This window comes from Podarcis gaigeae (assembly GCF_964106915.1).
Source record: "Podarcis gaigeae genome assembly, chromosome: Z".
Classification (NCBI taxonomy): Eukaryota; Metazoa; Chordata; class Lepidosauria; order Squamata; family Lacertidae; genus Podarcis; species Podarcis gaigeae.
In genome coordinates this window covers 39,739,039-40,027,396 of record NC_139691.1, presented here as the reverse complement: position 1 = coordinate 40,027,396, position 288,358 = coordinate 39,739,039, and the positions used below count along the sequence as shown (strand labels likewise).

At 43.8% G+C, this 288,358-nt stretch overlaps 1 protein-coding gene and 1 long non-coding RNA gene across 2 annotated transcripts; both read right to left on the bottom strand.

The window, feature by feature from the left end:
- Nucleotides 1-52,948: 52,948 nt before the first annotated feature.
- Nucleotides 52,949-262,492, bottom strand: LOC310837079. The gene is made up of 2 exons (XR_014560414.1): nucleotides 262,336-262,492; nucleotides 52,949-53,525 (listed from the first exon to the last, which is right to left on the bottom strand). It is a non-coding gene; the product is annotated as an uncharacterized lncRNA (long non-coding RNA).
- Nucleotides 235,876-256,013, bottom strand: LOC310837110 (uncharacterized protein; the record flags this gene model as incomplete). Its single annotated transcript, XM_083723180.1, has 6 exons — nucleotides 235,876-236,071; nucleotides 243,720-243,779; nucleotides 245,671-245,775; nucleotides 246,402-246,475; nucleotides 254,127-254,368; nucleotides 254,693-256,013. The coding sequence occupies 6 exons, from the start codon at nucleotides 256,011-256,013 to the stop codon at nucleotides 235,876-235,878; spliced, it is 1,998 nt and encodes a 665-aa protein (XP_083579306.1).
- Nucleotides 262,493-288,358: the final 25,866 nt, after the last annotated feature.

The window sequence follows — 288,358 nt, the reverse complement described above, 5'->3', positions numbered from 1 at the left end:
ATATAACCAGAAGCTTAATTAAGGGGATGGAAAGCAATTTTTAGTGACAAGCCTACCTTCCTGCTGCAGACAGTCATTTTGTGCTTCTTAGAAGTATAGACTGTATTGATTAACTCTCTCCATTCTTTCTTTTGTTGTCGCTGGTCTGTTTCAAATACTGGCTCTAGTAGCAAATGGTGTGAATTTTCAATGAAGCAGAGAGGTGCTGTGTGTGCGCGCAGATAACAATCTGCATGCACACAAATCCCAAGAGGACATATGGTTGCAGCACAGCAATAAGCAAGTAATTTTCTTTACGAAACCTTGGATATGTGAGCCGGGTTGGGGTGCGGACTTTCTTTCAATGCCCTTTCATGCTTCTCATCTCTTGTTGTTGCCACCCTACTGTCTCAAGACACAATGGAGTGTGCCTCCGAGGGTGAAGTCAAGCTGCTGTGTTAGCAGGACCCACGTGGCCTCTCCGGGACTGCCCAGAAAACACAACCCCCTCATTGGCCTCCCTGATGTGGACCAATGAAAAGCAGAGCAATACATTTGGCAGCAGCTTGGCTGCAGGAGTTGCAGGAAGGAGGCATGCAAGGCGTCATCCAACCCTCTTAGGGATGCCACTCTGCATTTGTGTAGGGTTTACACCTGAGCCTTTTCTTCTTCTGAAGATATCCCACAGGGCAGCAGAGGTTTAGGATTAGAGTTTCCCAGGTTTATGAGTCCCGTCTGCCCCTCATATTCCCCTACAGCACGTGCAGAAACCACTTTCTTGACCATTGAACCCACTATTGGTCTCATCCACTCAATAATGCTCTTTAGTTGTGTTAAAAAGACATTGTGGGGGTTTTTTATCCTGAACCTTCTGTCAAGGGTTACCTCAGAGAAGCATAAGCAGCTGGTACATGCAGTGTGCTTAAAACTGCATTAAATGTGAAACCTTCCTGCAGATATACCCACAGCGAGGAATGTGCAAGATGGATAAGAGAAGAGAGAATGGTTCAACATGGGATAGCAATGGGGAACCTGAGGCCATGGAGATGTTGCTGGATTCTAATTTCCATCATCCCTGACCAGGGGTTATGCTGGCTCCTGGAAGTGGTGGCTGAAGCCCATTGTGGCTGGTGGGGTGGAAAGCAGTGAGCCCAACAGTGAACAACTGTCAAGAGTGCTTCCCAGCAAATGGCAGATAGCCAACTACTTATTGTCAAAGGTCACTTCTACAGTCGCTTCTACAGTTCTGTTTATTTACACACACCAATCTAGCGTCTAGGCAGCTATTCACAGATCTATGCTCTATGGAGCAGCTGCAGCAACAGGGGGCCACCCCCTGCACCAGTTTATGTACCTTCCCCCAACAGGTTGCACGCATGCAGCTGGAAACTGTGTCTGCACAAAAACTGCCTTTGCTCCTCCCTTTTCAACCCCCTCCTGATTCTGGGAGGCAGTGGTACAGGAGAGGGTGAGGAAGCACTGACCTTTCACTTGCCTGATCTGCCTCTTCCTCTTCCTCTTCTGACCCATCCTGTGCTCCACCCTCCAGCTTTGAAGCTTCCCCTGCTTCTAATTCTTGCCTCCTGGCTGGTACAGGTCCCCAGAAACCACTGCCCCCCTCTTCTGGTGCACACTTGTCGGCGTCCAACTTGAGTCCCTGGTTGTCCCAATTTATTCTCTCCTGAGTTCTGCAAGGCCAAACTTATTTTCAGGAGGAGGAAGCTGAGAGGCAGTGCCACCCCCTGGATTGGCTGTAGGTAGGAAGGCTGTAGGTAGGTAGGTGGGCTTGGAGGCATCAGGATGGATGTTGGTGGGGCAGTGCCCCATTTGACCTAATGGACTCTTCACTGACTCTTGGCATAGGGTCTCCTTTAAGCCAATTTGCTGGAAGGCCTGCAAGATAGACCAGAGAAGCAAAGTGAATGGTCTAAAGCTTTGCTTAGAAAGAAGCACACCACCCCCTTGAATAATTAAGTCTCTCATTCCTCCAATAAAATGTAAAACAAGCCTGCCTAATTTGCAATTTCCCTCAACTGCTCCTAGTTACTCTGTTCGGCTGTTTTCATTGGGGAGTATTAATGGCACCGTTATCTTCCAATAATGTTGTCTTAATGCATGTTGTCTATCTGCCTCATTCCTATGTAATGAAGTGCTTGTGTTTGACAAACAACAAAATATATGTTTGGCTTTTGATTAGGAAGACCTGAAGAAATGTCTACAGCTTGTAGGCTGGGAGTGCACAAGCCCCAAAGAGGCTTATAAGCAGAAAATGTGTTTGTTGAGAAAGGCTTTGAGAAAGGGCAGCAATGCAGCATCTCTCAGGAATCCGTCCTGGCCCTCACTGCCAGGTGAATAACTCATACTGCCAGCTTGGTTTCTGCCAAAGACTTTAATGCTTAAATCAAAGGGGTACATAAGCAAGGCATGTTATACAATATAGCGGAATTGGATGACTAGGTGTAAGCCAAGATGTTGATGCAACAAGTGACATGCTCTCTGCACCTCCCTTTGGAAAGGCAGCACCTACCATAGCAAATGGACAGAGTCCCAAAACTAGGCAGGTAAATGGGCACTGCTCTGAGTGGGTTGAGCTTGCAAGATGTATTTGTTTTGGTGCTGACACCTCTATGTCCTAAGAGATGGAGGCACAGTTGATGCTGGCTCAGCAATCCGACTTACTCTCAATAGCCGAGACAATGCTGAACTGGATAGATCAACCACCTGACTCAGTATAAGGGATCTTCTTATCTACTCTTGTAATGAGAGCAGTGGTCACTTTTAGGCCCGGCTGAGACCTATTTATGTACAGTGGTACATCACAGAGCCTAGGACTTGCCGATCAGAAGGTTGGTGGTTCGAATCTACAACGGGGTGAGCTCCCGTTGCTCGGTCCATGCTCCTGCCAACCTAGCAGTTTGAAAGCACCTCAAAGTGCAAGTAGATAAATAGGTACCGCTCCAGCGGGAAGGTAAACAGCGTTTCCGTGCGCTGCTCTGGTTCGCCACATGACCCGGAAGCTGTACGCCGGCTCCCTCGGCTAATAAAGCGAGATGAGCGCCGCAACCCCAGAGTCGGTCACAACTGGACCTAATGGTCAGGGGTCCCTTTACCTTTACCTTACCTCGTGTTACCATTCTTCTTCAAATATTCTGCAATTTTTCCACTTTTTCGGGACTTTCTTTGTATAGTTCTCTGTAGCAGTTGACAAAACACCTGCTAATTTCCTTTGGCTCATCAAACCATTTATCGTCTATTCTGATTTTATTAATAATTCTTGTTTTTTCTTTAATTGCAGGGCCAAAATTTTGCCCGGCTTATTTCCGAATTCAAAATGTTTATGTTTTAGCCACTTGATCTTCCATTCCAACTCTTCAAACCTCAGGCTAATTTGTCGCCCAAGGATGCAAGGTTCTCCAACCTTTCTGGGCACATCTGAAAAAATAGAGAAGCTGTGGTGGTCAGTCACAACATAGTTGTTTGAGGGTGTGACATAAGACAAAATGGGTGCTGCAGGGGACACTGCATAACAAACTGGCTGCCGAATCTAAAAGAATAGAAAGTGAGATGGGACCACAAACAGGTGTGGGAATGCCCGCAATTAGCTCACTCATCCATGGAAAAAGAAGACCCCTAAACCAGCCATCACTTTCGTCTCTCACATAGAGAAGTTATTTGCCCCTCTCTTCAGAACAGAAGGAAAGGTGAATTTCCAAACCTGGCATTAAGTGAAATATTGGCATCTCTGAAGGGGCATATTCAGTGTAGGAGAAGCTGACCTGCTGCAAAGAGGAACTGACAGAAGAGCACACTGTATCTCATATACTGCAGATTTTAAAAGGGAGATATACAAATACCTTTTGTGACCTATCCATGGTCCTAAATCCTTCAACCAGCCTCACTGCTATCTCCCAGCATCAGACCAGAACAGAATGTGTGCGATTCACAGGACTGCCTGATGGGGGCTGCCAAAAAACGAGGATAGCCGTTTCTTCACTCCGCCTTCTTTCGCCATTAAAAGACAATTCATTGCCGGCTTTAGTGAAAATTGCCTGCCTGTGGAAGAGGAGCAAGGAGCATGGTGGCTGTTTTGAGAACCTCATCCCTGACAGAATTGGTTAAAATGGAGAATCGCTGTAGCGTGAAGATCAGACTTAAAGACTCTGACAGGGTGCAGCAGGTTCAAATCAACCTTGATTAATCCATCACCATTGATTTAAAACTGAAGGTACACAGTTGACAAAGTCACACTGGAGGTAAAGTAGGCCTGGAAGCTGAGACCTGGAACAGAGGGGCTGCTTGCGGGTGGTGTTATCAGGGCCCAGCAAAAGGTGATCGTGGTCCTAATATTTGGAGAACAGTTATCTGTTGGAAGGACTTCTATATTTTAAGGGCGGTCTGGTCTGAGTTTAATTTAAAGATAAAGAACCTTAAGAAGGGATAGCAGCAGGGACTTTGAACTTGGCCTTCAGCACTTAGCTCCTGGACAGCAAACTGAGCAGCTCACCTGGTTGCAGTCCTCTTTTGGGAAAGATTTATTTATTTATTCAGCTGTGGCTTTGCACCCCCACCCTTTAGCCAAAAAGGCTCTCTCAGCACATCTTACAAACATCAGTTCTACGGCATTCCCTGCCATCAGGCTCCAATCTGAAAAAAGAGACATGGCACACAAGGTAAAAGGAGTGGGAGGGAGAAGGGAAAAGCAAGCTCAAGCAATAGTTTCTTAAAGCTACAGTCAGGTGCAGCTCCAGATGCCAAGGTTAGTCCCTCCCACAAAGCAACCCTCCTTTATAGGACCAGGTGGGATCTCATTGTCTCCTCATGCCACCTGATGCCTGCTGAAATGGTCGCTGCAACGCCACTCTCTCGCCAGTCACAGCAGTGGCACAGAGGTGTCTTGCAGAGGACACCAGCACCTTCCTCCCCTGGCAAGCTTCCATGTGGTGCAAGAACTCATCTGGGTTCCTTTGGTAGGAATCCCTGTTTGGAGTCCTCTATTGTCTCGCAAATGGTCCTCATGTAGATGACATATTCTAACAATTTTTCACTGTCTTAATTGCTTAATTGTTGTTTCCGTGGGATTGTTTTAGTGTGTATTTTAATTATGGATGTTTATACTCTAATGTTTGTGTGCTTGGTTTTCATTCTTTTTTTTTAAAGTCACTTTTGGCATTCAGAAGTATATAAATTAATAAGAATGATCCTGCTCGTGGATGATGGCGGTGACAGCAAACTTGTTCCCCAAGTGTGTGTTCTTATGTAGCCAAAATGACTTACATGTATGAGTCTTGGCTTTTAAACGTTTGTGGAAATACATTTGTATTTGCACATTATACATTTGCACAGGGAGGAGGGCAAACTCCCAAGCCTATGGGAGGGAAGTAATCAATGAAGATCAAGCAACCTCAATCACCATGGGATGCTCAGACTGTTGTGGAGGAGGAACCAGGTGTGGCAATGGAATGGAGCACCTTGAAAATGGAGCATCTTGGCTGGCTGGCTAAACCTTGGACAGGAGCACTTGGCACTGCAACAATTTATTGCAGGTCTTCTTCTTGTTGTTCTTTTGTTAACTTCCCACCATACATGAGGTTGCAACAACAACTATGCCATTGCTTGCTGCTCAGACAGCACTTACACTTGGCAGAGTTAAAAGAGCACCCTTGCTGTCTGCATGGTCATCACTGTGCAGCAATTTATCATCGCTGGGAGCAGTGTAGTGAAAAAATATATGACAAGATCAAAAATTAGTCTGTCCATCTTTGAATGTTTCTTCTCTCCGACCTTCTAATATGAAATCTGTTGCTGTTCCAAGGAACCAAAGGGAGGGGGGCTGTTTCTCACCCCCCCACTTGCTCAGAGAGGTAATTATTCACAGTGACCTTCAAAAGGGATGCTGGCAAGATTATAGTTTATTTTGAAAAGGAAGTTTCGAGGGAGGGAAAACGCAGCTAAAGGTTTTGCACCTCATTCAGCAAAAGGCCATTGCAGCAGAGTGGAGGAGAGCTTTTTGGGGAGAGGCAACTGGCAGACCTAGAAGCCTGTCATCGAAATCACGATGGCACACTGAAATATAGCCTGCATTGCTCAAGAGAGTGTTTTTATCTCTGTGCTTTTTAGAAACTGCTTTCCTTGCAAATAGTGCACTCACTGGGTCTCCCCCCCCCTTTTTTTGATCCCACCACAGAAGGGATTTAATTTACGTTGTGTCAGAAGGTTGACGTGTCAAAGAAGAAATCGGTGTGTTGGGGGTGCTAGGCGGAGAGAAGGTTATTTATCACATCTTCTATTTGTATTCTAATTTGTATTCCCCAGTCGTGGGGAAAAGCAGCCTTTGAAAGCAGCTGCAAGAGTGCATTCTGGCCTGTAGCCTTGAGAGAGTTACATAGATCCAAAATGCTACAGCCAGCAGTGATGGGTCCAGGAGGGCTTTGACAAGATGCTGTCCATGGACCCCCACCTGGAAGGTATTCACCTCATTCCTCTTTTCCTGGAGTCCAGAGGAAGGTTGCAAAGCAAGTAGAGAATGCTGCTCTGCAGTAGTGGCCTGGTACCAATTGGGGCTCCCCCCCCCCCATGTGTGTGTGTGTGTGTGTGTTGGCAGGATACCAACAGTAGGTGGAGCCAGAGCCAATTTTGGATACAGCTAGTGAATTCTAGTTTTCTCCCCTTCCTCCTCTGTACTAAGTGCTACAAGGGCAACAGTGAGACTAAGCAGGAGCAAGCTGGCAGCCAGTTTTGCCCATCACTGGTGGGCAAGTGGGAGCTGGCTCAGAATAGCCAGAGGCTGGTGGGACAGTGCCTCATTTGCTGTAAGAGATCAACCTTCACTGCTGCTCCGTCTCATACTTTTTAAAAAGGTTTTTAAAAATTAATTATAAGGAAAGCAAATATAATACAGATACAATAAAAGCACCCCCCTTCTGTGATTTTACAGAATGAAAAGACATATGAATGTCATAACTAAGTTCTAAAAGAGGGGTGGTGAAGATGGCGTAGAGTTGGGGTGATGTGGCCTGAGAATTTTTGTCAGAAGAGCAGCGATGAGCCCGATTACTGCTCATGACCTCCAGATTTGCAAAGCTGTTTATGAAAGTTTATTTATGAGACCAAGATTGTGTATGCAATAAAGGACCACCATGTTGCAAATAAGCCATCTGTTCTTTCTCTTCCATGGGTCACTGTGACTATATGCGTAATCTTTTCTGATATTGCAAGTTTCCCAATATTTTTGCATCACAGTTCAAGAATGAGGCCCTGTGGATCATGCCATACTTGGGCTGCTGCCAACCCTGCAGCAGCCAAGAAGGTCAGCAGTGCTTCATTCTTAAGCTGCTTGTTCTCTCCCACAAAGATGAAGAGAAGCAGCAGCTGTGGGGGTGAAAGAGCCCTGTTCCCCCAGTTATCTTCAATATTTCCTGACTACATTCCAGGATACCTTAACCTTTGTGCATTCCCACCAGAGATAGAAATATGTTCCTCTATGTCAGATGCTTTCAACCTTTTTGAGTCCACGGCTCCCTTGACCAACTACATTCTTTCTGTGTCACCCCTGTGGGGCTCAGGAGCCCAGTTATGTCACCCCTTGCCTGCAGAGCTGGCAGCCTCCCACCCATTTTCAAACACTCCCTTGTGGAGTGTTTCTCCAACATCCTCTCCTCTCCCCTCTCCTTGGGTGTCCTCTGGGCAGCTGCTGCCGCCTCTGGTCTCTGAGCTGCCCCCCCCCAGCCGCAAAGAGAGGTGCCTCCTCACAATGCCCCACAGGGGCCTGGCAGAGGATGCCCCCAGCCTTAGCGGCCCAATGAAGACTGGCCAAAGGTGAGCGTTAGGCCAGCACCTTACCTTGGGAGGCAGCAGTGGGAGCTGCTGGATCTGCATGGCAGACTGTCTCCCCTTCAGTACTGGGTACTCAACTCCCAGACAGGCCTTCCACACAGCAAGCACAAGAAAGGCCAGCACAGCACCTTCCTACCTGCCTGGCCTCCCACTTTTCTGTTCATTCCCAACAGCAAGGGCTGCTGGACAGGCTAGCTGGGCTCCCTCACCTGCTTGCTTGCTTGCTTACTTACTCACTCTAAGGCTGCCTCAGCTCCTGACGACCAGCACCCCCTGGCCAGCCCCAGAGGCACCCTTCGCCTGGGGAGCTTGTAGCCAGGGCTGCTGCAGCAAACAGCTGTGCAAGCCTTGGGGAGGCAAAGGCACGAGAGGGCATGAGAGGAGGGAGGGGAAAAAAGAAAGAGGGACAGAGGCCAGTGTTGCCCACAGCACCCCTGATCATCATTTGAGGCACCCCAGGGTGCCATGGCACTCTGGTTGGAAATCACTGCCCTATGTGTACACACCCTCATACAAGTGGGTGCAGAATCTGAGGTCGTATAGGAGAGTTGGACTGGGCTCCTATACCATCTGCTGGCAAGTTCCCTAATGTATGCTGATATGGATTTGGCTAGTTTATGTAGCCAAACATTTTTCCAATCTTGATCTCCTATGTGTTCTTCAAGGTCCATTTCCCAGCTTTGCTTCAAACCCTGGAGTGTTTTGGTCTGACTTCCCACTAATTCCCATAGATAAGGGAGACCGTTCCTTTGCAGTTGTAGCCTGTGTAGCCATGGATTCAAACCATGCGAGTGGCCCGCATGCATGTATTTGAGTGTTGTGTCTTTCAGTAGGTGTTGGCATTGTGAAGATGGTAGCCAGGCTCATTCGATGTTTTCTATGTCTGTGTGGAACAGCTCCAGCTCTGTCTCCTTATTCTGATCATGGTTTGTGTTCTTGGAGGGAGTGGGTCGCCCTCTTTTGCCAGGAAGTACCCATCATCAGCTGGCATGCCTCAAATTTATTCTTTTAAAAAACCTCAATGTTTATATACTGTAACAGTTTTGGGTTTTTTTACACAAGCTGAATACCCCCACATATCCTCCTCACTCCTAATCCATAAAGTGAGCAATGAACTAACACAATGATGGCATAAACAATCACAAAAGAACCAGTAAGAAGGGATGAAGTTCAATCTGAGATTTCTCAAGGCTTGCATAAGACCCATTTGAGTCAGTTCGAGCGTTTAAAATCTGTCCAGACCAGTGACCAAGTTGATGATCTGGTAGCTGAGGAATACATGTGTTAAGTTGTGGGTTGACATAGCAGACGACACAGCAATTTCTCCAAAGCAGCTCTTTATTTTGTAAGCTGGAACAGAACTGAACTCAGGAGCTCAGTCAGCCTGCTTATATAGAGCTACAGAACAATTGTAACTGTTGCAACGTTCTAAAACTATCCAATCACTGAATGTCACTTTTCGATCCTTCATTTGCATACAAAACTATCCAATCACTAAACGTCACTTTCGATCCTTCATTTGCATAACTATCTACAGTATCCCCCTGCTGGCCCAGGGTGAGAACTTCAGTACATAACAACATGTATCTTTGTTTGTCAGCCTCAAAAGAAATGCATTTTGTTTAATCAAGACTCCAGTATAACTTGTTTTGCAAAATCAATTCTTCAAACCCCAATGCATTTTTTAAAATCATTGTGGATCTTCCCAACAAACATCGGGTTGTATCCAGCTAAATCACCCTCAGATTAGACCCAGTGAAATTAATGGAGCCAAATTAGTCATGCTCATTAATTTCAATGGGCCTGTGCTGAGTATACCTGACCTTGGAAACCACCCATTGTTTGAGAGTTTTGGGACAGGGCCAGAGCTCCTGGTCATTGGGACTGGCCTCAGATCTCTTGCCTGTTTCCATCTCCTTTTGTTAAAACTTTGTTTTGAAGGCTGGGTGAGGCCTCAGGGCCCTGGCCTCTTAACTTCCTCAGAGGCCTAAAAAGAAAAAGAACAGCAACTCCCAATGTGCCCACTAGTGCTTCCTATAGTGCCTGCAAAAAAGGATCTTAGTAAATATATATTTTGTGATATGCCATGTCCCCACGACAGCCATTTTGTGACTGGCACCCACAACACTATTTCAGATTTCTTGGTAGAGGTCATATCCACACTATTCTTTTAAAGCACTATCATGCTACTTTAACAGTAAAGGAGAATCCTGGGAACTGTAGTTTATTAAGGGTGCTGGGAACTGTAGCTCTCTGAGGGTGATGCCCTTAGCAGTTTCCAGGATTCTTTGGAGGAAGACATGATGGTTAAAGTGTTGTAAGAGTGCTTTAAATGTTTGGTGTGGATTTGACCAGAGGCACCCTTAGAAAAGCCTTCAATGCTGAACTGAGTAAAAGAGACAACAGATGGGGGGGTGGGGAGGAATTATTTAGGTACATGGGTCCCAAGACTTTTGGGACTTTATAAGAAAGGGGAGGAATTAGTGCCCCTCCAGCAGTTGTTGGGAGTACAACTTTGGCTGGAACTGATGGTAGTTGAAATGTCCACCAACATGGGGGGGGGGGTCACAGGCTCTCCATCCCTATGTTAAAACCGGCACCTTATGTTGATCCTGGACATGTAGGGCTGCTGCACCCCACTCCCCCCATCTCAGAAGCACGTTGCTTTATAAACAAAACTTTCATTTCATTCTGTTATCGTTAGGCTTTAAAAATTCAGATTGAAATTGGAATGAAGGAAATACTGCCTCAAGTTTTTGCAGGAATAAACTATGTAAAATATTGTCCTTGAGGCAGAATATTTGCCTTGATTGTGTAATGAAGCAGTCAGCCTTCAGTTGGCAGCTTTATATCACAGCAGTTGCTCGTCTCCCTTCCTCCTGCCCTTGGTTTTATTTGACAGCCATGTTCTTCCAAGCCAAACTCTGTCTTAAACATGTATTTATGGTGTGATCAGCTTTGGACTCCTCATAATAAAGAAGCGTTAGGAACATGTCACCAAGCAACTGCTGGCAAAAAGGAATAGCAATGAACTTAAATGTTTTAAGTGAACCTACTGCCACCTCCTTCTGAGTATAGAGTTCAGCTCCATTGCCATCATCATAGCGCCCAATTCTGTATTTCCTTGGTTCTCTACCCCCCCCCCCTTCGCAGAGCTGAAGCAGAAGGGGCAGAAAGCCCCATCACAGATCCTAGGTTAGGGGTGTGTGGCTTCCAAGACAAGCTGAATTGTACCTTCTGTATGAATTATGCAAGTTGAGCTAATTGGGCTCCCTTAAAGGTAGTTTCAAAAGAGAGAAAATCTACCAACTGAAAAAAAATCTACTCCCTCTAACAGCAAGCTCAAATGGCGAGTGCCCACAGATTTGATGCCAAAGCAGGGAGCCAATGAGAAACAGGGGTGAGGTATCAGCATTCTTGGGGGAATCCTGAAGTTTGCAGATTTTTTTTAAAAAACATTTAACCTCCCCTAATAGGCAACCACGAAAAACAATGAAAAAGACAATTATAAATACAACACTTCTAGATTCAGGTAGGTAGCTGTGTTGGTCTGACACAGTTGAAATAAATAAAAAAAATAAAACTTAGTTGGTCTCTAAGGTGCTACTGGACAATTTTTTATTTATTTATAAACAAAGCAACAAAAGCAATGAATCTGGACATGTCAGCCTGGTTCTAGAGTCCAGGGGAGTTGGCTGTCAGTTCAAGTAGCCCAAAAGCGGGTGCGTGATCCAGAAACAAGCTGCTGCAAAGTTCCAGAGCTGCAGACCAGGACTAGAACAACACAGTTATTTCCAAGCATGAGTAATAATACAAGCCAGAAGCAGATGCCCCTTATTCCAGAGTGAAGGTGCTCAGAGGCTAGGGCTTTATAACAGGGCCTGGCAGTCGGAGATTGGCCCCTGGGAGTCAGCTGACGGAATAATGCAGCAGGTTGGTATTGCAGTCTAGGTCAGTGGCGTAGCGTGGGGGGTGCAGGGGGGGCCAGCCGCACCGGGCGCAACATCTGGGGTTAGGGTTAGGGGGCGCAAATACACGGGTTAGGGGGCACAAATTACTTGCCTTGCCCCGGGTGCTGACAACCCACGCTATGCCACTGGTCTAGGTGTGCTTGAAGCGCAGAACTTGCCAGGCTTGTAGGAGGAAGAGAACATTTGTTGGTGCAGGAGGTGAAGCTCCTGGAGCCTGCCTTTAATTTTGAAGTTAAGGACTTTGGCTGGGTACAGAAGAGCATGGGAGGCCAATGAAAAGATTTGAAGAGTACTTCTTTTTTCTGTACCCTCTTTTGCCCTCTGTGTCTGGATAAGGTGGGATTTCATTATGTGCTTTATGGGAACACTGCTACTCTCCTCACTCACCACGGAACACTGATTCTGATTGACCATTAAACATTAACCTTAGCTGTCCATTCAAACTGTATTTCATTCTTCTACTTTGCTTGACTTATTGCTGGACTTGTTTCAGCAGGGATGCAGGAAGCGTGCCTCCTACCTCCTCCTCCTCCTATGTAAAGACTTACCATTGCTCTTTAACATTTATCTGTTGAACTCTGCTAGCCAGGGTAAAATGCTTGCAATGAGGGTTGGGAACATTTTGCAGCCTTGCAAGCTACACTGGGGTCATGTGGGTTGGTGCATTGCAGGCAAGTTGCACATGCACCACACACATACTTTCCACAAATGCACAAGCTTATAATATTTATTTACGCCTTGAAGGAGCCTGCTGATGATGGATATGGCTTCTCTCGGGACATCCGAAAGAATTACAGGAAATATGCCATGGATGCAGATCCCTAGCATCTCCAGAAAGGACTGGGAATGTCCCCTTTCTGAAACCCTTCAGAACTTCTGCCAGTCAGTGTAAACAAGACTGAGCTAGATAAACCCAATTGTCTGACTCTGTATAGGCAGCTTTCTGTGTTTCTCATTCCCTCTTTGGATGTGTAGCTAGAAAATGGTCTGCAAGTATCTGATATCTATGCAGCAGCCTTTCCTAAACTGACATCCTTCAGATGTTGCTGGACCACACAGCTCCCATCATCCTTGAACATTGGCCTGGCAGCTTGGGCTGATGTGAAGCTGCCCTATACTGAGTCCAGACCATGGTTCCACCTAGCTCAGTATCATCTATGCTGACTGGTCGTGGCCCTTCTGGAATGAGACTGTCACCCCTCTTTTATTGTCCATCCCGGGTCGCCCAGCCACTGCCACAGTGTTCTTCATCTTGGCAGATCAAGATGAGCAGGTGACAGCAGAGGTTGCAAAGTTTTTAGCTGGGCCAGTTAGAATAAGACCCACTCTTTGACTACTGATTCAAAACCCTAAAATGTATTTTATATAATTGACTTTTATTTCTATTCTTCGTATATCATATTGTTTTATTGCTATGGCCGATGGCTGACGCAAATAAAGATTCATTCATTCATTCGACAGGGTACTCTCCCAGCTCTGGAGATGGCAGTGAGTTATATCACTCCATGGTTGTGGAAGTGTGTTCTAAAATAGGGAAGTGCCACTTGGACTTCCCATGAAGAACATAAAAACTTCCTTCATGTATCAGACTTAGGGTTTATCTACACTTTCGCTTGACTCATATTTTGAACTTATTGTGTACCAATTAATTACCTCAAGGTCCATCCAGTTCAACATCCTGTTTCTCATAGTGAGTGGCCAAATCCCTCTGGAAACTTACAAAAATGGAATGATAGCGATGGTTCCCCCCCCCCCCGTTTCCACCATCTGATATTTAAGCTACGCACCCAGCATACGTTTAAAGCGCTCCCCAATCCTGGGAACTATCAAATCTTCATCAGTAAGTTCAAGGCCCTTGATTGAACATAATAAATCACTCAAAACAGCAAAAACAGAAGCATACCACTCAGCCTCCCACACTACAATGCTAACAAACAATAGCATGTTACAAGGAGGAAGCGAATTGCTATACAAATTTATAATTTGGCTTGAAACTTAGTACCCAGCTTTCTTTCCTCCCCACAATCATAGTTTTGGTCATTTTGGCAGTCAACTATATGAGATTTGGGCCATTCCCTTTTAATGGGCAGAAATGCAACTGGGGAGCTGGCTTGATCAAATATGATTAGATGAATTTGGGATTGGAGACTGTTGTATACTTTACAGAGCTACAATTCCCAACACCCTTAGCAAACTATAGTTCCCAAGCTTCTTTTAAGGGGAGGGAATGTGTTTTCAATCTGCTTTAAATGTGTGTTGTGAATGTGACTTCCAAGAGAGACTGCCTGTATAGATGGAGGTTCTAATAAGCTCTCATAGGTGATAGGCCTTAAATGACTTGTTTCCCATTCATAGCATGGTATGGAAAGAGCCATCTAAACTAGCTGTTAATCTTGAAAATAAAATACTGTAAATAAGCACTCATGGAATTTAGATAATTAAATATGAAATATGCTCCCACCAGTCTGCCATCCGTAATCTGCTCAAATGGGTTTCTAAACCTGGAGAAATCACAGCGCCAAAGACAGGCATTATAAATCCTGCCTACTTGTTATTGGATGACATTATTGCTCCTTGACCCTCAATCATCAAGGCAGTTCAGAAATGTTCTTTTATCAGAATCCCATCTTTTTATCATTTGCTATCTTTCATTTCTGAGATTCAGGATCTGAGCAAAATACATAATTTTCCAACACCCCCCCCCCCAATTCCTCTTGAAGAGGTATCCTACAGGACAGTTGCCAAATTGGATTTTCTATTCCCATTGCAGAACTCTTGCAGTTAATAAATGTGATTAGTGTAACAGTGGGAGATTGACTGTCCTGTCAAATCTTAATAAATGTATTACCTCTCCACTGGCAAGTTATAGCAGTAGCTTTGCGCGGTTGCTGCTGTTATGACTGTCATCATTACTGTTAAAAACCCCATGTTTTTTTCTTTTTCTTTTAAATAACCCATTGAAATATCTGAGTGCCCCCATCATATCACATGTACTGCTGAAGCATTACTGGCAGGGAGGGGGCAGGCAGGTTAAATATTAATGGCTTTATGATTGTGAGCAAAAAGGTTTGATCATATGTACTTTGAATAGGGTAGGATAAGTTTGGTTCACTTTTTGCTGGGGACCAACACAAATCCTGACCTCGCTTGCAGATTGGATCATAACTCCCATTTAGATTATGCACTTCTCTGGATTTTGCAATGCCATTTCAGTGTACAAAAAGTGCACACAATGTATTTTATAATTAAAAATGCATATAAAACATGTATTTTAAGGAATAAAATGCATCGACAAGTTTTGAAAATATGTATTTTAGAGGAAGTGCACACAACAGTGTATATAATAAATACACACAATCCAGATGGGTATGGCTCTTGTAATGGTGTCTTTGGTTTCTGAATGTGCCCAGGGGTCTAGCAAGGTTGGGGATTTCATTGCTGTGTTATTAGCAAGGGAGCACCTGTGCTGGGCTGACAAAGACACCGGAATCACATTGTTGGGTAAATGGGATCCTCCTATTAGAGGGTCCTGGTTGCGTGTGGGGCTTGGGACTTCCCCCATAGGGGTTAAGTGGTGGGGGGAGTAGCTAAAGACTTGGCTATAGCCCCTGGATCATGCCAGGCTGTTTAAGACAATCCGCAGAGGGTGGTGTGATACCAGGGGCTTTAAAAGGTGGCAGCATGATGCAGGCAGGGGCAATTGCGTCTTTCTGCCGAACACTCGCCCTCCCTCCCTAGAATTAGGTAGTTTCGTCTGGCCTTGCTTTGGTTTGGGTTGCCTGTTTTGGAACAGGGGCTGGGTAAGATTTTTTTTCCATTTGGCAAACTGGCTCTAGCCACTTGGTTTTTGCTTACCCCTTAGCAATCATCACAACTTGTAAGGTGGTGGTTAGGCATTGGCTCAGTTGGATTGTGGCGAGGGGAGGTGTGGCCATCACCGGCCCCTCCAGGAATTGGGTATTCTGTTAAAGGAATCTGGGGGTCCTGGATCTCGTCCAAAGCCCGCTTTAGGGGCTAGGGCATGCCAGGACCACAGGAACCCCAGGGTGAGCTTTGGTTGGTCCACATCGACGTTGCTCCCTCATTTGGTTTACCCCATTGGACCACCCAGAGAGGTGGAGCCAGTTATAGCCGGGAGTCAATGCCTAAGCCAATACTGCTCACGTGATTGTAATTCAATAAAGCTGTGGCCAAAATTTGCCCCAAAAGTTAAAACTAAAATATGTGTCCGAGTGAAGTTATTATCGTAGGTGGGTCCTGGGGCCTCGAGGCGCAACAAAGTCCATTTTGTTCACTTTTGTTCCACAGTGGTCATGAAGATGTCCTTGGAAGCTCACAAGGAAGCACTAGGGAGACAGCCTGTTTTATTCCCCAGCACCTGGTATTCAGAGCTATACTATTTCTGCATGTACATTAAGCAGTATCCAGAAGTTGTTGGACTCCAGTTCCCATTAGCTCCAGCCAGTATGGCCAATGACAGTTGTAGTCCAGCAACATCTGGAAGGTACCAGGTTCCCCTCCCCATCCCTGACTAGTATCCATGGACAGAGCTATCCCAGCCTTTGCCAACTTGGTGCCCTCCACATGCTCTGCACCTCAACTCCCGTCACCCCCAGGCAACATATGCTACCTGAGGCTGATGAGAGTTGTAGTCCAAAATATCTAGAGAGTACTGAATTCTCAGTGACCCTCTTGACTAACCCAGAGCACAGGGACCTGTGGCTTTCCAGACATTGTTGGACTCCCACTCTGTTAATCTGCAGCCAGCATGGCCAATGGTCAGAGACAGTGGGAGCTGTAATGCAGAAACTACTGGAGAGACATAGGTTCCCTTTGCCTGGCCTTGTCCTATTTGGAAAAGTGCCATCTAGGCTAGAGGCCATTACTATGCCAAGGGAGCTTATCTCGTGTTGCATGAAAAAGAAATGAATCTTTGGGAGATCCAGGTCACGATAACTCTTATTCTCGCCCCAGGTGACCATGGGCAAAGGGTGGGAAAGGGCTTCTTAATGCACATTCCTAAGCTAGAACATTTCCACACAAAGAGATAAAGAAGCTTGCCATATGTTAGCTAAACAAAGAAGAAAAGAACTAGCATGGCCTCGACAACTTAAGATCTTCCTTAGCTTATTTTTTAAATAATTTTAAATAACCTGATGCAACAGGACATATCAGTCAGCAGGATTGTTGCTGGCCACACATTTGCACCAGTAAACAATGCAAACTGGTATGTCAGTTTTATCCCCCAAAGAGCTCATTATCCTCTACCACAAAAGTGGTTATCAGATTTACTGGAAGCGAGAATAGACCATTACTGAAGCACTATGTCCTCATTTAACGTCTCCCTTTCCTATAGGTCAGGGACATATTTTCAGAACATAACTGTTTCAAATATTTAGTTTTTGAAATTAACTACAGCTGCAGGATCAAAGAAATTTTTAAAGTTAGTTCTAAAACCAATCTACATCTTATGTCATGTTACGTTATTATGTACTTGCACTTAGATGTTGATCTGAAACTTTGAATTGATAAGTCACAGGTTTTCTTTTTCTTAAAAAAAACCCAATGACATTATAGTTTCATTACAATTCTTGTCTCAAAAAAGGAGGATATTGTAGAGCTTGAAAATGTTTAAAAACAAGCAGCCAAAATGATCAGTGGGATGGAGCCACTCCCCTATGAGGAGGGGCTACACTATTTGAGGCTTTTCAGTTAGAAAACATAGTGAGTAAGGAGGAACATGAAATAGGTGTACAAAATTATGTGTAGGGATAAGAAAGCAGATAGGGAGACATTTTTCTTCCTCTCTCATTCAGTGAAGCAGGGTGCTGGGAGATTTGGGCTAGGCAAAAAAAGTAGTTCACACAGTGCAGAGTGGAGTTTGGAGTTTGCATCCGCACAATTATAAAATGGCCACCAACCTAGATGGCTTTCAAAAGGGATGAAATATACTCAGAGCCGCAAAGTGATTTCATGCTCTTTATTCAGCTCATAGTGGTGAGGAGGAATGAATGGAAGTCCCCTCAGAGTATCTGCTTTATATACATTATTTACACAATGGGCTGCACATGATTGGCTAATTCTGGAATTCTCCTGTAAGCCAATCAGGTTGTGGATTCACTTCTATCTGGAGCATGATTGGGTGGTTCCTGCTAACCAATCATACTGCTGCATTGTTCTAGGACCAATCAGACTGCTGCATTCTGAATCCTATTGTTCTAGGACCAATCAGACTGCTGCAATTTGGATCCTATTGTTCTAGGACCAATCAGACTGCTGCAGTTTGGATCCTATTCAACTCAGTACATAACAAGGGATTATAGAAATACATGGAAGATAAAGCTATCAACAGCCTATCGGACGTGAAGGTTATGTTCTTCTTCTATGGCAGTGTTTCCCAAGCTTGGGTCTCCAACTGCTTTTGGACCACAATTCCCATCATCCCTGACTAGCTAGGTCCTGCTAGCTAGGAATGATGGGAGCTGTAGTCCAAAAACAGCTGGAGACCCAAGTTTGGAAAACCCTGTTCTACTGTATGCCTCTGAATGCCAGTTGCTGGGAATCACAAGGAGCTGAGGGTACTCTTGCACTCCAGACTTGCTTTGGGGACTTCCAGTAAGCATCTGGTTGGGATGCTGACAGAACAGGATGCTGGACTAGATGGGCCTTTGACCTGATCTAGTAGGGCTCTTATAATAAAAGAGGGACAGTGTTTTATGAGGGGCAGGCATCAGAAAATTGTATGACTGGACAGCCCAAGGTCACCACAATTTTGCATTGTAAGGAAAGCCATTGAAAATGGCTAGGGGAATAAATTGCCAGAGAGTATGTGCTCTGCATGGGGGCAGAGGATCTTCCTCAGTGGGAGTTGTGGGTAATTTGGGGCATGATGGGAAGAGTGCAGGCCACAAGCAACTGAAGGGACCTATGCTGAGCCCAGCTGGGTGCTCAAACAAATGGGCTTCAGCATTCTTCTTCTCACAGTTCATAGTTAAACAAGAACTAGTGACGGTGAGCAACTTGGAAAGCTTTCAAAGACAATTAGACAAATGCATAGTGGATATGGTAATGAAGGGCTACTAACCCTGATAGATTTTTTCTTCCTTTCCTATCGGAGGTAGTATGTGTTTCAAGTTAGTTATCATTAAGGACCAGACAGGAGTATTATAAAACACAGAACTTTATTTAAACAAGCTTTCTTGAATTCCAACTCTGTTTTGAAATTATATAGATAACTGTGGTAATAATTTTCTTTTGCTAAAGTTATAAACTGAAAGTTACATCAATGTATGTGGAGCTAAGTAAGAGGATTAGGACAGCAGTCAGGGTGCAGGACTAATGGGCCTTTGGCCCAATCCAGGAGAGCCCTTTTTATATTCTTAGAAAGTTCAAGTTTGAACTGATCGGGGGCAAAGTCCAGAGCAGGTCTTTGAGTGAAGAACAAGGGAAGTTAGATAGCCTTCCGCTTATGTTTAAAATGAATGTCATCACAGCTCTTCCAAACTGTGAAATAGAGTTTAGACCTTATGAACTAGGAATGGCATCTGATTCCTTTTTGTCAACCGCAAAGCTGTGACCCTTAAACTGGTGTAAAACCAATACAAGTTTTGACTATAGAAAGATTTCAAATGCATCATAAAGAATGACACATATACAGAAATGAACCTGAGTAAATTTTCGGAGTAGCCAAAAGAGGTCGGAAGGTGTTCAATTAAAAAAGAGAAGAAAAGCTGCTTGCTTGCAATCTCTGTACTGTTTGCTCAAAGGTTAATCCACTGCAGTCTGTTGGTGTAATATAAATGTGTCGGAGGAAATGTGTTGGGATCCTGGAGGTGGTAGAATGAGATGGCATTTTTGAAAGGAAGAAAAAGGGTCTTGTGGAAGCTGACGATGAAATAAATGAGACAAAGAAGGCAGCTTATTTACCTAACACTGAGATGCATGTGAGGGCTGCAAAGAGGATTTTAAAAATGCTGTTATGCTACAACACCACAGCAGTAGCCATTTTCTTTACTTCTGAGCAATATTGTGCTTCTTTACCTTATGAGTTGTTGAATTTAAAAACATCCTCTCCTTAAACACAGTTGCTGGTCTAATTAACAGAATGATGAAAAGCCCTACCGTCTGCTGGAAGCAATATAATTAACACGGCATTTCTGTCTCCCCACCCCCTTTTAAAATTTAAAAACCCTCTATGACAGAAACAGATATTAAGGGCCAAAGTGGATATTTCCTTCGAGGTGGAAGGGTGTATGTGGGTATTAGATTTCTTCTCCCCCCCGCCTACATTTGCTTGTACAGATCCCCAGGCAGTTCATCTGGGCCAGGCAACCTAAAGCGTTTTCATTTTTAATTATCTCTTTAATCTACTCCTTTGATATTAACTCATTTCATACTTCTTTATACCCCTCTAAGAAAGGACAAATGTTATGTTTATTCAAAACCTGCTTGATCTGGGAGGCATTAGGGTAAGAGGAAGTATACAAATTTGTGTAATAGTCTGCAAAAGCTGCACCAAAGGCCCTTTCTTCCTTCATTGACCAAATTCCCCTCTCCTTCTTACACAACGCACAACAATGCCCAATGGAGGTTTGGATGAGAACCAGGTTCATTCTACTTCCTCAGAGGAAGGAGATCTAATAGTTATTCAGGGTCCTGCTGGCTGGAAGACATGGACCTGCCACCATCCTGTCTTGATAATGTGTCCCTGCAGTACCTCTCTACCTCTCCAGCCTTGCAAAAGCCAAAGATTGCTGAGCATCCCTCTAGTGGTGATACCAGGGGTGGCGGGTGGGATATATATCTCAGGGGGCAGAAATCTAAGGTGAGCCAGCAGCCTGGCACCGGAAGAGCGATGGACAGAGCCAGAAGCCAAGACCAAAGAATAACCAATGATACAGGAAGACCATGTTGTTCAAAGCAGCCTCAACTGGCATGGGAAGCCCCTTTGTTCTCCTTCCTCCCCAGGATGACCCAGTGGTCAACCTGTGTGCGTGGAACCAGCCCAGGGTGGGAAGCTTTGTCCATCACAGACCCGATGGAGGAACTGCAAACAGATCCAGCAACATCTCATAGAATATTGCTTAGGATACTTGAAGGGTGTTTCTTTTTTCCATGGAAAGATTCAGCTTCCATTTACTGTAATCTCTTTTTATTCATTCACAATTCATATTTGCTGCCTGAGGAGGCAAAGAGCAATCCAAGATACACGCAGCCGGGGGACTAAAATAGGAGTGTTAGAAACAAACACTGCTCTGTTCCCAAACACTGAATATATTAACTAACTCTCTGATTCCCCCCAACCCAGCAAGCTTGACAGTTTGCCCTCCACCCCAAAGCTCGCACTAACTTCAGTTCTGTTTGGATGCAGCCAGGAAGCAGGGCGGTTTCATTCTGGATGCAGGAATGCCCTTCATTCTCAGGGAAAAACGATGTCTGTGCCCGCACTGCAGAGAAATCAGTTCTCCAAAAGACGGCTGTAGGTGTCACTGTTTCTCTAGCAGAGTATCCTTCGGCTGCTCTGCAGTGTTCATTAAACTCGCCTTTAGATTCTTCTTGCTTTCCCCCCTGCAATGGGAACAAATGTGTTTCCCAAAGATGGAATCAGCTTGCTTGACAAGAGCATTTGCCTGCAGGAAAACAGCAGACCCTCTCCGCTCCGCTCCCCTCCTTTGCTTTGCAATCCTCCCAGACTTTCGCTGCTTTCGCAATCAATTATTCCCTCTCTGGAGCTTCTGTCCTGCCAGAAGAACTTTGGAAGCTACTGTTAACTCCCGCCCCCCTGCAAAAAAACCCAACCCCATTGTTGCAAGCAAACAAATAAATAATCTCACCGCACTACCTGTTAGATAGGAAACTATTTTCAGTCGCTAAAATGATGTCTATTATTTTCCAAATACCATTGGACGGCTCCTGGGAAGGATGCATTTGGCAAGTGTAGAATCGCTCCTGACTGGCACCGCGACACCTCCTCTCTCCAATCTGGGGGAGTGCTCAAGCCTTGAACAATTTGCGATCAGGTTACCTGAAAGACAGTCTGTCTCTGTGCAGACTTGTAAGATAGAAAATTCTATCATGCCCTACAAACTGGAAAATGGGGATTTTCTGCTGTTGCCCCTGTCGTGTGGAATGTCCTTCCTTGCACCATATGTGAAGCAGGAACAATCAGTTGCTTCAAACATCTTGAAAAACCCATATTTTCTGCCTATGCTTTCTCTGCCCCATTAGACCAGACCCTGTTCTTATTTGTTTGAATTCCCCGACTACGTACCTGTTTTTATCGGGTTTTATACAGCTCTTCCGTTAGTTTTAATCTGCATTTTTGCTTTAATGGTATGGTTTATTGTTTTACATTGTGCACTGCTTAAATATTTTAAAAAACATAAGTAGTATATAGATGCCTTTAAATGAATAAAGATGATAGGATGAAGCTTGTCCATGCTCCACTTTTCACACTTAACATTCCTGGTTGCCCTTCTCACCCAATATGAAGCTCTTCAGGAATGCAAAAGGATAGGCACCAAAACCCAATATCCTGTGTCCTGTGTTCTGTGCTTGAGGCTGGTCAACTGTTGGTGACTGTTCTAGAGTGGGGGGCAGCATCTTGACATTCAAGCAGAAAGCAGCAGTAGTTGAACCAGACCTGGAATGGGCTGTGTGTGTATACGTGCTTGTGCAGTCCTGTCACCTAGAACCAGGCACTACCTTCACAGATGGCAACAGAGCAACACACCCTGTCAGAGGATTTGCTTGCAATCTAGGCAGTTTCTCCTAGATTCCCATGATGGAGCATGCCTTTGAAAGTGTGGTGGCAGGGAAGGGGACTTTTGCTGCTGCATCTTCATTCCTTTTGTCCATTCTTGAAGTTCATGCCTTGCTCCTGGACATCTGAATTGTCCCTCTGAAGCACTGTGCCTGCTGCTGAGCCTGTACTTGTGCTTGCCTGAATAAAGATCTCTATCTTATTTATGGGTAAGACCCTCTGTCTGCATGTGATAGGTGGGAACCCTTGCTGTAACTTGGTTTCTATTAGGTCTCTCTACTATGTTTCTTGGGACGTGGGTGGCGCTGTGGGTAAAACCTCAGCGCCTAGAACTTGCCGATTGCATGGTCGGCGGTTCAAATCCCCATGGCGGGGTGCGCTCCCGTCGTTCAGTCCCAGCACCTGCCAACCTAGCAGTTTGAAAGCACCCCCGGGTGCAAGTAGATAAATAGGGACCGCTTACCAGTGGGAAGGTAAACGGCGTTCCGTGTGCTGCGCTGGCTCGCCAGATGCAGCTTGTCACGCTGGCCACGTGACCCGGAAGTGTCTGTGGACAGCGCTGGCTCCCGGCCTTTAGAGTGAGATGAGCGCACAACCCTAGAGTCAGGCAAGACTGGCCCGTACGGGCAGGGGTACCTTTACCTTTACCTTACTATGTTTCTTAACCTGTAGGCTTCTTGATTCACGTTCTACTGCTCTTATCTCTGTCTGCTTTGAGTGTCCCATGTTGAGACAGAAAAGGGGGATTAAAAACAACTTTTGTTCACACACACACACACACACACACACACACACACCACAAATTGCTGCAACTACTCAACATTGCTTTGTGTGTCTTCCCTCCTCTCCTTGGTTCTGATGCTAGGCTGAAGTAGCAGGCTGTCTGTGTTTTTGAAATGTGATAGTCAAATATCGTCTGCAGACACTTCTGTAGATTGCTGCTCCTACCCGAGTGCAGTTCTCGAAAGCAGATTGAACAACTCTTAGATGAGACTTCATACCATATTCTTAGAAGAAGAAAAAATAAACTCAGGCTATAGCTGTGGGTGCAGAACAGATCTACTGTGACTCACGATCAATGCTGAGATGACAAGTGCTGATTTATAGACACCTTATTTCGTGTGTGCACATTTTTTTTTTTAATAAAAAGAACAGCTTGACTTGTGCTGGACAGCCAGAGTGAGAGAAAGCATTTCATTAGATGATGAAACCCATTTTACAGAAGCTGTAAACTTTGATGGTGGTTTAATGGCATTTTTTTATGCCTGCAGAATTTGCCAACCTAAAGGTGTTTTTTTTTTTAAAGGGGGAAGTCACCTGCTTGAAAATATTATTCACTAGCCACCTTGCAAGCAGAAGTGCTTGGGGGTTTTAATTAAATAACAATACTAATACTAAATGCAGAATTGAAACCAGTAAGTGAAGGTCTGAAAGGTTCAGTCCACCATCCCAGTTCAAAATAGAGTCTTGACAGTATCCAGACATAACCAAAACCAGCCATCATGAACTGCCACAGCAAACAGGGCCACAGTATCTTCAGTAGTGCTCAAATCAGTGCAACTTGGAATGATTCAGTCCACCATCTCAATTCAAAATGGTGGCTGATAATACCCCAATATAGTCCCAAACCCACTCCTTCATCTCAGAAATTGTCATGCCAAACAGGGCATTTTTAGAAGTGAACAAATCAATACCGTTTGGAATGGTTCAGTTCCCCATCTTTCAAAACTGGATGGTTTCCAAACATGGATGAAAAGTGACTCCTTCATCTTGGGAGCCTTCTTGCCAAGTTTGTTGGTAATATTTCAAGAGGCATCTGCATGCATAGAGAACATACTCTGGTTTCTCTTCAGATCGTATAAATCTTTCACCTTTTACTGAATGCATAGAAAACGGATGGACAGACAGGTGGACAAACAGCTCTCCAAAACATACAGTAGGTTTATTTATTTATTATAACATTACTTATATAGTGTCAGCAATGTAAATGGAAGTTTACCAAGTAACGTAAGCAAAAAGTACAGATGCTTGCCCTAAGGAGCTCACAATCAGCTTACAATCAGTGGAAAGAGGAGGAAATGCAGATGAGGAGAAAAGTCAAATAATTGTTGGGATTCATTCTGCACAGAAACATGTTTGTACCTTTAAGAACAGTTTTTGTGAGCTCTGGGCTAATTGGTTGCAGCTGGCCATGGCTACAAAAGAAAAGCTGCAGTTTGAACTCTGCCTGCAGGAAAAACACCCACAAGCTTTGCTGTTTGTTGTTCTGTAATAAAGTCCTTATTTAAGTTTGGTTTTACACCGGTCTCATGGTGTCACAGTCTTCTGTCATCTGCCACCAGTGGAAAATCCCCCTCTAACAATAAGAACCAAAGGTAAGGAATTACTGGAGGCAGGGAACAATGGGAGTAGAAAGGGAAATGAGAGACAAATGTTAGCAAATGTGACTTCAGGTACTGTGCATATTTCCTTGGAAGAGAGCCTCTGAGGTCCAGATCTTGTTGAATTCTCGAGCAAGTGGTAGCCAGGTGAGAGCTCTCTATTCTGCATAAAAACAAGCACCCAACTGCTTCAATAAGGCCTGGATTAGCATCACACATACGGCAATGTGCATCCTACCTCTGTGCCAACTAAGGTCACATTCACACCATACATTTTAAATACATGGCTTCTCCCAAGAATCCTGGGAACTGAAGTCTGTTAAGGGTGCTGGGAATTGTAGCTCTGTAAGGGATAAAGTAGAATTCCTGAAGGTCATAATCTTTAAATGTGTACTTGGATGTGACCTTTGCGTATGGAAGGCTTCTTATGCGTACAGATTTACTATGTCAGATGGGTGTGATTGTAGGCCCCTCGGTTTTGTCTTGCTAGGGCAAGTGCAAACCAGAATTCCCAGTGCCCTTGAATTGATCCCTGCAAGATGATGACAGTCAGGAGGCGACCAGAGTAATGATGGGTTGAATCTCAAGTGAACATGGCTGTGCATAGGATTGCAAATGTATATTTTTGGTTCAGATGGGGGAACTAGGAATAAAGAGTTAAGCTACTGAATATGTGGCTGGCTTGCACCAAAACTGTTTATAAGACAACTGATCCTGACCACATACTGCAAGTTATAAAAGGCAGAACCTGTGACTGACAAGCAGAGGAAGCTCGCCAGCAATCCTTTCCCATTACATATGTTTTCTGTTTTCCAAGCATCACCTGAAATACAACCTGCCACACTGGCAGCCTGAAGTGAATTGAACCTGGTGTCTTTCCTTCATTCACCACTCAGGTGCTGTCTCTGGTGACAGATGGAATCAGATGGCCCAAGACATATGGGGCGAGTGCTTGGTCGATCACAAGAGATTTCACAGTGAAGATGCCTTCCCAGCTTCATCCAGGTCCTTTTATATACAGTAACAGCCTGCAGGGAAAAACACACAAGCTCCAATATAGCACTAAGATGTGGCTATCTCCCTGCACGTTCTCCCCCTGGTCCAAGATGTCCTCTAAATCAATGGCTTTTTACTCGGAGGATGGCGAGTCAGCACCCTGGGTCACGACAAAACATGATGGTCTGCCTGAAGTTAGTCACTGAAGGGAACACAAAACATATTGTGATGCTCACAAAGGAAATTCAAGGTGAAGGAAGCTTTCAGGTAGGAAAACAAATGCAATCATGCAATTCCTAGAAGATAATACTTGCACACCTGTGTTAATGGGTGCGGACCTTTTGGGAGGGGTCACAGTGGTGGCTTTGTGTTCAGAAAAACCGAGGTTTAATCTTCAGGTTCAATCTGCCTTGCATTCTGAGGTTGGACTGGAATGTCCTCCATCCTGGAGAGGTGCTGCCAGTCAGTGTAGATGGGCCAGGGGTCTGACCTGGTATAAGGCAGCTTCCTGTGTTCCTATTTAATCAACACTTTCTTAAGAACCATCAGGACTGGAATCTTACCTTTGTTTTTAAGAAAAGCAATGCAGGAAGCACATCAGGTTAAGGAATGAAGGAGGATTTCCTGTCTTCAGGCCAGAGAGTTGGTCCTTTACAGCTCTGAAATTCTTCACCAAGGAGTGAAATCTGGAGGAATTTATTTGGAGAAAGAGGCTGAAAAGGCCTCACAGTGTGCTTCCAAATTTTGCTGGAGCTAGCTGATTGCTTGGAGCTGTCTGTGGTCCTGTAACATCAGAGCAGCATCGCTTTGCTGCCTCCTCCTTGGGATCAGGCATTGGACCAGACCATAACAAGAGGGCCTTCTGTGTGATGGCCCCCTGCTTATAGAAGCCCCTCTCTTTGGAAATGTGCCTGCCCTCTCAACTGGTGACCTTTTGTTGATGGTTCAAGACATATCTCGTCACACAGAGATTTTGGGGTGGAGGGTAGATTGTATAAGGGTTTAATAATGCCCACTACTGGCCTGTATTCATTTTTTGTACTGAAATTTTAACTATTTGTTATGTATGTTATATTGTGGTTGTGCATCGCCCTGAAATCTTGAGGAATGAAGGACATTTTATTCTAAAAATAAAATAACTAAAATAACTAAATGGAACAAATCTTTGGCCACGATAAAAGGAAAATGTACTTTCTGACTTGAACATATCCAGGAGACACAACCCTTTGCTCTCTCCCTTTCTAATGCTTTGCTCCCCGAAACTAATTGCTCCCTTCAAAGAGCAATTATTTGCTTTTAAACTCCAGCCATGCATGATTATGGGGGGGGAACATTCCATGCCCAAGTGACAGATTCTATTTGCCAAATGGAAACTGCTGTCCCGGCAGTTGATAAATTAAAGGATCAGAAGCAAATAGCCAAGCCAAGGTTTATAAATTACACACCCACCAAGCACATACAGAGACACCCCACAAGCCTCACTCACTTTTGTCTTCTGCTACTTGTACTGCGAGGGATATAGTATGCAGAAAAGAGGTCAGCAATGTTCTGCCCTGAGGGCTATTAATGCAAAATAAATTTTAGAGGTAAGACTAGAGAGGGATGACAGTACAACGGTAGTGTGCATGGAAAAGCCTTCAGGTTCAATTCCTGGCAGGGCCAACCCCTACCATTGGGCAGAGTGGGGCATCTCCCTTAGGCAGGAAGGAACTAACCTTCTGACCTTGGGTGGAGGACACTATCCTATCACCAAACAGGGTTGATATAAGATTCAGCTGCCAAACTGGTCGTATCCTGCACATGGAATAGGAGGCACCATCTTATCCTTTACCTCAGGCAGCAAGATGTCTTGGGCTAGTCTTGGCATCTTCAATTTAAAAGTAGCCAGGGATGGGCAAGATTTTTTTTTTTTTTAATCCCTGAGCCTCTAGAGAGATGTACCCAAACAGATTGCACATGGGCAAAAGAAGCCCCAACTGCCTTATACCACATAGTCTCAACTTCCATTGGCATACTTTGTTTCGTAAGTTTTATAGCCCTTCTCATGCTCAGGCGGTGGCGAGATGGGGGGCAGAGGAGAGGTGGCGGTACAGCATACTAGTGCATATCTTCATTTTTTAAAAAGCACTGGTTATTTGTATCATTTATTCCAAATGATTAACCAGTGTGGACAGTTCATCTGATTTTCCTTCACTTGTTCCAATTCACATGCCATTGAAAAAGTTATTTAAATCCTCAGTGAAGGTCCTCAATGGAAGTCATTTTGGACATTCGAAAAATAGGTTTACAACTGACATACATTTTTATTTGTATGGGGATTTTTCCCCACTTGAAATTGACATTAAATCAAAAGGATTAAAATACTACTACTACTACTACTACGACTACAATGATGAAGTTGGTGAGAATCCCATTGAGGGGCCCCTTGGGTTGATACCTGATAAAAGAAACCCCTAGATTCCCCAGAAGAGGATGTGAAGCTGCCTCAAGTCCTTTAGGGCACTGGCAACAAAGGCTTCCTCTGTTTAAATCTTAGTCTTAGAACCCATTCACCTTATTATTTTTATGGCATTTACAGGATGCCCAAGAACAACAATTCATTCCCCCAAGAAGTAGTGATAGCCACTGACTTCGGTGCCTTGGAAAGAGGATATGACAAATTCACGGGGGGCAAGGCAATAATAGCCTTGTGACTACTTGCCACAATGGCTATGTTCTGTTCCCACCATCAAAGCCAGTTATGCCTCTGAATACACGTTGCTGAAAACTTCAGGAAGGGAGAGCACAGGTAGACAGCTCCTCCTTGTGGGTTTCCCATAGGTATCTGGTGGGTCACTGTGAGCACAAGATGTTGAACTTGATGGTCTTTGGTCTGATTCAGCAGGCATCTCCTTAAGTTCTTAACAGTTCTATGGGCTGCTTATGCACAATGTCTCCTTGGGAATTCTATAATGCTTCCTAAAAGAAGTGTGTGTTCTCATCTAAGGAATGCTTTCTGCTGTGGAAGTGACTTGCCTTGTAATTTCGAAAAAGAAAAGGTAAAAAATACTGCTGACCTTTGGTGTGCTCTGTTCTGACTCCCTCTGTCTGATACAGTCATGTTAGTGAGCCTGCTGGAACTTGATTCGTTAAGAGAAGGATGGCGGATCAGTATCAGCAACATTCATCATTGCCTGGGAGCAACTTGAAAAGGGCAGAGAGGAGTTGACTCGCCACTGGGAACATCCTTGTTACAGCTCAATTTTGGTGCAGCTTGGACAGAAGGGAATAGAATGCTCAGATGCACAGAGGAGAGGGAAGCAGAGCACTCCTCTTGGAACCGCTGATATTCTTCCACATATAGCAGCCAGTGCTTACCCTTTTCCAGGAGATCTGCTTGGTTATCTGTGATTAGAAAGAAAAAAACAGTAACCCTACACTAAGACTGAGAGACAGGATTCTGTGACATGTATAAATAATGCACATTTGTTGGTTTTCTCCTCTTTTCCAATCTTCCTTTCCTTTTCCTCTGCATCTTTTAGTCTGGTTTTGCTAGTCATGACAGGGGGCAGGAGCTGTGGGGTCTATAGCCAGAGAACCATATTCCATGGACCCAGCATCCCCATGTGGGCTGATGTAGTGTATGGATGGGGAACCTCTGGCCAAGAGGTCAAATGTGACTGCCTCTAGATATTGTTGAACTACAACTCCCATCATTCCTGGCCATTGGCTGTGGTTGTGGGGGCTGATAGGATTTGTAGCTCAGCAACATCTGAAGGGCCAAATGTTCCTCACAACTGATGTAGACAAGCTAGATGGATGGTGGATCTGACTCAGCTCCCTATGTTGCCCTAGTTTTTCAGAATAACTATTGTGGCTTAGACTTTAGCATCAAAAAAGGCATCAAGTAAAAATTCAGCTGGATCCATCTTTTTTCTTTTTAGGAAAGAAAAACAGAGCCATTGTGGTGGTATGGTTAGAGCTAAGATTGGAACACCAGAGACCTGGATTCAAATCCCCTCAGCTGTGAAACTTACTGGATAACCTTTGGGTCCACCACCTCCCATCCTTACCTATTTCACAGGATTGTTAATTAATAATAAGAATTTTATTATTTATACCCCATCCATCTGGCTAGGTTGCTGCAGCCACTCTGGGTGGCTTCCAACACATATAAAAACATCAAACATTAAAAACTTCCCGATACAGGGCTGCCTTCAGACGTCTTCTACAAGTTATATAGTTATTTATCTCTCTGACATCTGAAGAGAGGGTGTTCCATAAGAAAGTGCCACTACCAAAAAGGCCCTCTGCTTGGTTCCCTGTAGCCTCACTTCTTGCAGTGAGGGAACCATGAGCTGTCAGGGGTGAATTATGGGGGTGGAGACACTCCTTCAGGTATACTGGGCCAAAGCCATTTAGGGCTTTAAAGTTCAGCCCTAACACTTTGAATTGTGCTTGGAAATGTACTGGGAGCCAATGTAGGTCTTTAAGGACCGGTGTCTTGGTGGCCACTCCTAGTCACCAGTCTAACTGCCACATTCTGGATTAGTTGTAATTTCCGGGTCACCTTCAAAGGTAGCCCCTCGTAGAGCACATTGCAGTAGTCCAAGCGGGAGATAACTAGAGCATGCACCACTCTGGCGAGACAGTCCACGGGCAGGTAGGGTCTCAGCCTGCGTACCAGATGGAGCTGATAAACAGCTGCCCTGGACACAGAACTGACCTGCACCTCCATGGACAGCTGTGAGTCCAAAATGACTCCCAGGCTGCACACCTGGTCCTTCAGAGGTACAGTTACCCCATTCAGGACCAGGGAGTCCCCCACAACTACCCACCGCTTATCTCCCCAATACAGTACTTGTTGTGAGGATGAATCCACCATATATATCACCTTGAGTTTCTTAGAGGCAAAGTAGGAAATACATGAGAGAGGCAGAATGAAGGGAAAATGCATAGTGGAAAGGAAAGTGAATACTACAGCCTTGCACCAAAAGGACCAATGCCAAATTAATATCTCTGTGCGATGGCTTCAAAGGTAGCCAAGAGACTAGACAGGTTTGATTCCATGCCCTCAGTTATAATTTACCAGAGACTTATACATACAACAGGAGTTTTTTTCATGAAGCTTCCTACCCTCTGGAACAGCCTCCTTTTGGAGATTAGGTGGCACTACTGGTTGTTGTCTTTCACCATGAATGAAAGACTTGCCTTTTTGCCCAGGTGCCCCCAAGAGAGAGCAATATTTGCTTAAGAGAGAGCTGTCGTTTGCAAAAAGCAATGGCAAGAACGCGAGGTTAATATAGATCTAAAAAATCTACACCACTTGTGAAGGGAGATGACACATTCTAATAAGATTCTGAAATCCCGGTCTTATAAATATTAATAAGGCAAAGGGCTTTTCAACACATTCCAATTTTGTTGTTATCATTATGAAGTTTCATTCATATAAACTGTCTTGCAGGTTTGTTCCTCTGTCTTGCTTGTAGGAGAAACAGACACAGAGTGAAATTTGGAGTCATGCCTCCTACCCTCTTGTCTATCAACCCTCTTGTGCCCATTGTGTGTCTGATTAAAAAAAAAAAGTATTGCAGCTCACTTTCACTGTCTGGATGATGCCAATCAGGCTAAAAGCTTGCAGCTATCTCAAGCAAGTGTGCTACTGAACCTCTGACAACTGCAGCCCACTCTCCCCTCCTTTCTGCTCCCTTACCACCCACCCCAAAACACAATGCCTAGCTTTTAGAAATGCATAAGGCTGCAGTGTGCCACCACATTTTGCAGGTGGGATTCACTTGCAAATCAGCAAATCAGGTTACATTTTGAAGCAGTGGTGTGTGGTCAGTGGACTAGGGGTTTTAGGCTAGGTCCCTAAATGTTCTCCAAAGCCCCAGAAGCTTCTGCCCAGCTTAGGGTCTGATGGGGTCCAAGAGCCATCTCACCATCCCAAAGCCCACCTAGCTTTGGGAAGGGGGGCTCCAGCATCCTGTCAGAGAACTGGCTCCTCCTCCCCAAAGCCTGGGAAGCTTCAGCCTGGCTTAGGGAGGGGGCGGTGTGATGCTCATGTGTGTGACATTGCCCTCCTAAGTGCCCTTGCAATCTGGTGCTCTAACTGTTCCCCTTTGAAAATCTTTGCTGCATGCCACTGCTTCTAAGGTTTATTTGGGGCTCTTTCACAACAATCTCAATTCCCCCCCCCGCCCCGACTTTTTAAAGAAAGTGATGGGGGAAATATACTGGAAAGGGCAAAGAACAATTGCTTGATGCAACATTGTACAAGCTCCTCACAAAAAAAGCCAGAACGAATGCTTGATAAACAGTGGGCACTGTGTAACCTCCCTGCAGACATTGCACAAACAAATCAGGATGGATGCTCAATAAAAAGGTCATCCAGAAGTGATCTAAGAATAAGAACAGTGAACAGTAGCTATTTGCAGGCCTGTTCAGAGGGAGGGGGCAGCCTGGTATACTTGCCCTGGGCCTTGGAGGGATAAGCTGGCTAGGTGGCCCTGCCAGGAACTGGCTGATTTATTGTTTAAGTTTATAACTTTATTCTAACAAGACTCCCACCCCGAGCCTCAGACAAGCTCTGCACGGGCCTACCTTCTCACATAGTACCTAGTGAACTTATGTGCAATACAGTACATGGTGATGACTGCTAGCTAAGATGGCTTTCAAAAATGACTGGACAAATGTATAGAGGAAAGGCATGAGAAAAGGGAAGCAGAGCGGAGACGTGTGGCTCGGGTGCGCTGCAGGCCCTGTAGTGAGTGCCACCCGGCATTTTGTCACACCCCCTTCAGTGGTGACACTTGGGGTGGCCCGCCCCACTGCCCCCTTTCTCTGCCCCTGTGCCGAGGGACCAGCTCCATTGGGCTCTTCTCTCAACTTTGATTTAAGCTAGCAGCAGCCATTCCATCCAGTTGCAGCAGAGAGAGAGGTAGTAGGCAGGCCCATGCCACCAGTTCTGTCAAAATACCAGCTTCATTGGGCTCCTCCCAGCAGGCTCTCCATCACGTTGCAGCAGAGGGAAAGATGAGAGAAAGCAGTTGCTCACCTGTGGATTGGATAGAAGTATATCATTTTTGTGTGTGCCAGGTGAGCATCTCTAGAGAGCACATTCCATAATTTGGGAAGTGTGACCTGGCAAAGCATTATATCTTCATGGCTGAAATCTCATGTTGCATCTGAAAAAAATCAGCAAATTCATGAAATGGGTTAAACACTTTGGTGTACTTAAAATCCTTTCCAAAAAAACTGATAAGGTACTTGTCCTTTTTAAAATAGGAACTTGTCTGGAGCAGAACACACAATAAAATATGCATTCTCTGCTACTAGAGGCTGGCAGGTTGCTAAAATGGATTTCTCATTAGACTATGACTTCATGGTGGATAGCAAGGACGCTGAATTCCTGCTCTTAATGTATTTACTTCTGAAGATTCCTAGAGAGATGAATTACATTGGTTCATGAGTACTTGCACAGAAATGGGGTGGGGGTGGGGTGGAGTGGGGTGGAGAAGAAGGATTCCTTGAACTGCTTTCAACAAATTCAAATATTGCATTTCTTCTGCTATCCTAAATAAGAGCAGAGACATCCTTTGTAATTATGTATAAAAAGAGAGTGTGGCTCGATGACTCTCCTCTTTATGAAAGAATAATGGAATGTTACTTACAGATGTGTCCTTGATCACAAACTGCTTTCAATGGCAATTGGCAGAAAAATAGAATGTCCTTGCTTTGGAGGCCACTGAGAGAAGATTCTTGAACAATATTGCTAATGCTCCCCCAAAGTTGTCTTCCCAATAGCTACACTACACCAGGGGTTGCCAGTCTTTCTTGGTCTGTCAGTCTTTTTGAGTGATTTGTTGTGGGCACCATCATCTCCTGGTCAGTTTTCTACCCTGGACATAAAAGTGAGTTTGTGCACTAGGGATGGGTTTTTTTTGTTTGCATTATAATGAGGAGCCACCTCCTTTGTACAAACTGAAACATGGTTAATGTTCAAGAAGTGTGCTTCTCCAAATTTTGCAATGCAGTTCCCCAAGGAAATATGTGCAAGAACGCCTACAATGGAGCCAGTATGGTGTAGTGGTTAACAGTGGCGTAGCGTGGGGGGTGCAAGGGGTGCCAGCCGCACCGGGCGCAACATTTTTGGGGGCGCACTCGGAGCTCTCTGCCCCTACCTGGTCCTGGCTCACTCTCTCTCACAGTGCTGGCTGTGCGAATCTGATCCGAGCTGCCGGGTCGCCGCCCACTGTGGAGGGGGAGGGTGCCAGACGTGCGTTGCGGAGCGGAGAGAGAGCGAGGGTGGGACTATCTGGGGGAGGGAAAATGCAGCGGCCGCCCAGCGCAGAGCTGAGCACGGGAGAGAACTACATCCGACCAGCCCAGTTTTGGAGGGAAGGTGTTAGTTGCGGCGGAGCCCTGGCGCCCCGGGAGGCTGGCCGGGCCGGTAATGGGGCTGGCCGGTGGCGCCGCTGCCATCCTGCGGACAAAAGGGCTGCCGCCCCCGGCCGAGCCCCCCCCGCGAAACCAGGAGCAGCTCTCTGGTGCTCGAGGGCTTCGCAGGCCCTTCATCCCCCCTCCATTGGCGCCTCAGCCCCCAGCCCTGCCTGCGCGGCTCCTGCGTCTGGGGGCGCGCTCGCGCGGATGGGGTGCCGCTCCCCGCTTGCAAATGGTGCCCGTAAGGCCACATCAGAGACGCCCCCGGGACCCAGTTGCTGCCTTCTTCCCCGCCATGTGATTAAGCCTCGCACTACTTTGTGGCAGTGGTGTAGCGTGGGGGGTGCAGGGGGGGCCGGCCGCACCGGCCACAACATCTGGGGGTTAGGGTTAGGGGGCGCAAATCCACGGGTTAGGGGGCGCAAATTACTTGCCTTGCCCCGGGTGCTGACAACCCACGCTACGCCACTGGTGGTTAAGAGCGGTAGTCTCGTAATTTGGGGAACCGAGTTCGCGTCTCCTCTCCTCCACATGCAGCTGCTGGGTGACCTTGGGCCAGTCACACTTCTCTGAAGTCTCTCAGCCCCACTCACCTCACAGAGTGTTTGTTGTGGGGGAGGAAGGAAAAGGAGAATGTGAGCCGCTTTGAGACTCCTTAAAGGGAGTGAAAGGCGGGATATCAAATCCAAACTCCTCCTCCTCCTCCTCTTCTTCTTCTTCTTCTTCTTCTTCTTCTTCTTCTTCTTCTTCTTCTTCTACAAGTGTGCACAAATATGCACGTTTTCACAAAAATATACCAAAAATATCACATTTCATTGGGGGAAATTGCTTGCAGAAATGTGTGTACCAATCAAAGCTGCACTGAAATGTGTTCATTAGAAGAAATTCACATTAAAATGCCTACAAATATGCTCTATAAAGTTACAGTTTTTGACCAACATTGGTCAGGAAGATCAGATGGAAAATTAGCTGCTTTGATCCAGTTGCTCCTGGCCTTCTTATTTCTGCATGACCTACATACATGCTTCTGCATCACCTCACCCACCATCTGGATACACAAACAGTCCTCTTGGCAGCAGCAGGTTATGAGTACAGAAGAATGGGCACCACCATCGCCAATGGCAGAGCTCTTTCTTACCTGGATAGTTCGTTCACATATGTTGGGGTATTGATCCTTATTTACGGATTTGCCACTTTTAAAGAAACAGTTTTGCAACAGATAGAAGTGCAATAAGTGAAACTTTGGCTTTGCTTCACTACTGTTGTGAGTTTGGTACCTGATTGCTGTAAATGAATATGGGGTTTGATTTTTTGTTGGGTGTGTGGAGTGTTAATGGGACAGAATGACTGGATAATGATTCTGAATGGTCCATGGCCACCCTGTGTCAGTCACAACTTTAGTTAGTGATATGACATGTTAACGGTTCAGGGAAGTATCTCTCAATGGGAACCAAAGGGAGTTGGATAATGTGAGTTGAATGGAGAAACAGGAAACACATTGGCCTCCCTTCCAGGTATTGGCTAGCATGCATTGGTGCACACATACCAAATGTCTGTGAGAATAAGAAAGGAGATCACCATTAGATGTCATGGGGAACCCTCTCCGTGTGCACAAGATTTGTACAGGCACAGAAGCTTCTTGTGCAGAGATATTTCTGTTTTGTTTATCAACTTGGTCAAGTGTTATGGACACTGATGCTGCTATCCATTCTTTTAATACTGAGCTCATTGAGCCTATGTCAACGGGGCAAGGTGTTAAAACAGGCCTGGTGGGAAACAAGGAATACCAAGGGGTTATTTTTTAATTATTATTTTTTAAAAGTCTATAGGGACCTGACCACTCTGGAAATAGCCCAGTGAGAGATGAGTGCGCACCATTTGAGTGGCAGTTTGAAAAGGAAAATGGGAAGCCTGTGTGTGTGTGTGTGTGTGTGTGTGTGTGTGAGAGAGAGAGAGAGAGAGAGAGAGAGAGAGAGAGAGAGAGAAAGACAGACAGAGAGAGACAGAGAGGTCCGCTTGAACTCCTTACAGTTTACAATAGCTTATCTGTTGTATTCCTGAATTTTTGATCTGCTACTAGTTATTACAGTTTACATTTGTTATTTATTTTATAGCATTTTAAAGCACTCTTTTCAAATCTCTAAGTAAAAGCAATAAACACTGTTGGTAAAACCGAAATACAAACTAAAATCAGTAGAACAGTAGTATGAAAGCACATGAAAAAATAATAATCAAGAATTCAGACAAAGGAAGACAAATTCTGATCTTATGGGTCAGGAAAAGCCTGGGCAAAAAGATATCCAAAAAGGGAAAACATAATCAATTATATATCGTTTGTGGACTGAAAGCAGCAACAGTGGCAAGTACCAGTCATATTCACTGTATTGATTTCTGTTCTAGAAATGGGATGAATAAGCAGACACTGGCAATTTCCACTCCAGGTTTCTTTTTCTTTGGAATTCTCTAATATCTGTAGGATACATGGTACCATTTTGTTGCAGATCCCACTTTTATAGGTAATAACAGGAAACACAATTCTGGGGCATTCATCCATGAAAAATTTTTGCTACCTTGACAAGATGTACAGCTTTGCATTTAGCCGATGGTGGAAATGTGACAGCAATGTGAACATCTGCTGGAGGAAGGGAAACATCTGGTGGTGAGAGAGAAGTGGAAAGAAAGGATGAGAACAGAATATTTTCCCTTTTTTTTCTTGGGCCACCTGATTTTTTCTGTAGCGAAGTTTGCTAATAATTGCTGTGGTTCTTAATGCTTCGTGTTTTGTGCTGGAGGCAAGGTGGGAGGAGTGAGCAGAGATCACTTTTTGGTTGTTGCTGTCACCACAAAGCAATGTCCCATTTTGTGTAAAAGTTGGCAGCCCCTGCTGGCTTTCTGGCACCTGATCTAGACAGATGCAGGAAAGGTGAGGCAGGGTTCAGCCACTGTAGATAAGGGCAGCAATGAGCTCAAGTAGGGTGGAATGATGATCTTGCTGCCTGACTGGCAAAGGCAGGAACTGGCTGTCAAACTGAGCAGCTTGACAGGTGCTCGGTGTAGTCTCCTCTAGAAGCAATTGCCTGGAGGTTTGCGAATAGCTAAGATGCTGTGCTATGCTTTCCCCCTGTTGTTGGACATTTGGATTAGCAGGAAAGAGGAAATAGGTGCTGTTCATTATTTTCTGCTTTGAATAAACTATATTGCAGTGTCTTTTAGTGAATAGGACTTTCAACACACAACACAGGAAGCAGACACTGAGTCACACTATTGGTTTGTCAAGCTCAGTAATGCCTATGCCATCAGCCCTAAACACTGACTATGCTGGGTGGGCATGATGGGAGCTATAGTCCAACAACATCTGGAGGGGAACCACATTCACTATCTCTGGACTACATTGATAGGCACTTGTACTTCAGTGGCAGGACATTCACTTTGCAAGTATGAGATCCCAGGTTCAATCCCTGGTTCCCCCAGGTAGGGCTAGGAAAGACTGCCTGAAACCCTGGAAAGTTGCGACCAGTCAGCAGAATACTGTGCTAAATGGGCCAGTGGTATGACTCAGTATAAGACAGCTTCCCATGTTTCCTCATTGACCCTGGGCCAACCCATCTCTCTCTCTCTCTCTCTCTCTCTCTCTCTCTCTCTCTCCATCAACCATGGTGGCTGTGGTGCTATAAATACGATTCATATTACATGCCCAGTTGCAGTGTTGCCCACCACCCTGGCAACACACAGCTTCCACTTTCTTGACTCAATGATCTGACCTTCTTTTCTTATTTGTTCTTCCACTGACTGCAGTGAGGGAGGAAGGCATCACCGGCTTTTATGCCTTGCTGGCTGCCTGAACAGACGGGCAGTCAATGCCCTTTCAGCTAGAGAGGCCCCTCATTGGCAAATTTGAAATGAGAAATAAATGAAAAAATGCTTCTTTCCCATTTTCTTCCTCAAAGACTGTCTGTCTGTCTGTCTGTCTGTCTGTCTGTCTTTCTATCTATCTTTCTATCATCTTTCTATATCTATCATCTATCTATCTATCTATCTATCTATCTATCTATCTATCTATCTATATCTATCTATATCTATCTATATCATCTATCATCTATCATCTATCTATCTATCTATCTATCTATCTATCTATCTATCATCTATCTATCTATCTATCTATCTATCTATCTATCATCTATCTTCTTGGAACTTTGAAGTGTCAGGCATAGCTCTAATGGCTTTAGCCCAAACGTAGCAGAGTTTTCCTGCACAGCGAAGAAGCTAGTTGAGGTGGAAATGACTTGTCAGCTAGACTCAGAATAACTATTTACAGGATTTATTAAAAGGAAAAATAAAACAAGCAGAGTTTCTGCATACAAAGCAAAGCAAAAAAAAAAAATCCTTTCTTTCTCTCTCTCTCTCTCTCAACCAAACACAGCACTTCTACTCCTAACACACCCACCTAACACAAACTGTGCTAGCATTCCTAGATAACAGAGTTGAGTGCTGGTCGTTAACCAATCAGAGTAAGTAGCTTCTAGGTCAAGCAGACCTTGGCTTTCTTCCAAGAGTAAATTGACACTGCCTTGAGTTAATTGTGTGAAGCCAGAATCTGTAAGTTTTCGTGAGAATCAATTAACAGAAACTGAACACCCCCTCACAGATTCTGCTGGACAATTAACATCAAATAACACCTATGTAGGAGATTATTTTTCCAGCAAACCTAAACCCTTGCACATTTGCTTGTTCTTTATCTTTGCCAATGGTTTAGTTAATACATCTGCTACATTTTCTTCACTTGGTACATAAGTACATGTGATTATATTGTCTTGTACACAGCAACGTACATTTTGGTATTTTACAGAGATATGTTTGGAACGTGATTTGAAACCCTCTGTTTTACTTAAGGTGATACAAGCCTGATTATCAATGTAAACTTGTACTGGTTCTCCACAATTTACATTTAAATCTGCTAACAAATGCTTGAAATAAATCACCTCGTTGCACAATTCACTCAATGCGGCGTACTCGGATTCCGTTGATGACACACTTACAACGTCTTGCTTGCGTGACCGCCAGCTGATTAAAGCTCCACCGACCATTATGACTAGTCCTGTGACAGATTTTCTATCTGGCAAATTTCCCCAGTCACTATCACAGAAGCAACTCAACATTTCATCCTCTGAAGAATTTAATTGTAACATATAGCCAATTGTCTGTTTGAGGTATCTCAGAACTTGTTTTACCCCTTTACAGGCATTTAGTGTGGGTTTTGAGACCAATCTACTCAATATGCCTACTGCATAGCTAATATCAGGTCTGGACCACTGTGCTAGATACAATAAACTTCCAATTACAGAATGATATACATCAGGATGTTCAAATTCAGGACTCTCATCTGTATGAAGTGTTTTTATGAAACCTGGATCCATAGGCACCACTGTCCCTTTGCAATCCTGCATCCTGTATGTAGTCAGTAGTTGTTTAACTTTGTTCTGCTGACTAATTAGGCAGCTGCCATCTTGGGCCCAGCACACTTCCAACCCTAGATAAGTCCTAACTGGGCCTAAGTCCTTCATTTTGAACCTACTGGACAATTGCTTGGCAAACCTTTTAGTTTGTTTATCTGTTTTGCAAGCATACAATACATCATCTACATAAATCAGACAAAACTCTTGATCACTGCCTGTACCACGTACATAAACACAATTGTCAGCTGTACTCTGCTTGAAACCAAATGACACTAAGGCCTCATGGAAACATTTGTTCCAGGATCTTGCCGCCTGTTTGAGACCATATAAAGCTTTGTTTAATTTCAACACTCTATTGGAACCTGTCTCATAACCAGGCGGTTCGGCTAGGTACAGGTCTTCTGATATTGATGCATGTAGATATGCAGTCTGGATATCAAAATGGTTTAACAGGAGTTTTCTCTTTGCTCCAAGCGTTAGAATCAGCCTTACACTGTTCCCCTTAGCAGTAGGGGAAAAAGTCTCATCATAATCTTTTCCAGGCCTCTGAGAGTATCCTTGAGCCACTAAACGAGCTTTGTATTTGTACTTTCCTGTCACCAGAGGTTTAAGTTTGTACACCCACCTGCAGCCTACAATCTTTGCCCCCTCAGGCGCTGCTACTGGTGTAAAGACCTTGTGCTCATTCAGAGAGGACATCTCTTCCTCCATTGCCTGTTTCCAGAGCTCTGCCTCCTCTTTTGGTAACTTTAACACTTCCTGAAAACTCTTGGGCTCTGCAATTACACTAAACACATTTGCAGTATCTGGAGAAAAACGCACCGGAGGCACTCCTTTGTTTTGTCTTTTAGACCTTCTGGGAGAAAATTTTTCTTCTGATCCACTTTCCTCCTCAGAACTACGACCTCTCTTTTGTTGCTTAGCAACTGGTCTCTGGCTAATTCCACTTTCCTGAGAGCTCTTATCTGAACTTTCCTCCCCCTCAGACTCTGATTCTCTATGTTTACCTTCAGAGTCATGAAGCTCCTGGGAAGGTTCAAACCAAACCTCAGTATTGGCATGTAGTCTCTCCCAGCCACTATGTTCACAAAAACTGGCATTCCTGGAGATCACAATGCCATTTGTCCCTTCAGCAAAGCGGAAACCTTTTCCCAGCTCCTGGTAACCCACAAACACTAACTGTTTGGTCTATAGGATCTCCCTTCTTTCTCATTTGTTTTGGAATTAATACCCAGGCTTTTGATCCAAACACATGCAAATGGTCAATTTTGGGTTTTTTCTGAAACAATTTAAAGTACGGAGTTGTACCTATTGTTTGATGAAAGAGCCTATTTTGGAGATAACACGCGGTGAGCATGCTCTCCCCCCAATAAGACATGGGCAAATCAGCATCATCAAGCATGGCAAACATCATATTTTGTAAAGATCTGTTTTTTCGCTCTGCAACACCATTCTCCTCTGGGGAAAAAACGTTCGTTTTTCTATGCCCAATGCCACGCTTTTGTAACCAATCTCTAAAAGCATTTGACATAAATTCGCCACCTCTGTCCGTCTGAATCCTTCTGAGTTTAAGGGACAGAAATCTTTCCACAGATGCCACCCAGCCTTTAAACTTAGTGAACACGTCACCCTTATTCTTCATGGGAAAAACCCAAGAGTAACGTGTGGCGTCATCCACAATTGTTAATGAAAAACGCGATCCACCCCTGCTTACAGCAAATGGACCAATTACGTCCATGTGAACCAGCTGTAGCGGTGACTCACTAACTCTGTCACTTCTGGGGTAAGAGACTCTGTGGGTTTTAACCTTTTTACAAACATTACAATCAAGGTACTTGTTACAACTCTTTAAATTACCCCCATCAGCCAATTCAGACATTTTTAGTACACTTTTCCAGCAAGCATGCCCCATTTTCCTATGCAATAAGTGCACACAGTTGTCATGTATAGCTTTGTTATTCACTGCAGGCTGAGATTTACTGACTACTGCTGCAACTTGAGATCCTGCTTTAAGCCAAAACAAGCCTCCCTCTGACTTAGCAGTGCCTAAAATCTCACCAGCCTTCTTAATAATGCAACTGTCTCCTTCAAAATACACTTTAAACCCAGCTTTTAGCAAACAATCTACAGACATCAGATTGCTCCTTAATGAAGGCACACAAAGTACATTTTGCAGGCATTCACGAAGACAAGGAACAAAAACTGCACCCCCCGAAATCACTTCAGAAGTACTTCCGTCTGCTAGAGCTACCTGGCTGCGCTGTGCTGAGTTCTTGGAAACAAACAATTCATCTGAATTTACGATGTGCCGAGACGCGCCCGAATCGACCACCCAGACAGCTTGTTTCTCATCAGCAATCTTGACCTCGGCGGTCACCAGCTGAGTAGACTGTTTTCATTTGAAGAATTTCTTTTTACGCTGCTGCTGCTGCTGATCTCGTCTCTGCTCCTGCACCGGCCACTGAGACTTGACCAACTCCGGACATTGTCGTTTTAGATGTGCTGAAGACCCACATCGGAAACAACGCCTAACAGCAAACGCTGACTCCTCACCGGTACGCTGCTTTTGCTTCACCTCTGGCACGGCATGAGAACTCCCTCCAAACCGCCCGCCTGTAGAAGCCTCTGCAGCAAACGACCTTTCTTGCCTCTTCTGCCATTCTTCAATCAAACGCCCAGTAACGTAACTGACTGATAAACCACGCTCCTGTATGCCTTCTAGAGACAAAACTAAATTATCCCAGCTTTCCGGGAGAGAACTCAAAATAATAGCCACCTTCTCCTGCTGGTCTAACGCACAGTCTCTTTCCTGTAGCGCAGTAAACTTTAACTGTAAACTGTGTAGGTGTTCCTGCATTGTAACCCCAGGCTGCAACGTTGCCTTGTACAATGCCTTGCGAATGAACAGCTTGGAAACCGCTGTCTCACGCACATGGAGTTCTTTAAGTGCTTGCCACACACCTCTAGCTGTCTTGATTCCCCTCACATACGGCAACTGGGAATCTTCCAGCCCTAAGACAATTGTGGCCCTTGCTCTTTGGTCTTTATCGAGGTCTTCATCATCAGGCTTCGCAGGAAACTTACTCACCACTTGCCAGAGACGATCCCTCTGCAGCACTGCCTGCATGCGTTCCGACCACAGCAAGTAATTGGAGTCATTCAGACGCTCAAAAGCCATCTGAACTGGTTGTGAGGCCATCTCGAGAGCGATGTCCCTGGAACCCGGAACCGGCTACTCACGACCACCGAGAGAGAAAACAGGAACCACAGCACCCAGCACTCACACACTGCAGCTGTTGTCCTTGTGTCCACTGCGTCACCAGCTCACAACAGTCAGGAACCAACCAGTGTCCATCTGCTGCACCAAAAGGAACAACAACTTCTGGAACTACTGGAACCAACACCATTGATGCTGACACCACTTCAACTCAGGCTGGCAGCACAATACCCATAACCTCTTGGAACTTTGAAGTGTCAGGCATAGCTCTAATGGCTTTAGCCCAAACGTAGCAGAGTTTTCCTGCACAGCGAAGAAGCTAGTTGAGGTGGAAATGACTTGTCAGCTAGACTCAGAATAACTATTTACAGGATTTATTAAAAGGAAAAATAAAACAAGCAGAGTTTCTGCATACAAAGCAAAGCAAAAAAAAAAATCCTTTCTTTCTCTCTCTCTCTCTCAACCAAACACAGCACTTCTACTCCCAACACACCCACCTAACACAAACTGTGCTAGCATTCCTAGATAACAGAGTTGAGTGCTGGTCGTTAACCAATCAGAGTAAGTAGCTTCTAGGTCAAGCAGACCTTGGCTTTCTTCCAAGAGTAAATTGACACTGCCTTGAGTTAATTGTGTGAAGCCAGAATCTGTAAGTTTTCGTGAGAATCAATTAACAGAAACTGAACATATCTATCTATCTATCTATCTATCTATCTATCTATCTATCTATCATCTATCTATCATCTATCTATCTATCATCTATCTATCATCTATCTGGATTGGATCTAACAACTGCTTTGCATGCAAAAGGTCGCAGGTTCAATCCCCAGCATCTCTAGGTAGGGCTGAGAAAGAGTCTTTGCCCTGGAGAACCTCTCCCAGTCAGTGAGGACCTCTTCCAGTTCAGTAGGCAATACTGAACCAAGGATTTGCCATGGTAGAAGACTGTGGCAATGTGTTTGTTAGTGAAGCACTAGTAATGTAATGTACTACTGGGGAAGAAACATTCCATCTGGAAAGGTCATAAATGCCTGGCTGATTGTCATATTTGGGATTATGAATGAATTAGACCAGGCCTAATTGACCAGTGACCTTGATTTCTGAGGTTGTGTGTGCATAGGAATGCCCTTCCTTTGCAGCTTCAGTCTGGCTTGTTTGGTTGCTAATTAGGTTTAAAGTGAAAATCGCAATAATGCCTGCTACAAACCGTTTTGCTAAAGGGTTGCAAATGCAGGCTTAAAGAAGGACCAGGGAGATAAAATGAAATATTGTAAACCAGCCCTTAATTTGGGCTAACCAAATGATTGTGGGTGGTAAAACTTCTCATTCCTTTAATGCAGTCCCCCTGGAACTTATTGTCAAAGCAAATAGATCAATCTAGCGGTGCATCGATATTGCTCAAATATTTTGAAAAACTTGACATCCTGAATTACCCCTTGGGATGCCAAAGTGCTATTACCCTGAGAAATTGAGCCACAGAGGCATTCCTCAATTAGAAGCTAGTGTCAGAGGAGGAGTACTGGAGGTGTGATGTGCTGAGAGGAGAATTGGAAAAGCTTTGGGAAGTAAACAACTACCTGGGAGCATATTGCAGGCCTAGGAAATTGGAAAAATATGCTGGGAAGAAGGGCAGCAGAGAGAGAAAACATTTAAGGTGTTAAGAACATAAGAAGAGCCCTGCTGGAAAAGGCTCATCTAGCTCACCATCCTAGTCTCACAGTGGGCAACCATATGCAAGCAGTACTTGAGTGCAACTTGAGATTTGTAAGAACTGGTATTCAGAGGCACACTGCCTCCAACAGTGTAGGTAGAACATAGCTCTTTGTGGTTATTAGCTATCAATGATCATGTCCTCCATAGCACTGGCTGAGTGCTCGTTTGGAACATCTAAGGCCATGTACCAATGGTCCCTCTAGTTCAGATCTACAGACCTTTGGGAGATGATATTTCCAAACTTAAGCATAGTTAGCCTACAACGTATGTGTATTTAACTTGTGCACATTCAGCCTTACATGCATGGCAAAAAAGGGGGGAAATGGGGTTCTAGGAAAAATGACTTTGACAACCCCATCTGCCATGGAACTCAATGGGTTTTGACTATACCTGATTTTGGCTTTAGGCAAAATCCCTGGAACATAACTCCAGTGTAAGTTGCAGGCTTACTATATACCCCTTAGGATCTTGACACCTCTAATGTTTTCTCTCTGAGAGTAATTGCACTAAGCATAGGATTCTGCAGCATGGAAGTTGACAATGGTGGATGCTGGCTGTCCTGCCTTGTTGCAATTAGGCATACCCTCATTGCCTGTGAGGTTCAAGGACTCCAGACTCCAGTGCAAATGCCTTACTCGGCACCTGAGCATTTTTGAACATAAGAACACAAATAAGACAAATTTGCTGGATCAGGCAAACAGCCCATCTAGCCCAGGATTCTGTTGTCACAGTGACCAAGCTGAGGGCTGTGAGAAACCCGCAAGAAAGACATGAGCACAAGAGCACTTTCCCCTCCTGCAGTTTCTAGCAACTGGTTACAACCATTTAACAAGTAGACCACAGATATCCTCTGTTAAATCTGGGAGAGTCTGCTGTCTTGTCTGAAAACTTAAAATAGAACCAGCAGCTTTTGTATTTTCTCTGCCTTTCGTATACTTGTTTGCTGAATGTAGGAGGGGAATAGATTCCCAAAGCCACCAGTTTTGACTGCATCCTAATTTCATCTCATAAAAAAGAAAGAAAATCTGCTCACCGATTCCAGAAGCACCATGTAAAGATGCAGCTATTTCCTGGCTTTTCTTATAAGTGGAAGAAAATTAAGTTTCCTGTGATACAACATTGCTTATTGTGCTACGATTTATGAAGAGTTTTTGAGACTTGATATGCTCAGAGCAAGAGGTTGTATATTCCAACCCTAAGCTGTATTTTGTTTTGTAGTTAACTGTACTTGTAAGCATCTCTGACAGCTGAGACAGATTCATTTTATGTGTCCCAATTGCTTAGTTATGAGGCATCTTTTCCACTTTAGCTGTAAAAGCTGCTGAGATTTTATTTTTCACAAAGAAAGACTTGCAGTTGGGGTGGCAAAGCCTTGTTAACCAACTTTCGGTCTCAATGTTTTTTTTGTCACCTGCTAAAACAGGAATGGGAAACTTTGGCCTCTGGGGTCTTTGCCTGGCCCTTAGAACTCTGCCCAAGCCACAACCCTCACCAGCCATGCTTTGCACCTCCCTTGAGTGTTTCTGACTGACTGGATGGTGCCCTTGAACTCTGATCATGCCCCTTGTTAACATATAAGCTAACATACAAGACCCTATGCAGCTTAGGACCAGGTTACTTGAGAGCCTATATAGTCTTGGTAGGACACTGTGTTCTTGTGGGAGAGTTTCTTTTTAACAACCCAAAAATAACAGAGGTCCACTCCACAGTAACTTGGAGCAGGATACCCCTGCTTTGTGGAGAAACATTTCTGGTGAGATATGATAGGCACCCATGATCTGCAGTTTCTGGAAACAATTGAGGGCATAAGTAAAGGTAAAGGTAAAGGGACCCCTGGCCATTAGGTCCAGTCATGGCCGACTCTGGGGTATCATCTCGCTTTATTGGCCGAGGGAGGCGGCATACAGCTTCTGTGTCATGTGGCCAGCATGATTAAGCCACTTCTGGCAAACCAGAGCAGGGCACAGAAACGCTGTTTACCTTCCCGCCGGAGCGGTACCTATTTATCTACTTGCACTTTGACATGCTTTCGAACTGCTAGGTTGGCAGGAGCAGGGACCAAGCAACAGGAGCTCACCCCGTGTCCCTAATTGAGGGCATATTTGTATCCAAAAGCCTTTTAAGCTGGATAAAAAGGTCTCTGCCTTAGATGCTCATTTTGTATTATTTAAAAACCTATCTTTAGTTAGGTTTTTGTTTGTTTTTTTGACCTGTTTTGGTACTGTTCTTCTAAAACTATTTTTTGGTTATGCATGGTACATTTTAAAATTGCCTGGCAACAAATGTAAAAGGCAATCCATTAATTAAATCAATATCATTCTGTGAAATAATAGTACTTGGCATTGTGTAGCACGTTCAAGAGTTCAGAGTGCTTCACGTGTATAATCTAGTTTCATGAGAGCCAAGTCAGTAGTATCACCATATTACAGATGTGAGGACTGAGGCTGAGAGTGGCTTGCTTCAGGCAGCCTACTCAGTTCATGTCAGGATGTGAACTCGGGGCTTCCTGATTGATAGCGCATTCTCTTAAACCACTATGCTTCACCAGGAAAAGCACTAAGCCCTGACTATTAAAATTAATGGAGCTTAAAAGTGCTTGACCTTGTTTTTCCTATCTAAAATTCTTATATTCTGACAGCATTCATAATCTAGAAAACCGCTGGGTTTGGAGAATAGGCATTCACTTTTACAAGCATGATTATGTTAGGAGAATTTGTTTGAGAAATCTGCCCATTTCAGCTCTACAACCACTAAGCCATTAAGGCTCTTTTTCGACTGACCCTCAGTTGTTGCGCCGGCGAATGCTGTAGATATTAAAAGCAATTTATTTGAAGCTGAAATGTGTTTTCATGACAAGATCATGCATTTAAAGGCCTCCATTCTGTTCTTACAGACAGCGCATTGCATCTTCAACTTGTCGCTTGCAAAACAGTTATAATAAAAAAGCCATCTTATGCAACTTGGAGCTGAATGAGGTGGTGTTGCTATGATAGCAGACCATGATGTCTTTAAGAACAGTGCATTTCTGCTACCCTTCCTTGCTCTAAACACACAAAACAAAAGCCAGGATTATCATGTACAGTATTACACTGCTCCCTATAATGCAGTCAATCGTTCTCAACAATCCCATTTTGGATAACAGCACAGACAGCGCAGAGCTTGCTATGGTATGATTATGTTGCTAAAGTTCGAGAGACAAGGGCATAATGTGAAAATTAGACCTTCCCTAAGAGTTGCTTGCAGTGTTCCTGGTGCGCAAAAAAGCTGTAATTAAATGTCGTGTTGCATCAGGAAAGTGGCAGGGTTCCCTTGAACATTTAAGCGGTTAGGAAGTTTCTGTACCCTACATGCTTTATGTAGATGGCTAGAAAAGGAGAACCAAAGGAGTGCCCTGTCCTCTGGCCATTTTGCTTGCTATTCTTTTGTGTTACAAAAATCACTATGGATGAAGGAAGGCAGCAATTTCTATTTTAACCCCTATTTTTCACAATCAATGCTGTTTTCATTCTGCTGCAGTTTGATTTTCAACCAGTACTCCCCTATTCAGCCTGCCTTCAGCTTGTAACGTGCGTTACTTACATATTTAGGTAAAGGTAAAGGTAAAGGTACCCCTGCCCATACGGGCCAGTCTTGACAGACTCTGGGGTTGTGCGCCCATCTCACTCAAGAGGCCAGGGGCCAGCGCTGTCCGGAGACACTTCCGAGTCACGTGGCCAGCGTGACATCGCTGCTCTGGCGAGCCAGAGCCGCACACGGAAACGCCGTTTACCTTCCCGCTGGTAAGCGGTCCCTATTTATCTACTTGCACCCAGAGGTGCTTTCGAACTGCTAGGTTGGCAGGCGCTAGGACCGAGCAGCGGGAGCGCACCCCGCCGCAGGGATTCGAACCGCTGACCTTTCCAAGTCCTAGGCGCTGAGGCTTTAACCCACAGCGCCACCTGCGTCCCTCCTTACATATTTACATAACACATATTCATTTCAATGTAAATAAAGCATCAAAACAATGTAAAAAAGGGCAAGAGCTTCATACAATCTGAAGAGAAATCAGCGTACTCACAACTGGCCCTTCTGTCTGTATTGCAGTGAACTGGTTGGACGTTTACTTACTGATGCCATTGCAAGATTCTGGAGAGACATGGTGAGAGCAGATATACAGTGGTACCGCGGGTTAAGAGCTTAATTTGTTCTGGAGGTCTGTTCTTAACCTGAAACTGTTCTTAACCTGAGGTACCACTTTAGCTAATGGGGCCTCCCGCTGCCGCCACGCCACCACTGCACGATTTCTGTTCTCACCCTGAAGCAAAGTTCTTAACCCGAGGTACTATTTCTGGGTTAGCGGAGTCTGTAACTTGAAGAGTTTGTAACCTGTAGTGTCTGAACCTGAGGTACCACTGTAGACTGTTGATATACAAAGATGCATGCAATGAGGCCAGAGAGCAGGGCTATTGAGGGGTGTGGCCTGGTGAGTGGAATGTGGTCTGGTGAGAGTTCTGAGGGCCAAACTGAGGGGCCTGGAGGGCCACACGTCTTATCATTTCTGATCCAACCAATCAGGTAACTTTACGAGACGCATGGAATTGCTAATTGCTTAGCTCACATTTAAAACCCCCACAAAAAACAGCAACAGAAGATTGATCAGGATGGGGACCCTTTTAGGGGGGTGGAGTGGCTTTACCTGTCACTATAGTTTTGATCTGGATCAGGCCTTCTTCCTTCATTGTAAAGAAAAGCTTGCATTGGCTGAAATGGGAATCTATCTTTTAATGTGAATTGCCAGCATAGAGGTGTTGATAGGGCAATCCAGATCTGGACTGCAGCAGGAAAGCAAAGGCTTGCTGTTCCCTTTGTCCATGCCAGATTCCCAGGCTGGGTGAAAACTCCCCTCCCCTGTCCTCCTCCTTGCTGTTTATTGTTTTAAAAGCCATTAATGGAAATGTTAGAGACTTCAGAATCTAGACCAGAATGGAAAAATCCAGGCAGCAATATTTTTAAAACACAAGTTTTATTGACTTTGGTTTAATTTGTCAGACAAATAAAGCAAATGGGTGCATTCAGGAAAAATGAGAGAATGCCCACCGTCAGTCAGATGCAGACAACTTTTATACCTTTTGGCAAAAGCACAGTTCAGCCCTTGACCCACCCCTTACACATTCCTCTTTATACATATTCATTAAAAGCTCTACCAATTAAAGAATTGATGGTGGCCCTTCGGTTCCAGGCTGCATTATCCACTAGGTGGCACTGATGGCTTATAATCCTCTTGACCTATTGGCAATTCCCGTAAATGCTCCTTGACCCCCGCCTCTTTCTGTGGTTTTTAACAGGTTGCTCGGTTTAGAACTTTGTGGTGGGCTAAACATCCTGAGCAAACGGACAGTTTCTCAGAAAGAGCTCAACCACTAGCAAAATCCCCTGGCCGCACCCTTTTGCAAAGAGCAGGGGCAAGCAGGGGAGAGAGAAATGTCTTTTTAGCTTTTAGTTTGCTTTCTAAGATGGCTTTCAGCTTATAAAATGGCTCCAGCCTGGCTCTCCAAAGAGGACCCAGGTGGACCCTTGGTCCTCACTCCTTCACAATGACTAATAGTGTGATTGACTCTCATCTAGTTTGGCCCTAAGAAGTGCACATTTACAATGATCTGCGAAAGCTCCAGTGTACCTTTTGCTATTTCCTACAGCTCAAATGTGGCTAGTTAGGAATCCTGCTCATACAGCGATTAAAAGAGCTTTTAATAACTTTAATCAAATGCTTTCCCACGAAATAGCCTAGTCGTGCACAAGCCTCAGCAGTAGAGAGGGACTTGCCCAGGAGATCTTTTTTTTGTCATCCTTTAATTAGCCCTGATAATGAGGCCTTGTTTTAGAGGAAATCTTAATTTAATAGCCTTGGTATTGAATGACCTTGTTGTGGGAAAAGGCATTTGTCTGTCTGCATGTGTGGAGGAAATGCAAATAATAAAGGTTGCTTTGGCCCGCTGCCAAGCAGCCATAAGAAACTGAACGTCATCGCTTGAAATGTGCTTGCTTTGCAGGTCGTGCTGAAGAAGTCCCTTGCCCGGCTGGCAAAACGTGTTTCCTAACCACAGGAAGGATTTAGCCAGGGACAGAACAGTGAATACAGTATGCTATATGAGCTGGTCAGTGTGGGGTAGAGCTTAAGAGTGTTGGGTTAGGACTCCAGAGACCAGGGTTCAAATCTCCACTCAGGCATGAAGCTTGTGGGTAGCCTGAGGCCATTCACTGTCTATTACTCAAACCTACCCCACAGGCTTGTTGTGAGGATAAAATGGAGACGAAGAGAATCCTGCATGTTGCCTTGGAAGAAAAGTGGGATATAAATGCAGTAAGTACCGTATTTTTCGCTCTATAAGACACACCAGACCACAAGACGCACCTAGTTTTTGGAGGAGGAAAACAAGAAAAAAATAATTCTGAATCTCAGAAGCCAGAACAGCAAGAGGGATTGCTGCACAGTGAAAGCAGCAATCCCTCTTGCTGTTCTGGCTTCTGGGATAGCTGCGCAGCCTGCACTCGCTCCATAAGACGCGCACACATTTCCCCTTACTTTTTAGGAGGGAAAAAGTGAGTCTTATAGAGCAAAAAATACGGTAAATAATGAAAGCACTGAATATTAACTGTGGCTTTGTTTGCTTGAAGCTCAAAGCAAGTGCTTATTTTACCTCAGGAAATAAACTGCCACAGGGGCTGGATTAAACTGACCAGTGGGCCAGATTAGGCCCCCAAAACAGACTTTGGACATGCCTGCTGTATGTTTTTCTTCTTATAAAGATGTACTCCTAGCTGTCTGCCTCTTGTCACATTTCTCTGCCTGGCTGGGACAAAAAGAGCAACCCAGAGCCTTGGAACAAGCTGGGACCCAATGACCAGTACAAGGTATGGTACGAAATATTTAACTAGGGTTATGATGCTGGGTTATGATGGGTTATGATGATGAAGACATCTGCACAACTCATATGCTTAAATCATCCAGGAAATCTTAAAACTGATTGCACAATGCACTTAATGTCCAAAGTTTATTTCCTGGGGTAAAAATATCACTAAAAAACCCTCAACAACTTCAATCCTAAAAAAGGCTAACAATTTTAGTCGGCCCTTTCGTCGGCCCTCACAGCCCTTCATTTCATCAAATCTGGCCATCTTTGAAAAAAGTTTGGACACCACTGAAGGGTTAAAGTCAAAGAGTTCAAGAGAAGCAGAGAAGGGGGTAATGGATACTGATCCCCCCATGCCGCTTCCGTTGGAAAAGGGGTGTGGTTTAAGCAGCCCAGTCACCCCGCCCCTTTCCATTGTGCCCTGCCCCTTTCCCTGCAAGGGTTCAGGTGAGGGCAAACTGCCTTGGGGCGCAGGAAGCTTTGGTGGGGGGGGCTGGGGGTGGATGCAATGCAAGTGGGATGATGGAGGGGGAGATGGCAGGCTGCGAAGCTGCTGGGCAGGTGGGAGAGGGAGAGACCTCCCCCCCCCCAAATGAAGGGAGGTGGGTGTGCAGCTGCCCCCCCCATTTCGAGTATTCCAAATAGTAATATGGATACTATAAAAACATGCAGAAATACAAACATTTCCTAAATTTCAGCTGAGTTCCCTTCATTCCAGGGGGTTGGACAACCTATTTCTTAATAGTTTTAATTGGGTTTGGTGCTTTCTCTCTGAATGTCATTCCTTGAACAGCTTCCTGTGCAAAGATAAGGCTTGCTTTCATTGCTCTGTCCATTTCTACATTTGACTAGTGTTGTGTGGAGGAAAATGCAGCCCCCGGGCTGAAAAATGTCCCCCTCCTGCCCTCCTATGTTTAAAATTCTAGAATAAGAAACTGCCTCTTTCCCCTCAGCTGCTATGTCTGTTTGTGACATGACAGGAGACCATCCATAGACAGGGCTGGGGAAACTAGGCCTCAAGGGGGGGCATTTATTAATAAACAAATTATGACTGAGAAGCCCCCCCGTTGTGACATGTGTGGCATGTGGACTCCATGGCACCCTAAGATACGCTCCTTAGCACCCACCAAGGCCCTGACCCTTCCATTTTTAAAAAGTTTCCCCAAAATCTTTTAATTTTTACAGAGCTGCAAGACAGTTTTTTTTTTTTGCAGTTGCGGGATTGGTGTTATTTATTTATTTATATTGTCCTTTGTGAGAGAAAAATAAACTGGTTGCTTTGACTTAAGGTCTTTGGATCCTTTTAAATAAAGTGATCTGGACAAAATGGGCAAATTAGGAAATATTTTTATTATACATGCTTGCAAGTGGGGTAACCCAAGATCAGGCACATCTTCATCAGGAAAAACACATCTTATAAAGTTGCTTGTCCGGCCGCAAGTCCCTCCTTCCATGCCCACAAGAAGGGGCGTGCCAGTTTACAGAAGTATTGCGTCTGCCTCATTAAGATTTTACCATTCCACTTCCCACATTAATCAGAATACAATACAATACAAATACCTTTATCGGCATTTCATGTTAAGACATTTCAAAATGGCATGAGATACAAAAGTCTTTCTTCTTCCTGTTTCCTGTTTCCGAGAGATTTCAATGGGGAAATCCTTTCGATTCTTCATGAATAAGAGGCAGTGGGGTGAGGGAGGCCAGGGCCACATCCACACCATTTAACACGCTATGAAGCCGCTTTAAATACTCATGGCTTCTTCCCCCAAAGAATCTGGGAGCTATAGTTTGAAAAGGGTACCGAGAGTTGTTAGGAGACCCCCTGTTCCATGCCAAGAAGGGAACCCTACCCCTACCCCTACCCCTACCCCTGACGGTAACCCTAACTCTAACCCCAACACTAACCCTTAACCCTTTTCTCGAGCTACAATTCCCAGAATTCCCTAACAAGAAGGGAACCCTACCCCTACCCCTGACGCTAACCCTAACTCTAACCCCAATGTTAGCCCTTAACCCTTAACTAGAGCTACAATTCCCAGAGTTCCCTGGCAAGAAGGGAACCCTACCCCTATCCTCACCCTCACCCTAACACTAACTCTAACCCTAACTTTAACCCTAACTCTAATCCTAAACCACCCTAACAACCCTCCGTCCCCTTAACAACCTACAGTTCCCAGAATCCCTGAGGGGAAGCCATTCCTGTTTAAAGCGTCTTCATAGCACTTTCAATGGACGGTGCGCCTAATGTGGCCTAATGTTTCCTCCCTCATTTTCTTCTCTCTCCCCACTGCCCCATCACTTGCAATGCAGCAGATGTCCGCCTGCAGTCTCCCTTCAAAGCTCCTTCTCTCAAGCATGGCCCAGGCCTTGCCCATTCCTCACTGCCAGTATTTCACGTTCACTTCTCCAATGTAAATAGGGACATCCTGCGGTTCTCTTCATGACTTTGAAGGCTGGACTTGGGGAAAACCTCACTGGCTCCAAACATCCCTGTAAGGCAAAGGCAAACAGGTGAGTGGGATGGGCCCCATCCGACAGCGCCCCCCCAGACTCCTCCTCTGTTTGGCTGTCTGTTCACAAGCAAGGCTTCCAAACCACTTTGCACCCATCACAGCCAGTGTAGCCTTGCGGCATCCACTAGCCTGAATGCAAATTCTTCCGACAACCATCCACCAGCTGCAGCCTCGCCAGGTCCATTGCCAGACATCAACCAGCTTCAGAGCTGAGTGTCAGTCACCTTCAAGTAGCGATCCCACCAGCAAGTAATCTTTGTACTTGCCTTCTCCTTGCTCCACAGCATCCCAGCACCTGGCGATTGCCTCCTTCTGCTTGCTAGCTTGCCGCCACGGGGCAGTAGACCACCTGGGCTGAGTGCCACTGAGCTGCCCATTTCTCTCTGGGGAGGGCAACTGCTGAGGCTTGCGCCTTGGCCCACATTTATACCCGCTCAGCATCCAAATGTTTTTGTCACATCACAGTCAACCCACAGACAATGGCAGCAGCTGGGGAGGCATCACCATCAGCCCCCTCAGCCCTCACAATGGTGAGCCCAGCTCAGCAGCCAAAACACCCCCCTCGCCAAGTTATGTCAATATCTGTTTTTATAGTATCCATATTGCTATTCGGAATACTCGAAATGCGGGGGGGGGGGGGGCTCAGCTGCACACCGACCTCTCTTCATTTGCGGGGGAGGGTCTCTCCCTCCCCCACCTGCCCAGCAGCTTCGCAGCCTGCTATCTCCCCCTCCATCATCCCACCGGCATTGCATCCTCCCCCCAGCCCCCCACCAAAGCTTGCTGCACCCCAAGGCGTTTTGCACTTACCCGAACCCTTGTGGGAAATGGGGCAGGGCACAATGGGAAGGGGTGGGGCAACCGGGCTGCTTAAACCACGCCTCTTTTCCAAGGGAAGCACCACGGGGGGGTGGGCCCTCCAAGAGAGAACAACAACAGAACACAGAGCAAAGAAGATGGAAGTGGCACACAGTTCCTTCTGTTCCCTCGCTTCCAAAAAATGGAATCTCAACACACAGAGCATGTGATCCAGTAGTCTCACACACTCTGTAGCACAGGAGAGAATGAAACTGCTGACATCCAGCACTCTCTTCTCTGCTTCTCTTGAACTCTTTGGCTTTAACCCTTCAGTGGTGTCCAAACTTTTTTCAAAGAGGGCCAGATTTGATGAAGTGAAGGGCTGTGAGGGCCGAGCAAAGTTGTTAACCTTATTTTAGGATTGAAGTTGTTGAGCTCTTTTTAAAGATTGAAGTTGTTGAGGTTTTCTAGGATTTTTACCCCAGGAAATAAACTGCCACAGGGGCCAGATTAAACCGACTGGCGGGCCGGATTAGGCCCTAGCTGCTCGCGGCAGCTCACACCTGATGGCTTTTACAAACCACTCTTGAGTTCCTGTACCAATAATTTAGGGATTTTCACCACTTTGTAACTAGTTCAAGTTTTACTGCCTGCACAACTACTTCTGATGAATCTGACCTTTGGAGAGTTTGTAAGTAACACAAACACATGCTCATTTTCTAAACAAGGTGTTGTTAAAATGAATCTCTTCTACTCAAGCCAAGCCAAGCCAAGCATGATGGTGGTTAAAGATTCAGAAGTCACTTTGCTTCAGTTGAAGATTTATGAGCATAGAAAGCCTTTTCTGCATTTTGTTATGATTTGACCCTGACCTCATTCTTCTTGGATGCAAAACACAAAGTGAGTTATGCTGTGACATCAGCTCACTGGAAACCTATAAAAGCTACTCTTGTGTTTAAGTGATTCATATTCTTGCTGTGTAAACCTTGAGTTTCATGAAGATGGATAGGAAATATGTTGTTTGCAGGAAGTATACAGGAGCAGACTTAAAAATGAAAATAAGTAGCCAAGATACGCAACTTTCCACTTTGCATTTAGGACAAGCACAAGGTCTGGCTTGGAGCTGAGCTACAAATCTGTTGCAGCTCTTGCTGGATTGTGCCATTTCAGAATGCAGGGATGGAAATAATACATTTGTATGTTAGAATGAAAGCAGACATATCGGTTGTGGGCTTGTTCTTGGTTAGGGAAACAGTCTTGGTTAGGGAAACAGTCTAGAAGAGGTATAGCTGGATATATTGATATCTGATTATTGTTTTGCTCCAGGAGTAATTACTTCAACTGTAAAATTAAGCTTTCCTCTTTCTTTTCTAAATTCACTTTTTCAAAAAGTATTGAACATGTTGCTTTCCTTAAAATTTAGTAAAAGCATAATTTGTGTTGTAAAAATTGGGCTTAGGGACATGTTATTCACACCACTTCAAAGTGCCACACCACTCTTACCAGTAATGGGAGTAAGTTTGGGCTAGTTAAAGGGGTTGTTTAATGAAGGCTAGAGAAGAATAAAGTTTGCCACTTGGTGGCATTGGTGAAGTTAACAACAAAACTACCAGACTTTTAGAAGACATCTGAAGGCAGCCCTGTTTAGGGAAGCTTTTAATGTTTAACAGACTATTGTATTTTAATATTTTGCTGGAAGCCGCCCAGAGTGGCTGGGGAAACCCAGCCAGATTGGCAGGGTATAAATAATAAATTATTATTATTATTATTATTATTATTATTATTATTATTATTATTATTATTTGGCTGGTTTGCTTGCCTCCTTTCCCTCTCACTGTGTATGCCACAGCATGTGCCATCACAAAAGACAAGCACAGATCAACAGGAATTAAAATAGCTCCTATTGTATGTTTTTAAAGACCAAGCTAAATAAAAAAGATCTTCAGTAGCTGCAGAAAAAGATTAAGATATAGCATCAGCCCAAACACTTTATTGAGAGAGTGCCACAACTGAGGAGGCCCTTCCTCTGGCTGAAACTGCCTAATCTTTGAAGCTGCAGAAGGACTTCAGAAGGCAACCTTTATATTTGTCAGAGATGGTGCTTTAGATGGTAGATTGGCTCTTTCAAAATTCCTTAAGTTCTGCCTCTCTGGCTTATAAATGTTGCCTATTGTGATTTTTAAAAATACATGTTCAAAATGCAGTTATAACAAGGCTAATGTAAGTGTTGTATTTTTAAGAACTGCCCCTTGGGGGCAGAGCATGGTTAGAGATTAGAGAAATCTGCTTCTCTCTGTGTCTCTCTGTCTGTCTCTCTCTCTCTGGATCTTATTGCTAATTTATTGATCATTTTGAGAACGTTTAGTTGAGCCCTAGTGAGGGATTATCGTTTCTATGTACATTGCCCTGTGAAATGTCAGGGACTGTAAGAGGGAAAGGAAATAAAATATTTCATTTCCCTTCTGTGGTCTTGCAACTCAGATTGAACTGCACCTTTTTGACCCCTGCAGCTTGCTGTGGATATGGCCATCTTCCAGAGGTCTCTCACGTTGTCACTTCCTGCCTACCTTCATTAAGGAAAAATGGCCGATTCGATGGGAAACATGACAAGATGTACAGGATTCTTCTAACCTCATTAGACAGTGAGGTTGAGGGAGTCCTGATGATGCTGATTGTAATGGAAAGCTTGGTGGAGAGAGGTCAGATAGTTGTGTCTGGAAAAAGATATGACCGAGGCATTTAACAGGACACACTATGGAGATGTGCTGCGAATTAAGGGGCACACACAGTACAAACAACTGGGGGAAAATCCAGCACTAGGTTGGTTTTATTGGGTTGGTGGGGGGTCTTGGGTAAGTGCCCTTGAGTGTAGGCCACCTTCTTTGTACAAACCCTTACCATCCTCACTACCATTGCCACTGGCTGCTCTCATGCCAGGGAGAGTTCTGATGATGTAGGCAGGAACATCTTTTGCTTATCCTGCTTTCGGTTGGTGCTGCTTGCTTGCTTATCTCCTCTGGGCCAGATGAAGGGTGAATAAACAAGTAGCAACAACATGGAAGAGGAGGAGGCAGTGGTGAAATGTTAGACTCTTCACAGATTCCTAAACATAAAGGGCACTGGCAAATGTCTGACCATACGTACCCCTGATGCTGCTGGAAAAAGAGGGCATGAAAACTTGTAAGGAAGAGAAAGAAAGAAAAATCCCAGAATCTAGAGTTTGTAATATTTGAAAATATATTGATTCCTATTACTAGAGCAATTGTTATCCCAGGCTCAGTATGTTAGAAATGCAACAGCAGGGATCATTCTGTTAGTAACCTAAGGGTTAATTCTATTGACTGCTAGACATCCAGCCAAGAGGGCAGTTGTGGTGTAGAAGGTGTTACCTAGCAACCAGTCAGCGTGGCATGATTGTTCCTGAGGTAACTGAAGTTCTGATGCGCTGTGTAGTTCTGAAGGAGTTGAATATCTAACCCTGCTCTTAACAAGGCCTGAATTAGCAAAGACAAAACATCATCCGTCCCTTTTCCCTCAAATTATATCCTGCTTTAATTCAGTTTACACAGCAAAATGGTAGCTTCTTTTTTCTCTGGAGTCTGTCTGAGTTATTCAAGTGACTCTGCTAGCGCTGTATACATGATTCCTCTTGTCATAATACTAGGAGGAAGGGCAGTAGCTCAGTGGTAGAGCACTTGCTTTGCATGTGTCCCAGGATCCCCAGGTAGGGCTAGGTGAGAACCCTGTTTGAAACCCTGGAGAGCTGGCTGCTGCCAGTCAGTGTAGACAATTCTGAGCTAGATGGATGCAATGGTCTGACTCTGCACAAGGCAGATTCCTATGTTCCTATATTAGAATTCTGGGACATCTAATTAAGCCAAATGTTGGAAGGAAAAAAGGAAAGTACTTTACACAGCTCATGGTATACGCACTTCCCCAGGAGACAGTGAAGGCCACCAACTTGGATGGCTTTAAAAGAGGATTGGACAAAACCATGGAGGATAAGGAGATCAGTGCTATGCTTTATCTCTACTGTTGGAGGCAGGACTCTTCTGAATACCATTTTCTGGAAATCACAGGTGCTGCTGAGTTCCGACTCTGCTTGTGTTTATATGGTTGGTTCCTGTGAGGAGAGGCTGCTGGATGGGCATTTCACCTGATCCAGCAGGGCTCTTCTTCAATATTTACGTTCTTGGCAGAAATGTTGATAGCCTTATCCTCTTCTATGCACTCCCCACCCCTACCAATAATCTATCACAAAGGTGGATGGGTCAAATAAATAGAATAATAAACCACATTGGTAACGGACTGGATGCGAGCCAACAAACTTGAGGCTCAATCCAGATAAGACTGTTAGTGAGTGGTTCTCTAGATCAGATGAAAGAGAGTTTGCCTGCTTTTTGGTGGGGTTACATTCCCTCTGAAAGGGCAGATACATAGCTTGGGGGTACTCTTAGATCCTTTGCTGTTGCTTGAGGCTCAGGATACCTCAGTGGCCTACCATCAATTTCAACTGGTAGCCCAGTTTCTGAGCCTAGGTCAAATTGCTGTTTTTGACTTATAAAGCTCAGGACCGCAATATCTCAAGAATCACCTCTCTTCATATGAGGTCCAGAGAGGCAGCAACGGGAGAATGGGGCTTTTCTGTGGGGGCTTCCCATTTGTGGAATACTCTCCCCAGGGAGGCTTGCCTGCCACCTTCATTACATATCATTAGGCAAAAACTTTCTCTATAACCAGGCCTCTGGCTGAGTAAAGATTCTGTGCCCTTTTAAATATATAGGGGGTGGGAGGGTGGGTGTGTTTATTGACTTGCTTTTGTTGTGTATTTTGTGTTCTCATTTTGTATTTTTTATGTTTACAACATAAAATTATGTTTACAACATAATCTTTAGATGAAAGGTGGTATGCAAATGTAATAAATAATAATAATGATTTGAAATGAAGTGAGCCAATCTTTTTGCCTTCTGAAAGTTATTGTGTGTGTGTGTTAAGTGGTGGGTATTCTGGAAGATGGAGCTGTGTTGAATTAGAGTGCTTCTCAAACTTGCAAATCAGATTTTGAGTTTTCATTTCCATTGATGAATAGTCAATTTTGATGTGTGTAGTTCCGGAACTCCAACCTGGAATTATTCATTTTGGCAAAACATTTAATTTGCTTCACGAGCTCTCATTTTGGCTAATTCACTTTAACATCAAGGCATACATTTTTGTTTCCATTAACATGATGAACTGTGTGTGTGTGTGTGTGTGTGTGTGTGTGTGTGTGTAGCTGCCAATGATGGCATTAAGCTACAAAGTCACAAAATTTGGAGAAGCCCAGGAATGCACTGGCAATCTTTAAGAATTTTTTAAATACTGTACATTTAAAGAGAGTATTTGTTTTGAGTATCCATTATGAGAAGTTCTTAAATGGTGGTCCACAGACCACTAGCAGCCTGTGAGCTCCACGAAGCTGATTTGCAGAAAGCCTATGGAGTAATCAAGAACATCTGTACTTGATTTATTCTTTTTGATAATGGAGATGGAGGCCATATTGACCAGGACTGGATATCAACCTGTTACACTGTAGCCTATCTGCTTCCTGGTGTATCTGAGTAGGATTGTTGTGCCCAGCGGGTTTAAAATAGGATTGGACAAATCCATGAAGGTGGAATAAAGGTTGGAGGCCGTATACCTCTGAATATTGGTTGCTGGGAATCACAGGTGGGGAGAGTGCTGTTGTGCTCAGGTTCCCCTTTCAGGCTTCCTATGGGCATTTGGTAGGCCACTGTATTAACAGGATACTGGAATAGATGGACTTCTTTTGAGTTGATCCAGCAGAACTCATCTTATGTTCATCTAAGGCAGTAGAGAGTAGTGCCAAGATGTTGGAGGACTTCACTGTGCATGCCACAGAGTTTGCTCTGTACAACCTAGTCAGCTACCCTTGGTTGTGGTGGAGGGTGCAATCCTGTCCACTACTATTCTGGTTGGCTTCTGTACATGGAAGGAAGGGTGGGGGAACATTGTCCTTTGACTCAGGTAGCAAAATTTTCTTGGGTTCTTAAGATAGGTTGGCTAGTGTGTATCCATCATCATAGCTAAATTGAACTCCCAGGTTCAAAGGCAGTATGGTGGTACCTCGGGTTACATACGCTTCAGGTTACAGACTCCGCTAACCCAGAAATAGTGCTTCGGGTTAAGAACTTTGCTTCAGGATGAGAACAGTAATTGTGCTGCGGCAGTGTAGCAGCAGCGGGAGGCCCCATTAGCTAAAGTGGTGCTTCATGTTAAGAACAGTTTCAGGTTAAGAATGGACCTCCGGAACGAATTAAGTACTTAACCCGAGGTACTACTGTATGTCCCCAAATATCAGCTGCCAGGGAGCAAAAGCATAAGAGGGGCACTACTTTCAAACCTTTCTGAAGGCATCTGGTTAGCTACCATAGGAAACATTATGTAATAGAAATTGTTTATGTGTGTTATCCTATACAGCACTTCTTATGGATGTGTTTCTACCACCAGATGACCTCTTGGCCAACATTTTACGGAGATGTCCATGGACTTAAATTGTGCGAAAGGTTGGAACCCCAAGTTTACAAAACATTTGTAATTTTAATGTTTCTTGGACATTTTCTGCAACTTAGTTCCAGGTGGATTATTATGGTAGGTTGCTTAGAAAACAAAAACCACTTGTCTCCTTCCTCCCACACGCCCCTGGCCTTGTAAGGTGGTTGTTGTTGTTTTTGAAGCATTGGTTGGAGAAAGAGGATTCAGTCCATTTGCACCCACCTGCCCTGTTCCTTGGATGGTATGGATGAAGGGGAAGGGGAACAATGAGATGGGCAGAGTCCTGTGAGTCTTCTCCTCCAAACTTACACTGCTCACGTGAGTGGACCATTTCTGCAAGCACTTACATTAGGAGTGTGGAACCACAGGCCTAGGGGGAGAATGTGGTCCTGCCGGCCTACTCTCAGACCATGCCCCTCTCCCCAAGCCATACCTCTCACTGGCCCTGCTTTTTTACCCTGAGTTGCGGTGGGTTTGTTTTTGTTTGTTTTTGTTTTTAAAAAATCTGTCTGGAACATTCCCTTGAACTCTGATAATGCCCTTTGCTTGCCTGCTTGGAGGATAGAGAGGGATGTGCAAGTGTGTGTAGAAACAAGCCTATTGTCAATTTAAGATTTGTTGCTCTGCCTCAATCAGTTCTGAACAGAGTGCGACTAGGTTGGTGAAGTGTAGTGTAGCGGGTTTGATTGTTTGGTTTTTGGAGCTAGGTTCCATGAAACCTGAATAGTTGAAGTGGGTCTTGGAATCTCCCCCTTCCAACCTTCTGCATTAGAGTACTGATTCTTATTTATTTGGGTAAGCACTATTTTCCTCTGCTCAATCTTTTAGTGCTGTTTTTTTACTCCACTTGTCATGCAAAGCAAAAAACAACAACAGACTGTAAATTGGTGAAAGGAGGGAAAGTAAAGTTACATTATGTTAAGACAAATTACAGGACAAAAATTGGAAAAGATGGAAAGGATTTGCTGAAATAGTTAACCGAACTAGAATACAAAAAAGGGAGGTGTGAGGAGGTCAAGGAAACAAGCAAATGAAATATAAGTTATGGGAAGAGTCGTTGTGTTGTTTTTTTTAATGGATTTTTCTTTTTCTTTCTTCTTTTTCTTTTCTTTCTTTTTTTCTTTATTGTGATGTGTTGTTTTTTTCTTTTTGTAATTTTAAAAACTGTAATAAATATTATTTTTTAAAAAAGAAATATAAGTCATTCCTGTGACAAGCATACAGCCAACACCGTGTACCAAGCACTGACATTTAAATAAAATAATATGGATTATTAGTGAAAATCTGCTGACATAACTTGGCTGGAAATGCAGGCATCCTTGTATTCTTGGCAAACTTCGCTTTGTTGTTTAACCGCTTAATCCTTTTGCTTCCTGCATTTTGTAAGCCTCGTGGAAGGCTCAAATTGCCATGACTTTGTGCATTCTGGTCAGAAAAGGAGGACCCTGAGGGTGATGATGGTTGGCCCCTGAAATTCCCCAAGAGATAGACTCTCAAATGCAGGCCTCAGACTTGCATGCAGGAGAAGCCTTAACAGAGAGTGAGGCTTCTATCCTTGGTCATAGAGGAGATAATTTGCTGGCCTCCTGGGTCTCAGATGACTCCTTCCCTGAACTGCATGTCAGGCAAGAGAGCTTTCCACCTCTGCATTACTATGCCTGGGGTCTAAAAGAGGCCTTTCAACCTCAACCAAGAACACGTGCACTAAATATGCAGGTGTCTATTCAGAAGTGAGCCGCACTGAATTTAAGGGGGTTACTTTCAAATGGATATATGGATAATTTTTAAAGACATTACTGCTGAACAATATGGCTCTTGTTTTGCTAACCAAGTGAAAGTAATTCCTTTCTGACTTTACTGTATTCTGCACATAGAGAGAGACACAGAGCACAGAAGCCTACCAATTGTTGTCAGACAGATGGGGGAAAAACCCTTTAAAAAAGTGAAATGATGATGGTGAGAATGGTGAAAACAAATCAATTTATGTTTATCAAATAAAATGATGCCCATTCCAAAAGTTCTGAAACAGATCTGTCCATATATCCATTTGTCCATCTATCTTACGTAGAGAGAGAGAAACAATTTCAAAAGCCAGAAAAAATGCAGGGGAAACTGTCAGGGAGAAAGTCTGATAGGATAGGAAAATGTGGCATCTCCAAGAGGTGTTTGGGGGAGGGGTCACATAAAATGAAGCTGGGGACCTTTTAGGTCTTGGCCAGTGGTTGACCACCTGTGATATAAAACTTCTGTCAAATCCAGGTCAGCACTGGAGCAGAATTGCTGACTTCCTACTGATCTTTGACTATCCAGACCAATACTACTTCATTGGGAGCTATCCATGGTTCTGACTTCACCAACCAAAGTGGCCAATACCACAATAAGCCTGCAATTTGTGCACATTTAAGTTGTGCACATTCAGCTTTACACACATGGCATTTTAAAAAAAATGTGTGTGTGTGTGTGTGAAAAATAGGAGGGATTCCAGGAAAAATAACTTTAGCAATTCCAATTGACTATATCCAATTTTGTCTTTTGGCACAATCTCCCGAACATAACCCCTGTGTAAGTTGAGGGTTTATTGTATAGATTCCAGCCCTGAACTGGAGATAAATTACATAGGCCTAGGGTGGTGTGGATTGTTGGTTGAACTGCAGGGACCTGGGTTCAAATGATTACATAGCCATGAAGTTCACTCCAGGGGTTAGTCTTTCACCTGCTGTATTTTAGCCTTGTTGTTTAGTCGTTTAGTCATGTCCGACTCTTTGTGACCCCATGGGCCAGAGCACACCAGGCACTCCTGGACCTACTCTGAGTAGAACTTAGCAACAACCCCATATGTCACAATGTTAAGACAACAACAATGTGCTTTTCTTACATTTTTATATTGTATATATGTTTGACCATGTTTATATATATCTATATATCTATATATATATAGATAGATAGATAGATATATAGTTGTTGTTCTTTAGTCATTAGTCGTTCAGTCATGTCCGACTCTTCATGACCCCATGGACCAGAGCCCACCAGGCACTCCTGTCTTACACTGCCTCCTGCAGTTTGGTCGGACTCATGTTGGTAGCTTCGAGAACACTGTCCAGCCATCTCGTCCTCAGTCGTTCCCTTCTCCTTGTGCCCTCAATCTTTCCCAACATCAGGGTCTTTTCCAGGGAGTCTTCTCTTCCCATGAGGTGGCCAAAGTATTGGAGCCTCAGCTTCAGGATCTGTCCTTCCAATTGACATCACTATTGGGAAAACCATAACTTTAACTATACGAACCTTTGTCGGCAAGGTCTCTGATTTTTAAGATGCTGTCTAGGTTTGTCATCACTTTTCTTCCAAGAAGCAGGCGTCTTTTAATTTCATGACTGCTGTCACCATCTGCAGTGATCATAGAACCCAAGAAAGAAAAATCTCTCACTGCCTTCATTTCTTCCCCTTCTATTTGCCAGGAGGTGATGGGCCCAGTGGCCATGATCTTCTTTTTTTTATGTTGAGCTTCAGACCATATTTTGTGCTCTCTTCTTTCACCCTCATTAAAAGGTTCTTTAATTCCTCCTCACTTTCTGCCATCAAGGTTGTGTCATCTGCATATCTCAGGTTGTTGATATTTCTTCTGGCAATCTTAATTCCAGTTTGGGATTCATCCAGTCCAGCCTTTCGCATGATGAATTTAGCCTAGTCATCCTCAAAGGGTTGTTGCAAAGATAACATGAGAAAACCTTATGGAAGCCATTCTGAACTCCTTGGAGAAAGGGTGGTATACAACTGTTTTGTATTTTTTAGAAAGCACATACCTCCTTAGACTTTTCCATGTGCAAATGCAATCAGTTAGATTGAATTAATCGAATGAAAACCAGGCAGTGAATCAGCCTTTTTTTTAAAAAAAAGAAGACAAAAAGACTTTAAATGGCTGACAGCCTTAGGAGGACAGAAACCATTTTGAATTTTGTTTTTCCTCAAGAAGGAAGATAATTGTGTTCTGAAAAGCTTGAAGGCTGTTATTGCTAAGATTCTGGATTTTTATTTTTTCATGTAAAGAAAGGATGTTGTGTTTGAAAATCACAGTGGGACAGCCATGACAGTGGGACAGTCAGATACTTAATTTAAAATGAATACAGTTGTAAACTTATTTCTAGAGTGATATTAATCAGTATTATTCCTCCTTGATTTATCTTGTGAAAATAAACTGGTTAAATGTTATAAAATATTTATACCCCAGCTCTGAATTACCGGAATCCATGAGGCAAGTTGCAAAATAAAGTCACAATAAAACTTTAAAACAGGGTCATGGAACCTTTCTTTCCGCCTGAAGGTTGTGTTTATATATTCAGCAATGTATTTGCTACTTATCGCCGGGAGCTACTCCCAGAATTAACCTTTCCCCTCTAGCTCTAATTGCAGCCTGTCTAGTTTTCATTCTGCCTCGCCTCACCTTCTCTGTTCTCTTCCACTTATAAACTTCCTGGGACTTGATTTTATTTGAATGAGCCAGAAGAAGAATGTGGTGGGAGTCAGCTGGAGCTGCAACAGCTGCATCCTCCTGACTGTCCTGGCTCTTGTTAGATGAAGAACTCAAACTTGGATTATTGGCCAACAGCTTCAGCACAGCAAGGGTTAGGGTTAAAGGCACAACAGGTGTTAAGCATGGCTAAGCTAACTTAGACATTTATCTGACCATCGACAACATGCGCCTGGCCTCCTGCTTTAAAAGAGCAGAGTGGGCACAGCTTTAGCGTGGCAAGCAAAAAAATCATCTTTGGATTGAGCAAGCTAATGGGCAATCCTTCAAGAGGGCTGTACCTGAGCTGTCTGATCATGTTGGAGCTGGTGTCTCTGTGCCCTAGGTGATAGAGCAGGAGGAGAATTCTCTTCTGGCACCTATCCTGTGGGTGGGGAGAGTACTGAGATGAAGCAATGGGAGTGTGTGATAGTACCTTAGTGGGCTTCTCTTCTGACAACCTGCCTGACCCTTCCCTGGGGTCTGACACCTGTGGTGTCCTTCCCAGATAATTCTGCAGCTTTCCAGGCACTATATATGATCCAGCCCAGCCCATTGTGTCCCTCTTCAGAATCATCAGGCTCCATCTCTTCAAGCTCCCCCACTCTTCTTCTTGATCTGACCAGGCCCTCCAAGACATATCCATGGAAATAATGGCACTGCAAGGATCATTCCTTAGTTTGTATACAAACTATACAGTTGTCAACCTTCATGTGTTGTTAGCCTTCACCTCCGATAATCCCTGGTCACTGGCCATGCCTTCTGGAGTTGATGGGAGTTGGAGTCTAGCAACATCTGGAGGGCCTTTGGCTACCCACCAATGATGTACACATTAATAGTTATTCCCATTCTCAGTGTACTGGGCCTTATAGCACCACACACCCACAAGAGAGACATGTCAGTAGGCTCAGGGGACAAAAATATATATGATGTTTTTAAAGAAACCCCCAGAACAGTCCAGGGAATATGGATTACTCTTGTGGGGGGAGGTGGGGGGACGACAGAAAACCAGGGGAATGGAATGGAATATCTTTGAAAAGGCCATAGCTGGTTGGCATCCTGAACAGAACTACTCCACATTGGACCATTTTTGTTGTGGGTCTTGCCTGTATTCATCTAATGCTTCCTTGGTTTCCAAGCAATTTGCAGAGTTATAATCAATGCAGGAGGCCAGACTTCTATTAAAGACCTTTGAATCATTTCTCCCTTTCCTCTGTATTATTACTTTCAAGACACGAGGTGAAGGATTGTGAAATGTTAACCTTCTGTATTTCTCCAATCAGATGCTGCAACATTAATTGCAAACCTCTTGATCTTCTAGAGGTGTTGAATAGAATTCAGTTGATGAATGAAATGGTGATAATTGGTTAATGGCTTATATTGCCCCCATTCTACTCTCCCCAGCCTTTTATCTTAATTGTCCGCTGAAGTGCTCTGACTAACTTCTTTCAACCCCCCACTTTACCTCATGTTTCTTCAATTAATTTCAGAGACTAACCTTCCCTTGTCAAGATGCTGGCCCTCAAAACTTCAGTATTTTAATGCATGGTTATCCTTTTGCTTGGGGTTTAGTCTCTAGCCTTGCAGAAATGAGGCAGGCAGCTACATTCTCATCATTGATGACACATACAGGTTATGAACAGCATTCCCAACCTGGTGCCTTCTGATTATTTCGAACTCCAACTCTCTTGAGCCCCAGCCAACGCACTGTAGTCCAAAAAGAAAATGACTGTGCTGATTGGGGCTGATGGGAGTTGGAGTCCAACAAGATTGGGCAGAGGTTGATTTAGGGCAGTGTGCGTGGTGTGCTTGCACCAGGCGTGCAGCCAAGGAGGGTCCCTTTTCACTTGCCTGGCTTTGGGAAGGAGACTTTGGAAAGGAGGACCCTCATACTATGCTGCAAGGCCATTTAATGCCCTCCCCCAGCCCTTGTGGCAGCACCTTAAGCTGGGCTTTGGGAGGGCATGAGGGCTTTGACAGGGTCAAAGAGTCCTCCTGCCTCCTTCCCAATCTGAGCAAGTGCTTACTGGGTTTTAGGAAGGAGGTAGGAGGGCTCTAGGGACGTGGGTGGTGCTGTGGTCTAAACCACAGAGCCTAGGGCTTGCCGATCAGAAGGGGTGAGCTCCCATTGCTCGGTCCCAGCTCCTGCCAACCTAGCAGTTCGAAAGCACGAAGTGCAAGTAGATAAATAGGTACTGCTCTGGTGGGAAGGTAAACGGTGTTTCTGTGCACTGCTCTGGTTTGCCAGAAGCGCCTTTGACATGCTGGCCACATGACCTAGAAGCTGTCTATGGACAAACACCGGCTCCCTCAGCCTATAGAGCAAGATGAGCGCCGCAACCCCAGAGTTGTCAGTGACTGGACCTAACGGTCAGTGGTCCCTTTACTTTTACCTTTAGGAGGGCTCTAGGACCCTGCTAGAGTCTCACACCTATTTCCCAAAGCCCAGCTTAAGCTGCTGCTACAAGGGCTGAGGGGAGGGCATCAAATGGCCTTGCACAGGGCAGCATAGTACCAGGGTCAACCCCAGGTTGTGGAAGGATGGTCAAATGAGAGGCAGATTAGAGCAGTGTTGGAGAAGCTGTGACACACCAGGCCCCAACTCCCATAATCCCTAATCAGTAGCCATGTTGATTGGGGCTGATGGGAGCTGGCCTCCACTGTCAAGGGTTCCATGCCTCTATCAGGCTCTGGCATGGTTTGGTAGCCCCAGATGAATGAGAAGGAGGAGGAAGGAGGAGGAGCAGCAGATGTTTGGGGCTGGAAGACTGGCACCCATGGATGGCAAAAGGAGGTCTTCCACTTGCGACTCTAGATGTCCGAGAAAGTAGATCTGGTGGCTCTCTTCTCAGCCCTGCTCATGGAGTGCAGAGTCACACTGGGGAGTGGGGAGGACTTTGACCAACCAGTCGGAGGGGCTGAGCAGGAGGAGGTAGCAGTGGAGCTGAAGGCAGAGGGGGTAGGACACAGTCTTGTCACTGAAAACCAGGTGCCACCTTCATAGATGGTATCAGGTGCATTTGCAGATATGCATGCAGCAGACTTGTTGCAAGAGAGCTATGGGTGACCTCAACTTTAAAAGCTTGGTGGGATGGGTGTGTCAATTGTTGGGACATCTTCATAGCTTCTGTTTGTTCATGAACCTCTTGCTTTGCTCATGTACTTCTGGCATGGATACTGACTTCTGGACCTTATGCTTGCTGTTGAACCTGACAGCTTGGTGGTTTTGTACTTCCTGCCATTTTATAGTTCTTCAGCAAGCTTTCCATCTTGCTTTTTTGCTTGCCCTAACTTTAACAGAGTTATTTTGACTAACAAATGCATTTTTATGCTAAATGTACACTAGTATATGCATTTTTGTACACGTTACATAGCTGGAGAACTGCATGGCAAAATTCAGAGAAAGGCAAATTTTAAAGGATGACTGTGTTTTGGTTCACATATTGTTTTGGAAAATGAGAATTTGGTAGATTCACCTCTGAATACAAACTGAACTGAATGCTTTCCATATCCTTACCTGTACTTTTATCAGCTGTGCTGCAGAGGTAATTTCAGTAGATACAGCTAGCTAGGCAAGAAAGAAAGAAAAATCTCCATTTGCTGAAGTTCTTCCTTATACCCCACAATTAAAGGCAATCCCTCATGGCACATGTTTGTTGTGCATGGCATAGCATTTGCAATCCTTATCTTTGAGCTGGTGTGGCTAGGAAACTGAGCTACAGATCAGGAAGTCCCAGCACCAGCTTTTCGTATTTGCATTGTGGAGGGAATAATATTGATCTACCTTACACATTTGTTGGAAGACAGGGTGGTTAACTAGTGGGTCTCCAAATGTTGCTGGACTTCACTTATCATATCCAGCATGGCCAAGGGCAATTGTGGTCCAGCAATATTTGGAGGGCCACAGGCCCTCCATTCCTGCTTTATAAGTAATAAATACATGCTAAGCATTGATAGTTTTTGTTCTGCTGCATTTTTTTCAGACACAATGCAGAAACAGAAGGAACTTTTCTTCAGCTATCTGTATCTTTTAGAATGTTATTAAGTTGTGACAGGTGCTCTAGGTTCCTCCCCACCCTTACTGTGTGATCCGCAGAATGGCTTGCCTAATACAGCCTCTCACTGAACACTCTGATTCCTATACCAGTTGTGTCTCATGTCCACTTTACAGCAAAGGCAGGGATCCTGTAGCTCTCCTGATATTGCAGGACTGCCGTTCCCCTAATCTCTGATGGTTTTCTATGCTTACTGGGGCTGTTGGGAATTGGAACCCATCATCATCTGTAGTACTAAGGGTACTTCATCCCTATTTTATAGTTTTTACTTGGTTAAAATAATCCCTGTATGTTTGACAACTGCAGTCTTTGAATATTAGCGTTAACTACTACACTTACACAATTTGAGAGCTGGAATTGGCTCTTCTAAATCCAGAGGTGCATTTAGCCACAGCTGGTGCCATGTTTTATCTTTGCTGGCAAGATGAACTCTCAGTATGAGCTCTCAGGCTTTTGCCCATTTGGTTCATGTATGGTAACGAGGCGAATATATCAAGGTACACAGCTCCTGTCAGCTTGGTTTTCTAAAATGGATGATCATTTCAACAATACCCGCCTTTTGTGGATTGCTCCTGTCAGGGAATTGGTTGCATGTTAGGCTTTGATTTATTACAGAATGTATCAAAGACAATTTAATTTTGCTTTAATGACAGGGAAGCAAACAAATTAGAAGCAGATGTATTAATTTACAAAAATAATTTTCTCTTAGTGTTGGCAATTGCACAGTCTGGCTAACGATTAGTATTGACTCATGTCATAATATTGGCTGCTATTGTCATCTTGATTTATTGTTGCACCAATGTTCATGGGTGAATGTGTTAAGCACGCATACACAGTTTTAGGTAACAGAGAGAAATATTGTTTACATTTTCCTGCTCATTTTGTCATTGTTTAGGCAGATGGAAGGTGTTCTTCAATTTTGGTCAATTAGCAAAGAAGGTCTTATCCATTATTACCAATAACATTTTGCAATATGACTGTAATCAACAGGAGCATCACACACTTGTAATGGAGTCTGATGCTCATGGTCATCCCACCATCAAAGCTCTTGCAACATGGGAGTTGTGCTTAACATTGCTGTTTTACCTGACACCTGAAGATTTCAGCAGCATGGACAGTGCGGGACTGTACCTGGAATAGTCAAAACTTGCATGTGGAAGGCCTTTTGTTCAACCCTTGACATATTCAGTTAAAAAAAAGGAACAAGGAGCAGGTGATTATAAAAATGCTGGTATCTGAAACCTTGGTAAGGCAGTGATTAGATAATATTTACTTCAAGTTTCCAGACCTTCAAATTCTAGGTCTCCTTTCCCCAGTTCTGTCTCATTGGAAGTAAGTCCAAAACACCAGGGACAGTCAGTTCCTTTCAGAGATGCCTCGCAGTTTCAGTAGAGGCTCTTCCCACAAAAAAATAAGAATCTCCAACTTTAGTGCCCTAGGAAGGCTTAAATATAGGACTCTATGCTGCCCCAGGAACAGTGGGCAGGGTAGACAAACATACACTGTTGATATTTGTTGTCAGGCACATCCAGTGGCAGTCATAGAGGACCAGCTTGATGAAAACCTCCAACAGGGAAGCAAGGACCACCTTTCTTCAGTCTTTAGGCAGCATCTTACCCATCCTATTTCTTGTGTTTTCATTCAGCTTCTTCTCCATCTCTCGGGTTTTATATATCCTCCCTGTCGCCCTTCTGTTCCTTTTGCCAAAGACATAGCAGCTGGGCTCTTTCCCGGCCATCAGGCACCTGCTGGAGAGTGCTCCGCCCTTCTTCTACAAGGTGGAGTCTCCAGGCAATTTCCATATGTGGCCTGTTCAGGAGTCATTACCTGGTTGGCGCCTGCTTTTGCAGATCAGGGCTCACTTAAAGCACTAGATGCCAGCAAATGACCAGCAAGCTCTGATGGCCCATTCCTCACGTGCTGCATATTGAAGTAAAAATAGAAGCATCCTTTTGTGATCATATTAATTCAGCCATGGAGCACAGCAACACTATAGTTCATCCAAGACATCCACTTACTCTAACAAACTACAGGACTGGACTGAAGCCTTTTATTCCACCAGGATCAGATCACCACCTGGCAGACTCGACCCCTTCCTTGAGGCCTTAAATGGATAGGCCTCTGGCTTAGAGCCTACTCTACCTTTCTGCCAGTTTCATTGCTAGCAGATGGCTTGACGTTTGGGTTGTATGGGTGGGCAGGATTCCTTGTGGGAGCCCATGCTCTAAAAGAATGGACTTCAGAGGTACTGATTTAGGGTTCCCGGGCTTAGGGACCCCAAAACCTTTGGAGATCATGTTGAAGCCAAGGTGCTGGGATTCTAGCACTTCTGCATCTGGTACAGCAGGTCTGAAGGATCTCACTGGCCCTTTCTTTTCTGAGTCAAAGATGAGACATAGTACTAAATTTGTTTGGACTGGGATGAAGCACTTCTGTTTCCTTTTGCAATATTTATTATGGGTCGTATCCAATGCTAGTTGTACTCAAGAATAGACTCACTTAGGTTCATTAATTTCAATGGACCTACTCTGAGTAGAACTTAGTAACCACCCCATATGTCACAATGTTAAGACAACAACACAATGTGCTTTTCTCACATTTTTATATTGTATATATGTTTGACCGTGTTATATATATATATATAGTTGTTGTTTAGTCGTTCAGTCGTGTCCGACTCTTCGTGACCCCATGGACCAGAGCACGCCAGGCACTTCTGTCTTCCACTGTCTCCCACAGTTTAGTCAAACTCATGCTGGTAGCTTCGAGAACACTGTCCAACCATCTCGTCCTCTGTCGTCCCCTTTTCCTTGTGCCCTCCATCTTTCCCAACATCAGGGTCTTTTCCAGGTAGTCTTTTCTTCTCATGAGGTGGCCAAAGTATTGGAGCCTCAGCTTCAGGATCTGTCCTTCCAGTGAGCACTCAGGGTTGGTTTCCTTAAGAATGGATAGGTTTGATCTTCTTGCAGTCCATGGGACTCTCAAGAGTCTCCTCCAGCACCATAATTCAAAAGCATCAATTGTTTGGCGATCAGCCTTCTTTATGATCCAGCTCTCACTTCCATACATCACTACTGGGAAAACCATAGCTTTAACTATACAAACCTTTGTCCGCAAGGTGATGTCTCTGCTTTTTAAGATGATCCTAGCGATCTCTGCTGTAAATTATGCCACGACTGCAGCTCTCATTTGCCCTTCATATCCAATCTGGCTCCATTTCTTTAATCTGTGCTTCAAGCATGATAGAGATCATGGACATTACTTCAGGGCTGCATCATGTGGCACTCCAGGAAGCAGTAAAACAATTAGGATGCAAATATTGTCAGCATTTCATTATGCTGTGGCTGGAGATTCATGCCTGCACCGATATGCTGTGTTCCAAACCAAAAAGGCTTCTCCTATAAAATTGATTCACCGATTCCAAGGAGCCATTTCAGAAGCCTGCTCCCAATGTTGTTGGTAATAGAAAAATAAATGCAGAGTAAATAGAATTTCACAGCAGTGAGACTCACTGGGAAATCATCTTTAATACATTAGAAGTAGCTTCTTTCAGAAGCAGCAAGTTGTTAAAGGGAAAAGGTAGAGAAAAGGCCCACTTTAGGCCCTGATAGCTTGCATCTAACTTGATATCTGTTTCTTTTTGGTCCTTTGTTTTGACTTAACAGTGTAAGTAGCATCAGACCTTATTCTTCCAAAGTGGTTGAGGATGTCTGCTTTAAAGGTTGCACCCTTATAAATCCCCCCCCCAACATTCTTCTTAATCAGCTTTTGGAAATAATAACATCAAACCAACAGAGCTGAATTGAAATCTATATAATAATAATATCAATATTACACTAATTAATCTATACTATGGAGATATTAATGACATTGCATTTCCAGCCAATCATTTTATTTCTGCAGTGTTCACATACTGGTCAAATCTGAATAGGTGCATTGTACCTCAGAAAGCATTGACAACTGTCATTATCATCAGTTGGTCCTCTAATGGATCACCCTGTGAACTGCTGCTATTGAAAAATGTTGACTTCAAGGTGATACTCTAAGCTGAATAAGATCCATTTCTGGGGTTTCATCCAAGATGGCTTATTCATATGTGCAGCTCCTAAGAAGAGACCTGCTGCATGTACGGCTCATGTAGTCCAGCATTCTGGTCTCACAGTAGCCAACCAAATGCTTATGTTCCCAAAAGCAGGAATGAAAGGTAGCAACATTCTTTTCACTTGTGATTCCCACCAACTGACATCCTGCCTCCAACATCACTACTGGACAAATGCTAAGTTATAGCATGAAAACTAATGTGCACACAGAACCAGCTACTATAATTCAGCAAAGGAGATCCACCTGTGCAGTGCTGATGAACATCTGGATGTGCATTTTGTTACTAGTTTCAGAACTCACAGGGTTAAGGAGTTCTGAGTGACGTCTCTCCATTCCTGAGGCGTGACCAGAAGGTGGGAGTAGCTTTATCTCACTGCCTGTTTGTCTCTGCGTCCGAGAGAGACGGAAGCAAAATGTGTGAGCTGAGTCCAGGAAAGCTCCGTAATTGTTTAACTGCTTGAATAAAGACTGAATTATAAACACACTGATGCCTAGGTGTGTTTGATCTGCTTAACACCGGGGAGCAACAGCACGCTGCGTGAAACGCTCTGCATTTGTGGCTGCCGGAGGAGGACCGGGAGAGAGGCGCCAGACGGAAGTGTGCCGGGCTTCCATTCAAGTAGCTGCGCCTAATTGGGGTCCAATCCAATTAGCTACGCCAATTATTCAACACATTTTTGGCAGAGAAGGCCCATAGCCCAGTGGTAGAGCACCTGCTTTGCATGAAGATGGTCCCAGGTGCAATCACTGGCATCTCCAGGTAGGGCTGAGACATTTCCCTTTCTGAAATCTTTGAGAGTCACTGCCAATCAGTGTAGCAAATACTGAGCTATATGGATCATGGATGCTCCTCTGTGTCATGACCTCAACATACAACAGTGACCCAGACATGGACAGAGAGGCTGTTGGACAGGGGTGCTTAGTGAAGAGGCACTGGGACGAAGCCCTACCATTGAACCCCCCCCCCCAAAAAAAACAACCCCACTTGGGAGCTCTTGAGACTCCCAAGCCTGGAAACTGCAACCCTCAAGGGCCTCACACGCAGAGAGAAGGAAGTGTTAGTCTTCAAGACAAGTGACTATGTACATACTGTAAAGCACATTCAAAGCACAGTTACATCTGGGCACCAGTTTATTAAGAGGCTGCTGGGAATTGTAACTCTCTGAGGGGTAAACTACAGCACCAAGAATTATTTGAGGGAAAGAATATGATTTGGAAGCGGTTGAAAGGTGTATCATGTATGCAATCAAATATGCTTCATTTCTCAAGGGAATGGGGACTGAGAAAGTCAGACAGGCGCAGGGAGCATGAAAGGAATCAGGTGAGATGGCTTCCTTGACTCTGTCCAAGGTCCTGAAAGATCTGCTTCAAACTGCGCTTGCCGGTATGTGGGATTCTTGTTCCTACTCGTGCCACTCATCAGACCTGCAGTCTCCTGCTTGTGGGATTCACTATACCAGAACTGGACATCCTGTACTTTGCTTCTTCTTCTTTTGTTACTGAACTGCTAATAAAGCAACAGATCTGTCTGGAAAGGGAAGCAGATTCAGCCCATTGATCAGGACAACACTTGCGTACCTAATTCCTCCCTTCTTTTTCTGGTCTTCTGTCCTCTAGTGATTGCTCAGGTAGAGTTATTTATCATCTTGCTTCCACAGGCACCACATCATCAGAGTGATGTAGCTCTTGTGATTTAATAGCCATTTTAGGGAGTCTGGCAGACTGCATCCCAGAAGGAGCAGGAAATGCATTCCATCAAGCTGTTTGACAATGGAGCTGGGATGTAACAAATGAACAAAACTCATTTGGCATGAAACTGATTTGGCTGGAGAAGCAAGTCTTCACCTCTGTGATGAGACAGCAAAATGTGTCCACTACCCTTTCCACAGGTAATGCACTTGGGAGGCAAAGAGTGATGGGATGAATGCAGGACTAACAGTGCAATCCTAGGCATGCCTGGGTTCAACAGGACTTACTCCCAGGTAAGAATGGATAGGATTGCAGTCAAGGTTAACTCAGGTGTCATCTACACTATAAATTTAAAGTAATATCACATCAATTTAATGGCTTCCCCCAAAGAATCCTTAAAATGGTAGTTTGTTAAGGGTGCTGAGAGGTTTTAGGAGATCCCTGTGCCTCTCACAGAGCTACATTCCCCAGAGTTCCCTAGAAAGAGGGATTGACTTTAAACCACTATGCAGACCAGCTCTAAGAGGTGAATATGTGTCTCTTAACAACACTTTGGGAGAAGCTATGGTGGTCTGATACTGCTTTAAATGCATAGTGCTGATGGGGCCTCATACGGAGAGTGACAGAACTTGGTAAAGCAGTTGAAAGGGAAATATGCTTACAAGCACAAAAACCAGTCACACAAACATAAAAATATAAGCATGCATAATTAAAAAACACAATAAAACAATTCCATCAAAATATTAACATATAAGCAGCTATAACTGAAACATGCAATAAAAACAATGCAGCAACTGAAACAGGTGATGGGTCAAGAGATAAAGGGGATGCCTGTATAAATCAGGTGTAGCTGGATATCATATTTTCTTTCTTTCTTTTTTGAATATATCTTCTATACTGTGGTTGTGAAAATGAAGGACTAGGGGCTCGTCCAAACTTTGCTTGTCCTGCACCTAGAAAGCATGGGTCTGAGAGGTTTTCTGCTTGTCCTATGATTTTTATACATGGGTCAGGGCGGTTTTCCATTTGCCCAGCTGATTTCTCCTGGAAAACCTGCTCTTGACCACCGAAATGAGCAAATGTCAGTACACTGAAAACCTGATTGACATTTGCTTTGGTTTAGCAGTAATGAAGTGGTTTTCTAGGGGGAAAGTGGTGGGACTAGCAAAAGTGTGGATAACCCTAACTCTTGGCTCTGTTACTTGTGACAGTTCTGAAATGCCACTATAGAGGAAAAAGCACCTTTTTGAATTACTGGTCAGGGCTACTTACCAGTCACTTGTATCTGTTTCTTTCTCATACCCTGCAGACTTCATTCACAAGTAATGGAGTAGGAAAAAGACAAATCAGCTGCCATTTGTCATTAGCTCCTTACTTAATAACTTCTGATCCTGTCCAGTTACAGAAGTGACAATCCAGCATAGAACACATTGCTCTTCCTATTCCCAAGAGGAGCAACATGGATGTGGGAAGGAGCCACGGCATGGTATTCTTCCATATAATCTCAGACTCATAACCCTGAGCAGCATGGGAAGGAGTTTGCCATGCTGCAGTGTCTCTGAGATACCAAATGTAGCAGGGATTGTCAACCTTTCTGGGCCAGCGGGCACATTTTGAATTTTGAGGAAGTGCCATTAGCACCAGTTCCAAAATGGCTGCCATTGGAACAACACAGAAATGGGCGCTGCACGTGAAAGAGCAGAAAAAGAGACAATGCCCCCAATTGGTGCAAGTATTCATCATTAGGGGAAGATGAGGAACCTACACCAGCCACTACTGCACTTGGTCGCAGAGAAAACTCCTTTTATCTCTCCTCTGTTCAGTATGAGATGCATCGGCATCCTGACATCCAGTGAAATGGGGGCGTGTTTAAGGGGGCAACTTCAATTTAGGAGGTGCCAAGGCAGCATGGACACAAACTAACCAAGAAGAACAAACAGTCTCCTGTGGCTGTGGATTGTGAGGGGATCTTTACCATGACCCAGGTGGTAATGGTGGGTGCAGTGACACCCATGGGTGCTAGAGTGTCAACCCTTAAAATACAGTGCTGGAAAAGCCCCTAATTGACTTGTTAGCTACAGGAGAAGCAAGTGGCCATGTGTGTTTTATTAAGCGGAATGCTGTTTTCTCTGCTAAATTGCTTAGTTTGGCAGCGGAAATTAGTTCTACTGCTGCCTTTAAAGAACCATTCGGCAGATTAGCTGTGTTGATCTCCTGTATTCTGTCTCCATGATATTCCTTTGAAATAAATTTTCATTCTTAAAGTCATTCATCAAGGTGGGCGGGCTTTGTAGAAAAAGGGCGCAGCACTGTCAGTCACTGTGACTCGTTTCCAAAGTTGCTTGCGAAGTCATCTTATATCCTGTTGCACAGAGAAGACAATGCTGTGGAAATGAAAAATGAGTTTGTGTAAAAAGTTATCTTCCCTCAAAGAGACTACGGAAATAGCATTTCACAGCAGGGTTTATTACTTTCCCTTAAGATATATAGACATGTGTTATCAGTTTAATGCAGCGATTGGACTCAGCTTCATGGAGCAATAACATCGCTTTCAAAGTCAAAGGAAGAGTTTAGCTGGCTTTTACGAAATTGCTTGCAGACTGGCCCTGCATGTGTTTACTTGGGAGTAAGTATCATTTAGTTCAATGGAGCTGACTGTCAAGGAAGCATGCACATAATTAAACTCTCTTTTATAAGCTGGGATTTGTGTTCTGTGAACCTCTAGTCTTATTGAGAGATTTGAGGGTCATGTTTCTTGCTAATTTCTAGACCCCAAAATTATGACTGAAACAGGTATTTCTCTCTCTCTCTCTCTTTTTAATATCAACTGCCATTTTCTCTCCAGTGAAATGCTAAGGTATTCTAAATGCAAATACCAAAAGGAAGAAATAAGATGCATTGCATCTCATGTGGTAGGCATTATAAACTAGTCATACTTTGTGTATGGAGGTTATTTAAGTAAAAGATAACATGTCATCTGCTAGCAGGCAAATAATTTTTTTTTAATCATGAGAATTTCTTGCATTGGAGAATTTTTTTTAAAATACACTAGAGAAATGTTAAGGCACCAGGGACTGAACAGGGTTTAAAACTGATTCTTCAGGAATTCTTTTCAACACCATTTGTCTTTGACATGCTACAAAGAACAGGAGGGAGAGTCAGCCACTCTTTTGATTGCCCTAGATAAACAGCTGTTGCCTTTCCTATGTTGTTGAAATTTAGATGGGAAAATATTTGGGGCAGGGAACTATTTTTTCTGCCTTCATATAACCTTGTAAAGGGCCCTATACATTGATGGTAGTGAATAATAATAATAATAATAATAATAATAGTTAACATTTGGCTAACATTTTTAAGCATACAAAGTGCTTCACATGCATTTTCTAGCTGTAATCTTCACCACAACAGGGTAAGTATTATTGCCCCCAATTTGCAGATAGAAAGACTGAGGTAGGGAGGTACTGACTTGCCTAAGGCCACCTAGTAAGTTAATGCTGTGCTAGAGGTGAGATATAAAACAGACCAAGATGAATGACTTAGCGTCAAAGTATAATGCATTGTGGAGTTTTCAAATGAGCACTCCTGTAGGGAAATCCGAGATGGCACAGCTGGATAATAGGACTGCACCATAATAGCTATAGGTCAGGCTGTCTATATACCACCTCCAGAATGCCTTGAATATTAGTCACTGTGGATTGTGAGTAGGAAAGGACTCTTGCCTTCAAATTGTACTTGTGGGTTTCTGCTTGGCCAGAAGCAGCTCAATGGACGGGGCAGAGCTGCTGCACGAATTTCCTGGCAGACTGGTCACTGCTGCTTGCTGGAAGGAAAGAGGAAGGCTATGCAGCAAGGTGGTTGGTGCAGTGCAAACATGCTTGCAGAGCCAATCGGTCACTCCTGGCAGTACACTTTCACTACATCAACCTCCCTGCTGCCTTGGCATGCCCTCTCTCCCTTCCAGTAAGCACCTGATAGATTATTAGTGTAGTGGCTCTACTCCATCTAGCCAGCCAATTTTGTGGCTGGCTGCTGTGGGAAACAGGTTGTTGATTTAGATAAACCCTTGGTCTGATTCAGGAGGGCTGCTCTTGTGTTAGTTATTGGACACTGGATTCATTCCTCAGTCTCAAAGAGTGTGCAGTTTGCATTGCAGTGCTATAAAACCTGCCGAATCCCTAAACCCAAGCCACACATTTTTATTTGAAGGCAGTGAATCATAAATGTTGACTCCCAGTGAAACATCAGAGCCAAATTGAGCATCTCATTTCAGACCGTACAGAGGAACGGGGCTGCTTAAATATGCAGATTGATAAACATGAAAACAATCTTTCTATGTATACACCTTGAAATTGCTAATCTGCTGCTACAGGGCTGGCGCCTTGGAGAAATCGGAAATTATTAGAGGGCCAACGTTTATCTTGATCTGTCTATATTTAGTAAGCACAAGTCCTATAGGCATTCAACACTTCGCTGAGTACAAATTGCTACAGCTGTGGAAAATATGAAATAGATATATATTGCATGCAAAGCCAATCTAAATGCAGCATCCATCTGTTCCATAGACACAATATAAATGCACTTCTGCTTTGGTTCAAGGAAACTATTGGCTAGGCATGACATCACAAAGTTTTGTTAAGATGACTTGTAGGTTTGTGGTAAAGTCACCATGCTAGGGATAGCGGAATCTGTCAGTTTCTATCTTACTCTCCCTATTTTTCCAAACTTAAGTTTGGCATGTCCTGTTTCCACATACTCTTGTGATTTATTTATGGTCAGTATGAACATTCAATCACATTATTGTGTTAATTTCTCTTAATATAGGGATAAGAACATAAGAATAGCCTGCTAGATCAGTCCAATGAGCCGTTTAGTCCAGCATCCTGTTCTCATAGTGCCCAACCTGATGCCTATAGGAAGCCCACAAGCAGGACCTGAGAATTCATTTGTGTTCATTATTAAACTATATATGCCCTTTTGTCTGCATTTTTCACTGGTATGGATTTTTATACAACCTGTGTAGTTGGAGAACTGTATTGCAAAAGTACAAACCTGAAAGGAGAGCTGTGTTTTGGTTCATGCATTGATTTAGGAAGCAGAATCCAAAGAACTTCACATTAAAATGCAAACGAAGTAGATTCCAACACACACACCCTGGCATTTTGTGCATAAGCATTTTAACCAATATGCACTGATCCAGGAAGAGAGATCTGTATGTAGATGCAGGCTACTGTTAGTGGATTCTTAGATCAATAGTAGAGCACATGCTTTACATGCAGAATGTTCCATGGTCAATTTGCTGATATATTCAGTTAAGTGGACCAGGTAGCTGGTGATTGGAAGGACCTCTCTCTGAGACCTAGATGAGTCACTACTAGTCAGTGAAGGCAACACTGAGAAAAGTTGCCTGACTATAAGCCTGGTTCATATGTTCAACTGTTAATCCACAATTCCACAGTGGTGCTCATTTGAGTCCTCATTTAAGCAGACTGCACGCTCTTCATGTGGCTGGAGTGATGCCTTTCTGGAACCAAAGCATGGCACTGATTAACAAAAGCAAGCAGTGGGCTCAGTAATTTCCTGGTCTTCATGCAGAATAGCCTTTGAAGACAGTTTGGATATTTATCCTGGTCCAGAATACAGCTGGATCTAGAAATAAATACCGTAGTATCTTGCTAGTTGCCAGGAACTGCTGCATCTGTGTGCAGCTGCCCCATGTGGTGAATGGCTGAACTACAGGTGGCAACTTCTCAATGAAGCCTCTTCAGGCTGTGTGTGTATACTCTTGGGCAGAAAGGAGTCCAAAGGGTTTCCTGCTCCAACTCAGTCCTGGCTGAGCAACATGGTCTTCCTGAGCTTTGGTGTAGTCTTGGTTATTATTCAGTCCTGGTTTTCCCCCATGCTCCATTACTTTTTCTCCAGGTTGTGATTTGGTCCTGACCTTTGGCTTGTTCCTCAGCCCTGCCTCCTTCAGCTTCAACTTGTTCTTCAGTCTTGACTTTTGGTTTACTTCACTCAACCCTGTATCCTGGTTGCTCCTCTTCAGTCCTTAGCAATGACTGGCCCCATGGCTCCTGTCTCCCCACCTGTCTCTGTGTATGGCTCAGGCACCGTTCAAAGAACTGGTTTTAACACTTGGAGGACCTAAATGGTTTTGGATTAGGGTATTTGAAAGGCCACTGATTCTCAAATAAACCTGCTCAATCAGAGGCCCAGTTCCTATCCCTCCCACCTTTTGAGGTGAACTAGCCACAGGGATATTTTGGTGGCGCTGTCTTATCAGCTCCCCCAGTGTCATGTTTGATGTTTTATTGGCTTTTCATTAGTTTATAAATGGGCTTTCAGATTGCTTTTTGTTGTTTGCTGCTGGCCCCCAAAGCAGATGTTTCAGTTGAATAATTGCTTTGTTGCTGTCTAATTGTTTGCTTTTATTTTATGGGCTTTTTAAATAGTATTACCTAAACACTCTCCAGTATGGTGCCTACTGGAGACCATGTTCTGAACCAAGCAATGCTAAATTTATGTTAACAGTAAGAGAATAAGGGAGTAAGTAAGTAATAAAAGAATAAAGAACACATACAAAGGCTATTTTGCTTCTTTCTTGCACTTAATTCCTCTGTTCCATATATTACACATCTCTCTACCACGTGTGCTGATCAATCCATAGTCTTTTATCCTCTTTCACTATCTCCTCTTTGGGCTGTCTCTTTCTGATTGGCAAGCCCAATTATTGCTTTCCTGTTTAAGCCCAGTCAGCAATTTTAGTCTCCTGACACAGTACACCACGTCCTGTCTCCAAATCCTCACTTAGACACTTGTCACGCAGTCCTTCACAAAAACAAAACAAAACGAAGCAAAAAAAAAAACTTGTGTCAATCACCTTTCTGTTTAGAACTCTTGCCCAGACATGCTATGTGTGTCTTGCTTTGCTAATGTTGCAAGTTCCCGTCTGCTTTTAGCTTATGATATGCTGTTAGTCTCCTGATTCTATGTTATTGTAAACTTGCACACTCTTTATTTCCCCTGAATCATGAAGCGATCGATCAACTTGCATGAATATGCACATGCTGTTTTAGTCCTACCCCTCTGGTATGAGGAGGAATCCAAAACCACAGTATCAGGAATGATATACAGGAGCCCATGTTTCGGCTCTGCTTTGGCTCCATCAGCACTGACAATCTCTTTTTGTTCTTGCTTGATTCTCTGCCTCAGCGCTCCCCCCCTCCCCGCATTGGATGCATTTGCCCATAAGCAGTAATTGTAGCAAGGCTCAATTTTGGACACGTGCAGGAAGATGCGTTGCCAAAATTAAAAAAGAAAGCAAGTGATGTAGTGAAAGTAAAACGGAGACAAAATGGGTCCCATGATAAAAAAGGAAAAAAATTGCAAGAATACCGTCCATACAGATGAGCTTTCAGTACTCTTCCTCAGGGAAAATAAATTAAATTCAGGCTAATCAACACACCCCTTGGAGGAGGAGAAATGACTTCAGGGTTCTTGCAAGAATGATAAGCTCCATATGGTTCCTCTGCCCTTAAATCCAATCTATAAAAGCACATTCAGACTTCTAGATAGAATGAAAAGTCATGGAGAGAAATAGCACATCCAACACTTTGCACTAAATTCCCTTGAATTAGTTATCTCTCTTTTTAAAAATTTTCTGACAGTATTAATTTTCATATTTGTTGCTTAGATTCCTTTTCATGCGCATGTCCCACAGATGTTTCCTATAGGGCTGGTGGTCCTCCCACCATTGCTGACCCACATCATGTGTCAGCACAGAAGAGTCTCAGCAAAACGTTATGCAGCCTGGGATGTGGAGCCAGGCATATCCCATTATAACAAGTCTCAATAGCCATGGGAAATAGGGTGCCCCTTTCTTGTGATTCCTGGTAAAATGGGACCTGGGAATTACAGCATTGATGCCACTTGATACACAGCCAGTAGGGTGCTCTCTATGATGCTTGTCTTATCATATGGTCTAAAGCAGGGCTGGAGAACCTCAGCTCCTATTGGCCTCAGCCAGCATGGTCAATAGTCAAGAATGATAAGGTTTGTAGTCTAGCAACACCTGGAGGACCACATGTACCCCGCTCCTGATCTAAAGGTACAGGTGCGCCTCCTTCCCTTGGAGGTTTTTAAGCAAAGCTTGCATGGCCATCTGTCATGGATGCTTTAGCTGAGGCTTGAACTGTGGGGTCCCAGGAAAAGGCATTTTCATTGCTGGCTCCTCATGTGTGGACCTTCTTTCTTCCTTACTGAGGTGCATCAGACCCCACATCTCAATCATTTTAATCCACTAGTTAATACTAGTTAATACTTTTCTAGCAAGTGATTGGAGGGTGAGGGACCTGACTGTTGCAGCTATCAGAAATAAGAATTGTGTTATATTTGCCTGTTGCAAATACATTCACTGCCTCTTACAAGTAGATAATTTACATAAATAAATAAATAAATAAATAAATAAATAAATAAATATAGTTGTAGGTGGAGCCTTTGATATTAAGACCACACATGGTTGGCCAGCTGCTACAACCTCATATGACTCAAGTTTACCTGCCTGAATTTTAAGTTCTTTGGGAGAGGCTTTTCTTTATGTCCCATAAATAGGTGAGGCATGTTGGACAGGGGCAAGAGAAAAGAAAGAAGAGTGTGGTGTTGTAGTTAGAATGTCATAGTAGAATCTGGGAGACCATGGTTTGAATCCCTACTTGGTGATGAAACTCAGAGGGTGGTATTGGGCCAGTCACTGCCTCTCAGGCTAACTGATCCCAAAGGGTTGCTTTGGGAATTAAAAGAGGTGGCGCAGAACCATGAATGCCACTTTGAGGTCCTTGGAGAAAAAGCTTGGATGCAAATGCAATTTTAAAAGAGGGATTTTTTTATTGCTGTTCTGAGGTTTAGGAGCACCCTTTTCCAGAGATGCTCATTTAATTACCCCTCGATAAATCACGGGTAGTCAGTGTGGTGTCCTGGACTTTCCTTGAATCTGCTGGCATCTTCTTGTACTGGAAGGATGCAATTTCTGGCATATAAGAAGCTATACTTGGAACCTGAGTTCACTATGAGTACATAGTAGCCATTACCAACCTCATGCCTTCTAGGTGTTTTGTGCAGCCATGGAGCTGCTGATGGGAGATTACCTTACCTCATAGGCCAACTTGACCTCTTTGCTCTGTGGAACTGGCATTGCTACAGGTGCCATATAATACTTGTAATACTCATTTCACATTTGTAAGAAATCCATCTTTTAGTATGGCAGCACCCACAGTTTGGAACTCCCTCCATATTGACATCAGTCAGGCACCTGATTAGTCTTTTTTGGTGCCTGCTATAAACATTTTTGTTTAGGCAAGCCTATCCAGACATGTAGAGCGTTGACATGTGTTTTAATCTGATATTTAGGTTATCATTGACTTTAATTATTTTTAAATGCATGAAATAGTTGTTTTGTCTGTTTTTTTCTTACTGATAATCTTAATTTTGTATTCTCTTTGTAAGCAGCTTTGTAGTTTCATTGCAATCAAGTGGTATCTAAATCTTGTGAAATAAACAAACAAATGGAAGCCCTAGCCCAAAATATCTGGAGGATGCCGGGTCAATGAAGGCTACTTATATACTTGCTGGGAGGGATATAAATTTAAATAACGAATGAATAAACAGTGGTCTCCAAGTGAAGCAAACTGGCTTGGATGTTTCCATTGAATTTGCTTGTTTAGTTGTGCAAAGTTGAAAGTCCTTGAGAAAAAAAGTTAGGATGAACTGAATGAATGTTGTTGCTTGTGAACAGCTGATCAAGCAAAACCGAATCAAATTCAAAAGTGCTTTCTCTGCCCAGTTTCAAAGACGCATTGTGAGACTGCAAGCCCACTCACTCTAAGGTTATTGATTGAAATTATTCAGGTGAGGTGTTTGAATATCAGGCTCTGCAAGCTATCTTATTTAAAGTGCTTATAGCCGCTTGCAAAGGGAACAGGCTGGGTTTTATAATAAACTGCTTAGAAGATGCAGACATGCTGAATTGCTGAATTAGTTTAGCTGAATGAAGAGGGAAGATGGTGCCAGATGTTCTGAGACCAACTACTAGCAAAGGCTGAGATGGGTCGGTATAAGGAAGCAAAACAGCTTGTCTAGGACCCAGGTGAGGGTATCACTTGCCAATTGTGGAAAGATACTGTGAAGTCATCAAAGTTTTATTTGGATAATAGATGAAGAAGTGACAGCTACTATGCAACATGAAACTTGTGAGTTTCAGCAATAAATTTGCTTACACTCAGAGCTGGTGTGAAACATTATCTCAGAGTGTGGTTTTGAACAGGACGTCGAGGAAACTATTTTTAAGATGACCAGGATGGATGTTAGAGTCTCAGCTAGCACATGAATATACGATAGGATATGAAAATTAGGGAAGTTGGCTCAGTTTCAATCTTATCAACAGAATCAGATGGCATGTAATCTGTAATGATCTAATGTCTCATTATCTGTGCTTGACCAATAGAAATGTTCATAACCTTGGTCTCCTGTTGTAATCTGTACATTGCATTTCTGTTTAAGGGAATCCAATTCCTATAATAAATTCGCTTATTATGTCTGGTGTCCTGGTGTAGCTGGCCTTCTTGTCTGACAACCTAGAATCTTGCCTAATAGTTTTAAAGAGCTGTCTCCAATTAGCTATCTCAATTTCAGTAATATCACAGTTTCAGAGAGGTCACCCTAAATTAAAATCCTTCACATACTGGCACCCTTTGTTGAATAATAGCTAGCCTGTTCTTTAAAAAAATAGAATACATTCAATCCACGACCATCATGCTTCCCTGAGTTCTTGTTTCTTTGCAAGATGCAACAACTGTCATTGGAAACTGTGCTAATTGGCATCTCCCTGTTGACATTTTGTCAACACAGTTGACTGTAAATTCAGAAAGGTATTTATCCTTCCTTTTATGAGGCAACTGACTTCATAAGGGTTAGAGAGGGGAAAAGAAAATGTCCTTTAAGGCACAGTAATGTCTGGCCAAAATATATTTTGTTCGTCCTTAACATTTAAGCAAAAGCTTTTACGATATCAACTAAGAGCAGGTTCCTACAAATAAGGACACTGCTTGATTTCTCATCTCTTGAAGCTGCATTTGTGAATAAAAAAAAAAAGCTTTCTATTTAAGTGCTATAAAAGATAATGAGGAATAGACTAATTCATGGAGGATAAGGCTAATCCTGATGGATACATTGTACGTCCACAGTTGGAGGCGGTATGATTCTGAGTACCAGTTGCTGGAAACCACAGGAGGTGAGAATGCTGTTGTGCTCAGATCCTGTCTGTGGGCTTTCAACAAACATCTGTTTGGCAACTGTGAGAACAAGATGCTGGATTAGGAGAGTCACCGGCCAGATCTATTAGGGCTCTTCTTATGTTCTTATCTCCATATACTCATTCAGACATGCAAGTTGTCACCTGATGACATGTCAGTTGAGAACTGGCCTAGATATTGCATCTATATTTCCCATGGTGTTCTAATTTTTCGGTGGTGGGGAAAATGTAGAGGGAAAATCTGATAAAAGCTCCCCCCATATCATCCTCTGAGGCCCTTCTTTGTGTCGTGTACCTCCTTTGTGAGAGGTTCAGAGGATAGCAGCATGAGAATGGCTTTTCTGCAGTGTCTCCCTGTTTGTGAAATGCTCTCCCCAGGGATTTGATGGAGTATACTTGAGGTGCATTTTTCTTTAGGCCACCTGTATTTCAAACACTTCCTTCCTTCCTTCCTTCCTTCCTTCCTTCCTTCCTTCCTTCCTTCCTTCCCTGGCTGCATTGCTGATAAGAGTTCACTGTTATTCACCATTGCTATGGACCATGGGGAACATGGCTATCTAGACATTGCTAGACTTCCATTATCACTGACCATTGACCATGCTGGCTGGGGTTGATAGGAGCTGGAGTTCAATAATATATGGAGGGCCACAGGTTCTCCATTGCTGGCATAGTGAGTTTCCTATAGAGATTGCTGGCAAAGGCAAGGAAAGTTATGCAGCGAGTTCAGTGGGGATGGGAAATGTGTGATGAGCATGATAAATGCCATGTCTAATGTTTTGAGCAGTATATGGAAAAACACTGCTCTAAAAAGAATATGTTGATATGCATGGATTAAGTATGTAAAGTATAAAAGGGAATATAAATTAGAAATGGATATAAGATGTATTATCCAAAGAATGCAATGACAATATTCAAATTTGAACTAAAGGAAGCCGAGTCGTGGTGGAGGGAAGACACGGGGGTGTATAGGGTTTATGTTTGTAGTGTAGGCTGTATATGTTTGTTTTTTGGTTGATTTTGTATCAGTATTTGTTTGTTTATTTTACTTTTATTTTCTGTATCATTTATCAAGAAATAAATATTTTTTTTTTTTTTAAAAAAAGATAAATGCCATGTCTAGACTGTCTCTGAGTAATGTATATACATATGCAGCCCGGTTTTGTGATATAATAATAACCCAAAGAGAGTTGCCAAGTTTCAGGGTGGCCCATAGGAAATAATCACTGAGAATAAGTTTTCTCTGAACTTTGCTGTCAGAGCAGCTCATGCCCTAGTTGGTCCTTGCTAGGCCTATGGAGGAAACCATGCCGTCGTGCTTCTCCATACAATGCAGCCAGGGGAGATTAACAGAATTCAGGCACGTTAGGAGCAGAGGAATCCATGGAGTGAGCATTTGCAGAACTTGATAGTTTTTTACAAGTTCCTCTCCCCTACTCCAATAAAGCTCAAAGAAGACTTTAATTACTCGTCTGACATGCAACTTCCTAATAAAGTAGATTTACTGGGAACAGCATCAGTTCCGTTCCATGATCTTACATTGATTACATTTTCAGAGAGGAGATATGTAGATTAAAGACATTAACCTTCAGCCAGTCCTCTTTCCCGGTCATTTGCTGTTAAGGGCCTTTTAAAAGAATGGAGCCTCACATGAAAAATAAACTGTGACTGAGGAATGGAAGTTGAATAAAGAGAGCTATGTTATGGACTATGCTGAGAAATTCAAGGTTAGGGGAGGAGCAAAACATACAGAATGAAGACGTTGTCACTGTTTCTTTGAACACAAGACATTGTCTTAGACCAAGGCAGATTTCTGGTCCATCTATATCTGTGCAGTCTACACTGACTGGCAGTAGCTCTCCAGAGTTTCAGATCAGAGTTTTTCTTGCCCTACCTGGAGATGCCAGGGATTGAATCAGGGTTCTTTGAAAAAAGAACTGATTTTCCCCTTCCAGTGAGACACAAAAGTATCTTGGAGCACATAAGGTAGCAAGAGGACACAAAAAGCCAACTGCAACTGCTGCTGCTGATAACCCTAAGGTCCCAGAGTAGGTCACATCTTTGGCCCTCCAGATGTTGTTGAACTACAGCTCCCACCAGCCCTTGCATCAGGAATAATGGGAGTTGTAGTTCAGCAACATCTTCAAGGACAAAGATTTCTCACACCTGGGTTAGGAGTTTCAAGGGCTATTTGAGGAGTGGCCACCTTCAGTTGTTGTTGGAATGTAGCTCCCTTCAGCTCAAGCCAATGTGGTCCATGGGTAGGGATGATAAAAATTGTAGTTTACAGCATTTGGAGGGCCATAGGCTTCCTATCCCTTGACTATTCTCCAACTGAGACTGAAAACCTTTACACCATACGCTGAGTTTCTGGAATGGATTGCTTTGCTTTATTATTTTGTTTTCATTCAATTGCTGCCAGCCACCTGATGCCAGGACAGAAAGTATGAGGCATAAATCTTCTAATAAATAGAAAGCAGTTCAAAGCAATTTGAGCTTCAGGTAGCATCACGGCAAACAGGATGAGCTGTGCAATGACATGTTCCAATCTTCCCTGAGCCATAAACCCGCATGTTAGTTTAAAGCAAGCCTTCCCAGAATCAAGAACCTTGCTCACAATATGGGAATAATAATGCTTTGAAAGACACTTCTTTATTTTAAGTTGATTTAATTTGCCAACCTTTTCCTCTGTCTGGTCATGACCTTGACAAAATTTAGATGAATAGCTTCAGAGTTATCCAGGGATGCAAATGACATTAAGTTGCTTCAGTGGACTTGTAAAATTGTGAGGTGTAATGTTGAGTTCAGTAAACCCAATCAAGAAGTGTATGAAACATATGAGCCATCTTTATATTCATTATTTTTGCTATCCTAATAGGATCATAGAAATGTAGAGTTGGATGGGACCCTGAGGATCACCAACATGTAAAGCACATGGCTCCCCCTCCCAGAATCTAGCTGCAATTCCCAGCACCCTTAAGAAACTACAGTTCCCAGGATTCTTCAGGGGAAGTAACATGCTTGTACGGCATGAATGTACTCCATCTAAGAAGGCCCTTGGTGCTTTCCCCTATTTTTTAGTAAGGGCAAGGTGGATGGCTATAGATAGACTATAAAAGGGGGATTATGTTTAAGTTTGAACTCAGAGCTGGTCACAGTAATTCAGCCAAGGAGATCCATGCATGCAATCAATGTTGATGAAGATGAGTCGTTGACAGGGAAGAGGAGCAGAGCAGGTACTCTGCATTCATAAGACCCCATGTTCAATCCCTGGCATCTCCAGGTAGTCTACTAAAGACTCCAGGAAGGGGAGTCATGGTCAATCAGTCTAGACCAGCTATCCACAACATGATGTCATCTAAATCATGTTGGGAATAGCTGGTCGATACTGACCAGATATTGTAAACTAGGAGTCAGCAAACTTCAGCCCTCTTAGATCTACTTTGTTTGTTTGTTTACTAGAACACCAACTACAGTCAAGGAGAAAACACATATAGTAAGAATCAAAGAACAGGGTGCCTCTGAGCACAGAAGCTAACAATTTTTTTTCAGTACGAGGACTGTACTGAGCTCACACTATCCACAACAGGTTAGCATTCTTCACTTCATCCACCTAATTTAGGAGGGGAATGTGATTTTGTTGCTGCTATCAAAATACTGAGAACCATTGCCGATCTAATGTAGATTTAGCCCGAGATCTACCAGTAGATCCTGATCTAGCTTCTGCTTACCCCTGGTGTAGACAACAATTCCCATCATCCCTGACCATTGGCCATGTTGGTTAGGGCAGATAGGAGTTGGAGTCCAAATAATCTGGAGGTCACCCTGGCTGGAGAAGGATGGTATGGACTATAATGGGCTAGATGGACCAATGGTTTGATTCATTATGCTTATGATACTTACAAGGTCCCTGCTGAACTTAATGCATGCATGGGAACAGACGTCTACAACTATGCATATGCAAACATACTGGAGCCTCTGTTTGAATATGCAGAACTAGTTTTGTGAGCTTTCCAAATGGAAGTTCATTAAATAAATTGTTGCTAGAACAATGACATTTGGATTTATGAATGGCTTCCGTATGGCATCCCTCTCGAATTGTTTGATTCTTTAAATAAAAAGTTTCTTTCCCTTGCAAGAAAAAAAAAAGAGTGTGTTCCAAAAGGAACTATCTTTTTAATTGCTGTTTCTCTCTCAAATGGCTTGACACTGAATCTTTGATTTACTACCTTCATAAGTGTGGACAGCGTGGGGAGTTTGCATTTTCATGTTCTATGGTTTTTATTAAATATGAATGTGATGTTGCCACGGAGGGGGGAAAGAGTTAAATCAGTGTAAATTTGTTGCACTTTTACTTAATTATACATTGAGAAGAACCCATGATTAATCAAGTAATCTTAAAAGCAGCTTGTAGGCCAGTGGTATAATGAAATATATACTTTTGGGGTGGGGGAGAAATGAAGCCTAAATTCTACTCCCTGCCAGTAGTGGTGCCTTAATAATTAATAAATCTATCAAGATCAAATATGCCCCTCTACTGATTCTAGTCAAGAAGTTTCTTTAAACTGAGTGGGGAATAATAACAGAAAATAAACCTCCCCCCCTCTTTATTTTTGCCATGGGTACTCAGTTTAGGTTTAAAAGCCAGCTCTTGCTTTTGACATGAATAAAGTCTAATTAAAGTTTTACCAAGAAAAAAATGCTTTTATGTGCAAGAAGTGAAAAAAAGAGACAATTCTTGGCCTCTTTGCCAGGAATAAGAAGGCAGAAAGGCAGAATATAACAAGGTCTGCCTAGCTGTAATGAGTCTTGTCAAAATGTCCGTTTATTGTCTTCAATTAAAACTGTATGTAAATGTTGGCACGGAAAGGGCATAGATGGTTCACTTCCTGAAAGTTAATTTTGCAGGGCTTCTTTAATTACTTATTGTCAAGACATTCTTCACCTAGTGAATTGCTAGAGTTGCGTGAGGCAGCCTTTTGTGAATGATCATTGGTAATGTCTAGCTGGATTTGGCCACAGGTACATCAGTCCAGCAATCCAACACAATGTCAACCGGAGAAGAGAACAGGGAACTGGTACTCTAAGGAATTTCAAAGTGCCCAATGATTATGTGAAATGATCACCAGCTCAGTGGTAGAGCTTTGTCCATATAAGGTCCGAAGTTCAATCCTTCACATCTTCAGGTAGGGCTCAGAAAAACTCCTTCCTGAAACTAAGAAGAGCTGTTGCTAGTCAGTGGGCTCATCCATATTTCCTTTTGTGCCAGTGCAGGATTACCAAATAGGCAGAGTAGGCACCAGCCTATGGGTCCTATGCCCCTTACGGGCCCTGCAACAATGGATCAAAATAATATTGATTTGATCTTGGAAGAAAATTACATTCAACCTTTCTTAATTCAATGTTATTCCACTAGAGTGTGTGCATGAGAAACCTCTAGGTATTAAGCTTTCTGTGAGTTAATGTGTCATGAGTTCCCACTGACTCAAGTCTGCTTACGGGCCTCCATAGAGTTAAATCCAGCATTATTTTGTGCCACATCCAAATGCTGTTGGGGTTTTTCCCCTCCTGGCACTTTCCCTGGGAAAACCAGCATTTTTTTCCACTAAATTGGAACAAAAGGCAATCAGGTTTCAATGGTAAAATACAGGTTTTCCTGGAGGAAGCACCAGGACCAAACACACACACCTGTTCAGAGGCAGTTCCACAAAAGAAAGCCTGATGAAAAGTTTGGATGGAAGTCTGGAAGTTGTCAGCACTGGACATGATGAAACTGTGGTCTGACTCAATGTAAGGCAGCTTTCTGCTTTCCTAAATCCCTTTAGAGAGGGACTGCTGCTTGGTAGTAGAACATCTGCTATGCATGCAGACGGTTCCAGGTTCAATTCCTGGCTTCTCTAGGTGGTGCTGTGAATCTCAATTGTCTGAAACCTTGGAGAACAACTCCCAATCAGTGTGGGCAATACGGAGCTAGCTGGACTGGTGGCCTGATTCTGTGGAAGATAGCTTCCATGGCTCCTATCCATTGTTAGGTGCCTGCACATAGGCAAAGCTGGACAAGTACAAAGCTGTTGGGGAAAAATCTGGACAAGTGTTTTTTTTAAAAAAAAAGAGTGAAGGGTGTGCAATCACACAGGCAAAGTGAGCAAAGGACAACTCTCTTGCAAAAGACAAGGCATGAGCTCTGGCACCCTGATCCACATCTTACTCATCATAATGATTAATCCAGCTTTGACGTGCAGAAAGATGAGGGGATTTTGCAAAGCGGTTGCAATAATTCATATGTCTTTGCCCTCTATGGCAAGCAGCCATGTTGTACATTAGCAGCAGCTTCCAGTAGCCAAAGATGGAATTAGATATGGTCGGAGTGTAAAATTATTATATCCTACATCTGTTTTCATTGATGAAGTTGGGAGCTCCATTGTGCAGAAACCTTGACTACAAGTGCAGTCTGTTAAGTTATTAAAAAGCATTTCTTGCATGGCAATTAATAAATGTACCCAAGGAATGGGAAACTCTTTCCACCACTATTCATATTCCCTTCTGAGGGGTATTCTAAGAGCTTCATGCAAGTGATGGGCAGGGCCAGAGGCAATAGTGGGTGAAGCTGTGAATGCCAACACTGCCTTTGCACAGTGGGCTAGTTTTTACACCCCTCCCTCTATCCCTCATCCAGAGAAGCAGGAAGCATAGTCAGAGTTCAAGGACACATTCCAGCCAGGCAAAAACAATCAAGGAGGACTGGTGAGGTGTGTGGCATGTAGGTAGTTGCAAGGACCAGATATAGATGGTTGGGGGGCTGCATGTGACTCCTGGGCCTAGTCATTGGCCATGTTGGTTGGTGGGGCAGGCAGGAGTTGCAGTTTAACAACATCTGGAGGACAGCTGTGTCCCACCAACATCTTGTTACCACTTCTTGCCTTGCAGCATCAGCCATGAAAGGCTGACACCTCGCTGTACTCAATGGTAGGGCCGGCTCTGGCCCATATATATGCATGCACGCAGAGGCTGCTCCTCCTTTTCCCTTCACTCAGAGATGGCAGGTACATAGACAGTGACAGATATGGCCTCCCTGATGGAGGCATCGGCCTTGTCAGGTATTTGTAGATGCTGGCCCCTGATCCCTCAAGCGTTCAGCAACTTTAAAAACCATTCTTTGAAGGCTGCCTCCTTCATTTTTAGCAATAGGCAGTTGTACATTGCGCCTTCCTGGATGCTTTCCTGTGCTCCATTGGTCCAGTGTACATTAGCAAATCAGATGATTGATTTACTTCTTACAAGGTAAAATGACTGGATGTTGTCCAGGAAGAAGTGATTGATCTGAGGAATGACACAAGTCTCTCTCTCTCTCTCTCTCTCTCTCTCTCTCTCTCTCTCTCTGTGTGTGTGTGTGTTGTGGTAGAGTGAAGAATGTTCCAAGTACAAGCAAGGATTGTTTTTAAATAGTCAAACGGCAAAGAGCTTTTTCTTATGCGGTTATTTAATGATACTGGAGTGCTCTTTCAGGCGTTTGAAAAACAATATACTTTCAAGATTGTTGAGCAGATGGGGAAAAAGGTAGGTGGACAGATAGAAGGATGTCACTGAGGTAGCCTGCCACGTACCCTTAAACATTTCTCCAATGAAAATAGGAAGGTCCTATTATTATTATTAATAATAATTTTATTATTTATATACCACCCATCTGCCTAGGCTTCCCCAGCCGCTCTGGGTGGCTTCCAACATATATAAAAACATAATGAAACATTAAGAAACCTCCCTATATACAACCTTTAGAAGACATATAGGGAGGTTTCTTAATGTTTCATTATGTTTTTATATATGTTGGAAGCCACCCAGAGCGGCTGGGGAAGCCTAGGCAGATGGGTGGTATATAAATAATAAAATTATTATTATTAATAATAATAGGACCTTCCTATTTTCATTAACTCCTTGGCTGTGGGGGTCACATAACTCCATACCCTCCAGCATTTCTCCAATTAAAATAGGGATGTCCTAAGGAAAAGCGGGACATTCTGGGATCAAATCAGAAACAGGGATGGCTTCTGTAAAACTGGGACTGTCCCTGGAAAATAGGGACACTTGCAAGGTCTGGCCTACCAGGTGAATTAACTGTGTACCATATTTTTTGGCTCTGGATTGGTTTGTTTGTTTAAAAATGGGGTTTGTTGCTGGTTAGTAACACGGACAGGGTGGCTTACCACACAGTACTAAACACAGGTGTTCACACTGGTGTTTAAAACACCACAAGATGAAATCTGATATCTGAAAATCATCAAGTGAAGGGCTGCAGTTTTGAGGTAGAGCATCTGTTTTGCATGTAGAGGGTCCCAGGTTCAATCCCCAGCATCTCCAGGTATGACTGGGACAGACCTCTGAAATCCTGGACAAACCACTGCATCCTGGCTTACCTGTCTTACCTGTGATGACAGAGACTCTTACTTTATGAGGCAGAAAAGAGATACAGGCCCAGCAACAGATAATGAGTCCCAGCAGCTGGTACACTTGGGCTAGATGGACAGGAAAGGCAGGGCCAACCAGGATAGAAACAGTGGTCCATGTTTAAGTATTCCAAGATCAAGGCAAAGAGTTCAGATCTGTGTGGAAGCAATGGAGTTGTCCCAACAGGTTTGGTACCTTCTGCCACTCTTTTAAGGATAGGTCAGGTGCTTGAGAGACTCATGTGCACTGTGAGACCGTGGAGCATGCATAAGTGCAATGCCTTTGTTAAGATGTGTCTGTTCCCAGTGATGGGAGAATTGCTGGATCCTGGATGAGCAGGCCTCTAGTGGTTGGCTGATGCCCTCTTCCTTTGATGCCCTCTTTTTCCTAGGAGGGAGGGGGGAAGTGTGGATGCTGCTTCACAAGCCAGGGCAGCTCTATCCTTGGATGCATAAGTACTTGATTCCTCCAGCCTCTGTTGCCCAGTGTCACCCACTCCTGCTCTCCCTCCGTGTCCATCTCTGTCTACAACACTCCTGAGCCCAACAACACATCACCGTCAGTCAATGTGGACCAACGGGTCTGACTCAGGATAAGGCAATTTCCTGCATTCCTGTGAAGAACACAGGCCTATGAACAACCTATCAGCCATGAGCTCACTCAGTGGTCTAAGGCCACTTTCAGTATTGGGGTTCCCATCTGCAGCATGAGTATGACAATAATTCCCATGTTCGGATGATGAGTGCTGCTGCTTATGTAGCAAAACGGCACCATTCATGTTGAAGAGGGAGGTATCAGAAGGCTTTGGTGGGTTTCTGCAAGGGATTGCAGAAGTGCAGAAAAAAGTAGAAAGAAAACTTAAAGAGAGGCATACTGACTATACCGGTTGAGGGCACTGGGAGTTGGGAATCACAAGTTATCCAGCTCTGGTTCAATGCAAGGCATCCTGCCACCCTTATAGAGGAAAAAAAAATCAAACCATTTGTGGAATCAGTATTGTAGATCGGGGTGGGAAACCTCTGGCCCAGGGACCAAATATGACCCTCCAGGCCTATCTGGTCCTGTGCACTCTCCCTAGATTTTGCCCCCTTGTAGGTCATACCCCTTTTTCCTCCACTCCACGTCCCATTGAGTGTTTCGTCTTTGAATTGTGACAATGCCTTTCTTTGCCTAGATATAGTATGGAGGGGTGTGTGTCAGTATGACATATTTTGCTCTAACCAGCTTTGCCACTGGCATGTGCCCCCCCCTCAAAAGGTTGCTCAAGATGGAAGGCAGCCCCTGGGATGAAAAAGATCCCCCCCCCCGCCTTGTTGAAGATCCTTGCATTTTTATCTAGTGTTTGCTTCTTTATGTACGTGTAATTTGGGTTTACTTTCCCCTCTGTATTTAAAACACTTTGCTTAACTTCTGCAATCTGACTCTGGTTGGTAAATATGTCGCTCCAGCATCTGTAGTTTGAGTGCCTTTGATTTGATTAAGTGTGCAATGGTTTATTTGGCAAACAACATTTTGATTATTTCGAGCCTGGCAATTGTGTTCCTATTTAATTTCCTCCAGCGGCGGTGGAATAATGGAGAAGCATTGCTGCAGTGGTTGATTTCTTGGCTGTAGCACCCCAAAGCACAAAGGGAAATGAAGTGTGATGGGAGGGTGGCGAAGCTTGAAGATGCTTCATTGTCATCAGAAGGGGCAGCTTTTCGGATTTTGTTTACAGCTGGCATGAACTGGGCTGAAAGCTGAAGTTACAAGATAAAATAACAGAGAACCAACTTAGGCTGTTCTGATGCCCTCTGCATACAAATTGGGATGGAAATGTCAGTGTGTGGATGTGTTAGAGGTTTGAGCTGAGCTGTAGGAACTCAGAAACAGGATGGTTACCTGCTGGTAGGGATGGAGGACAAATGAGATTCACTTTGTATATCTAAAGGTGAACCTAATTCACACTTTCTGATGCACTGCGCATATCAAAACACAGCCACCCTTTGAAAGTTGCACTTAATCCACATTTCCCAGTGCAGTCTTCCTGCCAGGTAACGTGTACAGAAACATTATATATGAAGTGCACATATATATGAAGTGTACATTAACGAATGATTAATTTTCATGAGGACTCTTTTTTAAAAAATCAAATCAAATCACATGCTGATGTGGAAATGTGGAGCGCTGAACTTAATGCTGGAAAAATGAGAAACTGAGAGAAACCCAAATTGACAGATTCATCCATCCCTGTCTCAAGGATGCTACTTCAAACCAGTACTTTAAATCAGGCCCAGAAACTTACTGGAAGCCAGTAAGTTGGCAGAGAAAATAGGTAATGGTGGTAGCATCTTTTATTGGACCAATTAACCTTGGAAACAGTAAATGGAGTTTAATATGTTCCATCCCTTGACTTTTTCTAAGGTTTTCTAGAAGTGGGAATGTGATTGTAACTGCAATTACAGGCCAACCCCTTTCTTCAAATCCTACCTTAGCCCTACTATCTTTGGACATAGACTTAGGATCCGCTCTGCACCACAGAGAACTAGTAGGGGTCTTACGAGATGCAGCACAGTCAGTGATAGCTCAGCAGTGGAAGAACCAGACTGAAATACCCATGAACATTAGGGAAGAATAATATCTGGGATATAGCAATATCTGAGCGTCTCACCAGACACAGGAAGGCAATTAAAGGCTTAACAAATAGAAACACCTTCCAAGAAACAGGGACCCCTTTCTTTAACTCTGTTAATGACCAAAATCAAGACCTTATACCAACCACTCAGTATTATCAGTGGAGGAGTTAAGTAATATGTTTGAATGTTGAATGTGTAAGTGTATGTCTAGAGACAATGGATAAAACATATAAAAAAATTGTCCAGTAGCACCTTAGAGACCAACTACGTAAGTTTGTTCTTGGTACAGTGGTACTTCGGTTAAGAACTTAATTTGTTCTGGAGGTCTGTTCTGAACCTGAACCTGTTCTTAACTTGAGGTACCACTTTGGCTAATGGGGTTTCCTGCTGCTGCCACCGCACGATTTCTGTTCTCATCCTGAGGAAAAGTTCTTAACCAGAGGTACTACTTCCGGGTTAGTGGAGTCTGTAACCTGAAGCGTTTGTAAACTGAACTGTGCATGCACACAAAAGCTTATACCAAGAACAAACTTAGTTGGTCTCTAAGGTGCTACTGGACAATTTACTATTATTTATATATATATTTTGAATGCGTCAGACCAACATGGCTACCACCTGAATGGATAAAACAAACACTGTTAGATGTGCTGTTGCATAAGTTTTTAATGGTTATTGTATCTGTATTTGTTTAAAAACCAATAAATATGGTTTGAAAAAGAAGTAAAATGAAAAAGCAAGTCAACTGGTTAGGCCAGGACTGGGGAAGCTTTGACCCTTAGATGTTATTAAACTCCAACTCCCATCAGCCCCAGCCAATAGTAAAGGGTGATGGGAGTTGTAGTTCAACATCTGGAGGGTCCCAGGTTCCCCACTTCAAGGTTAGGCCATACATATTTTTTAAGAGTTTAGATCCTCTCCACTTCTAACAATCAGAGGTAAATCTTGCTATATATTATAAGAACCATGACCATGCTGCTGTTTTGAACTGAAAATCTATAAACCCCTATCAGGAAGTGTGGGTATTTATGTTCATTATTTCCTCATTCTCTGAATCTATTTAAACAACTGTGCAGTTTGTTGTCCCTGAACTCTACACAATGTGCACTCAAGACTGTTTGTGGGCAGCAGCAAAGAAAATAATTGTTTCCGAGGGAGAAGGATTGAATGAACATTCATTGTCTGAAGAATGGAATAAGTAAAGACACTGGCACTGGGTACAATGCATTCAATCGCCATTTCTTAAACTGCCATTCAGGGTTTATTGTAAATATCTCATTACTTACTCTCATTCTCTGATCTCCTGTGGTGTAGTGGTGTTTGAAGAAAAATGACCCATGCAACCTTTCTCTTCCAGAAAATTGGCTACATGGCCATTTGCCTTTTTTTTGTATTACTAGAGTAGTGTCTGTTTATAAATCAGAACAGCTTTGTCCTGAGCTCATTTTTCCAAAGTAAATAAATAAAAAATCATTGCAAACAACAGACATTACTCGCTAAGTATCTTGAATGTTCTCTTTATGAAATATGTGCTATTACTAGTGTTTTGTGCTTAATAGCCTTGAGGCGTCCAAACTCAGGGACATATTTTTTTACCTCAAACTTGTATTGGAGGAAATCCTAACAATCTAAATCTCAATTCATTTCTTTTCTGTGAAGTAAATATACTTGGACCTAGAACTTATGAAAGAGAAAAGCTATCAGTGACAAAGGACCCAGGGCAACCACCCAAAATGCGTGTCCCTGTATCAAAATTCCCTATCCTGAAATGTAATGTGTAATTCAGATGCCACCAACATGGCTCCCATAGGTAGATGCTATAGCACAGGGGTCAGCAAACCTTTTCAGCAGGGGGCCAGTCCACTGTCCCTCAGACTTTGTGGGGGCCCGGACTATATTTGGGGGGGGGGAATGAACAAATTCCTATGCTCCACAAATAACCCAGGGATGCATTCTAAATAAAAGCACACATTTTACTCTTATAAAAACACGCTGATTCCCAGACCATCCGTGGGCCGGATTTAGAAGGCTATTGGGCTGGATCTGGCCCCTGGGCCTACCCATGCTATAGCAACTGCACAATGTCCCAATAAACAGGACTGTTCAATGCCCCCTGGTCTGATTCTAGGACTCCAGAACTCTGGTTCTCTGCTACCTCAAGTCAACTTTCTCATGCACATTCTTTTTGACCAACCTTACCCAGCCTGGCAAGGGACACGGGTGGCGCTGTGGGTTAAACCACAGAGCCTAGGACTTACCCATCAGAAGATCGGCGGTTCGAATGCTCGCGAAGGGGTGAGCTCCCATTGCTCGGTCCCTGCTCCTGCCAACCTAGCAGTTCGAAAGCACCTCAAAGTGTGAGCAGATAAATAAGTACCACTCAGGCGGGAAGGTAAACGGCGTTTCCGTGCACTGCTCTGGTTCAACAGAAGCGGCTTAGTCATGCTGGCCACATGACCCAGAAGCTGTACGCCGGCTCCCTTGGCCAATAACGCGAGATGAGCGCTGCAACCCCAGAGTCTGGACCTAATGGTCAGGGGTCCCTTAACCTTTACCTTTACCCAGCCTGGTGCCCTCCATCAGCCACGACCATCATGGATAATGGAATGGGATGATGGGAACTGTAGTCCAGCAGCTTCTAGAGGACACCAGGCTGGAGAAGAATTGATTTAGAACAGGGGTGAGGAACCTGTGGTCTTCCAGATTCCCTTCACAGTGCTACTATTTCCAGAGTTTCCTAGGAATAAGAATTGATTGTTAAACCACTCTGGAAACTGTGGCTCTGTGAGCAGAATAGAGGGTCTCCTAAGAACTCTCAGCACCCTTAACAAGAACCTCAGGATTCTTTGGGCAAAGGCCATAAAGTGGCATAATACTGCTTTATATGTATGGTGCGGATGGGACCGGAGTTGCTGGGATCTCACCCTGACCTCCTATGGGAGCACCTCTTTGTCCTGGCTTTTGACACTTGAGATGTGCATTTTAGAACCCACCTTATTTTTCTCATTTTAGGTTGTTTTAAAGTGTTTTTAATATTGTATAACATTGTGTTTTAATATTAATGTTATTTTTTAAGATAAATTTATTTATTTATATGCTGACAGATAGACTTGACATACAAACATATAACAATTAAACATAAAAAGTGAAAAACATTATAATAAAAAGATGTTAATACACAAAACAGAAAAAAAATCAACAATATTAACAAAAAGAAAAAAGAAGAAAAAGAAAATAATGATTAAAATAAACACATATCTCAAAAATAAGTGATATATGTAACCAAATTTCATATCTGTTTTCTTTGTTGACTTCCTTAGTCCTCTATGCGGGTCTAATATCAACCTTAGTAATCTGTTTCCATTTGTTTACTTATTATCTCTGTTTGTAATTCTTTGTAATTATCTTTTTTTCTAATCATATGTCAATTTGCAGAAGTTAATTAAAACAAGTCTAAGCAGTAGTATGTGGGCATTGCTTTTTCAAATATCCATTGTATTTTCCCCAATCTTTTTGAAATTTTTGCTTGCTTAATGTTAATTGTTGTAACCTGCCCTGGGACCTTAGGGTGAAGAGTTGGTAATAAGTAATACAGAAATAACAGCAATATGATATATTGCACAACTACACATTAAATTAGCTGTAGATAAGAAGAAATTGCTTTCTGTTCTGCCCTATATTTGGTGTAAGCAGCACTGTTTCCATTCCACTGCATTTTGTATTCTGCAAAAACCCCCACAACAATCCTGCACTATTCGTCTTGCTCTTTTGTTTGGTGAAATTATGTAACTTACATAATTTATGTAAATAATTGCATATTGTATGTAAATCACGCAAGTTATGTTATTCCATCCCATTCCTTTCTTTCACTGCAAAGAAAATGTGATGCAAAAAACGTAATCAGTTACATATTGCTTGTGGAATGAAAGCAGCAACAGTGAATTCTAATCATATTTTCTGGATTGATTTCTCTTGGGATGAATAAGTGAACATTCTGTTTTTCCTGAAATTCTCTGACATCCCTTGTAAAAATCAAGAAATAAGTGTGTGTGTGTGTTTGTGTGTGAGGAGGGGGGGCGAATTTAGGTTTGATGAGGCCCTAAGCTACTGAAGGTAATGGGGCCATTTGTATGTCCAGCTGTCCTTTGTCAACAACAAATTGCCACTGTTTTTTGTGTTGAATACATGCTATATGGTAATTTATGGACCTAATATGTATCTAAAGCCATTTGCACAAAACAAAATATGTATTTTATCAAAGTAATTGTTGAGCTGAAATACAATTAAGAAGAAGTATATTAATAGTGAAAGTTTTTAGGGCCCCCAAGAGAGTAGGGCCCTAAACTATAGCTTTAGCTTATAGGTAAATCTGGCACTGTGTGTGTGAGAGAGAGAGAGCGAGCAAGTGAGAGAGAGCGTGCACCATCAGGGAATGGAGAGAACAGCATTGGACTTTTTGTTTCCACATTGTTCCTTCTATTTCTGATGTACAGGCATGAGTGCCATTTTTTTTATGTAGCAAAAATGGGCAGCACCTTCACACAAGGAGGATGTTTATCAAGAGGCCTGAAGGAAAACCAGAAGCACAAAAAATCTGAGGGGGAGGAACCCTATGGGGGGCCACTCCCCAACCCAGCCCAATTTGGACTGAGCATGCTCCATGGGCAGGAAATGCTGACTGACTTGGGTGTGTGAGAGAAGGAATGCAAAACCAGCTGGGAGGCAGAATGGAATCCTGGAAGATGTCATGACTATCTGCCGGGAACCACTGGCAGAGGAAGAGGGGTGTGGGGGGAGTGCACCGCCCCTGGCAGCGCGATCCTGGTGGGGTGCCATCGTGGCTGCCCCCCCTGTGCTGGGCGCCACACCAGCCCCGCCTCCGCCTGCTCTCCGCCCCCCCAGTGTTGGAGCATGAAGCTCCACCACTGCCGGGAACGGTGAAACATTTTGTTGCAGGTCTCACTTTCTTTCTCATTACTGCCCAGACAAAACAGTCATGTCCAAGCAGTCCCTTTCAGACAATGCACAAAAGCAGGGGAAATAGGATGAAGCCCTTGTACTTCTCTATCCTCTTCCCCAAAATTTCATAACATATAAAGCTGCTCAGGGCTCAGCTAGGGATAGCAGCAAATCCTTGACTCATGGAACTGCCCTAGTCTCATAGTAATTGTTTGTATATGTGTCATTTCAAAAGCTAAACGGGGAAGGGGATGGGGAGTGCTCAACCATCCTATATCCCTGTAGTCTCTCTTGCCAGGTGCTTTTTGTCTTTGGACTGCAATGCTGGAAGTGACCTTGAACGCAGAGAAAAAGTCCTTGGGGAAGAGAGCTGGATAGTGGTAAACCTTAGGAAGGGTGTCAGGTAGGATTGAACTCCACCCTCCCCTTTTTCTCTTAAACTGGATCTTTGCATTGCAAATGTGACAATTTTCATGTCTAAATGCACAGATGTTGGCCCACATGTAAATCATTGTACAGTGGACTCTCGGGTTACAAATGTAATCCGTGCAGGATGCATGTTCACAACCCGCAGTGTCCGCAACCCACAGTGGTGCGCCTGCTCCTGCCCAGGTTTCAATTTGGTGCTTCTGTGCATGCACAAAGCTTGATTTAGCGCTTCTGTGCATGTGCGACCGCCGAAACCCGGAAGTAACCCATTCCGGTACTTCCAGGTTTTGGCAGTCCGCAACCCAAAAAAACGCAACCTGAAGTGTCTGCAACCCGAGGTATGACTGTACTCATTCTTTCAATGCTTGCACAAGCCTTCTGCTCCCCGCCTCACCGTGAATTCCTCTGCTTCATGTAACTCCTAGAGTTATCATGCTCCTGTGGTCTATGAGCTGACCGGTCAATGTTTTCTATCTCTGTAAATTGGAGCCTGTTGCCTATTTCCTCGTTAACAAGTGATGTCTATTGTTGCACATTTGCAGTGTCTGAGTTTGGGAAGTAAATCTTTTAATGCGCTGACTTTTTATTTCTTCCTTTCTTCCCTGCCAGCATATAATATCATTTGCCTAATGTTTGGATTTATTTATGTCCAAATGTTTGCCACTCTTGGAGCCAGGAATTAGCATTTTGTCACTGCACATTAGCACACTGTTCTTTTCAGAAACATCTCTGCCACGATTCCCACTAATCGTGGACTGCTTGGGGAATTTCTCCTACCAGTGCCTGAGCCATTTAGTTTTATCAGCCTCCCAAGCTGTGTGGCTGTAATTCTCTCCACCATTTTTTTTTGTATGATTTTTTTCCCTAGGCATGAATTCATTCAGCTGCTTTACTATGATGCCTGCCAGTGTTCTGCAAGCCTGTGTATGATGTGGAATGCGACAGCATGTATGATTTGGATGAGGGATATGCAAACTAAGAACCTGTAGATCTCAGTTGATGCTACATGGATTTTGACTCTGAAAAGAGGACAGAACCTGTAGTGCAGTGGTTCTCAAAGAGTGTGGCAGTAGAGGATGGCAGGCAGGGGTGCCAACTTGAACAAAATATTGGGTGGGGGGCAGGTAAATCCCACCCCACATAATCTATCACAAGCTGTGGTGCACATGCACCATTTGGATGGCAATGCCCATCAACTTTGACACCTCCCACCCCCTCAAATAGTTTATTTGGGGTGTCTGTGCTGAAGGGACCACGGCCCCTAGGAGTTGGCTCCCTTGATGGCAAGTGTGGCAGAAACATTCAAGGACAATAAATATTATATTTTGGGGATGATTCGTGTTCTTATGTAGCTGCATTGTTTTATGCTTTATGGATGTCTCTTGATAATATTATGAAGTAGTTATGTTCTGTGTTATAAATCAAGCACCTCTGGGAGTTGTATCTTTTTGTTTTCCAATGTATTTTTATCCATTAAAAATTCAGTGTGACATGAGCAATCCCCCCCCCCCCGAAAGTGTAGCCCAGAGAAAAAAGTTTGAGAACCACTGCTTTAATGAATGATTTGGACGTGGGCTGCGTACCTATACATTTAAAGTGCACTGTGTCCCCACCAAAGACTCTTGGGAACTGTAGTTTACCCCTTAGAGAGCTACAGTTCCCAGCACCATTAACAATCTAAAGTTCCCCAGGGTGTTTTTTTTTTTGGGGGGGGGAGTCTTCTTTAAATGTATGATATGTACACAACCTTGGACTGCACTGACTTTCATGGAAGAATTGTATATATATTACCACCATCCCACTTTCCTTCCCAATGTAGCTTATGTAAGTATAAGAATGTGCAATGCAATAAAAGACACACTCTCACACACACATTGCAAACTAATCTTAAAACAATTATAAAAGCAATGTGTTAAAATAGCAGCAATTTAAAACCCAGCGACAACAACTGGCAGTATAAAATCAAATGCTATAAGCAGCCTCAAACAGGAAAAAAAGCCTTCAGTAAATGTCTAGAGGTTAAAAGAGAACAGTTCTAGAGGATCGCCACAGGGAGATCATTCTACAATTGTGATATGTGTCTGAGAAGTCACTGTCTTCTAATCTCACCTGGTTGTGAGACTCTGAGATTAGAGGTCACAACATGAGTGAATCTGTTTTATGCTTAAGAGGCTTTCTTGCTAGCCTTGCCTCTCTGCAGTTCCTGCTTTGATATTTATCCCCCATTTAACCTAGGACCTTCGTACCTATGGGACAGCCTCTCCTGGTATGCCCCGTGGGAAGACCTTAAGGTCCACAAATAACAACACTTTGGAGGTCCCAAGCCACAAGGTCCCAACTAGGGCCAGGGCCTTTTCAGTACTGGCCCTGGCCTGGTGGAAGGCTCTGCCACAAGAGACCAGGGCCTTGTGGGACTTGACATCTTTCCACAGGGCCTGCAAGACAGAACTGTTCTGCCTGGCTTTTAGTTTGGAGTCAGTCTGACCTTTATGTTTCCCTCCCCTTATGGTTTTGATTTATGGGCTACTATTAAAATGAGGCTGCATTTTAAATTATATTTTAACCCATATTTTAATAAACTGGTTCCCCCCTCCTATTATGTTTTATTGTAATTTTATTGGTGTTAGCTGCCCTGAGCCTGGCTCTGACCGGGGAGGGCAGGGTATAAATAAAAATTTATTATTATTATATTATTATTCCTTGGATATCAGATCCACTGTGGACTTGGCAGTTGCTCCCACAAACTTGTGGGTATATCTAGCATATAGAGCCAGTGGAAGGAGCCTTAGGTCCTATAGATGTTGTTGGAATCCATTAGTCAACGTTTAGGAAAAATAGGACTCATACACCTGTAATATCTAGAGGACCACAGGTTCCCCATCTCTACTGATGAGAGTTAGGTGTAGACGCTGGGATATTGGGGTCTCTTGTGATGACCATGATGGAAATATACCCCCATGGCAGTATATGTCCTCCTGATGTCCTGGGGTAAAATCCTAAAAAAAAGCTCAACAACTTTGGTCGGCCCTCACGCAGCACGTTCACTTCATCAAATCTGTCCCTTTTTGAAAAAGGTTTGGGCACCCTTGTTATGCAAAGGTGCCCTGTTTCCAGGTTCAGTTTAAAGTGCTGGTGTTAACATGCATAATACCTTGGGACCAGGTTATGCCATGGACTGCATTCTCTCATTGGGCCATTGCCAGTACCTAGTGGGTGAGCAGCCGCTGATGCTGATGACCTCAACAGAGAGCTGTTAAAACTGGCAAGGATGCAGAGGTGACTGAGAGAGGTTTATAGCCTCACTGCCAGCCTTCATCCTGGTCACTTGCTGGGTCATTATTTTTAGCTGCAACATCTTCCTCTTCCTGAGTAGGCCCTTGCATTCTTGGAGGTCCCTTGCAACACAATACTCATACACTCATAAACATTCTGGGTTTGAGACCTACGGGAGAATGAGAGATGTATGGAGCTCAGGGCAGTGCTTGGGATGGACTCAGGGGGGTTATCAGGGGACTAAGGTGAGGCATCCATGAAAAAAAGGCACTTCAGGCTACTTTGGGACTTTGGGCTGCTTTCCTGGAATTCTGGCAGAGTTCTCTGTGGAATCCCATCCCTCTTCCTCAGAGGAGGTGTCACTGGGAGCTGGTCATATCTATCTGGACCTGCTTGAGCTCTGTGATTCACTTCAGAATCCTAGACTCATAGAAAAGGAAGGGACCTCCAATGGTCCAACCCCTAGTTCAGCGGTTCTCAACCTGTGGGTCCACATATGTTGTTGGACTACAACTCCCAGCATCCCTGAGCTCTGGCCTTACTAGCTAGGGGTGATGGGAGTTGTAGTTCAACAACATCTGGGGACCCACAGGTTGAGAAAGGCTGCCCTAGTCCAACCCTTGTAATGCAGGAATCTTTTGCCCATCGTGGAGCTTGAACCCATGACTGAGATTAAGAATCTTGTGCTCTGCTCTGTGCTGTCGGACTCTGAGCACTGAAATGTTTTCACAGAGCTTTTAATGTTTGAAAGCTGTCTTAAACAGCTTTAAGTTTAATTGATGCTGCTTTTAGCATTTATCGTGCGTCTTTAATAATTTTATTTTGCTCATATAGCTTTACTGTTAACTTAAGTTTCTTGTGTGCCACTTTGGGTATTGATACTGGAGAAAAGCAGGATATAATAATTGTTATTTTTGTTGCTTCTGCTGCTGTTGCTGTTGCATTACCCTGCCATGGGTTTATTGGGTGGTCAGAGACAAATATTAGGACTTCTATTCACATGCAAACTGCAGTGAAACATTTCCTAGGGTTGTTGTGAGCGTGAACTTAAGAATGAATGTTGGACAGTGGTGGGGAATTGGTGGGTCTCCAGATGTTGCAGGACTACAGCTCCCATCACTTCAGACTGTTAGACATGCTGGCTGAGGCTGATGGTTGTTGGAGTACAACAACACATGGATGGTCCCAGAGTCTCCACCACTGGCATACGACCATTCGGGCTCCTTCAGATGAGACACCTCTAGAGGGGATTTAGAGACAAAGAAAGCTATTCATTAAATGGATGGCCATTGTCTCTGTCCATCAATGTGATTGATTACACCTTTTGTACCAAAGAACATTGCAGACAGAAATATCTGCTCGGAGCTTAGCTGTGAAGTCTTCTGTGAAATAATCTAAGATTTAACATTCCCCACCTTCCTGAGGCTACTGAACTTCTCTTTGGAAGGCAATGAGATCCAGGAAATATCAAAATGGCTAGACAGATTGGGAGGGAAGCAGTCACAGCCTCCAGCTTGGCATTTAACAATAAAACGAATGAAAGCAATCCAATTGGCCTTCTGGGTTTTGACAATCTTACACCTCAGGTGTGTGGGTTTTGAAGTTTGTCAGATTAAAAAGTATAACAAAAAAAAATTCCTTCCAGTAGCACCTTAAAGACCAACTAAGTTAGTTCTTGGTATGAGCTTTCATGTGCATGCACACTTCTTCAGATACTGAAGAATCTGTGTATCTGAAGAAGTGTGCATGCACACGAAAGCTCATACCAAGAACTAACTTAGTTGGTCTTTAAGGTGCTACTGGAAGGAATTTTTTTTGTTTTGACTATGGCAGACCAACACGACTACCTATCTGTAACTAAAAAGTATAACATTTGATATATCTTGCAGTGCCTCATGTTGAACTGAACAACACATCTGTGTGCAGTATACATTGCAGCCTTTTATTTTTTTATATTTTAAAAAGAAACCTCTTAATTTTTTCGAGCGGAGGTGTGGGGAAATTTTTTAAAATGAAGCGCCTTGTTGGATCACACTGAGCCAACCCAGCTTAGTATTCCGTTTCCAACAGATGCCCCTGGAAAACTCACTTTCAGGACACAGTCACTTGTCACAGAGTGAGCCGGTTTGTAAATCTCACAGTTCAAAGGTGAAGTTAACTCTTCGTTAGAGGAACGCAGACTTCGCAGGGGTTCAGGCCTAATGAGCACAACAGCTCATGCCCTGTAGGCCCTACTCCATGAAATCAGTTGTTGAGACTAAAATTTCTTGCCTCCACACAGTCATCTAAGTCTTCTCCTCTGCTGGGCTTCTTGCAAGCAATCAGAGATTATGCCTGCATGCAGTCTGTCTTTGCTTTGCCCATTTCATTCCTCTCCTGGTTCTGAGAGTCAGGGGGGAGGGGAGCTTGTCACAGCAGGAAGGGGAGACACCTGTGACTCTTCACCAGCCTAACTCATCCTTGCCTCTTGGCCTCCCTCTTCCCACTCACCTGCCTACGATTCTGGACTTCTCTCTGCCACAGACTCTCCCAACTCACTGAATCCTGTTACCTCTTCAGCTTCTGACACCTCCTCTTCCAGTCTTCTCCCTCTTCTCCCTGTGAGCACTCATCATTGTCCCACTCAGTGTTTTTTTGTAATCCAGGGGGTACTCAAGGGCACGCAGTACCAGCACCTCTGTTGTTGTTGTTAAAAAGTGTGGCACTTACTGTCACAACTTCATGGTGTGTACTGGCACTTTTTTTCTAGGTCCCACTACCAAGCCCCGGGCCCTGTGCTCTCTTCTGTTGGTGGTTCCTCCCACCAGTCCTCTATGTCCAACCATTCTATGAGACTGAGGCTGGTGGAGCAGTGCCCCTTTTGACCTAATAAACCAGCCTCCTCTGAGGTGGACCAATGCTCTGACTCATTATAATGCAGCTTTCTATGTAGTCTGGCATTCTTTCCACAGCTTCTTCTCCCGCCTCCCCAACGTTCAGAATGATGTTGCAGTAACCAACTTTCATCAGCTGACCTTGGGAACACCCATATTTATGGGATTTCTTCAGTGCAGGTGTTTACGTGGATCAGTGTTCAAAGCTTCAGTGAAGGTATCAGCGTCTGTAACCTTGATGGGCAAACTTGGCTCAGTGATGCGCAGGTGAACTGGGTCTATGTGTTCAAAGTTTGCTTTATGAGGCCAGTTTACTAATGAGGACATCGTTTTGTGGCTTAAAAAGTTTATTTAATAATAATAAAAATATAGCTGGGACTTAATGATTTGTAACCAGAATGGAAGCCTATGTTATTGATTTTGCTTTAATTCCTTGGAAACAATATCGACCCTTAAGAGAGACGTTTCAACACTTTTGAAACTAGGACGTAAAGCATTTTCCATCCCATTGATTAATAGATACTATTAATAGATACTTTTAATGAGGCACTTTCTCTTCAATGAAGCACTGTGTTAGAATAGAAGATCCAATCTAGATTTTGTACCAAGACGGACAAACAAAAAGGTTTCTTTTCCACTTCAGCCTTGGGGGCAATTTTCCCCTTTAAATAGCAAGTCATTCTATGGATAGTTGCAATAACAGTCACTTAAGTGTGTGCCTAGCCTATGCACACAGCAAAAATCTTTGCCCATTAGAGTTGATTAGGTATCATTAGCTTCAGTGCTACTTCTGGAACAGCGAGAAAGTCATCGGTGCTACAAAACAACCAAGATGAGAAGCTGAATCTGCAGACATTTACACCAAGGTTAGACCAATGTGTGGGATTGAATGCATCATTTTACAGTGTTCAGTGAGCAAGTACCTTAGCAGACCAGTCCAGGACCTTGTTGCATTTCCCAAGAAATTTATGACCCAAATAGATTTACATAGCCAATGTTTTCCTTGACTTCAGTTTAATTTGTTATCAGGTGCTAAGGGCCACGTAAACACTACATGTTTAAAACACATGACTTCCCTCAAAGAATCCTGGGACCTGTGGTTGTTAAGAGTGCTGGGAATTGTAGCTCTGTGAGGGATAAAATATTGTATGGTGTGCATGCTACAGATAATGGCTTTGAAAAATATTTGTTTCATGCAATCACACCAAGTGCACATGTTATTTCCTTTTAAGTAATTTAACTATCCATACATTGTATACACTTTATCAGTGTCACTGCACATAGAGATGAATCTATTGGTCACTAGGCTATGATTATTATTATTTATTTCTTTTATCTAGCTGAAATCCATCATAAAAGATAAAATACATAGAGCAGGGGTGCCCAAACTTTTTTCAAAGAGGGTCAGATTTGATGAAGTGAACATGTGTGAGGGCTGACCTTTTTTTACAATTTTATCCCGAAGTTGTTGAGCTTTTTTGACCCCAATAAATAAACTGCCACAGGGCCGGATTAGGCCCCCAAAATGGACTTTGGACATGCTGACATAGAATAAAAACAAAACAAAATAATTATTAAAACCAGGCATTCTGTCAGATGAGAGTTTGCTCCACTGAAGAAATTAACGTATCATCCCCACAAACCTTTCTCCTTAAAATTGCTGTCTAAAGGCAAAACAGGCCCCTTTTTCAGAGTTGTTAGGGGGTAAAGGTAAAGGACCCCTGACAGTTAAGTCCAGTCACGAACGACTCTGGGGTTGCAGCACTCATCTTGCTTTACTGGCCAAGGGAGCCGGCGTTTGTCCGCAGGCAGTTTTTCCGCGTCATGTGGCCAGCATGACTAAGCCGCTTCTGACGAAACCAGAGCAGCGCACGGAAACGCCGTTTACCTTCCCGCCAGAGCGGTACCTATTCATCTACTTGCACTTGACTTGCTTTCGAACTGCTAGGTTGGCAGGAGCAGGGACCAGCAACGGGAGCTCACCCCGCCGTGGGGATTCAAACTGCCAACCTTCTGATCGGCAAGCCCTAGGCTCACTGGTTTAGACCACAGTGCTGCCCACGTCCCAGTTAGGGGGTAAGGTAAAGGTAAAGGTACCCCTGCCCGTACGGGCCAGTCTTGACAGACTCTGGGGTTGTGCGCCCATCTCACTTAAGAGGCCAGGGGCCAGCGCTGTCCGGAGACACTTCCGGGTCACGTGGCCAGTGTGACATCGCTGCTCTGGCGAGCCAGAGCCGCACACGGAAACGCCGTTTACCTTCCCGCTGGTAAGCGGTCCCTATTTATCTACTTGCACCCGGAGGTGCTTTTGAACTGCTAGGTTGGCAGGCGCTGGGACCGAGCAGCGGGAGCGCACCCCGCCGCAGGGATTCGAACCGCCGACCTTTCGATTGGCAAGTCCTAGGCGCTGAGGCTTTAACCCACAGCGCCACCTGCGTCCTGCCCAGTTAGGGGGTACCTGACCCCTAATAAAAAGTTAATCAGATACCTAGTTGATCTCCCAACTAGGGAGATTTAAATCTTCGAACCAGGCTGCTTTTAAGTCCTCTCATATTGGGCAACCCAGTAAATAGTGGGGTAAATCTTCAGGCACATTATATCCACATGGGAAAACTCTCTCTTCATAGGGGAGCTGTCGATAGCATCCTTCCAACTATGGCAGAGTGTACAGAATGGTATAAAGGCTTGGCACACCAAGGGGCACATTTAGACAGGCTGAAGTGCAATCAGCACAAACACCATGATTTGAAATAATGAGATTTCATGGAGCAAGATGCGACTTCAAAGTATAAAGAACTCAGAATGTCCAAAGAAAGACCATACTTACCAGTAACTTGTAGTATTTCCCAATTCCAAGATGGAATCACTCTGTTGTTAAGACCCAGCATCTTCTAGAAAGCAGAAAGTACCAAAACGGGCCCTGTCTGCCCTTTTAAATTTAGGTATTTTAAGCCAATACCTAAGGCAAGGATTTGCACCCTGTCCTTCACTGAACAAAGACTAACTTCCAAATGGAGAATGGAAGATGGTTGCTTTAGGGAGCTCAAAAATGGCAGAAAGATATTTAATCTGGAGTATTTCCAGGTGATTTTTTTTTTAAAAGAGATCTCCATAACAGGTTTGTGAGATGACTTTGGCTTCAGAAATGTTGAGGGTTAGGAGAATATGTCTCTCTCCTTTACTCCAATAGAACCTTGAAAGAGAATTCACTGTATCAATAGAGACTGTGGTATTGTTTTTTTATAAAGTTGTCATTTCAAATTTGTTTTGTATATGTAATATATTTCTATTTTATTTATAGGCTACCTTGGCTTTTTTGAAATATCTGCAGGAGGTAGCGCTGTCATGTTCTTATGTATGTTGGTAATCCCAATTTACGAATGCATTAACTTTTTCTCCCACCCCCAGTATTTAACATTTCTATAGCATTCTAGGTACTGTAAAAAACACAGATAATAAAATGTGTAGAGAGGCTTGCAATCTACATTGCTAAGCAGCCTATGCTCATCTGTAGAGCTCCTCAAAGAATTATTTACATCCTGATCCTTCTGAAATGCTAATCTGAATCATTATGAGCCAGTGAAAGGAAATGGAAGATAATTTCCTTTCATTACTTTATAGAAATACAGGAGGTCTTTTCTTCTTTCTCTCTCTTTCTCCCCCCCTCTTTATGAGCCATTGTTTCCCAGATCAAAGACAGCCTGGGAGTTTTGCAGGTGGCCACTTATACCTTTTGAAGTTTTATTCCATCCATTTTTTTTAAAAAAAGAAGAAAACACAAAAACCACTTTCAAACTAGCGTTCCACTTGCATGAATTTTGCAAGCTGCAGATGGCCATGATTTAGGGGAGATGACCTAGAAACAATGGCAATGGTGGTGTTGATGCCCCCAAAATAAAAGTTTACAAGCTAATGTGTTAAGGGCATAGACTCCCCCCCCAACCCCCTATACCCGCAGGTCTCAAGGTGGTTACAACATAAATAAGTATAAAATGCTTTTCGTCTGCCATTCTGAGACAAATCCCCACACATACAGTACATTAAATAAAATAGAAACATGGCCACCTGACCCCACCCCCACTCACCATGCCCCACTTTACCTCTTTCCCCCTTTCCCCCCCTAATGTAACACAACAAATGAAACTAATCTGTAGAAAATTTAACTTGAAAAAAGAGACATTGCACATACTTTTGTAAACCAAGAAATATTTAATAAAAATATGTTTAAAAACAACAACAGAGCATGAAGCTAGTGCTTTCCAGGCGACAACTCTCATCACCTCCAGACTGCTTTAGCCCTGACATCATATTGGGCCTCACTGCAAGTTTTTAGTCTACCTGATGTAAAGCACATTTTAAAAGTCCAAGTTAAAGGCAGGCACGTGAATTAATTCTGACCTAAATCGATCAGCACCTTGATTGACTTTGAATTGAACTGGTTACCTCACATGCTTCATAAATTCAGCTCTGTTCTGCTAGGGACAAGAGCTACTGAGTAGGATCTGCATTTTATCTAGTGTGCTTTCCAGATTTATCTCCAGCTCTGCTAATTGGGGTTTGTTTGTTTCATCTTATGTGCTCTCTACCTCACAAGGGTCCTCGGAGAGGGCCAGCTGGGGCTGGAGACAAATATGCCCTACAATTTCATCTTCCTCATCTAGGATTTCCTTCCCCTCCCCTCTGCCCATTGCCTTATCTCTGGGACTTTTGTAACCTGATACCATTGAAAATAAGCAAACAACTTGTAATCCAATTAACAGTTCCTATTTAATTTTTTTCCACAGTTTCTTTTTTGGATCTTAAACACATGGATTTGATTGAGCTTAGTTAATAGCTGCCTGTATATTTAATACACATACTACATGGAGCCCTTTATGTAAAGGGAATGAACATGGCAGGGTATGGCATATTGTATATATATATATATATATATATATATATATATTTGCTTTCGTAGATTTTCACGGGTACAGGAATGCAGGTTTTGGTGTCCTCGGGTGTCTTCCCGTGTAAAAGTTGGGGTGTCTAGGCGACGTTTCGACGAGGTCTCACTCGTCATCTTCAATATATATATTGAATCACCCCTCACTTTTAAGGTAAAAAATCTTGACAAAGAAATTAGTATGGGAGCACTAGGAACACTGAAGAATTTAATCTTTGCAGATTCTGTTCCAAGTAGATCTGATCCACACCTCCAGGGCTAACATGTGTGTTGGAACTTTTTATTAGTTTATTAGTTGAATTTATAGCTTACCCTTTGTTCCCAAAGTGTAGGCAGGACAGGAGGGCTCTGACATACACTGTCAAGTGTATGTGACATGGAGTGGAAATTAGCAATGGGGGAGAGTTTTGATTCAGTTTGCATTTGAAGGCGAAACTAGCAAACTCACACTTACCATAAATGCGCTCCCCTTCTGGGGGGGGGGGCGGTGTTGCAGACTGGCATCTGGGGGTGGAGGGATGCTGAAACATATTAATCCTTTGAGATTCACACCAATGCATTGTATGGGGGGGGGGTAAGTGCTGAGCAAAAATGTGTATTTTAGGCAAAAAACAAGAAGAGGAGTATATTAGGAAAAATGTGTTTAAAATGCCAATGAATTTTCAAGAGGTTTTTAATATATATATATATATATATATATATATATATATATATATATATAAATGGAACCATGGAGAACTGAATTTTAAGACTGGAAAAGGAGACCCTGAGTGAAACAGAAATTGACAGATTCAGTCATCCCTAGCAGAAATAGACTGATGCATCCATTAAAAGGCAGTACTGCTATAACTTCATTTGTTGTGGTTTGGGCAAAGGAGTCCTCCATTTTCTTTGGGGCAGGTGGTGGTGGGGAGCAGTTGGAATTAGAAATACAATAATAAAGTGCATAACACTGGAGCTAAATTGGTTCCTTAATTGGCAGGGGTAGGTTGTGGGTAGCAGTCTGAGGTGCGTGTGGAGCGTGCAATCAGGAGCTGTGGGATCAATCAGCTGTCAGAGAACCAAAGAGTTAAGACAAACTGACAGGGCCAACCAGCTGGCAGGGTCAAAGGGCGAAGCCAGGAGTGAGGGCTGAAGATCATGTCAGAGCGGAGAACAGACCAGGAGGCAGGATCAAAAAGGAAGCTAGAAGTCAGGACCCAAGCCTGGAGGCAGAATCAAAGTCAGTGAGAAAAAATAACCAAGGACAAGAAGTTAAAAAGAACTCAAGGAAGGCTCAGTTGGAAGAGGAAGTCAAATTATACTCCTTCCTGTCTAGAAGGATCCAATAATCACCCTGGGTGGGTGGACACAGTACAGGGCTAAAAGCAGCCAAGGTGAAGCTGTGGTCTGCCAGATGTTGTTGGACTCCAACTCCCATCATCCCTAATCAGGGTGTTGTTGGCATCTGTCTGTCTTGGAAAACAATGGAGGAGTGTGCCTTTTGGGATGAAGTCAAACTGTTGGAGAGTTACAGCGCCTGCTGTGGCTGTAGAGGCCGATACAGCAAAGACATGTCTTGCTGCAGCTGGGGCATATGAAGGCATCTGGTTGTGCTGCTGCAGAGGCACCATGACATTTCTTCTCTGGACTACAGCTTCACAATTATTGGCCTGGTGGTTCATTCACTGAGAAACTGTCACCTGCAGTTTGGGGGTTTACTGCATGAGATAGCTACACACATTTGTGGCAAATGGTTGGCTGGGGATTAGCTGTGATAGGAGCACGATTGGTGTGGGTGCTTGAGAATATTCCCAAGGACATATTTGGGAGATGTTACTGTGGTGAGGAAGTGTGAGTACAGCTTCTATCTCAGTTATTCAGTTTAGTGGCTAATGAGGTCATATATATGGAGTGTTGTTATATTTTTTTTCATTTATTTTTTGGGGTAATCTTTCAGATAATATTTTATTCCCTCCCATTAATTGTGTTGCTTTAAATATGAATTTGTGCTTGACCTTCATTTGCAAGATTCTGTTTCAATATTTTTTCTATATGATGTTTTAAGATAGGCTGTAAACACTTTGAGATTTTTTTTTTTTAAATGAACAAATAATAAATAAATGATGTTGCAGCACCACCAAACAGTAGGACCACCCATAGTCAAAAATGGAAGGGAACTTGCTGAATGAAGTGTAGAATTGTATAGTTGGTGTGGACCCTGGGGGTCTTAGTCCAATCTCCTGCAATGCAGTAATCCCACCACAGCCATCCCTGGGTGGGCTTGAACCATCAACCTTCTGGTTAAGAACCAAACGCACTGACCCATTGTGCCACCAATTTGGGTGTGGTTAATGGAGAAGCGGGCTCAAATAAAAAAAAAGCCCGTAGGATCTTTTTCCTATTTAAAACTCTGCCTCAAAGAAGTCTCTGTAATTTGTACATTTCCAGTACTTTAAGCACAGTTTGTTCAATAAAGGCATTGCTAGCTCAATGTTCCTCACTGTAACGATGTCTTCTGAGAATAAGGGAGGAAATTTAATTTAGAGTACTTTTTTTTTTAGGGGTGGGTGTATGGAAATGCTTTTTGCAAAACAAAATGAATTGCTTTAGATTTGTTTGCCTCCGGATTTAAATTTAATACTTCTGGAGTTAAATTTCTTCCTAATGAAGAGTTCAAAATAGCCCAAGGCACTTTGAGTTTCAAGATACCACACCACCCACTTTCACAATTTAATAATAGGGGTGTGCACTGGCCACAAGATTTAATCTGAACCCCAATTAGCTGTTTTGGGAAGCAGAACACTTCAGTCGGAGGTGTCTTGTAGGCTGCCTGATTCAGTTTGGAGATCCATACAAGTCTGCTTCGTCTCCCCATATTCCTTGTTGTTTAAACTGACTTTAGTGTTGTGCTTTTACACCATTATAACCCACCCTGGGACCCTATGGTGGGCTGGATCAGTCAGCGCTTCAGAAGCCTGGTGTCTGGACGTTTGTCCTATGCTATACTGAAGGTCCTGAAAAAACAATAGGAATGGCACCTGTCTGGTTTATAATGGGAAGAAGTTCGAAAGGGTTGGTGCCTCTACACTAAGGATCTTATTCTTACATGACACAGAGCAGATCTCTTGATGAGATGGTATCTGCAGAGTGCAATGACTACCTGGGTATCTAAGGTATGAAAGTATCTTTAGGTATCCTAGCCTGATTCTCCCAGATCTCCCAGCTAACCTCTGCAAATACATAATAAAAGTGCATGCATTCAAATAATATATAAAATCTACAACCCAGGTAATTGGGGTACCTTTTTGGTTGACGAGAAGATTTTAAATCCATTAATCAAGCAATTAAAAGTCAAAGCCTAATTACAGGTAACCAAGAGTTGAAATGTTAATATGTTTTAAAAAAACAACCCTGACCTGTTTCTCCTTTCCAGGCTTCATCTCACATTTTCATCCTCAGATGGAGAAATTGAGCTTTCCTGATCTATAACCAAATGATATATTAATAATGCGTAAAAAGAAGACAGTGATAAAAAAATAATGGTTCTGAAAGCAAAGCCAGAAGGTCACTACAAATTTCATATTGAGCATCAAGCATAAAGAAACTGTTCAAAGCATTTATTCATCGTGTCTCCTTTTGGGCCAAGAGGTACTTATTAATGAGGACAGTCTGCCACTTGTGAGTTCTCCTTGCTGTCAATAACTGTCAGATAAGATATATTATTGCTCTTATAGGCACTTACCAAGAGACTCCTATGCTTGTAGCTGTTTTGGTCTTGCATGATTATGAGCGAACATGCCAGAAGCCTGTATTTCGAACAATACGCTTCATATTAATGCAATCATTATCTCATCTCAGACTGGTGAAGCAAAGGGGAACCTTGAAATTAAGTCATCTCACATTTAGCAAACTAACTAACTAACTAACTAACTAACTAACTCACTCACGGGGCCATGGGTTTGTATAGCCATTGGGAAATCCACTTGAAAATTTTGCATCCATTAGTTTAGGCCAGTGGTTGCCACCCTTTCAGGATGTGTGGGCTCATGCAGAATGTTCAGAAAGTGCTGAGTGCTAGCCACAAAATGACTGCCATGAGGTGTGGCATAACAAGAAAGGGTTACCAACAGAGTAGGAAAAGAGGTGAAGCCACAAAACAGCACAGATGGTGCCTCTGGTAGCAATTAGCTAACAGCCTAGGTATGAAGCAAGCATTGACGTACACCAGGAATGGTAAGGAGCAATGAGGAAAAGAGAAGGTAGCATTGTCCTGAATTCAGCCCCTGTGGAAGGAAGGTAGCTCATTGATAGAGCATCTGCTTTGCATGCAGATGGCCCTATGTTTGATCTGGCTCCCGGTAGAGTACAGGGTCAGATTTAAGGTGCTGCTTTTGACATTTAAAGCCCTTCACAGCCTAGGACCCCCGTACCTATGGGACCGCCTCTCCCGGTATACCCCACAGAGAGCCTCAAGGTCCACAAATAGCAACACCCTAGTGGTCCCGGGCCCTAAGGAAGTTAGATTGGCTTCAACCAGAGCCAGGGCCTTTTCAACTCTGGCTCTGGCCTGGTGGAACACTCTGCCTCATGAGACCAGGGCCCTGCAGGATTTGATTTCTTTCTGCAGGGCCTGTAAGACAGAGTTGCTCCATCTGGCCTTTGGCTTAGAATCAATTTGATTCCCTCCCTCCCTCTCTTTCTTTTTTCTTTTCCTTCTCCTCCTGCCATGAGGTTTCAATATTTTAATGTTGTATTTTAATTTTGTTTTTAAGTTGTAATCATTCAACTTGTTTTTATTATTGCTTGTAAGCTGCTCTGAGCCCGGCCTTGGCTGGGGAGGGCGGGGTATAAATAAAAATTATTATTTTTATTATCTGTTATCTGGGAGAGATCTCAGTCTGGAACCCTGGGGAGCTGCTGCTGGTCTGTGTAAACAATACTGAGATAGATGGACCAATGGTTTGGTTCAGTGTAAGGCGGCTTCGTATGATGACATAGGTAATGAGGAAGGCTGGGGTCCCAGAGAAAGCCCTGGAAATGCCTACACACACACCACACACACAAACACACAATTCTGAATATAAAAATAAATATCCTGTCAATTACCGTTCCTCCTTCCACTGCATAACAACCCCAACAACATCCAGCTGAATTAGCAATAGTGACAAAAGATTAATTCAGTAGCTGCCAATTTTAAAAGTGTCATTCCACAGGTTCCTGCATTTCCTGGGTGGTTTATACACGTTTGTTCTTTGACTGGAGCCCTAGGTGCTAGATCTTCCAGCATCTCTTTTGCCTTAAGAGATAGCCAGGGCCAATCAAAGGCATTTTCCTGCCCATGGCAAAGGACAAGATGGCACCCAACACCATTCCATGTCCAGAGGCTGTCCCCACTAGTAGTTGAAACTTGCCTCAACTCTGGTAATGGATGAGTGTCTTCTACTGCTCCTAAGAGCAGCAGGCTAGCTTGGGAGGGTGTGGTGGGGACATGGTGCTTGTAAGTCCCTGTTATGCTCAAGCAACTAAATGATGTCAACAAAAATAACAACAACAACTGTGGCACACACAACTCTCGTCTATCCCACTACCACTCTCCATACCAGCATCTGATGTCAGATGCAGCTGCTTCTCTTTGCTGAATGGTAGGGCTCCTCTGATTCTCTGTGCTCTGGGGTGCAGGAGGAAACCTTGCTGCTATCCCCAAAAAGCAGCAGGAGCCCCCTTGTACCCCCAGCTTCACTGGAGCCAACTCTTGAGAAAGAGGGAACTGTCCCAACAGCATTCCACAGAGAGGGTGGCACTAGAGGCAATGTCTTGTCTACAGATGCTGTGAAATGCCACAAAAGGAAGAATGCATTTGTGTTTCAGCATGCAGTCTTCTCCAGCAGATGTAAGCAGAGTGCCTTGAAGCATCTGTGAGCCTGCAACTAACTGAACAGAAGTTAGCATATAGCCCATCATGAATTTCTAGGCCTTGACCCTCCCAATTGGGAGGCTATTGTAGGAAATGTTCAAGAGATGAGTCAAGTGTACTTGGAAGCATCACTGATTTTAAATTAAACAAGTTGTTCAGGTTCCCAGACGCTCTTGCTTTTGATCATCTGAAGTCTTGTGGCAGGCTTACTAAGCCCCGAAACAATGCTTCTAAATGCTTTCCCCTAGTTTAATCTTGAGAGCGGGCAGGTACAGAGAAAGCTAGACAATAAGGCAACAGCAACAACAACCAGCAACAAAAAAGCCCCTGCACTCTCCGAGATGACTTCCTTTTCTTTTGTGTTGGCAAAATGGGGAAGCTGAGAGACAAAGTTGTTTTATTTTGTTTTGAAGAATAGACAGGAAACGAGTCTGACGGAACCCATCAGGAACTAAAAAGATAATTGAAGAGAGAAATAAAGAGTTCGGGGGAAATATAAACACGATTTTAACTGGAAAATCTCAGGAAAGAGTGTAAAGAGCAGACACAGGGGAAGCAGCCTTTTAAAAAGACGTACACATATTACGTAGATTGGGTTTCATTAAAGATGGGGACCAGTTCGGTTGCACTGGGCGCTACAGGGGAAGCCATAACTATGATTTAGACTGCAGCATGAGAGGATGCTGCTGAAATTTGAGACCCCAAGGTCCACCATTCGTCCCAGCCTATGGACACATATTCCTGCTGGGAGATTTCAATGCCAGATTTGGGGATGATCATTACACATAGACCACACTGGTACTGGCAGCATGAATGAGAACGGAAGTCTGCTTGAACTGTGCTCATATCAGGCAGAGGGCCTTCTCGGTAGTGGTGTCCAGCCTGTGCAACGCTCTCCCATCAGATGCCAACTATCTGATTTTTAGAAGACATCTGAAGGCTGATGTTTTACAATTTTTTATGTCTGTAAGCTGCCCAGAGTGGCTGGGGAAACCCAGCCAGATGGGTGGGGTATAATATTATTATTATTATTATTATTATTATTATTATTAATAATAATAATAATAATAATAATAATAATAATAATAATAATATCGCACCCTCTGCTTCATGAACTTAATCTTCTCTACCAAGGTAAAACAGCGAATGTTCTGGAAACATCCAAGTTGAAGCCATTGGCATCAGCTGGACTTGATTGTCACCAGGTGATTGGCACTGAACTGTGTTCATGTCACATGGAGGTACCACTCCAGCCAAAGAGGACCCATAGCACAAAGCAGAAACTGCAGCAACTTCTATATAATGGTGGTGATGCTGATTTATTAAATGTCTATCCCTCCTTTCCTCCCAAAGGTAGCCTAGGGCAACATACAGCCCAGCAGTAAAACAACACAGTTTAAAATAAGACAAACACATCTTTAAAACATTTAATAACATTGGAAACAGCTAAAAACATTTTTTTAAAAATGTAAAGATCTAAAAATACTTTAACAAACAGCCGCATACACTCCTGTGGTATGCACTGGCATTGATTGGATTGCTGAAATAACATCGATAATACAAAGGGGGAAAGAGCAATGGATAAAAGAAACAAAACACAAACCGCTCTTCCACCTCGTTTGCTATTAGCTGGCAGTAGCGCCCCAGAAGGTCCCATGTTCAATTTCAGGCATCTCCAGGTAAGGCAGAAAAGACCCCCAGCTGAAACCCTTGAAAGCCATTGCCAACTGGTATTATTATTATTATTATTATTATTATTATTATTATTATTATTATTATTTTATTTATACCCGCCCATTTGGCTGGGCTTCCCCAGCCACTCTGGGCGGCTTCCAAAAAAAATATTAAAATACTGTAATGCATCAAACATTAAAAGCTTCCCTAAACAGGGCTGCCTTCAGATGACTTCTAAAAGTCTGGTAGTTGTTGTTCTCTTTGACATTTGGTGGGAGGGCGTTCCACAGGAAGGGTGCCACTACCGAGAAGGCCCTCTGCCTGGTTCCCTGTAACTTGGCTTCTCGCAGTGAGGGAACCGCCAGAAGGCCCTCGGTGCTGGACCTCAGTGTCCGGGTAGAACGATGGGGGTGGAGACGCTCCTTCAGGTATACAGGACCAAGACCATTTAGGGCTTTAAAGGTCAGCACCAACCGTTTGAATTGTGCTCAGAAACATACTGGGAGCCAATGTAGGTCTTTCAAGACCGGTGTTATACGGTCTTGGCGGCCGCTCCCAGTCACCAGTCCAGCTGCTGCATTCTGGATTAGTTGTAGTTTCCGGGTCACCTTCAAAGGTAGCCCCACGTAGAGCGCATTGCAGTAGTCCAAGCGGGAGATAACCAGAGCGTGCACCACTCTGGCGAGGCAGTCCACGGGCAGGTAGGGTACCAGATGGAGCGTACCAGATAATTCTGGGTTAGATGGACCAGTGGTCTGATGCAACATGAGGCAGCTTCCTGTGTTCCCATGTCGCTTCCTGCAGTTCCAGCCAGCAGTCTTTCCCAACTGTCTGGGGAGGAACTGGTTGGAGCATCTGCTTGCATGTGGAAGGTAGCAGCTTCAGTCCTCAGCATCTACAGATGGAGCTGAGAGACAAGTGAAGAGCAAGTGTTGGCAAGATGGACCAACTAGATGGGCCAACAATGCAGTTTAGTTGGTACAATGGTCTGGCTTAGGTATCTCCATTTGTTCATTAGGAGCACCCACAGCTCAATGGGTTTTTCTTACAGGTTTTCTGCAGGTTCTCCCAGCATCTGCAGGCAGGTGTGGGAAAACCCCCTGCTTGTAACCCTAGAGAGCTTGCTGCCAGTCAATCTAGACAGTACTGTACTGAGCTAGGTGGATCTATGGCTTGACTCAGCACAAGGCAGCTTCCTACATCAAACAAGACCTGTAGGTCAGTGGTACGGCATGTGCACCTCATCCAAAATATACAAGGTAGTCTTTAGGTAGAGCCAAGAAGGATTTCTGCCTGAAACTGTGGACAGCAGCTGCCAGTTAGTGTACCCATTACTTAGCTACCAATAGGAGGCACTTTCCTCTGCTCATATCATTCCTGATCCAAACTGCTTTTTCTGGAATAACAACTCATTTTTTTAAAAAACATTTTTTTATTGCTTTTTTAAAAGTACAGAAATACAGAAAAAAGAATAAAGAGTGGTTATAAGAAAGAGAGATATAAATAACAAATTTCCATATTCTTTTTCCATCTAACCTATAGGACTTCCCCACATCCTCCGAACCCTGCGTTCTCTGTCTTATAAAGCATCAGCAATTTGTTAACTTATTTCAAAACTTATTGTAACTTCCATTTTATCATGTTCCCTATTTTCAATTTTACTGTCGCTCAATTCTTATATGTTTTATATTAAACACAATAAAGTTATTTCATTATTTTACCTCTGAATTCTTGTGTCTTAATTTTCATTCCAATAACTTACATTTGCTGAAGCTAGAATTTCCTGAAAGGTGCATTTTTTTTAACATTCATACAGCTTATAGTGTTTTTTCAAATAGTCCTTAAACTTTTCCCAATCCTCCTCAGTTGTTTCTTCTCCCGCGTCTCGGATTCTGCCAGTCATTTCAGCCAGTTCCATATAGTCCATCAACTGCGATTGCCATTCCTCCAGCGTGGGTAAATCTTGTGCCTTCCAGTATTTTGCAATCAGGATCCTTGCTGCTGTGGTAGCATACATAAAAAAGGTTCTGTCCTTCTTAAGCACTCTCTGGTCCACCATGCCCAGAAGGAAGGCCTCTGGTTTTTTAGGTAAGGTAAATCTCAATACCTTTTTTAGTTCATTATGGATCATTTCCCAGAAGGCCTTCACTTTCGGGCAGGTCCACCAGAGATGAAAGAATGTCCCTTCCGCCTCTCCACATTTCCAGCATTTATTATCAGACAGGTGATATATCTTAGCAAGCTTGACTGGGGTCATGTACCACCGGTATATCATTTTCATAATGTTTTCCTTCAAGGCACTACATGCCGTGAATTTCAAACCGGTGTTCCATAACCTTTCCCAGTCTGCAAACATAATGTTATGCCCCACATCCTGAGCCCATTTTATCATAGCGGATTTGACTGTCTCATCCTGTGTATTCCACTTAAGCAGCAAGTTATACATTCTCGAAAGTAGTTTACTTTTTGGCTCTAACAATTCAGTCTCTAGTTTCGATTTTTCCACCTGGAATCCAACTTTTTTATCTATTTTAAATACCTCTTGAATTTGCGCATAGTGCAACCAATCTCGTACCTTAGTTTTCAATTTCTCCAAACTTAGCAACCTCCAATTGTCTCCAGTTTTTTCAATTATTTCCCAATATTTAGGCCAGTGGGCCTCCATGTTGGGTCTCTTACGTGCCTTGGCCTCCACCGGTGAGAGCCACCTCGGAGTTTTACTCTCCAATAAGTCTTTGTATTTTATCCAGACCCTCCAAATTGCTCTTCTGACAATATGGTTTTTAAACAATTTGTGCACTTTGGCCTTGTCATACCACAGATATGCATGCCACCCAAACGCATTGTCAAACCCTTCCAGATCCAGGACATCAGTGTTCTCCAATAAAATCCAATCTTTCAACCAGCAGAAGGCTGCAGATTCATAATATAGCCTCAAGTCTGGCAGGGCAAATCCCCCTCTTTCTTTCGCATCAGTTAATATTTTAAACTTTATTCGGGGCTTTTTGCCCTGCCAAACAAACTTAGAAATATCCTTCTGCCACTTTCCAAAACATTCCACCTTGTCCACGATCTGTAGGGCCTGAAACAAAAATAACATTTTCGGCAATACATTCATCTTTACAGCAGCTATTCGGCCTAACAAGGAAAGTTTCAATCTTGACCATATATCCAAGTCTCTTTTGATTTCTGACCAGCATTTCTCATAATTATCTTTAAACAAATTCAAATTTTTGGAGGTCAAGTACACCCCTAGGTATTTTACTTTTTTAACCACATTCAGCTCCGTTTCTTTGGAGAACTCATCTGTTTCTGTAGCTGTCAAATTTTTTGCTAAAACCTTGGTTTTTTGCTTATTTAACTTAAACCCCGCCACCCGACCAAAATCAGAAATTAATTCTAACACTCTTTTAGTGCTGGAGACTGGTTCCTGAAGTGTTAATACCAAGTCATCTGCAAATGCTTTCAATTTATATTGTTTCACTCCGACCTCAATTCCCTGGACCAACCGGTCCTTTCTAATCATATTTAGCAACACCTCCAGGACTGAAATAAACAATAGGGGGGATAGAGGGCACCCCTGGCGTGTCCCTTTTTCAATTTTAAACTCCTCTGTCACCACATTGTTTACTATCAATTTAGCTTTTTGTTCTGTGTAGATTGCTTCTATACCATTTTCGAACCCCCGCCCCACTCCCATCCCTTCCAAATTTTTCTTCATAAACATCCAAGAAATATTATCAAAGGCCTTCTCTGCATCAACAAAAATCAAAACCGCTCTGGTGTTCAGATTTGTTTGTAGAAGTTCCAAAATGTCAATAATGTTTCTTGTGTTGTCAAACAAATGCCTACCAGGGAGAAAGCCAGCCTGGTCTTTGTGAATCACTTCATTTAGTACTTTTTTAAGTCTATTTGCCAAAATATCTGCAAAAATTTTATAATCCACATTTAGGAGTGAGATGGGGCGGTAGTTCTTAAGTTGGGTCTTTTCAGTCTCTGATTTAGGTACCAATGTGATGAAAGCTTCTTTCCACGTTTCCGGTGCCCTCCCTCCCTCCATTATCTGGTTGCAAACCTCCATCAAAGGTTGTATCAAATAGTCCTTTAAAACTTTATAATATTTGGAGGTTAGGCCGTCCGGGCCTGGGGACTTGCCAAGTTGAAGATTTTGAATGGCACTTTCAATTTCTTGCTGTGTAATATTACAGTTCAGGTTTGTTCTCATTTCCAGGGGTATTTTTTGTAATCCATTAATTTTTAGAAATTGATCCACCTCTGAGGCTTTTTGCGGCCCTTGTGTATAAAGTTCTTTGAAGTACCTCTGGAAGCACTTTCTGATTTCCTCGGGTTTCTGAACCATTCTCCCTTCGATCTCTAGATTTGTAACCGTATTAAGCTTTTGTCTCTTTTTCAACTGCCAAGCTAGCAGTTTCCCACACTTATTCGCCGATTTGAAGGATCTTTGTTTCATTTGTTTAATTTTCCATTCCACCTCTTGGTTTATCAGTTTTGAATATTGCGCCTGGAAGAATTTCACTTCTCTTAACACGTCCTTCGACTTAGGCCTAGATCTTAATTTTTTCTCTCCTTCTCTTATTCTCTCCAATATCTTCTCCTTCTTTTCATTCCAGAGCCTTTTCTTAATCATGTTTTGTTGTATTAGAAACCCTCTCATGACTGCCTTACTTGCATCCCAGATTGTTCTTTTTCCCACAGTAGTATTCAAATTTATCTCAAAATAGTCCTTTAGAGTTTTTTGGGCCTTCTTAACAATCTCCTGATCTCTTAGTATAGTGTCATTCATTTTCCATCTAAAGGATCCGGTTGTATTTAGTCTCAATTCCACTTTCAAAGCATTATGGTCGGAGCAGGTTTTTGGGCAGATTTCCACTTTTCTAGTCTTAGGTGCCAGTCCTCTAGTTGTCCAGATTTGGTCGATTCGTGTCCATGTCAGATGAGCTTCAGAAAAGAAAGTCCCTTCTTTCCCTAGAGGGTTCTTAACCCTCCAAATGTCTACTAAGTCCATATTGTCTGTCATTTCAAAAAAAGTTTTGGGTAGTCTGCCGTCTTTCGATATGTTGGCACTTTGTGACTTATCCATATTTACAGACACAACCCCATTCATATCACCCAGCATAATGATGTTACTATAGTCCAAATAATCCAGCATAGTCTCATGCAGCTTCCTGAAGAATTCTGACTTTCCCTCATTTGGAGCATATATTCCTAATATCAAAATTTTTTCTCCTTGCGTCTGTATTTCAATCGCCAAAATTCGGCCATATTCATCTTTGAATAAAAATTTCGGTGACAGGCTCTCCTTTGCGTAAATCACCACTCCTCTCTTCTTAACTTTGTCTGAAGAAATAAATTCTTGGCCTAGTCTTTTGTTAATTAACACTTTTCTATGGAGCCTTGTCACATGTGTTTCCTGTAGGCAGATAACGTCCAGTTGTTCCTTTTTCAAAATGTGAAAGACTTTCCTTCTTTTTTCCGGGGAGTTTCCGCCATTTATGTTCCAACTAAGAAGCTGCAGAGACATCCTGAATCAATTGACGGGTTCTACAATGGGGTATCTAAGCTTCCTCCCGATCCCGGGGGAGGTAATGCTGGTCCTGGTCCTGGTGGTATAACTCTTGGAGATGGTCCCGGTGGTGGTGGAGGCCAAGAAGCTGCAGCTCCTTTTTGCAGGTCCTCCTCGTGGTCGTGTAGGAACTTCTGCTGGTCTTCAGGTGATTTAATCTTTATTTTCCTTCCTTTGTAAGTAAATGAAAGTCCTTGTGGAAACTCCCACCTGTAAGGAATTCCGTTGTGTCTCAACAATTTGGTCAAATCTATATAGGTAGTCCTAAGTTCCAAGAGATATTTGGGTATATCTCTGTAAATTTCGGCCCTTTTACCTTCTACCTCCAAAGATTTCTTAAAATGTAGGCCTAATATCTTATCCCTTTCTTCTCTTGATCTCAGAGCAACCAAACAGTCTCTGGGCTTATCTTTCTTTACTGATTTTCCCAGTCTAAAGGCTGTCACAATTTTAAAGTCCTTTTCTTCCTCAATTCCCCAGAATTTGGAGAACAAAAGTGTCAAAAATCCCTCTAGATTATTTTGTTCCAATTCCGGGATAGCCCTTATCCTGAGATTACTATCTTTACTTTTCAATTCAACCAATGCCAGGTAGGCTTGTTGTTCTCCTACCTGCCTTCTCAAAGGTCTTACCTCTCCTTTAATTTCATCCACCTTTAAGTTCGCCTGTTCTGCTTTTTGGTTGGCTTCCACAGCTAATTTATAGTTTTCTGCCGTAGCTCCTTGCAATTTCTCAATTGCCTGAGTGTGCTGCGAAACCTGTTCAGTTAATTTGCCAATAGAGGATGTAGCTTGGTCAATCTTTGATGTTTGATTGTCCACTTTTTGGTTTAAGACTGCCAATTGTTCCAAAATTTGTTTTAAAACTGTTTCAGATCCTCCAGTGGCCATGTCTTCTGCAGCAGGCTGCACTAGTTCCACCTCCTGTGCTGTCAGCACAGTTGGGACAGATGATCTGCGTTGATGAGTTAAAGTTGTTTGCAAAAGTTGCCCAGATTTTTTCTCTTTTTCTTTATCTTTAGCTTTAGCTGCTCTTGTTCTCCCTGTGCCGCTCATTCCACACCTGCCTCTGTTCAAGGTCAAATGGTCTTTTGTCCCATGGTAAAAACAAGTCCCAAATATAAATAAAAAGAACCACAAAAAGTTTCAATAAAGCTCAGTTCCCATGCAACTATATTTCCACAGTCCTATAGGGGGAGTATTTCAAAGCTTCAAAAAAGAAAGGAACTATTTTCCGCCATTGAAGTTCCTCAATTCCCCATATTGAGTTTTGTAATTCCCAAACACAAAAGGAAGGTTTCCAGAACTTCTAATCTCTTAAAATCCAGCCATAAAGTATCGATACAGGTCCATGCAACAATGTTTAATGTTAGTATCTCAGTCTATGCAACAATTTCGATCTCTGCAACAATGTCGTCAGTTTGACAGCAGTTTGACAGTTCTTTTTCTATGCACTGGCAGCCCGGTGACGGGGTTATCTCTTTCAGCCCCGTTTAGCCCAGAAATTGGAGGATAGTTCTAAAGAATAAAAGTCTATACAACCCACAGTTCTTTCCTTTTTATCTTCAAAATACAGAGTCTCTCAATGCACCCTTTCTTCCACTTTTACAATCTCTTTTTAAATACTTCAGCTCGTTTCCGAGCCCTTGCTTTGATCTAATTAGCAGAGTCGGGAGGCGGACTTCCTGTTACTCGCCTCCCGCTTTTGGCCGAATTTCTTCAATTTAGTTGGAAAATTTAGGACCCTTACTCACGGGTATGTTGCTCCAATTCCGATAATTTCAAGAAGAAAGGTCAGCGCTCATCAGCAGCAGCAGCGCGGCTTTGCTTCCACGAAAAGAGCGATGAACTCACAGCGCCGCTCCCCCTTTCACGTTCCGGAGCCTCTTACGAGGCTCCTTCCCCGCTTCTGGGGGGGCTCCAGGCGCCCGCCGAGTCCCACGGCCGCAGGCTCGCTCTGCCTGCGGTTTTTCTTAATGGGTCTCCGCTTTGCCGCAGCGGACGACCCTTTTTCGCGGAGCCCCTCTTCACAGCGCAAAGAGGACCGCCATTGCTGTTTCGCGCCGCCTCCGGAAGTCCTTTCTGGAATAACAACTCAGAGCTAAGTAGTGGTTCGCACACAATTTAGATTGGGAAAATGACATGGGGGGGGGGGAAGGTTAGCTCCTCCCCTGCCATTCCAGAACCTCCAAGTGTCCCAATTTTCCAAGAATGTCCCTGATTTACAGAAGCCATCCTGGTTTCTGATTTGATCCCAGAATGTCTCACTTTTCCTTAGGATGCCCCTATTTTCATTGGAGAAATGCTGGAGGGTGTGGAGTATAAATAGTGATATTATCATTACGGAATGGGACGTCCCTATTTTCATTGGATAAATGCTGGAGGTTATGCCATTGTGGCCCCGATCCAAATTTCCTTTACAGCTCATATGGACATTTTTAACAAAACAACAAAACCGCAGGAAAGCCCCATGTCTTTTTTTGGCCCTGTGTGATAAAAAGAATTAAAGAGGGAGTGAGACAGAGTGTGCACCACCAGGCATTGAACATTTACTTCTGTGAAGTTGTCAGGAAAAGGCCAAAACCATGCCCTTAAGCACTGGAACCTGGATGGCAGCTCCACACTCCATGCGGCACATGTTCATTTCGTCTTTTACTGCTCTCCTTCCTACATCTGCCGAGCCAGGCCCTTCCAGGGTTCATTTAGAAGCATCCCCAGGTGACAGCTCTTAAGCATCTGCAGAGTTTATATTGCATCACTTCAGCTGTTTTTATATGGACACTGCTGTGGTAGACACAGTATAAAATGTCAGATGCTGCAGAAACACTTGATGTGGTGCAGTAGATAGAGCAAGGGGAAAAAAACACCCCCCAATGGAACGTTTTGCCATCTCCCTGTGAATTAAAAAGGAAAGAGCTGCTTGCTTCTAGATTGTACTTGTAGGGACGGTGGGTAGATTCTGGGCACTGGGGATTGCTCAGGATTGACTTTGACATTATTATGGTCCTTGGTGCCATCAGGGCAGGCATTTGGAGCAGAAGTTCAGGGTTCCACCTAGCAGATTGAGCAAGGAGGGCTGTCAAACACAGCAGCCAGCTTAGAACATATTGCAGGCATGGGGAAACTTTGGGCTTGCAGATGTTGCTGAACTAGAACTCTCAACAGCCCCAGCATGACCAGGGATGGTGGGAGTTGTAGTTCACCAATATCTGGAGGGAATGTGGTGCACTGGTGCAGTGGATGTGGATCCTCCAAGCCTAGCCTGCCAGCTTAACTGAAAAAGAAACTGATGACAAAAGGATTGATTATTGCACTGCTGTAGCTGCACACTGCATGCCACTGACAACAGGCAAGATTAATGAGCGCATGCAAGATGAGTGTGTGGAAGGCCGTTTGTTGTTAGACATGATTAAGAAATTAAAAGGAGAAAGCTTTGCTGTTTATAAATGCTAAAGTGAAGCAGAGAGCTTTGCAGTGGGAGATGCTGCTGCTGCAGAGGGGAACCTCTGCATTTGAAACAGCCTCTCTTAGGGATTGTAAACACAGTCAATGGAGGAGCCTTCAGTATTCTATTTGTGAAGGATGCAACTGTCAATTAGCATTGACGGGCAATGTGCAGAAGCGGCATACCTTGGAATACCAGCTTATCATTGCTTGGTAATTGTTTTTAATTAGGAACATGAGTACATAAGAAGAGGCCTGCTGGATCAGGCCAAGGTCCACCTAGCTCAGCATTCTGTTCTCACAGTGGCCAACCAGATGCCTATGGGGAACTTTCAGGCAGGACATGAGCACAACAGCAACCTCCCCATTTAAGGTTCCCAGCAACTTGTATTCAGAGTTGCATCACCTCCAACAGTGAAGATAGAACATTATGCCATAGGCACCAACTCCTAGGGACCTAGGGGTCTTTGTCCCCCCAATAAAATATCTGTGGGGCTTTGCCCTCCCCAAGTGGATGGGCATTGCCATTCAAATGGTGTGTGTGTGCCACATCTTATGATCAATTATGGGGGGCGGGGCTTACCTCCCATCCAATTCTTTATTCTAGATGGCACCCCATCTTTTTTCAAAGACCAAGCTGGTCACCACCACTGCCTTTTGTGGGAGTAAATTGCAGAGTTTAACCATGCACGGTGTGAATAATGAATCTGTCAATTTCAGTTTTTCGTTCTCATACTCCCAATCTTAAATTCAGTTCTCTATGTTTCTGTGTCAGTTTGCAAAAGTCCTCATTGCAATTGGCATTCTGGTGTACATTTCCCCAATGCACACATTTTTGCAATAATTTCCTCTAACATAGGGTATTTCTGTACATAAAGTGCATCAATATAAACATCGCTGTGCATACTCTTCGCCATTATAGGCATATTTGTGCACATTTCTTAGCCAGAACTGCATTGCAAAACTCAGAAAAGTGCAGATTTGAAACAGTAGCTGTGCTTTGTCCACACATAGTTTTGGAAAATGTGAATATGCTTCACATTACAAAGTGAACTGAACCAAATTTATCCCCCATCACTTGCAGGATGTAGAATGTTTTGCCCATGATCTCCTAAGAGTATTCATTCCTCCTTTAGCTATGAGCAACCTTGGCTATGCCTACAGCCTAGTTCTCCGTGTCCATGTTGGAGGCATGGCAATGTGATGGGCATGCATACTCATGTCTCGGCCTGTTTGGGTTGGCTCCCTGCATGTCCTTGTTGCATGTAGGTGTGGTCGCTGGCATTGTCCCTGATGGGTAGGCTGTGGTGGTTCCAGAAACACTGAGAGATTCTGCGGGTTTTGTTTTTGTATTTTCTGTACATTTCTCTCTCTTCTCCTGTGCTCAGGGCAATATGGTTATGGCGGCTCTTCTCCTTGTTTAACTGTGATGTGTATTTTCAGTTCTAGTGTATGTAAGAATTTTCCGTGTCTGGATGGAAGATACCGAGAGAGTATGTGAGTGTAGAAACCAGCTTACCGTACAAAAGTAAATTTTACATCAGTTGCTTTGTTCACTTTTGCCTTGGGCTCCCTCCACCACTGGTATGTGGCTCTCAGAAAGTTGCCCAGAAGGTAATGCAGAACCTTAGCCTGAAAACCTTTCCTAAGCCCTGATATAGCAACTGATTTCTATAATTTTTTCCTCTTTGCTCACTTGGAAACAATTTGTTTTTACATTATCTTACCAATTCCTGACCTGAAATGCAGTCATACTTAAATTAAAAGCCACACAGAGAGATACAGGAAACTTAACATCTGGACAGCTGATTCCACAGCATTAATTCAGACACAAATAAAATACTTTGGAACAGAAAGTCATGCCACCAGTTACTCTCCCCGCCCCCTGGTGCAAACAATTTGTGCTGATTGCATGGCATCTTTACAGGGAACCCTTTAAACCTGACTAATTAGCCGCAGTGCTGAGTCTTAATGGCAATTAGTTTCCATCCACCAGTAAGGGTTCATCTTCCACCACTGGCTTTAATTATTCTGTTGTGGCTAATTGACTTGCAAATCTTTAAAGGATTCCTTTACTTCAAAATGTGACATAAAAAGAACGAGCTTGATGCAAAGGCTAACTCTGCTGTTTGCTTATCAGTTAAAATAAGTGGTTTCATTAACCAAACCAAGTCATGGACCGTGTTTGAGACTGCGAGGCATATCAACAAATTGAAAAATCACCAGTTTCTGACCACAGAAAAGTGTGGCCACCCAGTATGTGATGTGCTGCCAATGAATGCTGCTTGAATTCCTTATTACACAACTGTGCATCTTATTTTTGATAAATGAGTTTCTGTTTGAGATGGCTGTTGATAAAAAAAAATAGAGCTGTGGTATGATTAAATAGTTTATTAACTGTATGGGGTGTTTGTTGATTTATCTGTTAAAATTTGCATAAATTGCCATATGAGGAAAAATGGGCTGTATTCAGACTAAGCCCTGCTCAGACTTTCCCACAGAAATTAAGGAATTTAAATCAAGTCCACAAGCTTAACATGAATCAGCAGTGTGATGCAGCTCCAAAGACAGAAAGAAAGAAAGAAAGAAAGAAAGAAAGAAAGAAAGAAAGAAAAGCTAACGCTATTCTAGGCTGCATCAACAGAAGTATAGTGTCCAGATCAAGGGAAGTAATAGTACAACTCTATTCTGCCTTGGTCAGACCACACCTAGAATACTTTGTCCAGTTCTGGGTGCCACAATTTAAGAAGGATATTGACAAGCTGGAACATGTGCACAGGAGATGATCAAGATGATTAAGGATCTGGAAGTCAAGTCTTATGAAGAATGGCTGAAGGAGCTGGGTATGTTTAGCCTGGAAAAGAGGACTGAGAGGAGATATGATAGCCACCTTCAAATATCTCAAGGGCCCCAAGTTACAAGAAAGGAGATTCTGATTTAACATCAGGAAGAATTTTCTGATTGTAACAGCTATTCAACAATGAAACAGACTCCCTTGGAAGGTGATGAACTCTTTCCTTGGAGGCTTTTCCTTGGAGGTTGGATGACCATCTGTCATGGATGCTTTAGTTGAGATTCCTCTATAGCGGGGGTTGGACTGGATGACCCTGAGAGTCCCTTCCAACTCTTCAAGTCTATGAAATTTCCTAGCTTAAATGAAAAGCAGTTTGAGTTGTGAGATTCCCAAATAAGCAGAGAACAGACAGAGAATCCAGGGCTGCTTTCTTTTTTTGCTTGCCTCAGGAGGATCAGATCAGAGGAAATTTTATCTTGATGTAGAAACAGCTGTAAGTATTTCAGTTGACCAGTTAAGAGACCAGATCATCAGAGGGCAAATTTCTACAGATGGTAATTTGGTTCTTTGATGTCCCCCTGATCAATGGTTTCTTGGAATGCACAAAGGGAGGCAAGCAGTAGCTGTACAGTTTTCCATGTGACCAAAAACTAAGATATACAGTTTTTTGAAATATATCTATTCTGCCTGTTGATCTTATAGTTTGATAGCATGTGTATAACAGCAGCAGCACCAGCAACAATAGTAGTAGAAGTAGTAGTAACAACAACAACAACAACAATCTTCCCAAGGCAATGAAAAAGCTGCACAGTAGTGCCTATCACAAAGGAAGGAAGGAAGGAAGGAAGGAAGGAAGGAAGGAAGGAAGGAAGGAAGGAAGGAAGGAGAGCAGCATGAAGCAACTACCATATTTTTTGCTCCACAAGACGCACCAGACCATAAGACACACCTAGTTTTTGGAGGAGGAAAACAAGAAAAATATATATTCTGAATCTCAGAAGCCAGAACAGCAAGAGGGATCGCTGCACAGTGAGGGAAAAAGTGAGTCTTATAGAGCAAAAAATATGGTAAATCCTTTGACCATGCTGGCTGGGACTGATGAGAGTTGTAGTCCAGTAATTTGCAGAGGTCTCTGTATTGACCACTCCTTGTCTGTAACCTAAATCCAATCTAGGATCCATATAACCAATTGTATACACCCAAGGAAGCTTTTGGTGTGTAGGCAGGAGCATTCAGTGCTGACCACCCAACCACTATCTGACCATCTCAGTGAAAACAAGGCTGATAATTATTTTATTCCACTGATGAGCACTGGCAGCCAAATTCTTAATTTACTCAGATGTGAGGATCTCATCCTGAAACATCCCACATTTGGCCAAAAGTGACATTTCAATGTGAAAGTGGAGGGTATTTTTTTGAAGGCAAGAACAGGCAATACAGGTTGTTGAAGTCTCCATCAGCCCCAGCCAGTGTGGCTTACGATAAGGAATGATGGGAATTAGAGTTAAGTCACATTTGGATGATACCACATTGTTTACCCCAGTCTATGAATATACATCCAAGGAATTTCAAAATGAACAAAGGGAGTTTGGATAAAACTGACATAATTTCTCATTGTATCTCCACAATCCATAGCAATGTGGACTTCCATTGGAGGAGTCTATATCCATTGTTTTCTCCATAGAGTTGCATTGCTTTGAGCTATCCTCACTGCCTGTCCCTTAACTGGTGATGGTTTAGTTTCCTGGTAATGAAATTTCAATTCTACAGATGAAGTTCAGCAAAGCCTTTGGATTAATTTATTTGAGGAGGGTTTTTCACAGCTCACTGGCCTTGAGACTGTGGTTTAAAACCCTAATGAGTTCAGGGGGAAGAAAATATATTTCTTAAATGAAAAACATAACTCAAGGTCTTGTAGAGCAGTTTTCAATTAGCTCAGGAGAAACTGGCTAGAGGCCAGAATTTTAAGAACAAACCTACCATCGAGTGAATTGTTTTTGCCAACTTCAGATATGCTTGAACTACTTAGTAATAGGTTGCCCACTGATGGCAAGATGACCAAGTATTAGCTAAGTTCTCCATAACCACAGGAGTCACTTTGCATGGGAACCTGCTGTAGAAAAGAAAGGATAAGCAGTGTTCCTAAAATTGGCCAACCTTCAGTTTAATGAGAACAGCATACATATGCTTCCAATGGTACTGAAGTTAGTGGGGGAAAGTTTATGATTTCTGCTTTTAGCTTGGAAATGAATAGACTTAAGCTGAAATCCTAAACACAGTATTGAATAAGCTCAAGTGATAATAATAATAATAAATTTTATTTATACCCCACCCTCCCTGGTCAGGACTCAGAGCAGCTAACACCAAATATATAATACAGTGGTACCTCTGGTTAAGAACCTAATTCGTTCTGGAGGTCTGTTCTTAACCTAAAACTATTCTTAACCTGAAGTACCACTTTAGCTAATGGGGCCTCCTGCTGCCACTGCGCCGCTGGAGCATGATTTCTGTTCTCATCCTGAAGCAAAGTTCTTACCCCAAGGTAATATTTCTGGGTTAGCGGAGTCTGTAACCTGAAGCGTATGTAACCTGAAGCGTATGTAACCCGAGGTACCACTGTATACATATACACAAAAAAGACAAAAATGGTTAAAATACAGTTCAAAATCACATTTAAAATGAAAATAAAATTGAGTGGGATTCCATGAGTCACAACTGTAGCGGTAAGGAATATTAAATGTTCACCAGGCCTACCCACCCATGCTGGTCCCATATGGGCCGATAGAAAAAGCCAAGGGGGCCACTTACATACAGCTCTGTCTTACAGGCCCTGTGGTAAGATGTCAAATCCTGCAGGGCCCTGGTCTCACAGGGAGGGCCTTCACAGCACAATCCTGTGCTTATCTACTTAGAACATAGTAAGTTGCCTTATGCTAAGCTGCATTGTTGGTCCATCTAGTTGGTCCATCTTGCCAACACTTACTTTTCACAAAGAATTGTCTCTCAGCTCCATCTGTAGATGCTGGGGAATGAAGCTGGTACCTTCCGCATGCAAGCAGATGCTCCACTGCTGAGCTATGGCCCTTATAAGCCCCATTGAATTCATGGGACTTACTCCCAAGTAAGCTTGTATAACATTGCAGCCTATGGATTGTCAGTAACAACTCTAAAGCCTTATTTGGACATGCTTGCTCCCATGATGATCAGTCTTGGGAGTGCAGACACCCTGCGAAGCCCTGTCCATTGCCTTCATGTAAAGCAAGCATGTCCAAAGTCTGTTTTGGGGGCCTAATCCAGCCCGCCGGTCAATTTAATCTGGCCCCCATGGCAGTATATGTCCTGGGGTAAAATCCTAAAAAAAAGGTCAATAACTTTGGTGTTATTAACAACTTCAGTCCTCACACATGTTTGAAAAAAGTTTGGGCACCCCAATGTGAAGCATGTAACTACCCATAGGGGTGGAGCTTCATGTGTACAGCTGCTGCTATAGGCAGTTGTGCTCTTTGTACAAATACAAGTTGACCTGTGCAAACCCACTCCAACATGGAGCATGAATGCCCAAATAGGCCTCAACTACAGATCCTTTCTTTAGTCAAAATTATTTCTTCTTTTACAATTTGTCTTCTCTTGTTTTTCCTCTTTTCCTCTAGAACTGCAACTCATTTGGTTTTCCTTTCATTCTTTCCATCTTAATAAGTTATTTTAGCTCCTTAAAGAGATCTGCCTTGCATTTGGCAAAAGTGTCCATTCTGTGGGGAAACTGCACAAACATACTAAGCTCTATGTTGAAGCAGCGATGCAATAAAATGCTTCCATTACTGTGAAATCATGTATATTTAGCTTTGTACATTATGATTTATGAGCTTTTGAATTCATTTCTTGTTCCCTGTCCCCTTTATCTTTTTCGGCGCTATACTCCTGGAATACCAATCGATTTTAGCTGACTGTCTGAATAAACGTCTGAGGAAGCCTCTATCTCTTCTTATAAACAGAAAATAGTTTCTTTGATCAAGCGAGATGCAAATGTTTATTAAATGATTCAGGGATGAGTTTGCCGCATTTCTGGATAAATAGATTTTTTAAAAGACCCTTAATATGAAATTGTAACAATCACAGAAAATCTTGAGGCTGAGGTCTTGCATGGGTAACACAGCAATCCCATGGACAACTAGGGATTGCTACAAGCAAAACCTATTTAGAAATAAAATACTATTACAAATAGAATACTAATAGAAGAGAGAAGTGCCAGAGCTCTACTTTGCATGTAAAAGGTCCCAGATTTATTCCCTGACTCCCTTGGTTGGCCTCTGTCTCAAACCTTGGAGAACCACTGTTGGTCAGTACATAACAGTCTTTCCTACCTGTAGTCCAAAAGACCTGGAGGGTACTAAGGTGAGAAAGGCTGGCATAGATTATACATAACTGGACGGGGCCATGGTAGACTCAGTAGACAGTCACTGTTTATATTCCTAACTTTATTTTGCCCTTAATTCAGAACCATGAGGACTGGAAGCTTACTTGATTTTTAGAGGAAGGACCATTGCTCAGATAAAGAGACCCTGCTTTGCCTGCAAAAGGCCCCAGGTTTAATCTACATCATCACCAGGTAGGTGGAGAAAAGCCCCCTATTTGAAACCCTGGAGAGCTGCTAGATGGGTCACTGGCAGCTTCCGGTGTAAATATTTTAGTGGCAGGACACGTGGTTTGTTTGCTCAATTTCTGTTGAAAGGATCTTTTGGTAAAAGGACTTGGAAAGACCTGCGTCTGAGACACTGAAGATCCGCTGCCAATCCAAGTAGAAAATGCTGGCCTGGATAGATCCATGGCCAAACTTGAAACAAGGCAGCTTCATGTCATGGGGAGCCAGCGTGGTGTAGTGGTTAAGAGTGGTGGACTCGTAATCTGGTAAACAGGGTTCGCTTCCCTGCTCCTCCACATGCAGCTGCTGGGTGATCTTGGGCCAGTCACACTTCTATGAAGTCTCTTAGCCCCACTCACCTCACAGAGTGTTTGTTGTGGGGAGGAAGGGAAAGGAGAATGTTAGCCACTTTGAGACTCCTTAGGGTAGTGATAAAGCGGGATATAAAATCCAAACTCCTCCTCCTCCTCCTCCTCCTCCTCCTCCTCCTCCTCCTCCTCCTCCTATCCAATCCCATTCAGATCATTGGGGTTTTTATAAGAACATTGGAAGAGCCTTGCTCAATGAGACCAAATGTCCCATCTAGTCCAGCATTCTCCTTTCTACAAATGCCAACCAGATTCCCTTGGAAAGCCAACAAGCAGAGCTTGAAGGCCAGGTCCTCTCCCACTGCTGCTTCCCAGAAATTCAATTATCAGCTTTAATCATGGGTAAAGCCCACATTCTATTGCAGAAACAATTTGGATTAATAAGCCTGGAAATTTTATTCATAATCAAGAACTTAATGTGGATCAGGCACTGGATGGAGGTGCCTGGTTACCGGAGCTGTCTGCAAATGGCTTCTTGAAATGGTCAACTTATTTGTGGGAAGAGAACTTTGGGAAACCATTTCACTAAGTTGATCCTGATGGAAGACAAATCCTCTATGATAGGCATGTCCAAAGTCTGTTTTGGGGGCCTAATATGGGCCACCGGTCGATGCAATCCGGCCCCTGTGGCAGTATATGTCCTAGGGTAAAATCGTAAAAAAAGCTCAGCAACTTCAATCCTAACAAAAGCTCAATAACTTTGGTCGGCCCTCACTTCATCAAATCTGGCCCTCTTTGAAATAAGTTTGGGCACACTTGCTCTATGAGTTTCTCAGGGGCTGGGCTCACCATCAGCAGTGGCAATGGCACATAATAACATAAGAAAAAACAAGACCCATCTAGTTCAGTAGCCAAACAAATGCCTGTGGGGAACCTGAAAGCAGTACCAGAACCACAAGTGGCAAAACTACCAGCTACCTTGGCAGCCTCACTACCACTTTGTATCTTCTATAATGCCTTGTACCATTGTTCTAGCACATGTGTGGGAGAATGGCAGCTAGAGTGATAATATTTGATAGATAATATTTGAATAAAATTATGAATGTGGCAATTTTTTTCTCTACGGTATCTCTATAGGTTGCTGAACCAAAGTTTCCATCAGTCCCAGCAAGCACAGCCAATGGCCAGGGATGATGGGAGTTGTAGTTGAGCAACATTTGGAGATTCAAAGGTTCCCCACACCTGATCTAGTAGGCAGGGTGAGAATAAAAGGAACATCTCAGTTGTTTTTTCAGGGGGAAAATGTTTCATGAGAGATTTTTGGCATTGATGCCATCTCTTGATGCATATTTTTATATATAGATCACGCTTCGAGCCTTGAAGCAGTATTTTCTCATTTCCTAGTGAGCAGAACAGGAGAATAATGCAGTGAGAAACCTAAATTGCTGACTGTGTTCTGTGCGGTATTGATTAAGCAGGTTGATGTTACATTATCAATGAGTAAATACAGTGTCAGGAGCTTTTTGCTCCCCCACCCGCTCATCTAAAGCTGGAAGATTTTGTGTTCCTTCTAATTGTGGAAGGAAGGTCAGCACAGAGTGTACCCTCCGGCACGATAATCTGAGACCAAAATGTCCTCAGCGAGCCGAAAAGTGTGTATCAGCGGAACAAACTCCTTGCTGAAAGCCACGTGTTTTGCTTCTCGTGTTTTGCGTTTCTGATGACATAAGCTTTGACCTTGTTGTGAATCCTTTGATGGAATTGCTACATTTGCTCCCTGCAGTCTAATCTGCAATATGTAGCAGTGATATGGAGATCTACCATTTGCGTGAGCTGTGGGGCTTTTGATCTGCTGCAGTTCTGAAGAGAGGGCTGGGGGAAGTTTTATTTGTTTCTTTAAAGGAGGTTTTGATCCATGCTTCTCCTCCCCTCCCTGACACGCACACACACAAAAACTGCAGTAAGTGATTGTGAAGGTTAATTCAAAGTGGCTGGGCAGGATTTGTGTATGGTATGTGAAAAGGCCAAGAAGCGTTGGTCTGTTTCATGGCTGCACTTAAAGAGTTTATTAATCATAAAAATATATATGCAGATCTTAAAATTCAAGTCGTTTCTAGGGACATGCTGTTGAGCTCTGCAATTGTAAACATTGTATATGTAGCCCTTGATGTATTTGAGGTTGTAGTTTACCAACCAATTGTATGTAAGATGCTGGGATGATGCTGGGGCATCTCAGACCATAGCTGCCACAAGCCAGGCCATGGCAACCTGTCTCCTGCACCACCAAAGCTCAACAAGGAGCCAGGCAGGTTGAACTTAGTGCTCCAAGGTTACCACCTAGGTCACCTTAACAGCCTTATCACCTCACTGAGTACTCTGTCAGCTGATTCCAAGGACCAGTCCCTCTCTCACAATCCCAGCCTCAGAACTAATTCCTCTGCCTGAGCAATTTGCCCATCAGAGAATACCCTGCATGTCTAAACTCTTGCTGCCTTCCTCTGTACTGCTGACATTCGAAATTTGACCTCCTTGATTGACATTACAGCCCTCTGGCCCCTTTAGATTTTTTGGCTGCGTGTCCTAATTCACTGAGAAGAGTCAGAGGACAGTAGTCTGTTTAAAGGTGTCCTCTGTTTGATGGGTTCTCCAGTCCCAAGTCCAGTTTAAAGAAGGGATAGCAGGAGGTGGTTTGCAGTCACTCATCAAAAGTTAGCATTTGGACAGCACCCTGAGCAAGCAAGCAGGTCATATTGCCACCATCTTCCCCCTTGTGGTGAGATGTATTTTTACTTAAATCATGTATAGCAATGACTTTTTAACTTTACATCTGTACACATGAGTAGGCATATACAAGTTGTTTGCAAATATGTGTCCTGGTGATGCATCTCCTCTTCTTTGGCAATGCAGAAGTGGGCATCCTATTTTTGCAGGGAGCATGTATTTTTTTCCACCTGTGGCTCATTGACTTTGGTGACCTGTGACACCAGAAACACCAGATGCTACCCACTTGGTCTTAAGTCATTATTGACACTGACTGGCAGAGGCTCTTCAGGATTTAAAACAAGGGTCTCTCCCAGACGTAACTGGAGATGCTGGGGATTGAACCTGAGAACTGCATGCAAAGCAGATGCTTTACCACTAGGCTAGCTGGATCTCCCATTCAGGAGAGTGGAGAAGCAAATATGATGATTTCAGGAGAGGCCGAAGGAGTGAAAAACAGGAACAGAGAAAGCTGCCTTATATTGAGTCAGACCTTTGGCCTATCTAACTCAGTATTGTCTTAACTGACTGGCAGCAATACACAACATTTTCAGGCATAAGTCTCTCCCAATTGTACCTGGAACTGCTGGGGATTGAACCTCGGACTTTACGCATGCAAAAGAGACATTCTACCACTGAGAGATGGTCTTCTCCTAAGTAGAGAGCAGAATAGCAACATACACTAGGCAGGCAGAACCTGAGAAATAGCTCTTCAGCATCCTCATCCTTTTCATGGTATATTTCTAATTGTTTGAAATGCTGTATAATAATTATGAACTTTAGTGGATGTCTTAAGAATGTAAGAAGAACCCTTACCTGTGATTCCCACAACAGGTACTCAGAGGCATACAGCCTCTGATAGTGGAGGTAAAACATAGCCATTGGGGTTGGTAACCACTGAGAGCCATATCATCCATGAATTTGTCTAATCCTCTTATAAAGGGACCCTTGACTATTAGGTCCAGTTGTGGCCGAATCTGGGTTGCAGTGCTCATCTCGCTTTACTGGCCGAGGGAGCCGGTGTACAGCTTCCAAGTCATGTGGCCAGCATGACTAAGCTGCTTCTGGCGAACCAGAGCAGCACACGGAAATGCCGTTTACTTTCCCGCCAGAGTGGTACCTATTTATCTACTTGCACTTTGTGCTTTCGAACTGCTAGGTCGGCAGGAGCAACGGGAGCTCACCCTGTTGCGGGGATTCGAACTGCCGACCTTCTGATAGGCAAGCCCTAGGCTCTGTGGTTTAACCCACAGCGCTACCCGCATCCCATCCTCTTATAAAGCCACCCAAATTGATGGCTATAGCTATGCCTTGTGGGAACAAATTCCATAATTGACTGTTGTGTGGGACCCTTCATAGCCAGTGTGGGACCCTTCATAGGCTGTTAGGTTTCAAGTCCCAGCTACCATTGCCCATGAATAAGGGATAATGGGAACTGTAGTTTGGTGAGAAATTTTCCCCTCCTTGCTCTAACTACTACTGATGCTCAAGTTCCCCTCCCCATGACATCCATTCTTTGATTCCTGCACCGATCCCCAAACTTGGCTGCTTGGGTGTCCAACCCACACTCGGTCTGAAAGTGAGTTGGGAACTCTTCATAGTGCAATTTTATCCTCTTTCATGAATTCATATTCTGAAGGATCTTCATTAAAGATCCTTGAAATATTGCTCATGCTGACATTTTGCAATGCTCACTTTGGTTGATATATTAACTGCCTTGCTTCCACCCCCACTCCAGTTAATCAATTAACTTGAATATGTTGACAACCGTAACAAATAAAAAAAAGTACTTTCCCTACAAAAGAGCAGGAAAATCTTCTAAGCTGGATCCTGACGAAGAATCCAATTATATAGCCGGGGCAAGAAGTTTTTAACAAGCCAAGTAAATAAGATGTCTTTTCCTTACTGCCTGGAAACTGATGAAGGATCCAAATCATAATGCACGACTAGCACCAGAGCACCACCTCCTCCTGTTCCCAGTACACAAATGAGAATATGGAAGACATTTATCAGTCGAATACCACGAGCTACTGTATGATGACAAGCATCTCATTTCCACCCAATGGGATATCACCATTTCCTGCAGGCAGGAAGTTTCCTGCTGTCATAATAATCCTCCAGCTCTCAGTGGAATGGAGAGCCCAATCTATGCCCAAAGGCTACTAGATAAGCATGGTTCCCAAGGCTTCTTCTGGGTGGTTTCAAGACACTTGCATTCCAGTGACTGAAGATGGGAAGGGCAGGGCAACTCAGGTGGGATACATTAAGACTGAATTCACAGGGAGCAATCAGGCAATGTTAAGTTTCTGCCCTCCACTCCTCTCTGCATATCTGTCTCCGCACCCCCTGAAAGCATCACCATACATTATTGAAAAAGTCTTCCCTCTGGGTTTGGCTCATATCTCTTAGCTGATACCGAAGATTCATAAGTAATGAAATAGCTGCCCATCTGCTAGAGAAGCAAAAATGAAATACATATGCTCTACTAATTCCCCTCTTTCCCTCCAGAGGTTTTTTTTTAAATAATAATTTTGTATTGGTATTATTTTTGGAATCACTGCATATGTATTGCACAAACAAAGGTAACCCATTCCCAGCAAACCCAACAAAGTTTTCCCTGGAAACCTCTCTAAAGTACATTATGAAAGTCTGTGTTCTTGTACATTCCTTGCAGGATACATATGTAAAACATGTTCCTATTAATTGATCCACAAGTTAGTATGAAGCTTTGGAATTGGCCTTTGGTTTTCCGGAGTTTTTGCGAATAAAACAAAGCACCTCCCTTCTTCAGGAAAGGTGTATTGTGCTTTGTTCCTCTTTTCTGCATCAGTTTTTCCATAAGGGCAATACACCAGAGTTTTATTATATCTTGAGTCGCTAAAGAAGCTCCTCTAGCCTTAGTTCATCCTTCAGAAGATCCCTGCTGGATCTGACCAAAGGCCTGTCTTCTGATAGGAACCAACCAGATACTTTGGGCAGCTGATAAACAGGACTATAGTCCTATAGAGATCCAGAAAAGGCAACCTTTAAGTAGTCATCAGACTACTTAAAGAGTAAAAGGGCCAAATAATGGAGATTATGCAGGCCAGCCCACTGATGAACCAAAAATAAACCCCTGTGCTGCAATAAGAACCAATCACAACAATACAAACACAATACGTAGGCTAATAGTTAGTAGAGAATATATAACAGAATAATGATATCATTCAAATAGGAACAAGCCAATCAAAGTTCACATGTACAATATAACAGAGTGGTAGCAAGGACTGTCAAGCCGTGTGTTCAAAACAGATGTCTAAGACGCAGGTGGCGCTGTGGGTTAAAGCCTCAGTGCCTAGGACTTGCTGATCGAAAGGTCGGCGGTTCGAATCCCTGCGGCGGGGTGCGCTCCCGCTGCTCGGTCCCAGCGCCTGCCAACCTAGCAGTTCGAAAGCACCTCCGGGTGCAAGTAGATAAATAGGGACCGCTTACCAGCGGGAAGGTAAACGGCGTTTCCGTGTGCGGCTCTGGCTCGCCAGATGCAGCTTTGTCACACTGGCCACGTGACCCGGAAGTGTCTCCGGACAGCGCTGGCCCCTGGCCTCTTGAGTGAGATGGGCGCACAACCCCAGAGTCTGTCAAGACTGGCCCGTACGGGCAGGGGTACCTTTACCTTTACCTAAGGACAGTCTCACAATAGTCTTTCAAAAGTTTCAACAGAAGACGTCTCAAAATTTTCAAAAGTAAAGTCTCTCAAAGCACAATATATAAAACAGAATATATAAAAGAATGTACAACTCATCATGCAGTGCGAAGGCAAACATAGGTATGCATAGGCACACTTACAAATGAGATTGATAGAAATGGTTTGTAGGTCCCTGTTGATGATACACTCAGTGGCATAACCAGGTCTGATGTTGTGCAATGGCTGCATAAATAGGAAAATAAATAGGAAGCCCTGATCATATGACCACCTGTAAGATTGATTGGATTGATGGGTACAAAATGTACCTAAAATGGGGGAGCCCCATGCTGTCTTCCGACTCAGGTAGCAAGAAGTCTTGGGATAGCCCTGGTGGGCAGATTCAAGGTTCCTGATCTCCCATATCTTATCTGTACCAGATGGTGTTCCAAACAGAAGCCTGTTCCCCGGCAGCCCTTCAAACAGAGGAATTTTCTCTGCAACACATGGCCATCATAAAACAACTTGAGAAACTAGATAGAGAAAAGTTTTTCTTCCCCTCTCATAACATTAGAACGTGAGATCTTCTAATGAAGCTGGATGCTGGGAGATTCAGGGCAGACAAAAGGAAAGTACATTTCCTCACAGCCTATAGGCGGGCAGAGTGCTGTTAAACTGTGCTGCTTGTGGACTTCCCACGGGCATCTGGTTGGCCACTGTGAGAACAAGATGCTGGACCAGCTGGGCCTTGGCCTAATCCAGCAAGGTTCTTCTTATGTGTAAACCAGAGACTGAAGCTGGAAGCTGAAACATCTGACTAGAGTTTAAATGAATCCTTTTGCCTTCCCCTGCATTTGGCAGCTTCCTGAACTGGCTTCATTTTCTGCCTTGTTTCTTCCATGAATTGGACCTTTGGAGGGACAGAGTAACAGAGTCCTAATGAAATAATAATGCAGTTGAAAATGGCAAGCAGTTTATTTTTGCCAGAAATATGAGAACCCCTCACTTTATTTGTCTGATATGATTACTTCCAATGGGACTTGAAACTCTACAAACAAGAGTGTGGCATGCATTTTATAATAGTATACCAAAGAGCTCAAAAATGACTTACTCAGGGAAAACAAACACAGAGGATAAGTTTTAACAGCAGGCAAACAAACAGGATGCAAAAAAATGATGGGAAGTTTTTACTTATAAGGGGCCTGAGGGCATCTTAAATAAAGAAAACAGAGCTTTATTATTTATTTATTTTTAAAAGGCAACAGGATTACATTCTTGGTGGGCAGCGCACAGGGCTGGCTCTACTGTCAGACAGTGTGAACCAACTGCCTCAGGTGATAGATTGGAGGGGGAAGCAACAGCAGCCTCCAGCTCAGGGGTCAGCAAACTTTTTAATCAGGGGGCCGGTCCACTGTCCCTCAGACCTCGTGGGGGGGGGGCGGACTATATTTTGAAAAATATAAATACCCTGCAAGCCAGTCCCGCAGCTGCCTCTGGACCTGGAGGAGAAGTGCACTCTGCACACGCTCAGGAGCGCATATCAGCGCTGCCCTCTCACCAGCATTGTTGATGAGCAGCAGCTGCTCCATTGGCCTGTCCCCGTAGAGCTTCCAGGCAGTGTGCACCACGTACTGCGGTCCGTCGTCTGAGGCCAGGTCGACGGGCAGGCTGCGCATGCGGAGCGCTGGGCAGGTGGCATGCAGCTTGCCCTCCAGCTTCTCCAGCATGGCTGCCAAGCGCGCCACCAGCAGTAGCGCCAAGCTGGGAACCAGGTGTGGGGCCAGCAGGTGTGCCAAGCTCTGGCTGAAGCCCTGCGATGTGCCCGTCACGATGCCCATGGCGTGGCATAGACCTGCCGCCCAGTGGCCTCTCCGTCCATGGCTGCGTCGGGTGTACCTCAGTGCGCGGGCTGCAAGGCTTCAGATTGGCTGAAGGGACTTCCTTTTGAACTTCCTGCAGCCAATCCGAAGCCACGCCAGCGTCGCAGCCTGCCCAGAGCAGTCCACAGCTTTGGATTGGCTACAGGAACTTCCTGCAGCCAATCCGAAGCCACGCCAGTGTCGTCGCCCACCCAGAAGCTGTGCCAGAGCCGCAGATATCAGTCCCCATGCGGCAAGGCATCCACAGCATGCGGGAACTGACCGAGCGGGTGGCAGGGCCCACGGGGAGGATTTTCAAGCTAGGGGGGACCCCTCATCTGGCCCCTGGGCCATAGTTTGCCAACCCCTGCTCTAGCCTTTCCACTTCAGCCTCCCAGACATTTCCTTCTTTTGCCACATGGTGTCTCCAGGCCTGTTGCCTCAGGTGCAGTGGGAGATGCTACCTCATCACCAGTGTTGAAATAAGCTTTCTTATTTGGAGTGGGATGTGTGCATCATCTTTTTCTCTACCTCAGGCAGCAAAATATATTGGGCTGGGTGTGGCAACACAAACATCTGCAGGCTAAGCTGCTGGCTCACCCCCTACCCTACAACTACCAGATACTCTTCTATCTGTTGGACTGCATTTTACCATCCTCCTCTTTCACTGTAAAAAATGGAGAAGCAGGGATGGAGATGAAAGCCAGCCTGGGTCTTTCTCCAGTCATTATAATATCTTTGGGTTGTGAATGGCTGACCTGGTAGAACAGGAGTGAGCAAGCTATCTTTGGCCTAGTTTCAAAAGCCCTCTGCAAGCAATCAGACCATCATAATCATCAAATGTATTGCATGCCCTTCAGCAGGGTGGGTTGCAACAATTTAAAATTAATTAACAATTAATTAAATTAAAAAAAAACAGATCACTGCTATAGGGTAGGCCCTGGAAAAACACACATCAGGGCAAATAAGTGTCTCTTCCTCATTCACTGAAAGTTGTACAGAGAAGAAGCCAGACACACCACGTTGGGGGTGGGGTGGGAGTGGAATTCCATAATTTAGAGATACCCTTTGCTGGGCCACCCCCCAAATGTCTGAGAGAAGTAGAACTAGCAGGAGGGCTTCCTCTGCTGATCTTAGCACCTGGGAAGGTCTGTAAGGAAGAAGTGGTCTTTTAGATATTTAGGGCTTAAGTAATTTACGGATTTAAACACTAGGACTACCGCCTTGACCTGGGCCCAGAAATTAAATGGCAGCTAATATCACACATCCTTCCTACCTCTTTAGCTTGTGTTGTCTTTAAAAAGGGTGAAAACAAAATATTGCAGAACATAAAGAATGTGCATCATTCCAGCCATCTGGTTTTTTTATACATCAACTGCTCTTTTGCACATACATTTAGTCCGCGTTTAGCCCCAGATTTACTCAAACCCTTCTCAAACTAGAGGTGCTGTCCTCCACCCTACGCTTTAGGAATGCAACAGAAATAAGATTTAATATTACTTCCAAATCTTCCTCTAATGCTGTGTCTTCCAATTAATTTAATGCCAATATTTTGGGATTGTTAGGTAATAGATAACCAATTATTCCTGTGATAAGGTTAAAGCTTGTGCTCCATATCTGTATTATCAGTCACTGTCAGAATACATGCATAAAGGCTTTATGGAGTTAAACGCTACTGATATATAATTTTATTTAAAAACTTATTTCAGCTCTGTTGATATCATTCTTGGCAAATCCAGTTCCATTCTGCTGTTCTCAGTCCCTGCTGTAAATCCCTTGCCCACTTGCTCATAAATGTTCCTGGCTTGTTGTCTAATACCAGAATTATGGAATAGTTTAACTGCTCTATTTTACTCTTCCAGTTGTGCTTTTTCTTTTCATCCTGGCCAACTCCTGCCTGCAGACCACAGGAGGGGAGAGTGCTCTTGCTCTCAAATCCTGCTTGCTGGTTTGCAGCAGACACTGTGAAAAGAGCATGCTGGACTAGATGGGCCATGGGCATGATCCAGGAGGCTCTTCTTATGTTCTATTATAAAGGACAACTAATACATTAAGAAGGAAGAGAGGTGGCAAACATGGGCACTATTTCCCCCCTGCTAAGATGACAGAGAGCTCCTGTGATTCCAACATACATGTTGGAATTAAATTTGAGCCTTTTGGCCTCACAGCTGTTCCAATAATCACAGCATGCCATGCTAAAATGGGAGTTATTACTTTCAAGTCAATTACTTGATCTGCTAAAACAAGGCACAGATGCTTTTAATTTTCTTTTTTCTTTTCCTGGTCATCTGTGCACTAGAACCACTCTAGGCAAGCAGATTTACTCCAGTGCTGTGCATTTGTCACATTTCCAAAAAAGCAAACTTTTATTGTAGAAATATCCATTTCAAGAGGACCCAGCTTGTCCTGGTTTCTCCCTATGTGTTTAGCTTGGGGCTGAAAAAAAACAAAACAAACATGTTTGATGTACAGATTAATAAAGCAGAGGAACATTGATTGGCCTGGTGGGTGGAGGAGGAGGTATATTTGCTTACTTTCATTAAATATTACCAAGGGGAGTCTATTTTGGTATCATTCCCAGATGCAGCAAAGAAGTAAACACTAATAACTAATTTATTTCCCTCTGCTGGAGTCATTTACATTTGAATGCCGATGAAAGAGCCCCATAGATATAGGGGAATGGAATTACTCCCTTAAATGGAGTCCTTAATATAGAGCCAGATCATATGGTAGGCTTTCTCCACTGTTGTCATGTGAATGGGATAATAATCAGGAGGTGCTGGATTTGTAAATAATCTCATCCCTGCCAGTAGTGGTAGAGAGTCCTAAGACTCCTTGCTTTCAATGGGAGGTATTGCAGATAATCAAGCACTTATCATCCCCCTGATTTTCAGTGTTCAGGCTGCGAGTGCTGTTCCATTATGTAGCTGTGTTGGAACCACCCTCGCACAGGAAGGAGGTATTCAAAGGCTTGGGGGGAAAACCCAACGTTTGCAGAAGCGCAACAATCATTTAGGGGTAAAGTACAGTGGTGCCTCGCAAGACGAAATTAATTCGTTCCGCAAGTCTTTTCGTCTTGCGAGTTTTTCGTCTTGCGAAGCACGATTTCCCATAGGAATGCATTAAAAATCAATTAATGCATTCCTATGGAAACCGCCTTCAGACCAGGTCCGGGGACAGTCTGTCCCCCGACCTCTTCTGAAGGCCGGAGGGGGGGGGGGAAAGGCTTTGCTCCCCACCGCCAGCATTTAAAAGAGGTCCCCGGAGATTTCCCTATGGGCTTTCTTCTTGCGAAGCAAGCGCATAGGGAAATTCGTTTTGCGAAGTGCCTCCAAAACGGAAAACCCTTTCGTCTAGCGGGTTTTTTGTCTTGCGAGGCGTTCGTCTTGCGGGGCACCACTGTATCCTAGAAGCTCAAGGTAGTGGTGAGAGGGTGCTCAGCATACTCAGTGGGCGTGGAATGTTGACTGGGCGAAAACAAGAAAACTGAGAGTGGGAATGCAGTGGAGTGCCTGGGACCCTGAAGAGCAGCACACCAGTTTTTGCAAACCCCGCTTGTCATATGATAAAACTGTTCTTGGAGTGTACCACTTCAGACCGTGAAGGGGTGTGTGTGTGTCGTATGACTAAGTGGTTTCACATGTCTATGTCTTATCTCACATATATGACCCATCCACATAGAAAAGTAGGTCCTAGCCTAGCTTTTCTCCTTACACAAGAATGGTCCATAATATAAAGACTTTTTAAAATGTTTTCATTGGGAAGGATTTGGGGCCCCTTCAGACCAGGGTCCCCTCCCCTCATGTATTCTGCAGCTTGTCATTCATGCAAGTTTGTAAGCCTGCAGGGGCTGTCTTGCTTTAATCAATTATAAGTTAGCTGCTCTTGGAGCCGTTTTGGCTGACCAATGGCAAACCAATGCTCTAAACAAGTACAATTTTTTAAAAAATAAATAATGGTGCATTTCATGGTGGATTTATACTGGACAGTCCATACATCATTTCATTTTATTAGTTGTTTCTCAATGTCATTGTGTTATTGCCAGGGCTATTTTTCTAAAAAATATATATTTAGGGGTACTCTCATTTTGACTCAAGAAAACCAGCATTTTATAGTTCAGATTGGGAAAACTAAATACAGTAAACGGACAAAAGTACAAAGATTCACAAAATCTCCCCAGAAAAGAAAGCACTGGCTATTGCTACCTGGAGGAGCTCTTTCGGGCAATAGCATAACAAAAGTGGGATTCCTGCTCTGGCCCAGAACATTTGTTGAATGAAAAGTTACAGGATTTCAGCAGGAAGCACCAATTGAAAATGAAGCAGTATGTCTGCCCCTCTATGTTTGCAGGCACAAACAGGACTGAAAGTGAGGTAGCGTATCTCCAATCAGCACCATAGTGAACACAATTACAAATAATGTTCAGAAGGGCCCTTGTGGTAATGCAACATCCCCCACCCCAAGACTGAAGTGGTATTGTCCTGAAATACCAGGAGCTTTTTAGTCTAAAGACCTCTAATTATTTCACTGAAATCAGTGCTAACCATTTGCTGCACTGTATGCCATAAAAATATAAACCAGGGATTGCTTCTGAAGTAGTTAAGAGGCTCCTCTCAATTGCAGGAAATTTCACTGCCTTCATCTGTCTCTATATCTTTAAAATGTCAGATCACATGCCATAGGCCAAGTGTACCCACCTCTAGCACTGACAGTGCCCTTGTGTCTTGCCATGATTTTTTGTTTTGTTTTGTCCAGCAACAGCTCCATTTAAATTATTCAAGAGGCGGGGGAAATCTGATTGTTCTGTGTTCCCTTTAATTTTCCTGAAAGAGCAATTGCAAAAACTGGTGGCACAGACCAATTCCTCTGCTCTTAAGCAAACTTTGGTTTTAAAGGACAGCACTTTGTGAAAATTATATGAAATGTTATTTTTGTAAGGCAGCGAGGATAGGCTTGCTGCAATAAGTCTCTGAGATCTATATGCTGTGTGGCTTGTAGGCACCAAGCTTCATTCATCTCCCTCTTCCTCCCAGCCTTCTATGAAAATCCCTGCAGCAAGATTCTGTTCCAACGCTGTTAAAACAGTGCCTCTTAAAAGCAGCAATGCTCCAGAAAACTGGGGCTTCTCGGTAAAAATGAATGAATAAAACATCAGTGTTTAAAACCATAGGCCACCACAATATAAATACAGCACACAGTCATTTTGACATATTCAGTAAATATTTATTTTATTTATTTTGTGTTGAAATACTACTTGTTTGTAATAAAATCTCATAGCACATTAAAATAAGAACAACAACAAAAAATAAAGTTATCAGTAAAAGCAGTAAAAATGCCATAGCAGTTATAAGGTGCTGTGCTAGATGCTATCTAAATGGTATTTTTTACAGACACATGGTGGATCACCTGAATGAAACTGATGGACAGTTGGTGGTCTGAAACCATAGGGAATCCCCGAGTTTGAGCTGCAGCTAGTTAAAATAGACCACACTGAGCTAGATGGACAATAGTTGACATGGTCTAAGTGTGGGGTGAGCTCCCGTTGTTCAGTTGCAGCTCCTGCCAACCTAGCAGTTTGAAAGCACGTCAAAGTGCAAATAGATCATGGGTAGGCAAACTAAGGCCTGGGGGCCTGATCCGGCCCAATCGCCTTTTAAATCCGGTCCGCGAATGGTCTGGGAATCAGTTTTTACACGAGTAGAATGTGTCCTTTTATTTAAAATGCATCTCTGGGTTACTTGCAGGGCATAGGAATTCCTTCACCCCCCCAAAAAAATATAATCTGCCCCCCCCACAAGGTCTGAGGGACAGTGAACCGGCCCCCTGCTGAAAATGTTTGTTGACCCTTGAAGTAGATAAATAGGTACTGCTCCGGCAGGAAGATAAACGGCGTTTCCGTGCGCTGCTCTGGTTTTGCCAGAAGTGGCTTAGTCATGCTGGCCACGTGACCCGGAAAAACTGTCTGTGGACAAACATTGGCTCCCTCGGCCAGTAAAGCGAGATGAGCGCTGCAACCCCAGAGTCGTTCATGACTGGACTTAACTGTCAGGGGTCCTTTATTTATTTATTTTTAAAGTGTGGGACAACCAGTATCATGTAACCAACATGCTTAAGACTAATTAACACATGAAGGGGTTATTCCAAGAATTTAGGAACTTTCAACACTTTGTAATTAAACTAAGTTCTTCTGCCTGTGCAAATTCTCTGAAGTACATGAACTTGACCTTTGGAAAGTTTGTAAGTAAACCATTTTTAACTTACCAAACGTGTGGTATTTTCCTATGTTGGGGGAAGGGGGGAAACTTTGGAAAGAAACCTTTTAAAGGGATATTTTGGAGCTCACTTTAAAGGGCACATTTTAAGGTTTTACAGTCTTTATTTCCATGCTTTACTCTTTTTTCTTTTTTTTTGCATGTTTTGAGATTTTAAATCTCTGCTGGGATAACTCTCACCAAAGGGTACTTTCCCCAAACTTGGATGTTGGCATTCAGGAATTCTCCTATATACATTTTTTTTCATGCATCATCAGGAATTAACCCCATAAGGGTTAATTATGCAGAAGAAGAGTGGAGAAAGTAAAAGGTGATCAGGTTCTCTGTGGATGGCAATATTGGACATTTTACTACTGCAAGAATATGCATACATAAGAATATCAGGCATTTTACTACTAACAAAGGAAGAGGGGCAGAGCTGAAAAAAAGCAGAAAAGGGCAAGCACAGTGATTAAGGGGATGCAGCAACTACCCTATGAGGAAAGGTTGGCAGTGGCTCCCTAGGCATTCAGCCTTACCTGGGGATTCTGCATGCAAAGCTCTCATTGAGCTACAACACTTCCCCAAATAACAGTTTTATTGGGAGATAGCCAGATGAACATTATTGGGTAGAGATTTTCATAGGCTAGACTCCACAACCAAGAAAGCCGTATGCTGTGTCCCCTTCTATTGACTTTATATATACCGTGACATTATATGAATTCCTGGCACAGAAGAATAAATGTTCATAAGAGCAATGATAAAAAGTCTATTTTAACATGCAAGTTAATACATTTTAATATATATATTTTGAATAGCTACCATATTATTTCTACCAAGTCCCCTTTTCCTTTCAGTCTGATTTGTGGCAATACTAATGAACCCAAAAAAGCCAATTCAGAGAGCCAAGCTGGTTTTAATTTGAATTTAGTGTAACCGTGTTAACTTTCCATTGCTTTCCTTATAAATACCATATAATTATTAGCAAATGGATTCTCAGAAAGTGCTGAGTAATCAAGGACTGTTTATTGCTTTATAAAATCTCAAATGATGGCAATTATTCCTTGTAGTTAAAAAAAAAAAGGAAAAAAAGGAAAATGCATAATAGGCTATGAAGAAAGAGAAACTAATAAGTTCCATGACTGTGTGGTACCTTTGGGTTCTGCTGAAATGGATTTAAACCCAAGCAACGGGCTGCCATGAACGAACAGTTTGTGATGTTTAAGGCAAAGGGAATGCTGAAATTCAATTATATTTGTCACCCCCTGAAAGAGCCCGGGGTGTCACTTCCACAGCACCTTTCTGAAGCAGGGGACTACATGGGGATTAGAGGGGACCGGTTGGTGGAAGGGATTCAGGTCGGAGCGAAACAATATAAACTTAAAGCTTTTGCAGATGACCTAGTTTTGACTTTGCAGGAGCCAGAATCTAGTACAAAAAGAGTATTGCAACTGATACAAGACTTTGGTCGGGTAGCGGGATTTAAACTAAATAAACAGAAAACCAAGGTGTTGGGGGAAAATTTGACAGATACAGAGTCAGAACGGTTTCAGAGAGAAACAGAACTAACTGTGGTCAAAAAAGTAAAGTACCTAGGGGTAAACATTACAGTAAAAAATCTGAGTTTATTTAAGGATAACTATGAAAAATGCTGGTCTGAAATTAAGAGAGATTTGGACAGTTGGACAAAATTGAAGCTTTCTTTGCTAGGCCGAATTGCTGCTATTAAGATGAATGTATTGCCAAAAATGTTGTTTTTGTTTCAAACACTACAGATTGTGGACAAAGCGGAGTGCTTCCGGAAGTGGCAGAGAGATATCTCTAAATTTGTCTGGCAGGGCAAAAAGCCCAGAATTAAGTATAAGATATTAACTGATGCGAAAGAAAGAGGGGGCTTTGCCCTGCCAGACTTAAAGTTGTACTATGAAGCCGCAGCTTTCTGCTGGCTAAAAGACTGGCTACTTCTCGAAGACACTGATGTATTGGACCTGGAAGGTTTTAATAATGCTTTTGGTTGGCATGCATACTTATGGTATGATAAGGTTAAGAGCAATAAGGCCTTTAAGAACCATATTGTCAGGAAAGCAGTGTTTAATGTCTGGATAAAATACAAAGACTTATTGGAAAACAAAACTCCAAGGTGGCTTTCACCTCTGGAAGCTAAGGCCCGAAAAAGACCCAATATGGAGGCCAAATGGCCAAAATATTGGGAAATATTAGAAAAAGACGGAGACAATTGGAAATTGCAGAGTTTGGAGAAAATGAAGGATAAAGTGCGAGACTGGTTACATTATGCTCAGATTAAAGAAGTCTTTAAAAACGACAAAAAGCTAGGGTTCCAGGTGGAGAAATCGAAGTTGGAAACAGAACTGTTAGAACCAAAGACTAAGGTACTTTCAAGAATGTATAACTTGCTGTTAAAATGGAACACACAAGATGAAATGGTTAAATCAGCTATGATAAAGTGGGCACAGGACATTGGGTATAATATTATGTTCGAGGATTGGGAAAGGTTGTGGACCACTGGGTTGAACTTCACTGCATGTAATGCTTTGAAGGAAAATGTAATGAAAATGATATATAGATGGTACATGACCCCAGTTAAACTTGCTAAGATATACCATTTGTCTGATAATAAATGTTGGAAATGTAAAGAAAATGAAGGAACATTCTTTCACCTCTGGTGGACCTGCCCTAGGGTGAAGGCCTTCTGGGAAATGATATATAATGAGCTGAAAAAGGTATTTAAGTATACCTTCACTAAGAAACCAGAGGCCTTCCTTTTGGGCATTGTCGGCTAGAAGGTGCTAAAGAGGGACCGAACATTTTTCATGTACGCAACAACGGCAGCAAGGATACTTATCGCTAAGAATTGGAAAACTCAAGATCTACCCACGCTGGAAGAATGGCAGATGCAACTGATGGACTATATGGAACTAGCTGAGATGACTGGCAGAATTCGAGACCTGGGAGAGGAGAGGGTCGAAGAAGATTGGAAGAAATTCAAGACTTATTTAGAAAAACATTTGGTTGAATGTTAAGAAAGGATGCTAGATCATAAATAATTGTGCACCACTAAATTAGATAATTAAAAGGATAAAAAAGTTTGAGGAAAACTTATAAATCTATTGGAGAACTAACAGATTACATTTAAATGAACCTGACACAAGACTGTAGACAAGATGATAAATTGCGGGCAAGAATTGACAACGATGCAAATGGGAGCGGGAGGTGTGAGGGAGTCCAAAGATGTTAAGAAAGTATGTTATGATATATGTTATTCTGTTTCTTTATTTTTGCATTTTTATTCAAAAATCTTAATAAAATATTTATATAAAAAAAATACATGGGGCTAGCTGCAGCCAGTGACCAACCAAGCAATAAGAGCTGGGAGCATGCAGTGTGACCCAGCATAAGACACAGTTGAGGCCTGGAAGAGTCAGAGAAGATGGGATTCAGGGAAGAATGACAATCTGTGCGCTCGCCACGACCTTCTGAATCATCATGCCAACTAATAAAAGTGTTGCAAATTATTAGAAAAAGGAAACAGCAATAAATCGCAATGCATGCCTTTGGAACCATGATTTTATTGCTATGATAGAATCATAGAATTGTAGAGTTGGAAGGGACCATGAGAGCCATCTAGTCCAACCCCCTGCAATGCAGGAATCTTATGCCCAATGTGGAGCTCAAACCTATGACCCTGAGATTAAGAGTCTCATGTTCTGACAACCCTGTGTGAGCCTGAGCCTTGCAAGTGTCTCCATCTCTTCCCCCTTCTGGCATGAACCCAGAAGCAGATAGGAAGCTCCCACTTCTGTTTTTAATCAACCACAAATTAGTAATATGTACAGACTATGGTTAACCTTAATAATTTCTTCACTAAAACAAGCTGGTTTCATAAGCTACAGTTTGTCTGGGTTAAAATGTCACAAGAAACTGTGTTAGTCTAAAAACAGGAGGGGAAGCTTTTGCCCCTCACAGGTGTCACAGAGGAGAATGGGGGCACACATGAGCCTAAGATTCAGCTTCAGAGCAAACATGCAGATGCATTACAGTGGAAGCTCGGTTTGTGAACGTGATCCATGTGGGATGCACGTTCGCAACCTGCAGCATTCGCAACCTACGTCTGCACATGCACGGGTTGCAATTTGGTGCTTCTGCACATGCACAAAGCATGATTTAGTGCTTCTGCGTATGCACGACCGCCGAAACCCAAAAAGACGCAACCTGAAGTGGCTGTAACCCAAGGTATGACTGTATATGTAACAAGACACTGGGGGGACCTGTCCAGAGTGAACATGGACCACTGGTACCAAACTGTATGGGAAACAGCCCTACTAGGAAAGCTAATCAACAAATTGAAATCAACCCAGGGACAAATAGAAGAGGATGGCTTCACCCCAGTGTTCCTGCCCAACAAGACAATAACATAACCCTCCAAGAGCATACAAATCAATATAGCTGATTTGATCCAACAACACCCTCCCCCTCTCACACACAAACAAAACTCAGTGCAATCAACTGAATGCAACCAACCATGCTCTGGGCTCCCCAATCTCTCTCACCGCCGATGAAAACTGACAAAAGAATGGATGAGGATCTATGTGACGCTAACACAAAACCCCCACACATACACTATGCAAAAGAATGAAAGATCATCATCCCTTCTTCCCCGCTCCTCGATTCTCTCCGCTACTACCTCACAATGCCTATGACAGCAGTTTCTTACATCAAATATAAAGGACATCCATAGAAAGCACTCTATGAGCCGAGAACAGAGACATTATATGTACCTTTGTTATCCATGAAAATATTTCAAGAGAAACAATTTTTAAAAATTAATTCTGATCAAAGCATTCAGAAAATCCAGAACAATCATAGTAAATAATGACAATGTCACCTTTATAAAGAATGCACAGCCACAATTTCTATCATTTCTTAGCTATCCATCTGACATACAAAGGGGGGGGGACCGAATATTGTAAGAGATGATGGGAGTTTTAGTCCAGCAACACCTGGAAGGCCAGTTTCCCCATCCATGATAAAAATATGCAATGAACATAAAATTGCTAACTCAATGACTGAATATAGACTACTCATGCTAAACATGTTCCTGTTTGGGAATCTGTTTCCTCTGGTATCATATTTAATTATATTTTAGGAAGGGGAGAGCTAGTGAAAAGATAAAAGTAAGCAGGTTTTCTGCTTACAGACCTTGTGGCCTTTCTGAAGCTGTACTAATGAGTTAATCCCATGCTCCGAATATAGCTGCCACCTGGCCATTTATTTTTTTAAAAAAACCTAGCCTAGGCTCCCACACCCCATCTAATGTTCTGGGCTCATTTATTTTCAATAGTCTACAAATAAGTGCTGATTATCAGAAATGCTGTCCAGTTTAATAGCAACAAACGTCATGTGACCAGAAGCCAGAGGCTGATTCACAGAAATGCACTACAGTTGGAAAATAATTTCTCAGTGATGTCCCCCTTGCTCAATGAGTGGCTGCTTGCAAGGCTAGGGAACAAGTAGTTTTAAAGATATTGTTGGACTCCAAGCGCCTAGGACTTGCCGATCGAAAGGTCGGCGGCTCGAATCCCTGCGGCGGGGTGCGCTCCCGCTGCTCGGTCCCAGCGCCTGCCAACCTAGCAGTTCGAAAGCACCTCCGGGTGCAAGTAGATAAATAGGGACCGCTTACCAGCGGGAAGGTAAACGGCGTTTCCGTGTGCGGCTCTGGCTCGCCACAGCAGCGATGTCACGCTGGCCACGTGACCTGGAAGTGTCTCCGGACAGCGCTGGCCCCTGGCCTCTTAAGTGAGATGGGCGCACAACCCCAGAGTCTGTCAAGACTGGCCCGTATGGGCAGGGGTACCTTTACCTTTACCTTTTAACTTCCATCAGCCCCAGCCAGCATTGCCAGAGGCCAGAGATGCTGGGAGTTGCAATAATATCTGGCAGGCCACAGGTTCCCCATCCCTTGCTTAGTGTTGGAATGCACGGGCCCTACTAGTACCAAATCCACTACCATCTTACACCAAGAGGAGGATACCTACATGGTATTTGATGTTTTATTTCATTATAAAAGAAGAGGAAAACTAACTCTTCCCTCGGCAGGAAACAGAAGCGAATAATAAGGAACAATAAAAGAACTGTTAATCACTAATCCCCAGGCTAAACTGAAAAGGAAGAAATAAAATGGGTAGAACAAGCAAACAGGAAGCTTTCAATTAAAGGAACAGTTGCCTTAAAAGAATACAATTACATTTTGCCAGATTATAATGTATGCAATGTCATGGACTGGTGGGGAGGGACCAGCTGGGGAACCAACAAGGAAAGAAGGTTGCCCAGGCAATGGTGGTGGGAAAACAATGAGTGGTCAGAGGGAGAAGACTGGGAAGAGGAGGTGTCAGAAGCTGAAGAGATAACAGGGCTTAGTGAGGTGGGAGAGTCTGTGGCAGAGAAGTCCAGAATCAAAGGCAGAAGCTGAAGCACGAGAAGAGGGGAGCCAAAAGGCAGAGAGGACGCAGGCTGGAGTCACGGGTGTTTCTCCCTCCTGCTGTCACAAGCTCCCCTCTCCCCTTGTCTCCCAGAACCAGTAGAAGCATGAAAAGGGCAGAGGAGAGTTTGGAGATGTGCAAGAGCAGTCTCTGATTGCTTGGAAAAAACCCTGGTGAGGAGGAGCCCCAGTGGCATGCGGTCAGTGGACGAGGGGAACTAGGCTAAATGTTCCTGGTAAATTAGAGTATTAAACTATTAAAGCCTGGTGCCTCCACAAAGTCTGAGAAGCTTCTGCCTGACCTAGGGAGGGAGCCACAATGTTCACACACACAATGTCAGGACAATGCCCTTCCCTATCACCCTTGCCAGCTGGTGCCTTTGACCCTAACTGTTCCCCTATTAAAAGCTTCACTGCACACCACTGCTGTGGGGAGGTGGGGACCTTCAATTTCTATGACTGATTCATGGGGGCAAGACCTACTGGAGTTGAGTTGTCATTCTCATTAAGTCTGATACTCCTGTGCAGGGCGTGTTTTTGCTAACAAAGAGTTAACTTCAACTTGCACGGTGTGATTTACTGCTGGCTTGCCCCTGACAGTGGCATTGCAGTAACTATATTCCCCATCTCCCTCAAAAATTAGTAATAAACAGCTGAGACCCCTCACAGTAGGACAAAATAGAAAACACTTAAGATGCTATGATTGGATTATCCATAAACAGTGAGTGAACCTAGGACAGTAATTCCAGAGAAAGTTAGCTAGTGTTGTAGCAATGCTTGTGCTATTTCCTCATTCATTAAATAACTGTCTCCTTGCAACATGTCTTGACCTCTGCTGCCTGGATCTCAAAGCAACAACTGCCAACTTGTTTTGTTAAATTATAGTTCAATTAATTAATGGGTGCATTTATATCTACTTTCCTACAGGGAGCTCTAGATGGGAGTACATTGTTCCCCCCCTCTAAATTTTATTATAACAATAATCCTATGAGGCAGGCTAGGTTGAGAGACAGTGGTTGGCCCAAAGTCACCCACTGAGCTTCATGGCTGAGCTGGGATTTAAGAACATAAGAATAGCTCCGCTGGATCAGGTCTATCTAGTCCAGCATCCTGTTCTCACAGTGGCCAACCAGATGCCTATGGGAAACCTGCAAGCAAGATCAGAGGGTACAATAACACTTTCCTCTCCTGTGGTTTTCATCAATGGTATAGATGACATGGGATTGCTCAGTTGTTAGAGGATGAGGCTCTTAATCTCAGGGTCATGAGTTTGAGCTCTGCATTGTGAAAATATCCCTGCATTCCAGGGGGTTGAACTAGATGACCCTTGTGGGCCCTTCCAACTCCACAATTCTATGATTCTATAGCTGAATTGAACTGCTACAACTGTTTTGAACTCTGGCCTCCCAGCTCCCAATTTGACACTGACCACGACTCCACAATGAATCTCATTATACAAAATGAGCCAGTATACAAAATTATGCATTAATTATTACATTATCTTACCTAGCCATCTTCCTCACCATCTTTTTGGTTCCTTTGTAATCTGCACAAGATGATACAGAGAAATACGACAAGAGCATATTGGTCAGCAAGGCAGTCCTTTTTCTTGAAATTCATTCAGAGCCCCTGGTGTGTTGCGGCTGGAGACTAAATGTGACTAAAACCGAGGAACTTGGAGGAGGGGTTTTGGTGTGGTGTTTTTTTTGACAGGTGGGAGATCTACTTTTTATTAGTGCCAGCAGCTTCCCAGCTTCTGTTGAGTCAGGTAGGAGGTCACATAACAATCAACATTCCCAGCTGCTGCTGCTAAAAAAATAACATGCAAGGTTGTCTTGAAGATGCTGAAAACCTCCCCTCTTAGTGCCAGCAGCAGATGGCTGTGATACCAGAACCGACAGAATGAAAGGATGAAAGATAAACCGATTCAGCATCACAACTGGTGGCAAGACACCCTAGTTCACAGAGCCATGCAGCCAATGTATCGCCAGCTCGCTTTGTGCTTGCATTTTATAGTCCTTTGGCAAACTAAAGAATAGAAATAACATTGGGGTTTTTTTGTTCCCTATGTATCAAGGAGCAGAAGGGGGGGGCAATACTGATGTTTGAAAAAGTTTGAATTCAAGCTGAAGGTTGGAAGGTTCAAGACAGATAAAAGAAAGGACTTCTTTGCAGAGCACATAGTTAAATTGCGGAATTTGCTTCTATACGTTGTCATGATGGCTAGCAGTTTTGGATAGCTTAAAAAGAGAATTGGAGAAATTCATGGAAGCTAAGGCTGTGACTAGGGGATGCAGGTGGCGCTGTGGGTTAAAGCCTCAGCGCCTAGGACTTGCCGATCGAAAGGTCGGCGGTTCGAATCCCTGCGGTGGGGTGCGCTCCCGCTGCTTGGTCCCAGCGCCTGCCAACCTAGCAGTTCGAAAGCACCTCCGGGTGCAAGTAGATAAATAGGGACCGCTTACCAGCGGGAAGGTAAACGGCGTTTCCGTGTGCGGCTCTGGCTCGCCAGAGCAGCGATGTCACGCTGGCCACGTGACCCGGAAGTGTCTCCGGACAGCGCTGGCCCCTGGCCTCTTGAGTGAGATGGGCGCACAACCCCAGAGTCTGTCAAGACTGGCCCGTACGGGCAGGGGTACCTTTACCTTTACCTTTAAGGCTGTGACTACTAGCCATGACAGCAGTGTTCTTCCTCCACTGCTGAAAGCTGCACATTGGAAACCACCTGTGGGGAGTGTTATGGGCCCGCAGGTGCTGTTTGCAGGCTTCCCATTAGGGCAACTGGTTCGCCATCCTGAGCTTAGGGTGGTTATTTGCATTCACCTGTGTGTTGCTTTTACACACAACTAATGAAACAAATGAGATGCTTTAGCTGAGATTCCTGCGTTGCAGGGGTTTGCATCCAACTCTACAATTTCTATGATTCTATGAGAAACATGACCCAAAATCATCATGCATTTACCAGAAGGTAATGGCCAATTCACAGAGCCAAATACTGGAAAATCCACCTGAAAATCTGGCATGCATCAGCAGGGGCCGGTGGTAGTGCCCTGAGATCCTCTGTTCAGTCATTTGCATTGTTTACTGTAAAGGTCAGGTAGGTCATGCGATAGGCACTGGTTGAGACCCTGGGTAGCCACTGCCTGCCAGTCAGAAAAGCTAATGTTAGGTCAGATGGACAACTTTCTGTATGCCTATTTTTCTACATGTTCATGTGGGGTAGTCATTATGGTGCCTTTCCACCAGCCTCAACCAGCATGTTCAATGATCAGAGATGATGGGAACTGTAGTCTACAGCATCCAAATGGCATCATGTTGAGTTTTCCATGTTATTATTTGGGCCTAAACTAACATTGGCATTCTGTGTTGGAAAGGGAAGACTTAATATGGGTTGGCCTGCCAAGGGGCAAATAATTTTTCCCCATCAAATGTGTATGTCCAAATCAAATTTGGATGTCCATCACATTCTTGAATGTGGACACTCATCCTCTACATCATTTCAATGGATTGTGCGAACAAGCATGAGAGGTTATGAATTGTCACAACCCTTCTCATTGAACAGAGATTACCAGCAGCAAGCTACGAAAATGTATTTGACCTCAATTAATAAAGGTTAAGAGGGCACATTTATTCTTGCTTTCTCTTTAAAAGCCATCATATATATTCAGGAAAGTTCTTCTCTTAATGTTCGGTCACTCACTATTGCTGTCACTCCATTATTATTATTTTTTAAATTGTGAAATGATTATTATTTATTTTTTTGCTATACGGTTGAGAAACTACTCACATATATCCACCCCCAATATGAAAAAGCTAGATCACTCAGCCTCCCAGATCACAATGCTGCTATTTGCTGTTCCATAGAGGCATTGTCAGATCATTGGTCTCTCTAGCTTAATATTGTCTACCCTGACTGGCAGTGGCTCTCTAGGGATCCCAGCAAGTGTTTCTCCCTGCTTTACATGCAGATGGTAGGGATTGAATTTGGGACTACCTACAGGCAAAGCAGGACGCGGGTGGCGCTGTGGGTTAAACCACAGAGCCTAGGACTTGCTGATCAGAAGGTCGGCAGTTCGAATCCCCACAGTGGGGTGAGCTCCTGTCACTTGGTCCCTGCTCCTGCCAACCTAGCACTTCAAAAGCACATCAAAGTGCAAGTGGATAAATAGGTATTGCTCCAGTGGGAAGGTAAACGGCGTTTCCGTGCGCTGCTCTGGTTTCGCCAGAAGCAGCTTAGTCATGCTGGCCAATAAAGCGAGATGAGCGCCGCAACCCCAGAATTGGTCACGACTGGACCTAGTGGCCAGGGGTCCCTTTACTTTTACCTTACAGGCAAAGCAGTTAGTCTGTCACTGAGCTATGGCCCGTCTACACTGATACATCATTCTCAACACAGCACCTCCATTATAGCATATTAATTGAATATGGATCTCGATCCTACATTTGTAGCAGCTCCACTGAAGGGTTCAACACCATGTCAGACCTGGCATTGCAGGATCAATTTTAGCTGATATGGCCTGATGATGTGGGCAAAGTTCTTGCACAAATGTGATCAACCAGATACTGTCTTGGTCTATGCCCTTCCTGGTTTATTACATCCAGCAGAGAGGGTCTAACTGGATGGGTCCAGGGCACACTAAATATGTCATCCCTTGAGGGTGTAGTGCCTACATCTCTTAAGCAGACTGTATTTTGGCTGCTCCTTCAAAAGCCTGTCCTGGATACACTGGTATATAACAGCTACCATCTAGTCACAAATTTCCCCCTTTTGTGGAATGCATTGGAGAAGGTTTAATAAAGTAGGGAATCTTTGCTAAAAGCAAGCACATGAGATGCTGAGTTAAGAAAAGGGGTGGGTAAACCAGTGCTTGAGCTCATTGCTCATTTCTGCTCCAAGAAACCATAGCTTGCTGGACTGGAAATGTGACATTTGAACCAGACCCCAGTGTCAAGTTTAGTATCTGTGTGAGTGTGTGTGTGTTTAAAAATATGCTAGCATAAATTATTTATAGGGGTTCACATTTGGAAAATTCCAGTTTGCAGCATGAGCAAATTTCCAGATACAGTTTCACAACAGATAATAAGCCTTACAAAACCATTGGGTAAAAAACTGGGTGAAGATGCAAGATACATTTTGTGAAAACATTTAGGGTTGCTATCTCACATAGTACAGAGAGAAGGCATGGGTAACTGACCAGTAAGCCAGACTGTATTTCAATATATTTGAGGACTGAAAGATACAAATGAGAGCCATTATTTCCAGTTTTATTCTACTGAACATTCAAATTGTCAGTGCCTTTAGAAACCATACTTATACAAGAATGCCTAGTCTTCCAAAACTCTCTGTACACCCAATTGCACGGAGATCAGGATTTTTCTCCTTAATCTCTCATTTCTGTGACCATTAAATAGAAGATTTACTTGGGACTTGCTGTGCTCTAATCTTACATAAATTTATGCAGGTGGCAAAATGTCTGCATGATGATTTACCTAAAGTGAGAAATTTAATACTAGAAAAATGTCCATTGTTATGATAAGAGATGTGCATATGGAAGCAGTGTTTCAATATTGTAAGGACCGCTGAAGCATTGGTATATGCAAAGCATTTTTATTATGCACTCCACACACAGACAGATTCCACCTGCTGTGGGACCATGATCAGCAAGAGCCTTGCTGAACAGCAGCAGGGCAAGGCGAGTTTTGCCTTCGCTGCAACAGTTTCCCCAGCTTCCTTATCCATATGGGGACAGGAAAGAGGTGCATTTGTAGGCATCACTGAGATGCAAACACTGTTCCATGATCCTGGTAAGTTTGATCCTTTCCTCATCATCCAGAAACAGATGTGTGTAACAGGGGTTGTGTTGCATCTGTCTCAAAGGAGAAATGAAGGCTCCAGATGAACCTCCTTGAGGAGAACATTCCACAAACATGGAGATACCACAGAAAAGGCACTTGAAGAAGGTCCTCAGATGATGTACGGAGAGTCCAGGTCAGTTTATATGGGGAGAGGTGGTCCGTGAGGTACAGTGGTACCTCGGGTTACGGACACTTCAGGTTACAGATGTTTGAGGTTACAGACTCTGCTAACCCAGAAATAGTACCTCGGGTTAAGAACTTTGCTTCAGGATGAGAACAGAAATCGCGTGGCGACAGTGGGAGGCCCCAATAACTAAAGTGGTATCTCAGGTTAAGAACAGTTTCAGGTTAAGAACGGACCTCCAGAACAAATTAAGTTCTTAACCCGAGGTACCACTGTATTGTGGTCCTGAGCCATTTATGGCTTTATAGGTGAAAGCCAGCACTTTGAATTGGGTCCGGAAACTAGTTGGCAGCCAGTGCAGTTGGGCCAGGATTGGTGCAATATGCTCAAGCTGTCTTGTCCCTGTGAGCCTCTGGCTGCTGAAGTAAGGGGAAATAGAAACTTAACAGAATAGAAACTTCCTTCTGAAAGAGTTTGGGAGGGGAGCCAAAATATTGTATATACATTAAGTTGGAAAATAGGATATTAAGTTGTGGAACTGAAGAGGAAAGGAGCCGTGGAGTCAGAATATCGAAGAGTTGGAATTGAAGAGCTACAAAAATGCTGAACCAGTTTTTAGAGCTGCAACACTTTCCAATATTAGATCAGAACTAGATGTTTTCCCCTTCACAGGGTGTGAGGTCCATAAGCAGAGCTCTGAGATCTTTCAGATGAGTAACCCACAAGCACAGCTGACACAGCCCATGTCACAGCCCAGAGTTTCACCATACTACAACTCCCATCAGACAAAGCTAGCTAGTTCAAGGATGATGGGAATTGTCATCCAGAAAGGTTGCCATAGAATGAGATCTTTAGAATGAGCATGGCCATGAACTCTGGGCTGTCCTGGCATGAGGAACAGCTGCAGTTTTAGACCGGGATCTTTCTCAGCTGCCAGAGGTTGAGCCCAAGAGCTTCTGCATTCTAAGTTCAGGCGTTGCCCCCCCATTTACATGCACCCCACTTGCACAAAACTGTGTTTCCGTGGGTCACAATGAAATAAGTAGATTGGACTTCCCTTGCTTCAGGCTGCTGCCTGAAGATGCTTGGGACTGCTGCCCGAGCGAGAGAAGGGCCATGGCACTTCAAAACCACCAAGCCTTGATGTTGCTGGAGGAGACTGCAGGGAGCCATCCCAATGCACAAGGGGAGAGGTGCCTCAGCATGGCTTCTGACTGCCTGCTTGTTGCTCACCTGCCCACCCACCTTCCTGCTTACCTGCCTTTGGCTGGGGCAGCGCAAATGTTCCTGCCCATCCATAGCACAGCAGCAACATGATACAGTGGTGGCTGTGGGGTTGGTGGTGGGAAGAGGGATACACCAGGTGGTGGTGTCTGCTCTCAGCTGCCCTCCTCGCCCCTTTGCCCTGCTTGCAGCTGGATACCATGGCTGGGGCATTTTGGCAGCTTTGCGGTGCAACCTGTGCAAGTGGGGGGTATGTCTGTATAACCTCTGCCACTGCACTTTGACTCTCCCCCTGTGAGTCTTCAGTTCCACTGGGTACTGAGGACTCAGATGATTATATGTGAATGGGGGAACTGACCAAAATAGATAAAACATAGAGAACTTGCTTTGATAAAGTCAAATGGGCAAAAAGGTAAATATTTTCTAATATCTAGATATATTTCCATCCCCTGCCCTCTTTTCTCATCTCAGTAATAAAGAAGTATGATAAATTAGATTCAATTTGCATTTTAAGCCAAATTTATCAAATATACATTTTCCAAAGCAATATGAGAATGGAAACACAACCATACTTCAAACTTTGGATTTTGTAATGCAGTTTTCTAAGCAAATATTTTCTACAAAAATGAATATATTAGGGGAAAGTATGCCTAAGAATAAACATATTAGTGTAAATAACATACAGAATTACATCATATTAACATAAATTGCTTGCAAAATTGTGTGCAAAATTAGTCAAAGTGGCATCAAAATGTCCTTATGGGGAGAAATTTGCACAAAAATTCTGAAGAATTTTCATGAGGATTTTTTTTAAAATCTAAAATGCTACAGAAATATGGAGAACTGAATTTTAGATTGGTAAAATGAGAAACCAAGGCCGTTTTCACATGACATTTTTTTTCTGTTTTCACAACTTTCCCCTAATTGTTAAGTTCCGCATTACAGCTGAGTGTTCACATGTCATAAAAGCCACTTCAGAAACTATTGTGGAATAAGTTGTTGTTTAGTCATTTAGTCGTGTCCGACTCCTCGTGACCCTATGGACCAGAGCACACCAGGCACTCCTGTCTTCCACTGCCTCCCACAGTTTAGTCAAACTCATGCTGGTAGCTTCGAGAACACTATCCAACCATCTTGTCTTCTGTCGTCCCCTTCTCCTGGTGCCCTTAATCTTTCCCAACATCAGGGTCTTTTCCAGGGAGTCTTCTTTTCTCATGTGGTGGCCAAAGGTTTGATCCTCTTGCAGTCCATGGGACTCTCAAGAGTCTCCTCCAGCACCATAATTCAAAAGCATCAATTCTTTGGCGATCAGCCTTCTTTATGGTCCAGCTCTTACTTCCGTACATCACTACTGTAATTGTGGAATATAGTGCAAGCTTATTAGAAAAAAACCCACCTGCTTTCGAAAGATATGGAAATGAGTGCTAAACTTGTGCTGTGTTCCACTATAGTTCCACTCAGTTCTACTATGGTTCCGGAAGAGTTTTTACATTGGATGGAAGCTCAAATATAATGTGGAAATTAACAGTTAGAGGAACATCATGAAAATGGAATAAACTGCCACCTGAATGCAACCGGGGAAACTGAAATTAATAGATCCTTCCATCCCTACCCAGTGATAACCTTGCTATGTTCTGGCTTTGTAGTCCCCTTTGTTCTAACACAATTGTTTTCTCATCAGGATGTTTATGGCATCTTTTTATTTAGCAGAATATTGTTATGCAGTTGAACAAAGCCATCAGATTATTCTGCGCCTGATAGAGAATGATTACTGTTGCTACTGTTAGCAGAATTATAGCATTAAATGCTCTTTCCGTGGCGTTGGTGCTGCTTCCGTATGCAAGCAACAATGGGCAAAAGTACAACACTGAATAAGAATATCATATCAGTCTTTGACTGATTTTAATCTAAGACTGTAAGGCAGCTGTAACAGAAGAAATGGTATCAATACACATCATATTTGCAAACGACTTAGTTCGTTAATTGCTGAAATTTTCAAGGAAACAATAGTTATTTCCTCTGTATGCAGATTTGGGTTACACACTTTAATCCTCAGCTAGTTCCAAACCATTTCCATCACAATACTAGTCTGCAATGCTTGAACAACAATATAGCAGAATAATTCTTTTTCATTCCTCTTTCTTCCCATAGCATCTGGTTTGAATCCTCTGTGCCATCCAAATAAAGATAATAGACATAATCCTGCACAGAGAAAGGTCTCATTAAGACCACAGTGTTATGTAGCTCTGTGTACAGAAGGAAATACTAGCCTCGAGGCTGTAACAGTGCAGTCCTGCAGTGTTACTACTTGTAAATATCAGACAAGTACCATCTACTTTGACTTTTGAGTGACTACTGAAGATCAGGTCTTTTAAGTAGAGATCTTACTTGGTCTGTGTTTGTACTGGAATTGTTGTTAGATGTTTCAAATTGTTTTATCATTTGTGTGTTTGCAGCCCTAGGCTCCTTTGAAAGGAAGGGTGGGATATACATAACTAAATAAATATGTGCAACAGACCTAATAAAAATGGGAAAACATTTCCCTGATGAAAATAGGGGATATTTTCATAATAATTATTATTTCATAATAATTATTATTTCATAATAATATTTATAGTCCACTTATCAGGCTGGGTTGCCCCAGCCACTCTGGGCAGCTTCCAACATATATAAAAACATAATAAAACACAAAACATTAAAAACTTCCCTATACAGGGCTGTCTTCAGCTGTCTTCTAAAGGTTGTATATCTCCTTGTCTCGGGGGTAGCAATGAAAATAGGAACATCCTACCATACCTCCAACATTTATCCAGTGAAAATTGGGACAACCTAAGGAAAAGCAGGACATTCCAGGTTGAAATCAGAAACCAAGATGGCTTCTGTAAATCTGTGACTGTCCCTGGAAAATAGGGACAATATTGAAACACTGCTTCCATATGCACATCTCTTATCATAACAATGGACATTTTTCTAGTATTAAATTTCTCACTTTAGGTAAATCATAGGGACATGGAGGGTCTGTACCCTTAGTTCTGTGTTTGTGAAACTGGAGGTGGGGTTTCTGGAAGAGTGAATTCTAGATCCTCTCTAGAAAACTCAACTGCAGTCTCTCTCTCTAAGCCTATCTAATGTCTACTGTGTCAGTTTTGATCATTATCAACTTATGTCTAGCATGGCATAATACTCAATTGACAATATGGAGGATGGGATCGACCAAGGTTGGCACTCAAGGTCTGGTTGAGGAGTGGATGGGACAATCTGAATATGAACAGAGGGAGTTTACGCATTCTTAGACAAAACACTACCAACTGATTGCTATAGTATTAGCCAGGCTATAGTTCCATAAGTGATAAAGAGACACATATATAATGAGGAAGATACAATAAAAGTAGCATGCAAATATCAATACTGATAACTGTAAACAGAGAGAGGATTCCTAAAAGTACTTCAACTCCTTTCATTATAAAGAAATGGTGGGATAACCTACATCTATCAGAATTATCTACTCTGCAACAAAGCACAATACACCTTGCAACGTATTTATCAATGCTGGTGAAAATTGGGCCTAAATGTATTCCCTGTGTTAGAACAGGAACAGACATCCCTTCATTTCCCCTCCAACCCAAATCACTTCCAAGAAAGGCAAACAAAAGGAGAGGAAATAAAAGCTTCCTCTTTTTAGTTAAGTGCATTTTTTTCAACGGACATGATTACCAAGATGATTAGAAGCTATGCAATCAGTGAGCCATAGAAACAATTTGTGACAGATTTGGCCATTACTGCTGAACATATCCCAACACTATCATACAATGGAGTTTTCTTTTGCTGATGTGCAATTGTTCGCTTAAAGGCATGCATGGACAAATGCTGCAGAGTTAGAGGTAGGGAACCAGTGACTATATGTTGATGGATTACAAATCCCAAGTTTCCTGGCCATTAGAAATCTTGGCTGGGGCTGATGAGAGTTGGGCTGTAACAAAATCCCTGTTCTAAGAAAACAGCCCATCTTTCATTGATATCCACAGCCATGCTCCTGTTAAATGTAATGGCAGAGACTGTACTGAACAGAAATAATTTGCTGTCAGATCCTTGTTGAGAAAACAGAACAGATGGGATACTGAATGTTATGTAGGTGTAGCACTCATGGAAACTTCCTCCAGCCATGAGTCCACTCCCTCCACCTTCCAAATACCATTGCAGAGGTCATCAGAGAGAAAAGCAGCAGCAGTCTGGTACTGGCTCTAGGTAGATATCTAGTTGAGAGCTACCATTGTGGAGATCTCCATAAGGAGATAAGGCAGCAACCCTTTGATTGTGTTTCGATCCAGCTCTGTGGCTTGCTGAATTACTATCTTCTGAACTGTAACTATGATACTGAGTTTTCTGTCCCATTTTTTTGGTCCCAATATCTTTCACATTTATGTCATGTATTTTAGATTGCAAGGCTATAGGCAAGGATTGTCATATTTTTGAAGCATTTTTCAGCAGTGAAAAATACTTAGAACAGATAACTAGAAAACAGAAAGGTGTTGTGGGATTGGATCAACCTTCTGTTTCCAACAATGGCCAGCCATTGCCTTTGAAAGCACCCAAGTAGATCCTGAAGGAAACAGCAACCTCTAGGATCATACAACAAAAGCTGGATCCCAATAACACCTGGAGGTCTCTCATGGCTAAACCAGAAAATGCTGGTTTAGCTGGATTGGTGATCTGACTTTCTATGCCACACCGCTACCAGCCCATCTAAATAAGCCATTTAGATATGTATTGTATAGATAGAGTAAGGATTCCCATTAGCCCAAGCCATTGTGGCCAGTGGTCAAGGATTATGCTGAAATCCAACAACATTGTGATGGGGGCTGGGACAGGTTCATCATGTCTGTATATGCTTACTAGCAATGGCTATCCATTGTTTCAGAAAGGTGTCTTACTTAGCCCTAACCAGACATGCTGAGGATTGAATCTGGTGCCTTTTGCCTGTAATAACACTGACAACAGACTGCTGGATTAGGTCAGTGAGCCTTCGAGTCCAGCACCCTGTTTTCACAGTGGCCAATCAGATGCCTAAGGGAAACTAGGGAGCAGAACATGAGCACAGGAGCATTGTCATCATGGCTAGTAGCCATTGATAGCCCTTTCCTCTATGAATTTGTCCAATCCTCTTTTAAAGTCATGCATGTTGATGGCTATCGCTGCATCTTCATGTGCTGCATAAAGAAGTACCAGTAGTTTCTTTTTTATCTGTCCTAAATCTTCCAACATTCAGCTTCATTGGCTGCCCATGAGTTCTTGGGTTATGAGAGAGGGAGAAAAACTTTTCTCTATCCACTTTTCCACACCATGCATAATTTTATATACTTCTATCATGGTGCCTCTTACTCACCATTTCTCTAAACCAAAAACTCCCAGATGTTGCAACCTTTCTTAATTGGGGAGTTGCTCCACCTCCTCAATCATTTTGGCGGCCTTTTCTGAACTTTTCCTAACTCTACAATGTCCTTTTTGAGGTGAGGTGATCAGCATGTGCTCTATCACAGAACTGCAGTCCCTGAGCAGGGAAACTGAGGAACATAAGAAGCTGCCTTTTATTGAGTCAGAACATTGATCTATCCAGCTGAATATTGTCTACACTGACTGCCAATGGCTCTCCAGAGTTTCAGGACTGAACCTGGTGCCATTTGCAGATAAAGGAGGCATGCTACCACTGGTCTATGACTCTTTCCCCTGCTTGTCCCCAGCTCCTGGTATGCAGAAGTGGAATGCATCGGAACATGGAATTTCCATTTAGCCATCAGAGCCAAATGGCTTCACATCCTAAATGAAAGCATTTACTGTTTGTATTGCAAGATTGTGGAAGTTTTTGGTTTCGCCATGCTGCAGGTCCAGCTAACTAACATTCTGAATGGCAGTTCAAATGGGAAAAAGATACTAGACAACCTAAAAGCATTTAGTAGCTGTGTGAAAAAGAGGACATCCCCAAGGTGATAGAATGTTACAGCACTTTCTTCATCTTTTTAGCACTTTTCTAAAGTGCATATGTGTGTTCCATGAAAACACAGTGGAGGGAAAATTCCAATTTGTCCTTTCTTTCCTTGCAGGTGAAATGCATTTAATTTTTTCTGTTCTTTAAGCCAGGCTGTAACCCCAAGAACACTAGGGATGAAGCTCTAATGTGTACAGTGAGACTTGCCTATGAGTAACTATTTTTGGGATTGTGGTGTGAATTTAGTAAACTTGGTAGGTTTTTTCCCCTTTTCTTATTTCATTCCAAGGTTTACCAAATTGCTTTTCTTTTTACCATACTGTCTAAGTCTCAGGAGGGATAAAAACATTTACCAATCTTTAGCTTCTTCCAACAACTTTGGGAAGTATATCAGAATTAGGGATGTTTGGGCAATTTGACCTTTGGGAGATCTATTATGAATTGACCTGATCCATAACTTCTGGTCTTGTTTATACATAAGGATGGGGGAGAAAGTGGATTCATTTTGCATTTAATGGTAAGCTTACCTAATTCACAGTTTCAGAAATAATACATGAACTAAAAGACAACAGTTATCTGAATTTTGCAAAATAGTTATCCAGCCAAGTAATGTCCCTAAAAATGTACAGTGGTACCTCGGGTTAAGTACTTAATTCATTCCGGACGTCCGTTCTTAACCCGAAACTGTTCTTAACCTGAAGCACCACTTTAGCTAATAGGACCTCCTGCTGCCGCCACGCCACCTGAGCACAATTTCTGTTCTCGTCCTGAAGCAAAGTTCTTGACCAGAGTACTATTTCTGGGTTAGCAGAGTCTGTAACCTGAAGCGTATGTAACCTGAAGCGTATGTAACCTGAAGCGTATGTATCCTGAAGCGTATGTAACCTGAGTTACCACTGTCCTAGAATAAATTGTGCATATAAAAATAGCATACAAAATGCATTATATTTGGGGAAATTTCTTTGCAAATATGTGTGTATTAGGAGAAATTTACACAGAACTGCTGATGAATTTTTATGAGGACTGAAAAACATTTGCATACTTTGTGGAAAATGTAGACAACTAAATTTAAGGCTAGAAAAATGATGATCTGAGAGAAACTAAAATTGATATGTTAATCCCTCTCTGCTTTCACATTTTCTGAATGTCTGGTGCTGTACTTGGTTATAAAAGAAGGTCAAAATAGTTTAAAATGTGTATTTTGATAGAAAACACATTTAAATTAAAAAATGCATGATCATGGGGATTTTTAATTTTAAAATTCAGATTAAAATGGAAACAGGATGGACCTGATTTATGAGTCAACACTCATAACACAAAATAAGCAGTTCACTTATTTGTCATCCCTAGAATTATTCTCAATCCAAAATTGGAGAAATGGAAGCCGAGAGATTGTAACTTGCTCATTGCCAGCATTGTGAGTCAAAGCATTCTCTACAGTTTGAAAAAGGTTTCCCAGACCAGCTCTACAATCTGCTTTTGGGCTGACATGAGCACTCTCTCAATCTTTGTTTCTTTGCAACACAGTTTGCTATGAAAGAATGTTTCTCTCTTAACATTCTAACATCTTTGTCTATATATATAAAGATGTGACACAGTTTTCGTTTGCCTATTGCAAAGAAAATGCATTTTTGTTGTGCATTTTTTATTTCCACGATGCATGTATGTATGAGAGTAACTTGTAGCAAGAATTATATGCAATGGCAAGAATAGCCTCTTTTACATAGTGACAAAACAACTTTAGCAGTTTGGGTGCCTCTGTCTTTGAGATATTTCAGATGGAATGACAAATGGCTGGATGGTGGCCCAGCTTTAGAAACATATGGAGGAAACTCATTATCTGGATCCACTGCAGTCTAGTTTCAGACCTGTCCATGGTGCTGAAACTGCCTTGGTTGCCCTAGCTGATGAAATCCATTGGGAGAAGGACAGGAGGCGGAGAGGAGGCGAGGGTGCAGGCACAGTGTGCTGTGTAGGCACACTGGTGGAGCTCATTCTCTTTGACCACTTGGCATCTTTTGATCTGCTGACTGCAGTATCATTCTGGAATGGCTTAGGGTGGTGGTGGGAGTTGGGGACATTTCCAGAAACTGCTTATGGGGGTGGTACTGATTGGCACCATGGGATTTGTCCTGTGTTGCCCTGCAGGGTTCCATCCTGTCCCCCATGCTATTTACTGCTGGGAGCTGTCATCAGGGGTCTGTGGAGGATACTCAGATCTCTCTCTCTGTCTTCCAAAGGTATAAACAGTGTTTAATCCTTTTATCAGATTATGGATACCCTTTCTACCCCAGCCATTTCCTAGCTTTTCTATCTGCCTGTTGGGTTAGTTCATACTCTGCAGAAATATATAAATCATCGGGACATGTGCCATCAAAGACATGGAAGTATTGATTAATTTAATGCCGTTTCAGTTCTCTACAACTTTCTGTCACAAAATTTAACTGTGCTTTTAAATGGCTACATGGGCTTTTCATTCCTACCACTGTCTGTATGATTCTCTAGACAAATATTATAAAATGTGGTGAAAAAATGTCACAAAATAGATTCATTTTGTGATTTCAGAATATTGTAAAGCAAGTACTAATTTCACTGACAGAAGCTTCAGCCAGAAAGTGAATGAATAGTCTTCGCCTATGCCCATTCCCAAAGATAGCTATGAATCTTTGATAGGTGCCATTTTTCTATAGCAGGAATAGGGATCCTCTGGCCCCTGGGTCTAATCTAGCCTGACAGCCTATTTGACCCATGAATCCATTCTGGACAAGGCACATCCACCTCCCCTACACCTGATGCCATGTATCACATCAGGTGAGGGGCAGGTAAAGGTATGGCTTGGTTGAAATATGCCTTGTAGACACCACCAAGTGGCAGTGCTTGCAAAGCCCCACCATCAGTGCTTCCTAAGTGTCTGGCAATCAGGTGGTTGCCAACTGGAGCAGTGCTTCTCAAGCATCCAGCTACACATATCTGGGAAGCTCTGCACAAGGGGCTCTGAAAACTCCTTTGGAAAGACCAAAAAAACAAAATAAAAAAAAACCCCTCACCTCTCTCTTTCTGCCTAATAGCTGATAGGTGAAGACTCCAAACTCACAGACTATGCAACACAGTCACACAGCCAATCTCTCTGGAAAGCAGGATTGCGGTTATGTGCAAATAGGTGGTAACTTCATACCCATTGGATCAGTTGCATGATCAAGTTCCATTGATTCCTGCAGAAAGCAGACATGGAGTCACTGCCCATCAGCTGGTAAATGGTAACTCCAAACTTTGATGGAGCTTTAAAGCAGCCTTATTGAATTACTACTTCTGGGTGTCAGATAATGGTCAAACAAGACTATCTTCAAAGTGATAGTGAGAGAATTCACACAAGAGACATGGTGACAAACACATCTATCCTGATATCACCCAATAGCGCCACCAAGGTATCTTACCCACTGCAGGGATCCATGAACAGATAGCTTCCCAGGTCTTTCTCACTGGCTTCAGTCTCTCATAATTCTTTTCTTGGAGACAAATTTTAGATTAAAAAGGAAGTTGGCTGGTAAAGAAAAGCTGACCCCCCTCCCCCGATCGATCATCTTGACCATCTTTTTGCTCATCTGAGCTTTCTTGTGTTTTTACTAATTGCCAGCAGGGAAGGGGTACCATCATGCACCTGGCTTGCCAGTAATAGGGGCCAGTTATGAGGAGGTGGGGAGGAGGTAAGGATGCTGGGGCTGTGGAGGCACATGGGTGGAGCCAATCTGGCATTTCTGCTAGTGCTCCTGCACAGTGCTGATGTCTCTGCTGCCTTGCCCTCTCCTCTCTTCCTCCCTGTAGTGACTTTGCTGCTGAGACCTCAGGTGCATCTCTCTGCTAGTCAGTAATGTGTGCTCTCCAGTGGTACTTTGAAACCTTCCTCCCCAAACAACCAAACTGAACTGCATGTGTAATTCACCTCCCAGGAAATAACGGGGAAAGGAACGGAAGGCGTCCTATATTGAGTTGAGAGGAGGCAGATTGGATGGGATTTCACTAGAGGATCTTTGCAGCTTCCCTGAAGTTGGCTCGATGTGTGGTCTTTTCAGTTTGATTAACTTCTAAACCTCTGTATCCACTGCTGAGGCTGTAGGCAGACCTGGCTGAAATATTCATGATGCATGCCCCCCCCCTGCCCACCATGTAGCAATTTGTTCCTGTGTTTGCAACAGCCTTTCTTCTCAAGGGATGTACTATCCCGGGCAGGAACCCCTCAGTTTTAAGCTGCTGCAAGCTGCTGATGTATGATAAGGAAGGCAAGACACTGGCAATGACTTTGCTGCTGAGCTCTTCTCTGCGCCCTGGAGTCAGTTCAAACACTAGTTGCATTCTGAAGCATTTGGAGCAATGATGTATCTTCAAATCACATCCAGTATAGTTTAGAATGCACAACTGTTCTTACCCTTACTTGCCTTTGCAGTTGGTCACTTTTTAGAGAAAGGAAGTGTAGTGAGCCGTGTAGTGAATGCACTAAGAAGGCTGAGCAAGATTCCTTTGATTGCAAGTGAGCCACTTTTTGATCTCCAAATGAATGTCGTGGGATTAATTGGGCATATACAGTCAAGGCTGCTCCATTAGACCGATTGTGGGCATTGTCTCACCAACCTCAGTCTACCCTCAGCCAGCCTTCACTCCCATTTTCTTACCTACAACCAGTCCAGCAGGTTGTAGCTGGCAGATTCCTTCTATTCCTCAGTTAGAGCATTGCCCTTTTAGACATAAGCATGGAGGAGGATGGGGACAAAACCAGAGTGGTTTAACAACCAATTCTTCTTCACAGGGGAATTGTAGCTGTGTGAGGGGAATGGGGTCTCCTAACAGCTTTCAGCACTCTTAACAAACTGCTAAAACTTCAGCCCTGTATACCTGAAGGAGTGTCTCCACTTCCATTGTCCAGCCTGGACACTGAGGTCCAGCTCTGAGGGCCTTCTGGCAGTTCCGTCACTGTGAGAGGTGAGGTTACAGGGAACCAGGCAGAGGGCCTTTTTGGTAGTGGTGTCAACACTGTAGAACACCTTCCCATCAGATGTCAAGAAGATAAACAGCTATGTGATTTTTAAAATACATGAAGGCAGCTGTGTTCAGGGAAGTTTTCTGTGTTTGCTGTTGTATTGTGTTTTTACTCTTTTTTTGTTGGGAGCTGCCCAGAGTGGCTGGGGCAACCCAGCCAGATGGGCAGCATATAAACAACAAATTACTACTACTACTACTACTACTACAGTTCCCATAATTCTTTAGGGAAAAACATGGCTGTTAAAGTGGTATCAGGCTGCTTAAAATGTATGATGTGGTTGTGGCCCTTTCAACTTAATGGACCAGTTTCCATTGTCTTGACAGGATTGAAAAAGACTGTGGGATACAAGGACCAACTTTGTTCCTGAAGAGAGTATCTTCATGGCTGAATGCTTGCATGTGAGAGCCTGTTGTGGGCGATAAGAATCTTTACTTTGCTCTTTTTCTGCTTCCTTCTGCCTCCTTCAATTAACTCACTGCTGAGTTTGTGTACGGTATGTAAATGTCTTGTCTGTCTCCCTGTCTTCACACAGCACACCAATGTGGTGATTGGCTTCTGTGTAGTTGTCATCCCTTTTCTGCTCTGGCAGAGCTATTCCTGAGGGTGAAAAAGCAGATGGCCGCAAAGCCTTTGAAGAGGGACTCTGTTGACACCACAGAGAGTCACCCAGGCAATGTAATTGCAGCCGTGAGGGCCAGTGAGGTTTGGGCAATGGCAAAAGCTTGATGTTGGCTCTACTTTATGCAAATTGAGGACAGTTGCTAGATAGAAGGAAATGTCTGGATCCCAGAACATATCAACTTAAAAAAACAAAAGCTTTTAAGGCCAAACCACATGTGATATTACGTGCATCTTTGTATCTAGCATGCAGGTTTTTAAAAATGCAAATGGCATCAGCTGGAAGGGCTTACTGTTAGCAGGATCAGAACAGGCATGGAGAGGGAATTTAAATAAAGTTGTGCTGAATCTCTTCCCTCCCAATTTGTGGGGGATAATTAGTCCTCTGTAAAAAAGAGAAGGGATATTCTGTGACCTTTGGGGAGGAAGTGGGAAAATGTGATCATGGGGGGGAGGGGATTCATATCTTGAATTTCAAAGTGGTTGAGGCTTTCCCTTTTAAGACAGTTCATAAATAAAATATCCCCTCCCCCAATCATCAACACAACTTCAAGCTTCTCATGACACGGCATCATTTCAAGGGCATTTTATATTGAGCGCATGCCATCCTGTGATGTGACAGATCCAACGGCTGCCTGAACCCTTCTCTCCTGTACTGTAAGTCCTACAGATACAACCGGCCCTTTGAGGGTAACCAAACTGCTGATGCGGCCCCCGATGAATTTGAGTTAGAGACCCCTGATGTAAGTCATAGTACTCCCCCTTCTGGTGGTTTACCCTTAATTCAACTCCCTGAAGATGGGCGGAAGTTAAGATATAGCCTTGCTTCAACCAATGCCTAAGCCAAACTGCTCCCATCTGTAACCAATAAAGTTATGGCCTGCTTTAGCCCATTACCTCAAATACTTGCATCTGTGTATTTATTAATCAACAGGGAACCGTGGGGCCATGGGGCCTTGGCACGCCAACAGTGCAAATTGGGTGGCGGGTGGCATTATCAATTACCTATTGTTTACAAACTGAAAGCAGCAGCAACAGCAAATACTGATACTATTCACTTGGTTTATTTCCTTACTGGATACAAGCTGAATAAGCAAACACTGGGAATCTCTACTCCCATTTCCACCGGAGTTCTCTGACACCCCTAGTCACAGACTGATACCCCAATATGCACCTGTTAACTGACCCTGTCCAAAACGGAACATGACCGGACACACGTACCCTGAAATGTTTGTTATGTATTTCCAAGTTGGAAGATTTGACATTCATTCACCATTTGCTACTTGTCTGGGAAGACGAATGAAATATTTCCACACACATAATCACCAGCTTGCCTTACTTAATTGGCTGCTCCAGTTGGCAAAACCAGATGCTTTCCTCTGGGCTGACAATCTCTTCTTCTTCTTCTTCTTCTTCAAAAAATCTTGAACTCACCACAAAACAAACAATTCTCCTATGGCTGCGGAAATGACTGCATTCCCTCTTATTACCATATGGCTCGTACCAGAGTGGCCCATAGAACTTCCCGGTATTGTCTATATGCAAACTTTTTGATATTTTTGTTTACCATTGGTGCTTAACAGTTTGCACCACTGGGGGCCATTTCTAGCAGGAAATCTGACAGGGAAAAATGATCTTTCTATTATCTTGTTCCATGGCTCTAATGAGCAACCTCTCCTTGCATATAAACCATCCCTTTATGTTCTTGTTGTTGTCTTCTGTTCCTCTTTTTTTTCGGGTGTGGGGAGTTGCTCAGCAAAATAAAATGGGAGCAGAATCTGGGAATGTGAAAAACTGTTACTATATTTTGCAGTAGCAAATGCCATAGTTTAATTATGCTTTGTGTGAAGAAGTGCCTCCAGAATTTCCATGCATAATCCAGATGACTTACTCTTTGTAGCAGATCTCTGAAAGCAAGTATCATAACCTGATGATTTATCTGAGCTCAGGATCAGTCTGAAATAGGAAGTGGAAGGGGAGGAGGAGGAGGAAAGTGTGCTTGCCAGAATCCTTTTATGCATTTTAACTACTTTTTTTTTGCATTAGATTAGAAGTGCAACTGTTGGTTTCATTGTTCCAACATTTCATATCCCATCCTCAATGTCCCCATAGCTCTTTTGGAGCAGCATAACCACGACTCAACTATGACGTGGCTGAAATTACAGCAAGCGTTTCCTTTTCACTGACCAGCTGAATGGAAACGGCTGACTGTCTACTTAAAGAACCAAAGACAAAAGAAGAGCAAAGGAATTTTCCTTGGCATGAAATAGCATCAGCATTAGAATCTATAATGTTTTAATTTCTTCCTCTGTACATCTTTTGAGCCCTTGAAAGAATGTATTTGCATGTGAATGGGGGAAAAAAACCACTCGAAATTATATTCCTAAGGTTCCTTCGTAGAGGAGCTGCTTTTAAAAATGCTCTAAGGAACTCACTTCATTTTATTGCCTTGCCTTTCTTTCAAAACGAATCCTCAATTACTGACTAAACTGTCTTGCCAGCTAAAATTCTAAGTTAGTCTAAATATTTTATAAAGTTCTGTGAATAGAAAGGAGAAAAATGCTTTTCCAGTTGGGGTAAGCAGTTTCTCTCTCCCCCATCTCCCCATTTTTACTCTTTGCAGTCAGAATAGTTTATGTCATTGATGTTTTTATAGCTTCCTCTTCAGTTGTAAAAGACCACTCCTTCATCTTCTCCAGTCTGACATTTTTTTTTTTTAGCTAAACCAAGTAACAGTAAATAGAATTTTACTTTGTACCTCTAAGTAAAAGGTAGCAAATTGCATTTAAATAGAATCAATTTTTTATTCCACTCCCCCACACCCCAAGCTCATAATAATCCTCTGACACAATTCCAGATGTTCATTTAAAAAAAGATGCACATGTTTTGTTTAGCTCAACAGGGAAGAATTGTATAATAATAAAAAAAAGCAGGAATCGTATCATATTTCTGTCTATGGCAATGCTGAGGCATCTTATGAAACGACAGCTATCAGAGGTGCAATCAAAATGCAATCTTGGGCATACTGTATATGAAATCAAAGCAGTAGGAATTTGCAGCAAAAACAGCCGGCATTTTATTTATTGCAAAGAAGTTTCAAATGGAAAGATAACCACGACTGGATAAACAAACAGCTTTTAGGCAGCAGATAATGCTGGAGGATGAAAATGTTCAGCTGATGAAACAGGCATCCTATAGGCATGCCAGTTGAGCTCTATTACTCATTTAACAAACATTGAAATAACAACCTGACCTTTTCACCCACTTCAATGGAACCTCCCAAATTTAGCCAAGGTGTCACTTGAGATTTATGGCAAAGGTGCAACAAGAAACATCAAAGCATGGCTTAAGTGCTTTGCTGTAGAAAGGAAAAAATATTTGTTTTGGTAAATGGCATAGAAGTTTTCTGACAATCAAGTGGTATGTACGTTTTTGTGAAATAATAATAATAATAAATTCCTGTAAGGCCTAATTCACATGTTGTTTGATTTCCTGACATTTGATTATTATTGTACAATCAAGGCTGATTCACACATGTGCAGTCATTTGGTGATGTTTTGCATGTGTGAAATGGACCATTATAGACATAAATGTGATAGACAGAATGTTCATAACATAGGTTGAAGGGAACTGGGTACGTTCAGCCTGTAGAAAAGACAACACAACTGAACTATTGAGGTGGTGGTGGTACTTGATACCACTCTTCAAATACCTGAAGGACTGTCATGTAGAAGAGGACAAATATTTCTTCTCTGCTGCCCCACAGGGCAGAACTAGATAAAATAGGTTCAAGGGACAGGAAAGTAGATCTTGCTTGAAGAGCAAAAGGAACCTCTTGATGGGAAGATCTGCAAGGCAATAAAAGCAATAGAAGAAATTACTCAGATCTGTGGTTCTCAACTGGTGGTCAGTGAACCAGGTGGTCCTTGTAACCCATGCAGGGGGTCTGTGGCACATACATGTCAACTGACCAGGACATCCTGGAGGGGGGGTTTTGCTGTCATGTGATTGCAGCTGGACACATGTCTCGCAGGAGATATTGGCACAGAAAAACATGCATTTTGTAGCAGCGTGCTCTTTTGCGGGTCATGTGACTTACACAGGAGCATAGCCTGGAAGGTGCACATCCTGGTTTTGTGCTGGGACATATTGGAGTGTATGGTGGCACCATTCACATAACAAAAGCTACCACAGCAATACCCACATTTTCAAAATAATGGAGTTCATGGTGATTTCAAGGCAGGATTACTGCAATGCATTCTATGCAGTTTGGGCTTCCCATGTGGAAACTGCAGCTAGTGTAGAATGCTGTAGCATGGTTGCTGACAGGAGTGACACCCTGTCAGTATATAACCTCTGGCTCAGAAACCTGTGGTTGCCATTTTGGAAAGTGTGGTTTGTTTTGAAAGTTAGAAGGCCTCTATTCCCCTCATAGAGCTACTCTTTAAAGAGTTCCTTGGGAAGAGGGATTGACTGTTAAGCAACTTTGGAAACTGAAGCTGTGGGAGGGGAATTGGATATATCCTAACACCTTTCAGCACCTCTAGCATACTACAGTTCCCAAGATTCCTCGGGGGAAGTAATGGCAGTTTAATGAGAATAATACTGCTTTAAGTAGTGCTAATAAGGCTTTCATTTTGTTGTACTTATATTTTCATATTTTGTTTTTATGTGTTGTACTGGTGCCCTGGTTTTATTTTTTTTGGGGGGGGCAGTGAAGGGTGAAGGATAACCTTTTCTTAAAAACAAACAAACAAATAGACTTTTGCTGAATATATGACATTGTCTTACCTTGAATCAGACAATTGTTCCATTAATCCCAGTCTTCTGTGATTAGCAGCAGCTCTTCTGTTTCAAGAGAAACTTGTTCTCACCCTACTAACAGAGGTCCATTTAACTTGAGATTTCACATGTCTATGCATTAGGAAGCCAGGCATAATATTTTTTTTTAGTTCCACTGTGATATTTAATCCATACAAAGCCCTGGTTTACTGCCCTATCTTTGGTTAGCTCTCTCCCTGTGCAAAACTTACAACCTTTCAAGCAGACCCCTGTTGGAATGCAATATATCTTTAGCAGCTGAAGCAAATTTGCGGTTGTGTATGCTATTGATTTTGGTTAATGAAAAGCTTGTTACTATATTTCTTCCCCTTAATGGGTTATGGAAGTTGTTGCTGTTGGTTTTTATAATTACGGCTACAGATTTGTCTCTACAGTTTCATAGCAGGCAAAGGATGAAGCAACATGGTGAGACATGGAAAATAAATCAAACATTTTATTGGCATTTCCTCTGTGTATGTTTCTGTGAGTGTGCCTATATCTACAAGTTACTTAGATTAATATAATGTGTTGTACATTGGGCTGCCTTTGTAAATGTTCACTTTGTAATGCAAACTGCAAGGCCTGGTGTCTGATGCAATGCAAATATGCATCAAGAAAGCTGCCTCATAATTATTCATGCCATTGGTCCATCTAGCTCAGTATTGTCTAGAGTGACTGACTGGCAGTGGCTCTCCAAAGTTTTCCAGCCCAGCATGAAGATGTTGGGGACTGAACTTGGCTGCTCCTTTACATTCTGGTTCTGTGCTAGGCAACAATCTGATTCTTCTCCCAAGCTTTGTAATGGGTTTTGAGGTTTTGGCTCTTTAGATCTTTACAAACCTATTTGTGTTTCATTTTATTTTATTGTTCAGTCTCTGCTGTATATGTGCTTCATACTGAAATTATATTTTAACCATCTTTTATGTATACTGCCCAGCTAACTTTGGTTATAGACCAGTATAGAATTACTGGAGGTGAATGAATGAATGAATAAATGAATGAATTGCAGAGAAGAGTCTACAGTTCAGCTTTTCTTAAAGACCTCATGAAAATTCATCAGCATTTGGATGTGAATTTCTTAAGCACACCATTTTTCACAAAGCATTTTATCCTATTATAATGCATTTTTGCATGTTATTTTCACTAATGTATGCATATTTATGAACACTTTACTGCAGCATATGCATTTTTTGGTACATGTTACATAGCTAGAGTATTGCATTGCAAAATTTGGAGAAGTACAAATTTCAGTTCAGTTCATAAGTTGATTGTTCTAGCCAAAGGCCATGACAAACTTGTATTAAGCAACAGTATTAATTAAATACAAATAGGCCTTACAAATAGCGGCCTTACAAATAGCGGGAGAGAGAAGGCAAGCAAAATGCGAGGGAGATTGTGAAAGATACAGGAAATTGAATGCAGAATTCCAAAAAATAGCAAGGAGAGACAAGAAGGCCTTCTTAAACGAGCAATGCAAAGAAATAGAGGGAAACAACAGAATGGGAAGAACCAGAGATCTGTTCAAAAAAATTGGAGATATGAAAGGAACATTTCGTACAAAGATTACCATAATAAAGGACAAAAGTGGTAAGGACCTAACAGAAGCAGAAGACATCAAGAAGAGGTGGCAAGAAAATACAGAGGAATTATACCAGAAAGATATGAATGGCTCGTACACCCCAGGTAGTGTGGTTGCTGACCTTGAGCCAGACATCCTGGAGAGTGAAGTCAAATGGGCCTTAGAAAGCACTGCAAATAACAAGGCCAGTGGAAGTGATGGTATTCCAACTGAACTATTTAAAATTTTAAAAGATGATGCTGTTAAGGTGCTACACTCAATATGCCAGCAAATTTGGAAAACTCAGCAGTGGCCAGAGGATTGGAGAAGATCAGTCTACATCCCAATCCCAAACTTGGTAGCAAGTTTATGCTTAAAATTCTACAAGGCAGGCTTAAGCAGTATGTGGACCGAGAACTCCCAGATGTGCAAGCTGGATTTAGAAGAGGCAGAGGAACCAGAGACCAAATTGCAAACATGTGCTGGATTATGGAGAAAGCTAGAGAGTTCCAGAAAGACATCTACTTCTGCTTCATTGACTATGCAAAAGCCTTTGACTGGGTCGACCACAGCAAACTACGGCAAGTTCTTAAAGAAATGGGAGTGCCTGATCACCTCATCTGTCTCCTGAGAAATCTCTATGTGGGACAAGAAGCTACACCCAGAATCCTAGGAAAAATGCCATTTTAAAATAAACCAAAGCAACTTAAGTTTCTTTTACACTATCTGACTGCAACTAGTGCCTGGAATAAAAAGATCTGCAGGCCCCTATTAGAAGCCTTTTAATTGAATGGTACCTTCACTACTCATCAGTTACCTCTGTGGCATCTGAATCAAGATTTGACAGACAACACATTTGGTTCTCAAGTGCCATGTGAGCGAAAGATGTCGACTTCAGGTTAACCAAGTTACAAGTGAATTTGCTTCTTCTTTTACTGCTTTTGTGATAACATTTCTAAGACTCTCTCACATTCTCAAAAGTAGATGCATACAGGTACTGTTTAAAAGGCAAAAGGGGCGCAACCTAAAGAAACTGTGGTGCATTTAATCCATCATCTGATTGATTGCAATGGGGTGAAACCTGAGTTCTTTTTCTCTAGTTCATGCAGCACCTCATCTGTCTCCTGAGAAATCTCTATGTGGGACAAGAAGCCACAGTTAGAACTGGATATGGAACAACTGATTGGTTCAAATTTGGGAAAGGAGTATGACAAGGCTGTATATTGTCTCCCTGCTTATTTAACTTATATGCAGAATTCATCATGCAAAATGCTGGGCTGGATGAATCCCAAGCCGGAATTAAGATTGCCGGAAGAAATATCAACATCCTCAGATATGCAGATGACAAAACCTTGATGGCAGAAAGTGAGGAGGAATTAAAGAACCTTTTAATGAGGGTGAAAGAGGAGAGTGCAAAATATGGTCTGAAGCTCAACATCAAAAAAGCTAAGATTATGGCCACTGGGCCCATCAACTCCTGGCAAATAGAAGGGGAAGAAATAGAGGCAGTGAAAGATTTTACATTCTTGGGCTCCATGATCACTGCAGATGGTGACAGTAGTCACAAAATTAAAAGACGCCTGCTTCTTGGGAGAAAAGCGATGACAAACCTAGACAGCATCTTAAAAAGCAGAGACATCACCTTGCCAACAAAGGTTTGTATAGTTAAAGCCATGGTTTTCCCAGTATTGATGTATGGGAGTGAGAGCTGGACCATCAAGATCACTGAAGAATTGATGCTTTTGAATTATGGTGCTGGAGGAGACTCTTGAGAGTCCCATGGATTGCAAGAAGATCAAACCTATCCATTCTTAAGGAAATCAGCCCTGAATGCTCACTGGAAGGACAGATCCTGAAGCTGAGGCTCCAATACTTTGGCCACCTCATGAGAAAAGAAGACTCCCTGGAAAAGACCCTGATGTTGGGAAAGATTGAGGGCACAAGGAGAAGGGGACAACAGAGAACGAGATGGTTGGACAGTTTTCTCAAAGCTACCAGCATGAATTTGACCAAACTGTGGGAGGCCGTGGAAGACAGGAGTGCCTGGCGTGCTCTGGTCCATGGGGTCACGAAGAGTCGGACACGACTAAACGACTAAACAACAACAACAACAACAAATTAATTAAATAATACAAAACATACAGCCATAATATAAAAATCTGCAAAGACTAAGTTCCTGCGCATTAAAACAGTTTCCCTTATGTATCTCTGATAGCTTCAATTCTAATGTTATTTTGCCTTTTTAAAATGCAATTTCCCAACATCTATGAGGTAATAGAGAGAAGTTATCAGATACACCAATGAAGTCAAATCCAGCTTGATTTCAGATTAAACCTCCAAATCACCACAGCAATTTATAGCAATTTTATTCAACTCATTTTTCTTGATTTTTATTTTATTTTTTGCAGCCTAGAGGGCTCTGTGTGTAACAAATTTCTTATTGTCATTCAAAAGAAAACAAACCATTTATGGCATGGTGTGCCTGCTTGCTTGTATGAACAAAGGTTTCAGAAAGCAGCATCTTGGGTCTCTATATAAGGGGCAGGCTAATGAGTAATGTCTTGCACCCAAGGTTGACCACAAATACAATGTCTGCATATGGGACCTTGTCGTAGTAGCCATCCAAGACTGCCATGGGCATCGTTTAGAAACGTTGCTCAATAAAGGCATTTCTTAAGGGAAATGGTGAGGGTTTAGTCTGATAACCAGCTCTAAAATGCTCTGTTCTCAAGAGTGGATACCAAGGGGAAAACCTTGCATTTCTAATTAGTTGCAGGTCCCTTCTGCATACTATCCAGAAGAGCCAGTCCCTGACACTAGCTCAAGGTCAAAGCAGAGCTAAGTTCTGGAAAATAATAATAGTCTAAAACATTTTGACAGGCTGCTTTCAAGAGCTGGTTATCACCCAATTCCATATAGCAAAGCATGGGAACACACTCAGTAGGCATAGTAGCAAATTGTAAAACATACTTTAATTGAGCGCAGTCTGCTCTTGCCTTAATTGTCGGCCACCTCTGTGTGAAGAAGCATTGCTGAAATTCTAATGAAGTACAACTTTTGAAGAATGGCTGTGTTTATATTCCAGTGTTGCTCCAGAAAGTGCAAATTAGATGGGTTTGACTTTTAAATCATTTAGTTATTTATTATATTTATATACCACCCTTCATTCAAGGATCACAATATAAAAACACAAAAATACATACCATAATTACAAACAAAACAATAACTATATCCCCCCAACTGTGTTCAGTTGGGCTTAATCCCAGGTAAGTGTGTTTAGAATTGCAGCCCTAATTTCATTGTCAACAGCAAGAAGAAACGGTCAGTCTACTGGTAGGTCCTAGGAAAGCATTCACTATGTGTTAGTTAGTTTGAGGTTACAATGAATTTTGGAGCCAAAATAGACATACACCAGATTACTTCTTTTTCTTAGAAAAACATAAATTGCATAAGGAACTGATGCTCAAGACGTAATCCATATCTAATTTAGGCTCAAGGAAAATTTGCAGAAACTGAAGTTTGGCAGATCAAGGAGCATTGAGAATAATTAAGCTACATTTTTAAGGGGCACAGTCAGCAACCTATTTGTGCATGGTCAGGTATTGGAAGGAAATGCTTTGCACTGACAAATTACTAATTTTTCAGCCTACTTGCAGGCTTTTTAAATAAATAGACAAAAACACACAAAAAATAGATATTTCCTCTTGTTCTTTCATGGGACTTTGGCTTCCTATCTGAATAATCTGATCTTTTGCTTATTCATGGTTTATGGCACCCTTTCTGCAACCTGGTACTTCCAGATGTTTTAGACTGCAACTCCTGTTAGACTGGTGCCTCAGTCAAACATTTCAGGTGAACGCTGGGCAGCAGAGCTGGGTGTACATGCTTGGTCCATTCCCAAGGTTCACTTGGCAAGAAGGGAGGTACTTCCTTTCCATCCTTTAGTTGGGGAGTTGCAGCAGACAGCTTGCCCACCTGCTCTGGTGGCTTGAGAGATGCATCTCTACTAGAGATAGTTAAATCCTCACTTGCCCGTATTTTTTGGAATCTGGTCAATTGGTTAAATGTTGGTTTGCAGTTCTTTCAACTTGCTACATTTTAAGAAACATAACCTTTTTTTCCAGTTCTCTCTCATGCGTCTTCTTTGGGTGGGTGGTTGGGTGGGTGCTAATATGAACACAGAGACTGGCATTTCCCCCCCAATGTTGTGGAATGCTCTCCCTGCTGAAATACAAGGGGTCCCATTCGTATTGGCATTCTGTCAGCTCTTGAAGACACACCTGTGTAGGCAAGCATCCCCCTGAACTTGAGCTTCTGATCTTATTGATTTTACTGCTCTTATGGTTATGCTTTCTAACTGGCTTGTTTCAGTGCATATTTTAATTAAGGATGTTTTAATGCTTTGATGGAACTGTTTTGCAGTGAGTTTTAATTATTTATGGTTTTTTATAATTGATTTTATTGTTGTGAACTGCTTAGTAGCCATTTTTGCATGGAGGCCATACATAAATGACAATTTTTTTAAAAAAAACAGCTTTCCCAGCCCCTGGTGTTCTGCCTTGGGAGACATTAAAAGGTCCCAGATTCTGACATCTCTAGGTATGGCGGGGATATAATAATGTCTGAAGTGCTAGAGACCTGCTGCTAGTGAGTATGGAGGCTATTGTGCTAGATGGATCAACAGTCTGACTTTGTATAAGGCAGCTTCATGTGTCTGGTGCACCTGCTGCATGTGCAAAAGCCTTCCCATGAAAAGCTTTTGCCTTTTGATAAGATGGAAATTCTCTGTGCAGTGTCGGAAGGGTGCACTGACACATGCAGGACATCACTTGGTAATGCAGGCATCAAGTGGTAAACATGAATGTGAGAACAGGTTTTAGGGGAGGTGCATATGATGTTCTACTTATTAACAGTGGCTAGTTACAGTCTATTAGACTTATTTTTGCATTTAAGCCATTCTCTAAGATGAAGTGAAACATTAACAATTCCGTATAGATAGCAGAAAATTCCATGAATAAACAGTAAAGCTTTATGTACATTATTTAAAAATGCATTTTGAATTTCCTTTGTCTGAATTGCACAGGTTCCCCTCTATCTAAAGGAAAGGTTAAATGTTCTTATGTCCCAGCCAACCTTCTTTTCTACGTGGGGCTACCTGTGAAGGTGACTCGGAAACTATAGCTAATCCAAAATGTGGCAGTTAGACTGGTGATTGGGAGTGGCTGTCAGCATCATATTACACCGGCCCTAAAGGTTCTTCACTGCCTCCCGTACGTTTCTGAACATAATTCAGAACTGGTACTGACCTTTAAAGCCCTAAAAGGCCTTGGCCTAGTATACCTGAAGGAGCATCTCCACCCCCATCATTCAATCCAGACACTGCGGTCCACTTCCAAGGTCTTCTGGCGGTTCCCTCACTGTGAGAAGTAAAGTTACAGGGAACCAGGCAGAAGGCATTCTCAGTAATGGTGCCCTTCCTGTGGAATGCCCGCCCATCAGATTTCAAGGAGATAAAGAACTACACAACTTTTAGAAGACATCTGAAGGCAGCCCTGTATCAGGAAATTTTTAATGTTTGACATTTTATTATTTTTGTAAACAATTCAAAGAAACATTTTTTTTACCAATGAGAGGAGCACCCCTCCCCAAAACATGGCCCCACTCTAACATTGTAACTATACCAAAACAATTTAAGGACCACCAGAACGCAGAATCTTTTCAGCCAATCTCTCTGATTAATCAGGATTATAAAAACTTTACAACAGTGCTAGTCAATAGGATTAAGGTAATTTTACACAAACTAATAGTGTTCTGATGTGAGTAGAGGCAAGGAGAGGCAAGTCAAGTCAAGGATACGTTGGACAGCTCCAGCATGAAATCGGAGCTCAGATGTTGCTTCAGAAACAGTTACTCTCAGATTTAGTCTTATACAGGAGCTGCAGCTCTGTCTCATAGAGCCTTCATTGAGAGTGCATTTAAAGAGGGTGCATTCATCTCCAGCAGATGAAGCAGTGGATACTGGCTTTAGTGGTGTTTCTCAGATGGAGTCCTGGGTCTCAGGAGGACAATGCAATGCCTTCTGGCTGCATGGACTGATTCCAGGAGGTTAGGTGTTTCTGAAGTTGGCCCTCAGGTCAATTCCCATACCTGCTCATCCCTTGAAGAAGAGGAGTCTGACCCCAGGGTCATGACACCCACCACTACTTGAAAGAATAAAAGATGATGTTAACAGCAGACAAGCTGAATGTGCTAAAGCGGAGAAGAAGGTCTCGGCAGTACTCTCAAGAGCAAAAGAGAGTTCATTAATATGTGCAAGGAGATTAATGGAACGTCGGCTCTGAAATGGCTGAGTTGTTCAGCTGACTTTAAAATGTGGCACCCAGCAAGAAAAATGGGAGAATTTGTTGACAATTAGGAAGTTTACCAATGGAACCACTGATAGAAGGTGAAGGATGACGCTAGGGGAAATGAATGCTCACGCATCAGCAGGCCTGGCTTTTTCTGCTGCAGAAAGCTTAATGAGTTTGCTGAGCTACCAATAATTGCCTTTGAAAAATCAGGAGTCGGAGAAGTAGCAGTCAGGATCAGAATGATGAGATATGTCTGGTCCAGTGAATGCAGCAGGGACTCCAACTCAGCTGCTGGTAGTGATGGTGCATGACTCTCCTTCGTGCCACACACTTCGAGGTCTGGCCAACAGCAATGAAAAATCACATGATTCAATTATTCTTCGGCTGCACAACTTAAGATTCTATCTCCCATAAACAAAGTTCTTGTGCAGTTTTGAAAGCAGGTCACTTTCTCTTGACATTTGAAATACTGAAGGCACAATTGCAGACAATTCCATCAAGAAAGAAAAGTGGGAGGCATCTAAGGATACCAGTGTGGCTGCATAAAGAGCTGACAGATGAGCTGAGATTTAAGATGGGCATGTATAAGAAATGGAAAAAATGGGAAATGACAAAGGAGGACTATACACAAGTAGCCAACAGTTGCAGGGGGAAAGTCAGGCTGGCTAAAGCTCTGAATTTGCTCAGGCTTGCAAGAGAGGTTAATAATAATAATAATAATAATAATAATATACCTCACTATCTGGCTGGGCAAGAGGAAGATGCAAGCAGGTAGTAGGTCCTCTGTGTAAAGAGGTTGGAGAAATGCTATTGGGTAACAGAAAGAAGGCGGAAGTTCTCAACACCTACCTTGCCTCTGTCTTCACCCAAAAGGAAAACAGTGCCCAAACTAGTGATAACAGAGTAAGCAATGCATGAAGGGAGCTGCAGTCTAAAATAGGGAAAGAGGTGGTTGGGAACACCTAGATACTTTAAATGAATTCAGGGCCTAATGAGCTGCACCCTAGGAGCTGGTAGATGTAATTTCAGATCCTCTGTCTATAATCTTTGTGAATTCTTGGAGAACAGGTGAAGTCACTGCGAGCTGAAGGCTGGCAAATGTTCCCATCTTCAAAAAAGAAAAAGGGAAAAAAGGGTGGTGGGCAGGAAACCCAGGTAACCACCAATTGATCAGCCTGACATTTATACCATTGAAAGGTTATAGAACAGATAATGAACAGTCAACCTATGAGCATTTAGAAGAAGGATGCTCTGATTACTAAGATGCAGTATGGGTTTCTCAAAAACAAGTTCTGCCAGATGAATCTCATTTTTTTAAAAAAGAGTTACAAGCTTGGTGGATAAGGGGAACGCTGTGAACACAGTGCATCATGATTTCAGTAAGGCTTTTGACAAACTCAACTATGGTATTTGTGTGGAGAAGCTGGTAAAAGTGGGATTGATATGGTAACTGTTAGGTGGTCTTGTAGCTGATTGACTGACTAAATCCAAAGAGCGCTCACTAATGGCTCATCATCATCCTGGGGGAAAAGTGACAAATAGGGTGTCACAGGGAGAAATGTCAGGTTCTGCACTTGGACAGGGAGAACCAGCTGCACAAATATAAGATGAGGGACACCTGACTTACTAGCAGTACTTGTTCATTTCCTCATTTCCCCTTTCCACCCCTCTCTGTAATTTCAGAATAATAGGATGAGTCATTAAATTATTTGATTTTTTTAAAAGGTGTTTAATTTTTTCTCCTTCTTGTATGGCTTGGATAAAAGAAATTCCCTCCTGATAACAACTTGGTAAGTTTCTGTCATCTATGTTTGCATACAGTGCTCTAAACTCAGAAAGGAATTCCTTTCACTTGCTTCCTAGAATAGTATTGGTCTGTTGTCCTTAAGAACAGGCAAACTTGTGCATACTCATGAGAGTGAGCCCAGCTAACCTAGTTGGGCTTACTTCTGCATAGGACTGATAATTCTAATATTAAATACCCATGGTGAAAATTGAGGCAGCGCAGAATTTATTCCAGACAAGTTAATGCAAAATACTTCTGTCTGTTGCTCTAGCCATCATTGCTATGAGTCCGCCGAATGACAGCATGTGGATCTTAAAATCTACCCATGCCCCTCACATACATGGTGTTAAATGTAACATCAAAGCATGAATTTGCATTATGTACACAGGCCTGGAGTGAGTTTGAAGCCAAAAGTAACCTGCACTGGATTGATTATTGACTGGTTGAGTGGTTAATTCACTGTTCCTGGATTAATAATGATTTGCAAAGAAAGGACCATCTCTCCATGCAACACTGGTACTTCTTTGCCAACTCTACTAATTTCGGCTGGCACAAAAAATGGTTGGCTGGCTCAAGAATGCATCTTGGAAGCATGAACTCACAATGTTCAGCTTGACAATACTGCTTGGGTTTTGGGTTTCCCTTGCCAAAAGTATTTCCACTTTTCTTTACCTTAATTTTTTATTTAAAATGTGTAACCTGGGGGCTTTCTAGATGCTGTCAGACAACATCACCTCCAACCATTAGCCATTTAGGCTGGGGTTGATGGAAATTGGAAGTCCAACAACAATGGAAGGGCTGGAGCTTCCTCACACCTCATCTTAGTAATTCATTGGAGGTAGCCTGCAGGAAACTGCTTGACAGGAAGGTGCTGTTGTGCTCAGGTGCTGACCACAGGCTTCCCACTATCAGTGAAAGGCAGGAGTCCAAGCGTTGAGTAGAAGAGGTGTGCGGCAGGAGGATGATCCAGAAAGAGGGACTAGCAGTGGGTGGGGTCCTGTGTCACCTGTGAGGCAGGAGCTGGGGGTAAAGGAAGAGTCCTGGCAGGCAGAGATGGGAGGAGAGGTGACAGTGGGGGAAGAGCTGCAGGAAGGCTCAGAAGTGGAAGAGACAGTTCCAGATACCTCTATCCTTTCCCCCGCTGTCTCCAAGATCAAAGAAGGGCTTAAAGCAGCAAGAGCAGTTGGAGAAGTCACCTGTTGTTTGTGTGCACCACATCAAACAAGGTGCAAGTGAGCTGGAACAGGCATGGTCACACTGCTGTTCCAACTATTTGGATCAGAACACAAGTCTGAAGAAGTAGACACCTAGCTAGCTAATTAGCAGGAGTGCACCTTGCACCATAGCAGCTGGCGTAATAAAGTGCTTTGCCAATAAAGAACAAAACTTCCAGTCACTTGTCCTCATTGGGGCTGGGCAGGGCCAGCCCAAGACATTTTGGCACCTGAAGCAAACCACAAAGTGGTGCCCTTCTCCCCACTAGGGAAGATGGTGGGGAAGTGAAACTCCACATTAGGAATGGGCAGGTGGGTGAGAATAAATATCTACATCGGAATCTGCTGCCCCTGTAGGTCCTGCCACCTGAGGCAGTCACCTCATCATGCCTCATGGGTGGTGTGGCTCCAGAGCTGAGTCTGCTTGGGACACCCCCAGGCATCTGGTTGGCCACTGTGAGAACAGTATGCTAGACTAGATGGGTCATTGGCCTGATCCAACAGGCTCTTCTTATGTTCTTATGCTTGATCATTGGCCCTGGTGGCTGGGGCTGATGGACATCTGGAGCCCATAAATTGGCCAACTGTATGTTCTTACTAAAAGAGGATTAGGCAGATCAATGAAGGGGAAGGCTGCTAGCCATAATGACTATGTTCTACTCCAACTGTTAAGAGACAGTGTGCCTCTGAATGCCCGTTGATGGAAACTGTAAGTGAGGAGAGTGGTGTTGCACTCACATTCTGCTTTTGGTTGGCCACTGTGAGAACAGAGTGCTAGGCTAGATGGACCTTTGGTCTGTTCCAGCAGATTCTTCTTATGTTCTTATTTAGCAGGTGAATAAAAAATGGGTGCCCAGGCTGCTTTTTTCATGGTTTAAAACTGGTTGCATGTCGAGACCCAAAGCTACCCCCTCGTTGAGAAATAACACAAACAAGGACACAGATATTAGGCTAATGATACTGGGCAAATTTTGGCCACAAATTTATTGATTACAGAATGTGAGTGGTATTGTCTTAGGCATTGTATGGACCCGACTATATCTGACTCCTGCCTGATGCGCAGGAAGTCGAGTAAGAGTAAACCACTGGAAGGGGGAGCCCTGTCGATGCATACCAACTCGAGCTCTGCCTTGTGTTCCTGTTGGGGTCGTGTCATGGCCATAACCCCACCCTGGGCTTCAGACAAGATCAACACCCCCAGATTCTTCTAACGGAATACGCTTAAGCTTGGAGGGTCAGGTGATGGCCACACCTCTCCTTCCCCATCACAAGGTCAAACAATGCCTAACCGCAACCCTAACAAAGTTGTGATGATTGCTACGAGGTAGGCAAAAACCAAGTGGCTGGTGCCAATTTGCCAAGTGGAAAAATTCCTACCAGGCCCCTCAAAGGCGACCAACCAAAGTCCATAGCAAGGCCAGTGCCTAAAACCTGCAAATTAGGGAGGGAGGGTGGGTGATTGAGGAAGTGAGCCAAAGAGGAAGCTCTCCAGCTCGCACCTCTGTTTAAATAGTCCCGGCCATGCCCCCCCAGCCAGCGGATTAGCTGGTCGGGCTCTGACGTGGCCAGGATCCCCCAGGCAACGGGGGACTAAGTCCCCCGCCCCCCAGAGGGGAGTGGGTGGCCACATGGTCCACCGCAACTTCTCCCCACGGGGAAGTGGAGCGGATTTCCCAATTTCTGCTCCATACACTCCCCTTACCTGACAGGAGTTTCTGAAATCCTCGAGCAAAGTGTGAGAAGGGAGGGGAAACAGAGGAAAGGAATGCTAAGGGAAAGCAGGCATGGAAACTGAATTGTAGCACCAGGGGTTAAGGGAGCATAGCACACCACCCACTTTCAGTGCTCATTGAACTCATCATTGCATCTCTGCCTGGATGAAGCAACAACAACAAATTAACAAGCAGCAGGGAAACTAAAAGAAAAAGGAAAAAAAAGGGAGAAGAAGCCAGGCTTCCCAGTGCACCCAGAGACACACCCTATATATTAGTTTGCCTGCCACGTAGGCCACCTCTCTCTTGTAACAGTTTTGATACGCTCATGTTTAACTCAACAGTTGTGATCAATATTGGCTACAAGCATAGATCCATAGCAATCAGTCCACCCCGTACAGCACGTAGCTGCAATGCACAATCCCCTTGGCTCTTTAATTTAAGCCACAGCCAATATCTCACACCTATTGTTTAAAGTTTATTAAGTGGCAGGGAAATCATAGATATATTTGTGCAGAGCTCCTTAATTTATAAGATGGTATGGTATTGTTCTAAGCCCCTGTGGGCTTAGAACATTCCACAATTTTATTTTTTTAAAGCATTGTGCAAAAGGTGGCAGAATGTAGTAGGAACCCTTGGTGTTTATAGGGGGAAAAGCAACATGGCTTGACCAGCAAAGGTCAGGATGGAAGGCAAGGAGGAACAAAGTTCTTGTGATACTGTAGATATTCTAATATAAGAGTAGCCAATATGGAAGTTGCTTAACTACAACTCCCAGCAGCCCCAGCTAGAATGGTGAATGGTCAGGAATGAAGAACAGGAATTGGCTACTCCTGGTCTAAGACTGTTACGAGTTTGGTGCGGGTAGGCTGTGTTCCTGAGCCACCTTATAATGCTTAGATTCTAATTCCAGCACAGGCTCAATTTCTGGAATACATAGGTGTCAGAGCTGGTGATAGGGACTTCCATGGAGAGCCCATTGGAAAGCTGGAGTGTTGCGGTGAGCTGCACCACTGGTTTGGGTGGGAGGGGGTCCGTGGGCTGTAAAATTCCTGGGGACTGCTTCACTTTATCGCTGATAAAAAGCACGCATCCATCGCGGGTTCTGGGTGTTCCATTGTTGTGGGGGTGAGTGCAGGATACAGTTCTTCCCCCGTGGTGTGCATCCAGCTGGAAAAGTCCGGGAAGTCCTCCATGGTCTCGTCGACGGCGATCTCCTCTGCTTCCATCTCTTGGGAGGTGTGTTCAAACCCTGGATCGTCCCCCAACTCGCCCATGACCCCCTCTCCCCCTGTCGCCTGGGATGACTCTGCATGCAGTGGTCCTCTCGGCAGTTCTCTGCGCCAGCCCACCTCAGGTTGATCTTCCCACCAATAAGATCCACCTGTGCCAAACCCTGAGAGTGATCCCTCTGGGGAGCTAGTCTCCGGCGCCGTCTCCTCAGCTGAAGAGAAACCCTGGAAAGTGCTGGCTGAGAGTGTGGGTGTGAAAAGATATTCGTCGAAATAATCTGCCGGCATGGGCCTGTGTGGGAAAAGTGCGTGGAACTCGTCTTTGAGCCATTGCTCCTCCACTGCATAGTCCGGTACCCACCTGTTGGCGCTGGCTGGGGTGTCTTCCCTGGCAAGGAGATATTCAATCCCTTCCTCCCCCCATCTCGAATCCAAAATCTCTGTGGCCTCGTTGAGTGGCTCCCCCTTCGGTGACCCCCCCTTCGTGGGTGCCTCCCTGAGCGGGTCTGGTGCTGTCCCTGGCGCCTGAAACCTGTGAGGTGCCTTGTAGGGCGTGAGCACTGATCTATGAAAGACCGGGTGCATTCGGGATCCCTCCGGGAGTGTCAACCGCAAGGCCACTGGATTGATCTGTGCCTCGACCTGGTAAGGCCCTAGCTGCTTGTGTCCTAGCTTCTTCTTGGCTAACGATCTGGCCGGTACTGCCTGGGCTGCCAACCAGACCCAGTCTCCCACCTGTATGTCTTCCCCAACTCTTCTGTGTCTGTCTGCCTGCATCTTGTAAGTGTGTTTTGCAAGCTCTAACTGCCTCCGGAGCTGTTCGTGGACCTCCTGTAACTCCGCTGCCAAGGCCTCGGCTCCCTGCGGCTCCCCCTCCCCCACTTTCTCTAACCCCGGGAAGGTTCTGGGATGCCGCCCATTGTTGGCGAAAAACGGTGTCACCCCCGTGGACACGTGTTTCGTGTTGTTGTAGGCAAACTCGGCCAGCGGCAGGTAGTCCACCCAGGTCAAGGGCTGCTGGTTCGCGTAGCATCTCAGGTACTGCTGCATGATGGCGTTGACCCTCTCCGCTTGTCCGTTGGTCTGCGGGTGTCTTGCCGACGCTAGGTTGACCTTGACGTTCAGGATGCCCATCAGCTTTTGCCAGAAGCTCGAGATGAACTGGCGCCCGCGGTCGGACAGGATAGACCGCGGTAGGCCGTGCACTTTGAATACGTGGTCTATGAACAGCTTGGCTGGCTGTTCCGCCGTGGCCACCTTCGCGCAAGGAATGAAGTGGGCCATCTTGGTGAACATGTCCACGACCACGAGTACTGCTTTTTTGCCCCTCGAGCTGGGCAGATCAGTGACAAAGTCCAGGGCCACCCTCTCCCACGGTTCGAGCGGGGTCTGTAGCGGTTCCAACAGTCCCGCCGGCGGTCTGTGTACCGGCTTGGCCCTCTGGCATGTGTCGCACCTAGTGACGTAATCCGCGACTTCTCCCCTCATCTTGGGCCACCAAAAGTCTCTGGCTACTAATTCCACCGTCTTGTCCTTGCCGAAATGTCTGGCGCTGGGCGCGTCGTGCAACTGTTGCAGTACTCTCGTGCGGAGGTCGTCTCCCGGCACGTAGATGGCCCCTTTGCGGATGAGCAGTCCGTCGCGTATCTGGAACTCGTCGTCCTTCGCTGTGCTGCTTCGCACTTCCTCCATCTTGGATCATGCGAAGGAATCCGTTCGCAGTGCGCGACGTATTGCTTCCAGGTCCATGGTGGCCGAAGCGCATGCCCACGCTTTAGGTGCGAAAATGTGTTTGGCCGCCACCGGTGCCGCTTCCTCGAGATACTGTGGCTTCCTGGATAGCGCATCAGCCATGATGTTGTTGTCTCCCGGGATATATTCTATCCTGAAGTCGAAATCTGCAAAGAACTCCGCCCAGCGGATGTGTCTCTGGTTCAGGAACCTCGCCGTGCGCCAGTACTCTAGGTTCTTATGGACCCTGCGAACTTGCACTGTGTGTTTGGCTCCGATGAGGAAGTGCCTCCACGCCTTGAAGGCTGCATGAATGGCCAGCAACTCTCTGTCCCAGATGGTGTAGTTCTGCTCCGACTTGCTGAGTTTCCTGGAGTAGAAAGCGCACGGCCTCCAGTCCCCTTGTGGATCTTGCTGCAACAGGACTGCCCCCCGGCTCTGTCGGAGGCATCCGTTTCAACCCTCATGGGTTTGTTGGGGTTCACATGTAGCAGTTGGTCTTCGGACGCGAAGAGACGCTTGAGTTTCTGAAAGGACTGCTCCGCCTGCTCCGTCCAGATGAATTTCTTCTTCTTGGAGCTGAGGGTGTCCGTGATGGCCGCCGTTTGCATAGCGAAACCCTTGATAAACTTGCGATAAAAGTTGCCAAAGCCGACAAACCTCTGGACCTCCTTCCTATTGCGCGGGCTCTTCCAGTCCAGTACCGAGCGGACCTTGGCGCTGTCCATGGCTAGTCCCTTGTCGGACAGCTTGTAGCCCAGGAAATCCACCTCCGTCACGTTGAACTGGCACTTCTCCAGTTTGGCGTAAAGTCTGTGCTCCCGTAGTCTCTGCAGGACTTCCTTGACATCTCTCTCGTGAGCCTCCCGCGATTCCGAGAAGATCAGAATGTCGTCCAGGAAGCAGACGCACTTCTTGTAGAGGAGCCCCGCTAACACGTGATGCATGAAGGCTTGGAAGCAGTGGGAGCCATTTTGCAAACCAAACGGCATAACCCTATACTCATAGGTGCCCAAGGGCGTAAACATGGCCGTCTTCCACTCGTCGCCCTCCCGCATGCGTACAAGATTGTATGCCCCTCGTAGATCCAACTTGGTGAAGATGCGTCCCTTCCTCACCGTCGCGAGCAAGTCGTCGATTTTGGGCATCGGGAACGCCGTGGGCTTGGTTTTCGAATTTAAAATTCTGAAATCAACTACCAGCCTCTTTTGGGGCGTGTCCTTTTTCTTCACGAAGAACACAGGACTGCCCCCCACTGCTTTGGACTCCCGGATGAATCCTCGCTTCAAGTTGTGATCTATGAACTCCGTGAGCTCTTGCAGTTCGTCTTCGGACATGGAATACAGTTTTCCCGCCGGCAGCGTCGCCCCCGGCAGGAGGTCAATCTTGCAGTCGTATGGTCTGTGGGGGGGGGTAGTTTGTCCGCCTCCTTCTCGCAGAAGACCTCCAAAAACTCTCTGTACTTGTCGGGTACCGCTTGCAGCATTCTCAAGTGCAACTGCGGTCCATCTTCTGGCCCCTCATCTTCCTGGGTAGGCAGTATGCATTTCGCTGCGCAGTAGGAGGAGCCGAAGGTCAATTAGCGCTGGTACCATGCTAATGCTGGACTGTGCCTGTCCAGCCAACTCATGCCCAACACTATGGGGGTGTCCGACAGTTGGGTGACGTTGAAGCTGATGACTTTGCGGTGATTTCCAATTTGCATCACCATTGGCGGTGTTTGCTGCACCACTTGTCCTCCCAGGAGCTCCCTGCCGTCTACCGTGACTACGTTCAGGGGCATCGTGGCTGGTAGGAGCGCCACTTTATGTTGCTTGAGAAAATCCACTCCTATGAGGTCTGCATTGCTGCCAGAGTCGATGGTGATAGGGACTTCCATGGAGAGCCCATTGGAAAGCTGGAGTGTTGCGGTGAGCTGCACCACTGGTTTGGGTGGGAGGGGGTCCGTGGGCTGTAAAATTCCTGGGGACTGCTTCACTGACTCGTCTGGCTGGGCCCCAGTGGTTCTGCTTCCAGCCAGACTCCGTCGTTTCCCTGCAGTGGTTCTCCCTGCTGAACTTCCTCTCTTACTGTTGCTGAGGCTGCAGTGTGCTTGTGGATCCTCTGGGGCACTCTTTTGCCATGTGCTGAGCACTGTCGCAGATGTAACACTTCCTGTTCCCTCTAGGAGGCTTCGCTTTGACTGCTCCCGGTGTTAGGGCTCTGGCTGCTGACTGAGCCTTGGCACCACCTATCTCCATCGGCTCGTCTCCCCCTCCCAGCGAAGGTGTGGATTGAGCGCGCGCTGTTTCCCTGGGAAATAAGGGAGGTGCTCTCGCTGGCGTGCGTCCCCAACGCCCTTCGTCTTTGCTCCAAGGACGTTCTTCCAGACGCACCCCAATCGTCAGTGCTCTCTGGACCACTTCTTTAGTGGTCTGGGGTCTTCCCCCCCCTTGCAATTTCATCTTTCACAGCCCTGTTCAACCCCTCCCAGAACAGGTCCCTGACGGCAGCTGACTCTTTTTCCCATCCCAGCGCGTTGACCAATGCAAAAAAGCGGGAGTGATATTGCCTTACAGTGGCTCTGCCTTGTTTCAATGTATCTCTCTTCTGGCGATATCTACATCAATCTCTGATAAAAAGCACGCATCCATCGCTTTAATGAAGGCATCTGCATTTTGGAGGGCTGGATCTTTATCTCTCCAGAGATTGCGCAACCACGCTTTAGCTTCTCCATGGAGATGAGTTATTATGAAACCTACTTTCTCCTGCTCATCTCTAAAGTCCTTCTCCAGCAACTTTAGCGCAAAAACCACGTCTGCTCTGAAGTTAGGATACTGCTGCAGATTCCCATCGAAATGAGACACAAGGCTCCCTCCTCTCTTTCCCCAGCCCAATCCCCTCTGATCTGGGTCCCGGTAGCCCCTGTTTAGTCAACACTTCCAACCTGTTCGCAGATCCTGGCAGACAGCAGCTGCTTCGTCTTCCCTCTTCCTGGCTGCTAGTATCTCCGCGTTAAGTTGTGTCACTGCGTTTCGCAGGGTTGCTATTTGTTCTTCGGTAGTCATCTTGTCCTGCTTTCGTGAGCTCGCGAAGCACCGATCTTCGCTCCTCGCTGTGTCCACTCACGTTGCGAGGTTTTAAAAGTAGTGACGGGACTTACTGTCAGAGCTGCCTCTAGATCCCAGCTCACAGAGGACCAACGCTAGGCTGTGGTAATGTACAAAAGTCTTTATTAAAGTCCAATTTCCCTTTTAAAGCCACAGCGTGCAGCACTACGTCTTGAACTCTAGATCGGCAAAATCCCGTCTGAGTCTCCTCCCCTCTGACACCAGTTTAAGATCCTAGCCCTGCTCCACCTTTTCCGCTGCTCTCTCCTCCTCTGGGTCCTCCTGCCCGCTGGGGCATTGCCCTTTCTGGACTCTTCCGACGCTGAGTCGCTTAGCTCCTCCCCCTGCCTCCGGCGGGCTTTAGGACCCGGTTCCCAATCCTCATTCTCTGCTGCCCCGCGCTCCTGTACATTTGAACTTGCCTCTCGCGCCAACCCAGTGACCTTTCTCCTAACCGTCACACTACTCGTGTCACTGCTTCTCCCTTCTGGGACGCTGGCCGGATCTGACCTCCCCTCCGTTGTCTGACTCTCCGATGGAGGCGTGGTCAGCCCTGTCTCGTCTTCTCTTCCTGGTGGGGAATGCACTGGCCCCGATGCTTGGGACTCTTCCCCCCCACTCCGCTCTGGTGGGGAAGCTGGTCCTGATTTCCAACTACTGCTCTGGGAATCCCTGCTGCTGCCTTGCTCCTGGGGCGTTCCCCTTGGGAACCCCCTACCCCTGGCCACCGGCGCCCCCTTCTGTGAATCTTCCGATTCGCTGGAGAGGCTCATGGAATCCCTCGGACCACTGTCATCTCCTACGCTCCCCTCGGATTCCTCCCCCTCGCTCTCCATCTCCTCTCTCCCCTGTGCCTCTGCTCCTGAACCCCTGACAGTAGGTTAAATTCCTGGTGAGGGAATGGGTCTCTAAGTATAGGCCCTTAAGTGGCTCAATGCCAGAAAAAAATGGTACTTAGAAAGACAATGACCAGAGTAGAGAGTTAAGTGAGCTAGAAACTAGAAGCTGGCAGGATTGGAATCCAAGGATGTGGCTATTGGAGAAGGAAGACCCTCCACTGGGTGTTGTATATGTGTGTAAATAAACAATGTATCATAAAGTCACTGCTGTACCTCATTCTGAACTCTGCACTAGCGCCTAGAACCCCTGGAATCTTGCACCACTCAGAGACTGGGGTGGTGTGCAACAATACACTATCTGTATGTTTGAAGATTATCCCTGCCTCCAGGTCTGGTCTTGACTGGAAGGATACTGGAATGTCTAAATTGCTGCTATGCTGCTCCCATAAATGATGAGCAACCCCTAAGCAGTGCATGGCAAACATTCACATGGGCCAAGGTTGTGCAGAATATTAGAGAGTATATAATACAAATAGAAAATAATTCATTTGAGAATCCTTTCTAGCCTTGCCAATCTTTTAAAAAATGCACATTGTTATGGTTGCTGGCTAGCCATTTCTACTGTTAGGCAGACTGCTGGTTCACAGCCCAGAATATTAACTTGATGTTTCATCAGTGGGAGCTAATACATAGGCTCTCCTGACATAATACTTTTTGCTGAAGGAGAGGGTAAGCTGTGAATCAGCTGAAAACACTTTACAAGTTCTGATGTGGGGTATGAGATCCACCTATATTGTGGGAGTGCCTCCTATTTGCCTCCACTTATGCTCTAAAAGGTAAAAGGTAAAGGACCCCTGGATGGTTACATCCAGTCAAAGGCGACTATGGGCTGTGGCATACTTCTCGCTTTCAGGCCAAGGGAGCTGCCGTTTGTCTACAGACAGCTTTCTGGGTCATATGGCCAGCATGACTAAACCGCTTCTGGTGCAACGGGACACCATGATGGAAACCAGAGTGCATGGAAATGCCGTTTACCTTCCCATCATAGTGGTACTTATTTATCCACTTGCACTGGTATGCTTTCAAACTGCTAGGTTGGCAGGAGCTGGGGCTGAGCAATGGGAGCTCACCCTGTCATGGGGATTTAAACCACCGGCCTTCTGATCGGGAGGCCCAAGAGGCTCAGTGGTTTAGACAACAGCACCATCTGCGTCCCATACTTATGCTCTACCCCAAAGTCCAGTTCCGAGGGCCTTATGGCAGTTCTCTCATTGCAAGAAGTGAGATTACAAGGAATCGGGCAGAGGGCCTTCTCCATAGCTGCGCCCACCCTGTGGAATGTTCTCCCATCAGATGTCAAGGAAACAGAGAACTATCTGACTTTTAGAAGACATTGGAAAGCAGCCTTGTATAGGGAAGTTTTTAATGTTTGATGTTTTGCTGTGTTTAATGTTTTAATTTTTTGGAAGCCACCCAGAGTGGCTGGGGAAACCCAGCTAAGTGAATGGCATATAAAGAAAAAAAATATTCTTATCGTTATTACTTGCAAATAAAACATATATTATTTAAACACCATGCATTTCCAGGTATCTCTTCTCAAAGAGGAATCCAAACCAGAGGTGCTACCACTGGATCAGGATTTCTGTTCTCTCAGAGGCCAGCGCTCTCATGAGGAGTTGGCAACATTCCTACCATATGCAATTCAGTGCTATCTTCTTGCTGCTTTCCCCTCCTGGCTCTATGTTGTTGAATCCCTATCTAACCTCCCGTTTATGAGTAATTGCAGATTGCAACACTGCTTCCTTTTACCACCACCATGTGCATTAGAATTCACTGCATGTGGAATGTTGCTTCCCAAGGAGTCAAGAGGGGCAACAGAAAAACACACATTTGCGAGTTTTCAAACAGCAGTTTGGCCCATGATGTTTTGAAGAGAGAGGCTTCGCCACCAGCAGTCATTTGAGGATTTGTTTTTGACTGCTCTGCGGGCAGCTTGTAAACACCACCAGCAGCACCATACAGCATATGGAATGGCACTGATTAGTTTTCTGCTGGGAAGTGCTCACTCCAGTCTTTCTTCAGTAGAAGGCTGCCATTTTATGTGTGCTTGCACCAGCTACCTTCAATAGTTCTGTGAAATGTACAGCTACTCTGATCCCTCAATGGGTTGCCTTTACTCTAGAATCCAGCTGTTTCGGCTGCCAAGTTTCCTAGTGCTATGCTTTTATGTCATCATGGTTCATTTGTACTGGATGTTTAGTAGGCTTGCTGCATTGACTTATATACGTGCCACAAATGGACCCAGAATTGCTTCTGTGTCAAGCTTCCCTTAAAATCTGCCAGTGCAGAAAGAGAGCAATTTATGGCTGCGCAAAGATGAATATGCTAATGAACTCGACATATGTCAAATCCTCTCCCATTTTGCAGTCTGTTTTATCTGTGTGGCTTTTGAGTTCTCCGAATTACTCAAAACCCGCACATGAGTGCTCGGGCAGATTAAATTTTGGTATCTCGTCTGTGTGAGATCCTTTATCACTGCAATTTCCAAATGCACAGATGCCTTGGAGATGCTGAGTTTAATTTAATGATTGAAAGGATACGTGGGAATTGGCTCGGAGCAAGGAGAAGGGAAGGAAGCGGTCTGGGGGCGGGAGCAGGATGGAGTCAAACTACATGCTGCCAAACTGAGAAGCTGCCTTTGCTGTAAGGTTGCCAGATCAGCAACCTGGAAAATCATTTGGGCCTTTAATTCAGGAGATACAGGCAGTAGTGGGGATGAAGGGGAAATTTGGTTCAGTTCACCTGCTTAAGTTGCTCTTCCTGATATTATATGTGAAGTGAAACACAAGTATCCTTTGAAATATGTACTTCTCGGAATTTTGCAATGTCGAGTAATGTGTACAAAAATGCACTTACGGGGGCAAAATGTTCATTAAATTCATATGTTGATGAAAACATCATTCAAAACTGCATTGTATTCAGGAAAAATTCCTTTGAAACTGTGTATATTAGGCTAAATTGCTTTCAAAATGTGTGTATTAGGAGGAATTTACACTTAAATGCTGTTGATTTTTTTTTTAAGATATATTTTGGATTACAACACCCATTTGCCCCAGCCTGCCTCTTATAAATACCCTATAGCAGCCTTCCCCAAACTTGTTTCATCCAGATGTTTTTGGATTATAACCTTTTCATATTGTTGTAAATTGCGCAGGGAACCTTATGGTGAAGGGCGGGTAAGAAATCCTATGTATAAATATATATGACCGGAATTCTGTTGGTTTGGCTGATTCTGGTGGTTGTGTTGGCTGCTAACACTTTCTTGCTGAACACAAGGAAGAATCTGCCCTTGTCCCATGAGGGTACCCTAGTGGCCGAAGCCAGAAAAAGCATAGGATGAAACCTACATTTCCCCTGCCATTCTAGTTCTTAAATTTTCTCTCCAGTGGCCAATGCTTAGATGAGTTCTTTGCTTTAAGGAAAGCCTATTTGCATTCCTCATCACTGCGGTCAGCCTTCCATGTGGGATATCTGATATTGAAAGAAGTCTAGAGTACCATAAAGCAGTCCTTGGAGCCAGATAAAGCTTGCAGGTGCTGCTTTTTCCACTTTCCAGAAATCTGCTGCAAGATCCATAGGCACGCAAACAACGATGCTCTGAAAGAAGCCAGTGCTATTTACTGTTCATATTTTAATTGTAGCAGAGTGGGCTAATTGCCCTATTTTGCTATTTAGCACTGTAAATATGCCATCCAATTTGGCTTTTGAATGCCATTGACAGAGCCCTGCCAGCAACAGTTTTTGTTTCAGGAAGAAAACAAAAACAAAAACAATAAAAATAAAAATAATAAAATTAACCAAGAGCCAGCTGCCGCTGAGCAAGCCTGTATTATTCCCTTAATGTGGTTTTCAGCCATTGATACATTCACCTCCAGTGTATTTCCTCGTTGCATCTCTTTCTTTCACATCAAAGGACACTTGAGAAAATCATCCCCAAATGTGTACATGGCGAGTTGTAAACGGATTCTTGGTGGAGAATAATGAAGTTGAAAAGATGTTCTTTTCACTGATTCCACTGATGATTGATCTAGGCTTCTCTTCTTCTGATGCTGCTGCATGATTTTCCTTTAATCTTGTATAAAGCAGCTGCTCTTCTCTGGTGCATTTTTCATTCCATTGAGCTTAGATCCAACCTCTTCTCCCCCTTGAAGGTCACCAGGAGAGAGAAGAAGGAAAAGTTAGCCGATGTAAATATTTCTTGAATTGAGACCCATTGCATCCTTGACCTGGGCTTCAATACTTATCTAATGTTTCAAAGCATCTTCCAAAAGTCTAAGGTCATTCTCTTTCCTTTCTTTCTCCAAACTGTTCCCTAAGAATCCATTTTACTTTGATATGGGTTCAGAATCATGATCACTAAATAACATCTCAGGCATAAGAAAGATAGAAAGAGAGTATGCTACCATTGCTGATTCCCCCTAAGTCTGTACAGTATCATCCATTCTGTTCCCAATATACAGGTGTGAGTGCCATTCTTTATATAGCCAAAATGGTACCACCCATACCTGCAAGTTAGGATTTTTGAAGCTGCATGTTGTTGTTGTTGTTTAGTCGTGTCCAACTTTTTGTTACCCCATGGACCAGAACATGCCAGGCACTCCTGTCTTCCACTGCCTCAAACTCATGCTGGTAGCTTCAAGAACACTGTCCAGCCATCTTGTCCTCTGTCGTCCCCTTCTCCTTGCGCCCTCCATCTTTCCCAACATCAGGGTCTTTTCCAGGGAGTCTTCTCTTCTCATGAGGTGGCCAAAGTATTGGAGCCTCAGCTTCACGATCTGTCCTTCCAGTGAGCACTCAGGGTTGATTTCCTTAAGAATGGATAGGTTTGATCTTGCAATCCATGGGACTCTCAAGAGTCTCCTCCAGCACCATAATTCAAAAGCATCAATTCTTTGGCGATCAGCCTTCTTGATGGTCCAGCTCTCACTTCCATACATCAATACTGGGAAAACCATAGCTTTAACTATATGGACTTTTGTTGGCAAGGTGACGTCTCTGCTTTTTAAGATGCTGTCTACGTTTGTCATTGCTTTTCTTCCAAGAAGCAGGCGTCTTTTAATTTTGTGACTACTGTCACCATCTGCAGTGATCATGGAGCCCAAGAATGTAAAATCTTTCACTGCCTCTATTTCTTCCCCTTCTATTTGCCAGGAGTTGATGGGCCCAGTGGCCATAATCTTAGCTTTTTTGATGTTGAGCTTCAGACCATATTTTGCACTCTCCTCTTTCACCCTCATTAAAAGGTTCTTTAATTCCTCCTCACTTTCTGCCATCAAGGTTTTGTCATCTGCATATCTGAGGATGTTGATATTTCTTCTGGCAATCTTAATTCCGGCTTGGGATTCATCCAGCCCAGCATTTTGCATGATGAATTCTGCATATAAGTTAAATAAGCAGGGAGACAATATACAGCCTTGTCATACTCCTTTCCCAAATTTGAACCAATCAGTTGTTCCATATCCAGTTCTAACTGTGGCTTCTTGTCCCACATAGAGATTTCTCAGGAGACAGATGAGGTGCTGCATGAACTAGAGAAAAAGAACTCAGGTTTCACCCCATTGCAATCAATCAGATGATGGGTTAAATGCACCACAGTTTCTTTAGGTTGCGCCCCTTTTGCCTTTTAAACAGTACCTGTATGCATCTACTTTTGAGAATGTGAGAGAGTCTTAGAAATGTTATCACAAAAGCAGTAAAAGAAGAAGCAAATTCACTTGTAACTTGGTTAACCTGAAGTCGACATCTTTCGCTCACATGGCACTTGAGAACCAAATGTGTTGTCTGTCAAATCTTGATTCAGATGCCACAGAGGTAACTGATGAGTAGTGAAGGTACCATTCAATTAAAAGGCTTCTAATAGGGGTTCTGCAGATCTTTTTATTCCAGGCACTAGTTGCAGTCAGATAGTGTAAAAGAAACTTAAGTTGCTTTGGTTTATTTTAAAATGGCATTTTTCCTAGGATTCTGGGTGTGCGGTCTTCTTTATATTCTGGCAGCAATGAGAAGAAAAAGTAACCTCCAGCTTCTTTACATGGTGGCTGTGTGGAGCAATATACTTTTCATGCTGACATCCTGCAATGTAACAGATGACACAACCTTTACAACAGGATTTTGGGGCTGAGAAAGGGATCTCGTAGGATGTGGGTGAGGAACCTTTTTGGCACAGATCTTTATGCCTTCCCACCCCCATGGGCTAACTGTGAGAGGTGAGTGGGACCACCAACTATCAATCATCTGCATAATAATGACATTTGCTGATTGACAGGTGGGAGGGAAGAGGGAAATATCTAAATTTATCTGGCAAGGATGAAGATCAAGAATAAAACACACACTGCTTATTGATATCAAAGAGAGGGGTGGATTCAGATTGCCTGACTTAAAACTTTACTATGACGCAGCCTGCCTCTCCTGGATTAAGGATTGGTGCTTACTTAAGAACACGGATGTATTGGATTTGGAGGGGTATGACAACCTCTTCAGTTGGCATGCATATTTAAATTAGGATAAGACCAAAATACATAAAAGTTTTCTAAACCACATAGTAAGAAATGTGTTGTATAAGGTATGGGCAAAATATAAGGGTTTGTTGGAACCCAAAACCTCACCATGGATATCACCTTTGGAGGTGAAGGCAGTTAAGATGAAGAACATGAAAGGTTGGATGAGGTATAAGTATTTATAAATAGAGGAAGGGGATCAATTAAAACTTAAGAATTATGATGAAATTAAAGATAAGCTCTCTGGATGGTTACAATACCACCAACTTTTTGAGACATTCAGACAAGACCAAAAGAAAAAAGAAAAAAGGTTTCGCTACTGAGCCCTCTAAATTGGAAAGAGAATTGTTATATAATAAAACCAGGATAATCACAAAGATGTACCGACTCCTGCTTGGAATTGTTACCAGAGACATACCAAAAAATGCAAAAGAATTTTTTCTATACGCAACTATGGCCGCCCGAACGTTAATCGTGATGAACTGGAAAGGGTTCCAACAAGATTGGAATGGCAGAATAAATTACTAGAATACGCAGAAATGGCACAATTGACTAATCGGTTGAGAGGTAACACAAAGCAATCATTTATTCAAAAATAGGACATGTTTAAGAGATATTTACAAAAATATAACAGTGGTGTGACATCTATGGCTGCATTTGAATGACCTCTGTATAAAATAATAACAAAGAAATAAGGAAAATTGGTACGATACGTTGTAAGAATGTATTAGAAAATATGAAAAGATGAAGGTAATAATCATATATACATTTGATATTAGAAAATATGAAAAGATGAAGGTAATAATCATATATACATTTGATATTAGAAATTTTACATGCACCGGGAGTTGATGGGCAGTCTATCACACATTAGTAAGAATGTTGAACAAAAGAGACCGTATAAGATTGAATCAATTTTCATTTGTATATTTACATAAGATTACTTACACAATATCATTTTTGGTTTATATAAATTATAAGTTATATAAGCATGGAAAACTTTTTTTTTTAAAGACAGGTGGGTGGGACAGCTAGTGGGGATGATGAGAGATATTGGCCAATCAGGAGTGAAATCCCGCCCATCAGCTGATGTGCATTTCTGTGCCACATTGATTGTGCTCAACTATCCATTGTAACAAGGTATCCCGAGGTTATAGAACTGAAATGTTAGTATATTTTACTGCCTTCCTTTTTGCATTTATTTCATTGGTTTTGGTTATCGCCCAACCCTCAATGGCTTTATATTCATTTAAGCGGCACTGAATGCCATATGATAAAGTGGATATCTATCTACATACCTATCTTCTAATCCCCATTCCTAATTGTAACCATTGTGTGTGAAATGTACTTTTCTCCACATTCATCACTCTCTCTCTATCAGGATTTTTAAGGTCTAAACCCAGGAACACCATTGGGTGAGGCTGCCCTGTGTGGTATACTCTCAGAACTGCAGCCTGGAACATCTTATTAGTGAGGCCCTCTCAGGCTGTAGTTCTCCTAGAAGGGAAGGGTTATAAAAGTCTTCCCATTTTGGCTGGGCCCCTATCTCAGCAACCATAGCTTTCTGACTATGGTGTTCTTCCTTCTGCTTCCTGGCTCTTGACTCCATAACTGAATTTCTGGCTCCTGGCTTTGGTTCATGGTTCCTGTTTTTGTCCATGTCAGTTGTCCATGCTTTGGTAGCTTCCCATCCTGTCTGCTGTAATGTGATCTATGTGGGCTTGCCCCCTTGGCTATGGTCTAGAGACTGCAGCCATTGAGTAAGTGGGGCAGCCCAATGCGCCCATATGTCAACAGTCCTGAAAGCATTGTGCTGGCTGGGAGTGTTTGCAGCCCTGGGCTCCTTCGGGATGACCAGCAGGATATAAATTGTAATAATAATAATAATAATAATAATAATAATAATAATAGGAAGTTTGAAGTCTCTTTGGGTATATAAGTCTGTTGCGTATGTAACTCTGTAGAATGTACATGGCTCATGTACACTGATTGCATGACACACATGCCCTGCTTTAACTAAGGCTGCAACACTAGCCCCTTACCTAGGAGTAAACTCCATAGAATTCTGAGACTTCTGAGTAGGCATACAAAGGATTTCACTGTAAATGTGCAAAACAGGTGTCTTTTTGCACTAAAGAAATGAATTATGCTAAATAAATGGGAACTTTGATAGCTATTGTGATGGTCATTTTTACTTAATAATACAGTGCTTGATTTGCTTGTATCCTCAGAGTTAAAATAGTGTTAGCAATTCTAGCAAATATGCAGAACTCAGTCATTTTTTACAGTTTTATATAACAACTTTCAAGGTGCAGAGAAAGTGATTTAATAGCTTAACAGCATCTCTACTTTTCTTTTTATCAGTATTGATTTTCCTGTAATGGATTTGTTTAAGATTAATCTCTTTTGCATGGCATCAGATTATAATTTTGTTAATGTTTCTAAATAATTTATAATGACTTGTTTGAGGAATTTGGATAAACAGCCATTTAAGATTAATAAAATTATAATCCGACACAGTGCAAAAGGAAATTAATCTTAAATGGATATTTATCCAATTTCCTAACACAAATCATTATGAGTTATTGAGAGACATTAATAACATTATAATATGATGCAGGACGGGGGAAAGAAATGTTTTTCAATAATCCATAATGACTTGCATTAAGAATTTCAATAAATACCTTTCACCCATGTTGGATAGTTTGGTTAATTTTATATTGAAATATATGTCATATTTACATTTTTGGTTCCTATTAAAAAGATTATTTTTCTTTGTATTAGGAGATCATTTCAAATTTTACAATACACTTATGAAGCTATTAATTTTCCTGTCAAGTATAGGCCTCGGATACAGTTTAAAAGAGGTGGTCTAATGGGGATGTCTCTAATGCAATTTCACATATAACTTAATGAAGCATGTAAACCGTGTCTCCTCTATTAAATACACATAGCATATGGTCACATCTTGCTTACGGGGTGTGAAAAAAACTATTTCCTAATCAGCTTAAAGATGGAGAGGATCTTCAAGGTTATGCAGATTAACTACGAAAGCTCAGAGCTCAAAAAAACTAAGAAGAAAATGCCACTCAGCTGCACTTTGATTTCCAGCTTTTACTTCTTTTTCTTCTTTCAGGTGAAGTTCAAAAGTATCGAGTAGCATTAGGAAGCTAAACAGGGAGGTTAAAGAATAAACAGAATTCTGAGTATGTAGACTTTATACTTGAGGGTTAAGGAACCAGGGTTGAACTAATCATAGCAACAGAGGCCATGGTTTGGAACTATAGGTAACTATAAGGAAGGTCCCTCCAGAGATTGTTGGATTCCAACTCTTATCATCCCTGCCCACTGGACTTGCTGGCTGGGGCTGATGGAGTTGGAGGCCAGCAACCTTTGGACGGTCCCACTTTGGCTACCCTGACTTTACATCTCTGGGGTTGCTGCATTTGCAATAGGAGCTGACTACTGAAAACTAGCAATTTATTCTGCCATCCTATGATCCCTGAGAAGGTATTCCAGGGGCTGGAGGATTTATCAGGTGTCTTGCTGAAGGTGGAGAGCAGGGCTTTCCCCCCCCTAGAAGTAGAGGTGCTGGAACTTGTTGACCTTTTGAAGATGCCAACCTCCGCCTCCGCTGTGCTGCCCCAATTGTCATGCTTCCTGCAGTTTCCGCCGTGCAGCCCTCTGCCTCTGTCATGCCGAATGGCACCGCAACACTACAGAGGTGCTGGAACGCACCAAAGAGGTGCTGGAACTCAGTTCCGGTGAGTTCTGGCTGAAAAAAAAAGCGCTGGTGCAGAGAGAAGTCTACCCTCCAAAAGGGAAATATGACCTCATGGGCTTCTGCCTGTGGGGAGAGTTATGCAGAAATGAGACATAACAGACTTATAAGTGAATATACTGTGGATGGCTAGGCTGATTCCAGCAGTCTGGCCAATGGGACAATGCCAGAGGCAACATAACTGAGCTTCAAATAATAATAATAATAATAATAATAATAATAATAATAATTTATACCCCGCCCTCCCCAGCCAAGGCTGGGCTCAGGGCGGCTTACAAGAAATAATAAAAACAAGTTGAATGATTACAACTTAAAAACAAAATTAAAATACAACATTAAAATATTGAAACATTAAAATATTAAAATGTAGCCTCATCACAGGAAGAGAAAGGAAAAAGAAAAAAGAAAGAGGGGGAGGGAATCAAATTGGCTCCAAGCCAAAGGCCAGGCGGAACAACTCTGTCTTACAGGCCCTGCAGAAAGAAATCAGATCCCACAGGGCCCTGGTCTCATGAGGCAGAGCCAGGCCGGGGCCAGTGTTGAAAAAGCCCTGGCTCTGGTTGAGGCTAATCTAACTTCCTTAGGGCCCGGGACCTCTAGGGTGTTGCTATTTATGGACCTTGAGGCTCTCTGTGGGGCATACCGGGAGAGGCAGTCAGTCCCGTAGGTACGAGGATCCTAGGCCATGAAGGGCTTTAAAGGTCAAAAGCAGCACCTTAAATCTGACCCTCCACTGGGAGCCAATGCAGCTGGAAAACTACTGGGTGAATATGCTCCCATGGCAGAGACCCCGTGAGGAGCCTCGCTGTAGCATTCTGCACCCGCTGGAGTTTCTGGGACAGCTTCAAAGGCAGCCCTATGTAGAGCGAATAAACAGGGACTAGGGTGGCTGTGTTTCATCTTGCATGCAGTGCAGTTGCAACACAAACATATTTGACTTGCATTAATTCAACTATAGGGACGCGGGTGGCACTGTGGGTAAAACCTCAGCGCCTAGGACTTGCCGATCGCATGGTGGTGGTTCGAATCCCCGCGGTGGGGTGCGCTCCCGTCGTTCGGTCCCAGCGCCTGCCAACCTAGCAGTTCGAAAGCGCCCCCGGGTGCAAGTAGATAAATAGGGACCGCTTACCAGTGGGAAGGTAAACGGCGTTCTGTGTGCTGCGCTGGCTTGCCAGATGCAGCGATGTCACGCTGGCCACGTGACCCGGAAGTGTCTGTGGACAGCGCTGGCTCCCGGCCTATAGAGTGAGATGAGCGCACAACCCTAGAGTCTGGCAAGACTGGCCCGGATGGGTAGGGGTATCTTAATTCAACTATATGTGCTTGGCTCCAGCTGATTACAGTACAAGTCAAGGGGGGGAATGAACAGACTTGCCTCCCATGTTCCACAGGTATTAAGACTACCTTTATCTCTTCCTCAAATCACTCAGGGGGAGGCAGTTTTTTTTTTTTTAATAATAATTTTTTATTATTTTTGCAAAACAAAAAAAACAGGGAACAAGGGTATAGGAAAAACAAACAAATCACAAACAAATACATAAAACATGACTTCCCCATACCTCCCCTTCTCTGCATCATTATTTTATAATGTGTCAGCAACCCTTCAGTCAATTTCTCTGTATATTCTCATTAAGTTTCCCCCTTTAATTTACGATTTACAGCTGTAGTTCTTTGTTTCTAGCCTCTCGACATCTTAACCGTCCGATATTTTACAATAGTTCTTAAGGTATACTTTAAATTTTCTCCAGTCTTCCTCCACCGCCTCCTTCCTCTGGTCACGGATTCTGCCGGTCATCTCTGCCAATCCCATATATTCGATCACCTTCGTCTGCCATTCCTCCAGAGTGGGTAGTTCTTGCATCTTCCAATACTTTGCTAAAAGAATTCTTGCTGCCGTGGTTGCATACATAAAGAAAGTCTTATCCTTCTTCGGTACCAATTGGCCCACCATGCCCAGAAGAAAAGCCTCTGGTTTCTTTGAAAACGTCCATTTAAGGACTTTCTTAATTTCATTATAGATCATTTCCCAGTAGGCCTTAATTTTTGGGCAGGTCCACCAAAGGTGATAGAAGGTTCCTTCAGCTTCCTTACATTTCCAACATTTGTTATTGGGCAAGTGATAGATCTTAGCAAGCTTGACTGGAGTCATGTACCACCTGTAAATCATTTTCATAATATTTTCTTTCAAAGCAGTACATGCTGTGAATTTCAAACCGGTGGTCCATAACTGTTCCCAGTCAGCAAACATAATGTCATGACCAACATCTTGTGCCCATTTAATCATAGCTGATTTTACCGTTTCATCCTGTACATTCCATTTCAGCAGCAGGTTATACATTCTAGATAGGTTTTTTGTATTGGGTTCTAACAGTTCCGTTTCTAGCTTTGACTTTTCACTCTGGAATCCTACTTTCCTGTCCAGCTTAAACACTTCATTTATTTGGTGGTAATGTAGCCAATCTCTAACTCTATGTTTTAATTTTTCATAGCTCTTTAATTTAAACTTTTCTCCATCCTTTTCTAGCATTTCATCATATTTTAACCAATTTGAGTCCATGTTAAGTTTTTTAACTGCTTTTGCTTCCATTGGTGATAACCATCTGGGGGTTTTATTTCCCATTAAATCTTTGTACCTGATCCAGACATTATACAATGCCTTCCGTACCATATGGTTTTTAAAACTCTTATGCACTTTCACCTTGTCATACCACAGATACGCATGCCAGCCGAGGTTATTATCATAACCTTCTAGATCTAAGATGTCTGTGTCCTCAAGAAGTAGCCATTGTTTTAACCAGCAGAAAGCTGCTGCCTCATAGTAGAGCCTCAAGTCCGGCAGGGCAAACCCCCCTCTATCTTTTGTGTCTGTTAAGATCTTAAACTTAATTCTGGGCTTTTTGCCCTGCCAGACAAATTTAGATATATCTTTTTGCCACCTCTTGAAACACTCCATCTTATCCAGAATTTGCAAAGTCTGAAACAAGAATAACACTCTCGGCAATACATTCATTTTGATAACAGCTATACGGCCTAACAAGGAAAGTTTCAGTCTAGACCATATATCTAGATCCCTTTTGACTTCTGTCCAACATTTCTCATAATTGTCCTTAAATAAATTAGCAGTTTTAAGACATTACAGTGTAGTGATTATTTGTAATTTTCAGTGTAGCGAGATTGCTTCCCCACCTCTCTGGGGTGTTGCAGCAAAGAGAAGAGTATGCAAAGCGGCAGTCCCTCTTCCTCAGATGTGATGACCACCAGGAAAGCAGCAGGAGAGGGAAGGGAAGAAGGTGGAAGGGAGGAAGCATGAGGCAGACAAAGAGAGACACAGGCAGAAGAAAAAGGCTGGAATGTGAGCTACAGCTTCTGCCTGCATATCTCTCTCTCTCTCTCTCTCTCTCTCTCTCTCTCTCTCTCTCTCTCTCTCTGCCTTCCTTACACCTGTGTATCCTGCCCCCCACTGTTTCCACACAGCTGAGGGATCCAAGTTGCCAGTCTGCACTCTCTCCTTCTTGCCACAGCACTCTGGAGAGGAGGAAAGCAGTCTGCTACCACCCTCTCAATGCTGTCATTACATGTGGAGGAGTGAGGGGAGGCAGTATGGGCAGGAGGAGGGCTTTCACATAGAGCTTCCTCCACCTTGCCAGCCAGCAACCAGGTAAGCTTTGGCTATACATGATTTTGCATATAGATACTGCATCTGGAATATGACACCTCCATGCGTGATGCAACTACAATATATTGCTTTGGGAAGTGCAAATAGTTCACTTTTAAATGAGAACTGCAGTGAATCTCTCCACCATCCCAAGGTCTATGTTCTATTGAAATCAGTAGAACAGTTTATTATTTTTAATAATCCTGCTTTAATCACTGGCCTTTCTTTGGAGGAGTATTTAATATGGCACTTCTCAGCCTGAACTGCTGTAGGAGTTGTCTGCCCATCCTATAAAAGTGGTTTTTTTCCCTTGCAGCTATGCAATTGTTATCCATTATCTGTTACCACACTTGCTTGAAGCACCTGCCTCTAAGCACATTTGCATACTATTTCGTTGTGCTCAGGAAACAGCACAACAAAACAGCAAATAAATTGTTATCTAACTGAAGGTTTCTCAAAAGGAAAAGAAGATAGAGACAGAAGGTCAAGGAGTGATTGTGCAGCAAACTTTGGTTCTTAAGGAATAGAACCAAATGGGGCAAGATCTGATACCACGCTCAGGACTCATGTTTCTAAACACACATATGGACTACCTATCTGCATTCATGGAGTAGGCCCTTTTGGAACACAAATGACTGTTGAAAGTTTATCTCAAACATGGTGTCAGAGGAACCATTTTTCTTCTAGAGCATGGCTCTATTCCATGTCCAATAAAGCTAGCCAAGACTAGCATGTTTTAACACAAACATCCAAGTGTGTAACTTTGTGAATCATTAGGTCAAGGCAGCAGAGCACCTGTGAAAGGTCCTCCAGAATGCAATGGAAGCTAAATCAGAACTTTTCCAGAAAATGTTTTCCCCCACCACCAAATTGAGAAACTATAACAATGGAGCAATTAAAGGCTATTTCACAGTGTGTTATTTCACAGTGGTGCTTCCGTTCCTAATAAAAAAGGAGAGGCTGAAGTTTGCAGCAAGGATGACAAAGGCAAAGAAAGAGAAAAGGAGCCATATATGCGAATCATAGGCAGGGGGAGGGAGGGAGCATGAGGAAGGAGACTCCTCCTGCAGTCGTTCTGTCTTGTAGAATGAACTTTGAAAAAACTGCTCAGAAACACACATTCATCTCTCTCATCTCTATGAAGAAAGCCTCTTAAAGCTATCCTTTCCCACAGGGACATCACATTAAGTGGGGAAAGACCACGTACATCTATAAATGTGAAAACTAGTAAAAGAGAAGGATGGCAGAGGTTTCTTTCATTAAATGACAATAAACTGAGCTGAAGGTTTCACCAATCTTGTTGATTTGTTTTATTACAGTTTCCTTAAGTCAGCCAAACTAACACAAGGAATTGTGAGTAACTAGCATATATCACAGTGAAAACTTCGAGCTGTACGAACTTTGCTGGAATAAGGTCAATACCCAACTGTTTCTGGGTCTACAATGGCAAAGCAATGGAAACACTGTGAAAATTCAGCTTTCTGTTCTTTTAGGTAGGGTGGGTGGGGGTAAATGATCAGGGCGGTGTGCATTTAGTGAAGCAATAAGGACTGAATTTAGGATCTGCAGCATAATTAGACTACCTGGAAAGCGGAGGATTTTATATATAAAGAAATCAAACTTAGCATGGTGATTATAGAAGAGTCAGAATGTTTGAAGGTTAAAATTATTAAACCAATGTTGATTCCCAGGCCACACATCTTAAAACGGAGAAAATAATACAGATTTTTAAAACCTACACAGAGACCTTTCCACCCTGCAGCATAAATGTGTTCTAAAATAAAAATAAAAATGACTCATGTATATGGGGGCAGAACAAACCTCTCTGCTAAAAGCGACAGCTTAAAAAAAGAATAAGAACTGGATAGGAGCTACTTCTTCCTTAAGCATTGATCAAGTTGTATATATGTATTTCAGGCATTTACAGGGGCTGGAGCCAGGAGTCTTTAGTTCTGTACACAGCTGCCCTTTGTGCCAGCAGATCTATACAGTACTTCATTGTATGTCTCTGAACAACATTGTGTTCTCAAGCTCTGGATTGCCCTCTCCACCCTAACCTCATCCAGGCTGGACCTGACTTGACAGGAAAGACAATAGAAAGTTTATTGTTTGTGCTGAGATTTTGCCTGACTAGGAATCATCTTCCTGGCCCTGGTGTATTTTGTGAAGATCTGTGCTTACTTCCTAGCACAAATTTGTTTTCCTTTGACTACAACCTACAGCTCAATCCTAGCATTACAGTGGTACCTCGGGTTACATATGCTTCAGGTTACAGACTCCGCTAATCCAGAAATAGTACCTCGGGTTAAGAACTTTGCTTCAGGATGAGAACAGAAATTGTGCAGCGGCAGCAGGAGGCCCCATTAACTAAAGTGGTACCTCAAGTTAAGAACAGTTTCAGGTTAAGAACGGACCTCTGGAACGAATTAAGTTCTTAACCCGAGGTACCACTGTCTGCTCCTTAATATCTTCAAGAAGAGGAGAGGGCTTGCTGTTTTGAGAAGAGGCAGGAGGGAGTGTTAGGGTTGCAAACAGCAACCAAGTGGCATAGCAATATCCTTCTGCAAAATGGGTGAATGGGAATGGTGCCATATGTTCCTTGGAGGCAGCCATTCTTTTTCAAACAAAAAAATGCACCCAGAAACACATTTAAGATGTAGCTTTGCTCTCCATGAGCTCTTTTGCAGATGCTGAATACCAAGGTGCTGTGCTTTTATGGGTTTTATTTTAGTTAGCAAAACCAATAAATGGGAATAATCCTCCGCCTGTGCTCAACATGGTAACCTCCCTCCTCTCAATTTTATTTTTCATGTTTTCACCACCCGTCCAAAAATAATGCCATAATTCAGCATGTCTTTTCGAAAATGGAAAATAACAACTAGAAAATCAACAAACATAGAATTATGTTAGAGGGGTGCTTAAAATGGGAGAAATGCCAATCACGTTGTCTGGCTGCAAAGAATGAACAGGAAATCTGTTTCTTTCTACCAAATAATTGTCGCACAGCCGTAAATTAATCAACACAGAGTTTTCTTCATAAACAGAATAAAACTTTTACTTGAGAAAATAAAGTTGTTCATAAACAGCATAAAGAGCACACACAGAGTGCTCATAGCAGCTATCTGACTCTTCACAGAGGCACAGTCTTAGTGATTTACTAGAGTCCTGGAGCCACTCTGTCTGCAAACAACACAACACACACACTGGCTGAGACACAGACACTGAGGCCCATAGAGAGGCTGGCTACTTTTATAGGGAGAACGAGTCATCACCCAAGATAAGTCACGAGTCACAGTGGCTTAGCAGTTTGCTGTTAACAGTTAGCAGGCTTAGGCTTGAATGATTGTGTAGGCCTTGTAGGCCTTACTGCTTTCACTCTCAAGAACCTTTGTCTCATGACAATAATACTTTGGACATTCATTTTGAAAAATGTGATAGATATTAAACCACTCCAAGGGAAAACTGGGGTTGATGTCAATGCTCTCTTTGTGTGTTATGGACTATTATGCACTAGAAGGAGGTACTCTGCTCAGAGGCCCCATCTGGAAAACATAGCCATGTTACATTAAACAGCCATGGTGTTTGTTAGGGGTGCTGAGAGTTCTTAGGCAGCCCCTAGCCCCCTTACAGACCAGCAATTCCTAGAGTGTCCTGGAAAGAGGGATTGCTTATTAGAGAATCTGAGAACCAACACACTGCACATTCACATTAAGTCATGGTTTGTTTTTACTACTTTTAACTAACACAGTCTTAGGGCAACCCAGGAAGAAAATGCTTGCCAAATACATGTTACCAAGCAGATCCCAAGAACTTAATACTAGTATTTTAAGTACGGGTGCTAAGAGGAAACAAATGCATTGCTGAAAGTTGTCAGGAGGCCTGACAACAGAGAGCTACAATTTTCGGAGTACTTTGGGAAGTACTTTGTTAAGTACTCCGAGAACCGTAGCTCTGGGAGGGGAACAGAGGTCATGGCTATTTAAAGTGGTGTCATAATGCTTTAAATATATACAGTGGTACCTCGTGTTAATACGCTTCAGGTTACACACTGCGCTAACCCGGAAATAGTGCTTCAGGTTAAGAACTTAGCTCGAGGATGAGAACAGAAATCTTGCTCCGGCAGCGTGGCAGCAGCAGGAGGGCCCATTAGCTAAAGTGGTGCTTCAAGTTAAGAACAGTTTCAGATTAAGAGTGGACCTCTGGAACGAATTAAGTACTTAACCTGAGGTACCACTGCAGTGTGAATGTGGTTTAAGTAACACATAAAGTTGGGGGGATTTTAATCCAGGCTCAACATCCATTTTTATTTTTTTGCCATTCCACAAAGAGACACTTTATTTAAATGGATTAGAGATTCTTTTAAAAAAGCTAAAGTGCAGAGTTGATATAAAGCACAGCATGGTAAAAATCAGGGCTGTATGGTAGTGGAAACTGCATTGAAGAGGCCCCTCAGATGATTTTATTCCACAACTATGCATATTTTGTTAGTGAATTGTTGAAAGGTATTTGTGCAAATTGGAGATGAGCAGCAGGCTAGGTTTGAAGGGTGCATTTGCATTTAGACATACACCTCTATCTGAACAGAGCACATCTTTGCTTTCAGGACTGGTCATACAAAGAATAAGTGATGCTTGAAGATACTCTTCAGTGTGCAAAGCTGAGAGAGATGGCCTAGATCATTTTTGTTGTGTAACAGCTCTATAATCCCCGGGCATTCTACGTCCCATCACACCAACTGTTCTTCTCAGTTGCCGCTATGTTCCAAATAAAATCAAGCACAATTTGTCCAGTTTCACAAGTGCTTTTCAAATATGTGGTTTAGGGACTAGAAGGAACGTTGGAACTTGCAAATGGTTGAAGCACTCTGCACAATGGAACACACTGTAGCGGTGAGGATAGCACACAACAATTTAGGAATATGTCAAGCAGGGGCGCCGACTTATAAAAAATATTGGGGGGGCGGGGGCCCATACCGACTTATAAAAAATATTGGGGGGGCCCAAGACCTCCAAACCGCTGCTGCTGGGGGAACGAAAGGGGCGAGCCCCGGGCTGCCCCGACCTTAAGTGAACCTGTGAGGGCCCGCCCTTTGCGGCAGCCGATTGGCTGCCGCCGTGGGCGGTGAATATTAATGAGCTAGGGGGAATCCCCGCTTCTCGCGGGGCTGATGCCAGCCCCGCAAGATTGTTGATGGGTCGAGAGCCCGCAACCCCACCCCCTCTCTAGATCGGGAGTGGCTTTGTTTTAACTCATTACTGAATGTATTTTAAAAGGTAACTATCGTCAAACAAGGAAAATAAAAAATACCAACATAATTTTGTGATTTTACAAAGCATAATATAACTAATAATTTTCTTAAATTATTGGGGGGGGCAGAGCCCCCCCAAACGAATTTTTGAGGGGGCTCGGGCCCCCTCAGGCCCCATGGAGTCGGTGCCTATGATGTCAAGAGGCAGAGTGGAGGCAGTCTGCTGAAGAAGCCAGGGAGTCTCCACCTCTTGCTGCGACCAGGTCCCCCCCCCCCCCCGGTCTCCCAGAACACACATGGAAATGAAGAGGGTGGAACATAGAGAGACAAGTTGACAGAGCCTTAGGCTTCTAGGGAAGGGATTAGGGGAGGAGCCTTAGAAAGCAGTGGGAAGGTTTTCAGTCCTTGCAACTACCTCTTTGGGGAAAGACCTACTGGGAAGAGTTGCTGTTAACACCAGACCTGTGCTGTTTCAGTTTCTTTGAATACAGAGTTAACTTCACTGACACCAGGTGCTTTAATGCTGACCCTACTCCTGACTCTGGCTCCTGACAATACCCAACAGGATATTAGTGCAGTTAAACTGGATGTGGGGGACTATGTGGACAGCCTTGAGCTCCTTAGAGGAAGAGTGGGATGTAAATGAAGAAAACAAATAACTTAAAAATTGCTCAAGAGGCATTCTTGCTTATTTTCTCAGGCCAGATCACTTTGCCTTAAAGAGTGCATTTTCAATCTTTCTCTGTCTTGACGACACAGGAGGTTTGCCTCTCCAACATATCGTTTGCAAGTTCCCATAATAGCCTCAAGTGACTGATGTTCTAGTACTGCTTCTCCTCTTCCATTTCTCTCACAACATCAATTGTCTTTTAGATTACAGACGCTGCAGCAGAAGCTTTTAAGTGCATCCACTCTGCAATTGCTTCCACCCTCTGCAGCTTCAACAAATTTTAACACTGCAATTACTTGGATGCTCACTTTGGAAGTTTCGCCATTAAGCTCTATTATTATCGTTACTGCAATTGCTGTTTTTATTGCTATTATTTTCCTGTTCGTGTAAGAAACTAGCTGGTCAAACTAGGCTAGAGAGTTGCATGGACACTAACTGAACCAGATCACTCCTATTACTGTGCTTTGGGTCACAAATTACGTATCAAGTTTCCCGCATTTGGGGAAATCACAGGGGTCAGTTTTACTATGCTTTTTTTCTAAAAACAACTAATAAATTGAAATAATAATGATGATGGTGATGTTGAAAATAGTTTAAAAACCATTTTTATTGGTAATTTTAATATTTTTTGTCAACCACTTAGAGATTTTACTGCAATCAAGCAGTATGTAAATGTTTTTAAATCAATCAATCATATTATTATTAATTTTCTGTTCATGTGTAGACATCTGTCTAGACAAATTTAGTGTGAACTAGATAGCCTGAGCTAGGTACAGCAAAATCCACTCATAATTATACTGAGGAGGAAAGGTGTTGCTCTGAAAGGCCATAGCTCAGTGGTGGAGCATGTGCTTTGTATGCAGACATTCCCAAGTTCAATCCAAGGATCTCCAGGTAGGGGTGGGAGAGAACCTTGTCTGAAACCCTGGAGAATCATTCCTAGTCAGTACATAAAATGCTAAGCTTGATGCACCATTGTTCTGACTCAGAGTATGGCAGATTCCTGTTTTCCTATGACCATGCTCACCGTATTTACATTATGCTGCATGTGCCTGATGATCAAGCTGAGCTGTGGACATACAGCAAACACTGTGTGAACCAACCCATAGTCCTAGATGGTACACACCACAGAAGATAAGGGGGTGGAACTACTTGTAACTTTTGCAACACAATTAATGGAAATGAAGCTAAAGAGAGTAGGTACCCTGGGGGAACAGTTTCCAAGTGTCCAGGTTTGCTTTGCATGTGACTCTTACTGTAGTTCAGTGAACCAATACACTTATGTTGCTACCCTAACTTCTGCTAAATCTTTCCCTTTACAACTGAAAGAACTGACCTTACCCAGCTGTGCCCACCTGCTTTTCAGTGCTGTACCAGGGTAGACTTAAGGGTCAAGGCAGGGGTGCGGCGATTGTCTATAGGGAGACAATCTCTTTGACCAGGAAGTCTCTTGACCTTGGGATGGGCTTAGAGGGTCTGTTAACTGGTGTTGGGTTAGAGAGCTAGCTTACCAATCACCCTGTTGCCCAGCAGCAACAGGTTGGCCAAGGTAGTCTCTGGGATATTGTTAGAGGACCCTAAAATGGTAATCCTGGGTAACTTCAATATCTGCATAGAGGCTGCTGTCAGGTCTGCTCAAGACTTCATGGCCTTCATAACAATCATGGGTCTCAGATGGTCATCAGCAGTGGTGGAGGAAGGGAGGTGCGGTGGGTATGGGTCGTCCCAGGTGTCATCACTGAGGGGGTGGCAAAAATATGAGGGGTTTTTTAAATTAAAAATTGGGCTCACAAAACTTTTTAGTTCAGTCAAGAAATGTAACGAAACGCGGCTGGCACTGGGCGCCACACTGCGGGGGCTGGCACTTACCATGAGGCTTGCAGTGTGACTGAGCCACGCAACTCTCCTGGGAGTGATGTGGTGGCTTGGGTGCCTGCAGGCTCTGTGCTGCCTGAAATGGCAGTGTGGGGTTGGCATCTGCCCACCGCTTCTCCCTCAGCCACCCTACAGCTGAGGGGGAGGTGGTGGAGAGGCTCCACGCAGCTCACCCTGCCCCCATGGGTGGCTCGCCCCCAGCTGCAGGATGTGTGCACCACACCAGGCACCCGAGTGGCTAGTCCAATTCACCAGGCAGGACACATCCTTGTTCTTGCCCAAAGTAATATGAGGGATGAACTAAAGATAGGGGGGATGTAATGCACTCCCTTGTCATGGTCAGATCATTATCTGGTTAAGTTTGGACTGATTATTGTGGTTCCCCACTAAGGGTGGTGGGCACATTGTGATAGTGATCCTGTCGAAGCCCTCATCTCCCTATGGAACCGTGAGATGAAACAGGTGGCTGACATGATCACTCTTGAGCTTGTGGGATATTCTCTCTCTCTCTCTCTCTCTCTCTGTGTGTGTGTGTGTGTGTGAGAGAGAGAGAGAATAATTTGTTCCAGAAACAGAAAAGAACACAGAAGAAGTTTCAAGAAGCAGCAGAAGGCTGAGATTGTTTTGCGTTGAGGAGCTGCGTTGAGATGTAACTCTGCTGAGTACGGATATGGATACCAGCACACACATGCAGCGAAAGTGATGCTGGACCCAATCCTTCTAAATCAGTGGTTGATGGATTGATCCAATCGAGTTTTCTCTCCAGTGTTTTGGAGTCCAAGCAGCAACTTGCTAATCTGAGGAGCTCTGGACTATGAAACAAGCTGGATGAAGACTGGAGTGCAAGTGGCACAAGTTACACTATGAAGCCGACCAAACACATAAGGCAGGGACACATAATCATGCCTACCATGTGGCAGAGCAGGCTGCCAAAATGGCTAATTTTGCAGCTCAGATTGTATCCTCTAGTAGCTGCTAGGCAGAATTATCTCAGGCAGTCTGGAAGTTAGTGACTTTCAATGTAGGAAGGGACCTCTGGAGACCTCGAAGACCCACTGTAACTGACTGGCTATGCACTTTGAGGATAAAGTCACTCAACCTCAGCGTAATATTGACCCTGCACTTGTTGCAGCTCTGGCTGAAGTACCTAGTGCTTAAGGATGTTTTGTGGGTTCAGTTTCACCTTATGCAGTCAGCTGATGTGGACAAGGGGCTGGCTGTAATTTGTCCAATCACATGCCCCCTTGACCCCTGTCCCTCCTGGTTTATCAAATCTAGCAGAGTGGGCTGACTGGTTGAGACCAGAGTATGGCTATTGCTTCATTGCATGAGGGGTGATCCCTGCTGCATTGAAAGAGGCCACAGTGTGACCACTCCTAAAGAAAATGACTCTGGACCCTTTCAATTGGAACAGCTATTGGGAAGTTGCAGATACCCCCTCCTTTTTTTCCTAAACTGATGTGGAGATGAAGAATTCAATTGAAGACTGGAAAAATTAGAAAATGAGAGAATCCAAAATTTTCCATCCCTAGCTTCTATGTGTAGGCCCGAGAGAGGTGGGAATATGGAAGCTTAAGAGATGAACACAACTCAACTCAATAGGAAAGTTCCAGCAAGAGGCTAGGTTTTTTTTTGCAATCAGCTACGCAGCAGTCATTCTGTCCCATTGCTTCCCTGATGATTCCTTGAACTTTTAAATCAACCATTAAGAGGGATCAAGAGAGCAGGAGCAGGGGGAAGAGAAAGTGCTACAGGGAAGCAACCTGTAGAAAAAGGACTTTGTGTAGTTCAGTACTTGGAATCAGCACCCTGCTGAATGAACAAGGGGCCTAGTTTTAAGGAAGAGCTAAAAATAGCTTGGTTGTTTATTTGCTCCTCACACCCCATATAACCTCTCATATGGTTGGCTTCTGAGCTTTGTCAGACAAAATAGTTTGCTCTTCATACTTACTCTGCTCCTTATAAGAATGGAACCACAGTTTTTAGAATAATAAAATAAAAATCATGGGTGTCCACAGCCTCACTTCCTCTTCCTTCTCACCCACTTTCCAGCAGCTGCTATGAGCTGCCCAAGGGAGGTGGCCAGCAGACACAGCCATGGAGAAGCAATAGGATGCTCCCTCACGGCCACCACCGTCATCATCATCCTCACTTGGGACACCTTATCCTCATCCCCAAGCTCAGAAGCACTGGCACTAGTGAGGGAAATAGGGGTATTCTGGGATCAAATCAAAAGCCAGGATGGATTTCATAATTCTGAGACTCTTCTGGGAAAATTGGGTCACATGGAGGGTATTGGGAGGGTGGGTGAGGAGCACAGGGCCTCTCCCTGGGGCTTTGGTGCAAGCAGTTCAGTTGTTTTGCTGAAGCACCAGCTTTGCAACCTGCTTCCACTTCCAAAAAGCATTTTAAGTTAAGATTTTCCCACAGTCCACATCTGTATTGGAATTGTTTTTAAGATTGCTTTATTACTTATTGTTCGCTGCTCTGGGCTCCTTTGGGAGGAAGGATGGGATATAAATTTAATAAATAGATGTATAAATAAACCAAAAATTACAAAAGTACCATAATTACCCAGGATTTTGTCTCCAGCAAATAAAGGTAAAATGAGGTTGTAATGCATCAGGGTGAGGTTCAGCCCGGTGGGTCAACTGGATGCCCTGGCTTGCAAGCACTACCTGGCTTGCAAGCACTGTTCTCCCAGACCACATCCCTCATCCTCCTTGATGGTTGGAATAGGATTTTACGCTGTGATAATGCATCTTGTTTGCCTGGATGGAGGACGGAAATATATGTGTGTGTAGGGTGATGTAGAAACCCCTTGCTTTTGAACATTTGGGATGCAGCCTACTACAGAAAGGTAAGTGTCCCATTGGCCACTCTGTCCTCTGTTGCTTCTGGCTATGTTCATCATGGCACATGGTCCCTGGAAAGTTTGCCTGTGGTAGAATATGACCCTCAATCTTAAAAAAATGGTTCCCACCCTGGATTTAGAACTTCTGACCTCTTGGAGAAGCAGGGAACATACAACAGTGTGAATAAGAAAACCTCCTATGCTTCTCCCTTTCCTCCTCCTTGATTTGTAGTGCACATTTCATGTGCTCAAAGATCCTATCATATAATGTTTCAATAATCTGTACAACAGCCCTGTAAGATAGATCATTCTTGGGTGAAGCTGAGAAAACATTTGCAGAAGGCCAATGAGAGCTGAGTTCATTGTCAAAGTGAAATTTGAATTATGGATTCCCCAGATTTCCCTTTATCTGTTTGTTAAACCTCTTGAATGCATTGGGACAAAAGACCAAGAACAAGAGGCTGATGATCACTGAAAATAACTGAACTGCCACATTGCAGTTATGAATTTGGCACAGTCAACTCGTTCTTAAAGAACTCAGTTCTTCATCAGGTGCTTGGCTCCTCTGCTCTTCATACTGCACTGACATTTCCATGGGCTTAGAACAGCTGTGTATATTCTCATCTTGTTGGAATGAGTCACATCTCACTCATATCATCGCTTGCAGAGCTGACAAGTAGGACTTTCAACAGAATATGTGTACCTTCCATCTTAAAAGGAGCACTCCAGTTCAGTGTTCCAGCCAGCCATTCTCTCTCTAAGCAGTCCAAATGTCACTCTGCATTCTGTGGCTAAGCCCCTACTGAACTGCTTTTAGATTTATTTATTTATTTATTTTGGGGGGTGAGGTGTTTTAAAAAGGTTTCTTTTTGGTAGTTCTGCAAACCTCGGGGTTCAGCAGCATGCTGGCACCTCCTTCTTGTTTCTCATTGGCCCTGCTTTGGTACCAATCACTGCCTGAGTTTGCTGTTAAAAGGAGTGGTGATTTGTTATGGGAACCATTTTTAGAATGAATTTAGACTACTGGGGAGGATTACTTGTCCCATTACCTTCATTCAAGGGCCACCATGCTGTTGCTTCTGAATTGCCTGCATCTGGGGAATTCAAGACAGAGTCATGGCTAAAACAAGGAAAAGTCATGGGGTGGGGTTCTTGATTTAATTAAAATACCCCCAACCTTTCCTTCCATCATCTGAGCACTGTACATAATGTACATAAAAAATATCAATGCATATACTAAACCATGAATCAGCATTGAAAGCTGTAGCCTTTTCTCTCCCCATCTATTTTACAATGCTTTCATATTTGGCAAGTTCTCCATCTGAAGTTTGAAGTCCCATGTGACAACTGTCTCTGTTCTAAACCTAAGGCTGAAATTCAATGAGAATAAACTCTATTAAATACAGTGGAACTTTCTTCTGAGTAAATATGAGTTGAAGGAACCTAATAGTTCAGGTGGATACAGAGTGAAGGTGATAAGGCTAAAGGTGATATGGCTGAGATTTCAGAGTCCCCTACATATATATAAAAGTCAAACTTCTTTACCTTTGTGCATGAATGGGAGAACAATAATCTGCTTTAAGCTGTTTGGTGTCATAATATTTGAAGTTTAGATTTGGCTTGTCCAACTCAGATTGCAAATATTCAAGCTGTTCGCTGCGTTTCTGTGTAGGCTGTTAAAGGACTTGTCTCATCACAGTGTATAGAAAATGACCTTTCTGTCAGAAACACATCATTCATAATGGAAGATTGTATGCCACACGTTTGTGTTTACAGAAAATTACATTGCAATGATAAAGACATGTATTTGATACAACATGCCAGTGTTCGGGGTGGGGAGGCTGAGCTGAAAAGGAATATGTGGGTAGTTGAAATAGGGGGAATATATTTGTGAAGAACGTTTCTTTTTTAAAAAAAAGAGAGGGGGGGGAGTTTTTCCTCTAAATAATTATGGCTCTCAGTTGAAGCAGGCTGACTTGCAGAGTTTATCAAAAGAAATGTTCCCCCAATTCAGCACTTGAGTTAGCTCTTATTGATGTGCCCAGGCCCATTTTGGCAGTGCCACGTCCTCAACATTATGACATATGCTTATTTGCTTTGCCGTAATCTACAGAGGTGCCCTGCAATTTAAAGTCCTGAAAAATAAAAAATAAAGCATTTTTCAGTGAACAGACTGCATTTACCCTCTCTGGTGCTAGAGCTAACATCCGTTTAAGATATTTTAATGGCATGTAAACAAGCTTTTCTCTGTGTAAGCTTTTAAGATCGCCAAAGTTTCCACTACCACCTCTGCAGCCAGACACAGTTTCACCACCTTTGTCTGGCTATCCAGCTTTCAATGCAGGGATTTTGAGTTGCAGCTGGAGTTGAAATGGAGGCCAGCTCAAGGTTTTGGTGTGATGGGCTTTCTCCTTTAGGAATTTGGGAAGCCTCTGAGGACATGCAGTCTAAATGATGACCCCAGCTGGGGGGTGGGAGTGGGGCGGGCGGGCTGAGATTCCTGGGAGTACTGTGAGTTCAACAACCTAGGAACATAGGAAGCTACCTTATACTGAATTTGCCCATTCTTGCTCAGTATTGCCAGTGGCTCTTCAGGATTTCTGACAATGGCCTTTCTCAACCGTACTTCTAAACTCTGCAGATTGAAAGTGGGACCTGCCAGATGTTGCCCTTGTAGATGCCCTGCTAGGGTTGCCAGGTCAGGAGCATCCCAGACCCTGATATTCCAGGGCCCAATCCTGAGACCCACCTCGTGATGTCAAAAGGGGAGGCATCCACTTATGTCTTGAGATGGGCCCTAGAAATTGAGCTTAATTTGGAGAGGGGAGTTGTAGAGGGCAGACCCAACCCCTGAGCACCTGTGCTATAATTTGCTGCCAGCTCCTGCAGGGCTGAAGCTTGCAAGCTGCATGCACAGCCCTCTTAATATTTCCTTCCGGCATTATTAAATGCAGTCTCGCCCACCTGGAAATTATTATTATTTTTTGGTCATGTTAACTGTTTTTGCTCAGTTTTACTTTATTTTAAATATTTTTTATTAGAAATTTCAACATAACAATTTATCAAAAACATGTCATCCTCATCCCCCCTATTTTCCCCCTCCCCTCCCCCAACCCCTGCATATTATAAAATTGTAAAGATCCTTAATTTATCTATCTATATGTTACCAATAATAAATTTGTGCATGTTTATTCAAAACCTGCCAAGGAGTCCAGTTCATTTTGTTGTTTCTTTAGGTACTTTGTAAAGGATTCCCATTTTTCTTTAAAGTCACATTTGTCCTTATCACGCAGTTTGTGTGTCTGTTTCACCAGTTCCACATAGTCCATCAGTTTCTCTTGCCACAGTTCTTTGGTTGGGATTTCTTCGTTCTTCCATCCTTCTGCTATTAAACATTATATTATGAACTATGCCTTGTGCCCATTTAATCATGACTGATTTCACCTCCTCATCTTTTGTTTCCCATTCTAGCAGAATGCTATATGCACTTTTCAGCAGCCCACCTGTAATTCAAGCCCTCTACCTGCCACTAGGAAGGAGCCACACAAACCTGGATACATTGGGTCATATCTGGAGGACTGGCAACCTTGTGCCCTGCTGCTGAGCTACAGCCCTTCCCCACCGGAAATGTTCCCACCACTAAAATAGGTCTGTTGGGAGGAAAGTGGGACAGGATATTTTCTGTAAGAACATCCCAGCTATGGAACTTACTCCCTAGGGAGATAAGATTGGCCTTGTCCCTAATTACTTTTAGACAGACAGCAGAAACATCCCCACCTGACTTTGCTTTCAATGGTTTTTAATGTGAGATTGAAGATGTAGGCTCGGTATAGGGTGTGTGAATAGGGAAATATTATGGCCTGCATAGAATCTGAAGGGTTAAGTAGAGAGGTCAGGTTGAGGTCACATTAGGCCCTCATACTTAGGTTTCTCACCCCTGTCTTACACAAATGGTTGTCTTTCGTGTTTTTTGCTATAGCACTTTTAATTCATTTTTATTGTTGTAATATTCTTATGTAAACCACTTGGTGAGGTCCACCTGAAGCAGTATCAATACCTTAAAGAAATAAACTGATATCTTTCTGTTTGTAGCCTACTTGAAAACATCTGGCTTCTAGCTTGTCTGTCCTTACAGAAATGCCTTGCAGTGTTTTCTTCAGGAGTCAGAAACTAACAACTGAGAACCCCCAGGTCTCAAATTTTAATTCTGATAAGTGCTTCCCATTTCAAATGTAAAATTAAGAATGCAAATAAAAGATTTATGGGTTTGCTGGCTGTGATTCACCCTCTAGAGCTTCCTGGGCTGTTTGGCACTGCTGGCTGTGGGCATTATAAATAGCCCCTTTTGATTTATGACTTAATTATAGGAGAAATCAACGGCTGCTGTCTAGCGATTCCAGGCCTATCTTAACAATTTCACCAAGAAATCATCTCCTTTGACGAGCGCTGATATTTATGAGTTTACTTAAATAGTAAAGAGAGATTGCATTAAAAGAAAGTAAGCATGGTAAAATCTTAACAAATGCCGGGATTTCTCATTATCTTGTTCAAGCCCCCTCTACTGAAATAAGTGAGAAAACAAAGAATAAGGTTCAGGGTGAATAATACTGAGTAATGGGAATTGCCAAGAAGCCATAGCATGAATTTATATCCCAATGTTTTCAGGGTTTAAGTGTTTTGCTGTGGCCCTCTCCACAATTGGGAGTTAACTTTTATCTCTCAGAAAGTTAGGATTCTTGGATGTGAGCCTAGAATTTGAACAATTCAGGCTGCTTTAGATACTAACTGGTGCAGTATTCTGTGCTGTTTTAGAGGAGATTAGTCAATAGGATGTAGCATAGCAATGGGGAAACTGGGACACTCTGGATGCTGTTGAACCACAGGACCCATCATCCATGACTATTGGACTTGTGCCTATCCCAGTGGGTACTAGCCATTTCTCAGGAGGGAGTACAGCCACAGGGAGCAAGAACTGATTGCAGCTCTGCTGTTGCATATATGTTCAATGGCAAACTCAAACTTAAAGGTAAAGGTACCCCTGCCCGTACGGGCCAGTCTTGACAGACTCTGGGGTTGTGTGCCCATCTCACTCAAGAGGCCAGGGGCCAGCGCTGTCCGGAGACACTTCCGGGTCACGTGGCCAGCGTGACATCGCTGCTCTGGCGAGCCAGAGCCGCACACGGAAACGCCGTTTACCTTCCCGCTGGTAAGCGGTCCCTATTTATCTACTTGCACCCGGAGGTGCTTTCGAACTGCTAGGTTGGCAGGCGCTGGGACCAAGCAGCGGGAGCGCACCCCGCCGCAGGGATTCGAACCGCCGACCTTTCGATCGGCAAGTCCTAGGCGCTGAGGCTTTAACCCACAGCGCCACCTGCGTCCCAAAAAAACTCAAACTTACTGTTGCATAATTTGTGAGATGTCTATTTCTGTGCATATCAGACCTGAATTTGACAGAACCACCCTCTTCTCTAGTAATGGTTGTGTAAACAACCTCTAACATCTGAAGATGTTAGTTGTCCTTGTTCACTGGGTAGACCCTACTTTAACTTCCAGCGCAATGAATCTAGGCTTTCTATCACCAGGGTACCAAAAGATGAAATGATGCCACACTGAGCTCATGGTCTGAAGGCACATGAGGCAACCAAATTTGCTGAAGCTCAGCAAATCTGGTCTGGTCTGTGCATGGATGGGTGACTGCCTGGGGAACCACATATAAGCTGCCTTGAGTTCCATGATGGAAGAAAGGTAGGGTGTAAATGCAAGAAAATTAAGTACATAGAGGGCCATGGCCACATTTTCAGTTTCTACCAGGGATCCAGTACAATCTTAGACATGTCTGCTCAGAATTATAGAATTTAAACAAAAACAGAAACAAGTACAGAAATGGGGATGTTCCATGTTTGGAACAAAAATAAATCCAGCAAATATGATTGGGACTTTGCTATGGTTGCTGCTTTCAATTCTCAAATGATACATAATGGATTATGCCTCCCCCAAATTTGCATTGCAATTTCTTTGCATACCTTACGATATGGAGTAAGGTAATGACAAGATAATTTGTGTACTTTATACAATTTATTATGTAAATTGTACAATTTCTGTAATTTCGCCACAGCAAATATTCAGACAAGTAATGTAGTTTTTGGTGAAAGACAAACTGGGGTGGAAGAGAAACAGTGCCACATTGGGAAATGAAGGCAAAACAAGAAACAATGCCCTTTATAGCCCTAGTCAGAAGTAAGCCCCAGTGAGCTTAATGACACTCCCAGGTAAAAACTGCAGTCGTTCAGGCTTTTCTCCCTTGTCTCTCTCTGCCTAGCGAGTCTATATAGAGATGGTACATAACTGTTGACTTCACTTTAATACTGAAGTTAGAGCTGATTTTTGTTCTTCCTGTTTTTAATTCCTCCCCACCCCTGGCTACATGAATGTTTCCTACACACACACACAAAAAAAATCACGGCTGAAGATGTAATCACTCTTGTATTTGTTCTCACAGGTGCTTCTTATATATAAAAAAGAGAGGCCTAAAACCAGTCAAAAGAAAACAAAAGCAGCCTCCTCTCTGCCATTTGAAACACATTTGCAAATGATTGCAGAATGTTTAATGCTCCATTCAGACTTTTGTGACTTTTCCACACATTTGCTCCTGCCAGGAATGGCTTTCCTAAGCGTATGCTCTTTTCATAACACAATTGCAGTGCGCACGCACAAAAGGAAAACTCAATTCAAAAGATGACATTTATTGCAGTTAAATGTTACTTTACAGATTCTGAAAGGTCTCCACTTGGGAACAACTTCATTATAAAACTGGAACTTATCCTAATGCAAGTGAAATTAGTAGCAGAAACTCAACTAGAGTTGGGACCTGTTCACATATTCCCAGGTAGTGGAGTCATACATACTAACGTAGAAAGGTGCCTTATATTAAGTCAGTTCAGTATATAGCATACTGGTTGGCAAGCAGGTTCTCTCTGAGTCCTACCTGGAGAAGTGAGGGATTTCACCTGGGATCTTCTGCACGTAAAGCAGATGATACACCAGTGAGCTATAGCCCTTCACAAAACTTACCTGGGATGGATCTACACACAGGGGGGAAAGCTATAGATAAGTCAGAAATTAAATTGTTATAACAAAAGGAAAAAAAAAACTTATGGAAAATTGTGTAGAATTTTTTAAATACTCTCCATCACCATCTGGTGTTGCATGTTTACAATGCATTCAAAACACTGTTGTTGTTTTTACTAATGTAGCTGAGTCCCTGGTGAGAATTACATTATATTCAGAAATCTGCTGCCTAGGAAATTGAAAGTTGAATAATTTTTGCCAGCACCATAAGCCCTACATGCAAGTGGGTGAGTAGAGACAAGCCTGCTAGGCTCCACCTCCATAGTAATTGATGTCTCTCACACAATTTAGAAGCCCAGTAAGGCAGGGTTCTAAACTGTGTGAAGACTCCACATGTAGAGAAGGGCCCTTATTTCACACCATTTCCCACTGAAAGTTGGAGGGCAAGGATGGGGATGACATATGAGATGGACATATGAGTTAGACCATGTTAAGAATAGTGATTTAATTCACACATATTAGGAGTGCTTAAACACATTACTGTGTGTTTAGTTCTGAAATGTTCCGCAGTAGCTCTCATGTGATTGGTTAATTTTGGTCACATAGGAGCTATCTTTATTACATACTCTATTTTGTTGTGTGTGTGTGTGTGTGTCACTTGGCTGTCATGGCTGCATCTTCATGAACACTGAAGAAGAGACAGTGTTAGATAACTCTCTCAATGTAACAGAGCAGAGGAATGCTAAGGTTTCTGTGTGAATGTATGTGACAAAGAAAAGTACAGAAGTTGATGCTAGGGTTAGGGTTAGGGTCTTCTCCCCCACCCCTTTTTGAAAATGTTGATGACAATTGCCCATCTCCAGTCTGCAAGGACCTCACCTGTTCTCCAAGAACTCACAAAGATTATAGACAGGGCCTCTGAGATTACATCCACTAGCTTCTTTAGTACCCTTGGGTGCAGCTCATCAGGCCCTGGAGATTAAATCTCTTTTGCTGTCTTGGACAGCAGCTTCCTCCTTGCATCATTTATTCTATTATCACCAGGGTGGGCACCAATTTCCTTTTGGGTAAAGACAGAGTACATGTTGAGCTGTGCTGCCTTTTCTCTGTTACCCAACGGCATTTCTCCAATCTGTTCACACAGAGGGTCTACCACTTGCTCGTTCTTCGTCTTGCTTTGAACATAGGGAAAGAAACTTTTAAAATTTATTTTGAACCTCTCTTGCAAGCCTCAGCTAATTCTGAGCTGTGGCCTGCCTGACTTTCTCTCTGTAACTGTTGGCTACTCATGTATACTCTTCCTTCGTGATTTCTCCTTTCTTCTATTTCTTATGAATTCCTGTTCTACGTCTCAGCTCATCTGTAAGCTTCTTATGCAGCCACACTGGTTTCTTTAGGTGTCTCCTACTTTTCCTTTCTTGTTGGAACTGTCTGCCTTTGTGCCTGTAATATTTCATCATTTAAAAACTCCCATCCATCTTGGACTCCCTTCTCTTAGACTTTTAAGTATTTCTGACCATGGGACGTGACCCAGTAGTTCCTTAAGCTTTGTAAAATCAGCCTTCTTAAATGGGTGTTTAGTGAAAAGCATTGTAAGCTGTACAGCATGATAAATATTGGCTTTCCATGGAAATATTCTCAACCCAGTAACATGACATTGTACCATGGATCTCTTTCCCTGACAATGAAAATGGGGTAGGGAGAATCATTTTCGAAACACAATGCAGAACCACACAGCTTCAAGGACCTATTATACATTTTAAGCTCAAATCAATGTCAGGACAGACCAAGAAGACACAGTTAACATTTTCCTGATTCTTTTATTTTTGCAGGAAAGGCTGCTTAGCCTAATGACATTAAAGCATGGCAGCTCCTCAGTGCTGCTTTCTGCATTTCTGTTGATATCCTCGGAGGTGTGTCAAATTTCCAAGAGCATCAAGGCAAGCCAGCATGTTCTGTACACCAATTTTTAAAACAGTGATGGGTTTTAACCCCCCGTAAGTGTTTCCCACGTGGGCTTTGTCGCAGTAGCCACCTGGGTCTAATTTCTTCGTTTTCAGTCTTCTTCACGACCCCTTTTAAAGTAGATAATTGACTCCTATGATCATGGAAGAAGCATTTAGTTTACTTGTCCCTTAACAATAATGAACTGAGATGAAATACGATAAAAAGGGCTGCAGAAAGTCATTCTATTTTCCCCTGACTGTTCCCTTCCCTGATCTCTGCGCTAGGATGAGGTTCTGCCCATTGATGCGGCTAATCTTTCCTCTCCCTTTACTGTTCACTATCCAACCCAGTCGCTGAGTTCATTACAAACCTGGAATGAGTTTACCCCTCCCCCCATTTTAAGATGCTTTTCTTCAATAGATAAACAACAACAAAGACATTTCTCTTTTTTATAGTTTCAAAGAAAAGGTTATTGCATGGAAAATAGCAAGGATTTTGTGAGTATTATTTAGACAGCTGAAAAAGAGACAACCAAGAAAGGTGAGGTGTGGTGAACTTGAGGGCAGAGATCCAGGGTTCCCACAGCAGAAGGAGTAGGAAGGCCCCCAAACCCAGCAGTGTGTGGGCTGCCACATTTAGAAATAAGGTAAATAGCAGACATCACCATTTAAACTAGGGACAGCATGCTATTAAGTTTAGAGTCTAAAATTACCTATTATAAATATATGCCTTAAGTGTCATAGGAGCATCTTCAGCATATGACAAAAACTGCACAGTGAAGGTGCCAGCTGCACCTCTGTGTGGAGGAAATTCCAAATTCTTCTATTAATGAGCTTCTTATTTCCTGCCTGCCCTGCAGCCACTGGGAGCCAAATTAGATGTGACAAGGGAAAGAGGAGGCAGACATGCCAAACTGCCACAGTGCTAGGTTAAAATGCTAGTAAGTACAGTTTTGAAGTGCACCTCAGCCACTTCACCCTAAACTGGGATTAGAGAACTAGTGGCCCTCCAGATGTTGACAACTCCCATTACCCCTGGCCTTTAGCCGTGCTGGGTGTAGTTGATGGGAGTTGCATTCAGTGGAGGCTGGCCTACAAGGGTGGCTGGCCACAGAACTGGGGCTCACACAGTTACTTTTCCTACCTAACTCCACCCAGCGTGGCTAAAGGTCAGGGGTGATGGGTTAGAGCTATAGGGACGCGGGTGGCACTGTGGGTTAAACCACAGAGCCTAGGACTTGCCAATCAGAAGGTTGCCGGTTCGAATCCCCACGGCGAGGTGAGCTCCCGTTGCTCAGTCCCTGCTCTTACCAACCTAGCAGTTCGAAAGCACGTCAAAGTGCAAGTAGATAAATAGGTACCACTCCGGTGGGAAGGTAAACGGCGTTTCCGTGCACTGCTCAGGTTTGCCAGAAGCGGCTTAGTCATGCTGGCCACATGACCCGGAAGCTGTACGCCGGCTCCCTCGGCCAATAAAGCGAGATGAGTGCTGCAACCCCAGAGTCGGTCACGACTGGACCTAATGGTCAGGGGCCCCTTTACCTTTACCTAATACATTGAGTTGCTGCTACAAGATATGACGATGGTCATATCTTAGATGCTTAAAGGGGGATTAGACAAATTTATGGAGGAAGTGAAGTTCATCAGTCAGTACTAGTTGTAAGAAGTGGGACTCGAGACAAACTGTTCCTGTATGCTGTGATCCTTTTTTAGGGCTTGGCCAGCCAGCCATGTCCTCCTCCATGAAACACATTTCCTTCATACTCCCACCCAGTTTTCTATCCCCCCCTCCCAATAGTCAGCCAGCATTTTGTGGCTACTGAGAACACTCCGTCTTCATTGGGTTGTTTGGGGGAACATTTGGGTTTTGTTTCTCATGATTTGTTTCAGTATTTCTGAAATTTGGGGGCACTATGAGCCTTCAGATACCCTAGTCTTGTGTGTGGAGCATTGGCACTCAGGCCTGAACATCAGCAATAGAGGGCATGGTGGCTGCATGGGATTTCCAGGTTCAGAGGCAGTATGTCTCTGAATACCAGTTGCTGGGGAGTAACAATGGTAAAATACTATTGGCTTCCTGTCCTGCCTGCAAATGTCTTGGAGGTATCTGGTTGGCCACTGTTGAAAGCAGGATACTGGACTTGGTAGACCTTTGCTCTGATCTACCAGTGCTTTTCTGATCTTCTTAGTTGCTGCCAGATCAGATATATAAAGGTTCCAGGAGTGTCATAATTTTTTTCTTTTCTACATTCCAAAAGCCTCTGAAAACAACTTCTTATCCCCACTCCACCAAGCTCATGCAAGGAAGGTCAAAGGTATGCCAAGTTATGGAACAGCAGGTGCTTTTCATGCAGAAGGCCTCAGGTTCAATCCCTGGCACCATGTACAGCTGGGAAGTTCACCCTTCTTAAACCCAGAAGAGCTGCTGTTAATCAGTGTAGAATTCACACTGTAGACTGTGGATGGGCAAAATAAGGCTCTCCAGATGTTTGTGGACTACAACTCCCATCAGCTTCAGTGATGAGAGCTGTAACCCAAGAACATCTGGAGGACATCACACTGGCTACCTCTGGGCTAGATGGCCCAACTCTGTAAAAGGCAACTGCCTTTGTTCCTATCTTGCCCCCTTTCCTTTCTTCCTTCTCTTTAAATTTAATGAAATTGCCTGTGTGTAACCCATTTGTAATTAGAGAATGTAAAACTAATTCCTCAAGATGTAGACTGTCACTTATATGAAGTACCGGATTCATTTCCTTCTTCACTCTTTCAAGACATCTTTCCTCTTTGTGATGAATCCAGCCAGGCCCTATTAGCTAGACACTTTGCATGCTAAAGATGAACTTTCGCCACCCTAAGAGTAGGCCATTGTTGGAATAATGGCTTGTTAATTAAAGTGGGTAGCCGGGCAAAATCTATTAACGTTAAACATGATGAGATGGAAGGAAGTTCTCTCCTTTCATATAGAAATGAGGACAATTTTGCATTCTTTTCATTTTACACAGGAATTTACGCAGGACTATTAATTCCAACCCACTCAGACATTACTGCTTGTATTGGTTGCAAAGGCAATCACAGATTCACCTGATTATCAGATGAATATTAAATGATAATTAGCAATCTGCTGAAATGATTACGCTGAACGTTTATGCTGAAATTTATTTAGCCCTTTTTTATTTTTCTGTGCTTATTATTGTATTTTCAGTGTTTTATTGTTTGTAAGTTTCCCAGAGATACACTTTTACTGGATAGCATAGAAATGCTGTTAATAAAATTAAATAATAAAATTGATCTATCCCGGAGCTCTCATTGCCATTAAGGAAAGATGGCATGTCTGCCTTACAAATTTATTTCTACTTTATATCAGTTTAATTATGCCTTCCCCTAAAGCAGGGGTGAGCAACCATTTGCTGGCTGATAGCCACATTCCCTCATGGGGAAAATCCTTGCAATGGGTGAGGAAGGAGCCAGTGCCAGGACAGACTGTGGTGAAAAGTGTGTTGGGTCATTGCACACACACACACACACACACACACACACACACACACACACACACACACCATTCCTATTTCTCTTCTTCTCTCTCCACTTCTTTTCCACCTTGCAGGAGCAGTAGTAGCTGGTGCTCATTGAGACAGGTGGGGCAGAAGGCAGTGACAGGGGTGCAGGCCACCCCGGGTGTCACCACTGAGGGGGGTGACAAAATGGTGAGCAGCACTCACTGTGGGGCTTGCAGCATGCCCGAGCCACGTGTCTCTCCTGGGAGAGACGTGGTGGCTTGGGTGCACGCAGGCTCCCCACTGGCCAAATGGTCCGCCCACTGCCTCCCCCCCAGTTGTAGGGTGGCTGAGTGGGAAGAGGCAGGCAGACTCCCGAGGCCCTGCAGTGCACCCCACCCCTATGGGTGGCTCGTCCCACCCCTGGGCACGCCGCCCCAGGTGCCCAAGTGGCTTTCTCCACTGCTGGACAGTGACAGGCAGAGTGAACTGTCCTGCCAAGGGTCAAGGGGTTCTTTCTTGGATTCAATAAAGAAAACACTGTTAATTGCTTTAGCGGTTTTATTAGGAAATAATATGAAGCTCAAATAAAGCATAAATAAAGCAGACATCTCATGGCCTTTTGAGTTCCTTTTAAACCAATCTTGGGATCTTTTAAACCAATGGCTCTGCTGGACCCTGTCCGTCCACAGCTTTGCCTGTCTGGATGTTCAGTGGAGCACCAGTCAAAGTTGGAGGGACATTGAATGGGACATGACAGTGATAGTTGAAAACTCCATCATTCCCACCAGGAGACCAGTCCATTTGGGAGCTGAATGTTGGTGTTGGGAATCAGAGATAGAACAGGGATCTTGGTGTACTGCCCATCTTGCAGCTCAACCACCTCCCTGACTGAGCTGGCAGAGGTGGACTCTGATGGTGTTGGAGTATCCTAGGACACTTGGGAGTAAGCTCCATCAGACACAGTTGGCTGCTTACTTTAGAGTAACCAAACACAGAGTTAGGCTGCACACTTGTAGGGAAGTTACAGATAGGTAGCCGTGTTGGTCTGCCATAGTCAAAACAAAAAATTTCCTTTCAGTAGCACCTTAAAGACCAACTAAGTTAGTTCTTGGTATGAGCTTTCGTGTGCATTGTAGGGAAGGTCAGGGATCAGGAACCTGGGTTGCTCCAGCTTTTGTTGGACTCAGCCTCAACCAGTATGACAAACAGTCAGGGTTGATGCGAGTCATCGTTCAACAGCAGCTGGAGGACCGCAGATTCCCCAGCCCTCCTTTAGATAAAACCCTGTCACCATTTCTTTCCAGAATTCTTATGGATTCAAAACCTTGTTTTATTCTTCATATTTGAGCTGTTGAATGTTAACTTTTGAGAAAATGGTTGTTATGTGTGGTTGCCTGGATAAAGTACAAGTAGGGTGCTTTGCTTTTGTGTATCTCTCACTGTTTATAGCCAAGAACATTTATTCTGCTACCAAGGTACCATCAATTAATATTGACCCTTTTTGGCAGTAACAAAAATGAGGCTGGGAATCTTCAGGAGTAGATTGTATTGGAAAGTTTCCCCTGCTCATTGTTCATTTGTGCTCCTATTGATTTTGGTTGGGGAGGGGTGTAACAATGCAAGCATAAAGGGGAGCAAATGGCCGTTAATATTTGCGCTATCAAGCCAAGAATCTTGTGAGATAATAAATATTGTCTTGACGATTCATAAATGCTCCTGGCCAAAAAGAGGAATAAAAGGAATCTATTGATGTCATCAGTCTTGCCTTCATTAAAGACGTTTCAATTCACTAGAAGTGAACAGCATTTGTAGCAAGTTTGTGAATATAAAGAAAACAATCACTTAGTGGGTGGCTGCAATTAAAATGACATCATGCAACATTCAAAAGTTAACAATAGTTGCAGTCAAACTATAAAGAAATACATGGGTTTTTTAAAATTATTATTATTATTCAAAATTATAACAAGACATATTATCCAAAAACATATCATCCTTGTCCCCCCCATTCTTCCTCCCTACCCCCCTCCGACACAAAACCCCCACCCCCACTCCACGACTTCCCTCAGTTCCAGTCTTTGGTTTCTCTAAGAATGCTGTTTTCTGCATGTTACAAAGTTTTATATTTAACTGATTATTATCAATAAAAAGTTTGTGAATGTTTATTCAAAACCTGCCAAGGAGTCCAGATCGCTTTGTTGCATCTTCATATACTTTGTAAAGGGTTCCCATTCATCTTTAAAGTCACAGTTATCCTTGTCCCGTAGCTTATATGCCAGTTTTGCCAGTTCTGCATAGTCCATCAATTTTTCTTGCCATGATTCTTTAGTTGGGGTTTCTTCAGTCTTCCATCCTTGTGCTACCAGAACTCCTGCGGCCATTGTTGCATACATGAAGATGTTTTTCAACTTTTTTGTCAGGTCTTTCCCTACAATCCCCAACAAAAATGCCTCAGGTTTTTTTTTAACAAATGTTAAATGGAACATAAGAAATACATGTTAATAGGGTCCTGCACCAAATATACACAGTTCCCTTATACCAAGCAAAGGGGTAGCCAATGGACAGAATTGGCTATACTGGCTTTGAGGAGGTCAGGATGCCACCTTTATTGATTGCATTTATACCCTGCTTTTCTTCCATCTTGATAGTGGTGAGAGGTGCCCTTTGGGGCTGGTAGGGCAAAAGACAGGGAACCCAATATAGCCACCATTTTGCACCTGGCTTTGATGCCCAATTGATACCTAATTGATACCTAAGCTTCTGGTCTGTAAAAGCTTCTGAGATATTTTTAATCTCCCCCCCCCCCCCCCCGGTTTGAATGCCTCTGTGGGTTGTTTCTTTTTTGGTCTGTCTGTCTGTTTGTTTGTAAGTCTGGGAAAGATAAAGTGACCAAATAATAATAACAGTAATAAACAACCAAGTACAAAGTCTGTCCACTGCAGTCATCCTGTTTGCCCTTCTCTTGTCCCTGGCCAAACAGGGATTTCATGTTTGAGAACTACAACTAAAACCTATGAATAAAGATAATACTGGGATGACTGTTCACTCCAGAGGTGACCCCCACCCCCCACTGTCATCCCTCTAGCCTCTAATGTCAACAGTGCTTGATGATTTCCAATGCCTGGTCCAGATATGTTTTTGCAGATAATAACAATAATCAGAAAATGGGAAAGAACAGCAGCGAAGAGCTGACATTGATACATATTAGGAGAAAAGGGGTAATGGAAGAACTCTGTGAAAGATAGTCATTTTTTATCATTGAACTAACTATAGTGCTGTTAACTGTGTCATATTACATTTCTGCTATAAGCTTATTCAAGAGCATCATTCTTACTAATAAAAATAGAAAAGACAATCAGGTCCATGCAATTCTAGCCATGTACCTTGGGTTGGGATATATTTGCTGATAGGTTTCTTGCCCAAACATTGACCTGAAATGGGATCTTTAGAAATAACAAAAAGAAAAGAAAAAAGGGAACATAAACAAGCAGCAGTTTTTCACCTGCCAGACCCTGAGAAGATATAGGAAATAATTTTAATGTCTCTGTTTTAGATTCTCCAGTGCAATTCATCCACATTGGATTGATGTACTCTGACTCAAACTGGGGCTTTTGCCCTATTGTTTCTGTACAGAGGACAACAAAACACCCCAAGAAAGCAGAGTATCATGGATCCTGATATCTTTTCCTTCTTCTGCTTCCACCTTTCTGATGCTACAACACAATAACCAATGGTGGAAGTACAGCTCCTGATCTAGTTTTATGCAGGTGGCAAGGAAGGAAATAAATGTGGAAAAGAGAGTAGCAGAGGGAGAGAGAGAAAAGGGGGGGGGCAGAGAGAGAGGGGGAAGTGGGTAGCAGAAAGAGGGAGAGAATGGCTGGTTGAGGGAGGAAGAAAGAGTGCCAGAAAGTACAAATGGAGAAGAAATTCAATTTTGATTGCATTTTAATGAGAAATTGCCTACAGTGGTACCTCGGGTTACATACGCTTCAGGTTACATACACTTCAGGTTACAGACTCCGCTAACCCAGAAATAGTACCTCGGGTTAAGAACTTTGCTTCAGGATGAGAACAGAAATCGTTCTCCGGCGGCGCGGCAGCAGCAGGAGGTCCCATTAGCTAAAGTGGTGCTTCAGGTTAAGAACAGTTTCAGGTTAAGAATGGACCTCCAGAACGAATTAAGTTCTTAACCCGAGGTAACACTGTAATTCACATGACTTGAACCAATATGCAACCTTAAGCACAGCCATCCTTTGAAATTTGCACCATTCTGAATTTTGCCATGCAATTCTCCAGCAGATCCATTAGGGGAAATTTGCCTTAAAATGCTGGCAAATTTAATTGCAAATTGCTGCAGAAATGTGGAGAACTAAACTTAAGACTGAAACATTAGAAACCAAGAGAACCAAAATTGGCAGATATATTCATCCCTATCAGAGAATGAAAAAGAGTACAGTGGTACCTCGGGTTACATACGCTTCAGGTTACAGACGCTTCAGGTTACAGACTCCACTAACCCAGAAATAGGACCTCGGGTTAAGAACTTTGCTTCAGGATGAGAACAGAAATCGTGCTCCGGCAGCGCAGCGGCAGCGGGAGGCCCCATTAGCTAAAGTGGTGCTTCAAGTTAAGAACAGTTTCAGGTTAAGAACGGACTTCCAGAACTGTAGTAGTGAAATAAAAAAGAGATTGCAGAAAGAGAGTAAAAGGGCGAGGGGAGACGGATTATTTTGGATTGGCTCCTGCCACATTTGGCTTTGGTTTTGCTCACTGTTGGGTATGGACCTTGCCCATTGCTGGCAGGTTACCCCCAAGGAAATGTAACCGGGGGCGGGGGCACGGAATGCTAATCTCCCCTACTGTATTCACTTATTTGAGAATCAGTCCCTCTGAACTCCAGATTACACATGAATAGGCCTGCACTGTGAAACATTTAAGGCTTATTCCAGCAATAACTATTTGATCACTTGCCATTTAGTAAAGTAGGACAAAGAACGGCAATTCAAAACAGATTTTTCTTATTCATGCATGACGCCATTTGCTCAGACCAAGAAAGGTTTAAATCTTACTATATTTTAATATCCACTTTTCTTAAAAAAAGATGACTGGTATATAACTGAAAACTGTCCATTTTGTCTGTGATCCAGCTCACACATAGGAATTGGAATAGGGATAGAAAATGCATGTTTGAGTACTCCCCATATCCGTCTAACGCTTCTAGCATGTAGGCAGAGCTAGCATGTCAAGGAAAAGGTTTGAATTCTTCTTCCTAATATTTTAGATAAAATATGAAAAACAACAGTGGAGGAGTTTGCAGTCCGCCAGCATACTCACCTGTGGTTAGAGCATTGGACCAGGTCTGGAAACAGAGGCGGTTTGAGGGTGGCACAACTGGTGCAATCGCCCTGGGCACCATCCTGCAGGCGCGCCAATACAATGCTGTAGAATGAAGTGTGGGAGGAGGATGTGTGTGCTGAATTTTAGTGTTGCGCAGGGCTTTTGGCTGGAAAAGCTTTGCTACCCTAGGGATATAATAATCTGTCAATAACGATCCTCTATCATTTCCCCAATCTTAAATTCAGTTCACATTTCTGTAGAAATGTGCGAATATCCATTTTAAAAACCCTCATGAAAATTCTCCATTAACTCTCCTAATATGCACATTTCATTGGCACTTTTGACCAATATACTTATTATTGCAAGCAATTTCTTTTGCATATTGTTTTCATTAATATATTTGTTTTTATGCAACCTTTACCTGACATTTGCATTTTGTAAATATTCATTGCTGGAGGGCTGCATTACAAAATTTGGAAAAGTGGCTATGTTTCATCAAATCCTAGAATTGTAGAGTTGGATGGGACCATGAGGGTCATCTAGTCTAACTCCTTCAAAGCAGGGACCTTTTTGCCCAGTCCCCATATAGTTGTACAAAGTGTAAATTTAAAATACAAAGTGCAAGTTTAAAATACAAATTGGGTTAAATTTTGCCTCCTGATCTAGACAGTTATTGCCTATTTTGATTGATAGGAGCTGCTAAAGATTTAGACAAGGACTTTGCTTACATTATAAGCTTCTTTTCAGAGGAGATGTGAGGAACTAAATCCAGCACCTTCTGCACAGAAAGCACATGGACATGCTATTGAACCACACAGTTATCAAATTAGGTTGGAAATGGTACAGGTGTCCTTAATCAAATAAATAAACCCCATTCCCTGACTCTCCCCAATTTTAACTAAAGTATATCCCTCTTGCAGCCTTCTAAAAACTGTATCTAAAAGGGTCATCGCAAAAGGTAAGGAGTGAAGGGTACTCTTTCTTTCTCCCACTGTAATTTGAGCTCTGTAACTGCAGCCCCCCTCCTTCATGGATCACTGCCTTGTCGTGGCAAAGGGGCTTAAACAACTCAGAGAAGCTATGAGCTATGAGCAAGAAGATCAAACCTATCCATTCTTAAGGAAATCAGCCCTGAGTGCTCACTGGAAGGACAGATTCTGAAGCTGAGGCTCCAATACATTGGTCACCTCATGAGAAGAGAAGACTCCCTGGAAAAGACCCTGATGTTGGGAAAGATGGAGGGCACAAGGAGAAGGGGACGACAGAGGACAAGATGGTTGGACAGTGTTCTTGAAGCTACCAGCATGAGTTTGACCAAACTGCGGGAGGCAGTGGAAGAAAGGAGTGCCTGGTGTGCTCTGGTCCATGGGGTCATGAAGAGTCGGACACGACTAAATGACTAACTAACAAAAACTGCAGCCCCACTGACCCCCTAGCATGTTCACTGTAGCCATCTGGGACAAATGTCTAGAAGCCAAGGGTACAATAGAAGGCAAGTTGTCTTGGTCCTGTGTGTATGACCTCAGCATTTTTTTAACTTGACAGAGCAACACTGGTGGCCTTCTTCGGTGGTGTGGTGGAGAACACATACTGACATAATCTGACATCAAAGGTCCCTCCTTGCTTGACCAAGTGGATGAGGTGACAGTGAGACTTTCAAGTTTATAATCATAATCATAAGAGACTTTCAAGATCATAATCATAATCATAATCATCCAAGGAAGCCATTCTCAGTCCTGCTGATTATCACAATCTGGGTATTATCCTATGGACTGCTGCTCTTCGGTGTGTGTGTGTGTGCATGTGTGTTGTGTGTGCATGTGTTTAATGCATGTGTGTGTGCATGCGTTCATGGATCAGCACAGCTTATTTAATGAGCTATATTCTTTGGTCCATTGCTACAGATACTCCTTGGGATGTGTGGTTTTTGGGGGCTGTCCTGGTGAGCTTCTGTGCACCAATGGTTACCACTACATCACGGCACTTCCGTACTCCTTTCTTGCAAACTTGTTTAAAGGTTACCCATTCCCCAAAAGCAGCACATTGCAAACACAACTCTCTGGAAGAGGAATATGGAGCTGATTAAACAGCAACAACAACCAGAGCCATCCTTTCAGTACCAGCAAGTTATCTCTCTCCCCCTCCCTTCTAAAAGTCATATTTCTTTCTCACTTTCCCTTTTACCATTCTGCTCCTTGCTGGGATGATGGAAAGGCTTTTGGTCTACTTCATCCAGGGTATAAAGTTTCTACCCCCACTCCATCCATAATGACCGATTCATGCACGATTTGTGGCAGATCTTATCGCTCCCGCCGAGTGCTCTAACCTTCAAACATTTTAAACCTTTTTTACAACAGCACTTAAATCTTGCTCAGAAATTGATTATTGTCTCATTTTAAACCCTCAGCTGATTGATTGTCGGCTAGGTCCAGAGCTTATCCCCAGGTGTACTTAAAAGCTCAAAATGACATTGTACCCCCCTACTGCGTAATGATGGTCTCCTAACGGAGGTCATGGATAAATCCCCCCGTTTTCTCCCTGCTTTCATTAGAACCTAGATAAAGGTTATTGGGGGGAATCGATCAGAGCCATGTCTCATTACCCTTCACTGCATAGGATGCCTTTCAAGGCCTGCATTAAGGTGAGATGTACTCTTGATCATTGCTGCTGTTCAGCAAATAACTACTCTGATTGGGGATGTTCTAAAATACGCATTCAGTGGCTGAGGTCTGCCCCTTGCTCCTGTTGTTATAGGATGATGCCACAAGTGATATATCGGGCCAAGTTCAAGGTACTGGTACTAACACATAAAGCCCACAGGTGGGCAGAGGGCTGTTGTGCTCATATCCAGCTTGCAGGCTTCCCACAGGGATCTGGCTAACTACTATGTGAGAACAAGATGCTGGACTAGATGGGGCTTTGGCTTGTCTTACATTTTACACCAAATACAGCTCAGGACCAGGTTTATTGCATTATACCTAGTAGGTCACTTCTGTATGCTGAAGAGCTTCTCTTGCAAGTTCCAAAGGTATCATAAACCATAAACCTGCTCAGTTTTATGCTCAGAGTTTGAGATTCTTAATCTCAGGGTCATGGGTTCAAGCCGCATGGTGGGCGAAAAATGGCAGCGGGTTGGACTAGAATCAGGCCTGTCCAAAGTCCGTTTTGGGGGCCTAATACATCCGGCTGGTAAGTTGAATCCGGCCCCCGTGGCAGTTTATTTCCTGGAGTAAAATCCTAAAAAACCTCAACAACTTCAATCCTAAAGAAAAGTTAACAACTTTGGTCGGCCCTCATGGCCCTTCACTTCATCAAATCTGGCCCTCTTTGAAAAAAGTTTGGACACCACTGAAGGGTTAATGTCAAAGAGTTCAAGAGAAGCAGAGAAGGGGGAGCTGGATGTCCGGAGTTTCATTCTCTCCCGTGCTGCAGAGCGTGTGAGACTACTGGATCACATGCTTTGTGTGTTGACATTCCATTCTTTGGAAGTGAGGGAACAGAAGGAACTGTGCAGTGGTGTAGCGTGGGTTGTCAGCACCCGGGGCAATGCAAGTAATTTGCACCCCCTAACCCATGGATTTGTTCCCCCTAACCCTAACCCCCAGATGTTGCACCCGGTGCGGCTGGCCCCCCCGCACCCCCACGCTACGCCACTGGAACTGTGCGCCACTTCCGTCTTCTTTGTTCTGTGTTCTGTTCTGTTCTCTCTCGGAGCCCCCCCCCATGCTGCTACTGTTGGAAAAGGGGCGTTGTTTAAGTAGCCCAGTCACCCCGCCCCTTCCCATTGTACTTTGCCACGTTCCCCACAAAGGTTCAGGTGAATGCCAAATGCCTTGGGGCGCAGCAAGCTTTTTTTGGGGGGGGGGACTGCCAGTGGGATGATGGAGGGGGAGATAGCAGGCAGGGAAGCTGCTGGGCAGGTGGGGGAGGGAGAGAGACCCCCCCAAATGAAGGGAGGTGGGTGTGCAGCCGAGCTCCCCCTCATTTCGAGTATTCCGGGCTGAAAAATGTCCCCCTCCTGCCCTCCTGTGTTTGAAATTCTAGAATAAGAAACTGCCTCTTTGCCCTCAGCTTCTGTGTCTCCTTGTGACATCACAGGAGACCATCCATAGACAGGGCTGGGGAAACTAGGCCTCAAGGGGGAGGCGCATTTATAAATAAACAAAAGGTAACTGAGGAGCCCCCCCTTGTGACATGTGTGGCATGTGGACTCCATGGCACCCTAAGATACCCCCCTTAGCACCCACCAAGGCCCCCTGACCCATTTTTAAAAATCTGTTAGTTTTTACAGTGCTGCAAAACCATTTGTTTTGGCAGTTGAGGAATTGGTATTATTTATTTATTTTTCCCTTTGTGAGAGATAAACAAACTGGTTCCTTTGAAATAAGGTCTCTGGATCATTTTTAAATAAAGTGATCTGGACAAAATGGGTCAATTAGGAAAGCTTTTTATTATACACACTTAGAATCATAGAATCATAGAGTTGGAAGAGACCACAAGGGCAATCGAGTCCAACCCCCTGCCAAGCAGGAAACACCATCAGAGCACTCCTGACATATGGTTGTCAAACCTCTGTTTAAAGACCTCCAAAGAAGGAGACTCCACCACACTCCTTGGCAGCAAATTCCACTGTCGAACAGCTCTTACTGTCAGGAAGTTTTTCCTAATGTTTAGGTGGAATCTTCTTTCTTGTAGTTTGGATCCATTGCTCCGTGTCTGCTTCTCTGGAGCAGCAGAAAACAACCTTTCTCCCTCCTCTATGTGACATCCTTTTATTTATTTGAACATGGCTATCATATCACCCCTTAACCTCCTCTTCTCCAGGCTAAACATGCCCAGCTCCCTTAGCCATTCCTCATAAGGCGTCGTTTCCAGGCCTTTGACCATTTTGGTTGCCCTCCTCTGGACACATTCCAGTTTGTCAGTGTCCTTCTTGAACTGTGGTGCCCAGAATTGGACACAGTACTCCAGGTGAGGTCTGACCAGAGCAGAATACAGTGGCACTATTACTTCCCTTGATCTAGATCAGGGGTCTGCAACCTTTAAGACAAAAAGAGCCACTTGGACCCGTTTCCAAAAAAACAACAACAACTGGGAGCCGCAAAAACATTGCAACATTTAAAACAAATATAACACTGTATATATTGTTTCTTGCCTTAATGCTGTATATACAGGATCGTGCAGTCAGCTGTCAATCTCAAGAAAAAAGGACAAATAGCTAATTAAAATATTTAATTTACAACCAGGTAACCAGGTTAATGGGACTTTTGCTCCTGAACCTCAGTGCTCAGTGTCTGCACATCAGGGCTGTAAGACGTCACCTTCATTTTCACACAGGCTTGCAAGCTGTCATCTGTGAGGCGTGATCGGTGTTTGTTTTTAATATAGTTCATGTTGGAGAAGACCTGCTCACATACATATGTGGAACCGAAGATCGACAGGACTCCATCGAGTCCAACCCCCTGCCAAGCAGGAAACACCATCAGAGCACTCCTGAGATATGGTTGTCAAGCCTCTGCTTAAAGACCTCCAAAGAAGGAGACTCCACCACACTCCTTGGCAGCAATTCACCAAACTTTCACCAAACTTTCCCCTGCTTAAGTTTAAAAAGGGGCTTCAAGCAACTAAAAAGGGGCTTCAGGCAACTAACTCCACGTGGAATTCCACGCGACCGCGACTTGCTATGCCCAATAATCAATGCCACAAAATGCCACAGAAAATTAACCAGGGCCCCAGTAAACCATAAATCATAATCAGTGCCTGATGCAAATAATAATTAATAATGAGGGCCCAATGTCATCCTCGTCATTATAAAAATAATCCCTCTCTTCGCGCCGCCCAGCCTCCCAAGAAAAAACCCCCACCTCAAACAGTCACAAAGCACAAATTCCACGCGACCGCAACTTGCTATGCCCAATAATCAATGCCCCAGAATGCCATAGAAAATTAATCAGGGCCCCAGTGTACCATAAATCATAATCAGTGTCTGATGTAAATAATAATTAATAATGAGGCATTCGTCATTATAAAAATACCTTTTTATTATTCATTTGTTTGACCCCTCAGAATTACTCCTCCTCATAGAAATAAAATTAACAAGTTACCTTTTTTTGAGTGTGTGTTCTTCACTCCCCTTCAAAACAGTGACCAGTGTATACGGCCCCTTTCAATGCAACCTGCTTTCCCCAAGGAAAGAACAATTCACCAAACTTCCCCCTGCTTAAGTTTAAAAAGGGGCTTCAGGCAACTAACTCCTCCGCCTCCTCCCCTCGCCTCCTCCCCTCCCCTCGCCTCGCCTCCTCCCCTCGCCTCCACTCCTCGCCTCCTCCCCTCGCCTCCTCCCCTCGCCTCCTCCCCTCGCCTCCTCCCCTCGCCTCCGCCCCTCGCCTCCTCCCCTCGCCTCCACTCCTCGCCTCCTCCCCTCGCCTCCTCCCCTCCCCTCGCCTCCACTCCTCGCCTCCACTCCTCGCCTCCTCCCCTCGCCTCCTCCCCTCCCCTCGCCTCCACTCCTCGCCTCCACTCCTCGCCTCCGCCCCTCGCCTCCTCCCCTCCCCTCGCCTCCTCCCCTCGCCTCCGCTCCTCGCCTCCGCCCCTCGCCTCCTCCCCTCGCCTCCACTCCTCGCCTCCTCCCCTCGCCTCCTCCCCTCCCCTCGCCTCCTCCCCTCGCCTCCTCCCCTCCCCTCGCCTCCACTCCTCGCCTCCTCCCCTCGCCTCCTCCCCTCCCCTCGCCTCCACCCCTCGCCTCCGCCCCTCGCCTCCGCCCCTCGCCTCCTCCCCTCGCCTCCACTCCTCGCCTCCTCCCCTCGCCTCCTCCCCTCGCCTCCGCCCCTCGCCTCCTCCCCTCGCCTCCTCCCCTCGCCTCCTCCCCTCCCCTCGCCTCCACTCCTCGCCTCCACTCCTCGCCTCCTCCCCTCGCCTCCTCCCCTCCCCTCGCCTCCACTCCTCGCCTCCACTCCTCGCCTCCGCCCCTCGCCTCCTCCCCTCCCCTCGCCTCCTCCCCTCGCCTCCGCTCCTCGCCTCCGCCCCTCGCCTCCTCCCCTCGCCTCCACTCCTCGCCTCCTCCCCTCGCCTCCTCCCCTCCCCTCGCCTCCTCCCCTCGCCTCCTCCCCTCGCCTCCACTCCTCGCCTCCTCCCCTCGCCTCCTCCCCTCCCCTCGCCTCCACCCCTCGCCTCCGCCCCTCGCCTCTGCCCCTCGCCTCCTCCCCTCGCCTCCACTCCTCGCCTCCTCCCCTCGCCTCCTCCCCTCGCCTCCGCCCCTCGCCTCCTCCCCTCGCCTCCACTCCTCGCCTCCTCCCCTCGCCTCCTCCCCTCCCCTCGCCTCCACTCCTCGCCTCCACTCCTCGCCTCCTCCCCTCGCCTCCTCCCCTCGCCTCCTCCCCTCGCCTCCACTCCTCGCCTCCTCCCCTCGCCTCCCCCCCTCGCCTCCTCCCCTCGCCTCCACTCCTCGCCTCCTCCCCTCGCCTCCACTCCTCGCCTCCTCCCCTCGCCTCCTCCCCTCGCCTCCGCCCCTCGCTTCCTCCCCTCGCCTCCTCCCCTCGCCTCCGCACCTCGCCTCCTCCCCTCGCCTCCGCTCCTCGCCTCCTCCCATCGCCTCCTCCCCGGAGCCGCAGCAAAGGCTTTAAAGAGCCACATGCGGCTCTGGAGCCGCAGGTTGCCGACCCCCGATCTAGATGCTATACTCCTATTGATGCAGCCCAGAATTGCATTGGCTTTTTTAGCTGCCGCGTCACACTGTTGGCTCATGTCAAGTTTGTGGTCAACCAAGACTCCTAGATCCTTTTCACATGTACTGCTCTCAAGCCAAGTGTCACCCATCTTGTATTTGTGCCTCTCTTTTTTTTTTTGCCCAAGTGCAATACTTTACATTTCTCCCTGTTAAAATTCATCTTGTTTGTTTTTGCCCAGTTCTCGAATCTGTCAAGGTCGTTTTGAAGTGTGATCCTGTCCTCTGGGGTGTTAGCCACCCCTCCCAGTTTGGTGTCATCTGCAAATTTGATCAGGATGCCCTTGAGTCCATCATCCAAGTCGTTGATAAAGATGCTGAATAAGACCGGGCCCAAGACAGAACCCTGTGGCACCCCACTAGTCACTCTTCTCCAGGATGAAGAGGAAACATTGATGAGCACCCTTTGGGTTCGGTCAGTCAGCCAGTTACAAATCCACTGAGTGGTAGCATAGTCAAGACCACATTTTACCAGCTTCTTTACAAGAATATCATGGGGCACCTTGTCAAATGCCTTGCTGAAATCAAGGTAGGCTACATCCACTGCGTTCCCTTCATCTACCAGGCTTGTAATTCTGTCAAAAAACGAGATCAGGTTAGTCTGACATGACTTATTTTTCAGAAATCCATGCTGACTATTGGTGATCACAGCATTCCTTTCTAGGTGCTCACAGACTGTTTGCTTAATGATCTGCTCCAGAATCTTCCCTGGTATTGATGTCAGACTGACTGGGCGGTAATTATTTGGGTCCTCTCTTTTCCCCTTTTTGAAAATAGGGACAACATTTGCCGGGACTTCGCCTGTTCTCCAGGAATTCTCAAAGATGACTGCCAGTGGTTCTGAGATCACATCTGCCAGTTCTTTTAATACTCTTGGATGCAGTTCATCTGGCCCTGGAGACTTGAATACATCTAAACTAGCCAAGTATTCTTGTACTATCTCCTTAGTTATTCTGGGCTGTGTTTCCTCTGCTGAATCATTCTGTCGGTTCTGGTATCACAGCCATCTGCTGCTGGCACTAAGAGGGGAGGTTTTCAGCATCTTCAAGACAACCTTGCATGTTATTTTTTTAGCAGCAGCAGCTGGGAATGTTGATTGTTATGTGACCTCCTACCTGACTCAACAGAAGCTGGGAAGCTGCTGGCACTAATAAAAAGTAGATCTCCCACCTGTCAAAAAAAACACCACACCAAAACCCCTCCTCCAAGTTCCTTGGTTTTAGTCACATTTAGTCTCCAGCCGCAACACACCAGGGGCTCTGAACGAATTTCAAGAAAAAGGACTGCCTTGCTGACCTATATGCTCTTGTCGTAATTCTTCAGGTCGGGCATTGTTTTCTTTATCGGAGAAGACTGAGGCAAAGAAGGCATTGAGGAGTTCAGCCCTTTCTGTGTCCCCTGTTTGCATTTCATCATCTTCTCCTCTGAGTGACCCCACTGTTTCTTTGTTCTTCCTTTTGCTACGAACATACCCATAAAAGCCTTTTTTGTTGCTTTTAACCTCTCTAGCAAGCCTGAGTTCATTCTGTGCTTTAGCTTTTCTGACTTTGTGTCTCCACATGCTGGCTATTTGTTTGAATTCCTCTTTGGTGGTTTCCCACCTTTTCCATTTTTTGTACACATCCTTTTTTAATCTTAACTCAGTTAAAAGGTCTTTAGACAGCCACCCTGGCTTCTTTAGGCACCTTCCATGTTTCCGACTCATTGGTATTGCCTGAAGTTGTGCTTTTACTATCTCCCTCTTAACAAACTCCCAGCCATCATGAACTCCCTTTCCTTTTAGTATTACTGTCCATGGGATCTCACCCAGCACTTCCCTAAGTTTTATGAAGCCGGCTTTCTTAAAGTCAAGAAATTGAGTTCTAGTATGCTTAGCTGCTCCTTTCCGCTGTATAGTAAACTTCAGAAGAGCATGATCACTCGCGCCTAATGATCCTTCCACTTCTACCCCACTAACCAGGTCATCAACATTGGTTAGGACCAGATCTAAAATGGCTGTTCCTCTTGTTGCTTCTCCCACTTTTTGGACAATGAAGTTGTCTGCAAGGCCAGTGAGGAATCTGTTTGACCTTATGCTCTTGGCTGAGTTTGACATCCAACAAATATCCGGGTAACTGAAGTCCCCCATTACTACTATCTCCCTTCCTTTTGCATGCTTGGCCATCTGTTCCAGGAAGGCATCATCTATGTCCTCCGTTTGGCTTGGGGATCTATAGTAAACTCCCACAGTGAGGTCACTGTTATTCTTCTCTCCCTTAATTTTGACCCAAATGCTCTCACTTTGGCTTTGAGGTTCTAAATCTTGGATCTCTTCACAGGTATACACATCCCTGACATATAACGCCACTCCTCCTCCTTTCTTGTCTGATCTGTTTCTCTGAAATAGATTGTATCCCTCCATTATTACATTCCAATCGTGGGACTTATCCCACCAGGTTTCAGTGATGCCTATTATGTCATATTTAATTTGCTGTACCAAGAGCTCAAGCTCATCTTGTTTATTTCCCATGCTTTGCGCATTAGTGTACAGACATTGAAGTCCATTAATCATTCCCCCGTGTCTCTTATTTAAGGATTTTTTCCTCCCACAACTAGGTCTGCGTGCTGTTTGCTCCATTTGGTCTATGACATTTGGATGATCATCTTCATCAATTGATAGACTCCTACCTTCAGGAGCACTGTCTCCCTCCCCCGCATTAGTCAGTTTAAAGCCCTCCTAATGAGGTTTCTGAGATTTTAGGCAAAAACATTCCTCCCAACCATTGTGAGGTGCAGCCCATCGCTTGCCAGAAGTCCATTTTCAAGAAACTGCAGTCCGTGATCTAAGAATCCAAACCGTTCCTGTTTACACCTTTTGCGAAGCCAGCTGTTCACTTCCACTATTTTTCCCTCTCTCCCTGGGCCACGTCGTTCAACTGGGAGGACAGATGAGATGACAATTTGTGCATTTAATTGCTTCAATTTCCTGCCCAGAGCCTCATAGTCTCCTTTGATCTTCTGGAGGCTATTGCTTGCAGTGTCATTGGTTCCCACATGAACCAAGAGGAAGGGGTATTTGTCAGTGGGTTTTATGATTCCTTGCAGTTGTTCAGTTACATCTTGGATCTTAGCCCCAGGGAGACAGCACACTTCCCGAGACATCTTGTCAGGCCCACAGATCACTGCTTCTGTTCCCCTCAGTAGGAAATCCCCTATCACCACTACACGCCTCCTCTTAGGTTTGGTCGGGGTTCTTCCGTGAGCTGTCCGTTCCAAGGTCGCCTGCACATTCCCTGAGGACTGACTTTGCTGCTCGTCTTCATATACCTGATCAACTGTAATGAGGGAGAGATCCTCAAATGGAATCTGCTCTTCGTCTTCCATGCTAGGGGAGAGGACCTCAAAGCGATTGTGTATTTCTAAACAATCAGAGCGAACCCTGGGCCTCCTACTTCTTTGAGTCACGTTTCTCCATATATCTGGCTCCTGTGTTGGTGAACTAGCCTCCTTCTCAGGGGAGTCCCCTGTCTCCTCCTTGGTGGAGACGGTGTGCTCTGTTGCTTCCAAGAAGAGCTCCAGCTCTCTAATTCTTTGGAGCGTAGCTACACGTTCCTCCAGTTGCTGGACTTTGTCTTCTAAGAGGGCAATCAACATGCAATTGCTGCAGGTAAAGCTGCCTGCAACCTTTGGCAAGATGGCAAACATTGCGCAGGAACCGCAGGTGACTGCAGCTGTTCCCTCCCCCTCCATCTTGAGAACGTGTCGTTGGGGGTGGCTACAGCGGTCCTCCATCATAAAAAGCGTGAAGACAGGACAAATAACTCCCCCCCAAAAAAACTAGGTCTCCCCCAACAAACGTTTGAGACTAGCTCCCCTAAATCTAAAAGATTTACTTCCAGGTGGGGTAACCCAAGCTCAGGCACATCTTCAGGAAAAACACATCTTATAAAGTTGCTTCACTGGCTGCAAGTACCTCCTTCCACACCCACAAGAAGGGGCATACCAGTTTACAGAAGTATTACGTATACCTCATTAAAATTTTACCATTCTACTTCCCATGTTAATCAAAATACAATACAATACAATACAATACAATGCAAATACCTTTATTGGCATTTCAAATTAAGAAATTTCAAAATGGCTTGAGCTACAAAGTCTGTCTTCTTCCTGTTTCCTGTTTCTGAGAGATTTGAATGGGGAAATCCTTTCGATTCTTCATGAATAATAGGCAGTGGGGTGAGGGAGGCCAGGGCCACATCCACACCATTTAAAGCGCCATGAAGCCACTTTAAACACTCATGGCTTCTTCCCCCAAAGAATCTGGTTTGAAAAGGGTGCTGAGAGTTGTTAGGAGACCCCCCTGTTCCCTGCCAAGAAGGGAACCCTACCCCCACCCCTACCTCTATCCCACCCGTAACCCTACCCCACCCTTACCCCTACCCCTACCCTAGCCTAACCCTAACACAACCGTAACCCTAACCCTAAATCTAATCCTAACTCAATGTCTGTCTTCACATTGAGTTCATGCAGCTGCCCATGTCAGGAAATTCTTGTGCCACATAAAGAAAACAGTGTTGAGATTTCAAGCTTTAGGTTTTATTAGGTCCCAACAAGCTCTGTTGCAAAACATGATTTACAATTGTAAATCTGTTGCAAAACATGATTTACAAAGATGTACTCCTTGCTGTCTGCCTTTTGTCATTTTTCTCTGCCTGGCTGGGACAAAAAGAGCAACCCAGAGCCTTGGAACAAGCTGGGACCCAATGACCAATACAAGGTATGGTACGAAATACTTAACTAGGGTTATGATGCTGGTTATCCTAAAGGCCAGGGATGGGGAGCCTGGTGTCCAGCAGAGATTGTTGGGACTCCAACTTCCACCAGCCCCATCCCTGATGTCTATGGATGAAGGGCAAATAATAATAATAATAATAATAATAATGGCCATTTGGTGGGAGGAATAATAAGCTTCAGCTTTGGAAGGCCTGGGGTATGTGATCACAGCATTTTGGGGTTGGGCTAGATGACCCTCGGGTCCCTTCTATGATTCTTCCCTCTCCTCTCCAGTTCAATCTTCTAAACTCTGACTGAATAAGCATGATAGATCCCTGAGTTTCTGCCATTGACTCGTGATTCTTCCTGCAAAATGTCTTTTAAGCCCATTAAAGCTGAACGATTAGAGATCCTTTCCTTCCATTGAAGCAAAGAGGTGTAATTTCAGTGTATGCGAGGCAGAAGAATCGTAATATTAACTGCCTGTTTAGGGCTCCTAGGCACTTAGTAAGTTTCTTGCAGTTCAGCTCTGAAAAAACTTCATTGTGTCTTGCTCTCAGTCCCAGCAGCTGATTTTTTTTGGGGGGGGCAGGTGTAGTTGAGTAAGGATAAACAATGAAAATGAGGTGTCTAGTCTTGCATAATGTCACTATTTGGGTACACCTTGAGCTGTTAAAAGGTTTAAGGGCTTATTCTGGGAGTTCAAAAGCTTTCAATGCAATCCAGAGAAGAATTAAGCCTTGCTTGAGTCCACTGAAATAAAAACCTAAAACGGAGCACTTCAGATGGGTGGGATATAAATATTATGATTATGATTATGATTATGCTAGGCTTTCACAAAATGTTCTTTCACCAAACGACTGAGACCTAAAGAAAACAAAAGCTTTGTTTGGGCTTCAATATTTAAATACTCAATGACCTCGCACTTTCTGTTTGTCTGCCATGACGATCGGCTGTGCCAATTACACTGGATCCCTTCTGTGTTGGTAATTGAGGATAATATGGGAGTAATTATCCTCTCAGCCCTCCCAGGGTTGGGGGGGGCACTCTACCCACAGATGGTCCAATACCTGCTGCCCATCCAGAAGGAAGAGGGGGCAGGGGGTGCTGGGTGTAAGCCGCATGGTTGTGGCAACTCTCCAAAGCTGGTGCCATGAACAAAGGACACCTGTTTTTTAAGATAAAAATTCGTAGCTAACTAACAGGCATGCTCTGAACCAGTGGAAATAAAATAACTTGCTAATTTAATCAGCCACTGAGAAGATTTGATCTGGCGAAAGACTTTTGTCGGGACCAAAACACAATGGCTTGAAATGCTTAAGTGGATGCTATCTTAATTACAAAATGGACTGTGTGAAATTTTGACTATGATTCTGGCAGTGATTATTAAGGGAAAGATGAAAGGAATCCCTGATGGAGCTATCATTTCAGTGTGGAGGCATCATCTCATTAACAGCTGGAAGGAGCCCAAGACAGAGTTTTGGATATCTGCCCGGGATTAATGGTGGACTATGATGTGGGTGGTGCTGTGGTCTAAACCACTGAGCCTAGGGCTTGCCGATCAGAAGGTCGGCGGTTCAAATCCCCACGACGGGGTAAGCTCCTGTTGCTTGGTCCTAGCTCCTGCCAACCTAGCAGTTCGAAAGCACGCCAAAAAGTGCAAGTAGTTAAATAGGTATTGCAGTTGAACCAGAAGCGGCTTAATCATGCTGGCCACATGACCCAGAAAAATTGTCTGCAGATAAATGCCGGCTCCCTCAGCCTGTGAAGCGAGATGAGCATCACAACCCCCGAGTCATCTGTAAATGGACTTAACTGTCAGGGGTCCTTTACCTTTTTTTTATGATGCAGTTAAAATACCTCTGTGTGTAGAAAATGAAACTAAAGATTGCTGAGGAGCAGAAACAACAGTACAGTACAAAGGACTGACCCATTCGCTGAATAAATTGATGATGGATTAATTGTATAGTCCCAGGAGGAGGTGAGCCTTTTTTATTCTCCTTTGATATACATGTATTTGCAGTTTTACCTGGTAAACTTCCCCCGAAAGGTAACAGTTTGAAATATGCAAGTGGGTTTGAAAGAACACTGCTGCTATCTCCTCAGTGGAAGGAAGGAAAAAATTATGGACTGGAGCTACTTTGTTTTTGCAGAGGTACCAGCATTTCGAATCCACACGATGGGGTGAGCTCCCATTGCTCGTCCCTGCTCCTGCCCACCTAGCAGTTTGAAAGCACGTCAAAGTGCAAGTAGATAAATAGGTATCGCTCCGGCGGGAAGGTAAACGGCGTTTCCGTGCACTGCTCTGGTTCGCCGGAAGTGGCTTAGTCATGCTGGCCACATGGCCCGGAAGCTGTATGCCGGCTCCCTCGGCCAATAAAGCGAGATGAGCACCGCAACCCCAGAGTCGGCCACGACTGGATCTAATGGTCAGGGGTCCCTTTATCTTTTTACCAGCATATTGGGAGATGGTGCGAGACTAGGGAGGGGAATTCTGGATGGCTGCTTGGAGCTAATGGCATCTTTTTGTCTGGGACTGTGGAGTATTACGGCTCCTGTTGGCAGAAATTGAAAATGGAATTGCTGAAATGTGAACAACAGGGAGGAAAATATTTCACACAAAATGATGAAGACGAAAGTTTGAACAGACCAGTGGTTGTAAACATAAATGAAAATTAAGTGAAGGATTAAAAACGGAATGGTTTATTGACTAATTAAGAAATGCAATGTGATATTAGATTATTAGAACATGAAATTCAGAGCTTGGGAAGCCACCCAAAGATATATAATTTGGTATTTATATTTGGCTTTTTTGATTGTATTGTAATCTGGAATGTTTTAATGTGGTTCTTTTTGGATTATTAAAATGGAAAACTTAATAAATATTATATACAAAAATAAATAAATAAAATAAATACTCAATGACCTGCCTTTCAGATAAGTGGAAATGAAGCAGCTGGTTGCCATGGTGAAATTATGATGACACTGTCACTCTGTTGTCTCACTGCTGAAGTCATAAGTCAGATTCAAGGGGGGATTTTCCCCCAAGGACCTGCCTACCAGTTAACAGTCACCTAAAGTTTTCCAGTAAAACATGAAATGGTGCACACGCTACACCTTGTTTGTGCGCTTATCAGGCATGTCCAAAGTCCATTTTGGGGGTCTAATCCAGCCCACCGGTCAGTTTAATCCGGCCCCTGTGGCAGTTTATTTCCTGGGGTAAAATCCTAAAAAAACAAACCCTCAACAAATTCAACCCCAAAAATAGGTTAACAACTTGGGTTGGCCCTTTCGGCGGCCCTCACAGCCCTTCACTTCATCAAATCTGGCCCTCTTTGAAAAAAAGATTGTACAGGGTGACAGTCAAAGAGTTCAAGAGAAGCAAAGCTGGGGAGTTGGATGTCCGGAGTTTCATTCTCTCCCGTGCTGCAGAGTGTGTGAGACTACTGGATCATATACTCTGTGTGTTGACATTCCATTCTTTGGAAGAGAGGGAACAGAAGGAACTGTGCGCCACTTCCGTCTTCTTTGTTCTGTGTTCTGTTCTGTTGTTCTCTCTCGGAGGGCCCACCCCCCATGGTGCTTCCGTTGGAAAAGGGGTGTGGTTTAAGCAGCCCGGTTGCCCCACCCTTTCCCATTGTGCCCTGTCCCTTTCCCTGCAAGGGTTCAGGTGAGTGCAAAATGCCTACTATAAACGCATGCAGAAAGACAAACGTATTTTACCACCCTACTTCCCATGTTAATCACAACACTATACAACACAATACAATAAAAATACCTTTATTGGCATTTCAAGTTAAGACCTTCCAAAATGGCTTGAGATACAAAGTCTTTCTTCTTTCTGTTTCCTGTTTCCGAGAGATTTGAATTGGGAAATCCTTTCAATTCTTCATGAATAAGAGGCAGTGGGGTGAGGGAGGCCACGGCCGCATCCACACCATTTAACGTGCTATGAAGCTGCTTTAAACACTCATGGCTTAAACACCCCCAAAGACTCTGGGAGCTATAGTTGGAAAAGGGTGCCAAGAGTTGTTAGGGGACCCCCTGTTCCCTGGCAAGAAGGGAACCCTACCTCTACCCCCACTCCTACCTCTGACGCTAACCCTAATTCTAACCCTAACGCTAACACTTAAGCCTTAACTAGAGCTACAATTCCCAGAGTTTCCCGGCAAGAAGGGAACCCTAACCCTGCCCCTTATCTACAGCTACAATTCCCAGAGTTCCCTGCCAAGGGAACCCCAACCCTATACCTGCCCCTGACGCTAACCCTAACCCTTAACCCTTAACTAGCGCTACAATTCCCAGAGTTCCCTGGCAAGAAGGGAACCCTAACCCTACCCCTAATCCTAATCCTAATACAGTGGTACCCCGCAAGACGAACACCTCGGAGGATGAAAAACTCGCTAGACGAAGGAGTTTTTCGTTTTCTTAGCCGCTTCGCAAGACACATTTACCTATGGGCTTGCTTCGCAAACGAAGCTTGCCCCGCAAGCTCCAGGGATAGCGGGGAAGCGCAGCGGGCCTTCCCCTCTGTCCCCGGACCCCTTTTGGACCAAGGGGCGGCAACAGGGAGAAGCGATCTTCTCCCCTCCGCCCCTTGCTTTAAACAGGTCCGAGGCAGGCAATGGGGAGAAGCAATCTTCTCCCCGCTGCCCCTTGCTTTAAAACAGGTCCGGGGACAGAGGGGAAGGCGTGCGGCGCTTCCCCTCTGTCCCCGGACGGTCTCCATAGGAACGCATTGATTGATTTTCAATGCATTCCTATGGGAAACCGAGCTTCGCAAGACGAAAAACTCACAAGAAGAAAAAACTTGTGGAACGAATTAATTTCGTCTTGCGAGGCACCACTGTACTTAAGCACCGTAACAAGTCTCTGTCCCCTTAACCACCTACAGTTCCCAGAATCCCTGAGGGGAAGCCATGCCTGTTTAAAGTGACTTCATAGCAGTTCCAGTGGTGCACCTAATGTGGCCTAATGTTCCCTCCCTCATTTTGTTCTCTCCCCACTGCCCCATCACTTGCAGTGCAGCAGATGTCTGCCTGCAGTCTCCCTTCAAAGCTCCTTCTCTCAAGTATGGCCAAGGCCTTGCCCATTCCTCACTGCCAGTATTTCACGTTCACTTCTCCGATGTAAATAGGGATGTCCTGCGGTTCTCTTGATGACTTTTAAGACTGGACTTGGGGAAAACCTCACCGGCTCCAGACATCCCTGTAAGGCAAAGGCAAACAGGTGAGTGGGATGGCCAACACCCGACAGCGTCCCCCCAGATTCCTCCTCGGGTTGGCTGCCTGTTAACAAACAAGGCTTCCAAACCACTTTGCACCCATCTCAGCCAGCGTAGCCTCACAACATCCACTAGCCTGAATGCAAATTCTTCTGACAACCATCCACTAGCTGCAACCTCATCAGGTCCATTGCCAGACATCAACCAGCTTCAGAGCTGAGTGTCAGTCACCTTCAAGTAGCGATCCCACCAGCAAGTAATCTTTGTACTTGCCTTCTCCTTGCTCCACAGCATCCCAGCGCCGGGCGATTGCCTCCTTCCGCTTGCCAGCTTGCCGCCACGGGACAGGAGACCGCCTAGGCTGAGTGTCTTCTTTCTGTTTCTTGTTTCCGAGAAATTTGAATTGGGAAATCCTCTCGATCCTTCATGAATAAGAGGCAATGGGGACAGAGCATTTCAAGTTAAGACCTTCCAAAATGGCTTGAGAGACAAAGTCTTTCTTCTTTCTGTTTCCTGTTTCCGAGAGATTTGAATTGGGAAATCCTTTCAATTCTTCATGAATAAGAGGCAATGGGGTGAGGGAGGCCACGGCCACATCCACACCATTTAACGTGCTATGAAGCCGCTTTAAACACTCATGGCTTAAACACCCCCAAAGACTCTGGGAGCTATAGTTGGAAAAGGGTGCCAAGAGTTGTTAGGGGACCCCCTGTTCCCTGGCAAGAAGGGAACCCTACCTCTACCCCCATCCCTACCCCTGACGCTAACCCTAACTCTAACCCTAACGCTAATCCTTAAGCCTTAACTAGAGCTACAATTCCCAGAGTTCCCCGGCAAGAAGGGAACCCTAACCCTGCCCCTTATCTACAGCTACAATTCCCAGAGTTCCCTGCCAAGGGAACCCCAACCCTATACCTGCCCCTGACGCTAACCCTAACCCTTAACCCTTAACTAGCGCTACAATTCCCAGAGTTCCCTGGCAAGAAGGGAACCCTACCCCTACCCCTAATCCTAATCCTAATACAGTGGTACCCCGCAACACGAACACCTCGGAAGATGAAAAACTCGCTAGACGAAGGAGTTTTTCGTTTTCTTAGCCGCTTCGCAAGACACATTTACCTATGGGCTTGCTTCGCAAACGAAGCTTGCCCCGCAAGCTCCAGGGATAGCGGGGAAGCGCAGCGGGCCTTCCCCTCTGTCCCCGGACCCCTTTTGGACCAAGGGGCGGCAACAGGGAGAAGCGATCTTCTCCCCTCCGCCCCTTGCTTTAAACAGGTCCGAGGCAGGCAATGGGGAGAAGCAATCTTCTCCCCGCTGCCCCTTGCTTTAAAACAGGTCCGGGGACAGAGGGGAAGGCGTGCGGCGCTTCCCCTCTGTCCCCGGACGCTCTCCATAGGAACGCATTGATTGATTTTCAATGCATTCCTATGGGAAACCGAGCTTCGCAAGACATAAAACTCACAAGAAGAAAAAACTTGTGGAACGAATTAATTTCGTCTTGCGAGGCACCACTGTACTTAAGCACCGTAACAAGTCTCTGTCCCCTTAACCACCTACAGTTCCCAGAATCCCTGAGGGGAAGCCATGCCTGTTTAAAGTGACTTCATAGCAGTTTCAGTGGTGCACCTAATGTGGCCTAATGTTCCCTCCCTCATTTTGTTCTCTCCCCACTGCCCCATCACTTGCAGTGCAGCAGATGTCTGCCTGCAGTCTCCCTTCAAAGCTCCTTCTCTCAAGTATGGCCAAGGCCTTGCCCATTCCTCACTGCCAGTATTTCACGTTCACTTCTCCGATGTAAATAGGGATGTCCTGCGGTTCTCTTGATGACTTTTAAGACTGGACTTGGGGAAAACCTCACCGGCTCCAGACATCCCTGTAAGGCAAAGGCAAACAGGTGAGTGGGATGGCCAACACCCGACAGCGTCCCCCCAGATTCCTCCTCGGGTTGGCTGCCTGTTAACAAACAAGGCTTCCAAACCACTTTGCACCCATCTCAGCCAGCGTAGCCTCACAACATCCACTAGCCTGAATGCAAATTCTTCTGACAACCATCCACTAGCTGCAACCTCATCAGGTCCATTGCCAGACATCAAGCAGCTTCAGAGCTGAGTGTCAGTCACCTTCAAGTAGCGATCCCACCAGCAAGTAATCTTTGTACTTGCCTTCTCCTTGCTCCACAGCATCCCAGCGCCGGGCGATTGCCTCCTTCCGCTTGCCAGCTTGCCGCCACGGGACAGGAGTGTCTGAGTGTCTTCTTTCTGTTGAGTGTCTTCTTTCTGTTTCTTGTTTCCGAGAAATTTGAATTGGGAAATCCTCTCGATTCTTCATGAATAAGAGGCAATGGGGACAGAGCATTTCAAGTTAAGACCTTCCAAAATGGCTTGAGAGACAAAGTCTTTCTTCTTTCTGTTTCCTGTTTCCGAGAGATTTGAATTGGGAAATCCTTTCAATTCTTCATGAATAAGAGGCAATGGTTTGAGGGAGGCCACGGCCACATCCACACCATTTAACGTGCTATGAAGCCGCTTTAAACACTCATGGCTTAAACACCCCCAAAGACTCTGGGAGCTATAGTTGGAAAAGGGTGCCAAGAGTTGTTAGGGGATCCCCTGTTCCCTGGCAAGAAGGGAACCCTACCTCTACCCCCACCCCTACCCCTGACGCTAACCCTAACTCTAACGCTAACCCTTAAGCCTTAACTAGAGCTACAATTCCCAGAGTTCCCCGGCAAGAAGGGAACCCTAACCCTGCCCCCTATCTACAGCTACAATTCCCAGAGTTCCCTGGCAAAAAAGGAACCCTAACCCCAACCCTTCCCCCTATCTACAGCTACAATTCTCATAATTCCCTGCCAAGGGAACCCCAACCCTATCCCTGCCCCTGACGCTAACCCCAACTCTAACCCTTAACCCTTAACTAGAGCTACAATTCCCAGAGTTCCCTGGCAAAAAAGGAACCCTAACCCCAACCCTTCCCCCTATCTACAGCTACAATTCCCAGAGTTCCCTGCCAAGGGAACCCCAACCCTATCCCTGCCCCTGACGCTAACCCCAACTCTAACCCTTAACCGTTAACTAGAGCTACAATTCCCAGAGTTCCCTGGCAAGAAGGGAACCCTACCCCTAATCCTACCCCTAATCCTAATCCTAATACTTAAGCACCGTAACAAGTCTTCGTCCCCTTAACCACCTACAGTTCCCAGAATCCCTGAGGGGAAGCCATGCCTGTTTAAAGTGACTTCATAGCAGTTCCAGTGGTGCACCTAATGTGGCCTAATGTTCCCTCCCTCATTTTGTTCTCTCCCCACTGCTCCATCACTTGCAGTGCAGCAGATGTCTGCCTGCAGTCTCCCTTCAAAGCTCCTTCTCTCAAGTATGGCCTAGGCCTTGCCCATTCCTCACTGCCAGTATTTCACGTTCACTTCTCCGATGTAAATAGGGATGTCCTGCGGTTCTCTTGATGACTTTTAAGACTGGACTTGGGGAAAACCTCACCGGCTCCAGACATCCCTGTAAGGCAAAGGCAAACAGGTGAGTGAGATGGCCAACACCCGACAGCGTCCCCCCAGATTCCTCCTCGCTTTGGCTGCCTGTTAACAAACAAGGCTTCCAAACCACTTTGCACCCATCTCAGCCAGCGTAGCCTCACAACATCCACTAGCCTGAATGCAAATTCTTCTGACAACCATCCACCAGCTGCAACCTCATCAGGTCCTTTGCCAGACATCAACCAGCTTCAGAGCTGAGTGTCAGTCACCTTCAAGTAGCGATCCCACCAGCAAGTAATCTTTGTACTTGCCTTCTCCTTGCTCCACAGCATCCCAGCGCCGGGCGATTGCCTCCTTCCGCTTGCCAGCTTGCCACCACGGGGCAGGAGGCCACCAGAGCCACAGCATCCCAGCGCCGGGCAATTGCCTCCTTCCGCTTGCCGGCTCGCCACCACGGGACAGGAGGCCGCCTGGGCTGAGTGCCACCGAGCTGCCCATTTCTCTCTGGGGAGGGCAACTGCTGAGGCTTGCGCCTTGGCCCACATTTATACCCGCTCAGCAGCCAAATGTTTTTGTCACATCACAATCAACCCACAGACAATGGCAGCAGCTGGGGAGGCATCACCATCACTCCCTCAGCCCTCACAATGGTGAGCACAGCTCAGCAGCCAAAACACACACACACACACACACACACACACACACACACACAAGTTGTGCCAATATCTGTGAAGGTCACACCGGAAACCCAAAGGGGCAGGAGGGGGACATTTTTCAGCCCAGTGGTTACATTATCCCTCCACACAACACTAGTCCAACACACAAATGAACAGAGCAATGAAAGCAAGCCTTATCTTTGCACAGGAAGCTGTTGAAGGAATGACATGCAGAGAGAAAGTTAGCATCTCAGGAAAAAAACACTTTTTCATCAGTCAATCAATCAATCAATCAATCATTTATTGTATTTGACTAAAACCCATTATAAATCCAGTTACAAAAGCACCAAACCCAATGACCCAAACTATGGCTCCCAGATTCTTGGGGGGGGGGGGGGAGCCAGGTGGATGCCATGTTAACTCAGCGATGTGTCAAGTGATGGCGACCTACTACCTCCAGGTTCAGAGGTGACATATTTCTGCATATCAGTTCCTGAGAATCACGAGGGCTGTTGTGGTCAGATTCTGCTTGCAGTTTTTGCACAGGCATCTGTGAGAATGGGATGCTGAACTTGGGCCACTGGCCTGATCCAGGCAGCTTTCTTATGTTACAAAGGAAGACTTCCAAGAGAATACTTTTAATGCAGCACTCCAAGAAATGCTGCAAGTTTCAGAAAGTCACATAATGCACTCCAAAAACAGAAATTTTGAAACCATTTCAGCACTGTGTCATTTATCTATTTTTCTGCATCTCTTATCTGAACTATGTACTTGCAGTTTCTTTGAGTATGTTTTTTCCAATTTATTTTTATTTGGTAGCCATTTCTCCCTTTCCGAGGAAGGAACAAAAGCATTTGAAGTTCTTAGTGTCCCTGACTTAAGGGTCTGACTCCTCTGCCCTGCCTACCAAGCGCTCACTGGCTGGTGTGCCTTTCACTGTAGGGAGATCAGAAGAGGACCGCTACATTGGCAGAAGCCTAAGCAGCCACGAGCTTGCTATTCAGACACAAGGATATTGTTTTAGTCATTTATTCTTATTTTTAATTACTTGGCACCACAGGCAGCTCTCTCCAAAAATGGCAAAGGCTACAATCCCACCTACATGGGAGGAAGCCCCACTGAATTCAGTAGGACTTACTTCCAAGTAGACATGGGTGCAGCAGTGCTGCAAGGATCTCTCTTGGAAGTCCAAGTAAATAAACTGCCACAGCGGCCGGATTAAACCGACCTGTGCAAAAACTGCAAGGTTAGGATTAGGGGTAGGATTAGGGGTAGGGGTAGTGGTAGGGGTAGGTTTTTTTAGGGTTGAATTTGTTGAGGGTTTGTTTTTTTAGGATTTTACCCCAGGAAATAAACTGCCACAGGGGCCGGATTAAACTGACCGGTGGGCTGGATTAGGCCCCCAAAATGGACTTTGGACATGCCTGATAAGCGCTTGGTCAAGCATCATTAACTTTAGTGGGCTTAATTGTGATTTACTCCAGAATAAATAGGAGAGAAAAGAAGGGAATTGTGTTTTGAGATCTGATCATGAGCAGATCTTTATTTCTGAAAGGCAGCATTTATATTAATGCTTGGAGAGTTGACATTTACGTGGGGAGGCTCATTGAGGTTGCTATCACCCATCTGTGACATAAGAAGACATATTTCTTGAAAGCTTGAAAGCTTAAGTAAGAGGTGCTAAGGTTCCCACTTGACCTCTGATCAGGATGCTCTTTTCTATATTCTTAGATGCTTGGTAACTGTGGATCATCAAGTCAATTTCCAAGGGAAAGAAAGTAGTCACGTGTTCAGTTATGGAAAACTTAATAAATATTTCATACAAAAATAAATAAATAAAATAAATACTCAATGACCTGCCTTTCAAGTAAGTGGAAATGAAGCAGTTGGTTGCCATGGTGAAATTATGATGACACTGTCACTCTGTTGTCTCACTGCTGAAGTCATAAGTCAGATTCAAGGGGGGATTTTCCCCCAAGGCCCTGCCTACCAGTTAACAGTCACCTAAAGTTTTCCAGTAAAACATGAAATGGTGCACACGCTACATCTTTTTCGTGCACTTAGTTCATAGCTTTTCTCTTAGTTAAATAATAATAATATTTTATTACTAGCTTTTCTCTTAGTTAAATAATAATAATATTTTATTACTTATCCCCAGCTACTATGGGTGGCTTCCAGCAAAATATATAAAGTAATGTCAAACATAAAAAAACTTCCTGAAACAGGCTGCCTTCATGTATCTTCTAAAAGTTCTGTACTTCTTTATATCATTGACATCTGACCGGGGGGGGGGGCGGGTTCCACAGGGAGGGTGCCACTACCAAGAAGGCCCTCTGCCTGGTTCCCTGTAACTTGGCTTTTTGCAGTGAAAGAACCGCAAGAAGGCCCTCAGCACTGGACTTCAGTGTCCAGGCTGAACAATAGGGGTGGAGACGCCCCTTCAGGTATACTGGGCTTAGGCCTTTTAGGGCTTTAAAAGTCAGCACCAACACTTTGAGTAGTGCTCGGAAACGTACTGGGAGCCTTTAGGACTGGTGCTATATGGTCCCGGTGGCCACTCCCAGTCACCAGTCTAGATGCTGCATTCTGGATTAGTTGTAGTTTCCGAGTCACCTTCAAAGGTAGCCCCACATGGGGCTACAAAGGTAGATCGCATGGCAGTAGTCCAAGAGGGAGATAATGTTTGTCATCCTAAGAGCTGTGCTTCTCTCTTCCAGTTCTATGTGGTGAACGCGAACTATGATAAGCTTGCAGTTTTTACACAGGTCAGTTTAATCCGGCCCCTGTGGCAGTTTATTTCCTGGGACTTCCAAGAGAGAGCCTTGAAGCACTATTGCACTCATGTCTACTTGGAAGTAAGTCCTACTTAATTCAGTGGGGGTTCCCACCCATGTTGGTGGGATTGTAGCTTTGCCGTTTTGGGAAAGAGCTGCCTGTGGTGCCAAGTAATTAAAAATAAGAATAAATGACTAAAACAAAATCCTTATGTCTGTTTTTTTAAAAATTTTTTTATTAAAGTTTCCAACATTTTATAAAAACAAAACTAAACAATACAATAATAAAAACAAAAAAATAAATAAAAACACGTATAATTTCAGTCCCTTATTTTCTTATAACTTACTTCCCCGACTTCCTCGTACCTCCCCTTTCTGTATTCCAATTTCTAATTTATTAATTCAGCAAATCCTTTCCCTTATTTTTCAATTAATTTTAAGTCTCTCTTTTCTTTTGCTTATCCATTACAGCTGGAAACCACTTAATTTCTAAACCAATGTCATTCTAACATTCATTAATTTTACAGTATTTCTTAAGATAGTCCTTGAATTTCTTCCAATCTTCTTCCGCTGTCTCTCTACCCTGGTCTCGGATTCTGCCAGTCATCTCTGCCAGTCCCATATAATCTATCACCTTCATCTGCCATTCTTCCAAGGTGGGTAGATCTTGTGTCTTCCAATACTTTGCGATGAGTATTCTTGCTGCTGTTGTAGCATACATAAAAAAAAGTTCTATCCTTCTTTGGCACCAATTGGCCGACCATGCCCAGGAGAAAGGCCTCTGGTTTCTTCAGGAAGGTATATTTAAATACCTTTTTCAGTTCATTATATATCATTTCCCATAACGCCTTAATCTTTGGGCACGTCCACCAAAGGTGAAAGAAAGTACCTTCAGTCTCTTTACATTTCCAACATTTGTTGTCAGGCAAGTGATAATTTTTTGCAAGCTTGACTGGGGTCATGTACCACCTATAAATCATTTTCATAATATTCTCTCTTAAGGCATTACATGCCGTAAATTTCATCCCGGTGGTCCACAACTTTTCCCATTCAGCAAACATAATGTTATGACCCATATCTTGTGCCCACTTAATCATGGCTGATTTCACCGTTTCATCCTGTGTATTCCATTTCAACAGCAAGTTATACATTTTTGACAAATTTTTAGTATTGGATTCTAACAATTCTGTTTCCAATTTTGATTTTTCCACCTGGAAGCCAATTTTCCTGTCCATCTTATAAACCTCCATTATTTGATAACAATGAAGCCAGTCTCACACCTTATATTTTAGTTTCTCAAAACTCTGCAATTTCAGTTTGTCCCCTTCTTGTTCCAAAATTTCCCAATATTTCGGCCATTTGGACTCCATATTGAGCCTTTTCACAGCCTTTGCCTCCATTGGCGACAACCACCTTGGGGTTTTATTTTCCAACAAGTCTTTGTATCTAATCCAGACATTATATAGTGCTTTCCTGACAATATGATTTTTAAAGGCTTTATGAGCTTTAACCTTCTCATACCACAAATATGCATGCCACCCAAAAGTATTGTTAAAACCTTCTAAGTCCAAAATGTCTGTGTTCTCAAGAAGCAGCCAGTCTTTCAACCAGCAGAATGTTGCTGATTCATTATAAAGTTTGAAGTCTGGCAGGGCAAATCCACCTCTTTCCTTTGCGTCAGTTAATATCTTAAATTTTATTCTGGGCTTTTTGCCCTGCCAGACAAATCTAGAAATATCTTTCTGCCGCTTCTTGAAACTCCATCTTGTCCACAATTTGCAATGTTTGAAACAAAAACAACATTCTAGGCAATACATTCATCTTTATAACTGCAATTCGACCCAACAAGGAAAGCTTCAAATTTGACCAAATTTCTAAATCTTTTTTCACTTCCGTCCAACATTTTTCATAATTATCTTTAAATAAGTTCCCATTTTTACCTGTCATGTTAATCCCCAGATATTTCACTTTCTTAACCACAGTCAAACCTGTTTCATTCTGAAACCTCTCTCTTTCAATCGATGTTAAATTTTTCTCTAAAACTTAGTTTTTAACTTATTCAATTTAAATCCTGCCACTTGACCAAACTCTTGAATTAGTTCTAAGACCCTTTTAGTACTAGATTCAGGCTCTTGTAATGTAAGAACCAGATCATCTGCAAATGCTATCAATTTGTACTGTTTAGCTCCAACCTGTACCCCTTTAACCAGCTGATCCCTTCTAATCATGCTCAGCAAAACCTCCAGGACTGATATAAAAAGTAATGGAGAGATTGGGCACCCCTGACGTGTCCCTTTTTCAATCTTAAATTCTTCTGTAACCACATTGTTTACAATTAGCTTTGCTTTTTGTTCAGAGTATATTGCACCTATACCGTTTTCAAACCCTTGGCCTACCCCCATCCCCCGGAGGTTCTTCCTCATAAAGCTCCAAGAAATATTGTCAAAGGCTTTCTCCGCATCCATGAATATCAATACTGCTTTAGTGTTTATATTCACTTCTAGCTTTTCCAAAATATCACTTATATTCCTTACGTTATCTGACAAATGTCTTCTATGAATCTCCTCCATCAAAACTTTTTTTCTGTTCTGGTTAGGGGGCAGGCTTAGGGTTAGGGCTGGTTCCCTTCTTGCCAGGGAACTCTGGGAATTGTAGCTCTAGTTAAGGGTTAAGGGTTAGAGTTAGGGTTAGCGTCAGGGGTAGGGGTAGGGTTCCCTTCTTTGCAGGGAACGGGGTCTCCTAACAACTCTCGGCACCCTTTTCAAACTATAGCTCCCAGATTCTTTGGGGGAAGAAGCCATGAGTGTTTAAAGCGGCTTCATAGCGCGTTAAATGGTGTGGATGTGGCCCTGGCCTCCCTAATCCCTCTGCCTCTTATTATTGTGGAATCGAAAGGATTTCCCAATTCAAATCTCTCAGAAACAAGAAACAGGAAGAAGAAAGACTTTGTATCTCAAGCCATTTTGAAATGTCTTAACTTTAAATGCCAATAAAGGTGTTTGTATTGTATTGTATTGTATTGTATTGTATTGTATTGTATTGTATTGCATTGCATTGTATTCTGATTAACATGGGAAATGGAATGGTAAAATGTTAATGAGGTATACGTAATACTTCTGTAAACTGGCACGCCCCTTCTTGTGGGCATGGAAGGAGGGACTTGCGGCCGGAGAAGCAACTTTATAAGATGTTTTTTTCCTAATGAAGATGTGCCTGATCTTGGGTTACCCCACTTGCAAGTGTGTTAAATAAAAAGCTTTCCTAATTGACCCAATTTGTCCAGATCACTATTTAAAAGGATCCAGAGACCTTAATTCAAAGGAACCAGTTTATGTATCTGTCAGAAAGGGCAAAATAAATAAATAAATAACACCAAGCCCTCAACTGCCAAAACAAACTGTCTTGCAGCTCTGTAAAAATTAAAGATTTTGGGAAAACCTTTTAAAAATGGGAGGGTCAGGGCCTTGGTGGGTGCTAAGGAGGGTATCTTAGGGTGCCATGGAGTCCACATGCCACACGTGTCACAAGGGGGGGCTCCTCAGTCATCATTTGTTTATTTATAAATGCCCCCCCTTGAGGCCTAGTTTCCCCAGCCCTGTCTATGGATGGTCTCCTGTGATGTCATGAACAGACATAGCAGCTGAGGAGAAAGAGGCAGTTTCTTATTCTAGAATTTCAAACACGGAAGGGGGGAATTTTAACCCCGGGGGCTACATTTCCTTCCACACAACACTAGTTCAACATACAAATGAACAGAACAATGAAAAAAAGCCTTATCTTTGCACAGGAATCTGTTCAAGGAATGACATGCAGAGAGGAAGCACCACACCCAATTAAACCTATTAAGAAATAGCTTGTCGAACCCCCTAAAATGCAGGGAACTCAGCTGAAATTTAGGAACAATTTGTATTTCTGAATATGTTTATAGTATTCATATTGCTATTCGGAACACTCAAAATGGGGGGGGGGGAGGGACCTCAGCTGCAAACCCACCTTAAACCATGTCCCTTTTCCAATGGAAGTGGCATGGGGGGGTCATTATCTAGCACCCCCTTCCCTGCTTCTCTCGAACTCTTTGACATTAACCCTTCAGTGCTGTTCAAATGTTTTTGAAAGAGGGCCAGATTTGATGAAGGGCCGTGAGGTCCACGGCAGGGCACAAAATCCGTTTTGGGGGCCTAATCCGGCCCGATGGTTGGTTCAGTCTGGCCCCTGGGGCAGTTTATTTCCTGGGGTAAAATCCTAAAAGAGCTCAACAACAACTTTGGTTGGCCGTTTGGTCGGCCCTCATGGCCCTTCACTTCATCAAATGTGGCCCTTCTTGAAATACAGTGGTACCTCTGGATGTGAATGGGATCTGTTCCAGAGCCCCGTTTGCATCCAGAAGTGAACGCAACATGTGTCTGTGCATCTGCGCATGCGCGGTTCATGATTCGCCACTTCTGCGCATGCGTGTAACATCATTTTGACCGTCTGCGCATGCACGAGCGGAGAAACCCAAAAATACTTATCGCGAAGCTACTTCAACCTGAGGTATGACTGTAAGTTTGGACACCACTGGATGAACCGCCTTGGATCCTTCCAGGGCTACAATTCTATGATACTTTGCTCCACAGTAACATATCATAGGGCTTTTAGTATAGCCTCTCTTATTCTGTGGAACAGCATTCCTGTCAAGAATGACAGATATCCCCTATCTGCACTTTCTGGAAACAACATTTCTGTTCTGATGGGGTTTCCCAACTTGATGAATTGGTCTCTGGCATGGGTGTCACCTTTGTATTGCTTTTAAAAATATATATCTCCTGTTTTCTGTGCTGCTTTTAACTGTTTTTTATTGTATCTCTTATACTGCATGTGTGGAATGTGATGAACGAGTGAGTGAGTGAATGAATGAATGAACGAACGAATAAATAAATAAATAAATAAATAAATAAATAAATAACAGCTGAAAAGCAGGCCCAGCTCAGGACACTCTGCTTTTACTCCTAATTCTATGGAGTCTGTAGATTCCAGACAGTCTTTAAATGATGATGACATCCACCGCATACATTTAAAGCACATAGCCTCTCCTAAATAATCTTGGGAACTGTAGTTTCCTCCTTAAAAGCTGCAATTCCCAGTACCCTTAACAAATGACAGTTCCCAGCATTCTTTGCGGGAAGCAATGTGCTTTAACATTTTGGTTTGGTTGTGATCAATATCTCATTGGGAAATACATTCCCAATTAGCTAAAAAGTTAATATCACACCTAGATCAATTAAAGTATGTTTCATATGTCAGGTGGATCACCACTGTTAATAACACCCCCCTTTTATTTTAAAAAAATGATACCATGATTTTCACAGTTCTGGAGCTCCAAAAGTGTCCTTTAGCTATATGGTGCTAAATGAGAGAAATGTAAGTGAAAACCATGTAACTGAAAGCTAGATTAGTTCATTTTGTGCAATAGGATTGTGGGGTTTATCAGCCCCTCTCATTTGCAGCCACAAACAAATTGGTCAAGGTGGAGAGACACAAAAAGTGAAAGAGAGAATTTTCAGGGCTTGCATTTGCCTTCTGTGGCAGCTCTTGGCATAAATTTTAATCTATCAGGATTCAGGCTTGCTCAGGCGCCGGGTCCTGCTCCACTTTCTGGGTGCCCAGTGTGGGCTTGTGCTGTCAAGCACAGGGTGAATGTGTACGTCCCACAGGAGAAGGAGGCCCATTACAGCCTTTGGAAGGCCTGATAGCGCCCGTTGTGGCTGCGGGAAGGCCTGACAGGCCTGTCAGGCCTTCCTGTGGCCTCAGTGTGGTGTAGTGGTTAAGAGCAATAGACTCGTAATCTGGGGAACCGGGTTCGCGTCTCCGCTCCTCCACATGTAGCTGCTGGGTGACCTTGGGCCAGTCACACTTCTTTGAAGTCTCTCAGCCTCACGCACCTCACAGAGTGTTTGTTATGGGAAAGGAAGGGAAAGGAGATTGCTAGCCACTTTGAGACTCCTTCGGGTAGTGATAAAGCGGGATATCAAATCCAAACTTCTTCTCATCAGGCCTTCCCACAGCCTCAGTGGGCCTTCAAGAGGCCACAACTGGCCTCCAGAAGTTAAGGAGGCATGTGGTGGCAGGGGGAATAGTGGTGGCACACAGAGCCACTCCAGGGCCTCCTGGAGTTGGCTGTCCCTCTCCTCAGCTGGGCAGCACGCCCAGCTAGGCTATGTACGCTTGGTAGAAGCATATGTTCTGCTGCAGGGCATGCTGACATCGGGCACCCCCACACACACGGCATGTGCAGCCCGGGCATAAAAAAATGTGGGTGCCCTGCCCCTTCATGGGTTGTGGGGGTTAGAGCACTCAGTGCCTATGCAGTCTTGGAAATTATTTGATTAGTCATATCTTGAGTGATTTATTAGGGGATAATCTAATGAGAACAAATGGGTTCTCCCAAATAAAACAAGGCAGGTTTTAATGGTCCGGAGAAAGAGTTGGGGTGTTAATCTTTCTTCTCTATCCAGGGGGTTCTTCTTCCTGTTACAGAAGCTAAATTAGGATTTGGCTCATAGATATCTGTGCATTTATCATCCCCCAATGAGCTGGCCTGCAACTTTAGTTTGGATGGAAAATGGGAGATGGCTAGACTTCTTTTCCACAGTGGTTTCATTAGGAATGCAGAAAGAATCTGTTTTAAATTGATTTATACATGGAATACAGCAGGTTTTGGCCTTTCTGAGCTTGGTCTGTATTGGACCACCTCCTTGCATCAAGTACTGGCTTGTGCCTGAACAACTCATGTTGTGTTGACTGTCTTTCTTTACTAGGGTTGCCATATATCCAGAAGTAAAATTCAGGAAACAAAAGTTGTTGAGTTTAATATCCTAGACATGTCTGGGAAATTCCAGATGTATGGCAACCTTATCTTTACGAGCCTGACTAATTATAAGCAAAAGTATACTAATAAAATGTGCATATTATATGAAGAACAGGGTGTATAATAATATGTTGATAATGTATAATAATATGTATAATAGCACATATAATAATTGTTCCTGTGGGTGTCGGGAAGTCAGTAATACAACCATTGGAAATCTGGCGCCCTCCAGATGTTATGGACTACAATAATGGCTGATGGGAGCTGTAGTCCACAACATCTGGAAGGTACCAGGTTGCCCAAGGTTGCCCTAATCCATCTCCAGTTTAATTATCCCACTATCCCTACAGGGGGAACATAGAGCAAATGGCAATGTACTTTGCATGCTTAAGCTCTCAAATTCTCTCCCCAGAATTCTATCTTCACTTCAAAGATTTTGAGTTCATCTTGGAAAGACGTCAGCCTTGAAGCCAATCAGAGCACACAGTACTGAGGTAGACGGATCAGTGAGCTAGGCTGACTCATTACATGGCTGTTTCATGTGTTCAAGAAGTACTCAATAGATCATGCTGATTGTGCCAGTCAGAGCTTCTGTTCAGTGCCACTTACTCTTATGTTTGAACACAATTGATTCGAACCCATTGCCCAAGGTATCCAAGCATGCTCTTCCACCTGACTCCATAATGCCCAAAGCTACTCCAAGTCTATATCCTAGCCAAAGTTTTCTTTGACATGCCAGAAACCATAAGCTTTTCTTAACCAGAGTCACCAGGTATAAGGGGTGCAAGCGGTTTCATCCCCCTCAGCATTTTGAAGCAGGGGGCCCAGCCCCCCAATATTGAGGAGGCCAACCCGCCACTGCGCCAGGTACCCTCCACGTGCCCCACCTGGCAGTACCCGGAGCTGGGAGAGGGCTGGGACAAGTGAGGGCAAAGATTTCCCTCTGCATGTCCCACCCTTGCCCAATGCCAGGGAGAGAAGGAGGCCGAGCCCAGAGCCCAGCTCTGTGCTCCCCATTGCACACCTGGCATGCGAGTGCCAGCATCATGGTGGCCTGGCCCAGTGTGTTAGCACTCACGCACTGGACAGGGGCGGGACACATCACATGACTTGTCACATGATGCGCCCCCGATGTGGGCACCCCTGTTCCTAACACACATTTTGGCAAAGCAATTTCCTATAATGTAGTGCATTTTATGTGCGCCACCTTCACTAATATATGCATTCATATGCACATTTTACTCTGTGCATTTTGGCACAAGTTACTTGCTTGGAGAGCTGCACTGCAAAATTCAGAGAAGTGTAGTTTTTGAAGGGTGGCTTGTGTACTGGCTTGCATGCTGTTCAGAAAAGTGTGCATTTGGTAGCTTTGTGCCCATTCCTCTCCCAGAGCAGATGATGGTGTGCAAGGGTGGGTAGAATTCAGGGGCCTTGTGGGCAAGGGAATGAGGGGAATGGGAACTTTCATTGGACAACAGCTGTTTGTCTCAGGTGTGGAGTGCAGCTGGAATGGGGCTGCCTCTCACCTACAGCGTACCACATGTTCATGGGGAACCAGATACTATATCTCATTAATAGAAGACCTGATTCTGGGTTAACCTGCTGCAATGATTTCACTGAATATGACCCACTGTTTCCCCCCTCTGATTAAGGGAACGTGGATGATGCTCTAAGGCTGGAAGCAACTTCAAATTCATGAAGCACTTCAGATCCTCCTGCTTTCACACCAATGGTAGTCTTTGCCCTGAAGCAGTGCTGGCTGATAAAGTAAAATGAGGGATAAAACAGACAAGAGGCAAAGAAAAACAGATTAAGCATTAATCTTATTTTAACTGTCAATAGTCTCAGTCTCTGTCTGTTGCCTCGACCAGTTTTTTTATTTTTATTCTCTCATTGGAACCGAGAAATGCCAAGAGCAGCTCCTTCAGAGGTGGCACTTGTCATGTTCTCCATGAGTCATGCCTCCCACAAGAAAAGCAAATGCTAGACGTGTGAGGGTGGAGAGAGGGAGCAAAAGGTGCAAGGCAGAAAAAAGGCATGCACTACAGAATTCAAAAAAAGGGTAATAATCTCCACTTTGCCTTTCCTGACTCCTATTGTACTTGTATGAATCAGAGAGCAAAGCATAACTTGCTTAACGTTTCTCAAATAATGTGAGTGACTGTTTATTTAACATGGACACAGCTAGGACTGCCACTTTTTAACTAGACAAATGGTGGTGAGGAGGCTCAGACATTAAAAACAAACCATGAATTGCAAAGCTATGTCATGGTTTGGCATGATGGCCAAATGAAGAGTACCTGGGAAACCATGGTTTTGTGAGCAGCTGCGAAACCAGGATCTGATATGATCTGCGTGCTCACCTAGGGTTTGTCACAAGAGAGACTGTGGACAAATAAAAGTGGAGGCAGCCTGGACAATAGTCAGGGGTCATGGGGATTGTGGTCCCACAACATCTGGAGACTAACATTGGAGAAGGCTGCTATAGTTGGGATCCTTTAGATTTTGTGGGACTCCAACTCCCATCCTCTCTAGTCAGCATGGCCAATGGTCAGGGATGATGGAGCTGTGTTCCAGCAACACCAGGAAGTTTCCTGCTCCTGCTATAGAGTAATGAGACTAGATATGGTAGGATAATAAGAATGAAATTGTCATGGAAACTATCATGATGGTGTAGTCCAGATCCAAATAACTGTGAAACTATTTCTGTGGATCCATTGAATTAAGTGTCTCAAACTGCAAACTCATGTGTGGTTACATGACATTAAAAAAAAAAAACATTGTAGGATTTATTTTTTAAAAACAGCTTGTTATATGGCTTTTTTTAATATTCACAAAAACAGAACCCTTGGCTCTAGGATCAATGGAGGCTGGACCATTTTGGCAGATAGGGCAGTAGCCTCAGTCTGCCCTTAGCCGGACTCTACCTGTCTCCCCTTCTTTCTTACAAGTAGTCCAGAGGGTGACACTGCCTGTTAGCTTCCTTCTTCTTAGTGTCAAGTGCTGCTCTAGTGCAGGCTTCCTCAAACTTGGCCCTCCAGATGTTTTTGGCCTACAACTCCCATGATCCCTAGCTGCAGGACCAGTGGTCAGGGATGATGGGAACTGTAGCCTGAAAATATCTGGAGGGCCAAGTTTGAGGAAGCCTGCTCTAGTGTAACATATCATTTAAGAGGCAGGGGGCAAAAATAGAAATGGTTGGCCCTCCTGTCATGGGCTTTGCCTCTATCTATCCTGAGCTCTGACTCATTGGCTTCCACTCTACCAGTCCCAATAGACACCAATCACTACGGCCTTGGCTCAGTAGAGTCATTGCAGCACACCTTGTATTCATGTTGGGTGGGATAGTGTTATACAGTTACACACAACCCCAATCTCCACCGGGTGGCTGCATCAGATTCCAGGGGTTCCAGGCGTTTACCCAGGGTTGTGATTCCTTTGGGAAAGGTGAGGCACGTCAGAGCTCGTGTATTTAAGAAATATGGTTTATTAGCACATATTTACAACTGGACATCTGCTGTGGAGAGGTGTGCAGAACATTCTACCCTAAGAGTGTCTCTCATCGCCCCTCTCATAGCTTTAGAAAGCTAGGGTCCAAAGAAGCAGCCATGCATGGCTCCTGGTCTTGGTGCAGCCTCCTCCAGCCAGTGCCAATATGGTTCTGACCTCCAGTCCCTGCATGGTGTTCTGGCCAGCAACTCATGGAGGAATAGCCTTCCCTTCTCTTCTTCTTCCCAGCACACCTCTTACAAAATACTCAAGCCTTTTGTAAAACAACACTTTCCCCAGTCACCTCACTGTCCTCACCTTGGCAACCCCTGTTTTGCAGAGATCTGAGAGCCTGCTCCGATATGTAAATGCTTGGCCATTCTTTCATAACAATTGCATTCAACCAGCCCAGCCAAGCTAGTTAGCATAGGCTAAATCCAGGAATCTCCTTTGGCACAGACCAGGAGAACTACTGCAGCCTGTATTGTTTCCCTTCAATATCCCAAATATCAGCTAGATTTTGCCATTTATTAAGTTATTGGGTTTAGTGGGGTCCTCCCCTCCGAACTTATAACAATATGTTCAAGGGTAACATGTTTGTGTTTCTCAGATAGGATTTATCTTGTGTAATATAGGACACTGAGAACCAGACCTCTTCTTGTATTGTGGGAGGGATGCATGAGAGAAGACTTGCGCTGAAACTCCATGGAGATGAAACAATGCAGCGTGTGTGTGTGTGTGTGTGAGAGAGAGAGAGAGAGAGAGAGAGAGGGAGAGAGAGAGAGAGAGAGATTGAGGTTTTCTATCCTTCTTCTATAACCTTTTATTATTATTATAGTAATAATATTTACTGTTTGCTAAGTGCCTATAATTAGCTAAACATTGCTTGTCATAGTCTGCTGTTTGGATCTATTCCATTTGTACAAATGATTCCAAATATGCTCTTTCTGGTTTTTTTTTATATCTTATCTTATTTTAAAAATAGCCACAATGCTGAATATCTTCAGCAAAACTGCATGCAAAAGGCAGTGGTTACATTTATTAAAACTGTCAAATTGAAAGGGGATTCTGACAGAAGGAGGTGGGTTCCTATTAATTTATTAGAGGCTGCACTACTACTCACTCCACTCACCAATCCCTGCCACCACCCACTCCCCACATCAACACCCCAGAGCTTCTCCTTCCCACCCCATGCAGCTACCAAGCTCACTTTCCCCCTTTCCCAGCCCATTTATGAAAATACTTATCTCTTCAATTCGTCAGCCCCACTTTGCTCTTCTCACCTTGACCTCCATGCCCATGCCTCCACCTTCCATTTGTGCGACCCCACACTTGCACACAAACAACACCCATGGTGACTTCCTGCATCTTCTTCCTCTCACACATTGCAACTCCTAATCTCCCTTTTCATTTTCTGCCCTTTGTTCCCTTCCCCCCTTACTTTTCTCAGCTCACTCACACAAACAACCTCCATTTTCATGCCTAATCTACTATTTCAAAACCCCTTTGCACACAGACACCATCATTACCAGTGGTGTGCAGTGAAATTTTCTGTAGGGGAACAGTTAGGGCAGAGGCGCCAGCTTGCAAGGGCGATTTGGGGGGGGAGGGCATTGTAGCGCGTGTGACGTCCCTAAGCTAGACAGAAGTTTCTCAGGCTTTGGGAAGGAGGTGTCAGGACTGTGACATGATGCTGGAGCCCTGCTGCCTCCTTCCCAAAGCCAGGTGGAAGGGCTCTTGGACTAGCCTACCCCCTTAGTCCACTGGCTGTACACTACTGATTACTACCTTCACCCCCTCTTCCAGTGTGGTGTAGTGGTTAAAAGCGGTAGACTCGTAATCTGGTGAACCGGGTTCGCTTCCCCGCTCCTCCACATGCAGCTGCTGGGTGACCTTGGGCTAGTCACACTTATCTGAAGTCTCTCAGCCCCACTCACCTCACAGAGTGTTTGTTGTGGGGAGGAAGGGAAAGGAGAACGTTAGCCGCTTTGAGACTCCTTCGGGTAGTGATAAATCGGGATATCAAATCCAAACTCTTCTTCCCTCCCTCCTCATCCTTCTTATTTCCAGTTCTCCCTTGCACTGAGACCCCCCATTTCCATGCTCTTCTTTTCTCATGTTCTGCAGCTTCTTTTGTGCACTCCCCTCATGTTGATATATATTTTATTGTGTCTCTCAGTGAGCTTCTTCCATTAGAGAAGATTAAGTTCATGCATGGGTAATTGCTTATTCATAAAAATTAAGAACAACAACAACAAATATGTTCTTAATATTGTACACCACTCTTGGGTCTTGGATAAAAGGCAGTATATAAATCAAAATAATATTAAGAACATAATTTACAGCGTGTGGCCTGCTGGCCAGTGATTTTGCACCTCATTCTTTCCATATTGGGGCAGCTACTACTGCTGTGCACTGGGGTCTGTCCATTGACAGGATTAAGGATCTGGGCCACTGGAAATCTGACGCAAGGGTTATGTTCGGATGCAGCGCTGAGGTGCAGTTGTTAATGTTGTTTTGTTCATTCCTAGGTCCGCCTGCCTTGCACATCTGGATAGTCGGGCACAGCATTGTCCACTGGGCTCGCAGGAGGGCAGTGGAGTCTGGATTTGGACGCAGGCTCAGACTCGCTGACCATGTGTGTGTCTCCTGGGTATCCAGATGAGGAATGCACTGGGAGGGGCTTCTCCCAAGCGGTGCGGGGAAAGGTATCTGCAGAGGCACACCTGTAGTGGTGGTGGTGTTGCAGCTGGGCATGAATAATTGCCTGAAGCCCCCGGTTGAGCTTGTGGACCCGCATGCAGGAGGACTTGGAAGAGTTGAAAGCAGCTCTTCCTGGACTCAAAATTCATAGTCACTGATGGCAGTGACGTGTGTGGCATGGCCATCAAGAGGGCCAGGAAGCGCATCCAGAGCACTGTGACCAAGAAGGTTCTGGCCTTGGGCAGGACAGTGAGCCGTCACCTGGGCATTATCTTCCATGATGTGTCCCTTTACAGGCTTGATGGGGTTCATCTGTCTGTGACTGGGAATGATTTGTGGCTGGCCTCAGTGTCAGCGGGGTTAAGGGATTGGTTACAGGCATGAGTCGTTGGGGCTCGTGTGGCAGATAGGCACTGGTTCAGGTGATAGGGATGGGAGAATGGTCTCGCCATCCCTATGTGAAGGGTATTCACTTAAAGGAATCCAGGGACTTAACTGGTTTGGTCAACCTCCGAGAGGGGGTTGTGCCTGTGCCTGAGTCCAGGGGGGCATCTGGGTGGTGAACATAGTTTGTTCCTGGCTTTTTGCCTACCCAGGAGTTCACCCTTGGCTGACCTATGCTGGTGCCCTGGGTCAGCGCTGCCTGCAAGGGTGCAGGGAGCTAGTTGAACCAGAGCCTATGCAACCACTCACCTTCTGTAATCAATAAAGTTGTGGCCTAAATTCTGCCAAAAACCAAAACTAAAATTTGAGTCAAATGTGTCTTTCTTTAGGGGGGAGGTCTCTGGGTCTGAGCACGCAAATGTATATTTTAATACACATTTGATTTTATATATTCCTAGCATTGGGATTTTGTTCTGCATTCTGCTTTGGGATCCTAGGGTGGAAAGATGTCTATAAATGAATTCAGTAAAAATAAAACAATTAAGGAGTTTGGTGCCTGAGCTTGCTTATTTTATTCTTCCCTCCCCACCCTATTTCCCTTTATTGTAAAATATTTCTGCACTGCAAGCCGGATGGCATGGACTCACTGTTACTTTTATCGATTTGTAAAACTCTCTGGGAGCTTTTCCATAGGAGAGATAAGATATGGTCTTGGAGGGCTTTGATGGTACTGAGAAGGAGCTTTTGCAAGATTTGGAAGTGGACAGTTAGTGCAGGGGCTTAAGGTGTGGTGTTTGGTGATCATCAGAGCAGCAACAGAGATGAATGGTTCTGACAGAAGCGTGCTGAAGAGAGCAGACCAAGGCGATACCATGAGAGACCAGTAGTCAAGGTGTGATACAACCAAGGCAGCTGCACATTATAAACAAACTTTTGCCGAAAACTTTCATCCGTATACTGTGCCTTTTCTCTTGCTAAGAAGATTGTTGCTAAGAGGATAATACCCCCATTTTAATAATTTAGTTGGTATCTGGAAATACATCTTTAGCTGATGTCGTGTCGTTGCTATCATCTCCGAAATCCAGCCTAACTCATGGTGTGCTATTGGACTAATCAGCTAAACACACTGAAGTGACTTACAGTTGAAAGGCCTGTTTCTGTCTCAAAGGCATTGTTTAAATCGGCAGGGGGAAAAAATCCTTCCCTTTTAGTCAAGTCTTTTATTATAACATGCTGCCAGAGAAATGGAATTGCTCCCCACTGGAACCAATGTAACTTTTGTAAAAGTGGGGCTGTAAGTTGAATCTGAGCAATTAAGGAAGCTTAATTTATCTTCGGCCCAGCTAACAGCGCATCTCTGCGTAAAGGAGAAGACTGGCTAATCTTGAGTGGTTTGCTGAGTATGAAGATTCAGGGGTGGAGACTCCAGATGCTGCTGGACTCCAACTCCCATGAGCCTCAGCCAGCATGACCAATGAGAGAAGGGAGTTAATTTGCTGTACAGCAATTTCTGGAGGCCCACACATTTCACATCCCTGTTTTAGATGCTTTGGAAAAACAGCAACTGGATATTTGGAGATTTCTGAAGAGCATAATTCTGGGTGGGCTGGAGTTAGGGTTAGCTAGACCACCTTTTGCATACCCTCCAATATTTTTCCCGGTGAAAAAAGAGATGTCCTATTCAACAACAACAACAACAATGCATAAGACTCTTAATATTAGGGTCATGAGTTAGGAAGTCATGAGTTTGAGCCCCACAGTGGGCAAAGGATTCTTGCATTGCAGAGGTTGGACTAGATGACTCTCATGGTCTCTTCCAACTCCACAGTTTTTTGATTCTAATAATAATTTTATTATTTATACCCCACCCATCTGACTGGGTTGTCCCAGCCACTCTGGGCAGCTTCCAGCATATATAAAAAGATGATAAAACATTAAACATTAAAAAACTTCCCTATACAGTGGTACCTCGGGTTAAGTACTTAATTCGTTCCGGAGGTTCGTTCTTAACCTGAAACTGTTCTTAACCTGCAGCACCACTTTAGCTAATGGGGCCTCCTGCTGTTGCCGCGCCGCCAGAGCCCAATTTCTGTTCTTATCCTGAAGCAAAATTCTTAACCTGAAGCACTATTTCTGGGTTAGCAGTGTGTGTAACCTGAAGTGTATGTAACCCGAGGTACCACTGTACAGGGCTGCCTTCAGATGTCTTCTAAAGGTTATATAGTTCCTTATCTCCTTGGCTCAGGGGTCACATAACTCCATACCCTCCAACATTTCTCTGATGAAAAGAGGTGGGACATTCTTAGATCAAATCAGAAACTGTGACGGCTTCTGTAAATCCAGGACTGTCCCTGGAAAATAGGGACACTTGGAGGGTCTGCTTTTGAGACCCAGGCCTGTTTCCATTGGAATTCTTTGACATCCCTGGGTGGTAGCTGTGCACTGCCCCTACAATGTACAGATTCTAAGGATGCCTGATGAGAGATTTAAACTGCAGGGCAGTACTTCAACATATCAGTTTCTCAGCCAGGATCTGTGTCTCACAATAAATAAATCCTCCATTCACTGTCTGCGAGAACAGTGCCATGCTCTTGATTCATTAAATGAAAAGATCCCCTGATGGTTGCAGAGCAAGTAGGACTACTTTTAATTATTTCTGCAAGCTTCATAAATTAAGCTGTCTCAAAGCGTTGCTGTGTTCTCGCTGCCCCTTAATAGGTTCCCATGTGCTACAGGTGCAAAGTATTATTCCCATTTAGCAGTTGCTTCTGACATTTCCACCTTATGAAAAGAAATTTAATTTATTGGAACGCTCCGTACTACTGATTTGACTTGAGATTCTCAGTTTTGTGGATGTTTTTAAAGGCCACAGGAACCATGCATTTTTTGATAGAATGAATTATTTATATTGTTCTTTTCCATTTGGAACAGCTTTATGTGTTTTATACTTGCAGCGATTTTATCTGCTTTTATAATTGTATATTATGTTACTGTAACCCTCCCTGGGACCTTGTGATGAGGGGTGGGTAAGAAATCTTTAAAAATATAATTTTAACACAGAGACAGCAAAGCATCCTATGTGAATGCTTGTCTCTAATGCAGAATGGTTCTATTCACAGATTTAAAGACAGGTTGGGAAGGGGAGCAGGATTGTCTTCTCCCCCCATACCATCAGTGGTTTTCAGTTCCACAGAAGTAGAAACTGGTGCAGAATGCTGCAGCCAGATTGCTGATGGGAGCTTCTGGTTGAGAATACCATTGTTAAAACAGCTGCACTGGCTACCTGTCATGGACTGGCTGGGTGCAGAGGAGTGGTGGGGGCACCAGCTGGGGAACCCCCAAGGGAACCCTCAAAGGAAGAAGGCTCAGAGCCCAGGGATTGGTGGTGAGATGGCGATGAGTGGTCAGAGGCAGAAGAGGGAGCAGACTGGGAGGAGGTGTTGGAAGCTGAAGAGGCAACAGGGTTTAGTGAGCCGGAAGAGGCTGGGGCAGAGAGCAGTCCAGAATCAGAAGCAGAAACAGTAGGGTGTCAGAGTGGAGGCAGGCAGGGAATCTCTCCTTCCTGCTGCTACCAGCTCGTCTTCCCCTGGTCTTCCAGAATACACAGAGAAATGAAGACTGGGGAGGAAAATCAACAACCATTTGTTTGTTTGTTTATTGATTGATTATTTGTCACATTTCTATTCCACTTTTCCTCCAAGGAGCTCAGGGTTCTCTTCCTGCCCATTTTATCCTCACAACAACCCTGTGAGGAAGGTTGTGCTGAAACACTGTGACCGATCCAAGGTCATCTGGTGAGTTTCATGGCTGAGTAGGGGATTTGAATCCCAGTTCTAGCCTAATCACAATGCCACACTGGCTTTCCCTATACCGTACTATATAAACTATTTTGAGGAAAGGGTGATTCTCTGCAAAAAAATCTCTGTGAGGCTGTAGAAGATGCTGCAGGAGAAATTAAATATGAGCATTCCATACACTGGTTTCCCGCACTGCTTTATATTGAACAGCATAGATGTTAAGTTGTGGGTGAACATATCAGACGACACAGCGATTCTTCCAAAGCAGCTCTTTATTTGTAAGCTGGAACAGAACTGAGCTGAGGAGCTCAGTCAGCCTGCTTATATAGAGCTCCACTAGAATGCAACAGTAACCATTTTCTGTAACTAGCCAATCACTGAACGTCACTTTCGATCCTTTATTTGCATACAAACTATCCAATCACTGAACGTCACTTTCGATCCTTCATTTGCATAACTATCTACAGTATCCCCCTGCTAGCCCAGGGTGAGAACTTCAGTACATAACAATAGAGATTAGCCTTAATCCCGATTTTCTCAATTAAAATTAAGGCTGCAGCCCTCACCTCGCAGTAAAGAGGAAATTCTGTTGAACAAAGTGGACTCAGATATGATACGATACAATAATCTTTATTGTCATTGTCTCATACAGAACAACGAAATTGAAAAAATCTACACCAGACATTCAAAAACCAACAAGCCTGCTATCCCATCTATCCCAGCCTGGTTAGCCCCCTAAAAACTCTGATACCCCATAATTAAATACAATATACTCCCATAGACTACTTTATACTGCGTTTAAAACCAAAATCGCATTTGGATGGAAACTGTTTCTCAGGAGGCTAGTCC